The following is a 288,358-nucleotide window of genomic DNA, read 5'->3' as shown; positions in this document are numbered from 1 at the left end:
TGGGCTCAGCTATAAAAGTATGTTTTCTAACTAGGGCAGACATAATAAGAGGTATTTGGGTTCCAGATTAATATTCTGTCATCAAGTGTCAATGTATTTAGGATTGTTGAATCTTTTGAGGCCCAAGGTATTTATTATGTAAAAGCAGCAACTCTTTCTTCCAAATGACCTTTGACAAATGTTGTTTTCTCTCATAATGAACTGAAGGAGTTAATAGTAAATGAAAACATAGGGCAAATTTTAACCTGCCATACTAATTTACACTTCTCTGAGTGGTCCTACAGAGCCAACTAGGATATTGATGTCTAGGCCAGCAATTTGCTAGCTTATGGAGTGTGTGTGTTAGTCGTTAAGTTATGTCTGATTCTTTGCTACCCCATGGACTGTAGCCCACCAGGCTACTCTGTCCAAGGGATTCTCCAGGCAAGAATACTAGAGTGGGTAGCCATTCACTTCTCCAGGGGATCTTCCTGACCCAATGGTCAAACTCAGGTCTTCTCCACTGCAGGCAGATTCTTTACCATCTGAGCCACGAGGGAGCGTTCAGAAAATCCAGGGACCCATTAGTCAGAGCTTCCAGTGGAGCAGGGCAGGTTTTGGGGGTTTTTTTGGCTGTACTGGGTCTTCATAGCTGTGTGCTAGCTTCCCCTAGTTGTGCCAAGTGGGGGTTACTCTCTAGCTGTGGTGCCCAGCCTTCTCATCGCAGTGGCTTCCCTTCTTGCAGAGCACGGTATAGGTGCCCAGCTTTCAATAGCTGTGGCATGAGTTTAGTTGCCTCGCAGCATGTGGGATCCTCCCAGACCAGGGATCACATCCATGTCCCCTGCGTTGGGAGGTGGATTCTTATCCACTAGACCACCAAGGGAGCCCAGGACAGTTTGATGGGTGCTTGGCTGCAGCAGGTGCCCTGAAGATCAGGCTGCCCCACTCCAAGCAGCCACTCTGGCGGCCCCAGAGCAGGGTGGCACATGATGCTCTTAGTGTAGAGCTTAGTAGCAACTGATCACAAGGGACAGAAGCCTGGCTGTGTGTGTGCACAGTCGTGTCCGACTCCGTGACCCCATGGACTGTAACTCTCCAGGCTCCTCTGTGCATGGAATTCTTCAGGCAAGAACACTGGAGTGAGTCACCATTTCCTCTTCCAGGGGATCTCCCCAACCCAAGGATGGCAGCCGCCTCTCCTGTGTCTCCTGCATTGCAGGCAGATTCCACTGAGCCACTGTGAAAGCCCTAACAGTCTGGGAGCTAGTCTTTGTCACATGTTCGCTTTAGAGCAAGCATCTAAGTTTTAAGGTATGATTGAGCAACTTGACAAAGACAGAGTGAAACAACTTCCAAGTAATCCCGTAGGAATGAGAAAGAGAGCAAGCTCTTCTGTTCTTTTGCTAAAAATCCTAACACGTTGCGTGGGAAGCATTTATTCATTGTGGTCTATCGTCTTCTAACATCTGAGGACAAAGTAACTTCTATATACACAAATTATACAATGTGGGGGGAAATGACAATAGTGTCAGGTACAGAGTGACAAGGACTAGGTAATTCAGAAACTAGTTTCTTTTCTTTAGTCTCCTTATAAAGTACTTTTGGCATGTGATTGATAGATATTGTGTTAAATCTAGGAGGAAAAGTTCCAGGAGAAAACTTAGATGTAAACTTTATCTTTTTCTTCATATCCAAAACATACATACAGAAAGAAGCAAGTGACGTCTCAAGGTCATACTGATCCAGCATTTGAAAGGACAGAGTTCGATGTCCCGCAGGGTGCACATGCCTTAAACCCAGTTCATTATGTGAAGGGCTAGAAGGAAGTAAAAAGCTTTTTCCAACTATGTGCATGCTAAGTCGCTTCAGTTGTGTCCTATTCTTTGGAACCTTTGGAACCTTAGCCCATCAGGCTCCTCTGTCCTTGGGATTCCCCAGGCAAGAATACTAGAGTGGGTTGCCATGCCGACTTCCATCTGTAAGTCGTTCTAAGGCCTGAGTAGAATCATATGGTAAAGGCAGAGTCATGGTTTTGAATTTTAAAATTTTAAAGCCATTTGTGTTTCATCCATGAACATTTTTTTTTTTATTTTGCTTAATTGGAGCCTGATTGCAGTTGCTAAGATTAGAAATACTACATCATTTGTACTCATTGGCATATTGCATCAATTCTCAAGTAATTTCTACATGTGTGTTCCTTACAAATCTCCATGTTAATATTGTTAAGGCCTCTCTCTGACACAAAAATTATATACAGTGTGTGTTCAGTAAACAATATCAATTAATAATGTAATTGCTCATCTAGAATTAAAATATCATCCTTATGTATATATTCTGTTTTAGTAGATACCATTGTCATGAGAGTAGAAAGTGTTCCTGATAGAAACTATATTTACTATTACATTTTTATTTTTTAAAGCCTCTATGGATTAAGAACAGAGATGATATCATACAGATAATTGATTTTAATTATTATTACAAATGTTTCATATTATTATTTTGCCTATTGTATTGCATGCAATTGCTGTTACCAAAACTCTTGAACATCACTTCAATGAATGGTTGAATTACTTCTCTCGGCAAGATATAAACGATGGATGCTGCTGGGTATTAGAATGAATGCTGAAGATTAAGTTACTATTTTACCTTCATCCTTTAGCTACATACATAGGTATACATACATAACTACATAGGTAGCCTTTCTACTCATTTAGCTTTCTATGATAAATTTTTTAACCCAAGAGAATCCTTCTTTCTTTGCTCATGATTGTCCTTCTGCTCACCTCTACTTCTCACATGGAAGTTGCCTCCCAATCTTTGATGATTATTTGGTAGTCAGTTAATGACTAATAATTAGCTACACACATATATATATTACCAAGATCTTAATTTATACAAAAACTTAAGACAATTCATAAGTGGACACATAGGGCTTCCAGCTTCTGCATGTCATAGCTCAGCACATTTGCCTTGCATTCTAGCTAGAGCAGCCCCTGCCAAGGTGCGCTCCATCGCCCGGGTCTTTGGGACAGGACCTTGCTCCTCCATCATTCCCGCACACCTGCACTTCACCTCCCTCGGGGGCTTCTCTGTCCACTGAGGCCCTAGATTGTCACTGTCCTCCCTCGGTGAACTTACCCCAGAGGAGACAAGATTTATAGGAGCAAGCCTTCTGCCTCCTAAATACCAAAAAGATTTAGGAACCCGCAACATCAGTACGTTTTTAGGAATCCAGAAATCTGAAGCACCCTTGAATATCTTCTCTGAGATAGAAGATAAAATGCTGCTCCTCACATTCCATCACATTAAGTAGGACTTAATGGTTTGACTTGGGCTTTCCAGGTGGTGCTAAGTAGTAAAGAACCTGCCTGTCAATGCAGGAGACGTAAGAGACACAGGTTCAATCCCTGGGTCAGAAAGAATCCCTGAAGGAGGGCATGGCAACCCACTCCAGGATTCTTGCCTGGAGAATCTCATGGACTGAGAAGCCTGATGGGCTACAGTCCATAGGGTCACAGAGTCAGACACGACTGAAGCGATGTTAGCATGCAGGTACCCAGTGGTTCTACCTATATCATCTCAGATCATGAAACTTTGTGGCAGATGACAACAGGACTCATCGGTCCTATGTGCATTATTAGCCACACACACCCAATCTGGAAGCTCAGTGCCAAGTGCCAACTCAAGGAAAGTAACTTGCAGACTTGGGACACTCTCCTCCATCGTGCGGTGTAGGCACTGACCCAGTGGCTGATATGAAGTACTGCATCCCCTTGGCCTGCATACAGGAACCAGTGTCTGTCACCACCAGGCTCAGGGATTGAATTGTGGAATTTATGCTTTGCAGTCCACCTTCTTAAACTCTGCCAGTTAGAAGTTCTGATTGCTGGGGGCAGCTAGCTTCTGTCAGGTTCCATTGAGCTGATTGCTCTGACCACCATCTGATCACTTTAGGATCCTGCCAAAGTACCAGAAGGCAAGTAAAGGAGTTACAGGACCGGCAGGGATAATCAGCTCCGATCATCATAAGCTTCCAGGGTGGCTGCCACACAGGAGCCGAGAGGAGGAAGTCAAGAAACAAGGACCTTCACTGGGATGTGGCACGGTGCCTGGTGATGGCTATAATTCATTGAGATGTCCGTAGTTCGTTTCAGCAATTATGCCCCAGCAAGGCAAGACGGCTAAAGACAGAGCACTTCATGAAGAGACTGTCTGCTCATTGTATTATATTAGCTCCTCTGTCAAAGATCAGTTGGCATGTTTGTGACATATGGCTTGGGTAGGAGTCTTTGATTTACTTGTCTGTTCTCCCACCAGTACCGCCCTGTCTTCACTACTTTGCTTTGTAAGAAGTCTTCAGGTTGGCTGGTGTCAGTTCTCGGACTGTCTCCGTCGGTCTGCGTCTCCAAGTCTTTCAGCCTCTCCATATAAACTACAGAGTCATTTTGCCAACATTCACAAAATCATTTTCTAGGATTTTGATTGGCATTGCAATGAATCTGTAAGCCAAGTTGGGAAGAACTGATAATCTGAACAATGTTGAATTTTCCCATTTATGGCCACAGACTATCTCTTCCTTTATTTAGTTTTTCTTTCTCTTTGTTCTCAGAATTTTGTAGTTTTTCTCCTATAGATCCTGTATGTATTTTGTTAGATTTTTACCTAGCTATTTAATTTTGGTGGGTGCTAATGTAAGTGGTATTATGTTTTTAACTTCAAATTCCACTTGTCTTGCTAGTATATAAGAAAGTGTTTGACCTCTCTCTTTGGGGAGTGTTTATCTTAGAAAGCCTATAATTATAAACTCTCTGCTCCTTTCACATATATGTCTTTTAAAAACCTCTTTCCAGTTTTATACCTCAGGAGTGTATTTGTCAAGGACATGGTAACCATCCCTTTGAAAGGTAACTATTAATATCAAGGAAAATAGTGTAGGAGTCTCACTTAGATGGGTACCTTTCTCCAAAGTGTAAAACTACCTCCTGTCATGAAGATATGAAAAGTTTACTTTTTCTTTGGGTAAAACCAATTAGTAAACACGGATGGTCTATGATCTCTCCTCCCATGAAATTCCTGTTCCTTTTATTTCACTCAGACTCACTTGTGGCCTTTCTCTCCTATCTCAATATCCTCAAACAAGGCCTTCCTTGCCAGCTTAGCTTTGTCCAGTGCAAAGGTTTACTTTGAAAGAGATCATACTGTTTGTGGTAAAGAAGTCAGGAAAACCTTTCCTAAGAAGGTAACATATAATCAGAGACACGAATCATGTGAAGGACTAACTGTTATAAAACATGAGGAAATATACTCTAGGGGGAGGAGGAAGCAGATATTCTCTGGGGCAGAAATGGGTACATGCAGTTAAAATAGATGGAGAGGAGAATAGCAACTGAGATGCAAATATTTCATCTAGTTGTTGAAGCCCTTGTAAAACATTTAACAAGGGCCATTTAAGACATTTAACGCCTTGTCTTTATGAGATAAGATGCCATTTTTCACTAGGAGAACTGGCATGCTCTGATCCACTTGTAAAAGAAAATTCTGGATTCTAAGCGGAGAACAGACTGAAGGAAAGTCAAGAATGTAAGCATACAGACCATTTAGGAAGTAGTTCAGACAAGTGTCAGATCATGGAGGCTTGTGCCAGAATATTAGTAGTTAATGTGAAGTCAGATTCAGCTGTGGTTTCAAGTTGAGTGTACCAAGGTTTGCTGAAAGGCAATGTTGGATGAGAAGGAAAAATGCGAACCTAAGACACTGCTTAGTCTTCTAACTCAGGAATTGGACGTGACTGTGGTCAGTGGATCAATGATTTGGAACACAAAGCAACGTTTTGTGGAGGGAGCAGGGGATCAAGAGGATTATTGTGAACAAAACTGATTTGCAATGCCTGCTAGATATTCACATGGGATTTTCTAGTCAAAAGTTCCATCTATGCATCCGTGGAAACAGTGACAGACTTTATTTTCTTAGGCTCCAAAATCACTGCAGATTGTGATTTTAGCCATGAAATTAAAAGACGCTTGCTCCTTGGAAGAAAGGCTGTGACCAACCTAGACAACATATTAAAAAGCAGAGACATTACTTTGCCAACAAAGGTTCATCTAGTCAAAGCTATGGTTTTTCCAGTAGTCATGTATGGATGTTGAGAGTTGGACCACAAAGAAGGCTGCGTGCCAAAGAATTGATGCTTTCGAATTGTGGTGTGGAAAAGACTCTTGAGAGTCCCTTGGACAGCAAGGAAATCAGTCCTGAATATTCAGTGGAAAGACTGATGCTGAAGCTGAAACTTCAATACTCTGGCCACCTGATGCAAAGAACTGACTCATTGGAAAAGACTCTGATGCTGGGAAAGATTGAAGGCAGGAGAGAAGAAAATGATGGAGGATGAAATGGTTGGATGGCATCACCAACTCTATAGACATGAGTTTGAGCAAGCTCTGGGAGTTGGTGATGGACAGGGAAGCCTGGTGTGCTGCAGTCCATGGGGTCACAAAGAGTCAGACACAGCTGAACAACTGAACTGAACAGATGCATCTGTAATCAATGAAAGCTCATGACTGGTACATGAACTTGGTGTAATTGGCTCTCTGGCTTCACAACAGTGGTGTGGGCTGGGGAGGGAGGAGGCACAGGTGTGGTGAGGTGGATTCAGTGAGTTATAGGTAATGGGGAAGATAAATCATGCAAGGAGATAATCTAAAGATACAGGAGTAATTTGTTAATATAGTCACTTTTTTTATACATGAGTAAGTAGTCAACTCCTTTTCTAGAACTCAGAAATTTTAAGAGAAAGAAGAAACTTAAAACATGTATTTTTAAAAAAACCTAAAATTATAACTGGAAAGAAAAATAAGTGAATAGCTATTAAACATCTAAAAGTCTGTCTATTATTTTTCACAAAATGAAATATTAGTGTATTAAAATTATATGGTAAATATTGTAAGATATAATTCAAATATCCTCTAAGGAAAATGTCTATTTTCTAATCAAATTCAGGCTTTTTATTCCTTCAATGTCCTCATAAACCAAATTGCAGATTTGGACACTAATAGCATCTTGAGCCTGTCCACTTAAATTACATTTAATATGTAAAGAAAAAGGCTAAATATTTCCCCATCAATCAAAAATAATATCTTCTTAATAGATGTCATGTCTCCAGTTATTTAGCCAGCTTGAAATCTGTATTTTCAAAATTATATACTTCTATCACACAAGGCAGGTCATTTTGGATTGAACATAATAAGATATGTATCTGAAAAAAATTTTGTTCTCTCTTTAGCATATCAATAAATATGACTAATATGTCTAAGTATGATTTAAAATATTCATTAAAAATCTTTGTTTTTGAGAAATATTCACCTAAAATCTAATCTCCAAGTATGGTGCATTTTGGCTGTCTTGATTAACAATCTTCCTGTTTTTTCCCCCACCAAATTCCATTAGGAGAAATAAAGTATGAGAAATTACAGATTTTTATGACATTTTAAACATTATTTATACTGATTAAACTGCTGCAGTAAATCTGCTCAGAGAATGAATCTTAAAAGTACTCATCACAAGAAAAACATTTTATAACTGGTGACAGATGTTCACTAGACATTTTAGTGATCGTTTTGCAATAAATACAAATATTGAAACATTATTGTATACCTGAAACGAATATAATGTTATATGTCAATTACACATCTATTAAAGAAAAAACTCAGATACAATCTACATTTGCCTGTATAAAGCATAATGGAGTCCCCCACACAAGCTTTCTGCCTGGCGCCCTTACTCTACAGAAACCATAAGTTCTGCAAAGTCTGCTGCTGCTGCTGCTGCTAAGTCACTTCAGTTGTGTCCGATTCTGTGCGACCCCATAGACAGCAGCCCCCCAAGGCTCCCCCATCCCTGGGATTCTCCAGGCAAGAACACTGGAGTGGGTTGCTGTTTCCTTTTCCAATGCATGAAAGTGAAAAGTGAAAGTGAAGTTGCTTAATCATGTCCGACTCTTAGTGACCCCATGGACTGCAGCCTACCAGGCTCCTCCATCCATGGGATTTTCAGGCAAGAATACTGGAGTGGGGTGCCATTGCCTTCTCCATCTGCAAAGTCAGTGCACTGTTAATATCTTGTCAGAAAAGCCTTAAGTAGATGTGACACTTAATAGTGATTATTAACCTGGCATTGAACCAGTAATTAAACAATACAGTCTGAATGGAGGGGGGTGCATTGCCTACTCTTATTCAGTGATCCTTCTGATTCTAGTTCCCTAATCTAACCTTAGTTAAGACCATTATTATTTTCTGTCAGAGCTTAAGATCTAAATCATCACATAGGACATTTCTTTTTATTCTATATTCCTATTTTATTCTCAGAGAGATTTGTTGTATTCTTCAGAACTAATAAAAAGTAAAACAAAACAAAAACCAGACTCAATTCAGGTCTCAACTACCTTTATTACACTAGTTTGACAAATTCCCCAAATGGACTGGAACGTCAAATGAAACACGTTCTTTGCGTTTGAGTCCTTCCATGAGTTTTAGAGGCTTCCTATTTTCCCTGTCAGTGTATATTTTTTGTCTTGGCTCATTTAAGATATGTAGGTGATGAGGAGGTCAGGAGGGACCAAAGGGACATTCATCAAATGCCTTTTAAGTGCAATGCATTCTTCTTACTACTTTATTCTCATTGGCCCACTTAATCCTCCTTAATACTCTTACTATCATTTTAATTTAAAAAAAAATTGAAGCTCAAAGTGTTTATGTTGCTCTGTCAAAATTACACTTTCCATTTTACAATTCTGTCTCTCCAGGGACTTTTAAAAAAGTTTACATTCTGTAGTGGACAATGAGAGATAAAGCCAGGATTTGCTGGATGAAGAGAAACTGGACATAAATTATGACTTCACTATGAATAGTTGATATCAGCTCATGAAAAGAAAACTACCTAGAAGTGCAGTAAATGAGTCTTTCTAAATGATCATGATTTATTAAGTAACTAATAAATAGCATGCTCCTGATTTCTATAACGTATTTATTCTGAAAATCTATAATGATACAAATTACCAGCCATTGACCCCCAAGAAATACTGATGAAGAGCCTTCTACAGGCCAGACCTGACCTGGGAACTGGGGGATCGATGACGTCCCTCAGAGGTAGAGTTCCCATGTTTAGAACATAAACATGAAGGATGCCGAGTTAAATTTGAACTCCAGGTCAAGAACATATAATATTTTAGTTTAAGTATGTTTACTGAAATATTGGAATGTTTTTATACTAAAAAAAATTATACATTCTTTATCTGAAGTTCAGCTTTAACTGGGCATCTCACATTTTATCTGGCATCGGTATCAAAGGACCTAAGCTGGAATCAGGAAAAATGAGAAATAATGGAATATATGTCAAACCCAAAAGATGAGTAAGAGTTAAATATACAAAGATGGGAGGGAAGGGCTTTTCGGGAAGTGATATGAACAATGATGCTGTGGCAGGAGGCACGGCAAAGAGAAGGCGCTGCGAATCGGGCCGGAATGGAGAGAGTGAGAGGGTGGGTTTTAAGGGGAACCTGCTAAGCAGAGGGCTTCCCAGGTGGTTGAGCAGTATAGAATCCACCTGCCAATGTGGGAGACACAGGAGATGCGGGTTCGAATCCCTAGGTTGGGAAGATCCCCTGGAGGAGGAAATGGCAACCCACTCGCGTTCTTGCCTGGAGAATTCCATAGACAGAGAAGCCTGGCGGGCTACAGTCCCTGGGGTCACAGAGAGTCAGACATGACTGAGTACACAATGCCCCTGCTGAACAGAAATGGGGTCTAAAGGTGAAGGTCCATGGTGGGCTTGGGGCAGGCAGCCTCTAGGGGGCCCGCAGCGATTCCTGCCTCCTTGTGTTAAAGCCCTCAGATGCTTTCGATTGCTCATAAGGAATGGAATATGCAGACGTGACCGTGGGTCGCTTCTGAGATTAGGGACAAAAAACTGTGACTTCTCTCTCTCCTCTTCTCAACCCCTTCCCTCCCATCTCCCTTCTCTCCCCTCCTCCTCCTTCTCTTCTCTCCTCTCTTCCCCTCTCTTCTTTGCCCAGCAGAACCAGTCCATCCCACCTTGGAGTTCAGTTAACCCTTGTGTTACTTGCATACCGCTCTCTTCTCGGGGACCTCTGCTTCTGGCTGCCAGGCCACCAGGAGTTAATGGTATTCCCAGAGCACATATAATTAGTTTGGAGGCACATCACAGTCGGACAACTTGCTTTCTGTAGATTTGACTTCCCATTTAGAGGACTGCTTGAACTAAGAAAATTAGCTTGCACACATCACCTGAAAGTGCGAAGCAGGCTCTGAGAAGACACAAACATAGCCTAGCAGAGAATTCATGTTCTGCCACAAATGATCTACAAAGTATTCCTCAACCTTTCAAAAAATAAAATAAAATAAAGCTATCTTTCCCCTAAGTAGCCTTTTAAGGAATACTTTTTTCTCTAATGGTGTTACCCCATGAAATTTAGTGCCGCACTATATTGTACCTCTGTTTACATAGCGTGCTTGAAGGCTCCGCATACTATTGCCATATCTAAATTTTTTTTCACTTCCACAAGAACTGATCTTTTATCTCCCTGGAAACATCAGTCCCATTGAGACTGTTTAATATACAGAATGGTTACTCTCAATCAAAGCAAGCAAATAAAAGGCAGAAGTTTTTCAGTAAATTACACACTCCTTATAACAGAAAAATTTCCACTGTATTATGCATGCATGCATGCTTTGCTTCAGTCATGTCCTACTCTTGCGACCCCATGGATTGTAGTCCACCAGGCTCCTCTGCCCATGGGATTCTCCAGACAAAAATACTGGAGTGGGTTGCCATGCCCTCCTCTAGGGGATCTTCTGGACCCAGGGACTGAACCCATGTCTTTTGTCCCCGGCATTGGCAGGTAGGTTGTTTACCACTAGTGCCCCCTGGGAAGCCCCTCCATTGTATTATACATGTACTTTAAAAATCATATTTATGATGTGCAAAGTTAAGTTATATTCCTTCCATTACTGCTTGCTTTAAACTTCCTGACATTATTTCCATGATATAAAGCCTATGCTGTGGCCAGGAGACTGTCTTGATGTGATCAGGGCCTTTGGTCGGCCCAATAGAATCATTTGCTGGGTAAGAAGAATGAGATTTTATGTATTTTATGTCAGGCCCATCCCTGCAGTGGAGAGAAAGGTTACTCTCATCCAAACTGTTAGATTGTTGCGGACTTTCCTAGTAGTCCAGTGGTTAAGACTCCACACTCCAATGCAATGGTTGCAGGTTCAATCCCTGGTCAGGGAGCTAAGATACCACATGCAGCACAGTATAGTCAAAAATATATATTCAAAAGGAAAAGGTTGCCCTATAGATGCTTCTGGGAAATAGGAGTATCTCCTTTGGGTCACATTCTCCATCTTCAAGAGTCCTTGAGTTTGTTGATCAATGGATTCACCAAGGACCTGATACCACAGACCTTCTGCCATGTCATAGCCTCAGAAAGCTCTCTGTCCATCTGAGGCGTGAGTCAGCCACTCCAGCAGCTGATGCCATAGGTTAAGTTCCATGGGGAGCAGAGAATCCCAATCTGAAGTTAACAAAAATTAACCCCTGATGCCTGAAAGGTGATTTCATACTGGAAAACTAAATCCTTAAATCTGATGGAAAACAAAAGTTCAGAACAAGTTCATGTACATTGAAAGAAAACCGTCTATTTGGAGAAACTCTAGATTATTACCAAGTCATGTCCTTTAAGATAGACACTGTCTATTTTGTATACATTTACTCATTCAACTAATATTTATTGTGTGACTTCTGATTGCTCAGAACACTGTTGAGCACAAAGGATACAAACAAGGGAATAAAACATTGGCCTCTCTGAGCTTGCAGACTAAAGGAAGCACAGATAACAAACATCATTTGTGGAACAGAGGAACAGCTCAGTATCAGGGAGCAACATCTGTGCCCGGATATCAGGCAAGACCTCACATCAGAGGTAGCAGTAAAGCTAAGAAATGAAGCCTGACAAAAATAAACAAGGGGGACTACATCAAACTAAAAAGCTGCTGCACTGCAAAAGAAACAGTCAACAAAATGAAAAAGCAGCTTGCGGAATAGAGAAAACATTTGAGAACTACATATCAGATAAGACCCACTCCTAGTGGCTCAGACAGTAAAGAATCTGCCTGCAATGCAGGAGACCCTAGTTGGATCCCTGGGTCAGGAAGATCCCCTGGAGAAGGGAATGGCTACTCACTCCAGTCTTCTTGCCTGGAGAATTCCATGGACAGAGGAGCCTGGCTGACTACAGTCCATGAGGTTGCAAAGAGTAAGACACAACTGAGCGACTAACAATTTTCACTTTCAGATAAGGGGTTAATATCCTCATATACAAGGAACTCACACAGTGCAATGGTAGAACAACAAATAACCCAATTTAAAACTGGGCAAAGGTCCAGAATAAACACTTTTTCAAAGAAGATATACAGATAGATGGAAAAGTATGAAAAGGCCAACAGGTATATAAAAAGATGTTCAACTTCACTCATCATCAGGAATTGCACATCAAAACCACAGTTAGATATCACTTCACACCTGATAGGATGGCTATCAACTAAGAGAGCGATAAATTCTGGCAAGAATGTGGAGAGAAGGAATCCTTGTGCACTGTTGGTGAGAATGTAACCTGGTGAAGCCACTATGGAAAACAGCACAGAGGTTTTTGTTTGTTTGTTTCTGTTTTTTAAATAGAACTACCATACATACAGTCCATCAATCCCAATTCTGGATATATATATATATCCAAAGGGAACAAAATCAGGGTTTCAGAGAGATATCTATTCCCTTGTTCATTGTAGCATTATTCACAATAACCAAAGTATAGAAATGCTTGTACCTATTGGTGGATGAATGCATAAAGAAAATGCAGAATTCATCCTTAAAAAAGAGTAACATACTTCCATTTGCAACAACATGAATGAATTTGGAGGACATTTTTTAAAGTAAAATATGCCAGATAGAATACTGCAGGGTGTAACTCCATGCAGAATCTGAAAAAAAAAAATGTTGAATGTATAGGAACAGAGAGTGGAACTTTGATCGCCAGGGCCTAGGGGTGATAGAAACACGGAGAGGTGGGTAAAAGGTACAAACTTTCAGTTATAAGATGAATAAGGCCTGAGATCAAATGGTGACTTGAGTTAAAAATACTGTTTTGTATAAATGAAATTTGCTAAGAGAATAAAACTTCACCTTTCCCAACAACAACAAAAAAACACAGAAGTAAATATGTGAGGTGATAGATGTGTTAACTAACTTGACCCCCAGAATCCTGTCACAAATCATGTTTGTGTAATACTTTAAATATATTACAATTTTCTATATTGATAATAAAGTTTAAAAAAAGAGAGCTTGAGTCACATTGTCCCTAAAAAGTGTGAAACAGTCAAATATATACCAAAATATCTCCCATAGAGATTAGAATTCTCAAATTATCCATTCCTGTAAATAAAGATACATTTATTTAAAGATTGTATGGCATTGAAATGGTATCTCAGAAATTAGAAAGAAGTGATTATTACCCTGATTTAAATGCATTGATCACATCAGTTATTGAGCCACGTAATAAAGCCCAGGAATAATGAGTAACAAAGTGACCTGGTGGAGAAGCCTGGAAGGCAACTGGTCTTGGAATTTACCCAGAAAAGGAGGCCAAGGGAGTCACTAAAATCGGCAATCCAGCTGCCTCACAGCTGTAGGGAGGATGGAAAGAGATTTTAGACTACTGTAGAAATACTGCTTCTTTCATTATTTTTCCTTTTACCTGTTCTGATCTTCTGTTCTGTTTACTGGGCAAAAATGAACTCAGTACTTCATGCTTTCATTGCTTAGACTGGCTTCTACTGCTTTGCTACACTCTGCTCAACTTCTCCCACCAAGCCAGGCTGGTGAACACCTAATTGTCTTTTAAGTTATAAATGACTTTTCCCCCTGCTGTTTAGTCTCTTCCTTCCCTCCTTGATACAGGTGCACACAGTCCATCCTCCCCTGTAACATGGGAGGTCTTCCATCAATATCGAGCACTTTACTTTCATGCATCTGTTCATTTACTCATCTCACAAATATTTAGTGACTGTTATTTACCACAGGAAACATTTTCATGTGGGCCAGGAGTGCAACGAATGGACAACACAAACCTGATTCCTGTTGTCATGGAACTTACTTTTTTAAATGAAACATAGTCTTTCTCTGTTGTCCCTAAGAACTTATGAGTTCCATAAGAGAAAAAGCCATAAATTATTCAGTTTAATATCTCATAATTTTAATGCAGTTACTGGTCCTGGCCATAGAGAATAAATTTAAAATATTTTCAGTGATACACAATGAAAAATAGTTGTTTTTTTTTTTTTTTTTGCTTGTTTCTTTTAAAGGATAGGCACATTCAATATAAGTTCTGCTACTGAGGATGGCAATTTATGTCTCAACAGGTATTATTACTTATTTTTTAATAATATTAACTTGAGCACTCAGAGATGTTTAGTAATTTTTCCAAAGCCACAGAGACCGGATATTGTACTGCCAATATTCAAACCCAAACCTATCAGACTCTAAAGCTCAAATGGTTAGACCTCCACCACCTTCCACAGGCTGAGCACCAAAGAATTGATGCTCTTGAGCTGTTTTGCTGGGAAGACTCTTGAGAGTCCCTTGGACAGTAGGAAGATCAAACCAGTCCATCCTAAAGAAAATCAACCCTGAATATTCATTGGAAGGACTGATGCTGAAGCTGAAGCTCCAATACTTTGGACACCTGATGTGAAGAGCCGACTCATTGGAAAAGACTCTGATGCTGGGAAAGATGGAGGGCAGGAAGAGAAGGGGACGACAGAGGATGAGATGGTTGGATGGCATCATCGACTCCATGGACATAAGTTTGAACAAACTGCAGATCATGATGGACAGAGAAGTCAGGCGTGCTGCAGTCCATGGGGTCCCTAAGAGTCGGGCATGACTGTGCGACCAGACAACCACCAGCTGCCTCACTGCATTGCTGTGAAAATTGTAATAACTGTCATTTATCCTCTGAATCCACTGTTGGTTTTCTCTAGGTCTGTCTCTTAAAACTCCTGGTAATATATAACTGAATGCCGATGTGTTTATTTCCCAAGACTGCGGTAACAAAGTACCAAAAATTGGGTATGTTTTGCGGGGGCCAAAAACAATGGAAAAGTGTTCTCTCACAGCTCTGAGAGCCAGGAGTCTGATGTCAAGGTGTCTGCATGCCTTGGCTTGTAGCTGCTCGATTCCAACCTCTGATTCCATCATCACATTGTCTTCTCTTATAGTGTATGTCCTCTCCTCTTCTCATAAGGACACCAGTCATTGGATGTAGGTCCCACTTTAACCTAGCATGATGTCAAAGAAGCTTGATTACATCTGCAAAGACCCTATCTCCAAAGAAGGTCACATCCACAGGTTTCAGAGTCAGGGCTTGAATGTGTGTTTTTTGGATACACAATTCAGCCCACTGTAGCTGGATACTACATGTGGAACATTTTCGAGAATTTGATAATATTATTATTATTTTTTTAATGAGTTTAGCCTATTTTTTTTCACAAACATTTTCCAGATGCCTTGCTCTACTCTCTCTGGTCTGTTACTTTTTTTTAGTAGAGCAGAAACTGAGCTCACTTAAGTGTGAGTACAGTTTCTGTATGATTATCCTTCTGATTAATCTCAAATCTTTAGTTTTGTATACCACAGGTCCTCATTGAGAGCTGGGAATAGCATCTAGCATATTCTAGATTTTTTCCTTTCTAGCAGATTCTTCTTCCAGCTTTTGTGTCCCTAGCACTGTAAGACTGATAAAAAAAAATATACTCTTCTTTTTAGAGACTTTAACTTACCATTTTATTTCTTTGCTTTATGCAGCTTAAGAAATTGGCATATGTATCCAGTGGAAAACTGGAATGTCAGATTGATTTCTCTATACTTCATTTTCTCTGAAATTGAACCCTCAAGTTCAGAGTTCCTTGACACTTCCAAACTAAAAATAATTGTCTCTATAATATTGTGAGTTTGCCAGAAACTCTGATGACTTGTCTACTCTTGATGGCTGAAATGTTCTCAATGTGTTTGCAATGGCCCTAGCTTATACCTTGTGGGTCAGAGATAAACTAAGCAGTTTGTCATTTCCTAAATTCTTCAGAATTTTTTGAAAATTAAACTTGACAATCAAATGAAATTGTTATCCTAAATCACTAGGTTCTGAGATGGCTTGTTCTACCATAGTGAAAAATAACAAACAACAAAAAACAAAGGAATTGACAATGTTAATTCTCTAAATATCTATTATCAACTTTCTTTTCACTTGATTTTTTTCACTGTAAGGACTAGTAAATCAAATATTCCATCTAATAACATCCCTTCCAACTGGGGGTTCATACAACATAAAATTGTTTAATAAAAAAATATAGGTACAAATCCTTGAATATGGAGCATCTGCCTAAATCGAAAAACAAAAAAGAGAGAGAGAGAAGAAAATTCTTGGTATGTGGGAACTTTTTACCCCTTAAACATTCATTCTTTTCTTCCTTCCTGGAACATGCACATGAATAGCAGAACTCTTACTTCCATTCAAACAAACCTGGTGATAGAGGTCTACTGTCAGGAAGCATTTAACAAGAGGCTTCCTGTGTGCTGTTTTGGATCTGTCTGGAACCCTCTGGCCCTTATTAATTCCTTAAGAGGAGAGGCACGCCTTTCCTGGGGCTAAGGAATCCAGGCATTTCTCATTACGGTGATAAGTACCGTCTTCCTTTTTATGAGCCATATGGTAAAAGGTGATTGTTTGCAACTCTCTCTTTGATAGGGATCGTCTTATGTTTTGTAAGTCTGAAATTTTAATCTTTATCTTTGCTGAGAATATCCACCTTGTAAGACAGTATATATGCCCACGCCATGTAGATTAAAACACCTTTGCTCCATCAGAGCTTGGGTCCCCGTGTCTTTCTTTCTTTCTTTCTTTCTTTCTAGTCTCTCTCTCTCTGTCTCTCTCTCTGTCTGTCTGTCTCTCTCTCTCTCTCTCTCTCTCTCTCTGTCTCTCTCTTTCTCACTAAGTCCTTGGAGCGCGTTTGGAGCGCGGAGGCCCCAACAGTCTACCTGCTGTGAATAACAGATATAAGAGGTAGAAAAGCTTGACTGGACTCCCATATTTTAACTTGTTATTGTTCAGCCCTAAGTTGTGTCCTACTCTTTGCAACCCCGTGGACTATAGCCCTGTCCACCATTATCTCCCAGAGTTTGCTCTGGGAGTTTGCTCAAGCTCATGTCCATTGAGTTGGTGATCCTGCCCTCAATCTTTCCCAGCATCAGGGGTTTTTTTTCCCATGAATTGGCTTTTTGAATCAGGTGGCCAAAGTATTTGAGCTTCAGCTTTAGCATTATTAGTCCTTGCAATGAATATTCAGGGTTGATTTTCCTTAGGATTAACTGGTTTGGTCTCCTCGCAGTCCAAGGGACTCTCAAGAGTCTTCTCCAGCACCACAGTTCGAAAGAATCAATTCATTGGCACTCAGCCTTCTTTATGGTCCAACTGTCAACATCCATACATGACTTCTAGAAAAACCACAGCTTTGACTATATGGACCTTTGTAGGCAAAGTGATGTCTCTGCATCTTAATATGCTGCTGAGATTTGTTATAGATTCTTTTCCAAAGAGCAAGCATCTTTTAACTTCATGGCTGCAGTCACCATCTGCAGTGATTTTTGGAGCCCAAGAGAAGAAAATCTGTCACTGCTTCCACTTTTTTCCCTTCTATTTGTCATGACATGATGGAACTGACACCATGGTCTTAGTTTTTGAATGCTAAATTTTAAGCCAGCTTTTTTACTCTCCTCTTTCATCCTCATCAAGAGGCTCTTTAGTTCATTTATACTTTCTCCCATTAGAGTGGTATCATCTGCATATCTGAGGTCATTGATATTTCTCCTGGCAATCTTGATTCCAGCTTGTGCTTCATCCAGTTCAGCATTTTACATGATGTAACCTGCATATAAATCAAATAAGTAGGGTGACAATATACAGCCTTGTTGTACTCCTTTCCTGATTTTGAACTAGTCATTTGTTCCAAGTCTGGTTCTAACTGTTGTTTCTTAACTGCATACAGATTTCTCAGGAGGCAGGTCAGGGAGTCTGGTATTCCCATCTCTTCAAGAATTGTCCATAGTTAGTTGTGATATGCACAGTCAAAGGCTTAGTCAATGAGGGAGAAGTAGACATTTTTCTGGAACTCATTTGCTTTCTCTGTGATCCAATGAATGTTGGCAATTTGATCTCTGGCTCCTCTGCCTTTTGTAAACCCAGCTTGTACATCTGGAAGTTCTCAGTTCATGTATTGCTGAAACCTAGCTTGAAGGATTTTAAGCATTACCTTGCTAACATGTGAAATGAGTGCTGTTGTATAGTAGTTTGAACATTCTTTGGTATTGCCCTTCTTTGGGATTGGAATGAAAACTGACCTTTTCCAGTCCTGAGGCCCCTGCTGAGTTTTCCAAATTTGCTGGCATATTGAGTACAGTACTTTAACATCATCTTTTAGGATTTGAAATAGCTCAGCTGGAATTCTGTCACCTCTACTAGCTTTGTTTGTAGTAAAGCTTCCTAAGGGCCACTTGACTTTGCACTCCGGGATCTCTGGCTCTAGGTGAGTGACCATACCATCATGGTTGTCTGGGTCTTAATGACCTTTTTTGTATAGTTCTGTATATTCTTGCCACTTTTTAATTCTTCTGCTCTGTTATGTCCTTATCATTTCTGTCATTTATCATGCCCATCCTTGCATAAAATGTTTCCTTAATATCTCTGGTTTTCTTGAAGAGATCTCTAGTCTTTCCCATTCTATTGTTTTCCTCTATTTCTTTGCATTGTTCATTTAAGAAGGCCTTCCTATTTCTCCTTGCTATTCTCTGGAGCTTTCAACTTACCACATGGAACAAATAAATTTTTATTGTGTAAGACACTCTTTGCTAAGGTTTTCTGTTATATAGAGGTAAATACATTACTAAACAATACAGATGTACTGTGATATATTCCTCTAATTGGGACTAGAACTCTTCTAAAACATTATTGCATTGCTATTTTCATATAGCTAATTCCTAGAATAATAAGGTGTATATATAGGTAGATATAGATATAGACACCCTTTCCCAGTTGGTCATTTTAAAAATGTATATTACCTTTCAGACTCATTAAAATGAATAATTGGCAAATGTGTTTCATATACTAAGGCCATCAATTTTTCTTCAAAGAGAGATTGTTTTCTTTACATACAGAGTCACCCACAATAAAACTACTTCTTGATAATTTGTAAAATATTAAATTCCAAACCATACATTGACAAAGTATTGTGTTGTAGGCTACAGATAATTTATGTTTAAGAAACCTAACATATAACTATTTGAACTTGATAAGGTTATGAAGTAGTAACCTAATTTACTTTATGAAACCATAACACTCAATCATAAAGAATTTTGAGGTGAAAATAGAGTTAAATTCCTTTAGGCAATAAATACTATTATAAAACAGGAAGAGGAAATCAATTTTCTAAGATTAGAATCAGAGGCTTATTAAAATATTCATTATGTATATGAGATACTCTTGTGGTCCACAAGAGTACCAGTTGAGTGACAGAAAAGACACTGAGGCCAAAAACTTGATTTTATGTAAGTGACAACTCTCAGCAGTTAAAATCAGCTTTTGTGTAACATTATGCCACATGCCAGAAAAACTCTGTCATATTACTCTCTTTTTTCCAAAGTTTTTTACTTAATTTTAATTTCATAGTAAAATCACATTGATATTGTGTGGAATAATACAATTATCTATATTATCTATCTATAATTCATAGCAAATTTGCTGGAATTTGAAAAATCACAAACTATGTGATGCATATATAGCTATGAATTGTGACAAAAGATTTCTATCATAGTCTCTGTAGCAGAGAGAAAATTATTTCTTGAAGAATTTTTACTTTGTTTCATAAGTTTTATTCCATTTAACATGCCTAGAAAAGAAATAAGGCTGACTGCATTATAAGGAGACAGCCCTGAGTGCCACTGGGGAAGAATTTTCTTCCACTAGACCCTTTAAAAAAATCAATGTAATGGATCTTAACCAGAACCAATATAAGAAGTAAAGGAAATGATTTGCCCTTCTCTTGATAAAAGTCAATGGAAATGTCCTATGAAAAAAAACTTAAGTTCTTTTTAAGAAATGGTGCTGTAAGAACTGGACATCCATATGCTAAAAAAAAAAAAGAAAAAATAGCCAAGAATGTACACAGTTCAAAAACATTAATCCAAGATCGATCACAAACTTACATGTAAAGTGTAAAACTATAAAACTCCTAGAAAATAGCATATGAGAAAATTCAGATGGCCTTCATTTTGGCAATGACGTTTTAGATACAACATCTAAGAATGAAATAATTGGTAAACTGGACTTAACATTTAAAAAAATTTGTTCTGCAAAAGACACTGTCAAGAAAATAAAAAGACAAGACACAGATAGGGAGAAAATATTTGCAAAAGAAACATCTGGTGAAAGACGGCTATCTAAAATATATGAGGCCTCTTGAACTTTAGAATGAACATACTCTTGCCATATGATCCAGCAATTGTATTCATTGCTGTTTACCCAAATGAACTGAAAATTATGTCCACATGAAAATCTGCACATGGGTGTTAATAGCAAATTTATTCATAAATGCCCAAACTTAGAAACTAGCAGGATGTCCTTCAATAGGTAAAAGGATACATAAACTGTTGCTTGTCCAAACAACAGAATATTTTTCTGTACTAAAAAGAAATGAACTGTCCAGTGAGGAAAAGACATGGAGAAGATTTAAATGCATCTTACAAAGTGAAAGAAACTGATTTGAAAAGGCTATATACTGTATAACTACAACTCTATGACATTCTGAAAAAGGCAAAACTATAGAGACAGTGCTGGAGCAGACTTTTGAGAGTCCCTTGGGCGGCAAGGAGATCACACCAGTCCATCCTAAAGGAAATTATCCCTGGATATTCATTGGAAGGACTGATGCTGAAGCTGAAGCTCCAATACTTTGGCCACCTCATGTAAAGAGCTGATTCATTGGAAAAGACCCTGAGGCTGGGAAAGATTGAGGGCAAGAGGAGAAGGGGATGACAGAGGATGAGATGGTTGCATGGCATCACTGACTCAATGGACATGGGTCTGAGCAGGCTCCAGGAAATGGCGATGGACAGGGAAGCTGGGCATGCTGCAGTCCATGGGGTCGCAAAGAGTTGGACATGATTTAGAGACTGAACAACAGCAACAAAATTTGCCATGACGTGATGGGACCAGAAGTCATGATCTTAGTTTTTTGAATGTTGAGTTTTAAGCCAGCTTTTTCACTCTTATCTTTCAACTTCATCAAGATGCTTTTTAGTTCCTCTTTGCTTTCTGCCTTTAGGGTGGTATCATCTGCATTATCTGAGGTTATTTATATATCTCAGTTTACTGAAATTCATTTTCATTTGAAGAAATAGGCTTTATCATTATTTTACTATCATTATTTTACTTATATTTACATTATTATTACATTATATTGTTATTAATATATTATATATATATTATATAATTATATATTATATAATAATTATATTTGTCTAATTATAAAATAAATATAAATAAATATTTAATATATTTATTATATATTATGTAATATATTATATATAATATATAAATATTTGATATTTATATAAATATAAATAAATATAAAAATAATAATTTATATAATATAAAACTATATAATATTATAATACTATAATATATATAATTATATTATTACATTATATTATTATTACATTATATTTACATTATTTACTTTATTATTATTTACTATCATTATTTTACATTCAATTCGATTCATTCGCTCAGTCATGTCCAACTCTTCGTGACCCCATCGACTGCAGCACGCCAGGCCTCCCTGTCCATGACCAACTCCCAGAGTTTACTCAAACTCATGTCCATTGAGTAGGTGATGCCATCCAGTCATCTCATCCTCTGTCCTCCCCTTCTCATCCCGCCTTCATTCTTTCCCAGTATCAGGGTCTATCCAAATGAGTCAATTCTTAGCATCAGGTGGCCGAAGTATTGAAGTTTCAGCTTCAGCATCAGTCCTTCCAATGAATATTCAGGACTGATTCCTTTAGGATGGACTGATTGACTCTCCCTGCAGTTCAAGGGACTCTCAAGAGTCTTCTCCAACACCACAGTTCAAAAGCATCAATTCTTCAGTGCTCAGCTTTCTTTATAGTCCAACTCTTACATCCATACATGACTCCTGGAAAAATCATAGTTTTCACTAGATGGACATTTGTTGGCAAAGTAATGTCTCTGATTTTTAATGTGCTGTCTAGGTTGGTCATAGCTTTTCTTCCAAGGAGTAAGTGTCTTTTAATTTCATGGCTGCAATTACCATCTGCAGTAATTTTGGAGCCCCCCAAAATAAAGTCTCTCACTGTTTCCACTGTTTCCCCTTCTATTTGCCATGAAGTGATGGGACCGGATGCCATGATCTTAATTTTTTGAATGTTGAGCTTTAAGCCAACTTCTTCACTCTTCTCTTTCACTTTCATCACGAGGCTCTTTCGTTCCTCCTCACTCTCTGCCATAAGGGTGGTGTCATCTGCGTATCTGAGGTTATTGATATTTCTCCCAGCAATCTTGATTCCAGCTTGTGCTTCATCCAGTCCAGCGTTTCTCATGATGTACTCTGCAAATAAGTTAACTAAACAGGGTGACAGTATACAGCCTTGACATACTCCTTTTCCTATTTGGAACCAGTCTGTTGGTCCTTGCCCAGTTCTAACTGTTGCTTCCTGACCTGCATACAGGTTTCTCAAGAGGCAGGTCAGCTGGTCTGGTATTCCCATCTCTTTCAGAATTTTCCACAGTTTGTTGTGATCCACACAGTCAAAGGCTCTGGCATAGTCAATAAAACAGAAATAGATGTTTTTATGGAACTCTCTTGTTTTTTTGATGATGCAGAGGATATTGGCAATTTGATCTCAGGTTCCTTTGCCTTTCCTAAAACCAGCTTGAACATCTGGAAGTTCACGGTTCACGTACTGTTGAAACCTTGCCCTGAGAATTTTAATGCCATCACATTTAGTTTATTCTAAACCTTCATATATATATATACATATATATGTATATATATATATATATATATGAGAGAGAGAGAGAGAGACTCATATGTAACCAGAGGAATAGAAAGAGATCCTAATTAATACCATAGACTGAAGGCATCATGTTTTACCAAATCACCAGCAAATGGTTTATTTCCACCTTTTCTGTTTACTGGAGTTGTGTGAAACAGATAAAGTAATAGGAAATTTAATATTTTAAAAAATCAGTCCAAATAATAACAATAGAAGCTATTATTTACAAAGCTCTATGTTAAATATTATACTAGTTGTTTTATTGTTAAGAAAACTGAGGTATAAAAGTTTAAATGGCTGTTCAAGGTTAAAGAGTTAGTAAGTGAAAGAACAGGGATTTTAACTTAGACCCTTGCAATCTCACTCTGACCCCACGACCAAGGCAAAGTGCATATTAATAGACTTCACACTGACTATTATTCTCACAGTGTGCTTTTCTATTTCAGATTTCTTTGGATGTTCAAATTCATTACATCCTTCCAAATGGTATCCTTTATTTGTCTGTCCTTAAATGAAATCACTTTATAGGGTATATTATCAATTATGAAGGTGATGAATTGCTGCATTACTTTTCAAAGAGCTGCTTCAGCAGGCTGTCAAGTACAACATTTCTTCAACAAGCGCTGAGGTCACGAGTCGTCTTGTCTCAGCCCTAACAAGGACTCTTCCTTTGCTAGTGATGCAATTAATTGTCAGGTCTCATCACACGTTGTTTCCTCATAAGTAATTCAAGACAAATATCGAGTTGCATGGAAGCTCATTTTAAACAGGATTTCAACAGTCTTTTGAGACTTACTCATTGAAGCATGGTGAGCAAAACTGGATGTTCAGTTGGTACTCTTCAACACATTTAAGTATATTTCATGAAAAATATTAGACAGAGGGAGTATTATGAAAATCTGTTTAATTAAAACCAAATAAGAAAGGTTATGACGATAACCTCAAATAAGAAAGGAGCTTATGAAGACGTTGGCATAAAACTTATAATACCAAATACTGCTACAGACTTTGTATTCCCTCTTTTCTCTGCATGAATTTCTTCCTGAGATCTTTATGATACCTGCGTCCTTCTCATCATTTAGTTGTAACATTTTTTAAAATATTTATTTGGCCTCATCTGGTCTCCAGGACTTCCCTGGTGGCTCAGATGGCAAATAATCTGTCTGAAATGGAAGAGACCCAGGTTTGATCACTGGGTTGGGAAAATCCACTGGAGAAGGGAATGGCTACCCACTCCAGTATTCTTGCCTGGAGAATCCCATGGACAAAGGAGCCTGGTGGGCTATAGTCCATGGGGTCTCAAAGAGTCAGACAAGACTGAGTGACTAACACTTTTACTTTTTATCCGGTCTTTAGTTGTGACATGCAATGTCTTTGGTTGAGGCCCAGGGACTCTCTGGTTGTGGCCAGAGGGCTCACTAGTTACAGCCCATGGGTTTAGTTGCCCCATTATGTGGCGGGATCTTAGTTCCCCCACTGGGGATCAAACCTACATTTGATCAAATCCCTCACACTGCAAGGCAAACCCTCAACCACTGGACTGCCATGTGTAACATTTAATGCTGATTCTTAGGGACATTTCCTTATCACCTTTCCTAAAATCATGTTCCTTTCTCATTTTATTCTCTATCACACAATTCTTTATTTCACTCCTTATGTACCATTAGGGATGGAATGTTTGTGTCCCCCTAGAATTCATGCATTGAAATCCTAACCCCCAATGTGGAGGTTGAGCCTTCTGAAGATGATTAGGTCATGAGGACAGGGCCCTCAGAGATGGGATTAGTGCCCACAGAAGAAGAAGAGACTGCAGGGAGCTGGTTCATTTTTTCTGTGATGCACTGGGGAGCCAGGAGCAGGCCCTCATCAGACACTGAATGTGCCAGCCCCTTGAACATGAACTCCTTAGCCTCCAAAACTGTGAGATATAAATGTTAAGATGTATGATTTCAGGCAGATGTATGATTTCAATTTTCCTTCTACAATACCTGATCTTAAACACTCTTTGATAAGTCATTAGCCAATTTGCCAATAATGTCCTGGTTTTCATGCTGTATTGTGATTTTTATGTAATCTGTGTCCATATCTGTATTTCATGACACATTAGCAAGAAATTTAAATATTTTTCCAACATGTTTATATGATTCATGCCACTTCATTAATCGGATTGTCAAGCAATGCAAATGTTAGTCACTCAGTCATGTCTGATTCTTTGCAATTCCATGGACTTTAGCCCACCAATCTTCTCTGTCCAGGAATTCTCCAGGCAAGAATACTGGAGTAGACATAGCCTTCTCCAGAGGATCTTCCTGACCCAGGGATCAAACCTGGGTCTCCCACATTGCAGGCAGATTCTTTACCATCTGAGCCACCAGGGAAGCCCAAAACAATGTAAAAGCCTATGAATTATTTGCATTAAAATGTATTGCTTCCTTTAATGAGTTACTGCTTTTGGTGTGATCTGAAATCATTTTTCATTGCAATTAGTGTTTCAGTGGCAGAATTATCTTAATTTATTATTTTTTTGTTTTGCATTTTATTAATTTTATCTACATTTCCTCTCAGGTCTTTACTAAATGAATTTAGTATTCATATGTACTTTCATTTCAGAAGTTTGCAGTTTCTTTATTTTAATGATACTTTTCCTAAAATTTTCTTTTTTTTTCAAATTGTAGGTCTCCCAGCCTGTTTTCACTCACATGTGACTTCAGTCCATTCCAGTGAAATCCCAAATAGGAGGAGTGTCATGGAAGAAAGTCATAATGGAAGGAGACACCAATCTTGAATAATTTTGGTAAAAGTACATAATTTTTGAATATTTTTTACATGTATGTGACCACATGCTTACATCAACAGGTTCTCCTGAGGTAGCAGAAGAGAGGCCTTGTAACTTAAGCTTACTTCATTCTATGGAGAGTCCATTGCTGTCAAAGATATTTTTTTTTTAATTTATTTATTTTTAATTGAAGGATAACTGCTTTACAATATTGTGTTGGTATCTGCTATATATCAACATGAATCAGCCATATGTATATGTATATATATATCCCCTCCTTCTAGAATCTGCCCTCACCTTCTACCCCATCCCACCCCTCTAGGCTGTCACACGGCGCAGGGCTTGAGCTCCCTGAGTAACACAGCAAATTCCCACCGGCTATTTTACATATGGTAATGTGTATGTTTCTATGCTACTCTCTACATTCCTCCCATCCTCTCCTTCCTACTGGTCACAGGTATTAAGGAGAAAAACCACAGGCCCAAAATGGAATCACTTGTTTGATAGCCCATGATACCAAAAGTATCAAATCTAGGTCTTTACTAAATGAATTTAGTATTCATATGTACTTTCATTTCAGAAGTTTGCAGTTTCTTTAATGGTACTTTTCCTAAAATTTTCTTTTTTTTTCAAATTGTAGGTCTCCCAGCCTGTTTTCACTCACATGTGACTTCAGTCCATTCCAGTGAAATCCCAAATAGGAGGAGTGTCATGGAAGAAAGTCATAATGGAAGGAGACACCAATCTTGAATAATTTTGGTAAAAGTACATAATTTTTGAATATTTTTTACATGTATATGACCACATGCTTACATCTACAGGTTCTCCTGAGGTAGCAGAAGAGAGGCCTTGTAACTTAAGCTTATGTCATTCTATGGAGAGTCCATAGGTAGGTATTACCTAATTGCAGTTCCAGCCTTCACCAGAAATGGAGTCTTAATCAACCAGCCTGGAATTTTCTGATTGGCACCAAGGAGGTAATCTGCCAGTGAGACCCTCTACTTCTCCTCCCACGGAGAAGAGGCAGTCTCCAGAAATGCTGGTGATTCCTTCCCATTTCCCCCCCAAAAAGGTGTCCTGCTCTAAAAATAACTCTTCATTTTCTTTTGCTAATAGCTCCCTTGCCCCACCCTTCTTCCTATAAAAGCCTTTCATTTTGCACAACCCCCTGGAGCATCCTGCTAGTTACCAGATTGAACACTGAGCAAATCATGAATTGCCTAGTGAACCCAACTAGATCTTCAAATTTACCTGGTTTAATTGTTTTTTATTTTTACAAAAGTAAAACTAAGACTAGCATCTTGTTCAGTGTATTTGATAAATAGGTATATGCTTTCTATGCTAAGCTCCAAAGACGATAAGACTCACACTTTTTTTTTTAAATTTGTATTTTATAAACAAGTTGGAGAGAAACTTTAAGAAGATAGGTTAGAGCATCCCCAGAGAAAGAGAATCAGGCTTGGCCTTCTTGAAGTAGGAGAACTCATTTGGCCTAAGCCGTTTTGTGACTTGAGCCTGGCCACAATGCTCGCCCTATAACAGGTGTTGGCAATTAATGATCTTAAGGTAACAAAGGAATGTAAAACAGAGAAAAGGCAATGAAGTAATTGCTGTTGTTGCTCAGTCACCCAGTCATGTCCAACTCTTTGCAACCCCATGGACTGCAGCAAACCAGGCCTCCCTGTCCCTTACCATCTCCCAGAGTTTGCCCAAGTTCATGTTCATTGCAGTGATGCTGCTGTCCAGTGAAACTATAGTGCGGTGATAAAGCAGGGTCCTAGTTGCAGTCAATGGGGTCGCTATGATTCAGACACTACTGAGCGACTTCAGTTTCCCTTTTCACTTCCATGCATTGGAGGAGGAAATGGCAACCCACCCTAGTATTCTTGCCTGGAGAATCCCAGGGACAGGGAAGCCTGGTGGGCTGCCGTCTATGGGATTGCACAGAGTCAGATACGACTGAAGCTACTTAGCAGCAGCAGCAGTTGCCCCTCAAGGGATAGACATAATATATCTTTGAGTTCTGCAGGAACAAAGACCCCCACCCAGGTGGAGGATGGAATGATGTTGACCATCGTGGCTTCAAACAACAAAGACTTGGATTCTGTTGACCTTTACCCCAGTAACGTGCTGAATTCTCCTCTGCTCACACCCCTTTATACATATGTATGTGCCCTTAGCTTAAACTTTCCCCAGTTCTGCTGTTCATGGAAACGTTGCTTTAATAAAGATCCAGTGTTCTTACTGAAGCCCAATTGTGCTTCCATACTCCAACACCAAATTAAATTGTTAGGTAGTTAGAATAGGAAAAAAGAATCCAGAATGTCGGTGGCTAAAAGACAAAGAAGGAAAAAGCCTGGGAAAATAGAACAAAGGAAGGTCTGAGGACCAGAGTGAGGACCTCAGGTAAAATAAACAGACCTCCTGGCTAGCCCAATTTACATAGGGCAGGCTCAGGAGGAAGAGAAAAAACATATAAAAAGAAAAGCCAAAATTGAGCCAGGGGGCTTGGCTTCTCTTCACATCTTTTGGGTTGGCCCACCCTCACTCCTTGAGGATGTTTTTTCCTTTGCTTGTCAAATAAAACTGAGCTGTAACATGGAGCTGTAACATTGGTCCATCCATCACTTCAAATTTTTGCTGTGGTGAGACAGAACCAAGGAAATTACAAACTTCCCCAACAAAATCTCGGAGACAACAATTTTGGGTAAAGTCGAAAAGAATAGCCTTACTGCTTTCCCAGGCAAAGGGGGCCTCAATGGGCTAGTGCCCTCAGAATTGTGTCTTTTGACCACAGGATGTAGTGAGGAGCATTTTAGAAGTAGATCAAGAGTCCATGATCAGCTCTTGGACATTCTTCTGTTTGGTTGATGGTGATTTAAGTGGAACATTATCAACTGGCTCTGCCAACGAGTCTGAGGTCTACATGGGCAGCCTACAGTTAACTTCTTCCACCTGGTGGGGCTTTCAGTATCTGCAAAACAGCTCAAAGATATTGTTATTTATATCCCTTGAGGGGAAAGGAACCAGGACCTGCCCCAAGGATACACTATTGTTTCTTTTGATTCCATCCCTTCCCTAATTAGTGACTGTTTGAACAGCCCCTTGGAACTCAGGGAAGGTTTTGGAGACTGAATAAAGCCTATTTCCTGCAATCCAGAAATTCGGGACCCAGGAAGGAGGTGTGTCCAGGACCCCACAGGGTTCTGCTGGGTGTCATTACTTGTTGCAATAAATCTTTCCTCCTCCTGCTGTTCGGCTTGTTTATGGACATTGACTCAACACACACGAAGAGGTGAACCCAGTTTTCAGGTGACAAATCTATGTAACTCATTGAAAGTAATTCTACTTAAAATATGTGTTGAAAAGTTGATATATTAAAAAATGGACACAACTTTAGGAAAAATAAGAGCAAGTTTAAGAAAAGCTGAGCAAATTTTAGACTATAAACCCTTAACAAATTTTGCTTAATTTATTAGTGATTCTTAATGCCTACCATGCAGATGGAGCTCAATAAATATTTGTGACTGAGCACATTAATGAGTAAATGAGCTACAGCATTTGAAATAATTAAGAATCTAACAACCTAATATTTAATGGGCAGGAGGAGCAGACAACATGATAGAAGGAAAATATCCTTCTGATTGAGAAAAAATATAATGGGGAATATAATGTATTCACAGTAATATTAGTTTTCATTTAAAATTTTCCTTCACATAAGGGAGGGATAATGACGCATAAAGTTGTGCTGTTCAAGAGAAGAGATTCAGTTCTGGGGCTGGGTATTACAGTGAACAATACATAGTGTAAGGCGAGCAGAAGTAACGCAGCTTAGATTAGGAGTAGGCCTTCCTACTTGGTAAGATTATCAGGCCACCTAGATACAACCAATTAGCCAATTAGGACCAATTAGCTTTCACTTAATACTGACCGCTGGTTGCCAATTAGGAAATTAGGAACGGGGCGGAAACCCCCAGGAAAGTCCCGCTCGCCCAGAAGTATTGACCAATGAAACTGCTTTGCAAACGTGTAACCAATCCGCTTCTCACCCTATAAATTTGTGTAACAGCTTGGGCTGGGGGCTCTCTGACTCACACCACTGCGTTGGTTGTGGGCGGAGAGTCCTGGCTCGAGTCAGTAATAAACTTCCCTTCCTGCGAGTTGCATTGTCTTGGAGGCCTTCTCCCTTCCCGCTCGGGGATTCGGACATCAGGCATAACAATAGAGAGCTATCAGAAAACTAATCAGTGGCCAAAGCAGAGATGAAAGTTATCCGCGTCTCTGGTAAACCGAGGTGTCTCCATAGGAAACAGCTCTACATTTTCCCAATTGTAGTAAGTCCCCTGCGTATGAATGAGCTCTGTCCCAAGAGTGCATTCATAAGTCCAGTTTGTTTGTAAACCCAACAAAGTTAGCCTACGTACCCAACTAACACAATTAGCCGTGCAGTACTGTCCCATGCTCTGCCCAGTTGCTCAGTCATGTCCGAGTCTGTTGCAGGCCCATGGACTGTAGCCCACCAGGCTCCTCTGTCAATCTGGTTTGGATTTTCCAGACGAGAACACTGGAGTGAGTTGACATTTCCTTCTCCAGGGTGTCTTCCTGATCCAGGCATTGAACCCATGTCTCCGGCTTTGCAGGCAGATTCTTTACCACTGAGCCACTGGGGAAGCCGCAGTACTGAACTTTAAGAGGTTTATGGTACTTTTTACACAAATAATACATCAAAAACAATGTATTAGATTGTTTATGATTAGATGTATTAATGATGTATTAATATATTAATTAATCATTAATGTGTTAATGATTAGATGTATTAATCTTAGAGTACAGTACCTTGAAAAGTACAGTAATAAAGAACAAGAGCTGGCTTACAGGGGCTGGCATTAAGTGAACAGGCAAGAAGAGTTACTGACTGGAGGAGGGACCGGAGGTGAGAGATGATGGAGCTGAAGGATTATCAGCCAAAGGAGATGAGGGGCAAGCTGAAAACTCACTCACACCTGTCTTTGATAGCACAGGTTCTAATTCCTTGCTGGATTCAATTCTGTCTACTCTCTTGAAAAAAAGGTCTAGTGATATCTGAATAGTTCTGTAAAAGCCACATCATCACTGCATTTGTGCTTGCTTCCAAACATCCTGGGCTTGAAATAAAGGTACTGTACTGCTATGCTCTACACAGTCCCGCACAATAAAGCACACAAAAGCACCACCGCCTGTAGGGGACGCACACGTGTGACAGGGTACGCCAGACACATGAACTAACTTACATGGCTGGACATGCAAGTGCATGTTTGCTTCTTTGAAAATTTGCAATTTGAAGGTTCATATGTAGGGGACTTACTGCTCTATGCTTCCCTTTTCTCAGGTATGCAAACCCATACTCCTTAATGGTATCTTTCCCAAACTATTTAACTCTAACTTTGTAGTCACATCTGTTATTATTATGGTCATGTTTTTGTGTTTAAGGCATGAGTGCATGCATGCTCAGTCGATATGTCCTGTCCAACTCTTCAGGCCCCCACGGACTGTAGACCACCAGGTTCCTCTGTCCATGGGATTTCCCAGGCAAGAATATTGGAGTGGGTTGCCATTTCCTTCTCCTGGGGATCTTCCCAATCCAGGGATCAAACCCGCATGTCCTGAGCTTCGTACACTGGCAGGCAGATTCTTTACCACTCCACCACCTGGGAAATCCATTTAAGGCATAATCATGTTCATTTTAAAATGGCAGCCACATAGCTAGGTCAAAGGGTTTCTCTCCAATGTGCCAGCTTCAGGATTCAAGAGTGTGTAAATATGTTTTTGTGTGACCCAATGTGATGGGAAAGGAGTATAGAGGTGATCTAAATCTCTGATTCTCTCTTCCTCTTCTTCTGAGCTCCACCTCCACTGGCATTGAGAGAATTGGAAAAGGGGGCAAAGACAGTGAGTGCAGCCTCATTCTGTTAGTTCTTGATGCTTCCCTGGTTAACATAATAATCGGAAGGAAGGTAGATTATAATTATTATGAATATACTTCTTTGCTGAAAGTTTCCTCTCACAGTGGGAGCTTGACTCTATTAGTAGCAGGTTTGATTTTCTGTTCACTTATATCCTTTTGAGATTTACAGTCAACTTACAAGCCAGTAATCTGCATGAAAGTGTTAGTTGCTCAGTCTTTGTGACCCCATGCACTATAGACTGCTAGGCTCCTCTGTCCATGGAGTTCTCCAAACAAGAATACTGGAGAGGGTTGCCATTGCCTTCTCCAGGGCATCTTCCCTGACTCAGGGATTGAACCTGGGTCTCCTGTGTTGCAGGCAGATTCTTTATTATCTGAGCCACCAGGGAAGCCCAGTAATCTGCATGGTTGGGTGTTTGCCCCCAGTTGAGAGTCCAGTCATTCATTTTCAGAGACAAGTATTGTCTGTGATCAGGACTGGAGTTTTCCCCAGAGTAAACAGGAGGAACGGACAGGACACAGAATATGCAGAATGTTAATGAGGACACCTGACTATGGAATCTAATTTGGAGGGAGGAAAAGAGGTGTAAAGTTGTTAGGTTCAACAAAGGAAAATTCTGTTGATGCTGATAAATTATTCAAATTTGAGTTCTTTGCATGAAATTTTGAAAATTCTATTTTATAAGTAGTAAGTAAGATCAACTAACACTTTCACTTTTCAAGTAAGGTCTAGAATCTTGTTTGTCAAACTGTTGCTGGGGGCCCAGCATCACCTAGGAGCTTTTTATAAATGTAGAATTTCCAGATGAATCAGAATCTTTATTTTAGCAAGCTCTGCAGTTGACTCAAATACACATTAAGTCTGAGAAATACTGGTCTAGAATAGCGGTTCTCAACTCTGGTTGCATAATAAAATCACTGGAGGAGTTTTAAAAGAACTCCAGATTACAAGTGAGAAAGTCTTGGGAGGCAGCCCTGGCACTGATATTTTTTAAAACCAGAATTTGACCTTGACCGTGGCTGGTAAGTAAGGAGTCATCTTTCTGAAGACAGAAAGCGTCAAAGTGTTGGATGGCTCATCTACTTGGATTTTCAAGTTACTGAATTACCACATTCTAACCAAATCCAGCCAGTTGTGACCATGTGGAGATTGTTGATCTTGCTGTTGCTCTTGCTTGTTCTTGGTCAGTTGTGTCCAACTCTTTTGTGACCCCCATGGACTGTAGCCCACTGGGCTCCTCTGTCCGTGGGATTTCCCAGGCAAGAATACTGGAGTGGGTTGCCATTTCCTCCTCCAGGGGATCTTTCTGACCCAGGGATCAAACCCAAGTCTCTTGCATTTGGCAGGTGGATTCTTTACCACTGAGCTACCAGAGGAAGAACAGCCATGTGGAGATACAGATTGTCAGAGGCAAGAAATCTGCTTTTCATAAGAAATATGTTTTAAAATTGTGGTTAAAATGGCAAAGAAAAAATAGGCTCACTAGGAAATACACAGACAATAGTTTAGATTTTGACATGGAAAGAATGGAAGTTATGAACCTTCTGGAGTATCAGCACACCAAAGCTGTCTCTCTTTTCCAACAGCTGAGTCACTTTAAGTTTATAGTTACATAGAGTAGCAGTGAGTAAAATAGCTGAAGATTTTATAGGGGTCAGGATAGTCACATTGACTTTAGCATTTTCTTCACTCTGGATCCACAATGATCAGTGGTGATCAGGGGAAAATGTGGCAGAAATTAGAGGAATTCAAAGAAGACTCATGCTTCTGTCTTCAGTGGATGTAAAATTTTTCTCTGTGGCATTTATATATATATTTATGTTATATTAACATAAATTATTACATAATATATTAACTTATTTATGTTAATATATATGTGCGTATAAATTAATATAAGTAAGTGTTCATTTATATATTTGTTTGTATATGTTTGTGAGCTCCAGGCACATAAAACTGAATTATATACATGATATTAGAGGCCAAATTTAAGTAGAATATGACTGCCTTCCAGCATTTAACAGACCAATGGCAACATAAATGTAAACAGGGGACAGCCCAAATTCCAAAAAAGAATGATCAATATTATCAAATGCCACATCAAGATGTCAAATAAAATGAGGACTTAAAATTATGTAAGAAGTTCCAAATCAGAAGGTCAAAAGGATTTTCCTATAGTGATGCTAACTGAAACCACTCTGCAGTAGAGAGATGAATGGTGAGATGAGATTCTGGAGACAGGAATTATAGATTATACTTTCAGTGAGCAAAACTCTGAAAGGAAGGGGAGAAATAAAGCCAACAATGAGATGGGAAGACAATGAATGCTTGAAGGATGGCTTATTTTCTTAAAATTAGTTATTGAACCAACAGGGAAAGATAAGTTCGACCACAACCTTTCTGGCACCAGGCATCCGTTTTGTGGAAGATAATTATTCCATGGATGTGCAGGGAGGCAGGATAGTTTGGGGATGATTCAAATGCATTACATTTATTATGTACTTTACTTCTCATCTAATGCCACTGCTGATCTGACAGGAGGTACTGGTCCATGACTGCGGGGGTTGGGGACCCCCGAGTTAGACAACAGTGACTGACCAGATGTGCCCTGGATCCAGATGACAGATGAGGGGGTGAGCCTTAGAGAGGGTCCAGGCTCTTTCTTCTGGGAAAAGGAAAAAGGGAAGGCTGAGCAGGGCTGCAACTAAATTATCTGGACGCAGAGAAGTACGTCAACAAGAGGCTTTTCTTGCCTCTGTCTGAGATGGCATTTGACTTCTTTTGTCACCACCCTAGTTTTCACCACCATCACCTCTAACCTAGACTGTTGCAATTGTCTCATAACCATTCTGCTTGCTTTTAACTTCATCTCTCTTCTCTCTTTTCTCAATGCTGCATCCAGAGTAACAATAAAATTGAGCCTGATCACATGACCCCTCTGGACAAGACCCTCCAAATATTTTATTAAAATAGTCAGAGTCCACATGGTGACCTATTTGATATGCCGGTGTTCTACCCCCACACCCACCCCTGGCTCACAGGAGCCATCTGCTTCTCTTCTTTGGTTCCCTGGCTCCAGCCATAGAGGTCTTTGTCCAGGCCTTCAGCTGTGCTTCACAATCACCCAGGACTTTGCACTTGATGTTCCCTCTCCCTGGAAAGCTCCTCCCAAGAATCATAGCTCGGCTTCTTCACTCCCCCAGACGCTGCAATCACTGAGGCCTTTTCAGGACACTATGTCTAAAAATTCTTCAATGTTCCTCTGTTGACATTTTCTATCCCAATTGCCTGAATCACATTTTCAGTTTAGGCTAGCTACTCAAGGAGATCAGACCAGTCAATCCTAAAGAATATCAACCATGAATATTCATTGGAAGGACTGATGCTGAAGCTGAAGTTCCAATACTCTGGCCACCTGATGCGAAGAGCCAACTCATTAGAAAAGACCCTGATGCTGGGAAAGATTGAAGATAGGAGAAGAAGGGGACAACAGAAGATGAGATGATTGGATGGCACCCCAACTCAATGAAAATGAGTTTATGCAAACTCCAGGAGATGGTGAAGGACAGGGAGGCCTGGCATGTTGCAGTCCATGAAGTCGCAAAGAGTTGGACGTGACTTATAGACTGAGCAATAACGATGTGAACGATGTAACAAACAACTTGTTTTCCTAAAGTGCCTTGTGTTTTGTCCGACTCCACCATGAGAGTAAGGATTCTTATCTCTTACTCACGGGTCCATCCTCAGCTCCTACACTGGTGACTGGTATGGTTGGCACTCAGTACACATTTGTTGTGTGAATTGTGAATAGACAGTTGAGGGCTTGAGTTCCCTGGGGACAAGTTAAAGGTTGCCTGAAGTGTAGTGATGGTCATTTTAGGCTAGAAATGGACATTTTAGGTTAGAAATACACATACTTGTATAATGTCTCTCACCAAGTTTAATGCTCAGGAGCTGACAGTGAAGGATATAAGCTCCTTGACAATGTTAATCAGGATTGCCCAAGCACACATATGATGCAGACCACACATGCAAGCCATATATGTAATTTTAGTTTTTAATTTTTTCCAGCTTAATTGGGGTATGATTAACTAATAAAAATGTATATTTAAGGTGTACAATATGATGATTTGATATGTGTATGTATGTATGTATACATACTCATATATACACATTGTGAATTAATTATCGCAACCAATGTAGTTAATGTGATTTTACATTCTTGTTTTATACTAAGTCAGTGAATTCTGGTATGTATTTCATACATACAGCATACTTCAATTCAGAGTAGTCATATATCATGTGCCAAATATGGTTAGTGGCTGCCATTTCAGGTGATGTAGAGTTAGACAAATGTGGCATTGGAATTGGTTGGTTCTAACTGAAAGGTATGATATGGAGGCAACTAAGTATGAAAAGAAGACAGCCATTGGAATGACACAATAGAAAACCAACAGCACCAGTAGGTGAAATGAGTGGGACAGAAGAGAATTATGAAAGGAATTCCAAATTCTGGCAAAGGACAAGTCCATGGGATTAAAGCATGGGAGCCTGTGATCAGAGACTATCTGAAACATGAGATGGAAATGAAAGTTGTTATAGGACAAAAAGTACAATTGAGAAGCAGCGATGGTCCAGGAGGATGAGAGGTGCCATGAACAAGATTGTTGCTGAGGTCCTCAGTGAATGTGGGTGGAGGCGACAGGCTTTCAAGTCTGTAGATGACAACAGTGGCGTCTGGAAGACTTCAGCACAGGATGAAATGAAAATCTTTTATAAGTGTTAATGTGGGTTCTAGAGGTGACTAACAGAAGTCATCAACTTGACAGAGGGGGAGTGATAAGAAAGGGCAGAGTGTAACAGTAGGGGAAATATTAGAATAGCATTGAAGACAATTAGCTGCAACAGTAAGGGTAGCCCAGATTGGAAGACCAAAGCATACCTGTCATTAAATCAGAAGATGGGACTATTTGATTATATCTCGATAAGGATATTCCCTGGCTGGCTGTGAAGGAGAATTTTTCCTCAAATAAGCTGGCACCGTCACACTACTTTAATCTTTTCACATCCTACAGTTCTTCCCAAGGGCAGAAGTACTCTCAAATAATGGCACTTAGATAGCCAAGATGAACTACTTAAGTCTGAGAAGCTTTATCAAGGCAACTCTCTTGTAGAATTCAGAGTATATTTATTATCCTTGATGTCACTTTTCATATTACCTCTTTCAGAAGCTTCTTTAAAGGGATAAAGCAGGCCCCAACTGAGTCCTGAGTCTCAGAAGAACTTGTCTGAGACTTTAAAGGAGAATCTTAATTCTTAAAGCTGTAAGGCAAGAAAGAAAAAATGTGAGTACTTGCATGGGAATATCTTCTTTATTTGCCTAAGAAGACTGAACTAGTTGTGAAAGGAATCTTAAATTCTTCATTCAACTTGTTCATTATTCAATATTCATTCAACGAACATTTCCTAAATTTTAGCTAGTTATCAGGCTCACTGCAAGCTTTCACAGTGATGAAAAAGATAAAATCCCTCTCAACGAGATTCACAATGAAGCTGGAGACTGAGAATTAACTAGGGAATTAAAACGGAATGTGGAGGGACGGTCAAAGGGGTCCAGGGACGTGTGGGTTGTAGGTTCGTAGAGACAGAACATTATCTCAACCACCATACGGCCCCCTCCCAAGTAACCAATGCTGCAAAGCATGCTCTGGGCATAAGAACATAGAAGAGACCACCATACGGCACATCAGCGCAGAAGGACTGCCTAACACGCCTTTGTCACCTCTGTTTTTTGCCTAAAATTTCCTCTTCCTGAACTTAACCATGATGGTGTGATCACTCACCTAGAGCCAGACATCCTGGAGTGCGAAGTCAAGTGGGCCTTAGGAAGCATCACTATGAACAAAGCTAGTGGGGGTGATGGAATTCCAGTTGAGCTATTTCAAATCCTGGAAGATGATGCTGTGAAAGTGCTGCACTCAATATGCCAGCAAATTTGGAAAACTCAGCAATGGCCACAGAACTGGAAAAGGTCAGTTTTCATTCCAATTCCAAAGAATAGCAATGCCAAATAATGTTCAAAATACTGCACAATTGCACTCATCTCACACACTACAAAGTAATGATCAAAATTCTCCAAGCAAGGCTCCAATGGTACATGAACCAAGAACTTCCAGATGCTCAAACTGGATTTAGAAAAGGCAGAGGAACTGGAGATCAATTTGCCAACATCTGTTGGATCATCAAAAAAGAGAATTCCAGAAAAACATCTACTTCTGCTTTATTGACTACGCCAAAGCCTTTGACTGTGTGGATCACAACAAACTGTGGGAAATTCTTAAAGAGATGGGAATACCAGACCACCTTATGTGACTCCCAAGAAATCTGTTTGCAGGTCAAAAGCAACAGCTAGAACTGGACATGAAACAACAGACTGGTTCCAAATGGGAAAGGAGTACATCAAGGCTGTATATTGTCACCCTGCTTATTTAACTTATATGCAGAGTACATCATGTGAAATGCCAGGCTGGATGAAGCACAAGCTGGAATCAAGATTGCCGGGAGAAATATCACTAACCTCAGATATGCAGATGACACCACCCTTATGGCAGAAAGTGAAGAGGAACTAAATAGTCTCAATGAAAGTGAAAGAGGAGAGTGAAAAAGTTGGCTTAAAACTCAACATTCAGAAAACTAAGATCATGGAATCTGGTCGCATCACTTCAATGCAAATAAATGGGGAAACGATGGAAACAGTGAGAGACTTTATTTTGGGGGGCTCCAAAATCAGTGCAGATGGTGACTGAAGCCATGAAATTTAAAGACGCTTGCTCCTTGGAAAGAAAGTTATGACCAAACTAGACAGCATATTAAAAAGCAGAGACATTACTTTGCCAACAAAGGTCTCTCTAGTCAAAGCTCTGGTTTTTCCAGTAGTCATGTATGGATGTGAGAGTTGGACCATAAAAAAGGCTGAGTGCTGAAGAATTGATGCTTTTGAACTGTGGTGTTGGAAAAGCCTCTTGAGAGTCCCTTGGACTGCAAGGAGATCCAACCAGTCCATCCTAAAGGAAATCAGTCCTGAATATTCATTGGAAGGACTGATGCTGAAGCTGAAACTCCAGTACTTTGGCCACCTGTTGCAAAGAACTGACCCGTTGGAAAAGACCCTGATTCTGGGAAAGATTGAAGGCAGGAAGAGAAGGGGATGACAAAGGAGGAATGGTTGGATGGCATCACTGACTCAATGGACATGAGTTTGAGCAAACTCAGGGAGTTGGTGATGGACAGGGAGGCCTGGCATGCTGCAGTCCACGGGGTCACAAACAGTCAGACATGACTGAGCAACTAAACTGACTGACTAAAAATTTCCTCTTCCTGTAGGAGTCATCACAACTCTGCCTCTAAAAAATTCTCAGATTCTCTCCTCCCTCATCCACATACCACCTCAAAATCCAATTTCACTCACACTCCTTTCAAGAAGACAACTCTCAACTAAGAGAAGGAGGTCTGCAGCTCTGCTGCACATTAGAAGCACCTCAGGAATGCTTGCAATGCCCTCTGCCCAGGGACACCCCAGACCAATTAAAATAGAATCTCTGGGGGTGGTAGTCAGGCTCCAATATATATATGTTTAGCAGTTCCCCAGGTTCTTCCAATGTTCTGGCAAGGCTGAAAGCCACTGCCTTAGCATATTCACCAAGCCCAAACCTGTTGAAATTCAAACCATGTCTTCTTGTGCCTCAGGATGACTTCTGTAACAAACTCAAATTCATGGATCCCCCAAACAGTCCTGGTCATATATGTTGGTGTTCCAAGGTCAGATGAAGACAGAATCGTGCAGCTTTGAGACTAAGTGGAGTCAAAGCTGGTCTTGCAATTTCTGTCTGGGCAGCAGTGGAGAATGTAAATGCAGCTAGTTACATATAATTCATAATATGTTTGTAACACCTAAGGGTGACTGGAGTACCTAACCAGAAAATACCCAGGTTGTTTTAGAAACTTAAGGTTGCTTGTTTTTTAAGAAGAATGCAATCAATTGTATTATATTTTTGAAATGAAACAATCAGAGTTCACAGAACGCTGTGGAAGAATTATCAACCCTAATGGAGTATGTTTCTGGATGATATTTAAATTGAGAGAATATCACAAAGTATTATGCTCTATTTGACTTCCCTGGTGGCTCAGATGGTAAAGCGTCTGTCTACAATGTGGGAGACCTGGGTTCGATCCCTGGGTTCAGAAGATCCCCTGGAGAAGGAAATGGCAACCCACTCCAGTACTATTGCCTGAAAAATCCCATGGATAGAGGAGCCTGGTAGGCTATAGTCCATGGGGTCGCAAAGAGTCGGACATGACTGGTGTCATAGACACTATGCTCTATTTGGGGAGAGATTGAGATCAGACTGTGAAGTAGACAGGTCATGTTCTCTTTTAAAAGATATCTTTTATTTTTCCACCTTCAACCCCACATTCTTTTAACCATTGAATCTTCAAATCTCAGTACTATTCTAAAAGGAATAATGCTTTCCCCCAAGCATTTTCATGTGGGAGCTTTAAAAAAAAGCTAAAGAAAAATAATTATTATTTTGTATTTGAGGAGCCCAAGTGAGTTCCACCCTTCCATCAGGATCTTACCAGCGTTCAGCAACACAAAACATGTTCCTCAAATTTCCTCACACTATAATTTTATGTACTTTTCTTTATTATTCTCCAAGATGTGTTAGAATTTCCACCATTTTTTTTTACAAATCTTTTATGCATTTCTTCCCAATAAAGTTGTAAAATAAAGCCACTCTGATGCTTCTATCCATGTGGGATTTTTGCACCCAGGGTGTAAATGTAGAGCTGTGAGTTTGGTTTTAGCAAACAATGTATGTGTCATACCTTGTAATTCTTTCGTGGCTTTGGTTTGACATTAAAATAGGAGAGGTAGCACACTCAGAGCTCCGTTACCTTTTACACCAGGCATGCAATGTTCTCCGAGAAGACGAATGACTGGATTCCATTCTGGTTATTAAAGTGAGGTTTATAATGCTGCTCAACAGAAGTGCATTTAATAGCATTTTCATTATATTCAAATCATTCCCAGAGTTATACACTTAAAAAGTAAATGAAGTGTAGTTCTGTAGAGAATTACTCCTGTGTGAATTCAGGCAAGGTAAGAATAGTATATTATTCTTAATGGAAAATCTTGAATACATATTTGAGCTATAAATACATGTAAAGATGAATGATATGTTTTCCAAGGGTATTTTACTGTGAAGTTAAAGGTGGTTAAGGCAAAAGTTTATAAAGAAATTTCAAAATTTCTTATGGAAAATGGGTGGCATACTCTTCAATTCCTGTAGCCTTACTGCAGCCCATCCCTCAAGTCGCTCCATTTGCTCCAGAAAACACCTGCTTTGTGTGTGGCTTGATGTTCACATGCTGAGTGATGGTATTTCTCCTGCTTCCCCAGGGACACATGTCATTTGGGCTCCCAGGAAGACTCTTCATGCATGTCTATGCATAATATTTTCTCTTACTTTTTGCTTTTGTTCTTTGGGACTAGGTAAAATCCTTCCACATAATCAGCCCTAAAAAGCTAGTAATCATGTAACATAAAGAATTAAGGCCCAATAAAGCTGGAGGAAAAAAAAAATACAATGTAAATAATAAAAAACAGGATAAAGAGAGAGAAAAGTTGTTTTGTTGTCTCCACAATATAAATTATGATATTGATCATCCAAAGATGGGAATTATATGAAAGAGGAGTGAATTTTGTAAATTTAAATAAAGGGATGATTAAAAGTTAACCTCAAATTGACAAATCATGTATATTTTTCTTGTTTTTACAATTTAAAAGTCACCTTTAATCATAAATAATAGGTAAAAGTATAACAAAATAAGACTTCATGGGATTACTTAATATCCAGTGGCAAAGTGTGTTGCTCTGTCTTATCTGTCAATTCCTTCTGCTTAGAATTATGGCAGCATATTTGTAAGTAAATTTCAGTTTGTAGAATTATATGAAAACTTCAGTATTTTTCATTCTGGCTTCTTGCATCAGTCATGTTAACCTGTATTGACTTATAATCTGGAAGAAATTAGATCAGGCCAAATAGAAGTGAGGCTGTTGGTCAGAAAACAAACTAAAAAAAGAATTGAAAATATGACCCACAACACTATTCTTTATAACAGCAATGCCCTCTACCACTAGTTGTTTATAACTGTGAAACCGGCAAGACTATAGAAAATGTGTTTTCCAAAGCTGAGTCTCTTAAGAAAGCTCATTGCAATTTTTATTTTGAAAAGAGACTCTATTATAGAATTGAGCCTGATGTACAAGGTGGTAAACACATGTTTGGTCAAGGAAAAATATTTACAGTAAAAGAGTACCTAAGTGTCAGGATTCAGTATTTAAAAATTACATTGAAATTAAGATGCATTTAAAGTTTTTCAGTCAAAAATTTAACAAATATATGATCTAAAATAACTTCAGCTTTATGTTAGTTTTTTCTTTAATTTTTAGAGCAATTTCAATGATATGCTCTAAAGTGCATCTAAAGCTATAGTTTAGGCCTATTTAGAAGAATGTCTTTGCCTTAATATTCTTCAGTATTATTTTTAGTATTATTTTTTATTCTGTTTATCCTAACAATTTTTTATACTACATTTGGGTTGTATATGATTGAACAAATATGAGCTGTTATAATCTGAATTTATGTTATTCTAACCCCATGAAAAACATGGATGAACTTTTGCTTAGGAATAAATTTTAGTTTTCTAATAAAAATATCAATATAATTTTGATAATTAGATCTTTTTTGGATAGCATTATTAACATTCAGACTATGAGATTACAATCATCCCTTGAACAACACAGATTTGACCTGGGAGGGTCCACCTATACTCAGATTCTTTTCAGTAGTAAATACTACATGATTCGTGGTTGATTGAATCCCTGGATGGCAAGATTGATTGATCCCAGACGTAGAGGAACCACATATTCAGAGGGCTGACTGTAAGTCATATGCAGGTTTTTGACTGCACAGAGGTTCAGCACCCCAATCCCTATGTTGGTAAACGGTCAACAGTAGTATTCCATTTCTTTCTTTTTTTAATAATCTTGGGTTTTCATTTTGTTCTTTGGTTGTTTGTTTTAGATTTCACATATAAGAGAGATCATATGGTATTTGTCTTTCTGTCTGACTTGTTTCCGTTAAGATGATGCCCTTTAGGTCCACGCATGTTGTCATAAATGACAAAGTTTCATTCTTTTCTATGGCTGAATGATATACCACAGTTTTTTTAATCCATTTGCCCATTGATGAACACTTAGGTTGTTTTCATGTCTTGACTATTGTAAATAATGCCACAATGAATGTGCATTGGAGGTGCATATATCTTTTTAAGTCAGTCATTTTGCTTTCTTCAGATATACTAAAAAATGGAATTTCTGGATGGTTGTTCTATGTTTAATTTTTTTAAGAACCTCCAAACTGTTTTTCATAGTGACTGCACCAATTTACATCTCCATCAACAGTACACTATGACTCCCTTTCTCCTTGTCCTCAACAACACTTGTTACTTCTTGTCTTTTTGATAAAAGCCATTCTAACAGGTGTGAGGTGATATCTCACACAAGACCTGAAACCATAAAACTCCTAGAAGAAAATATAAGTGGTAAGCTTCTGACATAGGTCTTGGTGATGATTTTTTTTCATCTAACATCAAAAACAAGAGCAAAAATCAATAAGTGGGATAATCTCAAACCAAAAGAACTTCTACACAGCAAAGGAAGGCATTTACAAAGTGAAAAGACTATCTACTAAATGGGAGAAAATGTTTGCAAGTCACATACCTGATATGCAATATCAGGCTAATATCCAAAATACATAAAGCACTCCTGCAACTCAATAACAAAACAAAAGAAAACAATTCAAATAAAAAATGGCAGAAGATCTAAATAGACTTTTTTCTCAAAGAAAGACAAACAGATGGCTGAAAGGTATATAAAAAGGTGCTCAACATTGTTAATCATCAGGGAAATATAAATCAAATCCATTTATTTCTAAGGCAAGTGATACTAGCAATTTTGAAAACTTCTTCAGATTCAAATATGCTAAAGTATGAATGTCTCATATGTGTTCATCTCATTATATTACAAATTTATTAGTTATACTTTGCATATTGATTAGAAACAATAAGGGTTATCTTTTGAGTCCAGTTTTAATGGTTTCATTGAAAAATACACTGAGAAAAGAAGGTATTCTATTGAATTTATTTAAAAGCTTTGGTTACTAAATCCTTTATATTTTTATGATATTAGAATTCTGTTCTATATCAAATAAGCCATATACAATTTTTATTGCATGGTTAGCAGTAGCTAAAAGAAAAAATTAAATCACTTAAAAAAAAAGTTATCCAAGACCTGGTGAATTAAGAAAACAACAACAACAACAAAAAAAAAAACCAGACATTCAAAAGAGGTGGCAGCATATCATGCAAAGTAAATATAGTTACTGAAAAGATTTAGCATGCAATAGTAGGTTCCATTTGAATTTTTAAAATATATTCCTCTGGTTGTCCAATTGTACAAAGAAGCTGAAATCAATGCTGAGATTTACATCTCCATCCTCTCAGTACCCAGTTTGTCCGATAGAGCAATATGGCACTTTTTAAAAGTGCATCAATACTCAGTCCACCAGGGTTTAACATATCATTTGGGCTATGCAATGCATTATTCCCTAGGTTTGCAACAAGTTAATGCTGTTCCCAAAAAGTCCTCAACACTCATGGGAGGAATTTATGTGAGGGTATTCCCTGTATTTCAAAAGTCCACTTTATACCACTTCACTTTTACAAAAGATCTACATTAGTACCTGTTTGTAATAGCCAAACAAAATCCAGAAAGGATTTTCATCTTTACCAAAAAATCGGAAAAAGTGTAAATAGCATTCGGCATTCATCTTGTAGCAGCTGATGTAGGGCAGTAGATACCCCAAATCCTGAGAGTGACTCCTCCAATCTCCTTCCCAAGATACTGCACTCAGCATCTTAGTAACAACATCAAGCTGCCATAGCTTTGAGCAGCATCTGTGAGCATCTATGCTTTATCTTGATTTATTTGTGTCTCCTAGTAAGATGTGTCCTAAGGTAATTGCTTCTTTGCTTTATGCCATTTGGGCTTATAAAAGGCTTCATAGAAACACTACTTTCTGATAGTAGGGAAACCCATACTTAGAAAATCAAGTTGAATATGATTTTAGCTATATCATTTTACTGAGCTATTGCTTTTTGGGTTTGATAACTGCAAGACCTAGAAAATAGGGGTCACTTTTACATGGTATCTCATCTAATGTTAAAAACCATGTGGAGACCTGGAACTGTGTTGCATTTCATGCTGTCCTCTCTGGACTGATGGGGTCCAATTTAGTTTCAATGGAGTCAGTTGAAACTTTCAATGGAAAATCTTCAACCTAGTTAAATGAAAGACTCAACAATTAACTCTCAAGTAAATGTATATACGTATGTGTGTATGTATATATTTCTTAAACATTTTCTGATTAAATACATGTGAGTCTCAGTAATAGTGTAAGTACAAATTAAACAAAAAATTGTTTTCATCATTTTTCTCTATTGGTTCCCTAGTCCCTGCTGCTGCTGCTGCTAAGTTGCTTCAGTTGTGTAGCCTAACCCTAATTCTAACCCAGTTTGCATTTTAAAACCCTTCTTCCCTTGCAAGGATTTCACAAACAAGAATTAATCTGATGTATTAACTGGTGAAATTAATCAGGATCTTTTTCACTAAACCAGAACATGTGGTCATCCATTCATATCTATCTGTTGTTCAATTAGTTGCCTTGGAAATTTTAAGCACTTGATATACTTGGCAAAGATAATCATGACTTCCATCCTTTCACTGTGATTATCTGTAAACCAAGATGGGTTGAAGGGGTCTCGTATCTGGACTAACTTTAGACAGATTTCTTCCTGACAATATGCCCTTGACTCCCTTAGAAATTTCAGTTGAGAAACCTTGTGATTGCTCATTCTTTCTCTGCTCTTGTGAGATGGAAATCTTCTACAACCCAGAAATGTTTTGCTCAAAGACCTGGGAGTTACCTCTATGGAATCTAGTCATATAAGATAATGCACCTACTTCCCAGTCTCTGAGAAGGCAGCAGCCCAAGATTGTTCAGTTCAGTTCAGTTCAGTTTCTCAATAGTGTCTGACTCTTTGCGACCCCATGGACTGCAGTATGCCAGGCTTTCCTGTCCATCACCACCTCCCTGAGCTTGCTCAAACATGTCCATTGAGTCGGTGATGCCATCCAACCATCTCACCCTCTGTCGTCCCCTTCTCCTCCCGCCTTCATTCTTTCCAAGCATCAGGGTCTTTTCTAATGAGTCAGCTCTTCACATCAGGTGGCCAGAGTAATGGAGTTTCAGCTTCAGCATCAGTCCTTCCAATGAACACTCAGGACTGATCTCCTTCAGGAGGGACTGGTTGGAACTCCTTGCAGTCCAAGGCACTCTCAAGAGTCTTCTCCAACACCACAGTTCAAAAATATGTAAATCTATGGCTGATTCATATCAGTGTATGACAAAACCCACTGAAATGTTGTGAAGTAATTAGCCTCCAACTAATAAAAAAAAAAAATAAAAAAAAAAATATCAATTCTTCAGCACTCAGCTTTCTTTATAGTGCAACTCTCACATCCATACATGACTACTGGAAAAAGCATAGCTTTGACTACATGGACCATTATTGCCAAAGTAATGTCTCTGCTTTGTAATATGCTATCTAGGTTGGTCATAGCTTTTTTTCTAAGGAGCAAGTGTCTTTAAATTTCATGGCTCCAGTCACCATCTGCAGTGATTTTAGAGCCCCAAAAAAATAATTATTAACAAGATTCTTAACATTAGCAAACACAGGTGGCCTCGTCAGGTTGACCAGACTTCCCCCTAATGTCCTCTAGCACTTTTACATAAACTCACTCTGGAAATTAAAATTTCTTCTTCCGTCCAGCAGAGTTGAGTTCAATCTCTCTTCTACTATAAGAATCTTGAGTAGAAGACTTGACCTTATTGAAATAGTCTTGAATAAAGTCATCCTTGACACTTTTAACAAGTGTCCAATGCAGTTTTGCTTTTGCATCAGTTACTTAGTCTTTTCTCTCTCCTGTTTTTGTACTATTTACACATACATTGTTGCCTGTCTTTTTTATCTATCTCAATATTTTTGAAAAAATTTTAATAAGAACTGTGATTTGCAGGTTGCATCTCTTGAAACCAAACTAAATGAATGAATAAAAAATAAAGGGAAAAGAGAAATGAGGCAAGTTCCCAATGTGACTTTTGCAAAGGATACAGTATACATGTAAGAAGCTTATTAAGTTATGAGTACTAATTTAATATTCTCATAGTCTAAAGGCGATGTGGAGGACAGAGGAGCCTGGCATGCTGCAGTCCATGGGGTATAAAGAGTTGGACACAACTTAGGGAGTAAACAACAAGTCTAAAGGAGCGCTTACAAACTGGATGGTAGTAGGCTTGAGGACGGAGAAGGAAATGGCAACCCACTCCAGTGTTCTTGCCTGGAGAACCCCAGGGACAGTGGAGCCGGGTGGGCTGCCGTCTATGGGGTCGCACAGATTGGACACGACCGAAGCAGCTTAGCAGCAGCAGCAGCAGGCTTGAGGATAGATTTTATTTGACCCTCTCAGTGCACCAAAAACCAGACACATTTTCACATAGTGAAGTGAAGTGAACGTCTCTCAGTCGTGTCCAACTCTTTGTGAGCCCATGGTCTATACAGTCCACGGAATTCTCCAGGCCAGAAAAATGGAGTGGGTAGCCTAGTCCTTCTCCAGCAGATCTTCCCAACCCAGGAATCAAACTGGGATCACCTGCATTGCAAGTGGATTCTTTACCAATTGAGCTATCAGGGAAGCCCAATTTTGTTTCCCATAAATTTCACTTAAACTTTCAGGTTTCTAGCATCTTAAGCAAGTTGTGTAATTTCCCAACCCTAGATATGCATTCCAGCAAGGCAGAGGAGTCAACTGAGGAAACAGAATAACAATAGCCTTCATTTAGAGGTAACTTATAAAAGATCTGGGGGTTCCCTGGTGGCTCAGGGCTTCCCAGGCGGCACTAGTGGTAAAGAACCCACCTGGCAATGCTGGAGACGTAAGCAAAGAGTCGGACGTGACTAAAACAACTTAGCACATAGCACTGGTGGCTGAGAAGGTAAAGAATCTCCCTGCAATGCGGGAGACCCAGGTTCAATGCTGGAGTCAGGAAGATCCCCTGGAAAAGGAAATGCCTAACCACTCCAGTATTTTTGCCTGGGGAATTTCATGACAGAGAAACCTGGGAAGCTATAGTCCATGAGGTCACAAATATTCGGACATGACTGAGCATCAAGCTGTATTGAGCATGTAATATATTCATTTCTGCCAAATACTTAAAGTAATAATTGACCTCTGATGAAATATTTTGAGTTTCTGGTTTCTAAGAAATATATACTTTATTTTTCTTGGCTTTTTAATATGTCAACAAAGCTAATAAGCTTTTAGACCACTCATATTTTATACAGAATTTTAAAGTGGTTTTCCTTTTTTACTAATTTTTTTCCATGTAACAAAATACATTTACTAGCATAATTTGTTATCATATCATTTTATTGATAATAACCCTTATGTTTTTATACATTTCCATTTCTCTTTTATTTTGAGACAAGAGTGACTAAGGTTAATTCTGGACTTAATACTTGTTGTTAAATAAGTAGTGAACACTTTAATAAACAAGACTGATTATAGTTGGTGTGTGTGTGTGCTGTTTTCATTAGAGGCAAGCTAAACCAGCATGTTTTTAGCTGGTTTCTTATTCCTTTCACAGAACACTGGCTTCAAGTCAAGGTTCCACCCATCATTAGTTGAATAAATTTAGACAAATCACTTAAGCCCACTCAGTCCTGTTTCCTCACAGTAAAATAAAGAGGCTGAACTACACACGCTCTGAATTTCCTCAAGTTCTAAAATAAGATCACATACTATGGAGATTATTGCCACATTGAATGTTCATGTATCCGGACAAGAGAGAGTTCTGAAGGGAGGCAAAGGCTTGGTGCAGGGCCTGTGGCCTGTATGCTCAGTCACTGGACCATGTCAGACTCTCAGCGACCCCGTGGACTGTAGTCCACCAGACTCCTCTGTCCGTGGAATTTTACAGGCAAGAATACTGGAGTGGAGTTGCCATTTCCTTCTGCAGGGACTCTTCCAGACCCAGGGATCTAACCCGCGTTTCCGTGTCTCCTGAATTGGCAGGCGGATTCTTTACCCCTAGGGTCACCTGGGAAACCCCCAGTGCCTGCTATGCTGCTAATACTTCAGCATGAAATATAAAGTTTACTGTTGGTTTTTTGGGCTTCCCTTGTAGCTCAGCTGGTAAAGAATCTGCCCACAATGAGGGAGACCCTGGTTCACTTACTGGGCCTTCCTGGGTTAGGAAGATCCTCTGGAGAAGGGATAGGCTACCCTCTCCAGTGTTCCTGGGCTTCCCTGGTGCCTCAGCTGGTAAAGAATCTGCCCACAATGCAGGAGACTTGGGTTCCATCCCTGGGTTCGTGAAGAGCCAGACACAGATTTTTTAATTACAGAATTTTTGCTACTGATTTTTTAAATTATGTTTAAGGTGTTTTTTTTTTTTATTCTGTATTTCTAAGAGCATTTATCATGGATAGAATCTGGTTTTAGTAAATGCATTTCTGCACTAAGATAATATTTTGTTAATGTAGCAAAATATATATTTCCTAATGTCAAATAATTTTTACATGTTTTAACTGGGATAAGGAGGAGGAGAAGGGGATGACAGAGAATGAGATGGTGGGATGGCATCACCGACTCGATGGACATGAGTTTGAGCAAGCTCCGGGAGTTGGTAATGGACAGGGAAGCCTGGCGTACTGCAGTCCATGGGGTCGCAAAGAGACAGACATGACTGAGCAACTGAACTGAACTGGGATAAATGCTATATAATATAATTAGGTTTTACAAATGTGATTTGCTGGCTTATATTCATTAACATTCTAATATTGACAGTTTTTACACTTACATTTTTCTTGACCTTGGAACATAAATTTTCTTTTTCCTACTGTTTTTGGTATAAAAGTTATACAAGGATTATAAGGCAAGTTGCAGGTGTGTGTGTATTTGTGTGTGTGTGTGTGTTTATTCATAATCACTGGATAAATGCTACAACAGTGATGATTATATGTTATTCATATTTTAAGGTTCAAATCACCTGTTTGAGCTATCACTAGAATTTGAGTGATTTATCTTAGTTCACCAATTTTTCAATGGTTATAAATATATTCTTGTTTTTTATTAAATTCTGACTCAATTTGTATAAGCTGTAGTATCATCTTTAGAGAACTACTGCCCAAAACTTTTTTTCTTCTAACTAAAGTATAATTGACTTACTATCTTAGTTTCAGGTAAACACCACTGTGATTTGATATTTTTAAAGGTTACACTCAATATAAAGTTATTATAAAATGTTGGCTATATTTCCTGTGCTGTACATTATATCCTTGTATCTTATACCTACTAGTTTGTACCTCTTAATCCTCTTCCCTTATATTGTTGCTCCCTACCAGCCTTGATCCCTCTGGTTTATTTGCTTTATTTTTTAGATTCCACCTATAAATGAAAACATAAAGTGTTTGTCTTTCTCTATCTGATTTATTCTATTAAGCATAATACCCTTCATGTCCAACCATGTTGTTGGAAATGGCAAAGATTTCATTATTTATGGCTCAGCAGCATTCCATTATGTAATGTATACCCATCTGTTGATGGGCAGTTAGGTTTCTTCCGTATCTGGGCTCTGTGAGAGACCTCATTATTACCATAAGGGCTGAAATAATTCAGAGGTAGTCACATTTTCTATCACATTCTCACTTACCTGTCGGTATTTGTAAGTACAGAAGGTGGAGGAATAATGGAAAGCAACAGTGGATTTTCTAAGGTTAATTCACTGGTGACTCCAACTGAAGCTGGATACCTTCTATTTTTTACCAAAGTAAATAAACAGGCTTCAGTATCTGGTCTGCAGCCAGTGATTTGGTGAATGTGTGTTTGCCCTTCCTGACAAGTCTTGAAACCACAATAGAAGGTGTTTGGCGTTTATACCTGGCAAGTCCAACAGTACACTTCCATTCACTGTGCTGTCTCAGGTTCCCATTGATCCGTGACTATATCCACAGCTTAGTCTGAAAGAAACTGAAGTGTTTTCATCACTGAAATAATATGAAACCAAATCATTCTATTGATGATAACATATTGCTAGATCATAAAGAACAAAGAGGGGAGAAGTGAATCCCATGAAAATATTGGATCTTAATATATTTTCTGTGCAGAGAAGAGGGTTACAATAATCTAGAATGATCTGGGTGTTACTTTTATACTATAGAGGAAGATATGCCACTATCACTTTAAAAGACATACATCTCTTGTTAGACCTTTTTGGATTTTAGAAGAAATAAACCCTAAAGTTAAGCATATTACACATGATATGACATGTGGTCTAAAGTGCTGTACTTTGATTTGAACACAGAACAAGGAAAAAGCAAATGTACCTATATGATTCACACTTGAATGTGAGCAGTTTGCACATTTGGACCTTATCATTGAACCAATAGGATTGGTTGATGTGTGTTTGATGGACAGACTATTGTATGCAAGTTTTGCCAGGGACTTATATCTGAACCCTAGTGACTGTACATAGGTTTGTGTGGTCAAAACTATGGTTTTTTCCAGTAGCCATGTGCAGATGTGAGAGCTGAACCATGAAGAATTGATGCTTTTGAATTGTGGTGTTGGAGAAGACTCTTGAGAGTCCCTTGGACTACAAGGAAATCAAACCAGTCAATCCTAAAGGAAGTCAGTCCTGAATATTCGTGCGAAGGACTGATGCTGAAGATGAAGCTCCAATACTTTGGCCACCTCATATAAAGAGTCAACTTATTTATACAACCCTTTTAGGACCCAAAAGTTTCACAGAAGTTTCCATTTTAACTCCCCATCTTGCAATTGAGAGCGCTCATGCCTTTTCTTTCCCCTGCTTGGGTTTTAAAATCCACTAATCACTTTCTGTATCACTGCCCTTCTCCACCAAGACAGGATTACCTGCCCTCCTCATCAAGTTGGGAACCCACCGTTCTTGCTCGATGACCTCTTCACTGCTGATAACTCTCACTTCCCTTTCTTTCTGGCAAGCATGTGTTGTCATTGACGTTTAGTCGCTAAGTCATGTCAGACTCTTTTGCGACCCCACAGACTATAGCCTGTGGGGCTCCTCTGTCTGTAGGATTTTCCAGGCAAGAATACTGGGGTGGGTTGCCATTTCCTTCTCCAAAGGATCTTCCTGACCAAGGGATCAAACCCATGTCTTCTTTTTGGCAGGTGGATTCTTTACCACTGAGCCTCCAAGGAAGCTCCTCTGGCAAGTATTGTTGCTGTTCAGTCACTAAGTCAAGTCAACTCTTTGCGACCCCGTGGACTGCAGCATGCCAGGCTCAAACTCATGTCCATTGAGTCGATGATGCCATCTAACCATCTGATCCTCTGCTGCTTCTTCTCCTCTGCCTTCAATCTTTCCCAGCATCAGGGTCTTTTCAATGAGTCAGCTCTTAACATCAGGTGGCCAAAGTATTGGAGCTTCAGCATCAATCTTTCCAGTGAATATTCAGGGCTGATCTCCTTTAAGAGTAAGTGGTTTGGTTTCCTTGCTGTCCAAGGGACTCTGAAGAGTCTTCTTCGGGACTACAATTGAAAAGCATCAGTTCTTTGGTGCTCAGCTTTCTTTATGGTCCAGCTGTCACATCTGTACATGACTACTGGAAAAAACCATAACTGACTATACAGAACTTTGTTGGCAAAGTGATGTCTCTGCTTTTTACTATGCTCTCTAGCTTTGTAATAGCTTTTCTTCCAAGAAGAAAGCGTACTTTAATGTCATGGCTTCAGTCACCATCTGCAGTGATTTTGGAGCTCAAGAAAATAAAGTCTCTCACTGTTTCCATTGTTTCCCCATCTATTTGCCATGAAGGGATGGGACCAGATGCCATTATATTAGTTTTTTGAATGCTGAGTTTTAAACCAGCGTTTGCACTCTTCTCTTTCACCCTCAAGAGACATGAAAATATTTTTTATCAAATTAATATTTAGTTAGCTTTTGTAGGTATTTTATAGAATTGTTTGAATGTTGTGCTGTTCAGCTGTGAGATGACTCATGTCTTTCCAGCACATCAGACCTTTTTAATACTCATCTATATTTTATTTGCATTACTAAAGGTTACATGTAGAATTCATAAAGCTACACAGTGATGCTGTGTCTAGATCTAAGGTATAGTACATATAATCACGGTGATTATAATAAAACATTCTGATTATATAACATTCTATGTAACATCCCATTATATAACATTCTGATTTTAATGCAGAACTTAATATGACTTAATAATAAATTTTAAATTACCAATTTAAATGCATTTAGAAATCAGGAGTCTATTGTCAAATCTTATGACTCTATTCAAAAACAAAGTATAACAGGATTACTTAGTTGTAGCATATTTTCTTAAAACTAAAATTGTAGGCACTGTTTATCTAGAGTTTGAAAAGTACTGTTTAGTGCATCTACCCTCAAATGCATGCTTAGTTGCTTCAGTTGTGTCCAGCTCTTCATGACCCCATGGACTGTAGACCACCAGGGTCCTCTGTCCATGGGATTTTCCAGGCAAGAATACTGGAGTGGGTTGCCATTTCGTTCTTCACAATCTCAAATAACATAGTTATTTTGGCATATTGCTGTTATAAATTATTCCTTATAATTTATTATAAGAGACCTGGAGCTTTAGAGGCTATAGTATAACTGCTATGTAAAATCTGTAATACTCAAGTACACAAAATAGATGTAAACGCACACATATTAGAAAGGCTAAATGAAGGTCTCTTAGAGATTTTTTTTCTTAAAATGATGTTTCCTGGAACTGTCTTGAAAACAAGATTCTAAACACATTAACCATGATTGGACAGTTTACAGAAGCACTAATAGTGAAGGGCAAATAAAGTGCCTTTTCTTTTCTAACTAAATATTAAGTTAGCTCAACTTCAACGTTGCCTGAGTTGCAATATGCATTATAGAATACAGAGCTAATTGCCTTAGTGTTTCAACCCTCCAAGCAGTGCAGATGTTATGCAAATGTTTTAGTGCTCATTTTCAGAAAGTAAACAATTGTGGTAAATTTTGCAAGGGTATTTTCTTTTTTCGCATTAGCACTAAACTTCCTAAAATTGTTGTTAGCTACAATGTTAGTGCTCAAATAAATTGAAATTTTTGTGGGGCAAAAACCTGTCAGATATGGAAGTAAAATGGATCTTTTTTTTTTCTAATTGTGAAATCCTATTATATTAGAAAGCAATGATGGAGTTAAATAGAACAATTAGTATCATATAGGCACCCTAATTTGATGAAACACGTTATTGGTATCCACAGACAATAAGAACCCACTCCAGTATTCTTGCTTGGGAAATTCCATGGACAGAGGAGCCTGGTGGGCTCCAGTCCATGGGGTTGCAAGAGTTGGACATGACTTAGCAGCTAAACCACCACCACCATCATCTTTAATAAGTATATAATACACACAGGTTTATTTCTTCACATGAAAATTATACTTAGAAAGCTTTCAAGATTTTTCATAATCCTGTGTTTATTTTGTGTTGACAATAAAGATGAATTTAGGAAAAAATTCCATTATTACTAAATTCTCATAAGGATGACTTTGGAATTCAGTAGCAACCTAATTTGTAATCATTTGTAAGTATATCATCCGTGTGGCTTAGAAATCTGAATCTTAACCATGTATAAAAATTCCTCTCATAGGAAGGTAGAGCGTCAATATTTCTTGATGGTGGGAATTTGATGGGGTTTCCTATTGCTGCTATAACAAATGACGACAAGCTTGAAGGCTTAAACTCATTATTTTAGGTTTCTGCAGCTCAAAAATTCCAAATTCAAGATGTCAGAGGGCCCAGTGCTCCTTCTGAAGTCTCTAGGGGATGTGCTGTTTCCTTGTCTTTCCCCAGTTTCTAGAGGTCGACTGCGTTCCTTGACTTCCAGCTCATTCCTCCCTCCTCAAAGCCAGCAAAATAAATCTTCAGAGCCCTCTCTCGTTTCTGTCCTTTGCTTCCATTGTCACACCTCATTTTCCCCCTCACCCATTTCCTTAGGAGGATTACACTGGGCCCATCCAGGTCATCCAGAATATTCTCCCTATCCCAAGAAACTTAGGGACTTCCCTGATGGTCCAGTGACTAAGACTCCATGCTCTCAATGTGAGGGGCCCAGATTCAATCCCTGGTCAGGGCACTAGATCCCACAGACCACAACTAAATGATCCTGCCTGCCACAGTGAAGACAGGAGATCCCATGTGCTGCGAGCAAGACCTGGTGCAGTCAAATAACAAATAATACGCTTTAAAAATAAACAGCTAAATGAATATTATTAGGAGATTTAGCTTAGGCATGTCTGCAAAATCTCTTTTCCATGTATAGCGGGTAGCCTCCGAAAGATTTGTCTACCTGGAACTTCAGAATATGACTTTATTTGGAATGAAGATCTTTGTAGATGTAATTAAAGATCCCAAAATGAGATCATTGAAGATGAGAGTGAGCTCTAATTCCAGTGAGGAGAATCCTTATAAATGATGGAGAAGTATTCATTAGACCCAAAGAGTGGAAGGGGGTGGGATAAACTCTCCCTTGGAGACTCCAGAGGATTCAACCCTGCTAGCATCTTCATTTCAGACTCTGATCACCTTACCCATAAGAGAATACGTTTCTGTTGTTCAGAGCCCCGCAGGTTGATCATTATTATGGAAGTCCTAGGAAGCTAATATACCATTTAAGGTTACATAACACAGGATCTGGGGATTACAGGATGTGTATATTTTTCAAGGAGCATTGTTCTGTGTACCACAAAGTACAAATACCCTACCAAATTTGAGAAATTGCACTTGCGTTCTTGTGTGTTGCGTTGTCCTGTTTCTGTCTCATCAGCAGAGATGGATGCTTAAAAACAAGGTCTTCGCATCTCCTTTCTTGGGTGATAATGATGTGATTGATATTCAAACGCAACTAGTTTCCAGTAAAGAATGTTATTCCCTATGAAACAGTTTGCTAAAGGGCTGATGATGACAAAAGTTTGGTGAGATCACACTGGAAGATACATATTCTGAAATCTTTGTGTACTGGCTCTATAATATAGAAATATTTACCATTCTCTTTGGACTGGTCCTTAACTGCAAGAACAGTGAAATTCATGGAAAGTAGTTTATTAACTGAAATTCTCTGAACAAGACAAGCCCCAGTATCATTTCCATGTTTTCTTTATGAGCTTGGATTGATTTAAGCAAAAGTCAGGCTTAACTATTTCTCCGTTTGTTTTCCAGAAGTTAATAGCTGCATCTAAAAGGCCTGAACTTTAATTTGGCAGTGAGTTATTATGAAATCTTCCACAGGACTCCACAGTGTTAGGTTTTTTTGTTCACAATTTCACTTTATTAAAAGTCTTAATAGTAATTATAAATCTCTGTTAAATCTAAGCAGAGATCTTTTCCGTACTAGACAAAGATATTTATTGACTAGTAGATCAAATAGAATGGATTTGAAATACTATCAATAGCAAAATTACAGTTGTTATTTTATGTGTTGAATTTGAATAACCACAAATCAACAGTAAAAAATTACAGACGTCCTTTGCAAAAGATGCTTAAACACTGGTTTATCCAGTTTGCCAATAGTTCACTACAGGTGTTTCCAATTTAATCAGACATCTTTTCACAACTACCAATTAAGTCTTTTTGTTGGGTTTACAAGATAATAGCTAAAGGCAAACCACTCCTGTAGGTATTCACGTCCTCACTTACGTCTTCAAACAATAATGACATGTATACATGGAAAATAAAATATGCTTTCTCACTGCTTAATGTTGGACAATACAAGGTAATTCAAACAGACATATTTAAGCACAGTTAAGTAATAAATACCACATACAGACATAGCCTGAGAATTAAGCATTTAATACTTGTGACTATAATTTCTTGCTGCCTTGAATTTCTTTTCAGAAGAGACATGAAGTATAAGAGTTTTCTGTAGATTCTATTTATAGTTGCCTGTTACAAGAACATATGGAATGTTATGACTAATTGAACTTAATTGAATTACAAGGGGCTCACTGTTTCTCAGAAATGTCATTATCTTTTGGGCATGTAGTAATAGATAACCAGCAAGAGAGTCATGAAAGCATTCTGCCAAGACCAAATACTGCCTCTACTTCAAATAATACTGATTTTTTGGAAGAGAGGTCATCTTGTGATGTAGAACCAAAAATATTAGATTACTTTAAAAATGAATGAAATAGACAAAATCTATGATGTTATTTTAGTTTTTCTGTGATTTAGGACAGAAATTTCCAGAAGTACAGAAACATTTATACTACATTAAATCTCTTCTGAATATTGCAATGTTTTCCTTTTAAAAATCACATGAATCAAATACCATGCATATCGCTAGATCACTGGACTACATGCAGATGTTTTGATATGTTCGCAGAAGTATAAACCTCTAGGTACTCACAAGGCTCAGTAGTACATACTTACTACTGTGTGTACAATAGTATATATTTGATCACTGAAATGTTTTCCCCTGTATTGTTATTCCAATGTGGATGACCTAATTTTCCTTGATTGAAATAAAGTGTCACTAATTACAGAGCAACTTCTTAAAAATACATCTAGATGTATGCATCTTTTAAGCTAATAAAAGTCATCATCAAGGAAGAAGTTGATCCATGCTTGCTCATATAATTATTAATAAGTTCAAATTAGATACAAGTAACACCTAGTATATTACTCTGCAAAAATGCAGTGTAAGAAAAGTGAGTTTACATAGAATTTCTTATTTTACCGACATTATTTTTTAAGACACTTCCTTTTGTTAAAAAAAGGAAAAACACATTTTTATTTTGTAATGGAATATAGCCGATGTTGTGATAGTTTCAGGTCAACAGGGAAGGGACTCAGCCATACACATGCATGTCTCCATTCTCCACCAAACCCCGCTCCCATCCAGGCTGCCACATAACATGGAGCAGAGTTCCCCGTGCCCCACAGTATGCCCTTATTGGTTATCCACTTTAAATATAGCAGAGTGCACATACCCATCCCAAACTCCCTAACTATCCCTTCCCCTCATCTTTCCCAAAACCAACCATAAGTTCACTGAGATGCTTTCTTTTGAATATTACAAATATAAGAGAGTAAAAGTAAAATAAAAGAAGCATGGAAACAAGATTCCCAGAGGAAGAGGAGGAAAAAATAAAAGGAAGGCTAGAAAGATGATAGAAGGTAGAGTCATTAACAAGAAAAGCAAGAAGAAAATAATTCCTGAACCAACAGTGAGTGGCTGTGCTGTGCTGACTCACTCAGTTCGTGTCCGGCTCTTTGGCAACACATGGACTTTAGCCCGCCAGGCTCCTCTGTCCATGGGGATTCTCCAGGCAAGAATACTGGAGTGGGTTGCCATGCCCTCCTCCAGGGGATCTTCCCAACCCAGGGATGGAACCCAGGTTTCCTGCATTGCAGGCAGTTTCTTTACCATCTGTGCCACCAGGGAAGCCCTCATCCATTATTGGGTGTTTTTAAATACCTGTTTAATTATACAAATATCGCCTTACTTTCTCCCTTACTTTGCTAGGGCTGCTGTAACAGAGTATGACAATCTGAGTGGCCTGAAAAGAGAAATTGATTTTCTCATAATTCTGGAGGCTAGAAGTCTAAGATCAAAATATCAGCAGGGTTGGTTCCTTCTGTTTCAGATCCCTCTTCTTGGCCTGTTGATGGCTGTGTTCTGCCTATGTCTTTACATCTTCTGTCTATATCTGTATGTGTCCAGATTTCCTTTTCCTGTGAGGATACCAGTCATATTGGATTAGGAACCATCCTAATGGCTTCATTTTAACTTAATTACCTCTTTAAAGATCCTATCTCCAGAAATTATGGGCTTCCCTGGTGGCTCAGAGGTTAAAGTGTCTGCCTGCAATGTGGGAGACCTGGGTTCAATCCCTGAGTCGGGAAGATCCCCTGGAGAAGAAAATGGCAACCCACTCCAGTATTTTTGCCTGGAGAATCCCATGGATGCAGGAGCCTGGTGGGTTCATGGGGTCGCAAAGAGTCGGACATGACTGAGTGACTTCACTTCCACTTTTTTCACTTTTCTCTAGAAAAGTTTACATTCTGAGATACTAAGGGTTAATACTTCAACATATGAATTTGGGGAGAGACAGAATTCAATTCATTTATATTTTCCCTGAAATCATGTAGGATGGCATAATGCATAATATTAATAATGTGTATTAAAAGTGTAACATAAAGATTTAATCCAATTATTTGGATAGTTTCAGAATGAAAAAGCCATACTGATTACTTAAAAATAATAACAATTAACTCACAAGTTCTAAATCAGTTAAAAACATGATGCGGTTTTTTGTTGTTGTTTTTTTCTTAATAACTTCCCTCTCTTCCAGTTTTCTCTGTTGTCATGGTTTAAAGTCACAGGAAGTGCATGGAATAACAACAAGTTTACACATTTGTTGATAAGTAAAACCTTTGTAAGAGTCACTGCAGACCTTTAGCAAATTATTGCTGAGCTGTGGCATTACAGGCACTGGGAAAAATTCAATCATTTTCTGCTATATTCAGTTAGAAAAAAAAGAAACCCTAAAATATGATTCCTGAATAGACTTTCTTGAAAGAATACCATCATATATAATAGTGTTATTGTTTGGCATTATTTCCTACAGAGAATTGGTTTGGATAGAAATAATATGAGCTAAAATACGAAGATTTTTCAATGATATTCCTTGTTGTTAAATGAACAGCATTATGTCATGTTTATAAAGTACTAAAAACACTTAAAAATATCTAATGCTGCTGCTGCTGCTAAGTCACTTCAGTTGTGTCCGACTCTGTGTGACCCCATAGACGGCAGCCCACCAGGCTCCTCCATCCCTGGGATTCTCCAGTCAAGAACACTGGAGTGGGTTGCCATTTCCTTCTCCAAAAAATACCTAATACCTTTAAATAATTATCATTTCTGTGAATAGAAGACAAGATATTATGGCATATTTTAATTACTATGAGTGAATCACTTAACAGACTTATGTAGATCATTTCTAAGAAGTGTTAAAAGAATAATAAAACCATAATTTACCTCTGTCATCGACAAATAAGACAAATGATCAGCCTTAGTATAAGTTTATTTTCTTATTTTCTGTATTACATGATTCAAACATCTTGTAAAACTTTTCAGAATCATAAAAAGCAACTAATCGATTGATTGATAAACTCGAATTTCAGATTTGTGGAGAGCTGAGATCATGTAACCCAAAAAACCCACTTTTTTTTTTAACTGGAGGATAGTTGCTTCACCATGTGTTATTTTCTGCTGTCGAGCAACATGAATCAGCTGTAAGTATACATATATCCTCTCCCTCCCAAGCCTCCCTCCACCACTTTTATTTTCAAATGAAGAAACCAAGGACTATACGGGTTGACTCCCTGATCAGTAATAGAAGAGGTGCCATGAAAGACAGAAATGGGAATTTTATATAGCTCACCGTTTCTAAGAGTTTATGCATAAAAAGATACGAGAAAGTCAAAGTGAAAGTCTCTCAGTCATGTCCGAATCTTTTTGTGACACCATGGACTATACAGTCCATGGAATTCTCCAAACCAGAATACTGGAGTGGGTAGCCATTCCCTTCACTACGGGATCTTTCCAACCCAGGGATCGAACCCAGGTCTCCTACATTGCAGGCAGTTATGTTACACATTAAATAAGCAAACATAATCATGGCAAAATGAGCAACTGCCATAAATAAGCCATTTTAAATAATATGTATTCTGTTTGTAAGAACATGAATGGAACATGTGAACACAATTTTTGTCAAACAAACCAAAATCTCATTTCTAAACTATTTTCTAAATTTCGGGGGTAGTGTATCACAGCATACTTTTTAATGCTGTCTCAGCTACTAAAGAAGTAAATGGCAAAATGCAGAGATTTTAATAGTTTAATCCAGCTTTACATTTGAAAGATATCACATTATATGGTTTATCAAAGATCAGTGTATTGAAAACTCTCAGGATTGGAAGAAATCATTCAGGTCATCTAGTTACTCCCCACCCAGTTGCTGACAAGTTTCTCAGTGACTGAACTGCAAAAAGACCATTTGGGTTTTATTTTTCCTTATGACATGTATATGGGCGGCAAATAGTTGTTTGAATTTTGGAAAGATTAAATTAACTTCATCCAAAATGCCTTTCAACTTTGTTTCAGAATTCACTTAGAAACTCCTGAAATAAAATACATAGGAACTCCTTACTATCTTAACTCTTCTAGTTGCCATAACAACTTCTGAAAATTTCCCAAAAGTCTATGTCTGCTATGACAAATCTGCTCGTTCTTGCAAGAGCAAACATTTGAACTGTGTGAGTCTAAGTGAGAGTCTGCTGGGTGAGCTACCCTCGGATCTCAACTGTACCCTAATGGGATCGAGTCTTCTATTTGTGGTTGTGAATTATCATTTGTATAGGCTCCTCATTTTTAAGTTAAAAAGAAAGTCTTATACAGACTATAAAATCCTGGGGGGAAAGTAGATGAGCCAAAGAAGCCTAGGAAAAAATTCAATAATAGAAACTTTGGTATCAAAATTTATTGAGAGAGGTATGGTGCTGAGCTTAGTCATGCAGTCATGTCCAACTCTCTGTGACCCCAGTTACTATAGCCTGCTAGGGTTCTCTGTCCATAGGATTCCCCAGGCAAGAATACTGGAGTAAGATTGCCATTTCCTACTCCAGGGTATCTTCTCGAAACAGGAAGGGAATCCGTGTCACCTGTGTTTCCTGCAATGCAGGTGGATTTTTTTATCACCCAGCCACTAGGGGAGCCCGAGAGGTGTATGTATGCCTAAAAACCATAAGCTCCACCATGCAGGATACTTGAGCACTGTGTAATATTTCTGAAGTACCAGATGAACATTGTTGCAGAAGATTGAGAAGCCCTAGGCAGGGTGTTTGCCATGGAACATCTTGTTGATAGAGCTGAAACTGTTGGAGTATAGAAAAAGAAGATAAAACAAAGTGAGATGATTGAAAGGACTGAGCCACAGAGCAACTTTCAAATGACTTGGGAGACTGTAATATAGTCCATGACTGTAATTTGAAGATCACACATGAAGCAACTTATTTAGAATATAATACTACATCATACTTTCCTGGTAACAAGTTAGCTACATTGCAGATAGTCTAATTTGATGGAAAGGTCTGTTTGGAAACAAATGTCGCCTTTTCTGATCATTTCAGAAGATTAAAAGTACTGGCACCTTCAGTGCTCAAGCATAGTCTCATCCTTGCTCTAGTATAGAAATTGTGAAGATAGAAGTTAAACCTTTGTTAGTATCACACTCCCAAAACTCCAGACCCTTAAATTAATGTTGAGAGGGTACTTCCTGTTATAGAGTATTCAAATCATAAAGCCTAAATGAGAAAGGAGATTATTTAACATTAGAGAAATTTGTAGCACAATAGGAAAACCTTACAAGTAGCATTCTTTGATAATATGTAACTCTTCATGAACTTATTGATTTGGGGAGGAGTTCCCAATCAATGGAGGGGCTTCCCAGGTGGCTCAGTGGTAAGGAATCTGTGTGCCAATGCAGGAGATGCAAGCTCATTCCCTGGGTCAGAAAGATCCTCTGGAGAAGGAAATGGCAACCTACTCCAATATTCTTGCCTAGAAAATCCTATGGACAGAAGAAGCCTGGTGGGCTACATTCCATAGGGTCAAAAAGAATCAGATACAACTAAGCATCCACTGATTTATGGAGGTGATAAATGAATTGTTTGCCTCCTAATACATGATTGTTGAAACCTTTGGGACCAGATTGTCTTACAACCATCCCAGCATATTCTAAGCAGTGTCTGCTTCAGGGTACTGATAGAGATGATATGGATTCAATGAAGGATTCACAAAAGAGTTTTGGCATCGAGGAGACATTCAAGATTGAAAATTTCACAGCAAAATGCAGAGAATGGGAGAAAAATGTTTTTACCATTTTCTTGCTGATTTCCAAGTTGTTTGGGTATAGTCTGACTGCTTCACTCTCAAAGGATTAAATATATCTTATATTAATATCTTCTGGAAAGGCCAGGACTTAGTGAACAGTGAAAATGTGGCAGAACTGTCAGATCTGATAATAAAGCACTCCCTCCTAATGTATTCATTTTCATGCTCATCACTGATCAGAGGAAGAGGAAGATAAGTAGCTATGAATACTAGATGCCAAAAATTTAGCTGAAATTTTGGGTTATGCAAAAATGATCTTGTTAGTGAGCATAATTATAATATGAGCAGATGTGTCATATTAAAAAAAAATACACTGTAATGACAAGTTGGTCTTCTATCAGGGTTCTCTGAGTTATCATAGTCAAGTATATGGGTTTCTTGGGTTTGGTCATGGATGAACCTTCAGTCAGCACTGTTGACCCACCTCCCTCACTGGAATGAACTTTAACCAGCTGCCTGTACACACAGCTACTGATTCCTTCAGCTCTGCCCTCTCAATGACTTATTTTGCTAAGTTGCTTCAGTCCTGTCTGACTCTTTGCACCCCTATGGACTATCACCCTCCAGGCTTCTCTGTCCATGCGATTCTCAGGGCAAGAATACTGGAGTGGGCTGCCATTTTCTTCTCCAGGGGATCTTCCTGATACAGGAATTGAATTCATGTCTTCTGTGTCTCCTGCTTTGGCAGGAAGGTTCTTTACCACTAGCGCCACCTGGGAAGCCATGTACTCTCATTACCAAGCCTCATTTAAACAACCCCTCTATCGATAAGGGGCAGTTTTGCTCCCTGTTATTTGAATTCCTTATCTGTTCTTATCATGATATTTTGATTTTTAATAACAGATTTGAATGACCATCCATCACAGTTTATGACTGTTGTCCCTATGTAATTTTAATATCATACCACTTACATTCAAAACATGGAGTTTATGTCTTAAAATACATAGTTATTACAGTTATAGCATATATTTGTTGCAGCTTAGAGAAAAAATGGATTTGTGCTTGATACTGTGTACAGGATCATGTTATGCAAAAAATAATAACCATCAAAGTCCGTTAATTGAAAAATAATAGTTTAAGTTGTGTTCTACAACTCCTCTGTGGGTTTTTATATAGGTATTTCACAATGTTCTCAAGATATGTGAAGAAATTTGGCATTTTGTATGGACTGGAATGGAGAAGGAAATGGCAACCCACTCCAGTATTCTTACCTGGGAAATCCCATGGACAGAGAAGCCTGGTAGGCTATAGTTCATGGGGTCACAAAGAGTCCAACATGACTGAGCAAACACACACACATGTACAGACTGGAAATGTGTTATTTTTCCTATTTAAGTGAATGGTATATAAAAGCTCACTATCTAAAAATTCATCATCCAGTCTATTTTCAGGAACTGATTAATTATAATAAATGAGGAATATTTGGGCTACCATTTGGTAAGGAGGTGAACAATAGATTGAAAGAGTATTCATTGATTTTTATATATTTCACAGAGCATTACTGAGTTTGTTTTGTTCATAGAAACAAGGTACAATAGGGAGAAAGTCTAATCCTTCTAATCCACTATTTCTGACTCAGAAGTAAAATCACCGGTCAGCATCCTTAGATGAAATTGAGGAATGAATTGTGTTTATATATCATCAAATTAGAGCAGTGTTTGTATTTATCTGATTTGTGTTACATACTATTTTCTCTTTTAATTACAAAACCAACAAGGGCAAATTTATTAATCTTCTTGGAAAGAAAATTATTTTGTTTGTTTTTTAATCTGGCATAGATTAACAAGTCTACTTGTATGTCTAACAGAGAGATAATTGTTATAAAAATATAATTAGTTATCAAGATTAGTATTATTTCACTACCATCATACGCTGACACAGCTTTCACTTAAGTGCACAGAATAAATGAATAGATCTCTTCTGTGAGAAAGATTCAGCTGGGCTTTTATTTGATCATTCTGTTGCCTGTAATAAACCAGGGCTTATTCAAATAGAGTGAGCCAGCTCTTCTCTTTAAAGCTGAATTAGGAAGCATTTGAACAGTGGGTGAAAGCTTCGAGATTGCATCTAGCATGCGCTGCCTCCATTGGTGGGAAAAAAACTAATGCCAATTGAGGACATAGATAAGGAAGAGCTGGATGACTCTGAGAAATTAACAATGCTTCTTCCTTTTTCTTTAAAGTGGAGATTTGAATTTTCTTTGTAACAGTGTTCACATTTGAGATTGAGCATATAAATGTTGAATTTTTTCAAATTTCATAAATATTTAACTGAGGGAATAATAAAGAAGTATACTCATCACACTAAACAAGAACACAACTGATGCTTGATAGGGGCCAAGTCTCGAGAAGTTATGGCCAATTTGTGATCCAATTTATCATTCATTTCTCTTCACATGAAGTGGATATGTATGTAGATCATAGATATGTATCAGTTCGGTTCAGTCCAGTCACTCAGTCATGTCGGACTCTCTGCCACCCCATGGACTGCAGTACGCCAGGCCTCCCTGTCCGTCACCAACTCCTAGGGCTTACTCAAACTCATGTCCATTGAGTCAGTGATGCCATCCAATCATTCATCCTCTGTCGTCCCCTTCTCTTCCTGCCTTCAGTCTTTCCCAGCATCAGGGTCTTTTCTAGTGAGTCAGTTCTTTGCATCAGGTGGCTAAAGTATTGTAGTTTCAACTTCAGCATCAGTCCTTCCAATGAGTATTCAGGACTGATTTCCTTTAGGATAGACTGGTTGGATCTCCTTGCAGTCCAAGGGACTCTCAAGAGTCTTCTCCAACACCACAGTTCAAAAGCATCAATTCTTCAGCACTCAGCTTTCTTTATAGTCCAACTCTCACATCCATGCATGACTACTAGAAAAACCATACCTTTGACTAGATGGATCTTTGTTGGCAAAGTAATGTTTCTGCTTTTTAATATGCTGTCTAGAGTAATCATAGCTTTCCTTCCAAGGAGCAATCATCTTTTAATTTCATGGCTATAGTCACCATCTGCAGTGATTTTGGAGCCGAAAAAATAAAGTTTCTCACTGTTTCCATTGTTTCCCCATCTATTTGCCATGAAATGATTGGACTGGATGTCATGATAGCAAGGAATTATCTTTAATATTAAAATATAAAACATCCAATATATTCTTAAAATATAGCCTATACCTAAGCTATATTTTTTTTCTTTGACAAGAATTGATGACTCGTCTATTAGAACAAATCAAATTCTGGCAGGGAGTGCCACTCATACATGATTACCAATATGCTGTCTTCCCACTAAACCAGTATGCTAACATTCACCAAATAGATTTAGTGATCATGCATTTCAAGTTTTGAATTGAAACTTGATGAGTCCAAATAATTCATTACAGAGTACAAATGGTGATAACAAACCACCGTTTCCTCTATTTCTTTATAACTATTTTCCTTTAAGCAATAAACCTATTTAGAAGAAAATGCAATTTACAAGAGTCTGGGTAAACTCCGGGAGTTGGTGATGGACAGGGAGGCATGGCGTGCTGCGGTTCATGGGTCAGACATGGGTCAGACATGGGTCGCAAAGAGTCAGACACGACTGAGCAACTAAACTGAACTGAATCAATTTTTAAAAGTCATGAGGAAGGTATTTAATCTGTTCACGTAAATCTATAAAACAGAGAAGAGATAAAATATTAATTTTATGGTGTTCTGTTTTCTAAACTTGAACTTATTGGGGCTTCCTAAGTGGATCAGTGGTAAAGAATCCTTCTGTCAATGCAGGAGACATGGATGGGATTCCTGGATCCAGAAGATCCCCTGGAGAAGGAAACAGCAACAGACTCCTTGCCTGGGAAACCCCATGGACAGAGGAGCCTGCTGGGCTACATGTAGTCCATGGGATCACAAAAGAGTCGGGCATGACTTAGCAATTAAACAACAACATATATATGTGTCACTTCACTTATTCAATTATTTGTTCAATTATTCATATAGCTTGTCAGTCAATATCTGGTGACCGCTTCCACGTGTTAGCTATGGTGCTATGTTGTTGTTCAGTTGCTCTGTTCTGTCCAACTCTTTGCAACCGCATGGACGGCAGCATGCCAGGCTTTCCTGTCCTTCACCATCTCCTGGAGCTTACCCAAACTCGTGTCCATTGAGTCAGCGATGCCATCCAACCACCTCATCCTCTGTCGGCCCCTTCCCCTCCTGCCTTCAATCTTTCCCAGTATCAGGGCCTTTTCCAATGAGTCAATTCTTCACATCAGATAGCCAAAGCTTTGGAGTTTCAGCTTTAGCATCAGTCCTTCCAAAGAATGTTCAGGACTGATTTCCTTTAGGATTGACTGGTTTGATCTCCTTGCAGTCCAAAGGACTCTCAAGAGTCTTCTCCAACACCACTAGTGAAGTAGAACATGTTTAAACATGTTCTTACTGGTCACATATAGTTCATTTTTTTTATAAATTGCTACTTGGGGCTGTTTTCAACTAAAGGCAGAAACTTGCAAATAACTTATAAAAATACTTTTCATATTTACCGCTTGTTAATGCGTGCATTTTGCACATTTTCTTTCCCAGTTTGTAGTTTTCCTTTCAATTTTGTTTGTGATGTTTTTGACGTTCACCTTCTCGGGTATGTCACCATATCTACTGGCTCTTTCTTTTATACACTCAAAAGCTGGTTATTTTACATTTGGTACTGTACCTAGAAATCCTGTACCATCACTATAGCATATAACCATCTACATTTTCTTTTTATGTTTTGGGTTGTTTTTTTTTTCCTTCACATTTTAAGTCTTTGGTCTCACTGAAACTTATGTTGGCATAAGACATGCAGTAGGGTCTCTTTCTCACTCTAATGATTAGCCAGGCAATCCAGCACTATTTGGCAAAAAGCAAAGAAGAACTAAAGAAACTCTTGATGAAAGTGAAAGAGCAGAGTGAAAAAGTTGGCTTAAAGCTTAACATTCAGAAAACTAAGATCATGGCATCTGGTCCCATCACTTCATGGGAAATAGATGGGGAAACAACGGAAACAGTGAGACCCTTTATTTTCTTGGACTCCACAATCACTGCAGATGGTGACTGCAGCCATGAAATTAAAAGACACTTACTCCTTGGAAGGAAAGCTATGATCTATCTAGAGAGCATATGTAAAAGCTAAGACATTACTTTGCCAACAAAGGTCCATTTAGTCAAAGCTATGGTTTTTCTAGTAGTCATATATGGATGTGAGTGTTGGACTATAAAGAAAGCTGATCTTTGAAGAATTGATGCTTTTGAACTGTGGTGTTGGAGAAGACTCTTGAGAGTCTCTTGAACTGCAAGGAGATCCAATCAGTCCATCCTAAAGGAGAGCAGTCTTGGGTGTTCATTGGAAGGACTGATGTTGAACCTGAAACTCCAATACTTTGCGCACCTGATGCGAAGAACTGACTCATTTGAAAAGACCCTGATGCTGGGAAAGACTGAAGTCAGGAGGAGAAGGGGACGACAGAGGATGAGATGGCTGGATGGCATCACCAACTCCATGACCATGAGTCTGAGCAAGCTCCAGGAGTTGGTGATGGACAGGGAAGCCTGGCAGGCTGCCATCCAGGCGGTCACAAGGAGTCCGACATGACTGAGTGACTGAACTGAACTGAAACAGGCACAGCTTTGCCCTTAATTTTTTGAAACAGGATTCAGGGGAAAAAAAAAAAAAAGGCAGCCGTGTGTTTCTGAGTGATTCCATGGGCGCTGCACACTGGCTCTGCAGCGAGACTTGCCTGGCAAGAGCCCCCCGACTTCGCCCCCCGCCCCGTACACACACACACAAGAGTCCCAAGACTCTGGGGCTATGCATGGTGACATAAACGTAAAGTATACTACATGCTTGATCTTTTGAATTTACCAGACTTGGGCAATGTAACAAATAGGCGATCTCAATATAGGTACTCAACATAGATTCTAATATAGAGGTGAACTCAGAGCAGGCAAGTACCAATTTCCCCATCATCAGCTCAACATGGGTCCCATTGGGCTAAAGTCAAGATGTGAGGTGGGCTGTTTCTTTCTGGAAACTTTAGGGCAGGAGCTATTTCTTTGTTCTTTCCAGTTGTTGGCAATGAGATCTCCATTTCCTCCGTGGCTGAAGTCATTTCTCATCTTCCAGAATCCACCCACATTCCTTGGCTCATGGCTCTTTCCACTTCAAAGCAAATAATAGAGTCAAATCCTTCTCTTGTCCATCTCTCCTGTCCCTTCCATGACCATATCTCTCTGACCAACCCTCTTGCTTTCCTCTACCATTTTTCAGGATCAAAGTGATTATGTTGGGCTCACTTGGGTGAGTATAATGTGCCAATCTTAAAGTCAGATGACTATCAGCTGTAACCATCTGCAATCTTAATTCCCTTCAACCATGATGCAAAATGTATTAATAGATTTCAGAGGTTAGATCATGATATTGATACCTTTGCAGAGCCATTGTTCCACCTATCACAATATTTCTGTTCATTTCAGCATATATATTTTAGGCAGATACAACTGTTTACTAATTCTTGAACCTAAAAATTCTTCTGGGAATTGACAAAACTTATTTCAAAATAGTCCCTCCTAATTTCATTGTAGACTGTTCTCCAATATATAAAGTGATTCTGTTTTGTTAATTATTTTGTGTCAATAATTACTTTTTGTATTTAAAATGACTTTTCAGAGCTTCTTCTATTGGTATTGACCTTGAAGTAGTATTTACTGGATTATATTTTATAGTACTATCCTACAACCTATTCATAAAACATTTTATCTTTATACTTATTACTGGAATGAAGTTCACGGTTCACATATTGCTGAAGCCTGGGTTGTAGAATGTTGAGCATTACTTTTTCAGTAATTTATGAATTTTTAAAATTTATTTTCAGCAGTACATGAGCTGTGAACTTCCAGATGTTCAAGCTAGTTTTAGAAAAGGCAGAGAAACCAGAGACCAAATTGCCAACATCCTCTGGATCATCGAAAAAGCAAGAGAGTTCCAGAAAAACATCTATTTCTGCTTTATTGACTATGCCAAAGCCTTTGACTGTGTGGATCACAATAAACTGTGGAAAATTCTGAAAGAGATGGGAATGCCAGACCATCTAACTTGTCTCTTGAGAAACCTGTATGCAGGTCAGGAAGCAACAGTTAGAACTGGACATGGAACAACAGACTGGTTCCAAATAGGAAAAGGAGTACGTCAAGGCTGTATATTGTCACCCTGCTAATTTAACTTATATGCAGAGGACATCATGAGAAATGCTGGGCTGGAAGAAGCACAAGCTGGAATCAAGATTGCCAGGAGAAATATCACTAACCTCAGATATGCAGACAACGCTACCCTTATGGCAGAAAGTGAGGAAGAACTAAAAAGCCTCTTGATGAAAGTGAAGGAGGAGAGTGAGAAAGTTGGCTTAAAGCTCAACATTAATAATACTAAGATCATGGCATCTGGTCCCATCACTTCATGGGAAATAGATAGGGAAACATTGGAAACAGTGAGAAACTTTATTTTTGGGGGGCTCCAAAATCGCTGCAGATGGTGATTGCAGCCATGAAATTAAAAGACGCTTACTAGACAGCATATTAAAAAGCAGAGACATTACTTTGCCAACAAATGTCCATCTAGTTAAGGTTATGGTTTTTCCAGTGGTCGTGTATGGATGTGAGAGTTGGACTGAGAAGAAAGCTGAGCACGGAAGAATCGATGCCTTTGAACTGTGGTGTTGGAGAAGACTCTTGAGAGTCCCTTGGACTGCAAGGAGATCCAACCAGTCCATCCTAAAGGAGAGCAGTCCTGGGTTTTCGTTGGAAGGACTGATGATGAAGCTGAAACTCCAATACTTTGGCCACTGCATGTGAAGAGTTGACTCATTTGAAAAGACCGTGATGCTGGGAAAGATTGAGGGCGGGAGGAGAAGGGGACGACAGAGGATGGCTGGTTGGCATCACTGAATCAATGGACATGGGTTTGGGTAAACTCTGGAAGTTGGTGATGGACAGGGAGGCCTGGCATGCTGTGATTCATGGGGTCGCAAAGAGTCGGACACGACTGAGCGACTGAACTGAACTGAACTAGAATGAATTTGTCATCATAACCTTTATTAATACTTATACTTTTAGTCTTCTTTATAATATCAGATATTTAGAGTTTCTCTTTCACTTTACCATTATTTTTCATTAGTAATTAATTATTCAACATCATATGAACCCCCTCAAAGAGACTGAAAACAGCACCTTCTATTAACAACATATATATATATATCTTATATATATATACACACACACATATATATATGTATCTTTATCATATAAGTATTTTCTACCTTCCTTATGGAGCTTCTAGAAAACCACTTACCTTAAAGCTATTCTTACTTGAGGTGGAGACATTTTGACAGGGTTTAATCAGTGCAGTGATATGACTAAAGAATGTTCTCAGAATCTTGACCTTGTGGAGAAGGAATGGTGTGGCTCCATCTACTGTTTGGAGATAAGACAGTTTGCTATTGCCGTAGTCCAGCTGAAAAGTATGAAAGGATTCAATAAACCTTCTGAGGTCAAGGTAGGAGGAGTTAATGACTTCATTCATGATAAACGGGAAGAAAAAGAGTCAAAGATGATTTTCAGGTTAGTGCCTAACTCACTGATGATGAGTCCTCATATATAAGGTAAGAGGAAAAGCAGGTTTTGGGGGGTTGGATAAATTCATTTGGGGACATACCCTGGTTGTGTTATGAATGAGAAATAAAAGAGTCAAGATATGAATTTGAGACTCTATGAATTCAGTCCTTAAAAGCAATTAATATTACTCAGGAGGAACAAACAGAGGAAGAAAAGAATAAACAGAGAATATTGCAGAACACTAATATTTAAAGTATGGGTGGAAAAGAGAGAATATAAGAAAGCATATGCAGTATAAATGCTCAGGATGGCATTTTATAGTGGAGGCATAAACAAATTCCAAAAGAGAGGATCTTCTTTCTGTCAGATAGTTCAGATAGGTCAAGTAATTTGAAAACTGAAATGTAACTGTAGGAGTTAGTAAAGCTCAGGAACTAGTAGATTTTATAATCCATAGGAGAAGGTCTTAGAAAGTTTAAGTAACATACTCAAGGTCACAGAGCCAATAAATCAGGGAATATAATTTTAGTGAACATTATTGAATCTTTTTAGTGAATATTATTATTGAAACTTTATCTTTGGACTTTACTTTCACCACCAGACACATCCACAACTGGGCACCTCTTCCACATTCCTTTATTCCTTTATTCCTTCCGGAGCTATTTGTCCACCCTTCTCCAGTAGCATATTGGACCCCTACTGACCTGGAGGATTCATTTTTCAGTGTCATATCTTTTTCCCTTTTCATACTGTTACAGTAAACAAATAAACAACCAAATGAACAAAAGTAAGGCAGGGAAGTAATAAGTATTTATTAGTTCTTGTGGGAAGACTTTTCTAAACTTGAAAGCTTTAGAAGGAAACTAGAGAAAAAAAGATATATTTTCATAAAAATTGATAACATTCACATATGAAACAATAATAGCAACCTAAGAAGAAACATAGGTTCTTTAAATGATATATTTATACCATCTAAATTTTAATTTAAAATGTACTAAGCTCCCACCAACTTTTCTTTAAAACATCTATGATGACTCAGAAACACCAAATCTCACAAGAACACTGAAAACTACAAAACATTGCAATAATCTGAGAGGAAGTACAAGACCTACGGGGCTGAATTGAGAATCACAATTGGCAGCTGACATGAGCTTTGCCAATTGGAGCAGATGGTATGAATATGATTTGGTTCTGTGCCACAACCTCCCCCTGGTAAGAGATCAGAATCAATGCCAACAAAAAACTTGGAAACTGCCCTCCTACTGCATAGATATAAGATTTTCTGAGGATCATAGTCTACCTGCTTTCCAGTTGCTGCTCCGTCTCAAGTACCACTCATTATGCATAATGTAAGATTTTTCACGGAAGAATGAAAACAGACACTAGAATTGATTGATTGTATCCTGTGAGGTGTTGAACCAGCATGTTGTGCTTCAAGCTGTACCTTAGTGGGGATTAGAGTTTTTTCCTGAATTCCTTTAGCCTAGTGACAGAAAAAGATGTCATAGGTTTTTCTGAGACTATTGTACTTCAATCAAGCAGTATTATACTATGTAAATATCTCCTAGCCCAGAAAATGGATCTAGCGATCTCAATCTATTGTATACAAATGGAGAAGCTCAGGTTTGCTTGTTTTTTTTTCTTCCCTCCTAAACTGGGTGGTGTGAGAGCTTTCTGTTTAGAACACAACAAATGCTATAAACAGTCTTATGCTAAAACAGTCTTCCTTACCCCATTGGATTGAGCCACACAAAACTCCGCCAAATTGCCGCTTGAATATAAAAACGTAAGGCTTCCGTCCAGCAATCCTTTTCTGATGCTATCTAAGTGTACCCAGTGGACAGTGAGTAAACACAGGGTAAGCCATAACATTTTTTTTTTCTAGAAGCACTAAATGTGCTAGACAACTCTTCATTCCAAGACAAGTAAACAGGATCAAAAACCTGCGAGACTCAAAAACAAAGAACAATAAATAAGGAATAAAGTGGTTTTAAGATTCAGAGAAAGATTTTGCCTACAAAATTTGTTTAGTTTTATGAAGTCATAAAATCAGTTATCCTCTATGATCACACAGTCTGGTTATTCCAAGTGTTATGAGCCATTATTGCCTCAGCGCCTGATTTTCATCACCAAGACCTCAAAACTCTGATTTCCTCTCCTTTCTTCCTCTAACTCCTTTTTTCAATTGTTACTTCTTTTCCAGTACAGACTCCAGGGTCTTTTCCATGAGCTTATTCTTGTGAATAACTTCAGCTCTTCTTTTCTTTATTTAAATTAATTTCTACTGGAGTATAGTTGATGTACAATGTTGTGCTAGTTTCCATTGTACTGTAAGGCGAAACAACGACACGTGCACACAACCCTCCTTTCGGATTTCCTTCCCACTGAGGTGGGAGCACTGACTTAGGTGGGAGCACTAACCACAGTTCCCCGAGCTGTAGGCAGGGTCTCCTTAGGTACCTAATTTGTACAAAGTATCCGTAGTGTGTACCTGTCAGTCCCAACCATCTCACCACCTCCTTTCCCCCCTGGTATCCATGTGTTTGTTCTCTCCATCTGTGTGTTTCTGCTTTGCAAATAAGATCACCTGTACCATTTTTCTAAATTCCACCTATATACATTAATATAGAATATCTGTTTTACTCTTTCTGACATATTTCACTCTGTATAACAGTCTCCAGGTCCACCCACTTCTCTACACATGACCCCATTTCATTCCTTTTTATGGCTAAGTAATGTTTCATTGTATATGTGTACCACACTTTCTTTATCCGCTCCACTGTTGATGGACATAATTTAGATTGTCTCCATGTCCTGGCTGTTATCAATAGTGCTGCTGTGAACACAGGTGTGCATTTATTTTTTTTGAATTATTATTTTCTCTGTGTATATGCCCCAGTGGTTAACCTCAGCTTTCTTTCTCACTCGTTGTAGTGACCTGGAATAGGTTCAGAGTGGAATAGACCCAACAGCTGCATTTTTGAATCCTAAACTAGGTCTTCAGAATGATTTTACAAAAAGCTAATTGCAAAGGGCATAAAAATAAATCATATGTATCTTGTATCTACATTACATGTAAATATATCATATACGTGATCTTATACATGTACTACATGTATGTATGCATTTATTTTCATCCTGTTTTCTTTTTCTTGCTTCTTCCACACAATAGAGTGATGTTGTATGTATCTTCTCCACTCTTACATGTCTCTCAATTTCCCCTTCCCTCTTAGCACAGGACCTTGCTTTACAAATTAAATAGTGCCGATCAGATGGAAACACATTCCACTTTGTATCACCAAACTTAAAGATGATCACTAATGTTATGAAAATTTATTTATTCCTATAGTAGATGGCAAAGTGCCTTTCCTGTCCAAGGAATGGCACACAATATGAGCAGTGCCACAGCCAAGAGGAACTGGACATTTTAGATTATGGCCGTTAGCTGTTGTGGGGATGGGTGAATGTCACTAGCATCTGCTGGCTGGAAATCAGTGAAACAAGAAGTTCTAAAATGTTCAGGGAAGTCCCCTCATTGAAAACGTCTCATCTCCTGCCACACCTTTCAAATGTTTCTCTGGAATTCAAACATGTGTAAAAATCTGTTTCTAATGATGTGAGTGTGGAACATAGGTTTAGGTGTAGCCCATCATTTTTTGCAGCTGCGTAATCTGCTGAGCACTCCAGAGTGAAGCTACCATAAATATCAAGAGAAATTTTAATTTCTTATTTTAAATATGTATGTGTGTGTGTTTGCATGCTCAGTCACGTCCAACTCTTTGTGACCCCATGGACTGTAGCCCACGAGGCTCCTCTGTCCATGGGATTTCCCAGGTAAGAATACTGGAGTGCATTGCCATTTCCTTCTCCAAAGGATCTTCTGGACCCAGGGATTGAATCTGAGTCTCTTGCATCTCTTGCATTGGCAGGTGGAATCTTTACCACTGTGCCACCTGGGAAGCCCATAATAAATTTGTAGTGTGTCAGGAAATGATAAAGGCTATAGAAAAAACTAATGCAAAGTAAGGGGAGTGAGGATTCTAGATAGAGATTTGTAATTTAAATGGGTTGTCAGCATAGACCTAATTGAGAAAGTAACTTTTGATTTAATATTTGGGGAAGTGGTAGATTTAGCCATTTATTAATGAAGGGATGCTAATGAAGTTGATCCTAAAGGAAATGAGTCCTGAATACTCATTGGAAGGACTGATGCTGAAGCTGAAACTCCAATACTTTGGCCACCTGAAGCAAAGAACTGACTCACTGGAAAAGACCCTGATGCCAGGAAAGATTGAAGGCAGGAGGAAAAGGGATGAGATGGTTGGATGGCATCACCGACTCCATGGACATGAGTTTGAGCAAGCTCCAGGAGCTGATGATGGACAAGGAAGCCTGGCATGCTGCAGTCCATGGGGTTGCAAAGAGTTGGACATAATTGAACTGAATTGAACTGAATGAAAGGATGTAAAAGAAGAAATAACTACTAATAACAACCTCACACCATGCCGTCTAATATCTAAGTGATGATAGTCGTGAATAGCTCTTATTCCTAGTATAGTTAATAGTATAGTCTTAGTGTGAAAGTAGCGCATGCCCTAAAAGAATCTTTACAATTAGACTATTTGTCACAAGAAAGATGATTTCTGTGCAAACATGAAAATGTTTAGTCTTTTACAGTGCTGTGCTTAGCCACTCAGTCCTGTCCAACTCTTGGTGACCCCATGGACTGCAGCCCTCCAGGCTCTTCTGTCCATGGGATTCTCCAAGAAAGAATACTGGAGTGGGTTGCTGTGCTCTCCTCTGGGGGATCTTCCCAACCCAGGGATGGAACCCAGGTCTCCCACGCTGCAGGCAGATACCTTACCATCAAGCCACCAGGGGAGCCCAAGATTATTGGAGTGGGTAGACTATCCATTCTCCAAGGGATCTTCCTAACCCAGAACTCACACTGGGGTCTCCTGCATTGCAGGAAGGTTCTTTACCAGCTGAGCCAATAGGGAAGCCCATATTTTACAGTAAAATATACCATAATAGTGAAAGTTGAGAATAATCAAAATATCCATTCAAAAATAAAATATTATAAGGGAACTATAATTTTTAATTCAAAGCTGTTTAATAAACTTTAAATAGAATATAAATGTTAAGCAACTTTTCTTTATAGTTAAGAGTTCGAAATTGTCTTAATGTAAAGAGCAATAATAAAATATTTCTAGATAGGCATTTAAAATTTAATTTATAAAGTAGCTATAAAGTATTCCTCTTTATTTTTCTTTTATATAGTTAGATATTTATATTCTATTCATATTTTTAAATTTAATTTTATGTTGTGTTTTATTATATAAGCATAATACATATATGACATTATTATGCATCATTGTACTTTAGTTCTTAAGTATGTAAGGACTGTGACTACCTGAAATCAAATGTTTATAGACACACAATTGAAATTTTCATTAATCAATGGGATTATTTCTATTGTAACATTTTTATTAAAAAGTAGAAGACTACTCATTCATTTAAGTAATATATTTGCCAATTGCAGAAGATTGAGACTGCAGAATAAATCCAATATTTATAAAGATTAAATTTCAGATTAAATCTTTTTTTTTCAAGTTGACTGTGGATGTATTGAGTGGTGACGTAAAGAATGGGGAGATGGCACCCGTCTATGAAGCCTTACAAATGAGAAGTAGGAGAACCATCTGTTTTGGAGAAGATTGCATTTTACCCATCAATTAAATGTTTGTAAGCACTGCAAAACTTTCTCAAAGGATGTCTGTGCTCCTCATAGTACATGTCATTTATGAAGAAATCAAATATAACTATTCATAAAAGAAATGTGTGGATATGTACAATTTTGAATTTTTTTTTCTTAACAAGACCTCAAAATGAAGCATTGTTGAAAGAATAGCAAAATGCAAAAGGAAGAAATGTTTGATTGTCTATTATTTAATGGACCCCCAAGAGAGGTTACCAATTTGAATACTCTCTTTTATCATGGCAGCACAATTTTTAGTAAATAAATAAATAAGATAAAATTTTCTGTGAATCTTACAGGCTAATTGATGTTAATCTTAAGTAATCTAATTAATGTTCATTTTACAGTTTGCCTACCAATCTCAAACAAAGTTGCTTCTTTAAATATAAAAATAGTAGCAAATATATTTGTGATTGAGATGAAGCTGATTATTAACTCATGCTAATCAAAATTATTTTCTTTCAGAAGGAAAGTACATCTTTTTTATAGTAAGTGATATTTCTATTAATATTGTCTGTAGAACATCAAACCTCTGAAGGAAATGTCTCAAAATCCAATAGTTTGGCTTCTTATAGAATAAAATATGGACGTGACTGATTAAATTGTTCAACGTTCATTTAAATATTTCACCATTAACTGGGGCTTCCCCAATGACTCAGTGGTAAAGAACTCAATCACTCTTAAGTTACTGAGAGTGGTATCCCACTGCATATGTTGTCTTTAAGTAGAGTTTAAATTTTTTTGTCTCCAAAATATTTATATTTTCCCAAATTATTCCAACATGACATTGTTATATTTTACTTGCTAATGTACAGTGTATACACTGTATTTAAGCAATATTCTTAAGCAGTCTTTTTGTTTTTTGCAATAGTGCACCATACTTAATAATACTAAACATAGATATGTTCTTCTTGATCATTTTATAATACTTTACCGTTTTACTTTTCAGTCACCCATTTTTTTTTAAGTATCTTTGATTAAACACACTTCATTATTTAATTTACTTAACCATTTCATTCACTTACCAAGTACAGCTCTTTTTGTAAAATATTTTCTAGGTATGAGAATAGTTGATGACACACCATTGTGTTATCTCAAAAAGTCTAGGATCTTCCAAATGAAGAGAACCCTTAAAAGGACAATGGAGGCAGTGTCTGGGTAATTGTGTAGCTTGGGCTTCACAAGCTCATGGTGAATTTAATGAGTTCCTTGTGCTTTTAACAATAAGAAAATTGAGCCATTGTGTATTTCCATAGGGGTTCATCTGTTTGGGCTGAAAAGCAGTTTAACAATGTTTAACACAGACTGTGACTTACATCTTAATCATATTTTTCATAGTCTTATCTATCTTAGCTATGATAATAGAATTTGTTGTCTAAACTGACTAAACCCATTAAAGAGTAGGCCTTTTTAACATGTAAATTTATTTTTTTACTGTTGGTTCCTCTTTATTTTTTAATTTTATTTTGAATAAAAATGGTACAAATTTAGATATTAGTAATGACATGTTGAGTGCTTTAAAAGAATTTTTGATGAATTCCAATTATTTTGTATATAGTAAATGAATATCAATTTGGGTGGTTGTTGTCCAGCCACACATGTTAACATTTTAAAAATATTTTGGAGAAAAATTTTTGATAAATTCTAATCATTCTGTATGCGATAAATGAATATTTATTTGAGGAAATGGCTTAAGTTTATATATTCAGTTCTTTGTCACTATAACATACTTCATTTACAAATAAGACAACACTCATATATTAATATTTGTACATAATTTAGGAAATACTTATGAAAGTTTATGTGAATTATGAAATTTGATATTCTTTTAAATAAATGTAAGATGATTTCAAGCTGGAACAAAGTATTTGGAGAGGGAGTTAGTATAAAAAAATAAGATTTTTTTATAGACTATTCAAGAAATAAATATCAGTATTTTACATTGTAAAGTGTTGGTCTTAATGTTATAAACTTGATCTAGACACTTCTTATTTACTTCACAGGAAATCTCTTTTTTGGATTGGCTTCACATATTAGTTATAAAAGTTTTCACTCCTTCAAATGTAACCTTCTAAATGAGAAATATTTATTAATAGGAAGGGAGTTCTGTGAATGGATGCTGAAAGAAGGTAGCTTCAAAATTAGATAAACTGGGCTGCCGTCTATGGGGTCACACAGAGTTGGCCACGACTGACATGACTTAGCAGCAGCAGCATGCAAATTTCAAGTAATTGATCAAAATTTTATTGGTTTTATGGATTGTTCATATAGTCTACAAGTGGCTAAGTAAAATGGGGGAAATCAATAATTTACTCAGTTGGCACTATTTCCTTCGGAAACAATTGCCTGGAGAATCCCCACAGACAGACGAGCCGAGTGGGTTACAGTCCGCAGGACTGCAAAGAGTCAGACACAAGTGAAGCGACTTACCACACACACGTGCCTTTTGAAACAAGGGAAACGTTCAATAATTCAGTAAGTGGCCCTGATAATCTGCCACTTTCTACACAGTCATTATGTTGATTAATTAAAAGTGGACAGAAGTTCCACCAAAAGTGGGTTTAAAATGATTTAAACTTGCTAAATGTTTTGACGATACAATATTGGAAGATAAATAGATTCTAGACATCTGCTTACATCATTGTGCTGTTAACAGTGATGTATTGTGTACTTATATTTTTTCCCAGAAGGTAGATCTCATATTAAGTGTTTTTACCACATAAATAAGTGAAAAACAGTTATTTAATGAGACTATTCAAGACTGAAAAATTGCGGCAATTCAGGCATTTTTTTTTCACATCTAGTAAATGTATAAATGGGTATAATTTTGTGAAAAATTATTTGGTAATATGCCTAGAAGTTTGGGACTTCCCAAGCGACACAGTGGTAAAGAATTCACCTGCCAATTCAGGAGACACAGAAAACAAGGATTCGATCCCTGGGTTGGGAAGATCCCCTGGAGTAGGAAATGACAACCTACTGTAGTATTCTTGCCTGAAAAATTCCATGGACAGAGGAGCTGGCAGGCTACAGTCCTTGGGGTCTCAAAGAGTCAGACATGACCGAGCACACACATGCACACATGCTTTCAACTCAGTAGTTAAACTGCAAGGATGTTATCATGGTAGTGATGTGAAATGATATATGCCCAAGAGTAATTATTGCAGAATTATTTTGATAATAAAAAAACAGAAAGAATCTGATTTCCACAAAAAAATTGTTGAAATGAGCTTGTAGAAGACTTAATATAATGGGGAAACCCAGTATAATATTATTTAAATATTAGATATGTGTATTATATTTTTAAAATAAAAGAATAAAAGTGAGCTAGGTTTTTAAAAAGCCAGGCAAATATTCATTTCTATTTAATGTTTTAAAAAGTTATCTGTCCCAAAAGCTCTCTGTGTTTCTGTAAAACCAGGATCGTAGCACTTGGTGTTGGAAACAGCAAGCAGAGTGTGCTGAGATTCAGATAATGAAATGATAGGCGTGGATGGGACAAAAGTTAGGAGCAGGTGGTGTCAGACCCAGGGTGGATGGGAGTGTAACACCTGGTCAGTGAGAACACAGTTACCAACACAGAGACACAGTATCTGGATAGAAATTTTAGGCATTGTCATAGACAAGCAGAACTGCGGTGTGTAGGGAGACAGGAGTTTAATCAGTGGTTTAAGGTTAAATAATGTGGGGCTTGTCCTCCAGACCCAAGACATAACATAAACATATTACTTAAACCAAAGTGTGATGGGATGGGCGTCACACTGTTCCTTGATGATTTCCCTGAGCTCCTTGTATCCTTCCACACGGACAGAGTGGGAGAGCAAGCATGTGGGGAGAGAAAACTAGAACTGAGGATGATTTTGTTCATCTCTTTTTTCCCTTCTCTCCTTCCTTTTTTTATTCTTCTAACTCTCTAGTCTTTTTTCTCTCCTTCCATCTTTTTTTCCTCTCTTCCCTTTTTCCTTCTACTTTTTAATATTATCTTCAAAATCAGTATGTTTTACACTTAGAGCACATATTAATTTGAACCGTCTACGTGTTACATGCTAAGAGACCTGTATACTCTATGTGGCATTTTTTTTCCTCCACTTGATAGCTCTTAGTCATGGTCCTGAAGAGGATTTAAAGCTATGCTTTGCTTTGGGCTTTGTTTTGTTTTCTATTCTTGGTGATGCCATGCAGCATGTGAGATCTTAGCTGCCCAACCAGGGATCAAACCGGTGCCCCCTGCATCAGAAGCTCAGAGTCTAAACCTCTGGACCACCAGGTAAGTCCTATGCTTTGCTTTTTAAAAGCTCCTCCATAAGATCCCATTTTATGGATGTTACAAATTGGACATAAATGGTTCTCAGTGCAAAAGGAAAAATTAAGGAAACATGCTACATTATAAATGAGATGAAATATTTCCACTTTATAGTTGAGGAAATTGAATTTCAGATAAGTTAAATAACCAGAAGGAAGTCACAGGACAGCTTAACAGATCAGTACACAATTCCTTCATTTTTACTTGAGAATTCAGATTGGAAATCCAAACAGATTGACTGATTTCAATCCTAACTAGAAAAAGTTTGATATAATCATCATCTATATTTCTAGTGGTGATTTATGAGCCATTATGTTATTCTGGCAATTACTACTTTCTCATAAATGTTAACAATATGAATGTCGGCAACGTAATATCTCTCTATATAATATCTATTTATATCTATATCAATATAATATAATATCTCACAATGTTAACAATATATTTCTTATGAAGTACAGTTATTTTCCTCGGAAATGCTTCAGATTTGGTTCTGATACATTTGGGTTAATTCATGTACTCAGCATTGAAAAATGAGAGTTGAAATAAATTATCTGCTAGAAATGCAAATTAAGTCCAAAATGTATGCTGAGAAATACACCCAACGCAGAATGATTAGATAAGCCACGCAGTGACGAGGATCAAGCGAGCTGCAGTCGCTGAGGAAAGTGCTGGCATTAGCCCAGAGAGCTGAGCTGGCTGGAACTGCATCTGCCAAGGTTCACCGACATAAGACTTAAGCCTACTCTGCTTCTGTAGTGGGCGGAGCAGCAGTATCCTTGGATGCACATGTGTCCTCCACTGGATCAAGCGCTTTGCTCTATTTGAATAGACAGGCTTCCTTTCACAACTCGCCATTATTAATAATAATTATTATTAATTATAACTAATAATTAATAGTTACTATTAGTACTAGAATTGCTTTTTAAAACCTGAATATCTGAAACTACTTTTTCATATAGAGATGAAAACTTTAGGATTTCGGGGAAGATTGTACTAGGGTTTTGTAATACCATTTTTATTCCTTTTCTGAGTACATGAAAATGCATGTGCTTATTTTACAAGCAATGGAAAAGGGAAAATCTAATATAATTAGGTGCCTATTATGCTGCCAGACACCAAGGTAAGATATTAACTGCTAACTGCACACTGTTTTTCTTCAATCAGGATTCTTTTATGTACCTCCATGAATAGCAAACCGCTAATAAGACTAATCAATCCCAAAAGTATATTAGGACAGACACTCCCCACCCACAAAACTCCAAATCCATGGAGTTGTATTTTAGTAGGAGCCTTTTGTTGACTGAGCCTATAGTTACTGACAAGCTCAAAGGAATACTTGAAAGCTTGAAATCTGTGGACTTGGGTAAGAAAAATCTTACAGATGAAGATGAAATCCTTTATGGTCATAAAACTCAAGAGGCTACCTGACTTAAACATTGCCTTAGCCCTTACAATTATTTGCAGTGTGCTTTTAATGTTAAAAGACAAAAGGGAAAGGTTTTATACAATAAAAGTGACATCAGTCAAGCACTTAAAGTTTTCAGTTTATAAATGTTTTAACATCAATCATAATATCACAACAATTGCGCCTCAGTAAAATGCCATATCGGAGAAGGCAATGGCAACCCACTCCAGTACTCTTGCCTGGAAAACCCCATGGAAGGAGGAGCCTGGTAGGCTACAGTCTATTGGGTTGCGAAGAGTCGGACACGACTGAGCAACTTTACTTTCACTTTTCACTATCATGCATTGGAGAAGGAAATGGCAACCCACTCCAGTGTTCTTGCCTGGAGAATCCCAGGGACGGGGGAGCCTGGTGGGCTGCCGTCTATGGGGTCGCACAGAGTCGGACACGACTAAAGCGATTTAGCAGCAGCAGCAAAATGCCATATGTTATATATGAAGACTTTAGAATGAAACGATTACGTTAACCTAAAGATAGTGCTATCTTCTCTTTTTAATAGACATCTATTATAATTACTGATTTGAATCTGGAGAAACTAAGGCATAAAGTACTCTTTCATTCAAAAGTCAATGATGTATTTATCAACACCGTCACGATAATGCAGTTTTCATTTTAATCTTTTATCGGTTGAACAACTTGTAAAAAAAGGTTAAAGATGTGTTGCATTATGTGCTCAGTCGTGTTCAACTCTGCAACTGCGTAGACTGTAGCCTGCCAAGCTCCTCTGTCCATGGAATTTCCCAGGCAAGAATACTGGAGTGGTTTGCCATTTTCTACTTCAGGGGATCTTCCCAACCTAGGAATCGAACTCGCATCTCCTGTACTGTCAGGCAGGTTCTTTACTTAACTTGAGCTACCTGAGAAGCCCTTAAGATACATTCTGCTAAAATGGAAAATTATCATTTGATAATATTTAGAGTTTCATGATACTTGATAATTCAGTTCACTCGTCTATGTATAGTAAGGTGATATTGAAAGTGGATGTGAAATTATATTTAATAGACAATAAACTATAAGCAAACACTTCATGACCAATTCAGTTTTAAGACCTGATTGTGTAAAAAATGAAAAGGCAATTAGCTTTATAGATTTATTCCACAGTGAGAAATATTGAATGGCTGATTTTTCTCAAAGAACAGTGTTGTAAAAATTAGTTTACAGAAATTATGAAACACTCCATTCTCAGTAAGAAATAAGTAAGATTTTTTAAAATGTTGTACAAGATTTAAAGATAAATGTATAAAGCAATAATAAATCTGTTCGATTCAGTTCAGTTCAGTTCAGTTCAGTCGCTCAGTCGTGTCCAACTCTTTGTGACCCCATGAACCACAGCACGCCAGGCCTCCCTGTCCATCACCAACTCCCATTACCCAAACTCATGTCTATTGAGTCAGTGATGCCATCCAACCATCTCATCCTCTGTTGTCCCCTTCTCCTCCTGCCCCCAATCCCTCCCAGCATCAGGGTCTTTTCAAATGAGTCAGCTCTTCGCATCAGGTGGCCAAAGTATTGCAGTTTCAGCTTCAACATCAGTCCTTCCAATGAATATTCAGAATTGATTTCCTTTAGGATGGACTGGATTGATCTCCTTGCAGTCCGAGGACTCTCAAGAGTCTTCTCCAACACCACAGTTCAAAAGCATGAATTCTTCAGTGCTCAGCTTTCTTTATAGTCCAACTCTCACATCCATACTTTACACATAATTTGTAAAGATATACTTTGTAACAGTAACAACATAGAGGAGATCAGGAAGACAGAATTGTGCAGGTACATGGATGTTGTGTGCTATTGAAATTAAGTTGGTATCTATTTGAACTGGACTGTTACAACTTTAGTATGATAAATATAATTCCATGGAAAGCACAGATGAAATATTTTAAAAATATGCACAAGATGAAAAGAGAAGGGAAACAAAAGATTTACTAAAAAAAATCAACTAAACACAAAAGAAGGCATTAATATAAGAAATGAGAGCAAAAAAAAAAGAAAAGGAATAAACTATGACATACAGAAAACAAATAGCAACATTGCAGATGTATTTCTTCCTTATCAGGAATTGCTGTAACAGAAATGAATTAAACTCTCCAACCAAAAGGCAGGGATTGGTAAAATGAATTTTAAAAAAATTGATTCAAATATATGCTGTCTATAAGAGGGTTGTTTTATATCCAAAGACACAAAAAATTAAAACTGCAAAGTTGGAATAACATATTATATGCAAATAGTAACCAAAAAAGAGAGAGAATGACTATACCAATATCAAGCAAAACAGATTGTTAGGAAAAAGGTTACAAAGAAGAACATCATATGTTGATAAAAGTGTCAATTCATCAAGAATATATAAGGATTAAAAACATATGCAACAGGAAGACTATGGGAAGATGGCAGAGTTGTAAGCACCAGAAAACTGAGCGACTTTACTTTCACTTTTCACTATCATGCATTGGAGAAGGAAATGGCAACCCACTCCAGTGTTCTTGCCTGGAGAATCCCAGGGACGGGGGAGCCTGGTGGGCTGCCGTCTATGGGGTCGCACAAATTTTGGTCCCCACCAAAATTTTGGAACAATTTTGGAACTCTGGAGTCTATTGAAGGATTGAAAATTTCCAAGGGAAGACCCCATCATTTACAATAGGTATAGATTCAACCTAGACTTACTCTCAGTCTCTGGGACTTAATACAGATGACGTGTGTTAGGAAATCATAAGTATACTTATTTGGGGGGCTGATGAATAATTTGTCGTCTTACAGACTTCATGCTGGTATCCAAGACAGTTAAAAGGAGAGTCTCTTCCTTTTTTTTGAAGTTTGCTAATGTGATTGCTGGCTTCCCAAGTGGCTCAGAGGTAAAGAATCCACCTGTCAATGCAAGGAGATGCAGGTTTAATCCCTGGGTCGGGAAGATCTTCTGGAGAGGAAAATGGCAACCCACTCCAGTACTCTTGCCTGGGGAATCACATGGACAGTGAAGCCTAGCAGGCTGTAGTCTATGGGGTCACCAAAGTGTTGGACACAACTTGGCAGCTAACAGCAACAACAATGTGATAGCAATAATAGCATTGCTTTTATACTAATCTTAGTATTTAAATTTAAAGTATATTTTAAAGAAATAATTTCCTAAATTGAGATAATATTGTAGGGAGAAACAATAAAAAAAAATCTCTGATAGTAAAAAACAAGAACACTCTATTCACACAACTAGATATCTTATAGTAAGACTTACATGTTCTTTCAACCCCTGACAAGGTGATTATATCAATACATTTTTTTAAATTTACTATTTTCTTAAGGTTTTGTACTGACCATAAAATTAAGTCTGAGTTTGTATATGTACACACACATGCATGTAAAAGACACACAGAAAAATACAGATATAAAATATTTTCCTGTAATTTTTGTAAATATTTTACCTTTTTCCAGGTACTGTATCATTTGCATTTGCCATTTTTCTCCTTAAATTAATGCCTAAGCCAGGAAAATACAACTATCCATGTTTTAAAGGGACTTCCTAGGTGGATCAGTGGTGAAGAATCTGCCTGCCTGTTTGGGAGATGCAGGAGACGCAGGTTCGATTCCTGGGTCAGGAAAATCCCCTGGAGTAGGAAAGGGCAACCCACTCCAGTATGCTTGCTGGGAAAATTCCATGGACAGAGGAGCCTGGTGAGCTACAGTCCTCGGGGTTGCAAAAGAGTTGGACATGACTTAGCAACCAAACAACACAGATGTCTTAAAGATATGGAATCAGGGGGGTTAAACGAATTGTCCAAATTCATACAGTTAGCATTGAGCAAAAACTCTTGGATCTGTACCCTTTTTCCCTTCATCACCTTGTCTCTCCCATCTTCCTCTCACCAGTCCGATCTTACTGCCCTAGCCCTGTGGCTCCTCTTTCTTACGATTGATGGGCGCACAGCTGACTTTGTCGTCTTCTTGTCTGAGAAAGCATCTGTTGGTCACCCTGAAGCTGCTGGCGCACTGGTGGGTTTGCCCCAAGGCTCAGTGCAGATGGCAGGATCGCTGATGGAGACGGGTACAAATGTCAGCCACGAGGAGAGCTTCTGCCCTTGTGTTTCTGGTCCCAAATCCTCTTGGAGGACTTCTCCGACTTTTGAGAACACTGGCTGTTTATGAGGTAGCCACTGGGTGGGGCAAAAGTGCGTACTGAGTAAGAGGACATTGACTTCTTTGACAAGTATAATAAAGACAAAAGTGTTTTACCAAGTTCATTTTTTGAAGCAAATTGGAAAGTTCACATTCAGATTCCAAGTTAAGATCTCATTTTCGTTTTCTAGCATGCTGCTGCTGCTAAGTCACTTCAGTCATGTCCAACTCTGTGCAACCCCATAGATGGCGGCCCACCAGACTCCCCCGTCCCTGGGATTCTCCAGGCAAGAACACTGGAGTGGGTTGCCATTTCCTTCTCCAATGCATGATAGTGAAAAGTGAAAGTGAAGTCGCTCAGTCATGTCCAACTCTGAGCAACCCCATGGACTGCAGCCTACCAGGCTCCTCCATCCATGGGATTCTCCAGGCAAGAGTGCTGGAGTGGGTTGCCATTGCCTTCTCCAGTTATCTAGCATACCTCCTCTATAATGTTTTATTAATTACATATATCTTTATACATAACGGACAAACTGCAGCCCTCCAGGCTCCGCTGGCCATGGAATTCTCCAGCCAAGAATACTAGACTAGGTAGCCATTCCCTTCTCCAGGGGTTCTTCATGATCCAGGGATCAAACCTGAGTCTCCTGCATTGCAGGCAGATTCTTTGCCATCTGAGCCACCAGGGAAGCCCTTATACATGTGAAAGGCACACACATACAAACATACACCCCACACAGTTTAAGGACTAGACGTGATCATTCATTTGTGTAGCAGGATGTAGAATACCAAGTTATATTTCCATTGATAGTAAATTTTTTTCTCTAATAGATCTTATCTGCTAGGCATTTCTTTTTTATACCTTTCTGAGTGTGTATATTGTAATTCTACTCCTGTGGGGCAATTTAAAAAATGATAGTTTATGGCATTTTTCCTCTAACTTCTGTTGCTTTGTGATTGTTGTAGTTACATTCATCAGACACCACATTCATATGCAGCAATATAATTGGGGCCGTTCAGTATCTATCATCACTTAAAGAGAATGAAGGGGAATTAGCCCTTAGCTAGAGTGTTTAGAGAGGGAAAGAGTGAGCCTTCGTGTTTAAAAACAGATGAGTCATTTGCTACCTTCAGATTTCTTGCAGGATTTGCGCCTCGTCTGATTTTTCTTGAGACTGGAGAAAATGCTTGTAACCATGAAGAATTTAAATGAGCACATTAGACAAATGCTATATTCAGGTGGAATATAGTATCATATAGCAGTCCATTTAAAAGATTCAATCCCTGAAACTCCATTACAATGAAGTTTCATCCCTTCAGATTTTTCAGATGTCTAGACAATGTGGAAAAATTGCTTAAAAAAGAGGCTCACATATAAAAGAAGCCCCCCCTTTTCCTGTATGTTTATAACAAGTTTGGAAGTAACAGCTGAAAATGATAATATTAATACAGCAAACATGCAGTGTCAAACCTGAAATTAGACTATTTAGTGATATTTCTAGTTTTTTTTCTTAATTTTGTGTTTTATTTTTGTCAGAGAAGTAAGACTACTCTCTTAAATGTGAAGAGAAGGGTACAGAGATAATTAAAGCATTCAGTTTGGAAAAAGAAAAGAAAGCAAGGTTGATGATATTTTTTCTTTTCTTCATAATTTTTCTTCTCATTTGTTTATTGTCAAAAATATCAGCTTTAAATGGCTTCCCTGGTGGCTCAGTGGTAAAGAATCTACCTGCCAATGCAGGAGACGTGGGTTCGATCCCTGAGTCAGGAAGATCCCCTGGAGAAGGAAATGGGAACCCACTCCAGTATTCTTGCCTGGAGAATCCCATGGCAGAGGAGCTTGGCAGACTACAGTTCATAGGGCTGCAAAAGACTCGGACGTGAGTTAGTGACTAAACAACAATCAGCTTTAAGATGATGTATTTCAGAAGTCCCTTTACTTTCTTTTTTTAGAATTCTTTCTTCTATGGTATTGGGATTTAGAATAACAGGATACATACATAGTGAGCAAGCAAGAGATTCAGCTTTTCCATATTCATCTCATTTTGCTTAAGTATGTTATTAAAAGTGTTGGAAAATAGGCAAAAATTGCATTGAGCAATCAGACATGCTGTACGCAACTGTTTTCCCTGTTCTATTGCAACAGAATGGATAAAGCAACACCTTAGCATGATTATCCCTCAGTCTCATGACCACTAAGTAATCTCACAGGATGGTTCAGTAACAACTTCGTGAGTCAGGATGATGCAATTCTAAAATAGAAACAAAATGACTCGTCCAAATATATCACAGAAATGCTGTATCAAGACATGGGTCAGGAAAACCAGAAAACAAATGAGGCTTTAGGGAAATAATAATACTTAAAATCATGCAAATCCCATTTCTTGACCTATGTGCCTGGCCCTGTACTAACAGGTTCATATTCATTATGTCTGGTCCCCTTAATTCTGAAATACAGGTTTTATTTTACTTTTTAAAAATTTAGCAGGTTGGAAAGCAGCAGAGTGAGAAAGTGCTGTTAGCCCAAGATTACCCAGAAATTGAGTGACTAAGGGAAGGTTCCAGAGTGCATTTATTGTGACTATGAAATTGAAAGTAAGGAAACAGATATTTTGAACTTATTCAGTGCCCTTCAGTTTACAAAGTGTCACCATTTTACCATTCGATTCCTTCAGGAACTCTGGGAGATACAAATATCATTACCCTGTTGTAGACATAAATAAATAGAAACTCAAAATAACAATAATCACATGCCCAATAAAAGACAGAGCCTAAGGTAGGAAATGGTATCAGTGCTCTATCAAGCCAGACCAGCTGACTTGGAGAACTGGCTGAAAGTAAAGAACATAAATACATAGGGAAAAGAAAGACAGACATTCCGGAGGCCAATTGAGATGAGGATTCCTGGCTTTTTATATTTATCTTTTTTCTAGGGGTTACTTGAAGAAATGCACCCGGAGGGGAACCATGGGAAGAAAAATATTTGAAGAAATAAAGGTGGCTTACAAGGGCTTTGTGTGCTGCCACAGTTTGGGAGGAACTAAAGCTGTCCGTGGTTAAAGGAGTCACAGACTTATCAGGAGAAAAGTCCTGGGTCTGAAGGCCGCTGCCATGGGTTCCAGGCAAGTCTCAGACACTAGCAAGTTAAAGGATTTGGGTGAAGAAAAAGATCAGGGGGGTGGGGGCGGTCCCTTGTCCTCTTGAAACTTATTTCCCTACATGTGAAATGACAAGGTTGAATTACATAATGACTAATAGATTTACCAACTCTAAAAATTTTGACCCTAGAATCTAATTATATTTCAAGTCTTATTAGGAAGCGATCATTGATAAGCTTCTTGGGCTTCAGAAATGGCGCTAGTGGTAAAGAATCTGTCTGCCAAAGCAGGAGACATAAGAAACGCAGGTTCAATCCCTGGATTGGGAAGATCCCATGGGGGAGGGCATGGCAACCCCCTCCAGTACTCTTGCCTGCAGAGTCCCATGGACAGAGGAGCCTGGTGGGCTATGGTCCATAGGGTCGCAAAGATTTGGACATGACGCAAGCAACAGCACGCACGCATGCGCACCACTGCCAAGGGACGAACCCATGGGCTCTCCAAAGAAGGGAGAAGTCCCAGGCCCCATGCTGTCTGGAGCCTGTGCCAAACCTTTGTCGACCTAAATGAAAAGATAAACTGAGGCAAACTCCAGTTGCCGGAAATTAAGTTTAGCTGGGAATAGCAGAGGAGTTGCAGTTTGGAAAATGCAAGATGTAGCAAGCTATAGACAAGTCTGTTGAGGGTTTGGGGTGAGCTGTATCTAGGGCAAGAAGTGCAAAGAGCGGCTGGACCAGCCAGATCCAAGCAGGAAATTCATTGACTTAGACATGGGGAGAGATTCCTGGTGGGTGTGCACTGGTCAGGGGATAAACTTTGGTCTATAAACTAGGCACTTACCAGAAATCAGTCTCTCAGGTTTTTTTGTTGTTTGTTTGTTTTTGCTTTTAATTTTTTGTCTGCTCAGCATGAGCAACCTCACTTCCCCAACCAGGGGTCGAGTTCATGGCCCCTGTAGTGGAAGGGCAGGGTCTTCACCACTGCAGCACTAGGGAAGCCCATCTCTCGGTTCTTAAGTTCTGCTTTCCTGCGGGTGAGTTTGTGAGAGTCCCCATTTGATATCCTCCAGTCTCATTCTAGATTGAAATTCTTTCACACCTGCAACATCACAGCTGGTAGTAATAATAGTATGAGGCTGTTACTTTATTTTGACTTATCTGCCTTGCAGTTAATTCACGTTTAAAAAAAAAAAAGATTCTGAGGAAATAGATCAAAGAAAAAAATAAGATGCAAAAGATACCTCTTGATTTTAAAGCCCCAGGTTTTAGACTACAGGTTTGAATGAACAAACAGGTAACAGCACATTCTTTAAGACAATTGAACTGTGTTTCTGGACATGCTGTTTTCCTCCCGGATTGTCTGGTCATCCAAACTTTAGGAGAAGCCATCCTCTCCAATCAAATGCTGATCAGCTCCCATCTCTGCTCTTAAATTTAACAATAACAAAGGAAAGGACCCTCCGCTTTTGAAACTGACTCAATTGTTTATCCCTTTGTTTCTTCTGAGAGCATAATAGAAACCAGGGATAGGTTTTCCGGATGCCCCAAAGAAACAATTCCTCTGCCGTTCCAAAATACATCTAGATCAGTGATTCAAGCATTTATGTATTGAAATCTACATTATCTAAACATAAATTGGGCTTCCCTGGTGGTTCAGTGGTTAAGAGTTCACCTGTCAATGTAGGAGTTGCAGGTTCGATCCCTGGCTTGGGAAGATCCCCTGGAGAAGGAAATGGCAACCCACTCCAGTATTCTTGCCTGGGAAATCCCATGGACAGAGGAGCCTGGGTGGGCTACAGTTCATGGGGTCGCAAAGGAGTCAGACATGACTTAGGAACTAAAGAACTGTTGTAGTTAGTAACATGAATTGCTTCATTTTATCTCCTTTATTTTTCTGTTGGGGCAATATATTTATTTTTTTAGTTATTGTAAGTGTGTAGAAGGGTTTAGTATGTTTTTTTTTAATTGAAGCAGAGTTGATTTACAGTGTTGTGTTAATTTATGCTACACAGTGAAGTGACTCAGTTATACACATACATATCGCCCATTCCTTTTTATCTTCTTTTCCATCATGATTTATACCAGGAGTTCAGATATAGGTCCTTGTGCTGTATGCTGGACCTTGTTTTTTTTTATCCATTCTTAATGTAAACAGTTTGCATCTACTAATCATACACTCTCAGTCCATTCCTCCCCTTCCGCCCTTCCCCTTTGGCAACCTCACGCCTGTTCTCCATGCCTGTGAGTCTGTTTCTCTTGTAGACAGGTTCATCCGTGCCATAGTTTAGATTCCACATATAAGTGATATCATATGGTATTTGTCTTTCTCTTTCAGATTTATTTCACTTAATGTGATAATCTCTAGGTCCATCTACGTTGCTTCAAATGGCATGATAGTTTATTATCTAGGAACTTTATCAGAATATTAAATGATCATTATAAACCATTTAATATAAAAGGAATCTTCGGGTCTTACAGAAGTTTGGCCCACTGGTGTGAAATAACTCACATTATTGACTAGGAGGCACTTTCCAGGTTGGATGAATGATGCCTCCCTTAGCTCCAGTGTTCCTTTAATCCTTGATTAACCATCTCCTTGATTTCCCAGGATTAGAAGGTCAACTGATTTTTTAATTATTCACAGACAGATTGAAAGCTCAGGGGCAAAAATGTCTGAAGTCAGTGTGGATCCCTTTCCAAAGCTGACAATAATCTGCTCAGCTAACATTTACTGAAAACACACATGAAAAGTTGGGTTCCAAGTCAACCCACAGTCACTGTGTCAAGACGGCTATCCTGATGGTTGATGGGGAAAGAAGAGACATGAACATAAAGCATCAAGGCATGGGTGTTATATCAGGAAACCAATGCCGTGCTGTGGACTCACAGGAGAAAGAGTTCTTACAAGGGGGTTCAGAGCAGGGTTTATGAAAGAAATAACATTTGAATAGAGACTTAAAGGTCGCGTGGGGTTTGATATAGTAGGAGAGCACACAGTCTGAGCAAAGTTAATTGGCATAAAAATGTGGCCACGTTCAGGGAATAAAAAGTAGTCAATCCAGGCAGCAGCATGTGCTTGTAGATGGAGCCGCTGGGTGGGACCTGGCAGGGTGTGGAGAGTCCTGAAAGCCACAGGCCAGGAATGCTGACCTGTCTCTTTCGACAATAGGGACATCCTATATATTTTGAGGAGAAAATACTGGCAACATCCAAACTAGTTTAGAAAAATGAGTAGCAGCAGGGGAAGGGATTAAAGAGAGGAGCCAATACAAAGGACAGGGACAGTGGGGCTCATGGAGAGCTGCTTCTATCATCCAGCAGTTAGATGATGCAAGTTCGGGACCAAGGAAGGCAGACAGGAGTGAAAATGCTATTTCGTACTGCATGTGGGTGGTGAGGGAAGTCTAGGAGATGTGGGTTTGATCCCTGAGTCCGGAAGATCCCTGGAGGAGAGCATGGCAACCCACTCCAGTATTCCTGCCTGGAGAATCTCATGGACAGGGAAGCCTGGCAGGCTAACAGTTCATAGGGTCACAGAGTCGGACACGACTTAGCGACTAAACCACCACCAACACTGTGCTATTTCTACACTGAATTTCTCTTTATCTCCTGATTATCTCTACCTGGGGATCATCACTGAGAACAGTCAAGCTGAAGTCCCCATGATAAGTAAAGTGAGATGTTTGGGTTCTGACTTCATTTTCTGGAAAAGGGTCCTCTGCACTTTACAGATGGAGACAGCTGCTATAAATCATGTGGAATCAAATAGCACATTTTAAATTTCTTAAACTGGAATTAATTAAAGTTAAAACATACAAATGTGAGTGAATAAATATAGAAAAACAATTTTAAGCTCAACAGCAAATTCCTGATGCTTAAAAATCAGTTCCATATTTAAAGTTGCTTTCCATCACGATAGCAATGATTATATAAAATGTAATATTAAGATCGAATGCAAAGAGTGAAACTCCAGTATAAGTGGCTCCAACAATGTAAATCACAGAGATCACAGACAAGAATTAAGTTCTGTACACCACATCTTGGCTTCTAACATATTAACAGATACTACGATGTCTCTGAAGTAGAGTCTTCCAATTTTAGTGACTTTTAACATTTGCCTAGTCCTAGGCAGCTTAGTGATGGGATTTTAAGAGCACCTCTGTCTAGTAGAAACAAATTGGAAGGGAAACGACTTTAAAAAGGTGCTACTCAAACAAATTGGATAGGATGTATTTAAATTTAATTTTATTTGTATTTGTTATTGGTTAGGGAGAGTTGAGGAGGATCCCTTCCTTGAAGGTCTGGGTTCTTGGTAAAGACACAAAGAAGCAAGTTTATTGAAGAAAGAACACCTCAAGGAAGAGGTGGTCCAAGCTAAGTGAGGCACTAGTCCCCAAGTGATGAGGTATGGGGGTTTTCAAAACAGGGCTCTTGCATATTCATCTAGGTGGGCAAGGACCGACAGTCTTATTGATAGTTGAAAGTTCCATAACATCAGGCTGCATTGGGCATGTCTTTCTCATAGTTCAGTCTGTTATAATCAAATTTAAGTATGTGCAGAATATTTATGAGTCCTTAATGGGTTCCAGGCTCCCTAAGGTCACTTGAGGACACAAGTCACTTGAGGAGTTGGAGAAGTCCCTGTGGTTAGTTTGTATCCACTGTGAGGCTAGGGTACTTGCACTGGATTTAGAACAGTGTGGTTATTTTGTAGCATATCTGTTAGCTCTTCTGGGCTGCATTGGAGTGTGTCTAAGGTGAGGTTTAGAGATCACCTAGAATCTTTTTTGGCTATGCTGCTCCTTATTGTTCATGCCTAACTTCCAACCTAACATATTTAATACACTTTCAAATGTTAAATTTTAAAAGTGAATAAATACATTTATACTATGCTTCCTTATAACCTATTCAGAGATTCTGAGTTCCTATGAAAGGGAAATGGAACCTGCAAAAATAAAAATTGTTGATGCATTTAGGTAGGTAAACTGCAATGATGGAGAGAACCCAAAGGAAAACAAACCAAAAAGATAGAAGTCTGCTTGTCTTTCAGATGATGTTTCGGGGAGGATCAGCAGGTTCTGAGCCACAAAACCATTCAGTGTCAAAGACAAACAAGGGTTCTACCATGTTTACCGTGTAGCTTCTAAGATGTCCCCGGACACGGTCTTTTCAGACCTGGGAAGGAGGAGGGCAGGGCAGTGGAGGCAGGGATTTCCTCTTGAGTAAGTGAGGCAAAATTTACACACACCAGTCCCACACACACTCCATCCAGGAGCATTTGGGATCTTGACCTTGTGCAGCTCCAGGCAGTCTGACAAATGCCCAAAAAAGAGTAAGATCAATATTATTTGGCAGCTGCCTGTCTTGGCTACATACATAGACATTGCAGATATTTTTCACCCTTTACCTGTATTCCTATTATCATTATGATTCAATAAAGACAAATAAAATTTCAGTAACAATTGAGAATTAATACTTCCAAAGAATCACCCTTTGGGTGGTCAATGAAAACTCAAGAAAGTTCTTTAAGAATTGAAGATAATGCCATGAAGGTAAAGATCATATGTCTTCCATTGACATAAATAATTGTTTAGTGAGAAAAGAATAGGAGTTACCACCTGAATAGAGGGTACTTTTCGTCCAGGGGCTAACACCAGATGTTGCACTAAGAGAAATAAAGCTCCCACAACACAATTTCTTGATACTGTACCATGGAGCGGGAATGTCTTCCTGACCCATCTGGCGAGTAGTTTCTGCGCTGAAACATGGAGATGAAGAGCTTGTGTGATTCTCTCCAGCCAGTGGACTGTAACTGCAGGTGCTACTCCCCATACAAATGTCTAATTACCTCTAGGATCATTTTCTCTTATTCACATCCTGTTGCCTAAAGTTACACAGGTTAAACATGTTGCCAATCCTTGAGTGTTATTCTTAAAAAAAAAAAAAAAAAGGAAGAAGCAGCACATATGAGTGTTTAATACTTTGTTTTCAGGTCACCTGATTTTTTTTTAAAACTGTTCTATTTATGGTTTATATTGCCCCCAGTGGTTTGAGAAGTTCATTAATAAACTATTTTTTTTCCCCTCAGATATATCCATTTGCTCCATTTCCCCTATACCAAATGTCTTTGTTGATTTTCTGTAACAGTTTATGGTCAGGCACTAACTTCCTTGCTGCTAATTTCACTGTAAATTTCATTGTGGTACCAGACCCCTCTGGACTGCCCTCTAGCAGATCAATACACTGAATTTATATTTGTTACAGAGCTATTAGCACTAGCAGCAGCAGGGTAATTAACTTCCCAAACCTAGATAGCATTCCCCATCTGCTTTATTAATAGCGTGTATATCTTGAAGAAATAATTTCTATTTGCATCTAACCCATCAAAGAAACGAGTGGCCAAATTCCAAAGTCCATGTGAATTCTGGACATTAGGGACATAATTTCTTGGCAGAAGATAGTTTTAAGATATATTAGGAAAGGAGTGAGTTGCAGAATCTATAAACTGCCCATCAGGGGAAGGGCTACACAGAGGATTAAAATATAGAGGCCACATGGAAGAAAGAGTTCTGTATTAAATACCACTGAGAATTTAGATCATCCTTTCAGAAATAGGAGAGTCCATCCCTATTTAAATGACCATGGAATTCACTTAAAGGTCAATGTTCACATTGGCAAAGCAAAGGCCAATGAGTTCTCACTGACAAAATAATTTGCCCCTTGTAATTTAGGACATAACTATCTTGTTTGAAAAATATGCTATATTCTTTATGACACAGGACAAATTGCAGTGTCTTTCATATATTTGTACTTGTTTATTTTTTGTGATGTTTTACATATTAAAGCAATAGAAATTAATATTTAACCATAATTCATTTACTGACTGAGATCCTATGCTATGCAAAATTATATTCTAAGTTCTTTGAATATAAACAAAGAATATTACCTGCTTTCTATAACTGCAGTTCTAGTGGGGATAAGACAAGAAATATTCTGAAGCAAAAATTCCAAAATGCAAAAATCTCACCACTATCTATGAATGGGTGGTCTGTGATTGAATGGGACTCAGGAAATAATTATCCTGAACTTTAACACAATCATACAGGTTGGGATTGACACTTGTAATTTAAGAAATATAATTCCATCAAAGAAGAAAAAGAACCTCATCTATTCTTAAATAATGTTTGCTTGATATTATCTTTCTGGATGGATTAAGGATATTTTATTTTTAATGTAAATATGGGATCTTTGAAACAGGTCTTTGAAAAAATTTCTCTGTATAACCATTTCAAAAGCTCTGTTTAAAAATGAGAAAATTCTTTGTATCAAATTCATGCTGCGTTTTGGGCTTCCCTGATAGCTCAGTCAGTAAAGAATCCGCCTGCAGTGTGGGAGACCCCAGTTTGATTCCTGGGTCAGGAAGATCCGCTGCAGAAGGGATAGGCCTCCCACTCCAGTCTTCTTGGGTTTTTCTTGAGGCTCAGCTGGTAAAGAATCTGCCTGCAATGCAGGAAACCTGGGTTCAATTCCTGGGTTGGGAACATCCCCTGGAGAAAGGAAAGGCTCCCCACTCCCGTATTCTGGCCTGGAGAATTCCATGGACTATCCACGGACTCACAAAGAGTCGGATAGGACTGAGCGATGTTCACGTTCTTGCTGCTTTTTCTGTAATGAGTTTCTGTTGTCATTTGAACATATTTTCCTTTCCTGCTTTGTTTTTGGAATAATTCTATCTTAGTAGTTTTAAACAACTCATATAATTCTATGCTTAAATCAGATCATCTCTTGAGTTTTGTCTAACCATCACTTTGCTTCAGATCACATCCTGGTTCAATGGGTGTTTTGTTTAATAAATGTTGTTCAGCCTTCCATACGAGTCAAGTGCACCTGAGGAGTTTGTTGTCTACCTAGGGGATGATGAGAATTCCTCAGGTGTCAGGAGGACCCTGGAGCAGGAAATGGCAACCCACTCCAGTAATCTTGCCTGGGAAATCCCATGGACAGAGGAGCCAGGCCGGCTGCGGTCCATGGGATCGCAGAGTCAGACAGGACTGAGCTGGCACACACAGGAAGACACAGAAATGTACGGCCTTTGCTAATTAGCTGTAACTTAATAAATGCCCAAGTTCTGTTTCCTTATTGCCGCTCGCATAGCTATCTTGTAGCTTCTTATGTCATTATGGCCCACTTTTCAATACGACGGTGCCTTAATATCCAGTGTAGCAAATCTAATCCTACGGTTTATTGTGGGCAGCCCCAGTTGGTCTGCTTTGAACGCTTCCCTCCCTTCGTATGAATGGAAGTTATAGTTTTGCCCTGCTGGTGGCCTGCATCACCTCAATTTGTTCCGGCAATCGGAGGCAGCTGCTCTGTGTGAAAGGCGCGCGGCCCGCTGAGAAGCGCGTTAGCAGTGACCTCGGGCTGAATGGGCCGGCGCAGCCCTCTCTGCGCGGCCGGCCGAGCGTGCGCGGGCGGGCCTGCTCGATGCAGCGCGGGGCCGCGGTGTCAGGCGAGGCTCGGGCGCCTTTCCCTCGCTCGCTCTCTTCTTTTCTTCCTTGAAAAATGAAACAGGATAGTGGACAGGCTGGGATAATCTTAGCAACATCTGTTGCCTTTCACAGGGGTCTTAGCTGGGGACAATAAGTTTCAGCAAAGGCCTGAGTTCCTGTTGACGGGGAAAATAAAAGCGCTCTGCTGAAAGGACTGTGGACACGTCGCCCCACTCACAGTTCAGGGCTTTTGTGTCTTCTGTCAGAACGGGTGGGAAGAAAGGGTTTTGTGTTTTTTTCTTTTTTTTTTCCCCCCTCTTTTCCTGGCAAAACTGCCAGAAGGGAAAAAAAAAAATGCTTTCACAATTAATGCTTAAAGAATGGTGGAAAAGTTACATCTCTCAATACTTCCATCTTCAGCTCAGTCAATCAGAAGTGTGGGAGAATGTATGTTTGGCATTCTTTTACATCTGTTCCTTTCCAGATTCCTGATTAACTTTTTTTTTTTTTTTTTGGGTGTTTTTTATTTTTCTTGATTAACTTTTATACTAAGTCCAGACAGTTTGGGGGGCAATTGCTAGGTTCTTACTTTTTTTTTTTTGAAATGAGTATTTCACACATTATTTATTTTTTCCCTTAAATTTAATCTGTTCATCTGACGCCCATTACCTTACTTTAGGCAGCAGGAAGCATTCAGTTTAGATAATTTTTATAGGGACAGTTACCTGCTTCTTTTGCAAGATGCTTTTTCAGAGCAATTTTGTTCAATTTTAACCATGACATCCTTTCCAACAAATGAGATGTGATGCAGCTGATATGTGTGTGCCTCCTGCAGCCTTCTGTTTCTTCAGACCAACAAATGAACAGATGAAAGGGAATCCCAATATCTCAACTTTTATTGATGGTATATGTCTTTGGAATCCTTCACATGATTTTGGAGGAAAAAAAAAACCTATAGAAAGAAAAATCTATAGATGTAGATTTATGTCTATTAAGAGATTGATAGATTTGGGTAGACCTCAATGACTATGATCCATGTTCTACTATAAAAAGGAAATGCTAATATTTCTGAAAATATCTGCATTTATAAACATTTCTTTAGAAGACATAAGGGGTCCTTCAATAATGGGTCTTGTACAAACACAGTACATTCATGCATGACATATTTAGGAGCTGCTTTAAATGTTCTTTAAATGTATTAATTTAAATGGGTTTAATGTATCTTATCCCCAAATTAAAAATTTTATGCTTCAAAGTCTTTAAAAATATTGCTTTTAGTTTAATTGCATTATTATATTTCCAATACTGTTTATAGATGTGTGAGTAAAATATAAAACTGTAGCACTGTAACAATGGTTTCTATGACTCTCATTAATGTTTAACAAGTTTTCCTATTTTTAAGCCAAAAGTAAAAATAACAAAACAAATTCAGTATAAGAAGTAGAATTTAGGAATATAAAGATCATGTGTTATAAGTATGGAAAAATATGTTGGACATAATTGAAATAATTGTATTTTTCAAAGAAAGAAATCCTTACAAATTGAGTATTAATTAACATCCAAATTACCCAGTTAAGAGAGGGACAGCTAAAGTTACTTAAGAGTATTTCATAACTAGTCTTCATGAAATAGAATAAGACATATTTTGTTATTCTTGCTTCTGGCACTAGTGGTAAAGAATCTGCCTGCCAGTGCAGGAGACATAAGAGACATGGGTTTGATTCCTGGGTCGAAAAGATCCCCTGGAGAAGGAAATAGCAAACCATTCCAGTATTCTTGCCTGGAAAATCCCATGGGCAAAGGAGCCTGGCAGGCTACAATCCATGGGATCTCAAAGAGTCGGACATGACTGAAGCGACTTAACTTGGTACTTACTCTTACTTTTAATAAAGTTGTCACTCTAATAGATTTATCTAACTGCTAGATGCCATTCAAGCCAACCATGGAAAGCCTTGATGTGTGTGTGTGTGTGTGTGTGCGCGCACGCGCAGTCGTGTCTGACTCTTTCCGACCCCATGGACTGTAGCCCACCATGGCTCCCTGTCCATTGTACTTTTCAGGCAAGATTACTGGAGTGGGTTGCCATTTCCTACTCCAGGAAAAGCTTGACAGCATAAGTTAAATGAGAAAAAGACAAAAAAGAAAAAAATCAAAAGCCATTTGCCAACTCACATACACAGCCCAATGGGTGGTGTGGAGGTTTTCCAGGTAATGCAAGGATTCAGCTGTGTAGCATGAGTTTTCCATTCACTCTGAATATACCATGTAGATAACTTCCACGCATAAGAAGTACAAGATCTAATTATGTCTAATGGGTAAATGGGAGGAAAAAAAAAAGCTTTGGACTTTGAAACCTGCCTATCTGCATATCTTGTGCTATGGATTGGCTTCCCAGGTAGCACTGCAAGTGGTAAAGAATCCGCCTACCAATGCAGAAGACACAGGGGACACAGGTTTGATCCCTGGGTTGGGAAGATCCTCTTGAGGAGGAAATGGCAACCCACTCTAATCCTGAACAATCACATGGACAGAGGACACTGGCGGGCTATAATCCACGGGGTTGTAAAGAGTTGACCGAGCATGCACGCAGGCACATGTGCTATGGACTAAATGTTTGTGCTTCCCCCCCAAGTTCATATGAAAGTGAAAATGTTAATCACTTAGTCGTCTCGGACTCTTTGGGACCACCAGGCTCCTCTGTCCATGGAATTTTCCAGACACGAATACTGGAGTGGGGAGCCATTTTGTTCTTCAGGGGACTTACCTGACCCAGGGATCGAATCTGGCTCTCCTGTACTGCAGGCAGATTCTTCACTGTCTGAGCCACTAGGAAAGCCCAGAAACCATATGTTGAGACCCTAATCCCCCATGTGATGGTGTTTGAAGGCAAAGCCTTTGGGATATCGTTGGACTTGGGTGGGGTTGGGGTGAAGCCCTCACGATGGGGTTGGTGACCACATTAGAGGATGAAGCCAGACCTTTCCTCACCCGTGAGGACACTGCAATTAGATGGCCGTCTACTCCCAGGAAGAGAGTTCTCACCAGCACTGGACCTGTCCACACACTGATTTCACACATGGAGTCCCCAGACAACACAAGAGAAATTAGCCTTTGTTGTGGACACCACTCAGACTAGGGTATTTTTTCTTTTAAGTTTTTTTTTTTTTTTTTTTTTAATGTTGACCATTTAAAAGCTCTTTATTGAATTTGTTACAGTGTTGCTCCAGTTTTCGTTTTTTGACCATGAGCCATGTAGGATCTTAGCTCCTCCATCAGGGACTGAACCTGCGCCCCCTGCACTGGAAGGTGAGGTCTTAACCATTGGATCACCAGGGAAGCCCCTAGGTTTTTTTCTTACAGAAGTGGGAGCAGACTAAGACATTTTACCTTCAACAATAGGAACTATAAATTTACACACCTATGACGGCCTGACAGTGAATTAAGGAGTAAGCTGACTGTGGCAAGACGGAGTGTATATGCCCATCTCAAGGGAACAGAAAGGCTTCACGTTGCTTTACAGTATGAACCCTGAGCTGTGGTCAGATTTCCAGTGTGTAGAAGGCGGAGGGAATTCCCTGGCAGTCCAGTGACTAGGACTCCATGCTGCCTCGACCAGGGGCCCAGGTTCAATCCCTGGTTGGGGAACTAAGACCCCTCAAGCTGTGTGGCACAGCCAGATATGTAGTCAACATTTATGAAAAAAGGAAGAGAAGTCAGAAACAGAGATATGTACATATAATCTTCCAGTAACAAACCCTGAAAGACACACGCAAAAATAAACTCACTCTGTGGGCCCAACTTGACTGCTGGTTGGGTGTGATGAGAGGGGCGTTGACTTGACCCACCTTGGTTAAACAAACGAAAACACCTGAAACATTGTTTGCCTTGCTCTGTTGTGTGTTCATTCAAACATGACTCTCATATTAGGAAAATCTGCAAGGCTGGTTAAGGAGCTGTCATTCAGAAATTTAGAAAGATATATTTTGTCTTAATCTATAGGGAATATTTAAACATTTAAAGATTACCTAGTAATTTTCTAACAAGTAATAGAGCTATTTTTATTCATTACCTATGGTTTAAATAAACTTATGTAGCTGTTTAACTTTTGGGGGAACTACTTGATATTTCATTCGATAAAGGAACTGAATTATCTGTCAATATAGATTGTAACATCAAATTACTTTCTTGCCATGAGCTATTCATTTGACCTTATAGTTTTCCAAAATATAGGCTTTTTACCCTAAAATGATGGACTCATTCAAGTCTTATTGTTCTAAGAATTAGAATGATGATTTACGTTAGTAGATTTACGTTACATTGACACCTTAAATAAAATTTTAAGGTGTGATATGGAAAGCCATGTCTACAGAATTATTTGTGAAAGTACATTCCATTCATATCATTATAAATCCACAACAATCCAAACTATTAAAAAAATGTCAAATTAAAAGTGACAATGACTACAACCAAATTATTTTTCCACTGCTTAGAAAAGCTATGAAATAACAAAAATCCTTCTTGGTATTTGACATGCAAAATAGTGAATAATTATGTCTGCATATCTAGGATTTTTAGGAATCCTGCATTGGATGTTGCTGTGTCGACCAGCTGGCATGCTTTCATTACTGGGTTTTGATTCTTCTTTTTTTTTTTTGATGTGGACCATTTTTAAAGTCTTTATTGAATGTGTTACAATATTGCATCTGCTTTGTTTAGTTTTTTTTTTTTGGCCACAAGGCATGTGGGATCTTAGTTGCCCAACCAAGGATCAAACCTGTACACCCTGCATTGGAAGGAGAAGTCTTAAACACTGGACTGCCAGGGAAGCCCCATGGGTTTTGATTCTTATTCACATACCTGGAGTTTGTCATGAGATTATGAACCAATCTCCTTATCTTCCTGAATTTCAGTTTCATAGTTGATAAAATGAGGGAATATGCTTAAGTGTCATCGAATGTATCTTATTAAGTCATTTCACGCATAAGCTATTATCTTCTGTGACTGGTGGTAATTCAGTTGCTTACTGAGGCCCCTTAACCCTCTCAGACCATAATTTGTATCCACAGATTTTTTGGAAGGTGATCTTTAAGTTCCTCATGATATGTATAACATTTTCCTGTCAGCATTAAAGCTAAAAAGCCCTAACCAAATAAATGTGGCATAGCAAGCATTGATTTCCACTGCCACATCTTCTCACACAAACACACAAATGGATTAGAAAATACCGCGCCTTATTTTGTCCCTAAGGACTGTGTATGTTGGTCCTCACATACGGCATCAGTCGTGAGTTAGTTTCCTTCTTCACTCTTTTGTAGTGGGAGACCCTCATTAGCTTGGGGTGCAGAGTGACCATTTGGCCAGATGGGTGAGGAAGTGAAGGAAAAATGCTGATGGTATCCCTTTTTAATCACTCAATCCTGAAAGTGAAAAGTGAAACCACTTACAGTTCACAGAGATAATGACTGCTTTAGACATCACCTTTGTCAATGGAGTAGTTCAAGCTCATAAAAAGACTGTGCTTCTTAAGCACAAGTACCTTCTAGGGTGGCAGCTCTTCAGGATTTCATTAAGCATGCTTACCTGCCTTTGAAAAAAACTGGCTCATTTCATCTCCTCTTTCTTCCTAAGGTATATTGTTTCCTCTTCCTGGATTTGCTTTCTGAATATGAATCTAGCCTCAAAGACACATACGCCTGAGAGTCATACTCTTGGTTCCATGCAGAGGCTGGAAGTAGGCTCATTCGTCCATGCACATTTCACATGTGTTCAGTTCAGTTCAGTCGCTCAGTCGTGTCCGACTCTTTGCAACCCCATGAAACGCAGCACGCCAGGCCTCCCTGTCCATCACCAACTCCCGGAGTTTACTCAAACTCATGTCCATCGAGTCAGTGATGCCATCCAGCCATCTCATCCTCTGTTGTCCCCTTCTCCTCCTGCCCCTAGTCCTTCCCAGCATCAGGGTCTTTTCGAATGAGTCAACTCTTCGCATGAGGTGGCCAAAGTACTGGAGTTTCAGCTTCAGCATCAGTCCTTCCAATGAACACCCAGGACTGATCTCCTTTAGGATGGACTGGTTGGACCTCCTTGCAGTCCAAGGGACTCTCAAGAGTCTTCTCCCACACCACAGTTCAAAAGCATCAATTTTTCGGCACTCAGCTTTCTTCACAGTCCAACTCTCACATCCATATATGACCACTGGAAAAACCATAGCCTTGACTAGATGTACCTTTGTTGGCAAAGTAATGTCTCTGCTTTTTAATATGCTATCTAGGTTGGTCATAACTTTCCTTCCAAGGAGTAAGCGTCTTTTAACTTCATGGCTGCAGTCACCATCTGCAGTGATTTTGGAGCATGTGTTAGGAGAACACTAAATATAATTGAGTGGCACCAGCTATAAAGCCTGCAGAACCCAGGGCAAGCCAGCTCTCTGGGTCTGTACATCAGGTTAGTCAACAGGCGGAGAAACGGGGTCCCAGCCCAGGTGAACAAGAGAACGCATGCTTAGGGAGCCCTTTCTGTCTAGGCGAGCAGAGGATTCTGTGTAAGAATCTCATTTTATGTAAAAAAACAAAAATCCCCTGTGAAATCCGATTGCTCCTTGGAGACTGTTCTCCAGGGGATCTTCCCCACCCAGGGATCAAACCCACGTCTTCTTGGTAGGCAGAGTCTTTACAACTAAACCACCTGGGAAGCCTGGTTTATGTTTTTGCTGCTGCTAAGTCGCTTCAGTCGTGTCTGACTTGTCGCGACCCCATGGACTGCAGCCTACCAGGCTCCTCTGTCCATGGGATTCTCCAGGCAAGAGTACTGGAGTGGGGTGCCATTGCCTTCTCCAGGGTTATGTTTTTAGGACTCTCCAATAATAAGTGTCTTCCTCCTTCAAATCTTGTACCTTTCTGCTTACTGTCCTCTTACTGAGTTTAGCCTCATCTCTCCTTTTTAAATAGTTCTGCATGGTCCTGGAATATTCTGTGGGAACTTGGCCTTACTTTCCTTTGTAATTCCTGCAATTTGTGGCATCAAACCTGGTACACAGCAAATACTTCTGAAATGAGTTTATTGTGAAAATCCACTTAATTTTTTTTCCCCCAGAAGATTCTCTGGTTTATCACAGAGTGATAGAGCAGTGTTTAGCAGAAATTTGCATTATCACTTTTCTCTATGATGGTTTTAGATGGTTTTTATGGAAAGACTATAATTCAAGAGACAACACAGGCCTAGCTATATTATTTCTGGTAATTTTCATTTGAGATGCTTTTTAAAAAGTAGTTTGTGTTCTAACTATTCTAAATCCGGAGATACAATTGCACAGCCACGGTATCATACATGATTTAAATAAGTAAGAGTTCCCTTGCCTTGGCGTTTAACACCAAATCCAGGTCAGATGTTTATCTCTTTGAGCTTGTTCGTCAGAAAGAAAATGTTGATAAATTTGACATGTAGCACCAGAAAACTCTCCTTATTTAAAATGATAACCAAGCACCCACAATATCCCAGATATTCTCAAGTCCCATGAAGAAGCCTTCAATATCTGAAGAGTTCTGGAAAGATAGCCTGACAACTTCCTTTGCCTAGAACAGGGGAAAAAAGGAATCCTTCATCTTTGCTTTTGCAGCCCTCCCTGTGTCGTTTTGTTTCCATTTTCCTTCTTTTTTTCTAAGTAGTTGGGGTGAGGAGTAAACTACCAGTAATCTAAAGCACAATATATACAAGTAGGCAGATTTAAAAGTCTGAACTTTTTGTTTCTGCTTTCCTGTTTCACCATGAGATCTCACCATTCTTTTTTAAAACATTTTCCCTTTTTTTGATGTGGACCATTTTTAAAGTCTTTATTGAATTTGTTACAACATTGCTCCTGTTTCATGTTTTGGTGTTTTTGGCCACGGGTCATGTGGCATCTTAGCCCCCAGACCTGGGATCAAACCCACACCCCCTGCAATGGATGGTGAAGTCTTAACCACTGGACCATCAGGGAAGTCCCAGTGCTTATCATTATTGTGTGGCAAAGTTCTCCATACTGTGTATTTGAAGGGAATGGAAACCTCAGTATTGGTCCATCTGCATCATTGCATCACCTCGGAAATCTGAGTACCACCCACTGGGATGCATCTACCTTATTGTAGGTGAGTTTACAAAGGACTTTTGATTTTTTTTCTTTCTCATTTTATTTACACTATCAAGGATTTTCATGCTTGGGCACTTTTATTGCTTAATATGAGATCTTAGACCACTCAGCCTGAGGGCGGTTTTCAGTGAGAACTTACTGTTCTTACTGTGGCTCCTGAAAGGTCCACTGGCCTCCTTCTCACCCTTGGTGTTGTTCAGTCACTAAGTCATGCCCGACTCTTTGTGACCCCATGCACTGCAGCCAGAGCTTCCAGGTCCTTCACTGTCTCCCGGAGTTTGCTCAGATTCACGTCCATTGAGTTAGTGATGCCATCCAAACATCTCATCCTTTGTTGCCCCTTCTCCTCCTTCCCTCCTCACCCTGAGGAATATTTAAGGAGATGATTCCTTAGACCCCATTAGACATCCTTGCCTTCTGTGCTGTCTCAGCAGCTCCCTTGCTCCATGAATATCTTCAAGCCCTTTAACTAACTAGTATACTCTCCAAGAGAGTATATTAAAAAGCAGAGACATTACTTTGCCAACAAAAGTCCATCTAGTCAAGGCTATGGTTTTTCCAGTAGTCATGTATGGATGTGAGAGTTGGACTATAAAGAAAGCTGAGCACCGAAGAATTGATGCTTTTGAACTGTGGTGTTGGAGAAGACTCTTGAGAGTCCCTTGGACTGCAGGGAGATCCAACCAGTCCATCCTGAAGGAGATCAGTCCTGGGTGTTCATTGGAAGGACTGATGCTGAAGCTGAAACTCCAATACTCTGGCTACCTGATGTGAAGAGCTGACTCATTTGAAAAGACCTGATGCTGGGAAAGATTGAAGGTGGGAGGAGAAGGGGATGACAGAGGGTGAGATGGTTGGATGGCATCACTGACTCAAAGGACATGAGCTTGAGTAAGCTCTGAGAGTTGGTGATGGACAAGGAGGCCTGGTGTGTTGTGGTTCATGGGGTCGCAAAGAGTCAGACACAACTGAACAACTGAACTGATACTAATACTCTCCAAGTATTCACTTTTGGACAGACTGACTGTGTAAATAATAAACAAGGAGCCCTTGAGAGCACCTTAAGCAGAAAAATTGTATCATTGCATACTTGGGATTAGCCCTGGTTAGTACCTGTGATGGGCACACTCACCAGTGAGATGTTGTTGGGGGTGGTGGGGCACTGATATCATGATGCTGATACTAGCAAACATCTTTATTCTCTCCGTGATCATTTATGCTGTTACTGATAACTGCATTCAAGATATCTTTAAATCTACTTCTATTTTCTGATTGTATCTAAGAGATTTTCATGCACTAATGCCACAACTAGAGTCCAGGCTACTATTTTTCTCACCTGGATTTCTACAGTAATTTCCTAAACACTTCCTCACCTTCAGTGCCAAGCTGACTTAAATCAACTGCCCGGGTGTCACCTTCTTGTGCAATTATCATCACAATCTCCCTTCATAAGACTCTTCATGCTCCCATATTGCTTTCATGGTACAACCCAAATGTTGGCTCCTCCCATTGGAGACTTTTTGTTCATGTTATGTGCTCCCATGCCCGATACTCTGCTTACCTCATCACAGTGCTCATCCTGGTGTAGGGAGATGTACCCACCTTCTTATTTTCACAACAGGTTGGAAGGTTCCTGAAGATAAGAACTGCACCTTGACCTTAGTGTTCTCACCCTTTAGACTAAGGATCACGCAGCAGGCATTGTTACTATTTACCAAGTTAGTGAAGGACAAAAAAGATCTAGGAGTCTGTCCTACTTAGTCCTTCCCTTTCTAGAAAATGCACGTGAACCTAATTAGATGAAATAGATTGATGAATACAGACATACTCAGGGAAACTCTAAGCATCACATAATGAAAAGATACATTTTAATGATTATCCACACCTCTATATGGGGAGAGATTTTTCACAGGAAACTATAAATGATCTTTTTGAGAGCTTGCCTTAGGTGAGACCTTCTTACCTTCTGCCACATCTATGTTTTCCTGCCCAGGGCTCCCCAGAATTGCTGGAAATATGCAGACCTCATGATTAGCTCTTTTCTGCCCTCAGCTGCCAGATACTCAAGCCACATCTCTGGTTTCATAGTAAGATCAGGATGGAACGAATATGAATATAATTGAACCATCACTCTCATCAGAAACCTTGTACTTTTGCATTGAATTTCCTTTGGGAGATAAAAAGTGTAGGGAAATACTTTCCATAACAACAGGAATTATGGCAAAGTTCTGTTACCTCTTCTGATTCCTCCTTCTCCAAAAGAGAGCTTTATTGATTTAATCAAGAGTGAAAGTACATTGAAAGTATTTTTTTAAAGTAGGAAAGAAAGGGGGCACATTGATTTGTGTACATTATATGACAGTAAAGAAACAAAACCTTTAACTGAGAGGATTTTTAAAAGATTGTTATATATTAGAATGTAAGTATTAAAGCATAAATTTGGAGATAATGGAAGCATGACATTTCATAAATAAGCATCTGCAGTGATGACTTACGTTTGTATTTCATAGACTCCTAAACATTTGGTATCATCTTGGGATTTATCTAGTACAGTGTCTTTTTATTTGTGTTTCTCAGGAAACGAGCTTCTCTAATTAACCAAAATTTATCGGAAGAGGAGAAAGGATCTAAAAACCATGTCCTTGGACTTGACCACAGTGTAAACCTGTGGAATATTTCCTTTATTTATTGTTCCTAACGTTGGGCTTCCTCCTAAAAATAAAACACAAACACCTTCCAGGGACCTAGAAGACCCTGCAATATTTGTCTCTTGCCCACCACTCCAGTATAACCCATCTTGACTTTCCCCCTTGCGTTGGGCTCTGTTTCCCAAATACACCCAACTCTTTCCTCCTCCAGACCTTCTGCCTTCTCAGGACCTTTGTCCTTGCTTGTTCTGCCCAGGCTATTTTCCTTCAGAGCTTCTCAAGTCCAACTCATTCTCATCACCATGTCTCAGCTTAAGCGCCTCCTCCCCAGATGAATAGATATCCCTCAGTTACTGTCGGAAGCACCCTCTGTTCTTACCCTTGCCTTCTGCACTGCACTCGATGGGAGAGGAACCTAGATCTTCCTCTACGAGGAACAGAACCAGAACTAGTGTTCTAGGTAACTCACCCCTTCTAGAATCTAGGTCAAGGTTACAGTTTCTGTTAGGGGAAGCACACTCGCTAAAACCACCTACCCTGGCCAGGCACCATCATACCTATTTTCATGAGTTATCTTACGACAGGAGACCCTAGTAAGGAACACAGAACTAAGAAGCCACCACCACCTGGAAGAGCTCAGGAAGGGTAAAAAGGAGACGGCACATGTCCTACCACCTCCCAGAATCCTTCTCGCTGGCATCCATCTTGGCTGAGCAATGCATGTGCCCCCAGGAAGGACCCTGAGTCAGAATGATCGGCCAAAGACCACCCAGAAACTACTCCCATCACCAGGTAACCGGGGACTGACAGCAGCTCCCCTGGGTTCCTTTACCCCCCTGCTCTCCGCCCCGGGCCCCTTCCCAGTAAAGTTTCTTGCTCTGTCAGCATGTGTGTCTCTTCCGACAATTCATTTCCACGTGTTAGACAGGAGCCACTCTCGGGCCCTGGAAGTGGTCCCCTTTCTGGTGCCAGTTTAAGGGTATTTTTTAAAAAGAAAGGCAAGGAGTCTGGAAACATCTGGTTCAGGATGAAAGCCCAAACTGATGATCAGTATTTCTGCAGAGGACCAGAAAATAAAAAATCAAGGACAATTTTAGGAAAAGTATGACCAAAATAACACCAAAAAAAAAAAAAAAACCTGCATTTCCTTCCGTTTTCATATGTGGTGGCTGTTGATTATAATAAGCTATTAAATATATATGGTATAGTGCCAAATTCCTGATCCCACATTATCCCTTACAGATGAAAGAGCCAGGCAGCCAATGAGCTGGTTAAAAACTGGCAGGTGGGCTCAGATTTGTGTTAATACTGGATGGGATACAACCATTTCACTTCTTGTATTCAACAAATATTTGCTGTGGGTTAAACATGTGTTGTGTCTTAATCATGCTGAATATTAATCTTTGCCTTCCTGAAATGTTTGGTCCAGAGCAATTATAAGAATAGGTTCCATCCCAGAAGCAAATTCATTTACACAAAGGAAGGCCACAAGGAAAATGTAAAGTTCGAGACTGTGGAATATTAGACGGAATAATTGAGGATTTTCGCAGAGAATCCTTCAAGTCAAAGTCCTTCAAGATGAAGCCAAGGTTTAATGTTCGGCTACCGATGGTGGAGTTGAAAGCAAAGTACACCCTGGGAAACCCAAGGCGGTATCTATGCAAGATATAAAGAGGTCTGTTCTAAAGGTACAGAGTTTGAGGGATGGCTGGCAGGTGAATGGAAATGGACCATGAAATGGTAATCCAAGCTGACCTGGAGAGGTTTGGGGTTGAAGACACAACTTTTAAAATGAAGCAATTGTAAGTAAGTAGCATAGCCAGCCATGGTATTTGGAAATGAATACGCTTTAAAAAGGTTTGCTGTTAGAATGATTAGCACAGAATCCAGTTTTAAAGACTAAGTAGACGAGAGAGGGGAAAAAAAAAAAAAAAAAACCTAGCTAAACGGACTAGAGGAGCTAGACTGGGGGGAGGGTAAGTGTGCCTGAGGGATACAGGACGCAGAGGGGCTTACACGGACGAGCCATGCCCACAAGCCGGGTATCCGGAGAATCACTGTTACGGATGGATGGGAGACGCAGGGCCAGTTCCATTGACAGACTGAGAAAAATGAAAACGAACGCGCTTGGAAACGATCTGCTCACCTTCCTAACCCCTACGACGGAACAGCTAGGCATCAGACTAAATCAAGCACCAGAGCAGAACAACATAAAGCGTGCTCAACTCTACAGGCGGCGGCGCGTCCTAAAAAGAAGACGAGACCCCCTTGCCCACCTCGCGAGGGTCCTCTCTCCCACCCAGCGCGTAAATCACACACCTCGGAAGTTTTGCTTTAGCCAGCCCAGCAGGGGAGGAAATTTTCTGCAAGTACAGAAAGCAGAACTAGGGCAGTCCGAGGAGATTGAAAGGGCAAAACTATCACGCAAGAAAACTGTAAGTTCTGATTAGTTTTATGACTTTGCCTTCATGCCTCAGGAGCTCCATTGATCACGGCTTCCGCGACAGGTTGGGGGTGAGGAGGGGAGGGCGCTGGAAAAAAAAAAAAAAAATTCTCCAAACTCTCCTCCAGCTCGGCGTTTTCAGATGCAAATACCTCGCCGGGAGATGGATGGGCTGCTGCCCCTCCTACTTCCATCGCTCTCCTGGATTTTCCTGCGAAGGACTCGGTCTGCGCGGAGCTGTCAGAAGGGCGGTGGAGGAGGGGTACGCGGGGGTGCGCGCGCGGGGGTGCGCGCGCGGCGGCGGAGCGGCTGCGGTGCCAAGAACCCTCACTCGGGCTCCGGGAGGTGCCGGAGTGTCGGCGGCTCCGGGTCCCGCCACGCACGGCGCTGTCTACCGGCGCGGGCCGCCGACCACCCGGTCCTCCCCGCCGCCCGCCCACCCGGCCCGGCCCAGCGCGCCCTCTCCGCCTCTTCTGCGCCCGCCCACTCGCCCCCCTCGCCCTCTCTCCGGACGCGCGCCCGCTCGCTCGCTCGTTCCGGACCTAGCGTCTGAGCCGCCCCGGGGAGCCGGCCGAGCCGGCGGGACCGGGGCGCTGGGGGCCCGCGCCGGGTCCCCGCAGCCCGCGTCCCGCGGAGAGGGCTGTGATCGGAGCGGGCGCCGGCCGCAGCGGGTGCCAAGCGGGCGCCGCGGGTCCGCCCCGTGCGCCCCACCGCGCGCCCTGGGTCCCCAGGAGCCCGCGGGCGCCCGGCTGCTGAGCGCGCGCCCTTTCGGATGCCAACGCCCAGGTGGCTGGCGCGGGACGCCGCGGAGAGGGCAGCGAGCCCCCAGGTGAGTGGGTGCGCCTGCGGGGGGCCCGGGGAAGGCGCCGCGGGGCACAAGTGCGCCCTCCGGTGCGCCCGGGGAAGCGGGACTCCGCGGCGGGCGGAAAGCGGGCGGGGAGATCCGCGCGGAGTTTCCTTGGCGTCCCCAAGTTACTGCTCGGTGGCCCTGAGATGCTGCTCCGCCGGGCAGGGCGGGCGGGCGGGCGAAGGGAGCCGGGCCCGGCAAGCTGGTGCTGACGGACACCGGGTGCGACGCGAGTTGGCGAGTTGAGCGAGCAGATCCCGGCGTTGTCCAGGTGCAGGGGAGCACGCAGTCCGGTCCGCTGTCCTCCACCGGGAGCATGAGGGGCTGTTGTTGACCCGGGATACAGGCTGGCAAAACTCCGCGCTGGCCGGGCGGCCGGCTCCTGCGGCGGTCTGAGACTGCGAGGGGGCGTGTGCCCGCGCGTCCGTCCGACCCGCTGCGTGTACTGCGTTTACCCTTCTGGACGGTGGAGCTCCTGTAAGGGTGTTTGGCTTTTTCCTGTAATTAGTATTCTGCTGGTGCCCTGCATCCGCAGGGCTGGCCTCTGCGAGGCATCCCGCCTCCGCTCCGCCCGGCGGTACCCTAGGTTCCGCGCGGCGTTCTAAGGGCGCCCTGCTTCTCTGACTGGTGGACTTCGTGGGCGCACCTGGTCCGCGGCTGGTTGCGGGTACTGAGGCTCCTGGCATGGATGCACAAGGAAGGACCTATGGTCTTTATTGGCTTCACCTTTTAGATCGTTAACCTCGAGGATTTCTTAGATATAGTGCAGGTGAGTGGAGATTGGTACTGAATTACTCAGCAGTGGGCAGGTGGGAACCTGTGAAGAAACCAGCAAGGACTGGGTAGCTTTGGAGATCTGAACACTGAAGCCCGAATATACTTACAACGCGTTCGCAAGAAATATCTTCTCTTGACTGGAGCACTTATTAGGTGAAACATCTTTAAGTAAAGACTCGCCCTTCATAATTCCTGTAACCCGGCAGAAATTCAGATTATTTTGCATTCAAAAGTAGACAAACAGAACTTTATGGGGGAAAATAGGGGGAAAAAAAAAAGTAATGTGTTAATATATGGCTTGAGGTAAGTGACAGTATGCATTAAAAAAATTCAGGTTAGCAGCACGAAAATGTATATTTTAAGAGTTTAGGGGCAGTATTAGCCTTTTTGGTTGTTGTTCTTTAAAGGAAAGTTCATATTGATATGCTGTCCGGCAGCGATATCAGAATAGTTCTAAGTGTGTCTTTATAAAGACGAGTTGGTAGTGAAGAGCTAAGGAAGAAAGTAATTGTATTGGAAGCTTTCAGTAACTCACCAGATTTACTTCTTTCCGGAAGAAACTAGTTAGATTTTGTTTACACAAGCTGTTCTCTTGTTAGTACATAAAGGGCAATCCATTAAGAATCCTTTTGTTCATTTTGGGGCTCTTTGGGACAGTATGGATTAAAATGCTAAAGAATTGAGGCAGATAGTCAAACTGGCAACTTTATAGACGTCTGGCTTGTTATGCTAGAGTTTCATATGGAGTGGAGTGGCAGAAGCAATTAGGTAGCATCCAGCCTTAATAGTCTTATCTGGTAAAACTAGCTGTGAAAGTCTGTCTGTGGAAAGAAAAATAAAGAAAACAAAAATCAGTAGTGCAGACCATCACCCTGCTCGAAGCCATTAAGGTTTGCAGCCTTAAGAAAAGGGCATTGTGCTCTTACAACCTGAGATATTATTGTAATTAAGGGCTGCAATAGGTCATTAGAATTGTGTTAACAATTGGCTGACAGGCTCACACCTCTTCTTAAGTAGGCTTTTATTGATTTAATAGCACAGGCTTTTCCCTTTCTTATAGAAGGGTAATTGTAAAGCATCTGTATTATTGTGGTTTACCCTTGAATTGACTCTAGTTTTTAGTGTCCAGTGAAGGAGAGAGGATCAGGTGCATCCTGAGTGGGTCACTGTTCTGCCTCCCTATGTCTAAAAATCCACCCACTCTCTGTCCTCCTTTTTAGTTTTTTTGAGGGCAGAGCTGATAACAACTTCCAGAATGTAAAGTGGTATGAGGAAGTGACTACAGTCTTTGTAGTCAAGTTCAATACTTTGTCAGTCTTTTAAAAATCTTTTGTAAGGTATCATCAGTTGTTCAGTGTTGTTAACATGTATGCTTCAGTGATTTCCATCCTTCTTTGATTTTATACGATTTTGCATTTACTGCCTTAGTAGCTCCTATCACATCACGATTCTCTCTCTCACATGCAAAAAAAAGGTTTTTTACTGGCTTGGAGGGCTTCAGAGCCTTTAGCTGAAATTGGGAGTCTCAGAAACTTCTAAAATAGCTGAGGCACCATCGTTGATTGCAAAAGGACAGTGATGGGAGCTTTTCTCCTTTGCATGAAGGACTCAGTTGCTTCTAAATGGGGTGATGAAGGGGAGCTGAGGACAAGGAAGGCATGTGATCAGAGTCCTGTGTGTGACCATCTCCTCAGCCTCTGACAAGCAGAGTTGATCTAGCTGCAACCAGCAGTACTCGAGTGCCTCCTCTGGGAATTTGCTGGTTTTGCAGAAAGATACCCTTGCAAACATCCCCCCCCCCCCCCCCCCCCCCGGTTCTGCGAGACTCCTCACGGACAAAATTATCAGTGCAGATGAATATGCAGGCATGCATGTCTTTACGTTCATTTCAGATTTTCATTCTGGTAGAAATTTCTGTTTGACTGTTTTGCAGACTGTTTATTGAAACATGATGCCTTTTATTGAAGTCGTGTAAATGCAAGGGTAAATTAAAAGTGAAAATTGATCCCGCTGAGATATGTTGCAAAAGTACAAAGACACAAGCCCTGTGAGTATGAGTTGACCATTTTGATGCTATATAGAGAGCTCAGAAGGACTGTGCTCTGTCACTTTCTTTGTAATTTACATCGGCTGCTTCTAGTTAATTGTAAACAGTTGCTGTTTTCTCTTTTTCATTCCTTTCACCCATGGCAGAAGTTATTTGTGCTTCGTGGCAATTGACTCTGTAATCCACTTAGAGAAGTTTTCATTCCATGTCTGATAACCAGAGGCAGGCTACTGGCTGTGTGATTCATTTCCAGGGCCCCTGCCTGAATATTTAGGCCAGTTAACGGTAGGAGGTTGTGGTCTGTGGTTGTAATGTTATCTGGCCCAGGGAGCTAATGGGTTTGATCACAGTTTCTTTATGTGAGAAGTCACATATCACAGAGGGTCCCCAGCCTCACTAATTAAAATGTAAAGAATTATGCCTTTTAAGTAGAAAAGAAGAGGGCTGCTTCATCAGTATTAAAATTATTGAAGTTAATGCTAAACTTTAATGGTATAGAGATGAAACAAATGATAGTATATCTCTATACTAAAAGCTGAAGATGAAATATTAAATCTAGAATGATTATCATGGGTAGTTAGGAACAGAGGAGCATCTTGAAATACAGTACTTATAGCAACAACTAGATAACCATCCATGTACATTCTTATATCCTAAGGTATTTTATTGAGAAATTGGAATTTACCCAATTTCTAAAACAGCCAATGGAATATTATTCAAATGTCAGTGCAGATAGTTAACTACCATAGCATTACAGCGTTGTAGGAAGTTATTATGGATGCTAGAGTTGTTTCGACGGGAAAAGGCAATTTTAAAATTGGGTACTGCTCACTCTGTTTTTGGTAATATATAAACATGCAATCCTGAACAAGAGATCTCTTGAGTATCCCGTTTACATTCTATACTCTCTCTTGTCCATTCTGAGTGGAATCCTTGATGTTCCCCTACTTTGAAAATTCAAGCTCATGGTTATATTAAAAATTTGAGTAAATTCTGAAGGTAATAAATTAGATCTTAATGATCAGATTGAGAAATATTTAACAAATACTTTAAATGATCACTGCATCCCAGTCATGCCCAATTCCATCTGTAACTAGCCGTGTGACCTTGGCCACTGCACAGCCATAGGCTTCGTTTTCGTTAGTAAAGAAAGAAAAGACTGCCATAGGTTCTTCTAATGCGTCTTCTATCAATACTTTTGTGGTTCTACCTCTTGAGTGGGTTGGAGATTTATTTATTTTTCCCCAACATGAATGCTCAAGAAAAGCAAGCGTTTACCTCCTTCAGCACTGAATGACCCTCATTCTCTCTCTCTCTTAGATGTCATCTCTGAAAGCTCTGTTTGTGTGTGATAGTTGGAACTGACGTGTGGCCATAGCTCTTGAAGTGCTCCTTGCCCTTGGATTACTTTCTGTTGTAACTCATGGTGTCTGCTCACTGACGAAGGGGAGGTTAGAACAGATCATTCCCCGCTTTTGTGTTCCCCAAAATGTGTTCAGTGGATCTACTGTAAAAACAAGTGAACATAACAGTGAACCAGTATGATCCTTTTTACAAAGCAGCGCACTCTACCTTTGTGGCAATAGTGAGGACCTGTGTGGAGACCAGTGGCTGCTGTCCTGGGGAAAGCAAGGGCAGATGAAGGTCTTTAATGGAGACATGAAATCAGAAGGCAGTCTCTCCTTGTTGAGTTTAAATAATACCATTTAATACCCAAGGAGTATCCAAAACGGAGCAGGCTTCTTTCGTCAAACTACAGAGCTCATTCATGAAGGTTGTGCGTAAAACTGGTGATGTGGTCAGAGTACCCTCTGACCATTGCTCTGAAGTGCACTTTTAAGCATGGATGTTGTTCAGTCTTCATAAGCATGCATTAAAAACATGTTGCTTGTCAAAATGCATCGGGTTGGCCAAAAAGGTTGTTCAGGTTTTCCCATAAACTGAACAACCTTTTTGGCCAGCCCAGCAGTTCGACTTGAAAGCAATCCTGGAAATGACAGTTTCCTCCCAAAAGGCCAGCAGCAAGATTTTTTTTTTTTTTCCTCTCCCATTTTGTTATTGTTACAACTGTGATTTCTTGTACTATAAACCATCCAACAAAACATCTCAGGGAATGTTCTAACGGTGTTTGGCGGTTACCTGTTAGGGATTTCTCTGATTCTTGTGGAGTATTTTCTATCAAGTTCACTGTCAGTCCTTAAATGGCATTCTTACCTTTGTTTTTATAGAAAGTGCAAATTACTGAATTTATTCTAAAACACTCATGTTCCACGTAATTGTGAACTGGACCGTGTTTTTTTATTTTTTTCCTTTTGGCCGAGTTGTGCTGCCTGCAGGATCTTAGTTCTTCGACCAGGGATCGAACCTGCACCGAGGTGTGGAGTCTTAACCACTGGACCACCAGGGAAGTCCCAAACTGGTCCCATTTTTAAAAGAGAGGCAGGCTGTCTTTTAGCCTTTAAATTACCAGTAGGTAGTATACTACCTGTTAATATGTTATGAAGTAAGTATATTTCACAACAGTTGCAGAAGACTTGTATCTGATGCAACTCCAGACTCACAGAGGTTGAGCATCTGTTCCTTGCCTGTGATTGAGAGAAACTGATGGTATAGAGTCTTAAACTGAGGTAAGCCATTGGTTTATTCATATTGCACTGCAAAAAACATTTCTAGTTTAACTAAGTGCCAGAAAACCTAAGCTAGTAATATTCTATCTTCTTTTAATATAACTGATAGTCATAGTTTATAGCTCCTTATTTCTAGAAGGCAGATAGTCCTGTGTGCCTTTTAAAAAAGCAGTTTAGCAAATATAAATTAGTTGGTAATTAGGCATGTGCTTTAACTACTCTTATGGTTCTATATTAATGTGAGTGGTTGAATAGGATACATTTTATGCTACTTGTAGTGTTTTTAGCATGCCGTCTTTAATTTAGATGGAAAAGGCTCTGTAAGATTTGCCCTTTTGCTCATTGATGCATTAAAAATACATTTTTTGTTATGAAAGGTTTTTTTAGTCATTGTTTGTTTTTAGGTCTGAACAAACATTTAATTAAGAGCATGATGGTCACTTGATCTGATTTTTGAAAGTAGTTTCACAGAGGTGTTAGTGGAGCAGAAAACAAGAAAATTTTATAATGATGAATTCATTTGGGTAAAATAATATTAGGTATTAAGGTTAAATGAATAATAAACTATCTACTTGGAAATAATTCTTTGCCACTTAGTTGAACAGAAATAATTGGAACAAAAAGGTAGCATGATAAAGTAATTTCAGGTCAACAAATGATGTTGATTTAGTAAATAGCACTTGACTGATTCTTACCTCTATCTCTCTTTTTTCTTTTTTGCTCCAGTCCATTTAAGATTTCCTTTGTGAGGCTTCATTTTGCATTCTTTTGACTAAAGTGCTTTGTGCTGCTCACAGTATTATTTGTGGTGATTTTCATGTATTTTTGGTTTGGCCAAAAAAAAGAAAAAAAAAAGAGAGAGAAAGACCTAACTAATGTTACAAATTTTAAAAATGACAAATTTTAGCTTTAAAATATCAGAGCAAAAACAAAGTTTTAAATGTTACCCAGAGTTTTTAGATTTTAGATTAATTACCAATCCAGTAGCCATCTCCAGTTTTTTTTTTTTTTTGAAATGTCTGTGCTTGGCCTCTATTCAGCTCTTCTCTCCTCAGAGACAACCTATCCCTGCTGTTTTTGTCCCCAGTGTTATAATGGTGAACATCTGTAACTGTCCAGAAGTTGTCACAGATCTGTAGATGTTACCTAATTGTATACTAATACATTCTTTTTCTGTACTCTGAGTTGGTCACAGTGATCCGGGCAGCAGTCCTGACTTCCAGAGGGCCATCCTTTTAAGTTTTCCCTCGGGACACATGTCGGCCCATGACACAGCTTGGGTGCAGAGGTCTCTGCTCATTTCTGATGTAACATCCCTTGGTTAACTCCTACCTGTATAGGAAAGTGAGATAGGAGAGGAGGCAGAAGAGGACACAGAAGTCTGAGGAAGGGTGTGGATTTCTGTTTTGGGACACAGGTTTGTGAGGCTGTGTTTAACCCATTGTGCAAAAAGTCAACAATTGAAATGTGTTGGGTGCTCAAGTTCATTTATGTGGAAAAGATGTTACTGTGGTTGGTGCCTTTAGATGTGTTGACATTTGTGTGAAGATGGGAAGCCTGTATGGTGAGGTTATGGACAGGAAATCTCAAGGTCAAGTCTCGATTACTTCTGTTTGATGACTGCAGATAACTGAAGGTTTTTCCTGAGGGTTCAGGGCCCTTCCTGTCTTTCATGGTGACCCAGCTCATCCATGGAGGGTGAGCTGGTTTGAGCTGTTGTTCTGGCCTTTACCTCGAAAACCAAATCTGACCGGAAAGCAAGGCAAGGATTTGGGGGGACAGGTGAAGAAAAGGGGACATCGGACCCTTGCCACACCACTTCATCCTACTGTTATCAAGGGTATGTTCCTGGCACGGTTTGTAGCCTCTGCAAGGTATTTATGTACATATCATGAAACACCCTACTCAGATCACTACCCTTCACATGTGATTTTGTGATTTTTACCAGCACACTGTACAGAGGGTGTTCTAGAGGCATTTATGTGCCTCATTAAAGAGAATCTCATCCTCCAGGAATGTACACAATGCCAGTTGAAGTATCCTTATACTCTCTTGTAGACCTTCAAGAAAAGTAAAGGAAATTTGGCTCAAGAGACTGGCAAATACTTCAAATCCTGCACAGAAATGTAATGGGATTGTTCTCAAAGTGATTGTGACTTCTGAGCATGGTAGAGTAGTCAAGGATTTCCATGTTGACGTCTATGGTTAAGTTTTCATATTAAGCATGAGAGTGATTATAATGAAAAGAAACATTCCATAGACATTTTTTGAATGTCAATTCCAGGGCCTCCTTCTCTTCTGGATACTAGGATCCAGAGATAGGGTAAATCATCCCTGTTCATCAAGGTTTCTGTTAATACTAACTGCTCTTAAAACCCTTGATTTAAATAGGAAAGTTCAGAATTCTCAGGTATCTTTCCTCTGCAGATATTGTCATGTCAATGACTGAAATAACTCATGGCGTTTTCTGTCACTTTGTTGTTTTATGTGTTCTAGCTTGTTCCATCACTCCACAGTCTTGTATGGAAAATAAATAATCAAGAGGCAAAAGAGTAATTTAAACATGTTAAAATTCATGCTCAATTCCGTAAATACGTCAAATGCTTCCTTTATATTCCTGTGGCTTTCCTTAATCTCTCTACCCTTTACCTTTAATTATTAACAGTGTGTACTTTTTCATAACTGAAAAAAGACAACAAAAGCAATTTTATATAATTAAGACCTGTACAAACAGACTTTATAAAATGATATAGCTCAACTCCCACATTTTGCAAATGTGGAACATGAAGTCCCAAAGGGATCCAAGGTCATTACAGCAAATGATGGAGGGTCGTGTGATCTATTTCCAGTCCAGATTATGTTTCTTTCTTATCAGTGAACATCCTGAGTGAACTCAAATAAAGTTATCCAATACCAATACCAGTCTTTCACTTATAAGAATGACAGAGAATATGGCTTTAGGAAAGAAAACATTTTTTTTTTTTTAAGTATTTTGTTGCCATTGTTTGTATGTATCTAGATGCTTTGTTTTATAATCTGTGTAGTTGCCCAGGCACTGACTAGAACTATTAAGTATGTTTTCATTCAATTTGCTTACAAAACAGAAACTCTCAGACTTTGAGAATGATCTCATGATCGGGTCGGGGGGAGCAGGGAGGAGGAAGGATGGGGGAAGGAAAATGGTTAGGGAGTTTGGGATGGACATGTACACACTGCTATACTTAATGTGGGGAACAAACAAGGACCTACTTATAGCACAAGGAACTCTGCTCAATGTTATGATGCAGCCTGGATGGGAGGGGGGCTTAGGGAAGAAGAGATACATGCATATGTGTGGCTGAGTACCTTCACTGTTCACTTGAAATATCACAACATTGTTAATTGGCTATACCCCAATACAAAATCAAAAGTTAAAAAATGTTTTCACTAAGTGTTAAGAGTTTTCTGAAACATTTTATTATAAATAATATGAAAATGAAAACATCACAAACTAATTTGAACATAAGTAGTATCAAACTTAAAATGTATAATTTTTAAGTTTGATACTACTTATGTTACGTGTGTGTGTGTGTGTGTGTGTGTGTGTGTATATATATATTTAGTGTTTTTAGTTTTTGCCAGGGACTATCCTTAGCTTTTTATGATTTGCTTATTTAATCCTATGAATTAGATTAAATTATTAACATTTTCATTTTATAAGTGGGAGGCTTGAAGATTCATCTCTGGAACTCTGGAACTTATTTTCTTAGAATTTAAGCATCTTTTCCAAAATTGCATAGCTGAGACATGACAGACTCAGATTTGAATTTATATCTGAGGCAGATGTCCACAGACTTTACCAGTATTTAATTATAAGTATGTATCTTAGTCGCTCAGTTGTGTCCCACTCTCTGCGACCCCATGGACTGTAGCCCTCCAGGCTCCTCTGTCCAAGGGATTCTCCAGGCAGTAATACTGGAGTGGGTTGCCATTTCCTTCTCCAGGGGATCTAACTGACCCAGGGATTGAACCTAGGTCTCCTGCATTGCAGGCAGATTCCTTACCATCTCGGCCACCAAGAAATTCCAATTTAATTATAAGAACTCCCCAAATCTAGAATTCTGAAAAAATTCATTTGCTGTCTAATTTTTTGGAGGTTGGGTACAATTTCACACAGAAACAATGTTATCAAGTTCCCTTAATTGATAGAGTAGCCTAAATTGACACAGAATTGAAACAGAAGAACTATACAGAAAAGATCTTCACACCCAGATAATCACAAAGGTGTGAATACTCACATAGAGCCAGATATCCTGGAATGCCAAGTCAAGTGGGCCTTAGGAAGCATCACTACAAACAAAGCTAGTGGAGGTGATGGAATTCCAGTTGAGCTATTTCAAATCCTAAAAGATGATGTTGTGAAACTGCTTTACTCAATATGCCAGCAAATTTGGAAAACTCAGCAGTGGCCAGTTTTCATTCAAATCCCAAAGAAAGGTCAGTTTTCATTCCAGTCCCAAAGAAAGGCAATGCTAAAGAATGCTCAAACTACCGCACAGTTGCACTCATCTCACTGGCTAGTAATGCTCAAAATTCTCCAAGCCAGGCTTCAATGATATGTGAACCATGAACTTCCAGATGTTCAAGCTGGATTTTGAAAAGGGAGAGGAACCAGAGATCAAATTGCCAACATCCGCTGGATCATCGAAAAAGCTAGAGAGTTCCAGAAAAACATCTACTTCTACTTTATTGACTATGTCAAAGTCTTTGACTGTGTGGATCACAACAAACTGTGGAAAAATCCTCAAGAGATGGAAATGCCAGACCAGCTGACCTGCCTCTTGAGAAATCTGTATGTAGGTCAGGAAGCAACAGTTAGAACTGGACATGAAGCAACAGACTGTTTCCAAATGGGGAAAGGAGTACATCAAGGCTGTATATTGTCGCCCTGCTTATTTAACTTATATGCAGAAATGCTGGGCTGGATGAAGCACAAGCTGGAGTCACGATTGCTGGGAGACATATCAATAACCTCAGATACGCAGATGACACCACTCTTACGGCAGAAAGTGAAGAACTAAAGAGCCTCTTGATGAAAGTGAAAGAGGAGAGTGAAAAAGTTGGCTTTAAGCTCACCATTCAGAAAACTAAGATCATGGCATCCAGTCCCATCAATTCATGGGAAATAGATGGGGAAACAGTGGAAACAATGACAGGCTTTATATTTTTGGGCTCAAAAATTACTGCAGATGGTGACTGTAGCTATGAAATTAAAAGACGCTTGCTCCTTGGAAGAAAAGCTATGACCAACCTAGACAGCATATTAAAAAGCAGAGACATTACTTTGCCAACAAAGGTCCATCTAGTCAAGGCTATGGTTTTTCCAGTAGTCATGTATGGATGTGAGAGTTGGACTATAAAGAAAGCTGAGCAGTGAAGAATTGATGCTTTTGAACTGTGGTGTTGGCGAAGACTCTTGAGAGTCCCTTGGACTCCAGGGAGAGCCAACCAGTCCATCCTAAATGAAATCAGTCCTGAATATTCATTGGCAGGACGGATGCTGAAGCTGAAACTCCAATACTTTGGCCATCTGATGTGAAGAACTAACTCATTTGATAAGACCCAGATGCTGAGAAAGATTGAAGGTGGGAGAAGTGGCTGACAGAAGATCAGATGGTTGGACGGCATCATCAACTCACTGGACATGAGCTTGAGTGAGCTCTGAGAGTTGGTGATGGACAGGGAGGCCTGGCGTGCTGCAGTCCATGGGGTGGCAAAGAGTCGTACAGGACTGAGCGACTGAACTGAAATTGACATCATTTGGCGATATTGCATTTTAAATATTTGGTCTTAGGGACCAAAGTATTTCTGCTGTAGTTTTTACAAGCAGTTTCCTTCTTTCTTGAGGAATGAGAGCCATGAATCTTGAAATGTTCTTTGGCCAAAGGGTTCCCATGCTGGACTCAGTCTGGTCACCACGACCCTAGGTCACCCCTCCCCCATCCCCAGGAACCTGGTTATGAAGGAGGTCCCTTTGCTTCTTACTAAAGGCCACTCACCAGGAGTGCCTGGCCCCAATTCCCGATCGGCATATACAAATCCGTACACCAGCACACCATTTCCTTGTTTAAGTGTTTACCTGTCTTCTTTTAACTGCAGGTAACTTGTCTCTCAGGTGGGTTAGCTCAGACCAGCGTACAGAGAACTTCCACCCTAGCTGAGGGTCATTCATCCAACAGAATATCAGTGAATTGCCCCAAGTTCCTTCTTGCTTGTAATTCTAAGTGTAGAACAACTCGCCTTTCTAGAGTGATTTTCAAATAAACCAAATTCATTTTTGATCATCAGATGGGAGGTCTGGATTCTGGGAGATGGTATTCAGTGCACAGACTGCAGTGAATATGCTCCAGTAATAGTTTATCATTCGTGGGGGTTCTCAGAACATAGCAGTTAGCTGTATGTGGAGCTATCCTGGAATGTCCTAAATTTCAAAATGTTATCGCAGTATCTTTAATAGGAGTATGTTCATTTGAATAGAGCTTCAAGTCTATGCAACCTGTTTTTTCCAGTTGTGTGGACCATTTTAACATGTTTAATACAGTTCACCTTCCTTCTACTATATATGGCATGTTCTGTAAGCAATTTGACTGTCAGAAATCATCTGATGAATAGCAGACATTTCTGTTACAGGAGAGAAGGGAGAAAGATGGAAAAGTTGGCACAGAGAGTATTTTCTGCTTTGATAATGAGATATCTTGTGGCTTCATGTTGTTAAGACTATTTTTCTCCTCTCAAAAATTGAAAGCAAATCTTATTTGCCTTAATTATCCTATTGTTGATTTATTTATAGGTAGCCAAATGAATTCATAACCCAAAGTGCAGCAGTGATTTAAGTGAGCACTTGGTCATAAATTCTCATTCCTCTGTGTTTTGGGGTGTGTGTTGGCAAGTTGGCATTGTAAACTGATTATCTCTTGCATTATCAGAATTTAGTAGCTGAAATAACTAGACCTTAGGATGCAAGATTTTCGCTGCTGCTAAAACACACCTCTTAGGTGTGCGGAACCGAGAATCAGGCTCACATATAGTCGAATTTGCTCACCCCTCTGATGATCAGTATAATTCAATCCTGTCATTGTTGACAGAGAAAGGCCCTACTATGCACAAGCCATGCTGTAAGAGGTTCAGTAAATATTTATAAAGTGACAAATACCTTCAGTGCAGTAGAATAACCAAACATGCTCCACAGCAGACATGACAATAAGTTTGAAGGGTAGAAATTGGAAACCACTGAGCTTTTCAGCTGATCACAATCAAATCAGAACACATCAAAACAGCTGGTGTTCGGTGGCTTAGAATCAATCAACCGGTTTTGAAGCATCTCATACTTCTTTCTCTTTACAGTTTCACAGGAGAGATTTAAACTAGCATATGTCCTTTCCATTTGGTTAAATCCCTGCTTTGAGCTGCTTGGCTTTCATATTCTAATACCAACAAATGAAACTGTGATAGAAAAGGACAAAAAAAAAATGCCTAGCATTAAAAAGATTTTTTTTTTAACCGATGGGTTTCTCCATTTGTATTAAATAAACCATATGCTCCCAATGAGAATGCCCTAGAAGAACCAGGAAAATTTTAAGGTTGCGTTAGGGAATCAGGATATTTCTGCATCAGCAGTATCTATGTCATTTGTGAATACGGCCACAGCTTTTGCAGTTTTCTGTTTTATCATTATATTTTAATGATAATGCAAATAATGATATCTTGGACGATCAAGAGTGAGTGAGTACCAACAAAGACCTGCTGCAGAGCATGAGGTTCTCTGCTCAGTGTTACGTGACCAGCCTGGATGGGAGAGGAGTTTGGGGGAGAATGGATACATGCATGTGTCTCGCTGAGTCCCTTCACTGATCGTCTGAAACTACCACAACCCTGTTAATTGGCCGTACTCCAATGCACAATATTTTTGGTGTTAAAAACAAAGTAAAAAAAAAAAGAATGAGTTAGTAAGTGCAAGTTAAAAGTTATTTCCGTGTTTCGGTTTCTGACACCCGCTCTTCTCTTTGTTCTGGTAGGTACCTATTACACCATTCTTGGGCGAAGGTTATTCAGCACTTGTGACCTCTCCCCTTCGAACTCTCTACAAATTATTGTCTCTGCTCTCCCAGCTGACACCCTGCCGGAGGCAAGAGCTACTAAGCCAGCTGGAACTGTGCCTTCTCTCTTGTCAAGGTTTTTTTCTTACACAGGAAAAAGAAAGAAAAAAAAAAAGATGAAGTTGGGCAAAGTGGAGTTCTGCCATTTCCTGCAGCTGATCGCGCTTTTCCTGTGTTTTTCGGGGATGAGTCAAGCGGAGCTCTCAAGGTCCGGATCCAAGCCCTATTTCCAATCAGGGAGGTCACGCACGAAGCGCAGCTGGGTGTGGAATCAATTCTTCGTGCTGGAGGAGTACATGGGTTCAGACCCCCTCTATGTAGGAAAGGTAGGGTATTTGGCTTTTCCAAGTCACAAACAATCCTTGTGAATGTCTGTGGTTGAATGGAGAGCGGCTCATTTTTCTCTGGAGATGAGAAACGCAAAGCTGTCACGAGGTTTCTGGCATTGGTTAGCCAGGCTGGCACAGTCACCCAGGTGTTACTCATCCCGTGAAGCCACAGTTTAGGGAGTGATGCTTTATTCCAAGGTCCAGGCGAGACTCGTACTCACGTCTCATTTACCACGATGGCGGCATGGTAGTAAAGCTGTCGTTTCCAAAATTAGAGCAGGAATGCTCACTCAACAGCGGTCCCCAGTGTTTTTGGTGCTTGGAACTGGTTTCATGAAAGACAGGTTTTCCTTCCGACAAGGATGGGGGACATGGTTTGGGGATGATTCAAGGGCATAACACTTATTGTCTGCTCAGTTTCTCATCTAATGTTGCCACTGATGGACAGGATGTGTTGGTCCATGGTCCAGAGGCCGGGGACCCCTGTACTAATAAATGAAGACTGGTGGGTTCTATGAGCCAATAGATTTTTGAAATTCTTTCTGGGAGTTAACGAGGCTAATAATGCTCATACTAACTTGAGGCTTACTATCCTGTTCGGAAACTTGCAGTTGAAAATGGCAAAAGTGTAATTATGGAGATGGCTGTTTCTAAATCATGAGCGGTTCAAATCTACATTTCTAAGTGGTGGTCTTGTTTTAATGGACTATTAAAATTTCCTTTTTAAAATTAACATTTTGGTTAAAAATGAATGTGAACAGAGGTCCACGAGAAGCGATGTTAGAAGAATGGTGGGCAGTTTGGGGTGTATTTATTTGGCGGCCAAGTGGTGCCCAAGTGGAGATTCTTTATCACTGCTGCTTTCTGTCTGCATGTTTGCGTAGCGGTTTCCATTCGAGCACTTTCTGAGTTGAAGGGTGCACTTCAGGGCATGTGGCCTTTCCCCGACCATCCTGGTACCATGTTCCCAGTTCCTAGTTTGATGCAGGTTTGACTGTGTTCGTGTCTGTGAAGATGTCCTGAGAGTTTCAACTTGGTGCTGAGCCCTGGTGAAGGGTTTCTATAAGTAGAATATGTTTGTAAGACATCTATACATCTGCATGTCTGCTCTTCCGTTTTATGCATCTATTCCTGGTAAAGTGAAGCCCAGCATACTGATGAATTTATCCCTGAGTGGATTTTCAACTGTGAATGATTGAAGGAGAATCTTCGGTATTTGTTTCACGGTTCATTGTTTCATTTGAATAGACCTTGAGTAAGAGTGAAATATCTGTTTTTGTTGGTAGGTGTCTACATAAGTCAAGGTGATCTTTATTATATATATCTTCTTATTTTTCTTTAAATGCCTCTATATTGTACAAATACTGATACTGTGTTGTAACAAAGGAATTCAGATACGTTAAAGATTTCTAGGGACGTGGATTAGGAAATTTTCTAGCCTATCATAGCATGTTTCTGTCCTGATGAAGGATTTGCATGCATGTGTGCTAAGTTGCTTTAGTCGTGTCCGACTCTTTGCGACCCCATGGATTGTAGCCTGCCAGGCTCCTCTGTCCATGGGATTCTTTAGGTAAGAATCCTGGAGCAGGTTGCTGTGGCTTCCTCCAGGGGATCATCCCAACCCAGAGATCAAACCCTTGTCTCTTATGTCTCCTGCATTGGTAGGTGGGTTCTTTATCACTAGCACCACCTGGGAAGCCCAAGAAAGGATGTACACAAGTTATTGTGTGTGTGTGTGTGTGTGTGCATATCTATATTTTCAGAGCCAGTCTGCTTTTATCAATAGCACCATCATTTATACTTACTATGTATAAATCTTTCCATCGCTCTTATTTTCTTGTAAATCAAGTGAAAGCATTAACCATATGCAATGTTAGTGACCTAGAATTTAGCTCATAATGTCATTCATTTTTAATGATGAGAAATTCATCAAATTCGGTTGAATGGATAGGTCTATAATAATTCATCTATTTCATAAAGGACCAGTGAAAAGTGAAAGTGTTAGTAGCTCAGTCATGTCCGACTGTTGGTGACCCCATGGACTATAGTTCGTGTGGCTCCTCTGTCCATGGAATTCTCCAGGCAAGAGTACTGGGGTGGGTAGCCATGCCTCTCTCCAGGTGATTTTCCCAACCCAGGGATCAAACCAGGTCTCCTGCATTGCAGGCAGATTGTTTACTGTCTGAGCTACCAGGGAAGCCCAAAGGATCAGTAGTTATTAGTTATTATAGTAGTTATTACTACTATCAGTAGTTATCAGTAATGAAAGTGAAAGTCACTCAGTCGTGTCCGACTCTTTGCGACCCCATGGACTCTATAGTCCATGGACTTCTCCAGGCCAGAATACTGGAGTGGGTAGCCTTTCCCTTCTCCAGGGCATCTTCCCAACCCAGGGATCGAAGCCAGGTCTCTAGCACGGCAGGTGGATTCTTTACCAGCTGAGCCACAAGGGAAACACAGTAGAAATCATTCTTTTGCACAAATGTAAAATTTTCTAAACATGACTAAAACATTCCCACTAATTTGGTTTTAAATGGAGTTGCTTGAGTGAGACTGACATTTGGAAATCAAGATAATTTAAAATTTAAAAAAAAACTCATGTTTTAATTTTTATAACGTTCACCATAACAATTCAGACTGCTTCTATCAAGATAATCTGTGTTAAGTCAATTTCAAGTTTTGAATGCATGTCTCTAGGTTACTTAAGTTCCAAATACATGCAAAAGTCCTGGGCAATGCCGTTGCTGTTTTTCTATTAATAAGAAATGGTGTGGTTCCTTGATTAGGTAGGAAATATTCTGTGCTTTCCTTTCAGTTAATTAGAGACAATCGTCTAGCAGACTTGATGCAGCAGGAAACAAGTTTGTGCTTGTCTCTTGAAGGCTGTGTATTGGGAGTTCAACAGTGCTCTTCACAGTAAGATATTCAGGATGGAAACAGGTTTTAAAAAACACTTAACTGATTAAAATACAGAAAAAGGGCAATAAAGTAATTTGAGATGGAGAGAGAATTTATAGAGAGGACAGACAAATGAACGTGAATAATCTAGACTTTCTGTGTGAGATGATGAAATGAGTCTTTTTAGGTTAGTTTCCTGAATGGGCAGAGTTAAAGGGAAATTTTGACCTCAGTACAATTTCTATCACTTGGATGTGTACAGTTGATATATATATACACACATAAATATATTCTTTTCATTTTTTTTTTCCTACCTTGAGGGAGGCTATGACCAGTTTTCAAAGACAGAATAGAAAGTTCTAGATTAATATGCAGAAGAATAGATAGGCAGATAATGGATTTCACAAATGCATATTTAACATATGTTGGTTAGATGGCTACACTCTGAGTCTTCCTGAGAAAATCGAGCTGTTTAGGTAATTTGGAAAATGTAAATGTTGACCTTGATAAACTTGATAGCTTAATTTAATCACAAAATGAATATGTATTGTATGCATCAAATTGACTTAGGTCTGATTGCTGACTCGGGCATTTCCTATTAGTTCTATGACTTAGGTTAAGTTGCCTAATGTTACTAAATTATAGTTTCCTCATCTTTAAAGTAGGAATAATGATATCTGTAAATCAAGGTGGTTTTTTTTTTTTTTTGTTTTTACTGAGAAATAATGAGATAAAATATTTGGAATATAAATTAATCTAGACATCATATTTATCTATTTCACTACATACTAATTATAAATTAACCAGGTTGTGGATAATCTCTTGTGTTATATGTCCAGTGTTATAGTTGTGATCCTTCAGATGAAAGTAGGCATTATTTTATGTCTTAAGTAGTATTTAAACTTATTGCAATTAATTATGGGATTGGTCCATATTGGATGTGCTTGGCGATACATGTCTTGTATAGGATAAGACTATGACATACATATGTGGGTAAATGATTCAGTCCTTAAACACACGGACTTCAAATGTCAGATCATGTCTAACATTTTTTTACCTTCAAAGTTGAAGACGATGTTAATGGCTGATGGCCAACAAGATCAGCTAAATTAGTCTACAGTTAAATAAAATTTGATCTTTAAGGTAGGATAGTGAAGTCACAAGATGGCCATCATGTTTTATTTTAGCCAATTTCCTGATTTTGATAACTCAAGATGAAAATAGAACAGTCTGTTGAAAGGGACCAGGAGTTCTTCCAGAATCCTCCGTAAGAGGCCTCCAGGACACACTTCTGGGCTGGGTTAGAATCTGACCTTTACAATGAGCATCTCATTGTTTTCTTGTGATTCAAATTGACAAGCTGCTGAGTCTTAGGTAAGCAGTCATTACTCTGATGGAGCTCTTTTTGTAAGTTAAAGTATAATTGATGTATTTGTGCTCTGTTGTATCTGACTCTTTGCCATCCCCATGGAATGTATCCTGCCACGCTCCTTTGTCCATGAAATTTTCCAGGCTAGGATACTGAAGTGGGTTGCCATTTCCTTCTCCAGGGAAATCTTCCTGACCCACGAATTGTCCCGTGTCTCCTGCATTGGGAGATGGGTTCTTTACCACTGGCGTCACGTGGGAAGCCCCATAGTTAACATACTGCACTGTATTATTTTCAGGTATACTGTATAATGATTCCCTCTTTGTATAAATTGAGAAATGATGACCACAGTATGCCTAGCTGACATCCATTGCTCTACAGAGTTAGAAATTCTTTTTGTGTGTGTTGAGAACTTTTAAGATCCATTCTCTGCACAACTTTCAAATGTGCAATACAGTATTATTAACCAGTCACTGTGCTGTATGGAGCTCCGTTTTAAAGCATAGTAAGTAGTGCATCTTTCCTTCCGAGGAGTATTTTCTTGCCTGTGCAGCAGGGCACATGGATCTTAGTTCCCCTACTGGGGATGGAACCTGCGCCCCCTTTACTGGAAGTGCAGAGTCTTAACCACTAGACCTCCAGGGAGGTCCCCAAGAGTATTTCTTAATTACAACTGTGTCTGTTTTCTTGTCCTGTCGTGGGAAGGATGAAGGTAGAGATGCCCTTTTCTCTTCTTCCTGTGAATTTAACATCACCCTGCCTTGGCTCTTTGAAGTGCATGGGAAGTAGCTGTGTCCAGCCACCTGATCGCATCACACTGCAGTTTTCTAGCCCTGTCTTTTCCTCATCTTGGCATTTCTCACTTACCATCCCCTCACCATCTGACAAAAAAAAAATTTGTCTACAAAACCACTGAGCCTGAGTCTGGTATTAAGTGTTTTCCGTCTCTGCTCAGGGTAATGGGCTGCCAGGCCTTCGCTCTGCTCCGGGCCATCACTTTCACTGAAATGTGTGTTTCGTGCTTCTTCCACAGTCTGCTTCTCGAGCTGTTAACATCACTCTTACCTTTTCTGCTACTCCCCTTTCGTCCCCCCCCATTCAGGGAGAATTTATGCCTCTTACCCTAGTCAGAGTCAAAGACATAGGAATGCAGCCTGGGATTCACCCTGCTCTCAATTTCACCTGGCTTGAAAGTGTTGCTGAGCATCTTTGATGCATTTAATTACACCTCACAGCCATATCTCTCACTGAGAGATTTCTCTGTCTCCTGATCCCTGAAGCTCTGCTCACTGTTCCAGAAAAGAAACTTTCCTCTTGAAGAGAGATTGTGTTAAGAGAATTGGGTTACAAATCAGATTCCTTCATGGGGGTAAGTTTATATGAGAATCACAAAAAGAAAATAATCCCAAATATTAAGAACTTAGGGAAGAACATACATGTTCACCTGGGTGTTTCCATAACACCTTATTGAAAAACCCAAATGAACTTTTTGGCTAACCCCGTATATCATAGTAAAAATTACATTTTGTAGATTTCAGAGGGAAAACAGCAAAGCATCCTCTAAATATGTAGATTACCTGAAATTGGCTCCCATCTTAAAAGAAAACAAATAGTTTGTTCTGTGTATGCATAGGAAACCCATTTTCATAACAGTTTTATAACCAGGGTGAATTGTGAAGACCCTGGCTTTTATCTTCTTGTTACTTCACTGGTAGAAATGTGGAACTCCTGGTGGCTTCAAAAGAAATTTGGACATGGATAAGCTCTGTGGGATGCAAATAAGTTCAGACTCTTAGAAATATTTTTTGGCAGTTATTTTTAGCTCTTATAAAACTCTGGAATGACTATAAAGTAGTAAATGTGTTTTCTCCACATAAAATCAACAACCCAAAGTCTTTGTGTGTTCTTTCAAAACCATAATGAAAATAATATATATCAGATTTTGCTACTAAAATGCAGAAACATACCATTAATTCAGTTTCATATGGCCTATTTTCTCTTCAAAGTTATCTTAGGTTAGAAATGAAGGTTGTAATTAGCTACCAAATACTTTATAGGTGAGGCTACACAGCCAGAAGTTGGAGGATGAGGAGTTGCAGTTATAAACCTAATTATAGTCAAACTTGGGCTTCCCAGATGGTTCAGTGGTAGAGAATCTACCTGCTGATGCAGGCGGTGCAGGAGGCGCAGGTTCGATCCTTGCATCGAGAATATCCTCTGGAGGACGAAATGGCAACCCACTCCAGTATTCTTGCCTGGAGAATTCCATGGACAGAGGAGCCTGGTGGAGTATAGTCCATGGGGTCACAAAGAGTTGGACACAACTGAGTGACTGAATATACACAGACACTCAAACTAGAGATAGTCTAGATTGGCTCTAAATTTTCTGATTGTTTGTGTTGATCAGGATCATTTAAAGTGCCGTCTTCTAAATCCTATATATATGTGTTAGTATGCTGTAATGTTCTTTATCTTTCTGGCTTACTTCACTCTGTATAATGGGCTCCAGTTTCATCCATCTCATTAGAACTGATTCAAATGAATTCTTTTTAATGGCTGAGTAATATTCCATGGTGTATATGTACCACAGCTTCCTTATCCATTTGTCTGCTGATGGGCATCTAGGTTGCTTCCATGTCCTGGCTATTATAAACAGTGCTGCGATGAACATTGGGGTGCACTTGTCTCTTTCAGATCTGGTTTCCTCAGTGTGTGTGTCCATATATATGGGATTTAGAAAGATGGTAATGATAACCCTATATGCAAAACAGAAAAAGAGACACAGATGTACAGAACAGACTTTTGGACTCTGTGGGAGAAGGCGAGGGTGGGATGTTTCAAGAGAACAGCATCGAAACATATATATTATCTAGGGTGAAACAGATCACCAGCCCAGGTTGGATGCATGAGACAAGTGCTTGGGCCTGGTGCACTGGGAAGACCCAGAGGGATCGGGTAGAGAGGGAGGTGGGAGCGGGGATCGGGATGGGGAATACATGTAAAACCATGGCTGATTCATGTCAATGTATGACAAAAACCACTACAATATTGTAAAGTAATTAGCCTCCAACTAATAAAAATAAATGAAAAAAAATAAATAAAATGCCATCTTCTCTAATGTGTGTCTTTGCACACACTTGTCACCCATTTGGTGAGAGTAGGAGCAAAAGTTATGAAAAACTAAATTCAGTCTATAATAGTTGGGTTTTAATATTTATGTTGAATTTCTAAATGCAAAGACCAGATTCCAGCTAAAAGGATGACACTGGGCTTTTCTAAAGAAAAGTGTAATTGACCAGCTGTATATGCCATGCTCACTGATACACAGCCAATGTCTGTGACTCACCAAGATAAATGATAGAATTAGATAAGCACAGGGCAGGCACTGAGGCTTTGCTGGTTTAAGCATATATGGATGAGTGCTAGCGTGGGAGGGATTTCATCCTAATCGTTTCATCTGATTTATATTGATTATCTGTCACAGTGATCGTGATCACTGGAGACAAACCATAGTTTGTAGAACTATGCTTAACATCTTTGGCATGCTGAGCAGCCTCGCATGTGTTTTCTTTCTTCCGCTTCCTTCTCTTCTTCAAATACATATTAAGTACCTGCTCTATGTTAGGTACTGTGTTAGAGTTAAAGTAAAGCCTCTCCATCCTAACATTGTTTGGTTGATAAACCAACCAGGTAACAGGTGGAGATGGAAAGGAGTCAGTTCCACAGCTGATCTGTAGCTGCGGAGGTGGATAACCAGAGGCACAATTCATAGATCTGTGAACAAAGGCTTGCACGAGGATACCTGGAAACACTCTGTGATTTCACGATTCAGTCTCCAAATCAGAGGCGAGAAAAAAAGGAATTATCTCCCTAGAGAGTAGGACAGAATCTTCTAAAACTATATTGGGGGAAGCTTTATATAGCGAAAAGATAAGTAAGCAGAAACCCTGGGTTATACTGTCAAGTTCCTTATTATTGTGGGCTCTGAAATGCATAAATTTCAGTCTTCGCATCTGTAAAATAGAGATCAACTAGGTAAAATTTTGAAACCATCTTGAAGTCATTTCAGACTTACACATAGGTTGCAAAGTATCATTTCAGGACCCAGCTTCTCCGAATGACAGTATCATACATGACTAATGACTACACCTATTGGGCTTCCTGGATGGCTCAGCAGGTGAAGAATCTGCCAGTCGTGCAGGAGACACAGGAAATGTGGTTTGATTGCTGGGTTGGGAAGGTCCCCTGGAGAGGGGAATGGCTACCCACTCCAGTATTCTTGCCTGGATAATTCCATGGACAGAGGAGCTTGGCAGGCTACAGTTCATGGGGTCGTAAAGAGTTAGACACAACTGGGTCCCTGAGCTTGTACACATGCAGTGATTATACCTATTATTTAAACTATGAAGTTAACATGGATGTAGTACTCTTTACTTATCAACAGGTCACATTCAGAATTTTCCAGTTGTTACAGTCAAGTGACTTTTCTGGTAGAAACCAATCCTGGATCGTATCTTGCATTTGTCTTGTCTCTCTAGTCTGCTGTCCTTGACTGGTGATTTGGTAGAGTCTCTCACAGTCGGGGTTAGTTTCATGTTTCTTCCTAATGTAGACGTGTCAGGAGATGTAGTTTGGGCAGGAATGCCACAGAAATGGTACGGTACCCTGCTCACTGCTTCTTCTCAGGAGACGCAGGCTGCTAATATGGCTCATTCTTACAGATGTTGACTTTGATCACTTCGTCAAGGTGGTGCCTGCCATGTTCTTCTACTGAAAAAAATCTGAAAGTTTTGAAAACCTGAAGGAGGTATAGAATTATCTAAGTTGCCATTATGGATTAGGATAAATATTACTGGTGATTTGAGGGATATGCATTGAATGGCTCATTAAGGTCCATTGTCCATTTTTAGGATGGGGTTGTGGGTTTATCTGAAACATGGATGAAATTTAAATCTAAAATGCTGTCAGGTAATAGCCATACTTTTATGTAGTAATTGATCTTGTTTCTCAAAAGCACATCCATTTAGGATGTCTCAGAGAAATTGATTTTGGTTTTTTTTTTCTTACGAAGCATGTGAGACTACTCTCTGTTGTTTAGGATTCCAAGAAGATGTCTACTAATCTATATTTAAATAAGAACTTTCTTCCTCATTGCTTACAAAATGTAAAGAACTGTTTTATACTGTAGAGTGTGCCACAAAGTATTTAACCCTCATCATTATAAATAAAACATTGCTTTGGAAAATAATAGGTATAGTTGGCTAAGGTAAAAGAGAATGCAATTGAATGTTTTACATTTTAATATATTCATAAGAGAGCTGAAGTCTAAACAATGAATTGTATTCTGTTTAATGTTGGAAAAGATTTAGTAATGATTTCTGCTAATAATTATTCATAGAGTCAATAACATTTCTGATTCATAGTCAGTACTGATTAAATCTTCAGAAAGGCCTTGAACTCACAAGGAGTTCAAGGAAGGAGGGGTTCTTATATTGGAGATGATGCATTTGGAAGTGCAGTAAGTAGAGTAAGGGAACAATCATTAGAGATAAAATTCAGTAGTGTTAGAGGGCCAGTCTGGAAAGTAAATTTCTGGAAATACATTGTTTTACTTCTATGAAAATAGTTTTGTTTTCCTTCAAAGTATCAGATTTAGTTGCAATACTATCAAGGTCTTTTGACATGTTTTGCAACCTTTTTCCTTTAAAAATGCATATATTCAACAGAGAATAGATATATTTATGTGGACTCTCAAGTTATTAATATTAAATGCTATTTCCTAAATTTTACTAAATCTTGAAACTGAACATTGAATAACATGGCATGATAATTAACAGAGACATTAAAATGGTATTTAGCTGGGACACAGAAATATTAGAAATGAACCCTGGAACAGAATTTTCCAGAATAGAGTATGGAAAAATAATGAACTGTTGAGAGTCTAGAAAGAAAAAATTTTGGACTTTTATTCAATTAAAAATAAACTCATCTGTAAAAAATGCTAGTTTTTGGTATATGAAGTACACATAAAACTCAAGGAGTTTTAACTGATAAAAGTGCAGCTTCAAACAAGTGGGGAGACCATTAGCTCATCCCTGAAGGGGTTATAAAGACATTAGGAATGTTTGTAGCTGGTTGGCCGTACACTGCTGTCCTTCACTGAGCTGGTGGGAAAAGATGGAGCAAGTAGGGTCAAGCATCAGCTTAGCCTACTCTTGTACATCATGGCTTGTTGTTGTTCAGCCTCTCAGTCGTGTCCAACTCTTTCTGAACCCATGAACTGCAGCACGTCTGTCTTCCCTGTCCTTCACTATCTCCCAGAGTTTGCTCACATTCATGTGCCCGGTGTTGATGATGTCATCCAACCATCTCACTGTTCTGACACCCTCTTCTCCTCCTGCCCTCGAGTTTTACCAGCATTAGGTTTTTCCCCAATGAATCAACTCTTTGCCTGAGGTGTCCAAAATATTGGAACTTCAGCTTCAGCATCAGTCCTTCCATGGCTTAACATTCAACATAAGAGAAGGTCTGAACTCATTCCCACAAATAACAGTTAGGGAAAAGGAACTGGCCAGGAAAATACTTGTGTTGGCCTCAACCAGTCTTAATTCTTCTCAGACCAAAAGCCTGAGGATTTTCATCTCTCCTGTCACCACACAAATAACAGTGACCAAGAGATGTGGACTCTTACACAAAACTGGGGAAACAGACTCTTGGAGGGCACAAGCAAAACCTTGTGAGCACCAGGACCCAGGAGAAAGGAGCAGTGACCCCACAACAGACTGACTCAGGCTTACTTGTGAGTGTCCAGGAGTCTCTGGAGGAGGTGTGGTTTGGAGGTGGCCTGCTGCTGGATCGGGGCACTGAGTGCGGCATTGCATGCATGGGAACTTTTGAAGGAGGTGGCCATTATCTTCATTACCTCCACCATTGTTTAGTCTCAGGTCAAACAACAGGGAGGAAACATAGCCCCACCCATCAACAGAAATTTGGATTAAAGATTTACTGAGCCCCACCCATCAGAACAGGACCCTTTTTCCCCCCACAGTCTCTCCCATCAGGAAGCTTCCATAAGCTTCTTATCCTTATCCCTCAAAGGGCAGACAGAATGGAAACCACAATCACAGAAAACTAATCAAGCTGATCACATGGACCACAGCCTTGTCTAACTCAGTGAAACTTTGAGCCATGCCGTGTAGGGCCACCCATCATGGACGGATGGGTCATGGTGGAGAGTTCTGACAAAACGTGGTCCACTGGAGAAGGGAATGGCAAACCATGGCAAACCACTTCAGTATTCTTGCCTTGAGAACCCCATGAACAGTATGAAAAGGCCAAAAAGATAGGACACTGGAAGATGAACTCCCCAGGTCGGCAGGTGCGTGAAATGCTACTGGAGGAGAGTGAAGAAACACCTCCAGAAAAGAATGAAGAGGCAGAGCCAAAGCGAAAACAACGCCCAGTTGTGGATGTGATTGGTGATGGAAGTAAATCCAATGCTGTAAAGAGCAATATTACATAGGAACCTGGAATGTTAGGTCCATGAATGAAGGTTAATGAGAAGTGGTCAAACAGGAATGGCAAGAGTGAACATTGACATTTTAGAAATCAGTGAACTAAAATAGACTGGAATGGGCAAATTTAATTCAGATGACCATTGTGTTTACTACTGTGGACAAGAATCCCTTAGAAGAAATGGAGTAGCCATCAAAGTCAACCAAAGAGTCTAAAATGCAGTACTCGGAGGCAAATGACAAAATGATCTCTGTTTGTTTCCAAGGCAAACCATTCAATATGGTAATCCAAGTCTATGCCCAACCAGTAATGCTGGAGAAGCTGAAATTGAACAGTTCTATGAAGACCTACAAGACCTTCTAGAAATAACACCCAAAAAAGATGTCATTTTCATCATAGGGGACTGGACTGCAAAAGTAGGAAGTCAAGAAATACCTGGGGTAACAGGCAAATTTGGCCTTGGAGTACAAAATGAAGCAAGGCAAAGGCTAGCAGAGATTTGCCAAGAGAACACACTGGTCATAGCAAACACCCTCTTCCAACAACACAAGAGAAGACTCTACACATGGACATCACAAGATGGTCAATATCAAAATCAGATTGATTATATTCTTTGCAGCCAAAAATGGAGAAGCTCTATACAGTCAGCAAACACAAGACTGGGAGCTGACTGTGGCTCAGATCATGAACTCCTTTATTGCCAAATTCAGACTTAAACTGAAGAAAGTAGGGAAAACCACTAGACTATTCAGGTATGACCTAAATCAAATCCCTTATGATTTTATAGTGGAAATGAGAAATAGATTCAAGGGATTAGATCTGATAGAGTGCCTGATGAACTATGGACGGAGGTTCGTAACATTGTACAGAAGGCAGTGATCAAGATCATCCCTAAGAAAAACAAATGCAAAAGGCAAAATGGTTGTCTGAGGAGGTCTTACAAATAGCCGTGAAAAAAAGAGAGGCAAAAAGCAAAGGAGAAAAGGAAAGACATTCCCATTTGAATGCAGAGTTCCAAAGAATAGCAAGGAGAGATAAGAAAGCCTTCCTCAGTGACCATTGCAAAGAAATAGAGGAAAACAATAGGATGGGAAAGACTAGAGATCTCTTCAAAAAATTAGAGATACCAAGGGAACATTTCATGCAAAGATGGGCACAATAAAGGACAGAAATGGTATGGACCTAACAGAAGCAGAGATATTAAGAAGAGAAGGGAAGAATACACAGGAGAACTATACAAAAAAGATCTTTATGACGCAGATTACCACGATGGTGTGATCACCGACCTAGAGCCAGACATCCTGGAATGTGAAGTCAAGTGTGCCTTCGGAAGCATCACTATGAACGAAGCTAATGGAAGTGATGGAATTCCAGTTGTGCTATTTCAAATCCTGAAAGATGATGCTGTGAAAGTGCTGCACTCAATATGCCAGCAAATATGGCAAAGTCAGCAGTGGCCACAGAACTGGAAAAGGTCAGTTTTCATTCTAATCCCAAAGAAGGTCAATGCCAAAGAATGTTCAAACTACCTCACAATTGCACTTATCTCTCATGCCAGCAAAGTAATGCTCAAAATTCTTCTAGCTAGGCTTCAATAGTACGTAAACTGTGAACTTCCAGATGTTCAAGTTGGATTTAGAAAAGGCAGTGGAACCAGAGATCAAATTGCCAATATCCATTGGATCATTGAAAAAGCAAGAGAGTTTCAGAAAAAACATCTAATTCTGCTTTATTGATTACACCAAAGTCTTTGCATGGATCACAACAAACTGTGGCAAATTCTGAAAGAGATGGGAATACCAGACCACTTGACCTGCCTCCTGAGAAGTCTGTATGCAGATGAAGAAGCAACAGTTAGAACCTAACATAGAACAAAAGACTGGTTCAAATTGGGAAAAAGGTACATCAAGGCTGTATATTGTCTCCCTGCTTCTTTAACTTTTATGTGGAGTACATCATGAGAAATGCCGGGATGGATGAAGCACAAGCTGGAATCAAGATTGCTGGGAGAAATATCAATAACCTCAGCTATTGCAGATGACACTATCCTTATGGCAGAAATCGAAGAACTAAAGAGCCTCTTGATGAAAGTGAAAGAGGAGAGTGAAAGAGCTGGCTTAAAACTCAACATTCAGAAAAGTAAGATCATGGTACATGGTCTCATCACTCCATGGCAAATAGAGGGAGAAACAATGGAAACAGTGACAGACTTTATTTTGGGGCTCCAAAATCACTGCAGATGGTGACTGCAGCCATGAAGTGAAATGAATATACGCTTGCTCCTTGGAAGAAAAGCTATGACCAACCTAGACAGCATATTGAAAAGCAGAGAAATTACTTTGCTGACAAAGGCCCGTCTAGTCAAAGCTGTGATTTTTCCAGTAGTCATGTTTGGATGTGAGATTTGGACTATAAAGAAAGCTGAGCACCAAAGAGTTTATGCTTTTGAACTGTGTTGTTGGAGAAGATTCTTGAGAGTCCCTTGGACTGCAAGGAGATCAAATCAGTCAATCCTGAAGGAAATCAGTCGTGAATATTCATTGGAAGGACTGATGCTAAGCTGAAGCTCCAAAACTTTGGCCACCTGATGTGAAGAACTAACTCATTTGAGAAGACCCTGAAGCTGGGAAAGATTGAAGGCAGAAGGAGAAGGGGAAACAAAGGATGAATTGTTGGATGGCATCATTGACTTGATGGACATGAGTTTGAGCAAGCTCCAGGGGTTGGTGATGAAAAGGGAGGCCTGGCGTACTCCTGTCCATGGGGTCGCAAATAGTTGGACACAACTGAGTGAGTGAACTGAAGAGATGTTGGGGAAAAATCCAAGAGAGTATAAGGAGGCCCTCTTCATTTCTAGTTCAGCTCGAATTCTGTCTGCTGTAAGATAAATGCAGAAGAGTAATTTCTCAAGATGGGGCTATGTCACAGGAATGGTAATTACCATAACCAAAATGATTAACATCATTCCAGCAAGTTTTGTGTGTAAACAGTGCACAATTATCTGATAAGAATGCTTCCCTTAGGATATTTACTTATCTTCTTAGTTAAAATGCTGACATGTTTTAAGGTATTTAACTGAAAACACACAATCAGGATTTGGACAACACATACATAATGCTCAACAGATGCGAGTTTGAAAGATTTGTGATGATCACTGGTGGAATTAGTCAAACCAGGCTTAAATTAGATTTTTCTGATTTGTGAGTCTTTTAAGGGTCCACATTGGAGCAGAATCTTCGTACAGTGTAAAAGATTACACTTTCGGTTCTCTGAAGTGAAGAAATGAAAGAGTCGGCATTTTCTTTTTGATAACATATCTGAGAAACTCAGGTTTGTATTTCATATACTCTCCCCTTGCACAGTTTATGTAAGTTTCTCAGTCGAATCCTAACAGCTGAATTTAGATGGCTAATTGATTTTGCTTATTCTGTAGAAGCAGATAATAGTGAGCTCAAGTCATTGGGATTCAGTGTATGATAATTATGTCTAAGAAAAGTGAAGATTAGATGGTTGGATGGCATCACGCACTAAATGGACATGAGTTTGAGCAAACCCAGGAGATAGTGAGGGACAGAGAAGCCTGGGATTCTGCAGTTCATGGGATTGCAAAGAGTCAGACAGGGCTTAGCGACTGAACCACAAAGAAAAGTGAAGTTGCCAATAGTTAAAGATGATGAACCATCAGTAGTTAAAGAAACAGATGAGAAATAATCGGATGACTGTAAAACATTGAGAGAGCTTATTTGTAATACTGAAATCACACAGACACTGCATGAAGAAACACGGAGCCTTGTCTAAAATGAAAGTAACTTGAATTGTGCAGTAGATACACAACCTTGGAAAAGTGGTTTTTACAGAGATTCATGTCAAATGATGGGATAGTATTGTGAAGCTTGACATTGAAAGTAAAAATACGAGCCTTATTACAAAGGGTAGGGGTCTTGTTGGTTAATCATTGTAGCACCTGCAAATAGACTTCTGGCTGAGACACAACAGCTGTGTTCATGAATTTGGGAGAGTGGTTGTGGAGTGTAATGATCTGAAACAAAACTGTTTTTTTCCATTGATTAGATCATTTGTTGGAAATGTGAGTACAATTGATGATGGAAAAAACATACAAATGAGTAAGGAGTAAGGGTTAGTGTCAGAGGAAGAAGTGCGTTTTATTTCAGATCCAATTAAGATTTCACAGTGGGACTTATGATTAAAAACAAAAGGGACTGATGTTCACATGATTAATGTCACATTACGTGTGTGTGTGTGTGTGTGTTTGTATATATATATATATTTTTTTCAGTGCTACTCTTCACACTATCTATGGCTTCTGACTTGTGTCTAAGTTCTATTTCTCTGTAAACTCTGGGCACACTGATCAAGCTATGTTTTCACAGCACTCTATTTTTAACCTTATATCCAAAGTTAAAGAATGTATAGGAGAAACAGAAACTTAAGTGGGGGAAGGAGTTTAAGCAGCTCCAGAGGCTTCAACAGTCATGCAATAGCTCTTTTTGTTATTTTTTCAAGCAATGGCTGTGGAGCCCTGTACCAAGGTCACAGGATAAAAATCTCTGAAAGTGACCAAGCCCCATAGCAACTGTGGTCCTGGGCAGGATTAAACCTCAGTAATTTACAACTGATCCAGTCAGTTCAAAAGAGAAAAATCAAGATTTTTGTTCCCCTTACTATGAATTTTGTCATAACACAAGACATGATTGCATTACCCACTGGGTGGGCCAAAAAGTTTGTTTAGGTTTCCATAGGTATATGTTAAGGAAAAACACAAATGAACCTTTTGGCCATCCCAATGTTATTTTTGTTGTTGTTAGCATTATTATCTCTTGAAGAAAATAGGAAAAAAATTAGGGTTTGGACTAATAGATGTGATCAATAAAGTAACTAGTGAATATTCTAAAAGGAAGCTGTAGTAAAACTGCATGTTAACTAGGAAAGCCAAAATCAATTTCTCCAAATACTGTTTTCCTCGGGTAAAAGTGATAAATGAGGGGCCTGTTCTCTCTTCAGCAGACTCTGATAGCTTCCTGCACATGCCGCTGGTATTTGCTTTCTCTTACCTGTCCCTTCAGGCTCTCAGCATTCTGCTTTCATTTTAAAAGTTAAAGTAGTCTTTTTCTTAGATATTTTGTTTGTATTCTAACAGATTGTTTACTGACAATGTCATTCTAAACTTTGCATAAACACTGCCTATATAACTATAGAGTATCACACACTGTTCCAATAAGTTCAGGGGCACGTTTAGGGCAGGGTTAAGAAATCTGAATACTCTGGCCTAAGCAGGTCTCCAGGCTGAGCGCCTGTTGCATCCGTAACCCATCGCCCAGCTGTGTGGCCTGGACGTGGCATTTTCCACATGTTTCTGACTCTGGAGCATGTGTGCTCCAAGTGTGCATGATTTCCTCAGGGCTGTATTGGGAGAGTCTAACGCTACTGCCGTTTCTCAGAGTTATTCAAGGATACAGGCTAGTCCACTGGAAAGACATGGGGCACAGGAGATAGACCAGGGTTTGAATGATAGTTTCCCCATCCTGATGACCCAGAATCACAGACTTGACCTTCCCTAGAATTCCTGTGATGGCCACAGCTCTGTTTTGAAGTCTGCCATAAACTCAGCTGAAGCAAAAAGATGAAAAGGAATGGAGGAAGGAGGTAGGTTATTTTGGGCTTTCTCAAATGTTCAGTGCAAAAGAGAGCAGGAAGATTTCAGTTGGCTGCCTTGTAAGAAACATGTAGAGAATAAAAGGGAATGGGGATAGAGCTGCCGTATGACCCAACCATCCCACTGGTGGGCATACACACTGAGGAAACCAGAATTGAAATAGACATATGTACCCCAATGCTCATTGCAGTACTATTTACAATAGCTAGGACATGGAAGCAACCTAGATGTTCCATAAGGAAGTCGTGGAACATACATGCAATGGGATATTACTCAGCCATAAAAAGGAACATATTTCAGTCAGTTCTAATGAGGTGGATGAAACTGGAGCCTATTATACAGAGTGAAGTAGTCAGAAAGAGAAAGAGACGTTACTGTATATTAATGCATATATATATGGAATGTAGAAAGATGGTAATGAGGATCCAACACGCAGTAGGGCAAAGGAGACACAGATGTAAAGAACAGACTTTTGGACTCAGTGGGAGAAGATGAGTTTGGGATGATTTGATAGACTAGCATTGAAACACATGTATTACCATATGTAAAACAGATGACCACTGCAAGTTCGCTGCATGAAGCAGGGAACCCAAAGTCAGTGTTCTGGGACAACCCAGAGGGATAGGGTGGGGATGGAGGTGGGAGGGGGGTTCAGGATGGGGGCACAGATGTATCCCTGTGACTGATTCATGTAGATGTATGGCAAAAACCATCACAATATTGTAAAGTAATAATTCTCCAATTAAAATAAATTTAAAAGAAAGGAAATAGGGATTAGATCCCATAAATAAGGGCTTTAGAAAAGGAAGTTTTTTGTTTTGTTTTGTATCCCTAGGGAATTGGAAATTATGTGACAGTTTTCATGCTTACCTTGGGGTATATTACCTAATACAAATGGTAGTGAATTGGTGCATTAAGGCAGTGCATCTGGAGGAAGTTTAGCCTAGTTAGTTGTTAAATCCTAACAGATTCATAAATCAAGGAGATGCGAACGTGAACCTCACCATCACTGCTTGGTGAGGAATTATATCATCCCTCAGCATCTGCAGGGGATTGGTCCTAGAATCTCCCCTCCCCCATCCCAAGGATCCCAAATCTGAGGGTGCTCAAGTCCCCTACATAAAATGGCCTACTACAGTTGGCCGTCCTTCTCTCTGGGTTTCGAAGCTGGCTGAATCCCTGGGGATGTGTGAGCTGTGGATTCAGAGGGTCACGTACACAGCTGCTATCAACTTAACTCTGAAAAGTGGGTTCGATAATGTGTGTGCTTAGCTGCTCAGTCGTGTCCCACTCTATGTGGATGGTAGCCTGCCAGGCTCCTCTGTCCATGGATTCTCCAGGCAAGTATACCGGGGTGGGTTGCTGTTTCCTCCTTGAGGGGATCTTCCTGACCCAGGGATTGAACCCGTGTCTCCTGTGTTTCCTGCATTGCAGGAGTATTCTTTACCTGCTGAACCATTGGGGTTTATTAATAGTCTTATGTAACACAGTTGTTGGACTGAAGATAATCTATGTCGAGTACTTCATCTTTGCTACATAGGAAGCACTCCTGGAGGGTTAGCTGTTAATAGTGATCCATATTTTTACTTTCTAGTCCGTTACTTTGTAGTCCATTTCTGTGATTGACCTGCATCAAGTGTCATGGTTTCAAAGCAACCTGTAGTCTCAGGAGTAATTCAAGCGAGATCCCTCACGTTGGCCCACTTTGTGACCACAGACAAGTCCTTCGAGTGTCCTCTTCTTCTGTGCTCCTCTGTCACGAATGGATGCTTGTTGCCAGATCTCCACTGAGTTGGGGTCAGGACCTCCAACAGATAATATCTGTTAAACTGCTTTGAAAAGTGTTAAATACTAAACACTAAATAACAGTTATTTTTGATGGGAAAAGCAGTTGTGAGTTACATTTATAAAATATTAGAAACAACTCACAACACACACATTCATTTTCGGTCATTACTGATGAATACTTGGACAGTCTCTTTTGATCATTATTGATGAGTCATACTTGATATATATCCTAAAAACACTTCCAGGATTTGGCTGCTGTTTAAATTTTACATATTCAGAATCAAATCAGATTTAAATTTCATAGGACAGCTTTTCAAACCACAGATTTGAAGAAAGGGCAGGACACACACACACATACACACAGTTGTTTTATTCTCAAATACTTTCCACAACTAGAAAGCTAATGACATCTTTGAGAATTTCCCAGGAGGCAAGAGATTCCAGTGCTATTAGGATTTTACTGAAGAAAAGTAATGCTTAATGGAACTAGATAAAGCTTGTTAATCTCTCAGTTAATTTCCTTTTTTTTCCTTTTTTTTTTTTTAACGATTATGCCTTTAGTCTGAAGTTTGGCTCAGGCCTCTTGCTAAGGTTTACCCAACCTACTACACTCCATTAAGTTCTGAATTCAGAAATGGAGTTTGATTAATTTGATTTTGTTCCAAATACTAGTAGCATTTAAGCACCTCTGGCTTATGTGTTGAGAATTAATCCCGTTTGCCTAACATTTTTGGAGTAGTGAAATTCTGATATTTTGAGGGAGGAGAGGGGATTGAACGTCTTGATATAATTTGATATTTGGAGAAACAGGTATGTTTGGTATGTGTGTGTCATTGGAAAGATAAACAAGGAGAAACTATCTTGCATTTCTGATGGTCTTAAACACCGATGGAGGGACACAGAGGGTACATGTTGGTAAGTATTGCTAGTCTTTTAGGAATTGCCACTGGAGAGGAATCAGTTCAGGTAGGCAGGTGTTCATGTAGTATAATTAAAGTCCGAGGGAAAAAGAGAACCAGAGGTTATTTTCCTTTTTTTTAAAAAAAAATAAATAAAAGGCAGGATACTGAAATCATCCAAAGGATATGTGGTACAGAGGAAGCGGGGCTTCTTAACATGCAGTTTCACAACATAAAGCTGAAGAAATGCTTCTGTCACTAAGCATCTCTTCACATATGAAAATAATCAGATCAGTTGACTATATCCAAATGAACACCACCTGAGTTTAAGGGCAACCTATACATATGAATATGAAACCCCTCAAGATGTCTTGATAAAATGAATGTTAAACTCATCCAGAAGCTCATAGGAGGCTTATTATAAAGTCTCTATGGTGAGGCTTGTCTTTAGGTGAAAAGGAAAAAAACAAAACAAAACACAAAACTCTCCAGTTTGGAGCAAATCTATCCATCCAAATAGTAGTACCTAGTGGAGTGGAGAGAATACATTTTCTGGCTTCACAAACTTCACTACAGTTTAGGATCCTGTAACTTAGGAGTAATCTTTTGCCTTTAGCCCCTGTGTTATATGATGTGAGAATGCTAATAAGAATTCATACCCACAGACCACCAAAGTATAACTAAATAATTCAACCTAGAAATGTGTATAAAATATGGTACATAAGTATACCATGTTCTTATGTTAAAAAACAAGTATACATAAGGATATTACGAATATTGCCTTGTTGGTGGTGTAACCATGTCTGCACAGAGAATCTAAATTCTCTCATAGTTTCTGCTTTTGATCATATCTCAATGGAAGGTGTCTTAGTCATTAGTGATTTTAGTCACTTAGTGATTTCAGTGTGTATGTTTCTGGGAGTCAGTGACTTTTCCTTTGTATTTACTTCATACTGATCTACAGCAAAATGCTAAGCATACTTAAGTGTCTACCATTATTATTTTTCTATCAAGAGCTGGTTCCATGCTGATTCAAAAACTTATCACGCTGAACTCAGAACATGATGGGTTAAGTAACAAGACCCAAATAGGAAAAATGACAGAGAAATTGGTGCATTTTTATTCCCAGCAATACATGCCATCCTTGATGTTTTTCTACCGTCAGAACTTGCGCGAGTGAGAACGAGCCACCGGTTTAAATTCTGTGCCCTGTGCATCTCACCCTTACGGAGGCTCTTCCTCTCGGGGAAACACAAGGTCAAGGTTAGCACTTGCCTCAACTGAGAGTGCTTTGGTCTTTAGATTTATATCCTCAATAGTCTTGCTTCTGGGCTTCCCTGATAGCTCAGCTGCTAAAGAATCCACTTGCAATGCAGGAGACTCCGGTTCAATTCCTGGGTCAGGAAGATCCGCTGGCAAAGGGATAAGCTACCCACTCCAGTATTCTTGGGCTTCCCTTGTGGCTCAGCTGGTAAAGAATCCGGCTGCCGTGTTGGAGACCTGGGTTTGACTCCTGGGTTGGGAAGATCCCCTGGAGAAGGGATAGGCTACCCAATCCAGTATTCTGGCCTGGAGAATTCCATGGACTGTACAGTCCATGGGATCGCAAAGAGTCAGACGACTGCACAGTTTTCACGTTCACTTTCAGTCTTGCTTCTAGTCTTGGCGTTTTGGCCGATAAACCAATAAGATTTTCCTTCCCAAATCTCTGACCCTGATCCGGTTGTATTGGGTTGGCCAAACAGTTCTTTCAGGTTTTTCATAAGATCTTACAGAAAAAACCTGAAACAAACTTCTTGGCCAATGCAAGTTATGGTTCTCCTTCTGAGTCACACATAGTCCTCACCAGTGCCTTTTGGAAGTCAGTGGAGCTAGAAAACAGAGATAAGTAACTGCCCCAAATGGAGATAGAATGGGAGGAATTGACAGTCTCTTTAGTGTTTTAGAGGAACATCTGCCAAACTTGAGTTTAATTCTGTCTTATGGTGACATCATTGTCATTTTCTGAGAGAATCAATTCTGAATACTCACATTGGTGGTGCTCAGAACGCTTTGCTTAGATTGGCCCTGTTCAGCCTTTCATTTGGTTAGCTATTTCAGATGTACTAAATTTTATGTCAACCACAGTTAGTAGATAATAAAAAGTCATTGAGAAAAGAAAAATTGATTTACGTAAGAAATCAGGTGAACATTTACATTTTTCTCTAAAATATCATGAATGTAATCTGAGTGTACATATACATTTCATGCAAATACATGCAAATATACATATAACTATACTATATGCATTTTATATACTTGAACGTGGATTCTTGGTACAAATTTAGAGCTATTTCACTTAAGAAAAAATAATTTTGTGTTTACAAGTCGATCTTGTAGATGTTTTAGAAGTCTATATTATCAGAAGGGAATGCAAAACAGCGTATGTGTGATTCAGGTCCTTTTCATTTTCGCTTTTCCCTGTTCCTTTCCTCCCTCCCTCCCTCCCTCTCTCCCTTACCATTCCTCCACCACATTTCAGTATCCGTCTGCCACTTACAAGAAAGAGGTACTATCATAAATAGGGCAAACCACCTTGGTTTGGACCTAGTGGTTGATTTCTGCTCGTAGGTACATGAGGATGACAGAAGTGTTAAAATGGAGCAAAATCTTCCATTGATGCATGGCTATGTATGGGTAGTTGATTTTCAGTACTTATTGTAATTATGTTCTGCAAAGTTGCCATGAACTCTGAATGAGCAAATACTGAACCACTGATCATGGGGTAACACATGGAGTTAGGTTCTTCTGAGCCTATGTCATTTCCATCAAGTGGTCAGCATATAGCCTTGTTTGGTATGTGTTTCTGTTTAAAGACACCTTATTTTATATATAATAAATAACTTATTTGTGATATATATGGATATATATGTATATCCATATATATATAGTTGATCATTAACATTGAATTCACAGACAGCAGCTCTAACAGGAGTTAGCTTGACACATATATTTTCCCCCCTAAAGCACATCACAGCCCTCTTGTCCCTACGAACACTAGCTAGCATTTAAGCATGGCACTTGAGGACCACTTTAAATAGCAAAAACACCAATAGAAAGTGCAAACATACACACAAAATAGTGACACTAAAGAGACAATAAAATAAACACTTATTTACATTATAAGGGCTGAAACGAAAGCCAGAGTGTTTAACCTTAGTTAGGAATGGGGAAACTGGGAGATTCAAACTTTTTGCTGCTTGGCTCATGCCCACAAATGACTGCAAATAAATAAATGGTCATCAGTTGGCAAATTCATGATGAATTTGTGATGACAGAATCAGGAATAACAAAGTTTAACTGTATCTATGTGAGCAAAGATGTAGAAATTCTGAGCAGAGCCAATTTGGGAGTAGGGATCATGACTGAAACTGGAGGGAGGGAGGCTCCATGAGTAGATTGAAGCTTCTATCCTACGGGGGGACCCTGGCAAGAGCAAGTAAATAAAAGTAGAGCGTGGCAGATGCTGACAGATTATCTAGAGATAAATGCATAAGGGCATGGATATAAAGAGTGTCCTTAGAGGGGTTGTAAGTCTTTAAAGGGTGGTCAGCTTCACTGAATGTGGTATTTTTACAGAGTCCAAAGGGAGATATAGAATTTACCAACCTGGGAAAAGTAAATCCAAGCAGAGGAAACAACAAAAGAGACATGAGTCATGTTTTGGCCCACGATGCATGGGCACTTGCACATCCAATTACTAGGCAACTAATCTCCCTAAATAGACAAACCAGGGGGAAAGTAAATTAATGATGTTGAAGGTAAACTAACAGTAAGATCATGACAAAGCCAGGACAGCAATAGTTGAAAATTCTGAAGAGCTCCAAATGTCACAGATGATAAAGCACCCTCTCTGAAAACAGCAGAATTTTCTGTTCATTGCCTGTGCATATATGCTATAGCAAGTTGGCAGAAACACTGCACTGTGTCATGGCAACCGGATTTCTTGTAGAATGTTGAGTTAGTCTATAAATGATAATTGCATCCTAGCTTTCGCTTGTGAATACCAAATTTAGTCAGGTACCAGCACCAGCCCTTAGTGTGGTGCAGAGGGTTTCTATGGAAAATGGTGTGGTACAGGTGGAAATTCTCACCCCTCTCTTATGGGCCCTCAAGAGGATGTTGGTGGGTTGAAGCAGACATCTTGAGGACCCCTGGCTTAGACTTTGGAATGAGTGATTGCAAGTGTGTGAAGCCGCATTCTATCAGTCTTATTTTGTTTGGTGGAAATTCTGAGCAGAACCAATCAGGGAGTGGGGATAATGACCGAAAGAGAAGATGGAGCAAGACTCCAAGAGTAGATTGGAGCTTCTGTCCTGGGTCGGGGGCACTGGCAAGAGCAAATAAATATAGAGTGTGGTGGATGCTGGCAGATCATCTAGAGAAAAATATGTAAGGGAATGAATATAAAGAGTGTCCATAGAGAGGATATAATCTTCTAAATGGTGGTCAGCTTCACTGAATGTGGTGTTTTTTGCAGAGCCTGCAGGGAGGTGTAGAGTGAACCAAGTGGGCAAAACTGGGGAAAGTCAATCCAAGCAGAGGAAGCAACAAAAGAGAGGCGTATAGGGGAGAGTGGCCTGATACGTTTGAAGCAAAAGAAAGGGCAGGTGTGGGTGGCGAGGAGTGAATAACATATGAGCACAGAGAGGAAAGTGGGGTCAGCAGACCTGGCCTCCTTTGTAACTGCTCTTAGTGAAGGGTTCTTTGATGTAATGGCAATGCTGTTGACATATACATATTAAAAGAAAAAGTCACTGGAAACACGTCCCCATGACTGCTGTAGATATATTGCCCTTGACCTTGCAAGATGTGTGATTTCTCGTCCAGCAAAAACAACTTGACAAGAAGTTCTGGTAGCGTCTTTTGACATCCTCTTATTACTAAACCTTTTTTTTGTGTGTTGCCATATTTTTCTTTATCTTCCAATTTATTTTTAATTTTTTTGGAGTATAGTTGCTTTACAATGGTGTTAGTTTTTGCCATACAGCAAAGTGAATCAGCTGTAAGTATGCATGTATCCCCTCGTGTTTTAGATTTCCTTCCTATTTGGTCGCCACAGAGCAGTGAGTAGTTCTCTGTGCTATATGAGAACCCAGTAGGTTCTCATTAGGTATTTATTTTATACATAGTATCAGTGGTGTGTATTCCATATTCATTATTCTAATGTTGCCCTTACTTCATTTATTTCGTATCCTTATAAGCTGTCCTAAATCCCTCTGGAGCAAGGTATTCAGTAGACACACAGGTGGAGAAATAGATAATAAGGAAATTGAACTTGTGTTCTTTTATGATATTTGCAGGGACCACAGTTCAATGACTGGCTTTTGGATTGATCTTCAGTTAACTAGGATTTGGTTACTTTATTGCATCAATCCACTTAAAAGCAGTGCATTTAAATTATGATTTTGCCAAATGCAATGTGTTGTATCTAATGTAATTTTCAGGCAACTAGTTATTAGACAACGTGTGCACGAAATACGCATATGTGCTGTATGAAATATGTCACATAAAAATGTATGTATTTGTATTGGCTAATTCTCAGACCAAAGGGACACATGTAGCATACAGTTCTGTATAAAGACAGCGTGAATACTGGATAGTTTTCTTAAAATACACTAGCAGTCTGGTAGAGATTATGTACTGTGTTCAGTGCAGTTTAGTAAAAGTACATCTGGTAAAAGTGATAATATGAAATTCATTGTGTCATTCTTGAGGCAAACTGTGGTCAGTTAAGAACTACATCCTCTAACTCAAAACTTACAGAAGATAGGTTAACAATAAATTCTTAGCCAGCATTCCAAGACAGCTCTGCCCAAGGTAGTAGATGCTATATCATGTGTGAGAGAAAATCCTAAATTTTTGGAAAGAAGCTCAAATGACAAGACTTGGTGAAAAAAATACCCAGTGGTATTTAGGGAACCTCATATATGTCATTTTCCTAGTAGCTTTGGTTTTAGAGTTCATTGTATATATTATGGAGGAAGTGTTTATTAATTTTACTCTGATTTTAATACTCTGAGAAGACATGAAAGTTGTAATTATAAAGTACTTTGATTTAGAAGAGTTATTTTCTATGCAAGGAAACAGAACCGAGTTTACCACAAAATTAAACTTTTAAATATAAGAAAATGTTTGATCATAAAGAGCAACAGAAATTTTTAAAGCAACATAATAAGATACTGAGCATTTAGTGTAAAATGTGTTATAACTGTAGTGTTCATTGCAAGTACATGACTCTCCTGTATTGATATGTAGAGTCTAGTTCCCTAGGTCCAGAGATATCACTGGAATTTAAGTAAATGGTGGCACTTCCTCGATGGCTCAGCCTGCAGTGCAGGAGACGCAGATTTGATCCCTGGGTTGGAAAGAACCCTTGGGGAAAGAAATGGCAACCAAATCCAGTATTCTTGCCTGAAAAAATCCCATGGGCAGAGAACCCTGTCGGGCTACAGCACAAAGGGTCCCAAGAATCGGATAGGACTAAGCAACCAAGTCCAGGAGTAAATGGTGGGAGTAAATCTGAGTTCATGCTTTCCATTAATATAGCTGTAACATGAATTGGTAAGGATGAAATTTTCACTGTGGCATTTAACGCATATCCAGGCTGGTGTTTCTACAGTGATTGTACCTGATTGTAAAGTAGAGGTGAATGAGGAAGTATTTTTCAAACTCAACATTTTGACATGATATATGACGTTTCTGCAGCATACCTAGCCTTGAAAAAGATGATAACCAGAAAAAGATATGAGTTCTGTGGGTTCTAAAGCTTCCCAAGGGGAAAAAAAAATGTAACAGTTGCTTTTTGGGTGTTTCGCAAAATTGTAGTTGCTCTGCTAAGCCTACCATTCCCCCCTGATCCTGGATCTTAGAAATGGCCTGTACAGGTGTGTGGCCTCAAAGCTTAGGGTGCATTAACTTCAGAGTAAACCCACCTCTGCATAGCATAGCAAACCATACATTTTTACTAAAAATGTTTAACTGAATATGTTAACATAATGTCTCCGAAGGGATTGGGTTCTTGTTCAAAATGATAGTGTCAAAGGATAGCTTTCGGGATTGATAACTCGGGGGGTCAGATCATTTCCTTGGTTTCATGCCCATCGATGAAAACTCATTATTCCTGACAAAAGACAGTTACATTTTAAGTGTTTTTATCAAAACAAATTAAAGATCTTTATCATTAGCAACATTTATTGACATATGCAGGTTGAAAGTCATGCATGAAAACACTTGGGAAATTTTTACCAAAAATCATGTGTTTTTGAGTAGAAATTTGATATATGTGTATGTATATGCATGCTTATATAAATAGAAAGCTTTTCTTGCAAAGCGTCTTATTCATGTTTTAAATTCATTGAATTATGTGACATATTTAGGTGTTCAGTGGGATAAGCAAGATGACTATTTGGGGGAAGTAGTTATTAACTTCTGAGCTGTTGTTTCTGTTGCCGCTGGTGTGGCTCAAAGTGCGGTCTGGCTGCTCGCTGCTCAAAAGCCAAGATTTGAGAGGCAAGGTTGGTGACTGCTTTATTCTGGAGACCGGCTGCGAGAGGCGAGAGGACGGCCTCAGGTCCAAAGGCTGACTCCCCCAGCAGTCAGTGGGCAAGAGCTTTTAGTGGGTTGTTTAAGGGATACTTCAATGGAGGCTACGTGCAGAAATAGCACAGTCAGCTCTGACAGTCACCTTGAACTTGCTCATCAGTGGTCTGATCAGCGTCTTCTTGATTGTTTTGAGTCCAGTTAATCTTTAGTTCCAGAGTGGATTTGTTCCCATGTTTTTAAGGCCAGTTCCTGCAGCGGTGGCAGCTTGTCACAGCTCCACTCAGGTCGTATGTAGTTAATTCCTTCCACTTGGTAGGAGTTTTAGGATATACAGAACAGCTCAAGGACATGGCCTGTCTACAGCCTTTTAGAAACTAAAGGTCCTTCACTTTACTTAATGACTAAAGTATTATTATTTTGTCCTATTTGCTTTCTTTGCTTTGCATTTTTCTCACTTTTCTGATTAAACTTGTTCTCTGGCTTAAAGATTTTCTACAAAACAAAAGATAGGCAGAGACCATGGGCCGGCGAGGACCACTGGGTCCTGGTCTCTCTCACTGCCGTGGAGGTCATTTTGGTGTCAGTTCAGTATAATTTCACAAGGATTTCCATACTATTTGCCATTCATTCCACGAGATACAACAGAAATTTTCTTACAGGTGTGAGGATGTAGAGTGATTATCCAACGCAAGTCACACATTTGGAAGAATTCTTAGTCTAAATTTCAGGAGGTTGGGACCAAGTGATTAAGAGTGTAGACAGAGGAAAAACAAAATTAGAGCTGCTTTAATTTTGAATTCTCTACTGTAAAAGACTGGATGGGCTGTCCTGATACATAAGGGCAGGGACAGGAGTGTAAAAAGCCAGAGCTGTAATTCCCTGCTTACTGGACTGGCTCTTCTCTTGGGTGGGTTCTTTAAGGGAGGACCTTTGCCTTTCATTTTTGCATTCTCAGCCCTGAGCAGATGGTCTGATATGTTTCACAGATGAATATGGCTAAGGAGCTACAGTTTCTGAGTAGACTGGATCGAATAGGACTCTGCACTCAGTAGGCATCTGGGTGGCATATTTCCTGAGTAAGTTGGTGAAACTCAAGGCAAAGGCCATAACCAGTTAGTGTGAAGAAGAGAGAAAAGTAAGTCACATTGGCTCTTTAGGGGGATAGATCTTAGTGAGACGAAAGCCCTGAAATCGTGCCTTAAAAATCTTAAGCAAGAAGAAAGGCAGATATTAGCTGTAAGGATGTTTGGTTTTTTGATATGTTTCCTGAACTCTGATCTTTGAACAGACAGGAAATGAGTGTGTATAATCAGGATTGATTCAGATTCATCAAGTATTAAACTGTCTGGAATAAATATGGCTGGTTTGGTGCAGAATTGGGTATAAGATGAGTACCTGAAATAACATAATCTTCTTCAATGAAGATTTATTAAATACCACTTATGAATATAGGTCTCACCCCTCATTCCCTTTAAGTGCAGTGGAATTTTTATTACTTAGAGCTATTTCTGCTAGACTGTGTACCAGATTCTACATTGTTGGCTCAAATCATCAAAGAGGTTTAAATACTAAACAGTTTTAAAACAGAGGAGCACTGGGGGTCATTATCACTAAATTTAAGCCAAGGTGATTTATCAGGTCTGCTCATCCTGGGTATGGTAGTGGTTTAGTCACTAAGTCGTGTCCGTCTCTTGTGACCCCGTGGACTATATATAGCCCATCAAGTTCCTCTGTCTATGGGATTTTCCAGGCAAGAATACTGGAGTGGGTTGCCATGTCCTTCTGCAATAAGACACACCAAAATGTGAAATTAAAAAAAGAGAAAGTGGGGGTAGGGTGGGTAGAGAAAAGGGAAGAAAGGGAGGGAGGGATGAAGGAAGGAATAAATCCTATTTGCCATGTTGCGTGTAGCATTCACTTTGGCAGCTGTAAGCCTTGGTGAGTGGTATGAGCAGGTATATTTAGAGATAATTTAGTTCAGAACTCATCGGGGCCATCAGCTCGTCTGTTCAACTGGTACAAATGCTCAAGGTTCTGGTGGCTCACAGTTTCTTGCAAGTCACTGCTCCCCTGACTGGATAGACCTTTCTCACAACACTGTTTGCCAGACATCTGTGTAATCTATGGAATGGCATTTGTTGTTCAGTCACTGAGTTATGTCACTGACCCTTTGTGACCCCATGGGCTGCAGCATGCCAGGCTTCCCTGTCCTTCACTATTTCCTAGATTTTGCTCAAACTCACAACTCATATCCATTGAGTTGGTGATGCCATCTGATCAACTCATCCTCTGTTGCCCCTTTTCTCCTCCTGCCTTCAATCTTTCCTAGCATCAGGGTCTTTTCCAATGAGTTGGCTCTTTGCATCAGGTGGCCAAAACCCGTTGGAGCTTCAGCTTCAGCATCAGTCCTTCCTATGAATATTCAGGGTTGATTTCCCTTAGGATTGACTGGTTTGATCTCCTTGCAGTCCAAGGGACTCTCAAGAGTCTTCTCCAGGATCACAGTTTGAAAGCATTAATTTTTGGTACTTAGCCTTCTTTATGGTCCAACTTTCGCTTCATAGTGAGTGCTGTTTCTGTGTGTCCTTCGGGAAGAAAGAGAAGCAGAGTTATCCCTGCTTTCTTTAAGATGGAAACTGTCTCCAGATGGTTAGCCAGTTAGTGAGAGTCAAAGTTTCTAACATGAATCTGGACAGATCCACCTTCTCCTCAAGTTCAGATTTTACATGTAGCTAAGAAAATTGGCCTGGTTGAAAACCAAATCCGATACTCAAGAAGCTATAGAAAAGGAGGAATTCGTGGTCTGTAATGGCCCTATAAGAAGTCATGTCATCATGAATATTTTTTAGGATGTGCGTTCATTTACTCTTGGGTTATTTATGAAGTCCGTGGGCTGTGCACCCCTGGGGCTGACTGTGTACTGGGGATATAAATAGGCAAAGAGTAAAGAATGGTTCTTGTCCTTTGGGTCACAGCACAGTGAGGAAACTTATACAGATAATCTAAGTGTTGTCTGATTGTGGGTTTTATAGTGTGGAGTGGACGGTGAAGGAAAGAGCAGTAAAAGAAGCCTGGGGAGATCAGACAGGCCTTTAAAGAGGGGGTAATATTTCAGCTGAGCCTTGAAGGATGAGAAACTCCCTGAATAAATGGGACGAGAGGAAAAGATTTCTTGTCTCAAAGGAGCAGCCAGGGCAAAGGCATGGAGATGTGAGAAAACCAGTTTGTTATAAAGGGTCTGTGATTGATTTAGATGGCCAAAGAAAGGCAGAAAGGAGAATTGACGCAGCCATGAATCAAGAGCCATATCATTAATATTTTTGCTAAGGAATTTTTTTCATGTTTTTTATTTTTGTCTTTTAGTACAGTTGGGGGATGGTTGTGAGCCTATCTGAATTTCATAAATGCCAACTGCTAGTGTCAAAGGGTTTTAGATCGAAGGGGTCAAGAATGGAGGCAGAAGGTCAGTTCAGTGATGGTTAACAATTCCAGGTAAGAGGTGGTGGAGCCTGAAATGAGGTCCTGGGAGGCAGGATAAAAAGGATAACGTGAATAGCAGTTGTTTGGAAAGTGAAGTCACTATGCTGCTGCTGTTGCTAAGACGCGTCAGTCGTGTCCAACTCTATGTGACCCCGTAGACGGCAGCCCACCAGGCTCCCCCGTCCCTGGGATTCTCCAGGCAAGAACACTGGAGTGGGTTGAGTCATTATGAAATGTTTCCAATTAAGTGTGGAGTGGAGAAGGTTGGGAATGATACAGAAAAAGGAAGAGAGGTGGCCATTTTCACCCTGAATATTCTTTGGAAGGACTGATGCTGAAGCTGAAGCTCTAATATTTGGCCACCTGATGTGAAGAGCTGACTCACTGGAAAAGACCCTGATTCTGGGAAAGATTGAGGGCAGGAGGAGAAGGGGGTGACAGAGGATGAGATGGTTGGATGATGGCATCACTGACTCAAATGACATGAATTTGAGCAAACTCCAGGAGATAGTGAAGGACAGGGAAGCCTGGTATGCTTCAGCCCATGAGGTTGCAAAGAGTTGGACATGACTTAGCGACTGGACAATAAGAACATCTACAGCATCAACCAAGTGCCTTCCACGTAGTTAGTTCTGTATTGTGCACGAGAAATCCAGTGCTTCTGGCTCAAGACAGGAAATATCAGGTTAAGTTGCAGTTTGAAAGTATTGAATAATTTGAAGTCCCCTGAAGAATATCCACATGGAGATATTCCTTAATGAATCACTCAAATCCCTAAGCAGGAAAGGTGAGTGAGAGAAGCAGTTTATTGAACCTGGATGATGGTGAAGCAAGTAGGATTGATGACTCAGTGAAGAAGCAACTGAGTTTTTTAAGCTTAGTTATTAGCAGGGCCCTTTGGGAGTGAAGGGCGAAAAAAAAAAAAAAAAGTACAATATACCAATTTTTATTTTCTCCCCCTTTTCTTCCTTCTTTTTCCCTCTCACCCAAACCATCAGAAATAGTTTTTAAAATATTGCACTAAATGATCTGAGTGCTCTCTTAATAAAACCTATTTATGAAAGGTAATTGATCAGCTCAAAATGTTCCCACATAATTACGAATCATCACATACTGTAATGAATAACTGTGGGTATATGTAGTAGTGCATTATTTAAAGATGTGGAACAGAAAAAAAAAAGGTTTACAAAAGGGCTTTTGGAAATGTGAAAAAATGAAGATTTCAGTTTCTTGCTTGAGCAACAAACCTTATAAGTTGTAAAGTGCTTTAAGAAGGATTTAACCTAAGACCAAGGAGTGACACTTCTGTCTTTAGCCCCTGCGCTTATGTTCTCTCTTTGAAACATAAAACATGTTTGACTGTATGTATTTCTATGTGTGTGTATGTGTGTGTACATGCATCTATATTTATGTGTGTATATTTCAGTGTTACACATCTAATGTTTGTGCTTGGCATACATATAAATTAGTAAAATAATTACATCTGAGACGCTATCCTTTCTACATGGTATTCTTTTTAAAATTTTTTAAAAATTAATTTTTATTACAGTATATCTGCTTTATTTTACATGGTATTCTTAATCAAATAGTTTATGTGTTAGTCGCTTAGTCGTGTCCAGCTCTTTGCAACCCCACAGACTCTCGCCTGCCAGGTTTCTCTGTCCATGGAATCCTCCAGGCAAGAATGCTGCGGTGGATTGCCATTCCTTTCTCCAGAAATCAAATAGTTTACTAACGTAATAAAACCTGATCCCTATTTAGTGTTGTGTAGTTTGTAAAACCCACTCCAGTACCCTTGCCTGGAAAATCCCTTGAATGGAGGAGCCTGGTAGGCTACAGTCCATGGGGCCGCAAAGAGTCGGACACGACTGAGCGACTTCACTTTCTTTTAATACATTATCTCACTTGAGTCTCACAGTAGCTCTTTGAGACTGGGGCAAACATTATCATTAGTTAACTTCTTCATAGGAGGAAATTAAAGATGAAAGAAAGTTCTGTAGGTAAGTAATAAGCAATGGGGCCCTGCCTTGACTCCAAGCATTCTGGTCACAGACCATATGCCCCTCTCATCACTGTCCGTTTAAACTCATGCTAGACATTCCACTAGAATTCTTAGGGGCCATGTTAAGTGATCCAATATATAATACTAATTTAATGTTTACTCTGGGATTCTGTAAACAAATCCATAATTTGTTTACAATGTGACAGAATTACTGGGAAAGCAGATACAACTTCACTAGTTTGGATTCCTTCTGCACTAATAGTTGTGTGTGTACTCAGCGCTCAGCTGTGTCTGACTCTTCATAGACCCGTGGACTGTAGCTCGCCAGGCTCCTCTGTCCATGGGATTCTCCAGGCAGGAATGCTGGAGTGGGGTACCATTTGCCTACTCCAGGGGATCTCCCCGCGTCTTCTGCGTCTCCTGCATTGGCAGGTGGGTTCTTTACCACTCACACCACCTGGGAAGCCCCTGATAGTTCTCTGAATGCTCCAGTTCTCCTCATCCTTCTCTGTTTCTCTTTGGCCTTTATTTTAAATTGATTTTGCCGAGTTTTAATTCAGTGGCATTTGACTAAAAAACCTTTTCTCTGTTTAGTACACTGATTTGTTTATACGGTACTGGATATTAAGTTTTGAAAATGACATTAACTGTTTTGTGGTGGTGTGTTAGCCAGTTTTCTTAGGTGCTCCTGAAGCTGACGTTCTGGGTATGAGAAAATGGCTTTTAGAAGCTCCGGCTGCCTTCCGCGGAGCACCAGGATGTTTGCTCGGCCAGTGCATTCTTAAGAGTGGCCAAACATATGGACGACATCGTAGAGAAGTGGGAAAAAAAGAGGCAGAAAAGGAAAAGGAAGGGTTTTCTGGTTTCTATCCTTTGGAGAACTGATTTGATGTGCCCTCTAGGGCTCAAAGGGAAGTTAGTGTCTGTAGAGTACAGTGTAAGGAATCAAATACCTCAGCCTTGAAAAAGCTCTGGTGTTACCCCTTCGAGAACCTTGTAGGTAAAACAGTAGGCAGTATTCCACCCTACGTCTGTGTATCATTTATGTTTTAGTTTTCTTGCTTTGTATTAAAAAGCAAGTATACACAATGCAGATGGGAGAATGTGTGTATCTTCTTCCTAAGGGGATAAGCATAGGAATAAGATTGTATCCTGGAATGATACATTTTTCCAGCTTTGTGGCAGCAATGTTGCATTGTAATTTTGTAGTTCTGAGCCCTGCAGAGCTGTGGATAAGAGGGCATGCTTCGCTATTTTCATACCCTATTTCCAGAGGCTCTCTCATCTGTGCAGACTGATTCTGTTTGACCTGTACTAAAACTCAGCTATTTACTGATTTCTATTTAAAAAAGAAATCTGTAAGCATTTTTTTAAACTATAAACAATTTTTGCAATATTCAAAAAAGTTATTACATTTAAGTGAAGCCATGGGAGGGGGCAGGGCTTTCAACACTGCAGCGAACCAGTCCTCGTCTGAAACGCTGTCCTTGGCTAACCCATATCTGAGACCGTCCTTGAAGGGTCTTTTCCTTCCTCCCTGAATCATCCAGCTTCTGGTTTTTCTTTCCCTTTCATGTGTACTGCAGGATTTAACAATTATTCTTCACAACTTGAGTGTTTGTAAGGAAGGAAGGGGTGGGTGTCTCAGTTTCCATCCCACAAAGTTTTGAGACATCTTTTTTTTTTTTGCATAAGTGTGCACATTGTAGGCGGCGCTAGTGGGGAAGAACCCACCTGTCAGTGCAGGAGACCTAATGACGAGGGTTCGATCCCTGGGTCGGGAAGATCCCCTGGAGGAGGGCATGGCAACCCACTCCAGTATTCTTGCCTGGAGAGTCCCATGGACAGAGGAGCCTGGCGGGCTACAGTCCATAGGGTCGCAAAGAGTCTGGCACCACTGAAGGGACTTAGCACTCACACATGAGAAATTTCAGTGAATATACTTATTTCCATGTAATTATAAAAAAAATATTTTTCACTGCATTAAAAGCCTGTCTAACAGTCCTAGTCCAGTCTATAGATTGGCCCTGCAAGAATTAGGGTTTTTGCTGATGGTGGTAATGATAAACTGCTTACAACATGTGATCACACTACTTGTCACCAGAGGAGACTGTCACTCAGCGGGATTGCAACAGAGACTTGATTTTGTAAAGAAAGTAAAAATAAGATCATCTTAAAAGATGTTCTGGAGAAAACGCATGCCTGGGCGGTACTAAACAATATCCTGTCACTTGTTGAAGCTGGTGGCAGAGTGTTTTCTTGAGTAACATAATATTCAATGCATCATGTGCTCTTTTCATTTTTACTTGATGTGCCTTGATTTTCATGTTAGATAAATGCAAAGTAGGAATAATTTTGGTATGAAATCTGATGGATTTGATTGTAGAAAGCCTTAGGCAATGTGTTCTTGTCTGTCGCGTTCCAGGGCAGAAGGGGGTTGGTGTAGGAGATTATGGGAGAATTACAAATAGGAAATAGAGAAGAACCAAACAGCGTATTCTCTCAATTATAAGGTGCATCCCCCCCCCCACCCCTACATTTTGCCTTCAGAAAGTGGGATGCCTCATACAATAAGGACATCTTAAAATGATACCATACAGATTTCTTGTTCTTTTGTGGCAGAATACGTGATTATGGGGCACCTAACGGTCATTGAGCTTATGCCACGGAGGACCTTGATGCTAAACTGGTCTTTACTTTTGAAAGTATTAAGAAGCCATCCATGATCTTGAGCTGGAGAGCAATGAAGCTGTTAATGTTCTAATAAGATGCAGGGGACAATCACCTAATAATAATATGTGTTAGAGATGTTTTAAGAGGGGAGACTAGTTGAGAGTCTGTGCATTTTGGGGATGGTATGATTTGCTTCACTGTTAATGTGTATGAGAAATAATGAAATCCTGATTCAGGGCAGTGATGGGCGAGGTAGAGACAATAGTAGACGTGGCTCTTGAGGTGGATAGTTCCGGTCTGTCATGCGCTCTTAACTACTGTCAACATTTTAGAATGCTTTCTTAGTTTTATAGTTCTATTTATATAGTGATTGTGTAACCATAATATATAATCTTTTGCATGCTTAGCATTTTCCATGATATTTCTCATCTACTGTGAACTTTTTTCTAAAAATCCTTCAAAAGCATTATTGAATGGATGCATAAAAGATACATGATTGAATGTTTAAATTATTTTCAGTCTTTGCCATATTAAAGGGAATGATTCAGTGGAATGCTTGTATATAGATCTTTGCATGAATGATGGTTTTCTTAAGATAGACTACAAGAAGCAGAATTAGTTAAATATTGAAAGCTCTCTCAAAAAAAATTGGGAATTGACAACTGTTTGGGGGAGGGGATGAAAGTATCAGGAGGCATCAGGGGAAAAAAAAAAGAAAAGCTCAGAAATTCAGTAGCTATAAACTGACATTTGCATTATTAATTGTTGGGTTTTTTTTGTATCAGGGAATACGAGAATCTAAGATCTTTAAGGTCATTCAGTTCTTAGGATGGGAGGTGAGGAGGGGGCAGCGTGGTATAGATGAGATCTGGTAAAATACAGACTTTGCTGCTGGCAAGATCTAAGACTGAAGTTTGACCCTTTTAGGTAAGTTTAGACACAGCACTTAATCCTGTTAAATAACACTTTCCTTGTGTGTAAAATTAGGCCAATAATGCCACTGCAGAAGTTTGTTAGGAGAATTAAAGGCCCTTTGGCCATGTGTCTGGCACATAATTACACTCAATAAATATTAGCTCTCACTATTAGCATTTGAAAAGAGAGCTATAAAACAATATGTGAAGCAGAGCGGATAGAAGTCAGGATTGCACATATAAAGCGATAAAGTAAGTGTTCAGTTCAATTCACTCAGTCGTGTCCGACTCTGCGACCCCATGAACCGCAGCACGCCAGGCCTCCCTGTCCATCACCAACTCCTGGAGTTTACTCAAACCCATGTCCATTGAGTCAGTGATGCCATCCAACCATCTCATCCTCTGTCGTTCCCTTCTCCTCCTGCTCTCAATCTTTCCCAGCATCAGGGTCTTTTCCAATGAGTCAGCTCTTCGCATCAGGTGGCCAAAGTATTGGAGTTTCAGCTTTAACATCAGTCCTTCCAATGAATAACCAGGACTGATCTCCTTTAGGAAGGACTGGTTGGATCTCCTTGCAGTCCAAAGTAAGTGTAAGAATACACAGAAAGGAATAGAGGATACAGTCTTTAATAGGAGTGATGGGGCTTTGAGTTAGTCTGGATCTGATCGTCAGCAGGAACATTTTCTGTCATTTCTTCACCTTGGTTAAAATGGTCCCTTCCCACATAGTATTGCAATCCAGAACCCACTGGTCTCAGTGATTACTAATAATTGTTTTATATTTGACATGTGACCATACATGTTTATTCTGGTGTGGACTTCTTTTTTATTTAAATCACAGATTATGTACAAAAAAAAAGAAAAAGATTCAGCCAGCACTTTTAAAATTAATTTTTTGGATCAGTAACAAAGGAAGTTTTACTTAATAGAAGCAACATAGAAAACTAGGGGGGATATACCCACCCCTAATGATGTCCTCCAGAAATGTTTCCTTGCATTAATATCCCTCAGTAGCAGGCTTCTACCAGAATATCATTATCATCACAGCACTGCTGCAAGGAGTTTGGGGTGATTCAAATTGAAATAGAATAATACATCTAATCCATGTATCTGTAATGTGATGTGATGAAATCCAGGGAAAATGTATAACATTTTAAACCTCACAGAGAGCAAATGGGTTTTCTTAGTGTGTATATTTGTAAGTGATACTAATTGAATTTGTGCATAAGATATCAGACAGATTCTAAGTATTATTAACAACACTTCCTTTAACATATACACTCCTTTCTGACAGTTGTGTTTAGGTTAGCAAACTGTTTTGTTGTACCCTTTAATGTTACTTTCTGTAAGCTCAGGACATAGATTTTTTAAATTAAAAAAACTAATTAGTTCTGTTGAGTTCTTTTAACCAAATTGCAAGCTGAGGTCAGGAGGAAGAAGTTTTCCTCTCCCTTTCTAGGTTCTGCTGGCTGGTCTAAGCATTAAATTCGTTTGAGACAGATTGACAGAAAATCAGACAAATTTAAAATAGAGGGGAGAGACCCAGAAGAACTTGCCACAAGGGCTAAAACCCTCACCGTAACTACCATCTTCAGTTAAAGGCAAAAGAGGATGTTGAAGGTAGTGGTTTGGGACTTCAAAGGGGAGAACTTTTCCATAAACACGCATGTTCGATGAGCAGATGTTTGCTGGGCCAGGCAGAAGGGCTGGTGTATAGAGTGGTCTCTGGACTTCAGGTCCTATCTAGTTCCCCCCACTGCACACCCACCTCATTCTTTGCAGGCATGTTTGGTTATAGCTCTATTTGGGGAGCAGACCCCCTATCTGAATTGTTTTAGGCAGTTAGAGGACAGGTCAAAGCTTCTTCCTGAGTCTTTTGAGTCTAGTTTTCAGCTCAAAATAATCCTCATGACAGAGAGACACTTCGGGCTGCCAAGTTTTTCTCCCCTACGTTCCTATAGCTTTATTAACTTTATTACATTTCTTTACAGACACTTTTCACCTTTAGGGCATTAAACACAAATCCAGACTCTCAGCGGCAGAAGGGTAAGGCATCCCTTGGTTGCCTTGGGTGCTGAGAAGGTTCACAAGAGACTTGACTTCCCTCATTTATTTTTAAATCATAATGTTATTTAGAGGAGGAAAAAATGTGTCTTCTCCTTAGGTCACCTGAGTCAAAATATAGCCTTCTTATTTCTTATACCTGCTTTGTTTCCCATGAGACAATTACATACCCCATGGAGGGACCTGACTTGGAAAATGGGTTTGTTTTTGATTTAGGAAGATTTTGTGTTTGTTGAAATTATTCTAGGAATTCTTTGAAGGCAAATTATTGCCTCAGCTCTGCAGACATGCTAATTTTTGCTTTTTTATCTAATTAATGAACCTGTTTGCCTTTCAAGATGATGTCATTAGTCAAATGGAAGAATATTTTCCTCCACTTCTGTATTCCTTTCTTCCCTCTTGGTGTGTGAATCTTGGATTAGGTGTATAATAGCGTGGTCTGGAGATCTTTTAAAAGCAATGATAATGATAAAGTCCATGGGCACATACTCTGATGGAACTATCCTGTGGGGTGTGTGTGTGTGTGTGTGTGTGTGTGTGTGTGTGTGTGTGTGTGTGTGTGTGTGTGTGGAGATCTTTTAAAAGTAATGATAATGATAAAGCCCATGGGCACATACTCTGACGGAACTATCCTCTGTGTGTGTGTGTGTGTGTGTGTGTGTGTGCACGTGTGTGTGCAGGCATGCTCGGTTGTGTCCGGCTCTTTGCCTCTCCAGGGACTGTAGCCTGCCAGGCTCCTCTGTCCATGGGATTATCCTGGCAAGGATACTGGAGTGGGTTGCCGTTCCCTTCTCCGATTCTGCGGTGGGTCTGGGCATCTCACCACATGGGTGAACGGAAGACACTTGCCCTGGGCGTGCAAAACTTGAGGGGGTTGTGTAAGAAGAAACACATCAAACTTTGGCTCCTGGGCTCAGGGAGTTAAGGCCCTTCTGCTTCTTCCTGTTTTCCAAATAAACCCCACAGAGAATCCTCCTTACCCTTGTGACTGGTTCATTCACTGTGTGAAGTGTCTAGAAATTAAAGGCTTTGGGAGCATGGGAAAAATAAGACTGTATCAGGTGTGGACGGAAGGAAACAAGCGGCATTCCGCCTGGGGAAATGTCTTTGAAGAGCTTTGCCTCCTGCAGCTTCTTCCTAGTGGCTTCCCCTGCTGATCTCCAGCCCTCTGATCTCGCCTCTCTCACCAAATTGTGCAAATGTGCTTCCCACCGCCTGTGCCCCTGCCGGAGGAGGCCTGGGGTGTGTGAGCACAGATGTCCTCGGACAGCCAGGCTGTGCCACGCATTAGTCAGTGAGTGAGTTACCTGCATCTGGGGGACAGACGCTGAGTCAGGGATGTGCCTTTCGGGGATGTATTGGAGTGGTTCTCAGAATCAAAATTGGTGATGAAGGGAGGGAGGGAGGGCTGGGCAGCGGGAGGAGGTGAACTGCGGTGAAGTTGCAACCTTGAAGGGGGATGGTCTCCGGGGATGTGTGCAACTGGCAAGGCTCTTCAAAGTCGACCTGGATCAGGGGAGCAGGAGGAGCTTGAAATCAGCCAGTCATTGCCTGGGGGATGCCTCCGAGAAAGAAGTATTACCTTCGGCAAAGTGGCTCTCTTTGCCATCTTTTGCAATTTGCCAGACTGGTAAATATCCTGCAGGTGAGTGACAGTTTTTAGGAAGAACTTAGCTGAGAAGCATCAGCTCCTGGCACTCCCAGCGTTTCCTGGGGTCAGGTAGGAAGTGAACCTGGGCGGTCACTGCCATGACACCCCCTGATGACTACCCCCGCCCCCGGCTTGAGGTAGTCCGTTCAGGGGGCAACTCCTATAGCTCATATTTGACCTCTTTTCTTGGTGGGATTTACAGGAAGGTCAGTAAGATGAACTGCAGCCCCTGATGCTGTAGGTGGTCTCCAGGTTCCAAGCAGTACGCACCATTTTCCTCTCATCACCCAGCCTGCCTCAGGCTGAGGTTCCTGCCCTTGTCCTTTTAGCATCAAAATGGGGCAAGAGAGTATCAGAGTCACCCAAGGGCCCAGATGCTGAGCCTATTCCTACTGTCTCCTTCGTGCAACAGAAGCGTGCCTCCTGCTGCTGGTCAGGATGGATTACACCTACCAGGATGCAATGCTTCTCTTTGTGCATTGGTCCCTTGGTGCTGGGAGTCCAGGGACAAGGCAGAGAGCACTCTGAACCTGGTGGAATCACCTCGCTCTTGAAACAGAAGCATCAGTAGGAATGAGGATAACACGGGCATTCCCACTGTAATTCTAGTTCCTGGTCTTGTGTATTCTGCTTGCCCCAGGAAGCTCTGTGATGTTTAAGGAGGCGTCTCCCTCCAATAGAGGGTGTTTTCCTACAGCAAGTGGTAAGGACTCAAGAGAGACTGACTCCAGCACTTCCAGTAGTTGAAGTGGGCACTGCAGCCCAGCCTTTGGGGTGAAGTGGGATGGGATGGGTGACCCACTGTGGATCCCCTAGAGGGGCATCTCAGGTGTGAGAAGAGCCTCTGAGGTTTGAAATCATAAGTATTTTCTTTCCACTCCCAGTTTGTTTGCTTATTGTTGTTCAGGGGCTGAGTTGAGTCTGACTCTGTGGTATTTCTGATATTTTTATCGTAAGCATATGGCAGATGAAATTGTTAATTTTTTTGAGTAGACATGCAGTGTTTCTGTGGAAAAATTCTGCTCAACCTCCATTTCAAGAAGCAAAATTTAAAGTCATCCTCCTGAGAAGAGAGCTGAAACCTTCCAAGGGTTTGCTCTCTAACTGCTTCTGTTTTATGACTTGGCATTTAGGCGGCAGCCAAGAAGTGGAGAACACTGCGCTCTCACAATGAAATTGGAGTGACGAGGAGTTTTGATCAGTAAGAAGCTGACTCCAGGCAGATTTTCTTGCAGTTGGTTGAAAGTTGTGGCTGTGTGTCCTGGAGACAGCAACCGAGAGATGATGAGATGTGTGCCGTGGAGCTTTCTCTAGGGAGTGGCATGTAGCACGTGGAATGAAAATGCTTTTCTGAGTTGTTATCAGTCAGTCCCTGGTGAAAAAGCTAAGACTCTTCACATGAAGCTCCAAGTAACCACGCCATAGGCATGAGTGTAGAACTTTTTGAAACGAAATCGAGATTTCCCCCACCAAGGAAGGCAGGTACTTCCATGGTACAGTTCTATGTGGACGTACACGTATGGATAGAAAGTGACCTTTTATGCAATACTTACAAACACATTACTTCATTTTATCCTCACTTCAGGATTTAAGGCTAAGTGGACACTGAGGATGCTGACTGGTTGTTGCTGTTGTTTGGTCAGCAAATCGTGTCCGACTCTTACAGACCCCATGGACTGCAGACTCCAGGCTTCTTTGTCCCTCATCATCTCCTGGAGTTTGCCCAAGCTTATGTCCAATGAGTCTTTGATGCTATCCAACCATCCCATCCTCTGTTGCCCCTTGTCCTCTTGCCTTCAATCTTTCCCAGCATTGGGGTCTTTTCCAATGAATCAGCTCTTCACATCAGGTGGCCAAAGTATGGAAACTTCAACTTTAGCGTCAGGCCTTTCAATGAATATTCAGGGTTGATTTCCTTTAGGATTGACTGGTTTGATCTCCTTGCTGTCCGAGGGACTCTCAAGAGGCTTCTCCAGCACCACATTTCGAAAGCATCAATTCTTCAGCTCTCTACCTTCTTTATTGTGTAGCTCTTATAAATGTACATGACTACTGGAAAGACCATAGCCTTGACTGATCTATAACTAGCAATAAACTGGGATTTAGGTGCGACCAAGGCAGCAAGACAGCATATTAAAAAGCAGAGACATTACTTTGCCAACAAAGGTTCGTCTAATCAAGGCTATGGTTTTTCCAGTAGTCATGTATGGATGTGAAAGTTGGACTGTAAAGAAAGCTGAGCACCGAAGAATTGATGCCTTTGAACTGTGGTGTTGCAGAAGACTCTTGAGAGTCCCTTGGACTGCAAGGAGACCCAACCAGTCCCTCCTAAAGGAGATCAGTCCTGGGTGTTCATTGGAGGGACTGATGCTGAAGCTGAAGCTCCAATACTTTGGCCACCTGATGCGAAGAGCTGACTCATTGGAAAAGACCCTGATGCTGGGAGGGATTGGGGGCAGGAGGAGACGGGGGCAACAGAGGATGAGATGGCTGGATGGCATCACCAATTCGATGGACGTGAGTTTGAGTAAACTCCGGGAGTTGGTGATGAACAGGGAGGCCTGGCGTGCTGTGGTTCATGGGGTTGCAAAGAGTCGGACAAGAATAAGCGACTGAACTGAACTGAAGGCAGCAAGATACGGAGCGGAGTAGAGATTCAATAGACATACCTCTGGTTCCTTTGCATGGACCTAGCTGTTGATACCACTCTGCTGCTTAGTATGGACTGAGACCCAGAATGGATGTCTGTTGCCACTGCACTAGGGTGAACTTTTCCTGAGGATAAAAATAATCATAGTAGTCCTTCCTTTTTAAAATACACTGTTTTTTTGTTTGTTTGTTTGTTTTAAGAGCTGTTCTAGGGAATTTTAATCTTTTGTTAAGTACTTCTGTATCATATTCTTTTCCTTTATTACTTTGTGAGTGTGTGTGTGAAGGTCACTCAGTTGTGTCCAACTCTCTGTGACCCCATGGACTACAGTCCATGGAATTCTCCAGGCCAGAATACTGGAGTGGGGAGCCTTTCCCTTCTCCAGGGGATCTTCCCAACCCAGGGATTGAACCCAGGTGTCCCATACTGCAGGCAGATTCTTTGCCAACAGAGCCACAAGGGAAGCCCAAGAATACTGGAGTGGGTAGCCTATCCCTTCTCCAGCAGATCCTCCCCACCCAGGAATTGAACCTGGGTCTCCTGCATTGCAGGTGGATTCTTTAATCAACTAAGAGATCACGGAAGCCCTTTATGTGTAGTAATGAAGGGCTTCCCAGGTGGCACTAGTGGTGAAGAACCCAACCAGCCAATGTAGTAGACATAAGAGCCATGGGTTCGATCCCTGGGTTGGGAAGATTCCCTGGAGAAGGAAATGACAACCCACTTCAGTATTCTTGCCTGAAGAATCCCAGGGACAGAGGAGTCTGGCGGACTATAGTCCATAGCGTTGCAAAGAGTCAGACACAAATGAGGCGAGTTAGCATGCACGCACGTGGTAATTAATACCTATACTTCTTAAAGCATGCATCTTCCTCAAAGATGCTTCACAAGAAAATTGTGTTCCATTACCCTGGAGCACAATGATAATTATAAATTAGGAATATTTCAACCAGAAAAAAAATGACTCTTAAACTTGTTTTCATCTGTGATATTTCTTCAGCAGCTTGATAATTACATGGTATCCAGTGGTATGTGGAAAATATCTATTTAAAAGCATAATGAGAAAAGAAAACTTGCATGTAATGTGTATATTCAAGCAGTTTTTCCCTTGCCAATTATTGTTTAAATCTGCCCTCCATACTTATTATTTTAACCTTGTGAAAGTTTACAAAAGTAAACTGCATGAGTTCTAACAATCTGTAACACAGTTTTATACTTAAAAAAAAAATCTATAATAAGTAAATCAGCAGTAGAAAACTTACCTTAGAAATCTTTTGCCTAATGTTCAATATATAAACCATTCTCTGATGGATTAATATGCTGTTCAAAGGAACATATGCATATTTTGTGTTCAGCCATCATTACTCCATTTTTTGTACACAAATGTAGCAGCATAAACTTTTATTTCTATAATATGCATTTTTCATTTTTTCTATTCAAATATTCATTACAGAAAAATTAAATATAACATTAATTATTTCCATCATCATATTTAGTCAGTGAGGATCACGGAGGCTTTCTTTTTTAGCTTTATATTTTTAGTGTCAAAACTTTCGTGATAAGCGTTATCTTTCATGATAAACATTCTGTTTCATCTTATGACTATAGTGGTCTTTTTTTGTGATAAAGTAATGTTTTCAAAAGCAAAACATTAATAAGTGCAGTCCTGACATTATAGTAATTTATTAATCATACCCTTCTGCATCGTCTCAAGTAGTTGTCACAATTGTTCAATGAAGTTCAAGTGCAGGTATTTTATAGAGGAGGGGAACCAGGAGAGTAAAGACAAGATCAACAGTCAGGTCAGAAAACAAGCAGAGTGGAACATGTTCATAGAAGGAAGAAAAGTGGGTCAGTAAATTGAATTGATTTTTTTACCTCAGTAGATTGAGGAATATTTTCCATTTTTAGATGGATCACAGTGATAGATCAGGTAATTTGTATCAGGTCCTAGTTGATTAAATAAATGCAAGAAAAATGTCAGAATGCAGTGCATTGATCTGTTGTTGTTGTTGTTCTTTATAATCTTAAATTGAAAACGTAGTGTTAGTTGCTCAGTGGTGTTCGACTCTTTGCAACCCCATGGAGCCCACCAGGCTCTTCTGTCCCTGGAATTCTCTAGGCAAGAATACTGGAGTGGGTTGCCATTCCCTTCTTCAGGGGATCTTTCTGACCCAGTGATCAAACCTGGGTCTCCCGCATTGCAAGCAGATTCTTTAATCAAGAACATGGTATTCTGCCATCTGAGAACATCCAGTGGTCTATAAACCCTCTTTAAGCCCCTGTGTCTGTGTCTGTGTGGAGTACTGTATAAGACTTAGGGAAGCAAGAATAAGAAAGCATGCCTGTCCCTGCAGGCCTCTGTCTCTTGGGGACACAAAGGTATCAATGTGCAAGTATTACCCTGGGCACAGAAAACAAGGTGTCTGAATTCCCTCTCCCTGGTTTCAGAGGATTAGGGAGAACAAACCAGAGATACAGGATGTTTTTTGTTTAGTTTCTTTTCTTCCTACTTAATCCTATTAAAACTTAAAAGGATAGAAATTGAAATAAAACAAGCACTACTGTTTCCCAAAGTGAATTATAAATTTACAAAATTTACTACAATAGTCTGTTAAGTATGTGGAATATGGTGGTAAAGAGGACCCAGCTCTTAGGGTAGGAAAACAATTAAATCAGATTTTCAGTAGAAAGCAGAATTAAAGGCATTTTGTCAGAGAAATGCAAACAACATGTCTTGGGGGTGGGGATGAATAGGATTGTTAAGGTTTCAGTAAAAGGGAGCTTACATTGTGTCTAGCTGGGTGTTAGATGCTGGATGAGATGATGGAGGCCGGGTCTGTAAAGAGATGGAGATGCTGGCTCTGATCCAGCTGCGGTCACTGGTCCTGGGTGCCTGGGGCGTAGAGAGCCCTCTAGGGTATGGGAAGGAGACCCGGGGGGCTGGCCTGTGGCCACGTGGAGCCCTGTGCTTAAGATCTGGGGCTAAACCCAGAGACCATGGGAAGCAATTAGATATATTTGATCAAGGGTGTGACTCACTCAATGCTATACGTCAGTATAGTTTTAGGAAGATCATTGCTGACGTGCAGTGTAACAGCATAGATGATGGTGAGCTATTCAAAGTGAATAGTAGCTGGGGAGTTTTGTTATAGCCCAAGGGGGAAGATTTTAAGATTCCAAGTTGTGATTATTGTTCAGAAAGACTGAGGAAAGGGTTGATGCATTAGAGGTGATGAGTGCGTAATTCCATTGAGTGGGGGATGATAGAGTCATAGTGAATTATTATTATTGTTTTTTAACTGGAGAATAATTGCTTTACAATGGTTTCTGCTGTCCAGTGTGAGTCAGCTCTATGTACACATATATCCCTCCCTCGTGAGCCCCCCTCCCACCCCTCCAGGTCATCACAGAGCTCTGAGCTGAGCTTCCCCTGCTAGACAGCAGCCTCCCACTAGCTCTCTGTTTTATACATGGCAGTGTATCTATGTCAGTGTTCCTCTCTCCATTCGTCCCATCTTTTCCTCACTGCTGCTGCTGCTGCTGAGTCGCTTCAGTTGTGTCCAACTCTGTGACCCCACCGACGGCAGCCCACCAGGCTCCGCCGTCCCTGGGATTCTCCAGGCAAGATTATTAAACAGATTATACTTCAGGCACATGTGAGGTGTGCTTTGCATCCTGGCCTGGGTAGATTTTGATGGAATCCGACAGTTTCGTGTTTCTTACATTGTTACCAAACACAGAGGTGACCCAGGGACATTGGATTTGCATGATACTTGGATCACCTCCCTGCTTATTTGTTCGCCTTATCATGAGCTGGACTCAGCCAAGAGATGTGTGCTCCTCACTGTGTGTGCTCGTTTGCCAAAAAAAAGAAAAATGTAAATATTTACTTTTGGAGCCACAACAAATATTTTGAAAAAGATTTAGGGACACAGACAGTAAAAATGAGTGTTTTCTGGTGATGAATCAAGATTTTGTTATTGTTTAGATGAATCCAAAGATATTTATGGGGATATTGGCAAATGAAATAGGCAAAACATCATGAGTTCTACTCTGCTCCGAGTAGAGTAAAAATCTTTGTTTTTTATTGTGTTTTTCATTTATTGCTAATTTGTTCACTTACCATTTTGGGACCATAGACATTTCTTCCTGGCCAGAGGTTTTCACTGTGGAGAGTCCTCCTCTAGGCTGTAATGATCATTTACAGAGACTGTGCAGCCGTGTTTGTGTGTGTGTGGAGGGGGTGGGGGGACTGCAGTGACACACATCTTAACTCAGATTGCCTTTCCGTAGTTTCTCAGCATTTTTCTTTGCTGAGCATGCTTCTTCAGCACAGAGGGTAGTAGTTTTTCCTAACAGTATCGGTTTCACTTCACCTGTTAAGGTTAGTATAGTGGGCGAAGCCTCACAGATTTAGTGTGTGAATCATTGATACTTTCATCTCTGTCTTAACATTTCCTAGTTGATCCTTTACTCTCAACCGCAGATGCTTCTGCTAACCCCACAAGGACACCAGGTTAGACTCACGCGTTTTTATGCTTGTGAATTTTGGCAGTGGTTACGAGCCTAGCGATGGTCCCAGCTAGGAGGAAAATGTCAGTGATGGGGAGGGTGGTAGATTTCAGGGCTCCGGCAATAGATGTGTGTGCGCGCATGTGCGTGTTTGTGTGTGTGTGTGGGATGGGTTGGTGATGGTGGTGGCAGTTAGAGGTGGAAGAGAAGAATGCTGATCCTTGAATGACTGGGAAAACAAGCAATATGAACCGTTTTTTACCTTTCGGCTCTTTCGCTGTCAGTAATGGAGAACAACTAATGATATCGAATAATGTCAAATATGGTGTCAGAGCTCAGGCTGAAGGTCAGTCAGGATTTCATGTGTTTCCTTTATGGAGAGGAAGGCATCCTCCCTCAGCTGAACACCCTGGGAACATCGGATCACCACACTGTGAAGGCAGCCATCGGTTGATAGGAATTAGTTAAATGAATCGCAAGGGCTGGTCCCGTGAATGGGAGCCCATACCTTTGATTAAAGATGCAGCCTGGGTGTTACTTATGTATTTCTATGGTCAGAAGCTCTTTCTAATATTTCACACTACCATCAGCAATAGTGTAGAGACCCTCTGCTGACCCAGAGAGGAACAGTTGAGCAAGGAGGGGCTGAGAGAGGGGCTGTGAGAGGTGCGTGCAGTGGGGGACTCTGCTTCGCGCTCCTGCTTGGTCACTTCAGTCGTGTCTGACTCTTTGCGACCCCGTGGCCTGTAGCCCGCCAGGCTCCTCTGTCCATGGGATTCTCCAGGCGAGAATACTCGAGTGGGCAGCCATTCGCTTCTCCAGGGGATCTTCCCGACCCAGGGATTGAACCTGCGTCTCCTGCCTTGACAGATGGATTCTTTACCACTGAGCCACCAGGCGAGCCCCGGCTTTATTCTCCCCTGTTATCTTCTTTTGTCTCTGGACTCAGTTCATCATGTTGTTGAGTGTGGTGGAGTCTCCTGCTGTTCTGTGATGTCAGAAAGGTCCCTTCTGGCACATTGTGAAGCGTGTGGCTGTAAACCCCTGGAAGCATTGACCGTCTTTAAAATCTGGGTGGGGGGTGGGCGATCTGGTGGGTTGCTTTATTCTGCCCCGAGTTCCCCTTTGTAGTGGCTTTTAATGTCCCCCCCTCACAGGACACAGCCCGTGCCCCAGAGGCAGGATCCCAGTGCAGGCGTGGAGGACGGGCTTTCCGCCAGCCCGACGTTTTCAGACTCCTGTGCATGCTGCGTGCTGAGCCCCATCAGTCATGTCCGGCTCTTTGTGACCCCGTGGACTGTAGCCCGCCAGGCTCCTCTGTCCATGGGATGCTCCAGACAAGAATACTGGAGTAGGTTACCATGCCCTCCTCCAGGGGATCTTCCAGACCTGGGATCGAACCCGCATCTCTCACGCCTCCTGCATTGGCAGCTTCTTTACCACTAGCGCCACCTGCAGGGAGGCAGGTCACGTTGGTCACGTGACCTCAGGCCCTTCTCTGCCTCAGTTTCATTAAAAGGATAATGAAGGCATTCAGTGTGAGCATGGGATGGGTTACTCTGTAGAGAATATTAACAGTAGTTCCTGGAACACAGGGAGTGCTCAATAAGTCAAACTTTAGGGATTTTTAGTTTGCCTCATATAAGTTTTTGCATATGTACATAATAGACACCCTGAGAATGACTTAAGAAAATTAAATAATTCATTATATTTCAAGAACACATCTTCTCCATATGCTGGATAATCTTGCTGCGGAGTGATTCACTCGCTAATGCCTCCCTGAACAAAGCTAAATTAAAACTTGTGCCAGAAATTAATTTTTTTATATCATTTTGTCCTGGCTGAAAACTACAGAAACTAAAGGATGAATCAGGTACTTAAGTATTTTGAAACCGAGTATAAACACAGCTGTTACAGTGAAATGGAAGGATCACTTAGAGAAATTCATGGTACAAACGCGGTATCCTCAACAGCTAAAGATGGACATGGACTGGGTACCCACTTACCTAAATAGTTTCCCATATCCTATATTTTTTGTGCTTTGTCTTTTTCTTGTGATGGCAGGGGATTCTTTACCACTGAGCCACCTGGGAAGCCCCATGCACCTTGTCTTTTAAAGAGTGCCAGCATAGTTCCGCAGGGCAGCCTTGCTATTTGGTAAATTGGGTTTTCGCCTTTGTATTAATTGCAGGCCAGAATCACAGCGGCTTCTGAGGATGAAAGATTGTTGAAATTCCAGAGTGCATGCTGCATTTCTCAGGTTATGAAGTTCAGGGAAAGATGTAATTATTTCCGAGTTTCCTCAGGTTCCTCTGTTCGACATAATGTTCTGACATACACAGAAGGGACAGCTCCAGATATGAAATGCAAATCAGGAGGGGCTGCCCCTGCAGCCGGAGCCGGGGTTAATCATGCAAATCTAATGCAGTGCTTGGTATTTCAAGAAAGGTTTTAGTTGAAGTCTCAAGCACATATTGATTTAAAATTCCTACTTCAGAGAGCAGTGTAATTTTTTTTTTTTCCCCAGCTTCAAATTTTAAAACATAGAACAGGATTTGGAGACCCATTTGGTGACTGGACAGCCATCCGTACTTAATAAGCATGAGAAGTTGTGGGGGTGTGAGGGAAGGGTACCTGAAAAGGATGTGATGATTTCTAAGCATTTTATATAATATATTAGATCTAAACTTACTAATGTGCTCGAACAAGTCCCTTTGCTTGGAATATGATTGAATCGACCAATTGTACATGTTTACTGAATAGCTGCTCTGGTCAGAGAAGATGGCTAAAACTGGCGAGGACAGATAGCGAGTTTCTAACTTTGGGAATAATATAAAATTCCTTTGGAGGTGAGGCTGGGTACCAGAAGAAATGCAATTGTCTTGCTCACAAGTGCAAGCTGACACATTCTAAATGGCCTTTTCCACTGTGCACGATATAGGTCCGCTTATCTTTCCAGGAACAATAAAATCTCGTGTGCTGCTGCCTGACATAAGAATTATTTTTACGTATCTCCATATCGCTGACTCTCTTGTAAGTTAATCTCATCTCACATGAATTTTTCACCAGCTTCACTCTGATGTTGATAAAGGAGATGGTTCCATCAAATACATCTTGTCAGGCGAAGGGGCAAGTTCCATTTTCATTATTGATGAGAACACTGGGGATATTCATGCTACCAAGAGACTGGATCGCGAGGAGCAAGCCTACTACACTCTTCGAGCCCAGGCATTGGACCGGCTCACCAACAAGCCCGTGGAACCCGAGTCCGAGTTTGTCATCAAGATTCAGGACATCAACGACAACGAACCCAAGTTCCTGGACGGCCCGTACACGGCAGGGGTTCCCGAAATGTCACCTGTGGGTGAGTAAGCCCAAGTTGGTCTTGCACTATCTGATTTGGGGAGGTTTGTGTTTAAAATTAAATCATCATAAGTACCGGAAAAATAATCACATTAATATTTGTATAGAAATTACTATCTTGAGTGAGGGAATGTTTGAGATGTGTTAGTAGCCGGTGTCTAAATTCTACTTTTTAACACATTCTTTTATTTGTATGGAAATTCAGAAATTCTTTTACACTGCTCAATGTCTTCAAGAAATTACCTAGGTCTTACCGTCCCTTTTCAATTTAATATTTAAAATTTAAAAATGAGGGAATCCCCCAGCAGACCAGTGGTTAGAATTCAGTGCTTTCACTGCCCAGACCCTGGGTTTGATCCTTGGTAGGGGAACTAAGATCCCACAGGCTGTGTGGGACAGCTTGCCAACCCCACTCCCCCTCAAAAAAAAGTTAAAATTATGCTTAAGAGGTTAAAAAAAAAAAAACAAACCTTCCAAATAAACTTAGTATCAAACCAAAAAAAAAAAAAAATCCAGACACATCCTTGTGATGATTTGGTTATCTTTCTCCCCATGTTAGGGTAATAATTCACTATTCTAAGCATATCTCTAGGGCCAGGTTATCAGGTAGACTACCAGTGGAGCCAGGCTTAACATTTGGTCTTTTTCTTATAGAGTGTGCTTCAGCCCATAAATGTCCATCCACCTGCCACCACTAATCTTGTTGTAATTTCTCCAGGAATTTAGATGCATGAGAATTTATACTCAAATGTATACTGTTTATAATGATGGTAAAGTGATACTCAGTGTGAGATATATGAAAGAATAATGAAGGCCGTTTTACCAAAAGGGCTTCTGATCATTGCTCCATGACTAGAAAAATAGAAAGTAGATTACCTTTAGTATATACTGTATTTCAAATACTATTAAATTCTCTTTTTTAAATTGCAGTTGTTTAGGTACCTTTGGAATAGTTTTCAGCCAGTATGTAACTGAGATATGGATGATCTTACAAGATAATAAAAAAAAATTATGAGGCTGGAACAGAGACCAGTTGATTTATATATTTTATTTCCTATTGTTTATGGTATTGAAGGAGGAAGTTTATTTAAAATAATAATGGAGCTTGTATTTTTACACCTATTTCAACTCAGGTCTTTAACTTGAAAGTTTTGTGTATATGTGCTCAGTCATGTCTGACTCTTTGAGACCCCAGGGATTGTAGCCCAGGTTCTTCTTCTGTCCGTGGGATTTCTCAGTCAAGAATGCTGGCGTGGGTTGCCATTTCCTGCTCGAAGGTATCTTCCTGACTCAGGGATTGAACCTGTGTCTCTTGTTTCTCTTGCATTGGCTGGCAGATTCTTAACCACTGCGTCACCTGGGAAACCCTGATAATTTTACCAATGTGATATAATACTTGACTGACTGTGATTTGTTTTATTGATTGATTGTGATTTGTTTTACTTGAAATAAAGGTCATTGCATTCATTCCAGCTTTTCATCTGTATATCCGCTATGCAGGGAACTGGAATTGCAAAGATGTGTGTTACATGGTGCCCTTTAGGGAAATCACAATTTAGTGACCCTGAATTTCTGTTCCTATCAGATGGGAGAGGGAACATTATTTTGGGACTGTGACTCTGGCTGCTAAAGAAATACAAACTGAAAATGAACCAAGGGTGCTTGAGGTCAGGAAAAGTTCTGAACCACAGTGGCAGCAGCTGCCTATAATTATCTTTTGTGTAAACATTCTTTGACCAAACAGGCTTATTCACACCCTCTCAATACCACCCACACCTTCAGAATGCTTCCTGCTGCTCTCATTTAATGACAGAAACAACAACAGCTATGAGGACAGCAACAATCACAAGATTTGGGAGGTTTTAGAGAAAAGAGCAGGCACATTGTCCTCCCCGAAGGAAGTAGTAATGTTTAGAGAAACAGGTTTTGAGGTGTGTGTAAGCAATTCAGTTCAATGCTGCAATTCTCCTGGGCATTTTTGGTGGGCTTGATAAGGCTTTCCTTTCCTAAGTAGAAGATTGCGGTGCGAATTGGCTTAATGGGAGCTTTTTGTTCTAGCGGTTGAATAATGCACTGTAATTTTAGTTCCACTGGACCACTCTGATATCAAACAATATGACTGTTATACACATGTGTAAGTTATTTTAGCTATTTGATCGATTCCAGCAGGCTCAGGACTTTTTAGAAAATGATTTTGAAATGTCTTCAGAATTTATTTGACACTGAGAGAGTTCACTGGATTAAATATCCAAACTTGAGCTAAGCACAGGAAATGCTTATATACAACATATCCTATGGATTTATCATGATTCTGTTTATCAAAGTGTTTACTTGTAACTAAATAGTTATAGTAGCCACTAAATAGTGTGGTATATGCAACACAAGGCTTCTGTGTTTATTATTCAGGGCTATCTTTTTTTTTTGTTCATTGTATACTAACAAATAATAAGATTTGAGACCCTCATAGTCCACTAGGATTGCTTATTTGTTGCCAGAAAGGCATAGATAAGCACAAGAATGGGTGTGTGTGTCGGTGTGACTGAATGTGTGTGTAAATTATTTAATGAACACTTCAGAAAAATAATATATACAACAAAATTTACTGAGGTATAGATTTCATTATTTTGTTGCAAGTTGTTTTCCAGTGAAGTAGGAAGTGGGTACTTAAACATATCACCAGAGTAAATATTGCTGTAAAGATGGTGAATTATAGAGGAAATTGAGAATATCATTCATTGATCCTAACATTTTAAGATAGTCAAAATCTAGTTGTTAAATATACATCATTCACCATGTGGTCCTGCCAAGCAGCCACATGGCACAATCTCCTAAGTCTACCAAATAAAAAAGATAAAACTTCAGAATTTAAAAAATGACTCTCACAATTTTTACCCAATTTGAAAGGAAATGAAATCAGTTAGGGAAATCATAATGTGGAAAAGAGAAAAGATTTGTAGTAAGATCAGCATTTAATGACTTATTTAAGGAATTTCGAAAGGAAGATCTACATAGGAATAGATCTAAAACAGATGTTAGATGAAAAATGCTGTGTTTTCAAGAATTTGTTAGAAAGCAACTTGAGCCTTGAAAGAATGCATAAAAAAGGGAGTTGTCCCATGCCCATCAACTAGGACATAAATGTTAAAATAGCCTGTGCTTACATATTTAAGCTAAGCAAATGTGGGTAGCTAATATTTTAAGATGAGATTCCAAGTGGAGATAAAAAACAACAGATCACACTAAATGCTTTCTATCTGGAATAAGGAAATGCATAGTAAAAGGAAGAAGCAATATGACATTCTATCATACAAAACGTAGAAAAGCAACCAATGTTGTGATTTTTCAAGTTATCATGCTTTTTCTCCTTTGGGAGGGTTTGGTTTCAGTGTTCATTTCATGCTTTTGTTATGAGTCAATTAGTGAAAACAAATGAAAAAAACTACTGAGAGAGTTAAATACCAGTTAAATACCAGTTAACTGTACCAATCTAATATTCTTTATGAACTCACTCCGTTACTGAGGTTTCCGTTTCTGTCGCTATAGCAGTTGGGTTGCCCCATGATTTGAGGGTCAAGGTGCTAGAATCTGTCATGCTGCTTTTTTAGACTGTGATTGAGACTTAGAGATTGCGCTTGATAAAAAACTTGCTACTAGACCTTGATGGATGAGATGCCTAAAAGTCGAGTCCCACCCAATTCTGAGAATATATCCCTGTCTAACTTGGCATTGTCAGTCCTATTTTTTTTAACCAACATCTTTTCGTATCCCTTAAGTATTTCTGAGGAATTATCATTTATCATCTTTTGGAGTTTGTCTTAGACAGAAAAATGTATCCATTTTTCACATACCTGAGAAAAAGAAAAATGAACACTGGAAAGCATCTTTATATCTTTACGCTAATGTAGCATCTTTAGCGTTTGGTGATTTTTCTTGTTTTATTGCATTTGGGAGTTTTTAATTCACTGATTTTTGGATTGTCACGTAGGGACCTCAGTGGTACAGGTGACAGCGACGGATGCTGACGATCCTACATATGGCAACAGCGCTCGAGTGGTCTACAGCATCCTTCAGGGTCAGCCATACTTCTCAGTGGAGCCCAAAACAGGTAAAAATTGACACGCGACTCTCCTTGTAAAGTCGTTATTTCTTTCTTGGCATAGAATTAATAATAGTTATTTTGGTTCAGTGTAGTTGAAACTGATGACACTCTATTTTTATTGTGCATTTTTCAAAATGTGTACCATGGTAATACACAGCATGTTATTTATAGAGCCATCAACACCTTTTAAAAATATTTTACTACATTATCAAAATTTCTATCAAAATTAAGCAAAATATTAGATATTGAAAAGTTTTTCAGCTGCTGTCTCTTGACTTGATAAGAAAACGTTGAATATTTACCTCTGCAATGTTTCGATTTGTTTTCTTTAATTAACTCACATAGGAATTACACACAGTAGAAATTTAAATCTTCAGCAAAATCTCCCTGCCATGCAGTAGAATATATAGTGTTACAGCTTCTCCTTCCAGAGGCTGGCTTTCTCAGGGAAATTAGTTGAAACATAACAATTAGGATGATGATCTGCTAAATCAAAAACTAAATTAAATGACTTTTTTTCATTTTAGAAGGAAAAAAATATGGGTTGCAAAACTGCCTGGATAGAAAATGCAGTTGTTTGGCTAGATGTTCTGTTTCGCTTTGAAGATGAAATGGTTTACATTCAGTAAGGCTATAATTTGGAGCACTGTTTTCTTTGTTATAAAATAATATTTTATCTATTACGCTTCTCTGGCTATTGGTACAGGGCAGCGTGGGTGGGTGTGAACCCTTGCTTTTATTCACCACTGAAAAAATCCAAAATTTCTCTGTATTTTAGTAATTTTGTCTTTATCATGGAGAAGAATGCCTCCTCAAATATCCAAGTTTATGATCTTGAATCACTGATGATACTTATGATCCTAAAATACTTATGATCCTAAAGTATTCATATTTTAATGCCATTCACCACCCTGTTTTCCATATTGTGAAAAATGGCAGTATTCATTCATTCTCAAATCACTGTGTGGGGAGTACATATTTTAAATATGTTTTGAGAATGACAGCTATAATGTACAAAAACAGACAAATTCAAGGCCAGTTCATCATTCATTAGAATGTCCACAGAGGCCACATTGCGTGTTTTATACCAGTGTTGTGATGAAGTTTGGAAGCTGCCTGAAGAGTCTGACAGAGGAGTAATGCTTCTGATTGAGCAAGTATTGAAGGGGAAGTAAATGAAAGTCTCTGCTTTATGATCTGAATCCTGTGAATGTAAAGTTGTGCTCGTGGCTGATTTAATGATAGATCTGAGAACCTCAATTCAGACACCCACCTGTTCCCTTATATATCTACTCTGAAGCCTAGAAAGACATTGACAAGTCTCTGACAATTTGCTCACAAATTATACACCTCTCGCATTATATAACTGGTCCAAAACTAGCTTGTACTAATCCTAAGGGCTAAATATTTTGCTGCTACTAGTGACTGGCTTGTGATTTTAGCTTTGTGTAAGATAATAGGTGTCCCATAGGCTCTGTGTAGGTAAAACCTCCCCTGTGGGCAACTGGACAGTAGTCTGTATCCTGACATCACATGATTAGAACTTCAAACTTCAACTTTCAGTCTCAAGGATCGCGTATTAGAGGAGATGAGCTTTTTGTTTAGTTTTGTTTTGTTAGAGTTTTTAATGCTCTAGTCATGGTAATCATTGGGACTTCTGTTTCTCTAGTCATCAGTGCAGAGATATTAGAGGACTATAGAGAATGCATTTTCTGTTTTTCTGACAAAAAATGAATGGAAATTTTTCATGACTTACATATACGAAGAGCCACGTAGAGTTTGAGGTAGTCTTCCTGAGTTGATGTATGATCCTTATCTTTGTGAGAAATAGCATTCTTTTCCACATCTTTCGATATCAGCATTTTTGAGAAGCATGTAAAACTTTTGACATGAAAAATGCTGAAAATATGCCAGATCAATATTATGTAAAATAGGCCTAGGAAATCACTATTAAATGTATCTCTGAAAGTTTAACTTTTTTCTTTTTTAAAAAAGAAATATTAGTAATATTAATAATATCCATTACTTTTTATTAATCACATATCATTAACTTAGCCTGAGTAAAATTTCTGAGCATGTATTTCTTCTATAGCTCTACTTACAGGCCAGATGACCAGAGGGTAAGTGTTTTCTACCTTAATTTCTCTGTCCACAAAACAAGAATGTGAATAGCTGCAAAAAACAATGTTGACAGTTCAACAAGCAAAGAGAATGGACCTTGGAACAAGATGATGTAGCCTTAAAAGGACCATTCAGCTTCCCATCACCTGTCTTCATAATGGCCCCCAATTTACTGGGAGATTGAGGATTATTCTAGTATGTTTATCTACTCTAAAACCTGCAAGCAAATAGGTCACATTTTTCAATGTGACAGGATTGGCTACACGATGTGCTGTTTGAAATGAAACTGCAGGCTTCCTGTTCTAACATTAGGAAGATTTCCAGTGCCATCAGCAGAGCAGAATCCAAACACAGGGCCAGTGGGACTGCACAGAACACCAAAGCTGTAGGCCTTGGGAAATGGGTGGAGAGTTAAATATCAGATATCACTTAGGAGTTCTTTGTTAAACTTGGAGGTGTGACTACATGCTGCCTGCATCGTGCATTGCCTGCGTCCTTGTTCTGTCCTAGTTTTAGGTAAGTACTACAGTCATAACAGCGTGCTTCCGTGATAGCCCAGTTGGTAAGGAATCCGCCTGCAGTGCAGGAGACCCCAGTTCGATTCCCGGGTCAGGAAGATCCCCTGGAGAAGGGACAGGCTACCCACTCCGGTATTCTTGGGCTTCCTTGTGGCTCAGCTGGTAAAGAATCCGCCTGCAATGTGGGAGACCTGAGTTCAAACCCTGGGTTGGGAAGATCCCCTGGAGAAGGGAAAGGCTACCCACTCTAGTAGTCTGACCTGGAGAATTCCATGGACTGTATAGTCCCTGCTGTTGCAAAAAGAGTCGGACAGGACTAAGCGACTTTCACTTTCACAGTCGTAACTCAGCGCTCCTTCCGCCCCTCGTGGGTGTTCTGTCCTGTGTCCTGGCTCATGGTGTGGAGGAGCCTCCCCGCTGTGAGGGCTTTCTGAGGATGTCTGCTTACAGCTTACGGCAGTCCCTTCCTCAGTCCTTTCTGCTTCACGTGATGCCAGCTCTGAAATCCTTTGATGTTCCAGAACCTTCCATCTTCACTACTGTTGGCTCTTCTCCGTCTTTTTATGGTTCTATTAGATGCTTCCATGAGTTTGACAAGCTCCAGGAGTTGGTGATGGACAGGGAAGCCTGGCGTGCCGCAGTCCATGGGGTTGCAAAGAGGCGGACACAACTAAGTAACAGAACCGATAGGTTTCACTTATAGGGAGATAAACCAAATAATACAAGTCTTATACAGAAAATCTAGGGAAAAAACCCCACAAATTTATTAGGCAGAGATTTACCTGAACATCTAATGTATATTGAACCCACACAAATGAAAAGCCCAGCCCCATGTTACCGGGCTTATGTGGTTGCCTAGATTCCTGAGACTAACCCAGAGCTTGACTGAGTAGGCTGCATGCATCTGTAATTGTTTGGTTCCCTAAACAGGGACAGACTTCAGAAGTGGCTCTTGTCTGTTACACGTAGTACACATACAAATTCTTAAGGAAATTCCATGACAATATGCTTGAAAGAAAGTTGGTGGCTGGTAGGACATTAGAAAATCATCTGAAAATTTATTCCCAGACTAAAAACTCGTCAGTTGTTGAAAAATGGCAGTGATAAATTTGCTTCACACATAATACATTTTGTGAACATCAGTTATAAATATAAAAGTAAATGAGAAATTATTATTCAGAAAGCCAAAATCTGGGCCAGTCTCTTTTTCTAAAGAGATGCAGGGTATATTCTTTTCATCATAAATGGCTTAAAATTATTGATTATTAAAACAATGCTATTATCTCCCATGAAAGCCTCATAGAACTGTAAGGCTATGACTAGACAAGACTGGCTTTTACCACTTTAGGGACACAGCATAAACAATTTTCTCTGTGAGTGTGTGTGTCTATATAATATTCACCAAAATGCAGATCCTATCCAGTTTATGAGAATTATTTTCCAAATATGGACAGCTTAGACTCAAAAGTAAAAAGCTCGCAAAAGCCATAGAACTAGAAATCTATTATGTTTGAATATTCTTATTTAACTTCAATTCTCACCTAGTTATTTCTCTCTTGTAAAAAAAAATGTTTAATAATTGAGGTATTTGGAAATTACCTTTGCCCCCTGCATTTCTTTGCAAACTCAGTGATGATTTTTGCTTTGGAAAAGTGTTATTTATAGGATCACTTGTAAAGAGACAATTAGAAGTGTGAAAAATAAGTGAGTAACTTTGACTACCAGACTTCTTCCCTGATAATTCTGTTTTCTTTCATATAATACCACTGAGCAAAACCATGAGAAGATAAGGCAGCTGTGTTTTCTTTGCTGGTTAATTGAGATGCTATGGACCTTTCTCCATTATAATAGCTGTGCAGGATGCAAACTCATTTAAACATATTGAGAAATTAAAAATGAAAACTGGGTAGGAAATTGTTTTAGAATTTCATTAGTATTTTATCATCTGTATGAAACACTATTAATTATGTGTTTAATGTGAAACATGCTCTTAAATATCATCTTATGAAATGCATTATCAAATATTCAAGATTGTCAATGCTTAATTTATTTTAAAAATATTATAAATAAATACAGTTATGATAGGAGGAAAGAAGAAGAGAAAGAAAAATGGTAAGAAAAGGAAGAAAAGTAAGGAAGACATAGAGAAGTAGAGATGTGTAAGTCCCAGGACTCTTGGAGATTGTTAAGCTTGGTAACAGTGAGTCTTATTGAGGTCAATACTCAATGTCTTAAATTTTAGAGTTAAGGGAAGTATTGAAGAACAGACATGAAATATTCATAGAATCATTATGGTTCTAAGAAGAATATCTACATCTCAGACAGTTTTCAGTGAACCAAATGGGTATATGACTCTGCTTTTTCTGATGATGATTGTGATATTTTAGAGATTCTCTGTAAGCAGTGTGCACATAACCAAAAGAGTTCAGCGAAGGAGTTAAAGTGACCTTGTATCGCTGTGGTTATAGCAGAAGCGTCCAGTGTAGTGTATCAGAACAAGTGATTGTTAAAACAGCAGTGACAATACCTCGCCTGTGTGCTAAGTAGCTTCAGTCCTGTCCAACTCTTTGTGACCCCTGTACTATAGCCCACCAGGCTCCTCTGTGCATGGGACTTCTCCAGGCAGGAATAGTGGAGTGGGTTGCCGTTCCCTACTCCAGGGGATATTCCTAACCCAGGGATTGGACCCACATCTCTAATGTCTCCTGAATTGGCAGGTGGCAATAGATGGCCTACTCAAATGTAATTTAAATGCTTAAAATATTGATGTGTTGTAGGTGTATGTGTGTATATATGTGTATGTGTGTGTTTGTATTTGATAGGTACGGCTCAGAACTAAACAAAAATGTGGCTTCTTAAGACAGTATGAGTGTTATTTAACTAGGAATCTTAACATACTGGAACCAATAACATATTGTTTAAATTATTCTTCAATTATTAAAAGATATTTTCATCTCTTTCCCACTGCTAGAGTAGTTACCAAACTGTAGGATATTGTGATGAATAGGGCAGACAAAGTATAGTATAATACAGGCTTGTAACATACTTAGGGCTGAAATATACACAGACCATTATTATATGTGTCTGTTGAAGAGTCAGCATTTAAATAATTTAAATTGGCAACTTTTAAAAATGTTTTATAAATTAGGAAGGTATAAAGATATTTTTATGCTGAACATGAGCAACATTTTTAAATGGCAGCTTTTAAAAACATCTTATAAATTTGGAGGGTATAAAAACATTTTTATGCCAAACATGCAGAAAAAAGAATGTTTATTCCAATTTGTTTACAATCATTTTCTTCCTAAAGAACCATCCTCTATCAGACAGCCCAGTTTTGCTCCTGAGAAGTCCATGATACCAGAGTTCCTGTCCCTCAGGTCTGAGTCATGGGAGATTTAAATTCTGACTTAAATTCTAAAAGTTAGAATCTTTTAACAAAGTAGATTGATGCACAAAAGAGTTCCAGTTGTGTAGGTAAGACATTATCAGAAATGATGAAAGTACAAGAAATGATTAAGTAGGATTCTAGCCTCCTTACTGTATCTAATTAGCAAAGATGACCTGCTGTTTCTAGTTTCAAGATCTGTATAGAGCAATATCGAATAGATGCGTTTTCATTTGTTATGATCTCTGTGTGCGTATACTGAGTCCTCTCTGCGACCCCAGGGGCCGTAGCCCACCAGGCTCCTCTGTCCTTGGAATTCTCCAGGCAGGAATACTGGAGTGGGTTGCCATGCCCTTCTCCAGGGGATCTTCCAGACCCAAGGATTGAACCTAAATCTCCCTCATTGCGTACAGATTCTTTACCATCTGAGCCACCAGGGAAGCCCAAGTATATTATATTAAGTATATTATTATTTTATATACGTGTGTGCCTGCTCAGTTGCTAGGTAGTGTCTGACTCTTGGCGAGCCTCTGAAATGTAGCCCGCCTGGCTCCACTGTTGGTGGAATTTTCCAAGCAAGAATACTGGAGTGGGTGGCCATTTCCTCCTCCAGGAGATCTTCCTGACCCAGGGATTGAACCCATGTCTCCTGCATTGGCAGGTGGATTCTTTACCAGTGGGTGACCATAGCCCAACTAAATTTTATCTCATAATTATTCTATTGTCTCATATATTTATATAATAATTGGTTATTAATATAAAACCACTAATTTACTGCAGCAGTGATTGTTGTTCAAGCTTTCTTATCAAACAGCATGGAGTTCTGAAGTCAGTTTATTATAGCTCTGAAGTCTTCAAGGCTCTCCTTATTAAATGCAATTTATTAGACAGAAACAGCAAAGCACATTGATGTTTTTAGTATCTTGATTTTCATGAACACAGTCACTCTCATCGTTAATACTTTTTCTCAGGTTTTTATAATAACAGACACAACCTAAAGTCATCCAGTAACATAGTTTGGAATGGTGTTTTGTTTGTTAAACATAAATGACACATTCTTTCATTTAGAGAATGTGTAGTTACTTTGCTGGGAGAGTAGTAGGGACAATAGCTGAAAGGGTTTATGGTGATTTCACGTCACTGGGAATTAAGATGTTGGAGAGGGTGAGAGAGAAAAAGATTCATAGTCATATATTTTACAGGCAACTGCCCAGTCTTCTAGAGTAGATTTTATTTAAGCTGGTATTTTTGAGTCATATTTCCATAAAACCTAGAGATAATGCTCTCCACCCTGGTCTTCTACATTACAGTGATTTCTGTGTTTTGTAGTGTTTATATAGCTGTTATATTTTTTGGACTTTAATATGTTTTAAAGTTATTAAAAGTAAACAAAACAGCAGGAGGCAACGACTCGAGCTATTTCTACCTATATCAGTGTTCTTCGCTAGTATAAATGCAGCGATTCATGATGCGTTTTACTGGGATTTGAAATTTTTCAGGAGTCATCAAGACCGCCCTTCCAAACATGGATAGAGAGGCTAAAGACCAGTATTTGCTTGTTATTCAGGCAAAGGATATGGTTGGTCAAAACGGAGGGCTCTCTGGAACCACATCGGTCACCGTGACCCTCACTGATGTCAACGACAACCCTCCTCGCTTTCCTCGAAGTAAGCTGTTCTGAGGCATGTGGCAGGCATGCTCGCTTTCCTTTCCAGATTATAGGAATGTCTTTAAAAAGGAATTTTCCTAAATATGTCTCAAATAGTTAATCTCAATTACATTCTCCCCCAATTTTATTTTATCAGGGACTTGATTTTTAATTCAGTAATATGAAATAATAAAGGTATTGGAAGCAAATAAGAGCAATTATACCTTGTATTCTGTCTTAAATGTATTTTTTTTTGTTTTGGTTCACTTTGAATACTAGACAGTTATTAAGTTTGTTTATGTATTACTCTGTTTTAGTCAAAGACATGCTGCTCTTTACATTCTGTAAGCTCTGAGGTTGTTCCCAATTATAAATAGTAACATTCAAATACACTTCATGAATTCTATATACTAGAAGTACTGCTTTATTTTGTAAAGATTAAAAAGTACTGAACTTTCTCATTCTGCACTTTTTTTTAACCAGTTCATGAACCTTGAACATTGCTTTTGCTATCTACCACATCTTTTTTATGCAAACATTCAGTGTTTCTAAAGAAACCAGTCCAAAGAACCAGAAAACCATATTCCCTCAGTTTAGTTCCTTTGAGCAATGTGACATTTTCTTTAACCAAGTAAAAGGAAAAAAAAGAAAATTTTTCTTAGATAGAGGTGTCCTAATTGTAAAAAAAAAAAAAAAAAAAGGCATTTCATCTTATTCTCTCAATTGTCCTTTTTTTCTTTTTTGTAAGTATATGTGGTATTCTTTTGAAAACTCAAGAAAGTAAGAAGAATCGTGTAGACTACAGTATCCTTAAATGCCTTTCTGAGAGGCTTATGTCTAACAAGGACACTTTCTCGGGAGATATGACTGTCACCATGTTTTCCTTCAAACACTGCTTCTTTAGATGTTTTATTCTTATTTTACATATTTTTGATATTTATGTTATTGTAAAACAGACATTTTGATACCTCCTGGCAAAATAAAGTTATCCTAAGTTTAGCATTAAAAAAACCCCAAAGAATCTAGCCTTAATTGTGTTCTTAATTGCTTACAATGGGGGAAGAGAGGAAGACAAGAATAAACAAAACAATGTGATTATATTTGGCTCGTAAAAGAATTAGCTGTTTCTTTTCTTTAACTAGAGAAATAAGAATTGACACAGATTTTTTGGGATTTCAGTTGTCATGGTTTGATAAGACAGAGCATGAGTTTTCTAGCTTATTAAACACTCTCTTACTAAAGTGAAGAAAGCCAAAAATATATCATTAACTTTTTCATTTTGACTGGGATTTTCTTTGTCTACCCTTTAGTTACTATTGTAAGCTTGAAATTTTTGGATTTTCCTAAGAAACTTATAAATATGTGTCAGGGGTCACTCAAAAATGATGTTGTGATCATTTTTTAAAAATCAATTAACAAAATGTATAGAATTGCAAACAACAAGGGTTCTTAGTCTAGCATGTAGTACCTTCATTTGGATACAATTTGCTTTCTCTGTTTCTCTCAAAGAGTTTCCTTTCTTTTTTCTTCATAAGAAAGTGCAAATGCATCACAGTTAGCAGCCAAAAGGAAATGGAAAAGGGTGAGGAAGCAGGAGAAAGTAGATGATTAGAGGGAAGTGTTGAAGGGGCATTTCCTGCTTTCAAAGGGTTCTTCACCGGCCTCCCAAGCTGGTTTTCTTTCTTTCTTTTTTTTTGAGTTGAGGGATGGTGAAGAGTTTTTACAAAAGAAAGTTTGAAAAAGTTACTCTTCCTTTTTTGCTTCTCTTTCTTCCTGTTCAAATAACATAGTCTCTGCTCTTGTACTGTTATGCCCCAACTGAGTTTAATGTACAAGTCATAACTATTGCCTTTTATCAACTTCCTTTTCCAGTTTTCTGAAACTTTTTCAGTAAAAGATACTATTGTGGAAATTCCAGCATTAAGTAATGAGAACTAGTTAGGCTCATTTTTTGCCCATTTGAAGTCTAAGCTATACTATTTTAATTTTAAAATATTTATATATATTAATTGCATATTAATTATCTATAGTCAAGTCTCAATGTTAATTCTGTTTACAATTTAAATTTTATTTTTGTCATTAAAGGTAAGTATATTTCTCACCACTAGAAATACTGGTATGGAATACTTCTTATGCTTTTCCCCAGGCTGTCTTTGACATATTGATTATTATGTAATCATTTCCTTGGATTTTTTAAAGCTGTATGAAACTTGCCATTTGTCTCATATTGCCTTATCATCTTATTTTATAAAGACATAAAAGCAAATTAAGCAAAGAGGGTTCAAGATAGCCAGATAATTAAATTTTATTGGTTAGTTTGGTATAAGGTTTTGTTCATTTCTTCTTCTTCATTTCACAGGGTCGTACCAATATAACGTCCCAGAATCATTGCCAGTGGCTTCCGTTGTGGCCAGAATTAGAGCTGCTGATGCAGATATAGGAGCTAATGCTGAAATGGATTACAAAATTGTGGATGGTGATGGATTAGGGATTTTCAAGATTGCCGTTGACAAAGATACACAGGAAGGAATCATTACTATACAGAAGGTAATATTTTCTTTGTTTTTATTTCTTGTGAGGATGATATCATAGAGGATTACTGAAAAGCTATATCTGCTTTGATGGAATAATGTAGTAGACACATTGAATGGGAGCATAGAACCATTGTTATTTTATGTTTAGGGGTTAAAAGCTACTCATTTAGTTACAAGTGTTAGCATTGTAGAGAAAAAATTGGGTAACATTTGTAATTAAAGTCTATCAGTTCTATTCTCTGAGTAAACCCACAGCCCTTATCCATAGCTCTGTAACAGTAGGACTTAACTGGCAAATATGCTATTTAAAGTGATCTACTTGAAGACATGAATATTCTTCTTTGTTGACTAATAATGAAACCCTAAAATCAGCAAAAGGGGCTTCCTAGGTGGTTCAGTGGTAAAGAATATGCCAGGCAATGTAGGAGACAAAGGAGATGCAGATTTGATCCCCGATACCCTGGAGGTGGAAATGGCAACCCACTCTAGTATTCTTGCCTGGAAAATCCCATGGACAGAGGAGCCTGGCAGGCTACAGTCCATGGGGCCACAAGAGTCAGACATGATTTAGCAACTAAACCACCAGCTGTATTATCAGCTATTCTTTTTTAATATTTATACTAATTAAAGTATTTGAAAAATTTATACAGAGCATGGAAAATTCGTGAAACCTATCATAAAAAAATTAGTGCAAAGGAGATTTTTAAAAATCATTATAATCCAAAATAAAGACTATTTGCAAATTAGCTTCCAACTCTGATTAGATTTGGGGTAAAATAAGCTCCCTCTTTTCGGTATAGACATGATCTTTGACAAACGTTTAAAAAAATAAGTCAAAAGAAATTGTTTCAGAATATAGTAATATTTTCTCAAATGTGTGAAACACTAAAAATTAAAGCATATGTGAAAATGCCTACACTCAAGACTCTGGGATTCTATGCTAGTGTGACAATCCAGGTGTATAATTGTGTAATCAACATCCCTCAATAATTAACACACATCAACAAAGAAAGTTATGTTTTAGTTGTTACAGGAAAACATATGTTTGATTTCAGGCCAATGGGCAAAACATTTCTGCAATTATTTCCAGTGGACAGCTGCTGTTTTAGCTCAGCTGGTGACAATCTGTGTAAAAAAGTTTTAATAACTAGGATAGGCCAACTGTTGGTAAATGTTTTATTTGTTGTCTTAAATGAAAGGAATGCACTAGAATGCAGTGCTGTTCAAAGATTTCAAAGACTCATCTGAAACCAATCTGCTCATATTCAAGAAATTTTAAATATATATCGGAATTGTTTTATTGAATACATACATGTATTTCATATATCATGTTAAGATAGCATAAATCATTGAAGAAATAAACACAAATACATGTATTTGATATGAGATATTTCAGTAATAGAAAAATTTTATACTCAATTTCTTAATATCTAGAAGTTTCAGAGAATTGTTTTTTTTTTTTTTTAAAAACCTATAAGAAAACTGTACAAAAATGCATTTAATCTCACAGCATAATATTCATGGAAAAATAAGGTAAGACTTACTGATAACTTACAATGATATAAAAGTAACCGATAGTTAATACTACTGTTCTAGATAGTGGTTAGTATCTGCTAGGATTCATTTTGGGTAATTTAAAGGCTTCATCTTAACTTGCCTTCTCAACATCCCATGAAGGTATTTAGTACAATGAACATATGGAATCATTATAAAATGTGGAACAAAAGAATGAACAGATAATGTTTGGTATTTCCAAATTATAGAATCTTGTGCATCATCAAAATGATGTGATATTTTCTTACTGTATTAGCTAATACAAGAAATGATTATGTAAAATATTACATAAAAAGCAGTATCCAAAATTTTATAGACCCTTTGTTACAAATTTTTTTTCATTTTTATAGAATACAGGATTGCAGGAGAACATTAAAATGTTAACCATAACTGTTTCTGGATCTTCACTGATTTTCAATATATAATATGCATTAGTTATAATTATAATATTATTAGGCTTATAAGAATATTAAGTAGCCAAATCAAAATATGTTTAATTGACAGCACTTTGTGATCTATTTTGAGTATTGATAAAAATTATTTTCTAAATGCAGACATATATCACAGAGATGTCAGATAGTGGGCTAAAATGTAGTATATCGTTGAGCTGTCTAAGGTATTAAAAAAGACATTATCTTCTGCCTAATGAATTAAGACTCAAAAACATTCCAAATTCTATAAGCATTTAGATTAATGGATTTTTTATTTTTGATACAGAAGATTTCCTACCCATGCACAGTCAACTGAGTAATGTTTTATACCTAATAAATGCCCAATAATTGATAAGGATTTATCAATTCATCATATGAGAAGTTAGCTAAATGCTTCAATAATTTCTTATGCTAAATATGGAATCAAAATTGTGTTATTTTTAGTTTAAATTATTGACAACTAAAAATGAGTTTTATTTACTCCAATGGCTTCTAATATATGAATATTGTCTAATTTTTATTAGACAATTTTTGTTAGTCTAATTTTTTTTAATGTTTCTTCTCCTTTGTTTTCTGATATAATGTCAGTGATTGTCTTTGGATAATTAAGCACATTCAGTGTACAGGATAATCTTGAGAAATAATGATGGTAGAACATTTTGCAGCTTTACCATTGTGGCATAGATAACCAGTAAAATATTTAATATTTAATAAAGATAATCTTGTTCATTTTGAACTCCATAAAGTGTAGAACCAGGTCAATCGTTTAGATATCAAGGGTCAAGAATTCATATTTAGGTTAAATTCAGAGCTTCTTAAAAAAAATCCCTTGAGAACTCAGGTGTTGACTGCTAACATGATGTTATGTGTCATATTGGGTCTAGTAAAACAGTGTATAGAAACATTAATGTAGACTACAAAATGAGTAATGGTGTATTGCTCGAGATGGTTGGTTAAGCTTGCTCTGCTTTACTAATGTGAAAGATTGATCTGATGTTGTTTCATCTTCATGTAGAAGATGTATTTTCCACATCTTATTGGGGTAAAACCATTATGTTCAGAAAGCAAAATAGTCTTCAGTAACAGATAATATGAGACTAAACTGTATAGTTTTGTGACATTTTAATGACTATTAACTCGTTATAAGAGAATGTATGTGTATTAAGACAGGGTATCCGAAGCCTTGTATATGAAAAAACTAAAATTTAAATAGATAGACCTATAGTGTTTATAATATGCAGGTAATATCCACATAGAAATAATCGGCAGTAATCATCTCTTAGTTTTCTTCATGCTAAAGGTCTTTAGCATTAGCAAATGTTGCTTGATGTGGCTTTGCTTGTGACTCAACCTGCCAATGCAGGAGACACCAGTTTGATCCTTGGGTAAGAAAGATCCCTGGAGAAGGAAATGGAAACCCACTCTACTATTCTTGCCTGGGAAATCCCATGGACAGAGGAGCCTGGCAGGCTTCAGTTCAGTCACTCAGTTGTGTCTGACTCTTTGTGACCCCATGGACTGCAGCACGTCAGGCCTCCCTGTCCATCACCAACTCTCAGAGTTTACCCAAACTCATGTCCATCGAGTTAGTCATGCCATCAAACCATCTCATCCTTTGTCGCCCCCTTCTCCTCTAGCCTTCATTCTTTCCCAGCATCAGGGTCTTTTCAAATGAGTCAGCTCTTCGCGTCAGGTGGCCAAAGTATTGGAGTTTCAGCTTCAACATTACTCCTTCCAATGAACATTCACAACTGATTTCCTTTAGGATGGGCTGGTTGGATCTCCTTGCAGTCCAAGGGACTCTCAAAAGTCTTCTCCAACACCGCAGTTCAAAAGCATCAATTCTTCAGCACTCAGCTTTCTTTATAGTCCAACTCTCACATCCATACAGGACTACTGGAAAAACCATAGCCTTGACTAGACAGACCTTTGTTGGCAAAGTAATGTCTCTGCTTTTTAATAAGCTGTCTAGCTTGGTCATAACTTTTCTTCCAAGGAGTAAGAGTCTTTTTATTTCATGGCTGCAGTCACCATCTGCAGTGATTTTGGAACCCAAAAAAATAAAGTCTGGGGTTGTAAAAGAGTCGAACAAGACTTAGTGACTAAATAGCAACAGCGTTGCTTCACATTTTCCTCCTACCCTCTTTCTCCACACAGTTCTGCATAAATAATAGATAATCAGGGTAATTACCTGGTATACATCAAACTAATTTTTATTTCCAAAGCTCCCTCCACCCACAAATTCCTTTTTAAAAATTATAATTTTCACTGTCTGCTAATGCATTCTAATGCCTAACCAACCCAACACAGAGTTCTTACCAATACTGAAATAAACAAATGTAAAACATGGCTCCTCTAAAAGTTAATTATAAACAGTGGTAATTGTATATTTACTTTGCACGTCAAGCTTAGTGATCAGCAAACTTGTTTCACTTGACAAAATTGCTTATGGTATTATATATTAATCTAGTTTTTAGAGGAAAAACTATGAAGTCATAATTCTTTTTTCACTTTGAGCAGTTATTTATTCAAAAATGCAATTCACTTTTTCTGTGCAGTGACTACACCTAACACTGTAGCTCAGCATTAGTTTTGCATTAATCCAGGCCTTCTCCTTTCTCAAAACCTCAAATAAAGCTCATATTCTGACTGCTTTCTTGGACATTAGAGAGCTATTTTTGGACCCCCTAGAATTATTCAGACTCATGTTTGCTAGATGCATGTCCCCTCCTCCTAGTTTTATGCAATGGTCTGGAGTAGACACTAAGCCACTTAATTCCTAGAAGCAACATCAATTTTCTTCTGGGTCTTTGAATATTTCCTTCTGCTGTTGGACTCTTCTGGGCTCAGCCACCCCTGCGCACTTATTCTTCCTCATCTTTCAAGACTGGAAATCGCTCCCATTCTTCCTTCTTTAAACCAAATAGGTAAACAGAGGTTGTAAAATTGTCTGTACAACAATTTGTCTTTCTAGTTCAAGGAAGGGTGTATGTGCACATATGCTTTTCACTGTTGGGCAGTGGTCTAGTAAAAATGTAATACTGTAGGCTTTTTTTTTTTTTTTTTAAATTTTTTTGTAGATGTTAGCTATGGTCACAATGATTTGGGTAAATAGCCAAGGTCCTATAGAAGTGCCCAAGTGAGCCCAGGCCCCATCTGCCGGCCAACTGGTCAGTCCCTGCTAGTCACTCAAAGATTTGAACATGAACTGAGGAAGAAGCTGCACAGTGGATCAGTAGTGTTATTCTGCAGGTAAACGGGAAAGGGGGCTTTCTTATGGAGGTAACCACCTGTGCAGAGGTTCGTGTCCGACTCTTTGCCACCCTGTGGACTGTAGCCCACCAGGCTCCTCTGTCCATGGGATTCTCCAGGCAAGAACACTGGAGTGGGTTGCTATTTCCTTCTCCAGGGAATCTTCCCGACCCAGGGATCGAACCTGGGTCTCCCGCATCACAGGTAGATGCTTTACCCTCTGAGCCACCACGGAAGCCCATATCATATGAGATAGAGGATATCATATGGCATGTTAAGCTCAAAGAGCAAAAGTAGGGCCGGTTTCCTGGAGTATGGTGTGGAAGGGGGTGTTGGTACCAGATGAAGCGTAGTATATGTGAAAGGGCGTCTTTATGCCTCTTTTGCAAGGACCCTGTTACATATGTACAATGCTTTGCAAACAATGGCTTATAAATAATAAAGGGTATTTTACTTTTAGCTATGATAAAATACACTCTGGAGTAGAAAGTTATATGTTCTGATTTCTCTTGAACCCTTATTATTGGGACTGTCATTCTAATTCATTGAGCATTTCTCTTCTTTTCAAAGCTCTGAATTGTAATGATATTTATTTAAACATTTATTTAAAATGTTACCACTTTTCCTGGCCTGTCAAGTAGCACACTTTTTTTATTTTTTAATTTTCTTTAAATTTAAATCCTTGAAGTTTCTCTAGTCTTGTCCTTTCTTGATCCAGAATAGATCTGGTGTATGTTTGTTTGTTTCTATTCTCTTTGACATTCCCCTGAGATTCGTTATCACTGCTTCACTCCAAAACTATTTTTTTATTGTTTCTGAGCTCACAATCTGAATTTTAGTTTTTTAATTTTTAAATCTAACCTTTTAAAATTATTTTTTAGAAATTGCTATTCAAAACTCAACACCATTTTATTTTTCATTATTCTAGCTAGTTTGTAAAGAAGCTACTTTACTATAAAGTATTTTATACCTTCAGTTCAGTCGCTCAGTCATGTCCGACTCTGCAACCCCATCAACTGCAGCACGCTAGGCCTCCCTGTCCATCACCAACTCCTGGAGTCCACCCAAACCCATGTCCATTGAGTTGGTGATATCATCCAACCATCTCATCCTCTGTCGTCCCCTTCTCTGCCTGGCCTCAATCTTTCCCAGCATCTGGGTCTTTTCCAATGAGTCAGCTCTTCGCATCAGGTGGCCAAAGTATTGGAGTTTCAGCTTCAACATCAGTCCTTCCAATGAACACCCAGGACTAATCTTTAGGATGGACTGGTTGGGTCTCCTTGCAAGCCAAGGGACTCTCAAGAGTCTTCTCCAATACCACAGTTCAAAAGCATCAATTTTTCGGTGCTCAGCTTTCTTCATAGTCCATCTCTCACATTCATACATGACCACTGGAAAAACCATAGCCTTGACCAGATGGACCTTTGTTGACAAAGTAATACCTTATATAGTATAAATACTTTATATAGTATAAAATAGTACTTTACTATTAAGACAGAGTGGTACAACAAATTGAAAGGAAGTGGTAAAATAGCCATTGATAAAGTTATATATTTAGAAAACTCTAAAAGAATGTATTGAAAAAGTATTAGAATTCAGGAGAGCTTTTACTAATGAGAACTACAAAGTGAAGTGAAGTGAACTCTCTCAGTGTCCGACTCTTTGCGACCCCATGGACTATAGCCCACCAGGCTCCTCTGTCCATGGGATTCTCCAGGCAAGAATACTGGAGTGGGTTGCCATTTCCTTCTCCAGGGGATCTTCCCGACCCAGGGATCAAACCCAGGTCTCCTGCATTGCAGGCAGACGCTTTAACCTCTGAGCCAGTAGCTTCATTATAGTTCATGAGAAGAGGTGTATGAACTCTTGTCTTCAATCCAACCACATGGATTTAACCATCTAGGGACTACATGTGGAGTATCCATCCTTCTTGTCTGTATCCCTAACCCTTCTGTGTTATTTTTTATTATTTTTTAAAATTTTATAAACTGTGAGCAGTGTGAGCTCACAAAGGCAGTCTTTACTCCCAAATCCAAGTGATTTTCCATCATGAAAGTGAAAGTGTCCTACTCTTTGCAACCCCATGGACGACTGTACAGACCATGGAATTCTCCAGGCCAGAATTCTGGAGTGGGTAGCCTTTCCCTTCTCTAGGGGATCTTCCCGACCCAGGGATCAAACCCAGGTCTCCCACATTGCAGGCTGATTCTTTTCCATCATGACACCAACACTATTTTGGCTCTCAATTTCAGAAGAGTATATTATGTTTTTTTGTTTTTAACTAAAGTCACTCTCTCTTTGGAGTGGTTTTCTCAGAATAAAGGAAGTCTCTTAAGATATGCTGATTCCTTCTGCCAAGAAATAGCAATTGTTTATGGCCCTCAAGGACAGGATTTTGATTTTCAGTTCTGCTTACCAAGATTTCAGTAAAGTGGGGGTGTATATTCTGTTCTAGGTAAAATATTTCCAGAGCCACCTCAGAGTGATCAGAGTCTGAGAAAACAATTGAGTCCCATAAATTCACTGTTTTTTTCATGACCAGATAATAGTAGAATCATTTCTGAAATTTAGAATAGATTTCTGAATCTGAGTCACAAAAGCATTCTGACTAAAACCAAGAAATTCTGAAAGAAGACAAAGCTTTCTTCCATTATTCTCAGAATATCTTAAGATTTTCAGAGATAAATAAGAGAATGTTGTGGGCAATCCATTAAAAAATGATCATTTGTTGAAAAGTTTTCCAGGCTCTCCTAACTTTAGGAAAACATTTACAACCAAGCACTGCTAGGATGTTGACGAGCACTTTGTTCAAGACCTGTTTGTTCTGATTGTGTGTGTCTTAAAATACTACTTCACATTTGGATAATAGTGTTCTTATGTCCATTTAGGTAGAGCCATTTCTATTGGAATTAGGTTATTTTGTACCTGTGAACCATGCTTGATAATCATCTGAACCTATTTTCTTTCTACCCTATAGTATAATAAAACTCTAGTCCATTGCTTTTTCATAAACAATGCACCATCATGGTTACAATGAGATTCATTCTAGTTTGAGCAAGTTATTATCCTGTTTTGAAACATCTATGTATACTGTACTTTGCATACGGGTAAATTTAAGGGCAGGGAGAAAGAAAAACAGTCTTTTTCTAAAGCATACATTAGTTAGAAAAAGAAAAATAAGGACAGAATTGTGAAAGACTACCTTCAGTTATATGGGATTCCCTGGTGGCTCAGTCGGTAAAGAATCTGCAAGAGACCTGGGTTTGATCCTAGAATTCGGAAGACCCTCTGGAGAAAGACGTGGCAACCCACTCCAGTATTCTTACCTGGGAAATCCCATGGACAGAGGAGCCTGGCAGGGCTACGATCTATGGGGTCACGAGAGGCAGATGTGAGTAGTCCACCACCATCACCACCTACGGTTATGCTATTACTGTCCTAATGTCTGATACAGAAAATGTTTATTTGTATGATCAAATATGCAGAAGCCACAAGGCTAAAGATGTGTATGGCTATTACCAGATAATCATTTCTTTTAGAATTCAGTGATCCTTTCTGTACATTTAGACATGATTATATATTTTTTAAGTATATTTTAGATAATAGCAGAACCACAGTGTTAAATAGTTAAAGCAAAGTAGAGTCTACTTCTGTGGCCATTTTTGAATGATTTTATGATAAGCTTTATAACCAGTTACCTAGGGCTTCAACATCCACAATGCGTGAACACAAGTATTATCCCATGTTGAGTGAAAACCATGTCTTTCTTTCCACCTAGAATTCTTTCTGTTTACATTTCTCCATCATAATTTACAATGTAGGAACTTTAGTCTTTCATTTTTCCTTTGGGTATGGCAATCTTACCTCTAATGTACTTCAGTTTTCAGTGTAAAATCTCAGTTGGGATTACATATGGGCTTTGCTTCTATAAAATAGATTTTATGTAGAGTTACAGTACAGTAAAAAAAAAAAATGAGCATTTTCAAAATGCATTTCCTATGAAGGATAAGCGCACATCCAGTTTGTGGCCCAGGGATGGCTTGTGTGGAGGCACATATATTGTCAAATAACATATTTAAGGTTGCTCAGGCCCATTCTACTGCTCTGTCTTCATAATCTCCTCATATTCATACTCTCAAAAAGGCTGAATGGACTCAAAACCATCAACTAACAGAGCATTCCTTCGGAGGCACTGACCCCCACGGCTGGCCTCCATCCCCTGCGGGGGAGGCAGGGTTAGAATATGACGTTTTCCTGGCTGGCCTCCATCCCTGCGGGGGAGGAAGGGTTAGAACATGCTGTTTCCTGTTGACTTACTCAGCTGCACAGACTTCTGAGCTCTGGGTCTGCTGTCTTGTTATTGAGACGTGTCCTTGTCTGCTGCTTGCAGTAATGAGGGGCTAATGCTCAGAGTCAAGTGTGTATTTCAGTATTTCATAAATGCTGCTGATGTGTGGTGGAGAAAAATGAAACCAGCAACATTTCCAATTTATTTTTTTTCTTTTCATTACATTTTTTTTCCTTTCAAAGATGTTATTTAATTAAGCCTGCTGCTGTGGATGCACGTTTCTCAAAATGGAGCAAAGATCTCCGTGCCCTTTGACTGTGAAAAAGCATACATTTTGGGTTTTAGTTTTGAAGGCTGGATGTGATAAGATTAACACAGTAACTAATTTAGTGAATGTCTGATTTTCAGATTAATATTTTCCAATTTGTTCAACCCGTTGTTGCTGTGTATCAGAAGTTGATCCTAACATCATTTTAATCTTTATGAACGTGGGTGCGTGCATAGAGACTGTTACCTGCTTATTAAGGTATAAATGTACTTGTTTTTGAATAGTCAAGATTAGAGATGAATTTAAGTTCTTAAAAAAGAAGAAATCAACTGTTCTCGAAGAAAGTTGATAGTAATGTGAATGTCAGCACATGATAGACTAAGGGACTAAGACTCTGTTCCTTAGTAGTATTTTCTGTTTTCTTTGATTTTGGCAGTTATCAGAGTAATCTTTTCAGAATATGTGTATGTCAAAGACATTTTCCAATGAGTCTTTTATGTTTTGTGTGGGTTTTTTTTTTTTTTTTTTTTTGGCTCAGGACAAGTCATAGATAAAATACAGTTTTCCTTCTTTTTCCCTGGTTGTTGTTCCCTAGATTAGTTTCAATGGGTAGGATTTAAGGAAAAATATTTAAGAAATAGATAAGAGAGGATTTTGTGATTATGTAAGGAAAGTTGGAGAGAGAATTTAAGGATAAAATTAATAATTCTAGTATGGGCAACTAGATGAAAAATGTGCTGTACCTTCAGAATGGGAGTGTGGAGGTGATTAAAATGTAATATTACTTTTGCGTTACCTGTGACATCTAGGTAACTGTTTCTAGAATGTCATGAATAAGGGTTTTATCTCAAAGGAGAAGTCTAGAGTACAGAGTTACGTTTGGGAGTCATAGCATATGCATGGCAATGAAAATGAAGGGGACAATTGGGAACACCATAAAGTATGCATATAAAATGAGGAAAAGGATTTTTGAGCTATTACTTGGTGAAACTGACAGACTTCAGTTAATAGGGCAGAGAAAGATTCAGAAAAAGCATTTTTTTGTAGTCATCTCAGATTAAGGTATTTTAAGAGAATTTAAAAATAACTGATCAAGAAAGGAAATAAAAACTCATATTTAGATCAATAAAAGGATTTGCATATATTGTCAATAGAGGGAGGTGATTGTTGGATCCTGGAATCTGTGTCCTATAGTAAAAACAGGGCATAGTCCATAAGGCAATGATTAGAATAGAATCATTAAAAAAAAAAAAAAAATAGAATCATTGTATGGATGTGAGAGTTGGACTCTAAAGAAAGCTGAGCACTGAGGAATTGATGCTTTTGAACTGTGGTGTCGGAGAAGACTCTTGAGAGTCCCTTGGACAGCAAGGAGATCCAACCAGTCCATCCTAAAGGAAATCAGTCCTGAATGTTCATTGGAAGGACTGATGTTGAAGCTGAAATTCCAATACTTTGGCCACTTGATGTGAATAACTGAGTCATTTGAAAAGACCCTGATGCTGGGAGGGATTGAAGGCAGGAGGAGAAGCAGACGGCAGAGGATGAGATGGTTGGATGGCATCACTGACTCAATGGACATGAGTTTGAGTAAGCTCTGAGAGTTGGTGATGGACAGGGAGGCCTGGCGTGCTACAGTCCATGGGGTCACAAAGAGTCGGACATGACTGAGTGACTTGCAGTGACTGAACTGAAGAATAGAGGGCCTGGAGTTGATGGAAATTTCCATGTATAGTCTGACCTCTCTGCCATTAGCTTATTTGGTTAAGTCTATTTTTGTTCATTTTCCTTTTATATTTGGCCATCAGATATCAAAAAGTGAAGTCACCCACTCTTATTCTCTTCCTTTTTGTGGTTGTATCAGCTGCTACCCAACAAATCACCCCAAAGCTAGTGCTTTAAAACAGTGTTTTTAAGGTTGTGATTTCATGGGTCAGGATTTGGTGGGGTTCAGCAGAGTGGTTTTTTTGGTGGTCTTACGTGAGCTCCTCTGTAGAGGTAGCTGTCTGTTTGCCGGGATGGTAAGAAGGGATGGAAGCATGCCTCCTAGCAGCCAGTAGCTAATCTGAGTTTGTTCCATGAATGGCAGGAACAGAAGCTGCAAGTTTTCTGAAGCTGATTTCCATAATTGACCCTACATCACTTCTACTACTTATATTGATTGAAGCAGGACTGGGTGGCTCAGATTCAAGGAGTGAGGAGGTGAAGCACATGGAAAGAGAGAGGCTATATTGTAGGGACCTCTCATGGTTCACTGGTCAACACTTCACCGTGCCAGTGCCGGGGGTAGAGGTTCAGTCTTGGTCAGGGAACTAAGATCTCATGTGCCATGCACTACAGCAAGAAACCAAAAAACAAAAGAAATACTGTGGATACTGTGAAAGAAGAAGAAAGATCTTGGGTCCCAGTTCTTCTCCAGAGAAACTAAAAAACCTTCAGGTTACATTTACATGAAATGGCAAAAGTAAGGGTGACTCTCAGGTCAGCTGACTTCCACTGTAATCTCTCCCCTGTCAGTATGACTCACAAAGTAGTCATGTGGATCAAGACAGTTTAATAGTTGCCATTATTTCATAAAGATCCCCTGAGAAACATAACTGTGTTTGGGTCGGAACTGGGTCTGGCTTCCCTGAAAGTGATGGAGCTCCTTTCACTGAAGTTTGTGGTCCAGTCGGTAGTGCATGCTGGGAAATATGGACATCAGCAAGTGGGGAATCAATCTGAGCTGTACTGTGAATCAGGTTTTTGATGTTGGGCAGAAATACAGTCATTTTTGCAAGGCTTGTTTTCTAAACTTCTGTTTATGAAATTCAAACAGCCTACCTAAATTCACTCTTAGAACTATACCCTGCACAGGATAAGAACTGTATAAATATGTATTGTTCTTGGGGAATATATTCAGCAACTTATGGTACTACCTCTTTTTTAGACAGTGCAATTAGCAATTTGAAATGTAAACACATTTAGTTGATAGTCAAAGTTTTTTAAAAAATGTTTTACAAAATGGAGATGTGTTAGGTATACCTGCTTGAGTTGCTGTTTAAAAAATATTCAGTGATCTTTAAATCTAGGTTAAAATGTTAATGTAAGTACTCATGGAGGTCAGAGGGCACTTGTGAAGCTAGATAATAAAAATAATAATTCTTGATATATGTATACTTATTTTATTCCTAATATCTTGACATGATTTAATGTCTTAGGCTTAAACATTCCTGCAACTATTCATAATAGCGTTCTTAGGGTCCCAGTTTACCTGTAAGTGCTAGATACTTTTTATGTAAATAATCTTATAAAATATGACTGTATCAAGCCCAAGAGAAGTAGCTGTTAACATATGGAGTTTTTTGAAAGTTAAAATAATGACCCTTATAAAATTATAAAATGGGCATAGACCCACCCATTAATTTTTTACTGCTTATTCTGTATTTGCTTTTATGTATTTTGCTATAAGGGGTTTCCTCAATGGCTTAGCAGGTGAAGAGTCTGCCTGCAATGCAGGAGATGCAAGAGAATGGCTACCTACTTCAGTTCAGTTCAGTCGCTCAGTCTTTACAACCCCATGGACTGCAGCATGCCAGGCCGCCCTGTCCATCACCAACTCCCTGTCCATCACCAACATCATCGAGTTGATGATGCCATCCATCATCTTATCCTCTGTTGTCCCCTTTTCCTCCTGCCTTCAATCTTTCCCAGCATCAGGGTCTTTTCAAATGAGTCAGTTCTTCGCATCAGGTGGCCAAAGCATTGGAGTTTCAGCTTTAGCATCAGTCCTTCAAAGAATATTTAGGACTGATCTCCTTTAGGATGGACTGGTTGGATCCCCTTGCATACAAGAGTCTTCTCTCTCAAGAGTCTTCTCTAGCACCACAGTTCAAAAGCATCAATTCTTTGGCACTCAGCTTTCTTTAGTATTTTGCCTGAAAAAAATCCCATGGACAGAGGAGCCTGGTGGGCTGTAGTCCAAAAGGTGGCAAAGAGTTGGACATGACTGAGTGACTAAGCACATTTTGCTACATTTCAAATAATTTGTTCTTAAATTTTTTTGTTTCCTTCATTCAGCAGGCAGTGAATATCTATCTTACCTGTCTCAGACAATTGTTACCTGCTGGAGAGATGTAAGATTTTACATTTGGCTTCTATCATAGATCTCAAAATCTAGCACAGTGAGACAGGAAAGAGTCAGTACCTTGTAGAGGACACCCGCAGAGCTGGCAAAACTTTCAGAGCTCTTGTTTTTCTCCCCCTTAACCCCTGAACATCTGTGAAGGCATCAACAGTGACACAGTGGTAAAGAATGCGCCTGCCAACACAGGAGACACAAGAGATGTGTTTTCCATTCCTGGGTTGGGAAGATCCCCTGGAGCAGGAAAAGGCAACCCGCTCAAGTATTCTTACCTGAAAAATCTCATGGACAGAGGAGCCTGGCAGGCTACAGTCCATGAGGTCGCGAAGAGTTGGACACGACTTGGCGACTGAACAATATATGTTATTGTCCAGTCACCAAGTCATGTCTGATTCTTTGTGACCCAATGAACTGCAGCACACCAGGCTTCTTTGTCCTTCACTATCTCCCGGAGTTTGCTCAGACTCATGTACCTTGAGTCAGTGATGCCATCCAACCATCTCATCCTCTGTCGTCCCCTTCTCCTCTCGCCCTCATTCTTTCCCAGCATCAGGATCTTTTCCAGTGAGCTGACTGTTGGTATCAGGTGGCCAGAGTATTGGAGCTTCAGCCTCAGCATTGGTTCCTTCCAATTACTATTCAGGGGTATTTCCTTTAAGATTGACTCGTTTGATCTCCTCGCTGTCCAAGGGACTTTCAGGAGTCTTCTCCAGCACCACAGTTCAAAAGTGTCAGTTCTTCGGCGCTCAGCCTTCTTTATGGTCCAACTCTCACATCCATACATGACTCCTGGAAAAACCATAGCTTTGACTATACAGACCTTTGTCGGCAAAGTGATGTCTCTGCTTTTTAATACACTGTACAAGTTTTTCATAGCTTTTCTTATAAGGAGCAGGCATCCTTTAATTTCGTGGCTGCAGTCACCGTCTGCCTTGATTTTGGAGCCCAAGAAAATGAAATCTGACCCTGTTTCTACATTTTCCTCATCTGTTTGCCATGGAGTGATAGGACTGGATGCCATGATCTTAGTTTTTTGAATGCTGAGTTTTAAGCCAGCTTTTTCACTCTTCCTTTTCACCTTCATCATGAGTCTCTTTAGTTCTACTTCACTTTCTGCCATTAAAGTGGTGTCATCTACATATCTGAGGTTGTTGATATTCCTCCCAGCAATATTGATTCCAACATGTGCTTCATCCAGCCTGGTATTTCACATGATGTACTCTGCTTATGAGTTAAATATAATTATTTTTAACTTATTAGTTAAATATATTTATTATTATATATAATAGTTTGGAACACACCTTTCCCTTGATGCTTTCTCTATAAAAAATAACTTAGTGCCCAAATCTGGATATAGGTTTTGTGGTTCACAGACATTTTAAGACAAAAGCTGTGTGTAGTGATAAAAGTCACTTGCAACTGTCAAAGCATAAATGTCACTGGACAAAGTTAAACATTAAGGCAGATTTCAAGGATATTGTAGTTAGGGGAGAAATATTACAAAGACTTGAAGAATTTTTAAGGGCTGGAGTATGTGTGTGTGGAATGGGGTGAGTGTAGATCACAGCTGTATTTGTTTTACACAAAGGAAACGTATATTTTCTTGTGTTTTCATGATAGCGGGTAGTTTTATAACTTGGAGCAAGACTCCTGCTGAAAGTTGATTCTAAGAAAAGGGAGGTCAGGAGTGAGGAGAAGTCTTGTTTGCATTTGGTCAACCTGAGGGCACAATTCAGGGAAAGGAGAAAGGAAGGCTGCAATGTAGTTATGCATAATAATGGCATGTTTTGCTTTTGGAAAAGGGAAAAGCTTTAGCACTCTTAAACTGTTTAAATGTACAAAATTGTTCTTTGCTGAGAAAGCTTTTCCAGGGTTGTAGATTACTTCTGATTAATTTACAGTCAGATAATCGTCAAGGGCAAGTTATGATTGTGGGTTCTTTTTCCATTGGTACAGTCTCATCGAAGCCCATTGACTTAGTAAAAATGATTTATATTGATTTGATCAAGAAGTAGGGAGGATACTGAAAGCAACAGGGTCTAATGCTTTGATCCAAAGGACAGCTGAAAGCGCCAGAGAAAGAAATGCTTTTAAGGATGATGAACGGACTCCGTGCTTCTGTACAAAATCAGTATTAAAGGTAAGACACTAAATATATAGACAGGGACCCCTGTGTACACTAACACACAGAAGAGCCCTGGGGTCCATGTGATGGTTTCAGGAACAGATTGAAGAATTTCCAGAAGGATGTAACTTGGATCAGTTCCTGAAACATCAGCAGTAGCACTGACCAAAAGTACAAGCCCTAAAAGAAGGTCACTGAGTTTCATGAGAGCGTGTTTGGCTGTAGACCAGAAACCAAGCTATAAAAAGAAGAAAAAAATTCAGTGCAGAGATTTTATTAAATGAATTCAAGATGCTGTTTTAACTAAGGTTTTACTGTTAAGGAAGCTGATGGTGGCGGGGAGAAACTGATAAGACTCCACTGTTTATGACAGTTAATGATTTTTAATTCAGAAGATGAATATTATAAACTAATTTTGCCAAAGACATAGGCCTAGGTGTCCTGGGGAGAAACAGAAGAAAAAGCGTAATCTTTACTTTCCATTTGATTTGCTCGTAATCTAGAAGGAAATAATGGCACTAATAATGGCATTGTCCGGTAGTAGCAGCAAATGCTGACGCAGTGATTTGCTGTGTGTCCATCACTGTTCGAGATGCTTTACATTTATGAATAAAGTACAGCAACCCCACTTGCTTGGTGAGGTAGCAGCTACCAAGATGTGATGATGTCATCCAGCACAGGATGCTTATTGCTCTTCGGGTTTGGAGAATGCCTGTTTGTTCTAGCAGAAAGGGAATGGGTGGTGGGCAGACATGGCTCAGAATTTTCATAGCGTGTCTGCCCCCAAGTACATATATAACCTTAGTCTTTCACTGGAGCTTTTTGCTAGTTTCAATAGTACCAACTTTTACTTAGTTTTAATAGTATCAACCTTGCATCTTTTAAAATGCACTTTAAAGGTGTGCCTAAAACTTTCTGTTTGAAGGTACCTCTCTCTCAATATAAAGAAGTCTTAGTGTAAGTCTTATTATGAAATCACTCATAAAGAAGATGGGTTTCCCAGGTGCGCTAGTGGTTAAAGAATCAACCTGCCAATGCACAAGACATAAGATACACAGGTTCGATCCTTAGGTTGGGAAGATCCCGTGGAGTAGGAAGTGGCACCCCACTCCAGCTAGCCATCCAGTGCTCTTGCTTGGAAAATTCCATGGGCAGAGGAGCCTGGAGGGCTACAAGCTATAGTACACACAGACACACACACACACATACAGACACACACACTCACAATCTCCAAAAGATTCCCATAAGAGAAATGGAAGACAGAGTTCCATGAGAAGGCGGGAACAGCAGATGATACACACTGGAAACGTACCAAGTGTGCTGTATGTAGTGAATAATTCATTTTACTTGGAGTGAAAAGGGTGGGAGGAAGAGGTGTGAACCCCTAGTCTGGAGAGAGAAGCTTATTATCTGGGGCTTCTTAGACCAGGGATTGGCAAACAGCTGCCTGCTTGTTTCTAGACAGCTCAAGAGCTAAGGATTGTTTTATGTTTTTAAATGATTGAAAAAACGAATCCAAAGAAAAAGAATGTTGCGTGACATGTGAAAGTTACATAGAATTCAGATTTTAGTGCCTGTAAATGAAGTGTTATTGGCACACAGCCAAGCTAGTTCATTTTCATGTGGCAGAGAACCATAGTGCCTGCAAAGTCTAATTATTTACTGTCTGGTCTTTACAGGAAAAGGTTGCTGACCACTGTCTTAGTTATTATGCTTGCTTTTTCATCCCAAAGTTCATCATCTTCTGATGGCAATAAATTTACACAATGCTGTTTCATTATTTAGGAGGGACTATGGCCAACAAGCAGCTTTCCTTTTAGTGTCTCCAACACAGATGACACTCGACAGATAAAGCAGCTTCTCTATGGCATTGCTAACTTGGGTCTAAGTGATGGAATTTTGAGTTCAGATTCTTAGGAATCCTTCATAATTTCTTGCTCTTTTGGGCTGCGGCATGAACAGTGTTTTGGTCAGATTTCCAAATATATCTAGTCTCCAGTGGTATGTAGTTTCAAGTATTGAATAGACTGTGTTTAAATAGTACCTTTATCTCCTTCCCTTCCCTTCTTCTTTCCTTGGTCGTTATTTTAATTTTCATTCCCCAAGTATAGCTTTGCTCATGAAATTTAATCAGTTCAATTGCTCAATCGTGTCTGATTCTTTGTGACCCTATGGACTGCAGCACGCCAGGCTTCCGCTTCCCTGCCCATCACCAACTCCTGGAGATTACTCAAACTCATGTCCTTTGAGTCCGTGATGCCATCCAACCATCTTATCCTCTGTCATCCCCTTCTCCTCCTGCCTTCAATCTTTCCCAGCATCAGGGTCTTTACAGATGACTCAGTTCTTCGCATCAGGTGGCCAAAGTATTGGAGTTTCAGCTTCAGCATCAGTCCTTCCAATGAATATTCAGGACTGATTTCCTTTAGGATTGACTGGTTTGATCTTGCAGTCCAAGAGTCTTCTCCAACACCACAGTTCAGAAGCATCAATTCTTTGGCGCTCAGCTTTCTTTATATTCCAACTCTCACATCCATACGTGACTGCTGGAGAAACCATAGCTTTGACTAGATGGACCTTTGTTGGTGACGTCTTCTAGTTATGGGATATATTGCTTATGTAGAAATCAATCAGAAGGAGAAAGCAGGAATTAACATTTTACTGCAAAAGTCATTTCTTCAATTTGCCATCTATCACACCACACCCCTCTTTTAAAACTGGCTTATTGTGATTTGCTCTGAAAATCATTCTGCGTGGCAGTTCCTTCTGTCTGGAATCTTGATTCATGGGCCCTCATAAGAATTCTTTTATGGTTCTATTTTCATAATAGCTTTTAGGCAGCCAATCTTCATGCATGATCCTGTGTTTCTTTATGACTTGGCAGCATCCAGATGTCTTTACTGCATCTTGTTGCCTTTTAGACACATTAAAAAAAATTTGCCGTAAAATAATTGCATTCATTTGTGCAGGAAATGTTAAATTATTCTTTCATGAGTCAGTCAAACTTTTACTTGAATACAGAAAGACTTGCTGTCCCTTTTGGTAAACCTGCATGAATATCTTAAAAGTTGTGGTTTTGAAATGATTGAAAAGGAGATGTTAAACAGTGTTTTTTCTTTTTTTTTTTAAACCTCATCTTATCTTCATAGTCACATAATATATAAAAATAAGATTTTTCTCATAACTTACCAGTTTTGTAAGTAATATAAGAACAACTTGAATAGGTTCATATCCAAGCTATGTGTATGTTGAGAGTGTCTTAAGTAAATGTATTTGGGTAAATAAGAATGCTTTGTTTTATTTTTAGCAGAACCCAAATTAAGTATTGGATTGCATGTATGGGCCCAAGAAAATTTTAATGAGGAAGTCAAGTTTCTTGGGTTTCCGTCATAGCTCAGTCGGTAAAGAATCTGCCTGAAATGCAGGAGACCCGGGTTCGATTCCTGGGCTGGGAAGCTCCCTTGGAGAAGGAAATGCAACCCACTCCAGTATTCTTGCCTGGAGAATCCCATGGACAGAGGAGCCTGGTGGGCTACAGTCCATGGGGTTGCAGGAGTCAGACATGACTTAATGACTAAACCACCACCAAACCATCAAGTTTCTTAGAAGAGTATTTGCATCACAATGACCTGAAGAACCTTTTAAAAATACGAATGTTTGTGACCCAACCTGGATCTGCTGAATCAAAAATCTTCTTGGAAGGGGCTAGGAAGGTATTAGAAAGTTCCCCAAGTGGTTCTGATTCTCACTTTTGGCTGACAACCATTGGGCTAGAAATATTTTTGGAGAGACCAAAAAAAGGTAGCCTCAAAACATGGTTTTGGTGCTCGGGCTTAGTTGCTCTGTGGCACGTGGGATCTTCCCAGGTCAGAGATCAGACCCGTGCCTCCTGTATGGGCAGGCAGATTCTTCACCACTGAGCCACGAGGGAGGTTCCCTGCATTTTCATATGAAACCTCAGAGAAGAATTAACATTTGGTTTTCCCGTGGTAATTATATGAAGTTTTTCTGGTCAAGAAAAACAGTATACATTTCTTCCCCCATCTCTCACTTCAACATTCCGGATTCTCAGGAGCAAAGATTCAGTTCATTTTCAAGGTTCCTGAGGTCTGGATATCTGGATTCTATCGTTTTCTAATTCATTAAGAATTTATCGATGCTTTTCAATGTGTCAAATTCTGAATAGGCACTGAGTATGCTAGTACTGAAGAAAACAGTCTAGAATTTAAAATCTACTAGATGAGGCAGATGTTAAGCAGATAAACAATTCAGTAAATGCTCTCTGGCCCAGATATTATAAACCTATTTTTTTTGTATTGGTTTAAGGTATATACATGTTAATATATTTTATGTAAGTAGTATATAAATTTTTATGTCTCATATAGCATATACACATATACATAGAGTGTGTTATTAAGTGTATATACATTTTATATTTATATATTGCCATCATTTTTATTAGCCTCACATCCTTCTGAAATGAATTGGAATGTATACATACCTATATGTGTGTGCATACATATGCCCGTACACATGATGATGAGTTTAGACTACAGTTCTACAGCAATACATTTAGCTAATTTTTCTCACTGATTTTTTTAAATTAAATAACATGTAAAATGACAAATATATTGTTTTTTGTAAGGTTTGTGTTTTTTTTCACTTGGGGTATAGTTGCTTTACAATACATTATTTTTTATATGTGCTGCGACTTCTGTTGGTTTCTTTCTAAAATTTTTGCTTTTATAGCATTAAATGTAACAGTTATTCTGGGACAGTGTTTCAGTGGCAAGATAGATTGAAAGTCCCAACAAGCTGGAACTCTCTATACTTCTTGAAGAAAGAGAAGCGTGCTGTTGTCACAAATAGCTTCCACGTGTCAGGCCTATGACCCTTTTTTTTTTTCACAGATGGTGCTTCACAAGTACACTTCACTGCCCTTAAAACATTTTTAAAGCTACCATATGGTTTGACTTGGGTCAGTGTATTTGAGAAAAATGTTAGCATGTTAATCCTGTTCAAACATGATAGAAGAGAGATTGTAACTGTCAACCATTTAATATAAATAGAGACTGTGTGTACTGATGGTGGAATATTGAAGGAAGAAACAATGGTGCTCCATCAAGAAGAGTCAGCTATGTACACACTTGTGTATTTAAAATGGATCACCAACAGGTTCCCACTGCATAGCACATGGAGCTGTGCTCAGCGTTACCGTGCATCCTGGATGGGAGAGGGGTTTAGGGGAGAATGGATCCATGCACACGTATGGCTGAGTCCTTTCACCTGAAACTATCACACTGCTGTTAATCACTGTACCCCAATACAAAATAAAAAGTTAAAAAAAGAAGAATCAGCCATGTTTTCTGGCTATATAACTACAGTACGCCACCTCTTTTGATGCAGGTGCATTTGGTACACTTGAAAGTTTAGGATGGTAAGTGTGTGTGCTAAGTCACTGCAGTCTTGTCTGACTCTGTGTGACCCTGTGGACCGCACAGGCTCCTCTGTCCATGGGATGCTCCAGGCAAGAATACTGGAGTGGGTTGCCATGCCCTCCTCCAGGGGATCTTCCTGACCCAGGGATTGAACCCACATCTCTTAAATCTTCTTCATTGAAGGCAGGTTCTTTACCACTAGTGCCACCCGGGAAGTCTTAGGATTGTAAAGGAGTCCCCTAAATCAATGAAAATGACGTTGTATATGAGAAATTCAACTGAAAGTATCTTTTTCCCCCTTTGCAAAATGCATTCCTGGATAGTGCAGTGAAATTACATGGTTGATGAATACTACCTTGAGGTCCCTGCTGGAAAAGATTTTTATATCATATCAGTTGTTGTTCCAGTAATATTCTAAAGACCTGCATTTACTCATGAGATGTACTACACAGAGTGGATTAAGTTAGCTCAAAAGCACTTACCATTGTCTGTGAGCCAGAAAGCCACAAGGATTCTGATTGACATTATTATTTATTGTTTTTGAATGCTGATGGTACATTTTCCTAGTAGAGTCTGCACTGTGCTTATTGACATGCATACGTGAAAAGGCTCTGCTTTTCTGAGTATTTAATGGGCAATTTAATTTTCTTAGCAACTTTCTTTACAGGACTTGGATTTTGAAGCCAAAACAAGTTACACGCTACGGATAGAAGCTGCAAACAAAGATGCCGACCCCCGCTTTCTGAGCTTGGGACCTTTCAGCGACACGACAACCGTGAAGATAATCGTGGAAGACGTGGACGAGCCCCCTGTGTTTTCCGCACCCCTGTACCCCATGGAGGTGTCGGAAGCCACCCAAGTTGGGAATATTATTGGCACCGTAGCAGCTCACGACCCAGATTCTTCCAACAGCCCAGTGAGGTAAGAGCTCACTGCTCTCCTTTTCAATAATTCTGTAACAGTGTGCCCTTGTTCACGACTCATGTCTCTACATCATGATGCTTTGGGATCGTGAGTGCTCAGCCGCTTCTATTGTGTCTGGTTCACTCTTTGTGATCCTATGGACTGTAGCCAGCCAGGCTCCTCTGTCCATGGGATTCTCCAGGCAAGAATAGTGAAGCGGGTTGCCAGGCCCTCCTTCAGGGGATCTTCCCAGCCTGGGGATTGAAGCCACATTCCCTGTGGCTCCTGTATTGGAGGCAGATTCTTTACCACTGAGCCGCTGGGGAAGCTTTGGGGTTATAGCAGTTAGAAATCAGTTATATATATGTATTGAGCCATCACGGCAGAAGTGAAACAGGATCAGAACTCCTCAACATTTTACTAATTTTAAAATATGTCACCTGATTATCCAAGGCCACTATTGTGTGGCAATGTTGTATCTTTTTTTTTTTTTTTTAATTTATTTGTTTGTTTGCCTCTGGCGGGCCTTAGTTGCAGTCTGTGGGATCTTCAGTTGCAGTGTGCAGGATCTTTTAGTTGCAGCATGTGGGATCTAGTTCCCTGACCAGGGATTGAACTTGAGCCTCCTGCGGTGGGAGCATGGAGTCTTAGCCACTGGACCACTAGGGAAGTCCTGCAATACTGTATCTTTAGGCACCATTATCATCCACAAGCAGAGCTGATGTTACTCTTCAGCCCATTATCCAGAGCACTTTTTCAACACAAACTGTGTTCAAAGAGAAAATGATGTGTGTCCTCGTTGTAGGATAAATGTTTATGTTAGAAAACTAATTTTATAAGCAATTTAAATTGGGGATTGATTTCTCAACAGATCCTTTTTTATATTGGTCTGTATGGATAGTATGTGTTTGTTAGTCTAATCTGCTTATTAAAATAATACCTTATTTATATACAAGGACTATTTTAAAATGTTCTTTCAATAGGCCTGTATAGAGAGTAGAAACATTGTTATAACCAACCCTGTAGGACTAACAATAATGATATGTAAGCATTCCAAAATATCACAGCATGACAGTTCACACTTTTTACCTATAGTCTTATATATAATCTAAGAGCTACATACATATTTTTGTATATGTATGTGTTCACATGTATACATATGATAAAGTATGTTTTTTCAAGTAAATATTTAATATCTAAGTATATAGTATATACTAGAAATTAGATTGTATTTCATGTCTTAATTTGGGTTCATAAGTAACACATTTTTAGTTCATGGTTTGAATTTTGATTATAAAATCTATAAGGTGGGCTTCCCTGGTAGCTCAGCTGGTAAAGAATCCACCCGCAATGCCAGTTCAATTCCTGGGTCAGGAAGATCCCCTGGAGGAGGGATAGGCTACCCACTCCAGTATTCTTGGGCTTCCCTTGTGGCTCAGCTGGTATAGAATCTGCCTGCAATGCGGGAGACCTGAGTTCAGTCCCTGAGTTGGGAAGATCCCCTGAAGAAGGGAAAGGCTGCTGCTGCTGCTAAGTCACTTCAGTCGTGTCCGACTCTGTGCGACCCGATAGACGGAAACCCATCAGGCTCCCCCGTCCCTGGGATTCTCCAGGCAAGAACACTGGAGTGGGTCGCCATTTCCTTCTCCAGTGCATGAAAGTGAAAAGTGAAAGTGAAGTCGCTCAGTCGTGTCCGACTCTTCTCGACCCCATGGACTGCAGCCCACCAGGCTCCTCCGTCCATGAGATTTTCCAGGCAAGAGTGCTGGAGTGGGCTGCCATTGCCTTCTCTGAGGGAAAGGCTACCCACTCCAATATTCTGGCCTGGAGAACTCCATGGACTGTATAGTCCACGGGGCCCCAAAGAGGCAGACACAACTGAGCGACTTGTACTTTCATGTTTCACAAAAACTAGTGAAAGTCTTATATTGAGACATGTTCAGCTAACCACTGATTGAACTTCTGGTATAACTGATGTTTAATAATGCTAAGTGGTCTTGAGCTAACTTATGAACTAAGTCTGGACATTGATTGCAGAGTGTCATGAAAAACATCAACACATTAGACAATGATTTTTAGTTAAGAAGAGCTCATAATCCTCTGTTTCCCTAAAATAATAGGTATTTAGGCTTATTTTTATAATATAAATTATTACACACACTTAATAATTAAATATCAATTTATCATTAATATACAAATAATAATCAGCATATATATATATGTAGAGGTATGTATATGTAATTAAATTAGTGCTCTTTTTTCCTTCCCTTTTGTTTGACATTAATATCATAGTCTAGTAAAGAATTGTATAAAATAACTTACTTCAAAAGTGAAGTCATAGTCATTGCTTCTCTGTCTATATAACAAATTCAGGCTATGTAGTAGCTGTATTATTTTTAAAACAGTGATCATAAACCATTTCTAAGAATATAACCTTCTGTACACTAGAATATCTATGAGTTGCAGATGCACTCAGATGGAATAAGCCTTCTCTTCCCTGTAAAAGCCCAGCCTGTATTGTCAGAAAGTTCCCTGACTTAAGTTCAGCTCCATCCACTGAGTCCTATTAATGTGCACAGACGTGAATTTGGGCTTTGTTATAGCATTGCAATACCAGTGACATACTTGTCTTCTCCTCTATGAACAAACAACCACAGTACAATCGTAGTCATAGCTCAGGTGCTCAGGAGAGCCTGACTTCTGCTTAAATCACTTAATTTAATGGGAAGAAAGAGAGAAGGCTTTCATGAAATTGAGGATTGGAAAAACAGACATAGTAATATACATGATAATTCAGTACTTCAGCTAGTGAGAGGATTTAAGAAAATTTTGGTTTATTGGTATTTTATAATTTTTTCTTTATCCATTTCCATGTGTATCATTCTGTTAGAGCCTTTCAGAGTAAATATTTCACTTTTAATAATATTTTATTTGGAAAAAAATGCAGTTTTATAATTTGAGGAAGGAGAAGGGAGAGTAGGAGCAAGTGGGTAGTGACTTGGTGTTGGAAATGAAGTGAGTTCCATGTCTGTTCCCTGGAGCACAGAGAAAGAAAAGGCCAAAGGGTGGACTCTGCTGAATTTGGAGGTAAAGACTTCTGTGTCCTCCATCAGCTGGCCAGCACTGTATCTTTACCTCATTTTTAGTTTCTTAAAACTAATAAAGGTGATCCTGAAATTTCAGGTCAGTGCTTCTTACATCCTTTTCTAATCTCTAAATCTCACAAATAAGCATTTTGTTCAAAGTTGAATTAAATGTTGAATTAAATGTTATTTTGTGTATGCCTGTGAATATATCTTTTGCTTTTTGAAAATTAATTTCTTGACTTAGATTTATGCTCATATTCTTGCAACATTGCTTTGCCTTACTCTTTAAAAAAAAAAATAAATAATAAGGTCAGCACAATCACTCATAGCTTATTTGTTTCTGGACTTCTCTCTCACATATTTCTCTTTCCCGATCCATTTATAATGGTCATTAAGAGGCCAGTCTCCTCATTGTGTAGTTCAGTGAGTTGAGGGGAACTTCTAGAAATAATATTCTCTAGAAGATTGGTTTACTTCTGCTGTTTGCTGAGTGCCTTTAGGGGATCTTTCCATATAACCCAGTGAAAAGGAAAAGCAGCACACATTCAGTCCTTGCTCAACCCCAAATATTTTGAATATTAAGGGAGAAAGGGAAAGTAACTGATGCTTTTAAACTGTCAGTCATGACTGAAATATTAGGAAGTATTATCCCTGTACATTGCTACTATTATAGTTTATTGTTTTCATGCCATTTTTATTTCAAGGTCAGTAAAGTCAATGAAGGAAGACCTATTTTATATGGAACTATATTGGCAATCTACTGAAGGTTGTGTTGTATTCACATATTTTCCAAGATATTGTAGTAAATATTGCATAGTTGTTTAATGGACATAAACATGTATTTGCATTGGGCACTCAAGTAACTATCAAAATATAAGCCCTTCATCTACAGATGCCAGCGGATGAGTAGATTACAGTCTGCTGAGATCCTAGGAAAAGTGAATCTCCAGGTTGAGATGGAAGCTGAAGACTCTTACAATTATGAACTTTCTGCTCATGTACCTTTCAGGATATTGTAGTTCTCAGAGGAATGGAAAATCTGTATTTGTTTCCTCATAATTGTTTAAAATTAGGCCAGATAATATTTGAATTGTAAAAGAGTATGGGAAAGTGGATAATTAGTGTTTGAATTCATTGACATTCTTTGTGGCATGATACTGAAATCTAGCATATGCTGTTTGTGTTTGGAATATTTTCTGATATATGGGGCAAGAAATTAGAATTCTAAAAAGAAATGCATTTACTTACCTCCAGCAAGGTAAATGGAGGTCTTCTTCCCATATGATCCATGCCTTGCCCAACATTTTTTGTTTTTTTTTTTTAACATACTCCACTAATGTTGCAACTTAAAGCTCTGCACATCTGCCCTTCCCTTAAAAGAATATCAGGGCATCTATGTTACTCCTGAAACCTTACCGTTTTAACAGTTTAGAAGTATAGTCACAACAGGGTGAAAGACTAGATGAACCTGGAGCCCAGTGATGCACTGGAGTATACCAGCTTTGTGAATTTGTGTGTCTTTGTTACAGCTTGCACACCATCCAGAGGGCTTACCCGGCCACCACTGCATGTAGATTCTGTTTCCTCTGTCCTGATGTGAAAACTAGAAGCCAAAACTGGAAATTAGGTGATTGAGATTATTTAGGAAAAAAAGAGTATTTTTGGAAACAAAAGTGGGTAATGGAGGGCCAGAATGTTTCTGACATTTTGTTTTTCATGCATTGGCTTACCATTTCATGTAAAATTTGGCTCCAGGTACCAAACATCAGGCTTTATCAACTGAACTTGGAAAGATAGATTTGTGTTCTGCTGATTCTGATCATTTTTCGGAATAGGAAAAGCTTCGTTCTGTGTTTCTCATCAGTAAGATGGGAAAAACTATAAGAGCAGCCTCATGTCTAGAGGACTATTAATTCTTCATGTCAGCATTCACAGACTGATCAATGAATCACGTACATTGATTAAGAACCTGCTTTGTGCACGACACTGGAAAAATACAGAAAAAAACAGATGAATAAAACATTTCCTCTGACCTCAAGGAACTTAGAATCTTGTTGAAGAAACAAGAGTCCGTAGAAGTTAAACAGTACATGGTGGGGAAGGTGCCAGAGTTCTCACAGGGCCAATTGTGAGAAAAGTACTAATCACTCCAAGTTCACTGGACATGCGACCTCATTTGAAGGAGTGATAGCCTAGGCTGGACTTTGAGGGGTGGCAGGATTTGGGCCAGCCAAAAATATTATGTAAGGTCTATTTGTGTTTGAGGTATGCCTGTGTGTGTGTTCAGCCACTCAGTCACTCCTGAGTCTTTAGGACCGCCCACCAGGCTCCTCTGTCCATGGGATTCTCCAGGCAAGAATACTGCAGTGGGTTGCCATTCCCTTCTCCAGGGCATCTTTCCGACCCGGGGATCAAATCTGTGTCTCCTGCATCGGCAAGTGGATTCTTTACCACTGGACCACCTGGGAAGTCCATGTTTTAGGCAGCTGTATCCTTACAGTCTGATGCTATATGATGAAATGAGCACACTTATTGCTACAGGCAGTTGAGCAAGCCCGAAATCCCTCTGCCTAAAATAGCCAATGAGTTGAAACATGATATTACAAAGATCAGATGCGAAGAAGTGTGATTAAGGAGTCATGGATGACAGGGCAGGGGCATGGATTGGGAGATTGGGATGGACATGTGTACACTACCATGTGTAAAATAAATAGCTAGGGGGATGCTCAGCTTGGCTCAGCTCAGCCCAGCCCTCTGTGATGACCCAGAAGGGTGGGATGATGAGTGGGTGGGAGGAGGGTCCAGGAGGAAGAGGGATATATGTATACATTTCATTGTACACTGTACAGACTAGCATAACATTGTAAAGCAACTATACTCCAACTTAAAGTAATGGAGATCATTTTTGGCATTTCTGACAATCCCAATACAGAACTAGAGTCGTATTTATGTTCAAGGATCATAATACTACTTACCAGCAGCCTCTTTTGGTATTCCTGGTGTGGTATGTCCTCAGATGAAAGGTGATAAAATTGTATCAGATATTACAGTATGTAGTGTGACTAGTCTGAGCACAAGTTGGGTGTTTGAATAATTCACTGTGTATTTTAAGCGGCTTGTATGCATGCATACATTTGTACATTTTAATCTAAATTACATGTGAATTTCTCACAGAATTAACGGGAAAGTTGAACAGCCAGTCTTTAGAAAGGAGAGGAGGAAGGTTTCTCTGTAAATATGAGGAGCAAGAATGTGCGGACAGTCTCTTCTGAACGAGACAAAGGAGGAAACATTGGCCACTTTTTTTTTTCCTCATGGCTCTGTTAAGAAAGTTTTTTGGGGGGTCCTGTCTTAGGACACGTGTCCTCTTACCCAGGAAGTCCTGGGCCTCTTCATTTTGAGTCCCATCAAGGTTGCGTTGGATTGAGAAGATTGAAATTCCTGAAGGAAAACTGAGTTACCTTTGTTAGAAGATGGGGATGAAGCTGCAAACAGTGGCATCACTAAGTACTGAACTCAACAGCTTATCTTGAAGTAATTTATTTCTCATTAAAGCCCTAGAAGGCAAGCATTAACATTCCATGGTTTATAAATAAACATGACTCCAGTCACACAGTTAGAAAATGTGGTTCTAGAATTTTAGCAGGTTCTGTATCAAAACCTGTACACTGCTGACAGCAGCACACACACACATACATGCGCTTGTAAATTACTTAAGAGATTGAGGTTTCCACTCAAACAATTCAGTTATTTCTATTGATCAGATTTGTCGATGCTTATTTATTATGTTACCTTTTCCACCTGGGGAGTAGCACTGATGCCTTCGTGTTCATCCAGCCTGCTCACCTGTATATTCCCTTTGTGACTATCGACGTGCTTGTCAATAGCTGGGTGACAAGCGTGCTGCTTGTGAATACGGAGAGGACCGTTTTAATTGATCTCCATAGCTTATTGAACAGCAGCACCGATAACTACAGGCATTTTTTAGGATTGATTTTGTTGCAGATGTGCAGAACACGGGGGATATTCAGGTATAGAAGACGCAATCCCAGCCCACTTGTTATCTCGCAGGAGGAGAGATCTTAGTGAAAACTTAGAAAAAAGTTCCAATGTTAAATCTGGAAATGAGAAATCATCTTGTAAAATATTCTCATTTTGCAGATAAAGAATACAGATGGTGAATGAAGAGTCCAACTTGGTACAGTAGGTTTGTGGCAGGGTCCTGGCTATAAATATTACCTTTTAATGCCCAGTCTGTGGTTCATGGTGGTATATATGTATATGTATAATGTATATGTATATATGTATATGTATATATGTATATGTATAATGTATATGTATAATGTATATGTATATATGTATATGTATATATGTATATATGTATATGTATATGTGTATATGTATATGTATATATGTATATGTATAATGTATATGTATAATGTATATGTATATATGTATATGTGTATATGTATATGTGTATATGTATATGTATATATGTATATGTATATATGTATATGTATATGTGTATATGTATATATGTATATGTATATGTGTATATGTATAATGTATATGTATATATGTATATGTATATATGTATATGTATATATGTATATGTATATATGTATATGTATAATGTATATGTATATATGTATATGTATAATGTATATGTATATATGTATATGTATAATGTATATGTATATATGTATATGTATATGTATATATGTATATGTATAATGTATATGTATATATGTATATGTATATATGTATATGTATATATGTATATGTATAATGTATATGTATATATGTATATGTATATATGTATATGTATATGGCACAGAGAGCTTGGAGTGAAGTCCCTGAGTCATATATACCACAAGGCTTCTTAAAAAGGTGCAATTTCTGAAGTATTGGGCTGGCACAAAAGTTTGTTTGGGTTTTCCGTAACGTCTTACAGAAAAATACGAATGAGTCTTTGGCCAACCTGATAATTGGGATGGCTTGGTGCTTTACTGCCAGAGGTCTGTCGTCAAGGAATAGTAGGAGTACGATAATTGGAAGGAGGAAAGATCAGAGTAAAGAAGGACCAACACAAGGAAAGGCACCAAAAAATGGAGACACACGCTATACTGTCATTTATTCCATTAATACGTCAGTGTGACTGTCTTAGAATTTTAGATAGAGCAGTGGGGGAAAATAATGTAAAGCTGAATTCTGGAAATGTAGGTAGCAGAGACTAAAAGCTCATCTATAGGCAATACGGTGCTTACTGGAAAGATGGCGCAGACAAACACTGTTCTGAATCTGGGCTCCATCAACAATCAGCTGTGAGCCTTTAAAGTCCAGTCCTGACCTACAGCAATAATGGTACCTGCTTGCCTTAGAAATTGTGCTTGGCTGGTAGAAACAAAGCTTAACACTAGTGACTTACCAATGAGAAGTCTGGCACCAGGCAGTCAAAGACTGACAATTTGGCAGGATAATGTCATCAAGGGCTTGGCTTCTTATACCAGGCACTCATCACCTTGTATTTACAAGATGCTTTTTGGATTGCTCTCTAGTGTGTTCGTATCCCAGGTGAGATAGAGGGGAAGGGGCAAAATCAAATGCCAGCTGAGTTAGCAGCTGTCTCCTATCCTTAAGGGAGTTTTGGAATGATGCTCAACCTGCAAATTTTCTTTTGCATCTCATTTGCTAAGAGTCCATGGAATTCTCCAGGCAGGAATACCGGAGTGGGTAGCTATTCCCTTCTCTAGGGGATCGTCCCTACCTAGGGATCGAATCTGGGTCTCTTGCATTGCTGGCAGATTCGTTACTGTCTGAGCCATGGGAAGCCCACAGATGTAAGGATACTGCATCTACAGGGAGGCTAGCTAGTGTAGTTTTTCAGCTGGACACAGGACTGTCTCTGACATAGCCAGGTTTCTATGAATAAGAATTAAGGGCAGGTGAACATTAAGCATGCAAGTGAAAGTGTGTTACATGACCTTACATAGCTGTTTGAGGATTAGGAAGCAATGTATATATTTTAAATTCTTAGTATATTTTAAATTCTTAGTATATTTAGGGGGAGGGACTGTTGGGGGGAAAGTTGATGAATCCACTTTTGGATATACTGACCTTTAACAGAAGATGTTGCCGGTATTTGGGGTAGTTTACGAAATCTCAGGCAAAGGATTGAGACTGGATATTGAGATTTGGAGGCGTATGCATAATAAATAGAGCAGAAACCTTAACTGCTGGTGCTGCAGAAATATGGAAGCGATCTCTTTAATTGGTCACTCCAACCTACAGTGAAGGAAGTCAAGTATTTTAGGCTGTAATTTATAGAAACCAGAAGGATCACTGTGAGTGTGCAATCACCACTAACTGCAGCAGAAATTGCATTAAAGATAACTTTGGGTCATGATGAGAGAAACACCAGTCCTTTCCTTTCCTGTTCAGCCTCTAATTGACTCAGGCAATTGTTTTTCTCTGTCCCCAAACTAGTAGATCCGGAGCTAGAAAGAGCGTACATCTCTGAACTTCTTCGGAGTGTTTTTTTTTTTTTCTCTCTTGGCCTCACTCAGCCCTCCCAGACTAATTCAGAGACAGTTTGCACCACTCATTCTAAAAAGTGCTATATTTTCTTTATTTCTCTTGGTTAAGGAATTTTTATTCCCCTTAGGTATCTTTATCATTAACTAATGTCTCATACAGAAATTCCCGCTTTTTGCATGTCCAGAGGGCCTGGTAGAAACTAGGAACCCCTTTAAAGCTGGGGATCCCAAGTCCTTGTGATTAAGAAGTACAGTAACTGTTGTTTGTCTACTCCTGGTCCCTGCCAGAGTCTTCCATCCCTTCTCAAGTTAATACCTCTTTCTCTTCCCCACTCTTGCCCTTGTTCCCTTCATCTTACTTGAGAACAGCAATTTGTTGGTTTCCTCCTGAATACTTCTTTTAAATTGCTGTTACCATCTTTTTAAATTCCATATATATGCGTTAGTACACTGTATTGGTCTTTATCTTTCTGGCTTACTTCACTCTGTATAATGGACTGTATTGGACTGGAGCCCATTATACAAAATGAAGTAAGCCAGAAAGATATAGCCCAATACAGTATACTAATGCATATATATGGAATTTAAAAAGATGGTAATGATAACCCTATATACAAAACAGAAAAAGAGACACAGATGTACAGAGCAGACTTTTAGACTCTGTGGGAGAAGGCGAGGGTGGGATGATCTGAGAGAATAGCATTGAAACAAGTATACTATCAAGGGTGAAACAGATCACCAGCCCAGGTTGGATGCATGAGACAAGTGCTCAGGGCTGGTGCACTGGGAAGACCCAGAGGGATGGGATGGGGAGGGAGGTGGGAGGGGGGATTGGGATGGGGATTACATGTAAATCCATGGCTGATTCATGTCAATGTGTGGCAAAAACCACTACAATATTGTAAAGAAATTAGCCTCCAACTAATAAAAATAAATGGAAAAAAATAATAAAAGTGTCCGGGAGCATGAAAAAAAATGCTGTCTTTCAAAATACTTTGTTTATATACCATATTTCCTGAAGTAGAGTATCACAGGTAGATACTCCAGATTAATTGCTGAGTATGTGAATGAGTGAAAGGGAGACATAAGAATATCAGAATGATTCACAAATTATCAAATACCATATATATTTGCGTATGTGTGTGTATGGCTATTTCAGTCAGTTCAGTCGCTCAGTCGTGTCCGACTCTTTGCGACCCCATGAACCACAGCACGCCAGACCTCCCTGTCCGTCACCAACTCCCGGAGTTTACCCAAACCCATGTTCATTGAGTGGGTGATGCCATCCAACCATCTCATCCTCTGTCATGCCCTTCTCCTCCTGCCTTCAATCTTTCCCAGCATCAGGGTCTTTTCAAATGATTCAGCTCTTCGCATCAGGTGGCCCAAGTATTGAAGTTTCAGCTTCAGCATCAGTCCTTCCAATGAATATTCAGGTCTGATTTCCTTTAGGATGGACTGGTTGGATCTCCTTGCAGTCCAAGGGACTCTGAACAGTCTTCTCCAACACCGCAGTTCAAAAGCATCAATTATTCGGTGCTCAGCGTTCTTTATAGTCCACCTCTCACATCCACACATGACCACTGGTATGGCTATTTAGTGAGAGCTAAATGAGAGTTGTCAGGCTTCCCTGGTGGCTCAGTGGTAAAGAATCCACTGGCCAATGCAGAAGACCTGGGTTCGATCCCTGGGTCGGGAAGATCCCCTGGAGAAGGAAATGGCAACCCACTCCAGTATTCTTGCCTGGTGAAATCCCACGGACAGAGGAGTCTGGTGGGCTACAGTTCATGTGGTCGTAGAGTCTGGCATGACAGAGCAACTAAACAGCAACAAGAGCAAATGAGAGTTAAAACTAAAGCTACCACACAATTTATAAGTGGAAGCTGCAGAGCTTATGATTTTGAAATGATCAGTATTTGGATAGTAGAAACTCTAGTATCCATTCTTCTGAAAACTTATAGAGGCATAGGTGATAACTCTATTCCTAAAAGATTTAGGGGTTTTTCCATGAGGTGAACAGAAATTGGAGATATTTAACATATTAAATGAATTCTTGAGTTTAATGTCCTTTATTCTAATGCTGGGAAGCTTTGAGACTACTGATAATAGAGGCAGATGTTTTAGTTATTGACTTTAGTCTGTGAGGAATTACATGAACTCATTTAGAGAGCTATGTGGCAAGTTCAAGGCCTTTTTGCTTTGTAAGAATCTAGAAGTTACTTTTTTCCTGAATATGCTAACATTACCACAGTTGACTGAAAAAAAAAAAAAGGAACAATTCAGGCTTTTTAGTATTGACTCCATTGATGCATAGATATTAAATTATATTTTCTTGTCAAACATTAATTCTATTATCATTGAATTATATATATGATAATACATGTGTATATGGTCATAGGTATATATAAAGAGAATATATTAATAATGTGAAATAATGACATAAACTGGTTTGACTAAAGCAGTATTTCAGAGAAGATCTGGCTTTTCTATGTAACTGAAAATTTATGTCTGTTCTTGCATGGCTATTGTGTGGAAAGTAGATTGTAGACAATAAGAATGGAAGTATGCTGATAAAGAGTAGACTAATGCAGAATCTGAGCTTGTATGTGGTAGCTTGGAGTGACTGCACTTGAGAGCAGATATTGACAAATTGATGCAGGGACAAGAGAGAGAAATCTATGTTTTTAGCTTGAGCATCCATGTGACAGGTGATGTCATTTGCTCAGGTGGAGAAGGGTGAGGGAGGAGGTGGTGTGGGAGACCTTAGGAGACAGAACAGCAGTCTGAGAATGTCACATTGCAGTTCACATTGTTTATTTATATGTGGTTCTACTAAGCAGGTAATTCAATAAGTCAGTCTGGTTGGCCAAGGAGATTTTTATATAAATGGTAGGGGTCATCAAAATTATAGAACTGAGTTATGCTACAGGGCCATATAAGATGGAAGGAAAATTGTTTTTTTTTTTTTTCAAAGAGAAGGGGATCTGTGGGAAAGGTTTGGGGGGAAGTAATTAAAGATCATGGAGGAGAGGGTAAACCAACTGAGGTCTTGAAAGGGGCAGATAGTAATGTAGGAGAAAACCAAAGAATAGATGGTGTTAATAAAGGCACAAGGAGAATGTGTTTTAAGGAGTTGTCAGGGGTCAATTGTTGGAAACTAGGATGAGATAAAAAGTAAGAAGAGAGAAGGGAACAATGGATTTGACAGAATGGAGGCCAACAAAGAACTTGACACAAATGGAAGAAATCTGTTTTTTTTTTTTTTAATGAAAAACACATGTTTTTGATTCTAATAAAGCTTTATAGATAGAAAAGGGTCCAAACCCAAAGAAAAATGTTCTTGAGGTCAGGAGATAGGACAGACAGGTTAAATAGAATGTCTTGATTTGAATGAAGACACTTAGCTGCAATAAATAGATGGTAAGTAGAGGGTGTAGGGACTTTCAGTTAAGATGCATTTTTTCTCTCATGTTTCATGTAGCACAGATCCTGGAGGTGCGGGTGAGCACCCTTTGTACTGCCCTTGCCATTTTCAAACTAGTTCTCTTTTCCCTTCCAAACTCTCAACTCTTGGCAGAATGCATCACCACACTTCACTCAAAACTTTTCCCATTGCTATCCACCACCAAATATACAGTAATCACATTGATTTGTTGAGTCTTTTAATACTCAGATTATTTCATCTTTCTCTACCATCACTTTTGGCATGATGATTGCTATCTGGCCTCTCACTTTCTTAGTCTTTTTGAGTTTAATGATCTGTTTCTTTGCCCCAGTTTTGTCATAGATTCTTATTCTGAGCTGCTGTTGAAAATCTACTTCAAGCATCTACTCTCTATCTGCTACCTCCCACCTCAGCAATTCTGGATCCTGAGGAAGTCCTGCCACTTGGTGATGCTACCACGTCATGTCAATCTGCCTTCTCATATTTCCTCCGTTCCCTCTTACGAGCTTAGAGACCCTGGGTCTTCTTTATCACTCCTGGGCAGATGTCTGAATCTACCCTGATCTTCTCCTTTGATTGTCCATACCTGGCTAAACCCAACCCTCTCCTTCACACACATCTGCAAACAAGCAAGACAGACAAATAGGATGACTGGCTTCACATTAAATTAATGGACATAAGTCTCAAAGGAGCAATCCACAATGTGTAGCTTATTCCATTATACTCTCCCTAGTCTATGCATTTTTGGTCTCCTCTAAAAAAACGAATTCTCTCTGCTCCTCAAACCACCTTCTCCTTTCTGTCTTAGCTGATAATCTTGTCTCCTATGCCATCTAGAAAACAGAAGCCATTAGATAGCTTTCTAATATTCTGAATACCCAAATACCTGTTGCTGCACAAAGACAGTAATGTTTGCTGGTTTGTGGTCAATTTTTTGGTAACCTTTTTTGATGTCTTCTCTTTCCTTTTTATGTTCCTTGCATCTTGTTATAGAGCAGAGTAGTAGTAGATGATTCTATTTAATAATCATCAGTAAAGTACTCAGGAAGCATAGAATACTTTCTGAAATTGGGTGTGTGTTTATTTGTCCATTCATTTGTTTTTAAATGACAGTCCTTATTTCACCCAAGTAGAAAGATGGTGAGTGCATTTGAAGATAGTCATTATTGAGCAAAGGTTGCATTTTGTATATGGAACAAAAAATAGCATAATTGAATAAGAATACAAGTAGAGCAGTAGTTTTTCACTAATGTTTGGAGAGCAGATATTTTAAGAAAATGTTTGAATAATTTGAGGGAGTTTTAAAGATTTTTATTTCATATTGGATTGTAGTTGACTTACAGTGTTGTTTCAGGTATATAGCAAAGTGGTTCAGTTATACATATATCCACTTTTTTTTCTTTAGATCCTTCCCCACAAAGACCATTGCAGGGTTTTGAGTAGAGTTCCCCGTGCTATGCAGTAGGTCCTTATTAGTTATCCATTTTATATAGTATTGTGTTTATATCAATCCCAGTGTCTCAGTTTATTCCTCCCTGCTTTCCCCTGGTAACCATAGTTTGTTTTCTGCATCTGTGACTCTATCTTCTGTTTTACTTTGCACCTTTTTTTAGATTATAAGTTATATCATTTGATACTTGTCTATCTGACTTCACTCAGTATGACAATCTGTAGGTCCATCCATGTTGCTACAAATGACATTATTCTGTCCTTTTCTATGGCTGATTAATACTTTATTGAATGTGTATACCACATCTTTATCCATTCCTCTTTTGATGGACATTTAGGCTGCTTCCATGTCTTGCTATTGTAAATAGTGCTGCAGTAAACATCAGGTATATGTATCTTATCAAATTATGGTTTTCTCCATATATATGGCCAGGAGTGGTTTTCTTTTTTTTAAGGAACCTCCATCCTGTTTTCTCTAGTGCTTGTACCAGTTTACATTCCTACCAACAGTGTACCAGGGCTCCCTTTTCTGCATGGTGCGGGGTTCATGAAACATGTCTGTGGTCCCTGAGTAAGTGATACAAAAAGAAGAAAGGTTAAGATCAGGCTGGAGTTATTAAGACACAAGATGTTATTCAGTATATGTGAATGGGTGAGTTATCTATATGTATTTCATTTTAGAGGTACCTCTAATCATGACCAGGGATACTAAATATGTTGTAAATGCTTTTTAGGAGCCACTGTTTGGAGTTTATAATGGCATATTCAAATCTACTTTGAAGATAATTATGCTAATTATACGATTGTTTTTTATTTTGTACTGTTGGACAGAAAAGCAGAGGTTACTGACAAGCAGATGATGAATCAACTAGAACATTGGTGCAGTTTTAAACTAGGCATATTCTATGTTAATATGACAGATTGTTGAGTAAGCAGAATTTGGTGATTTGATGTGCAATTAGCAAAATAAATAGAGCAAATTATAATCAGATGTAAATATTGAAGTGCTTTTTTTATTTTTTTAAATATTAGGTATTCAATTGACAGAAACACAGATTTGGAGAGATACTTCAATATCGATGCCAACAGTGGAGTTATTACAACCGCCAAATCTTTGGATCGAGAGACGAACGCTGTTCACAATATCACAGTCCTTGCAATGGAGAGCCGTAAGTTGTAAGGTTTAACATTGACTTGGGATGGAGGACATTGAGAGTGGAGAATGGGCTGCCATGAATTTATAATTTCAACTTGAATTTTACTAGATACTTGTTGGAATTCAGTAAAATTTTGAAACTCCCTAATTTCAAGGTGTGAAATATACTTACATTTTCTAACTTGGTTTGCTAATACTTGAAAGTTAATGGAATGCAGTTACCATAAAATAATGGGCCTGATTTACCCTCAGCCAGTTTCTTCTTATCTCGTGGTCGTATTTCATGTGCTGCATCTACGCTGACATGGGTTGGTTCAGTAGCTTACAAAAACAGTCAGCTGGTCTCTAGCCAGACACTCAAGTTTGTACATGCTCTAAACTAATTTTTATCCTTGATGAGAGAAACTTTGAGAACAATGCACAATTACATTGTATGCATGTTTATAATATGGTATATATATACATAGGTAATATGTATAGATATATTCATTTATTCATATATATATGAATTTGTGAATTCATATATTCATAGGTAATATTATAGATATATTCATACAAAAGGAACTCTAGCATCAGATAATATTGAAATTCATGGCTTCTTTGTCACTGTCTGTGTGTATATGACATTTGGATCAGAATTTCTGTTTCTGTCTTTAAAATCTGCAGTGTTATGCTTCTAGATTTTACTTGAAGCATGATCATTTCCTTATTAGATTTGCGCTTTAGAGGCAGACATTTTTGATTGATTCTAACTGTTCATAATATAAGTTTCTTAAGAAAGATGGCATTGAAGTAATAGCTTTACTCTAAGCACAAGCAGAGATCAGAGGTTGCAGGTTCAATTCCAGCCACCTGTACTAAAGTGAGTATTAAAGTGATGAGTCACAGGTTTTGGTTTTCCAGTGCATATGAAAGTTATACTAATCAGTATTCTGTGAAGTTTGCAATAAATAGCATTATGTCTAGAGAAACAACATTGACACCCTAAGAAATATTTTAATGCCAAAGATTGCTGTCATCTGAACCTTCAGATGTAAGAATATTAGGAACATCAGAGGTCACCATAACACATAATAAATATAAGTTTTGAAATACTGTGAGAATTACCAAAAATGGGACAGAGACAGGAGGTAGGTGAGCTGGTATTGTTGCAGAAATGGGACTGATGGATGTGCTTGCTGAAGAGTTGGCATACACCTTCAATTTGTAGAACACACAATCTCTACAAAGCACATTCAAGCAAAGTGCAATAGAATAAGGTATGCCTGTAAATGAGAAAATCTTTTCCTCTTTACTAGAGAATCCATCTCAGGTGGGAAGAGGCTATGTAGCAATCACTATCCTTGACATCAATGACAACGCCCCTGAGTTTGCCATGGACTATGAGACCACTGTTTGTGAAAACGCCCAGCCAGGCCAGGTAAGAGGCTTCAGAATACCAGCCTCCTCCTTCGTGATTTCTTTAAAAATACCCAGCGGTAGCTGCCTTTGAAATCCTGCCAGCTTTAAGATGAAATATCATCAGCATGTTTCAGCAAAACCAACACTTTGATGTATAGCATAAACTAATATTAAAGGAACTTTCAAATTCTGGTTTAATTGGGATGATGAAAAAAATTCCTCCAGAAGAAAGGTAAACATTGTAAAAGCCATGGTAGATGTTAAGGGCTTAGGCTTTTTTAAAGAGAAATATAGCATGTGAAGCTTGATTGGGCCATTTCCCATGTTACACAACATACTTTGAAGTTCCACGAATTTAGTGGAGTGTAGCTTCCTTGTGGTTTGGTCTGGTTATCCGTATTGTCAGTGTCTTGTGATGTTTCTGATAAGGTATAATCAGTTGGTATGGCTTATCTGTGAGGTTCACAAAAGTCAGTTCAAATACGCATTTTGAAAAGAACATGATTTGATTTTCAGAGCCCTTTTTAGATTGCCTTCATATCAGTATGTGTGTTAGTCACTCAGTCGTGTCTGACTTTTTGTGATTCCATGGACTGTAGCCCGTCAGACTTCTCTGTTCATGGGGTTTTCCAGGCGAGAATACTGGACTGGATTGCCATTTCCTTCTCCAGGGGAATCTTCCCCAAACCTAGGTCTCCCACATTGTGGGCAGATTGTTTCTTGTCTTAGCCACCAGGGAAGTCCTCATTTCAGTACACCGGACCCTTCCCCAGCTCATTCCCCAGGACAGTATTTATCATCAGTGTTAAGCCGCTCTGTTCTCTGCTCAAAAAACACAGCACACTGACATGCTGTCCTGTTTTACATTGTCTATTCCTTCCTAGGTTATCCAGAAAGTCAGTGCTGTCGATAAAGATGAGCCATCCAATGGCCACCAGTTTTATTTCAGCTTAACAACTGATGCAACAAACAACCACAACTTTTCATTGAAAGACAACAAAGGTAAGGTTTAACTGTTGTCACCAGAGGAGGCAACAGGTAGGCGCTTTCTAAACAGGAGAGCTTTTTCTCACTCAGGAATGCTGATAGGAGATTTTTATTTTTTTCCTCATAACAGCAAGGACATTTAAATGAGCCCCTCAAGTAATTTTTATCTATGGATTTTCCGTCATGAAGAAGAAACTGCTACTTAAATCATTTTAGGCCTAATCCAAAGAGGGAAGAGGACAGATTCATCTCTCTGTCTTTTCTTTCTGGCTATTTGCTTCCTTGTTTGTATACAAAGCTCTTTAACCAGAGTATCTAATCAGTAGAGGGTCAGCTAAATGCCTTAGTAAGGATTATATTACCTAGGCATAACTTGAGACATTAGGAAAGTAATTGGACATAACACATTTCAACCTAAATCAACTTTGACATAGCATTTTCAGTGTCAACATCAGTTATTGTTTCATTTTTAGCATAAAAGTATCCATGGAAATAATATACTCTTGATGCAAAGAAATACAGAATTTAAAAGGAATAACGAATTCCCTGTCATTCCAAATCCCATTTCTCTGCTACAGAGAAAAGCAGTTTTATAAATGTCATTATAGAAACATTTTCCAAATATCTGTAGCTAGTTTCTGGTTTTGCTCAATTATATAAACACACACACACACACTTACAGCCATATAGATAGTGTATTTAGTCACTAAGTTGTGTCTGAGTCTTACCTGACCCTATGGACTGTAGCCCACCAGGATCCTCTGTCCATGTAATTTTCCAGGCAAGAATACTGGAGTCGGTTGCTATTTCCTTCTCCAATAGATAGTATATAGACAATCATAAAAACTTTTCAAAGAAACATGAGAACTTGCTATTTATTATCTAACTGTGATGTATGTATGTGTGCGTGTGTAAACACAAAGAGAGAGGATTATCAAAAGTTCAAAGTGTTAGTCGCTCAGTCATGTCCAACTCTTTGCGACCACATGGACTATAGCCTGCTAGACTTTTCTGTTCATGGGACTCTCCAGGCAAGAATACTGGAGTGGATTGCCATTTCCTCCTCCAGGGGATATTCCCAACCCAGGGATTGAACCCAGGTCTCTCACATTACAGGCAGATTCTTTCCTTTCTGAGCCACCAGAGAGGAGTATATACCCCAACAATATAGAAAGTGTAATTTTTCCAGTTTTAATATGTGATTCAAGTTTCAGAAAAACCAAATGTAGAATGTGTTAGTCCAGTCTGACTTACTAAAAAGACTTGCTTTCAGACAATGGACATTGCAAGTGCTTTTACCTGAAGCCACCAACTATTTTACTGGAGAAAATTCAGCTTTGGCCTCAAAAATTCTATCTGAAAATAATATTTTTTCTGATGCCACTCTCTGCTTAATGAGGATACTGTCTTTTCCCATTCACAACATAAAAGGAAGCACATTCTCTGTGTGGGTAATCCCAGGCTCTCTGTCTTCATCATAGTTGGAAAAGACCATTCTCAGCACTTGTACAGAGGAGAGTTTGGCCTCAGAGGGTCTGAATATTTCCCCCACCTGTCATCAGCCAGCACCACCATGATTGTTGGACCAGCACAGGAACTAAAATGGTTGGATTTTCCGGGAATTCATCCCAGCCACACAATTAAAAACTTTTCCCAAGTCAAGCCCTTGCTTATGGGAATCTTGGAGGAAAACATAAGGAACAGGAAGAAGGATCACCAGTTCAAATGTTGGGTTCCATTTTAGGGGGTACATAGAGAACATGGTGAACTTTATGATCTCTTTCCCAAGCATAGGGACATTACTACAAATTTAAAAATCACCTATCAGATATTGGACATTTCAGCATGTACTCCCCAATTTGTTGTATGTGTGTGTTATTTGATGCCAGGCATGTTAGATTACAAATCTGCAACTCTGAAAAACCTTTGTGTATCAAGTCATAAATATGTATAACATCTGATCAGTAGGAAGGCAGACTAGTGGTGTGTGTGTGTGTGTGTTAAGTTACAGAAACATGCTCAACATAATATCCTTCAACTCCATGTGTAGTTTTTAAATGAACTCTCTTGAATTCTTACATTTTAAAATAAAAGATTTGTTTATATAGAAACCTACCAGCTGAACACCAAACACTTTTCTTCCTGTTACATTTGTAATTCCAGTCTCATGAGTTGCATGCTCTTCTGGGCTGTTAGAGAGAGTAGATGTCAGCTGGCTCTTTGATTAGAGTATTGTTAATTCTTTGATAACACTGTATATTAAAGCACAGTAGATAAAACTATGGTCCCAGAGTTCCCTCTTTGCCATTATATTTTAATTAATTGCTATAAATTTTAAAATCACAGAAATTCCTTTATTAATTAAGGTAAGGTAACTGAACAAATTGTTAGCAGATTTAAAAAGTCTATTTCTGATATAGAAATTAAAGTTATATCATACAGCTATGTCATTCAGACTTACCACTGTTAAAAGTTTCATAGTAACTAATTGTTTAGATGAAATAAAATATTGAATATAAATTAATTTCAAATGGCCTAATTTATCACTGATAAAATGTTTTTATATACATGATGTTTTGGTAATGCTATGGGCCTTATGGATTTTTAAAAATTATATAACAATTCCTCTTTTGAATAACTTTGTGTACTCTTTTTAATTAAAACAAGAGTGGCTTATTTTACTTGGTTGTGTATTGGGCTTGGAAATTGTCAAAGAAAGGATGGATTGGAAATTTCACCTATCTCTCCAATGACATTGCAAAAATATTTAACCTGTTAATTATTATTATCCTTTCTATAAGCATATGGTTTGAAATTTCAGATTGTAAAAATTATATCTAGTATACACTTTTTAATATGATAAATGATGGATAAACAGTTTCCTGTTTAGTTTTACTTTATAACTGTTTCTTTGGCCATAACCATGTAGCACGATGTAAGTTTTTAAAAATGTATGCAGATGAACCAGTATTTGGAAATATGGCTCTCTATCAAAAGAAGCTAAGGAGAGTGACTTTAAGTCAGATGAAGTTTGGGGGTGCAGAGTCCATCAGAAATCTTGTATTCTATACGTTTGCTCTCTTCACCCTAGACAACACAGCCTCAATCCTCACCAGGAGAAATGGTTTCCGGAGACAGGAGCAGTCTGTCTACTACCTGCCCATCTTCATCGTGGACAGCGGGTCGCCTTCGCTCAGCAGCACCAACACCCTCACCATCCGCGTGTGTGACTGTGACGCAGACGGGGTCGCCCAGACCTGCAACGCGGAGGCCTACGTCCTCCCCGCCGGGCTCAGCACGGGGGCCCTGATCGCGATTCTGGCCTGTGTCCTGACCCTGCTGGGTAGGTGCCGTTTGCGATGCTGTGTAAGAGCAGTCACAGCCGCCGGCGGTCAGGACTTCTCATACATTCTGAGAACACGTGCACATAGTCTCACCCATGCTGTTTGGCTCACAGAGGAATGACCTTCGGCCACGCTTTCCAGTGATACGGTTAAAAGTGAAATCGTCAATTTTTATTTTGTAAACATCAGTGAAGATAAATGGCTTCTGTTGAAAATGTTGTTTTTAAAGATTTTAAAAAGCATTTACCATATCCTCCAGCCTATTTGTTTTAGAGTTCAGGAGGCCCAATGAGACTAGAGAGAATCTTTTCTATGTTATTTCGATAATATGCTTATTTTGGAAATCATGGCCTTCAGTGGAATCTAGTACTTAACTCCTTAAGACATGAACATTATGTTAGTCTCTATTCTTGCCTGTGTGTTTGAAATACATCATAATTTTTTAAAAAAGACCAATGGATATGAGGGCATAAAAAAAAGAAATGATGACTTTACATCCTGCCTCTTTTCAGAAAAGATTTAAACTACATTTTACTATTTGCAAAGCTCAAAAGATTACAATTTCAGCAGTGCAAAATTTCCCAAGAAGAATTTACATATGTAATTGTACTTTTCCATGATTACTTTATTATGTGGTTAAGCTTGATTTATAACTCATATTAGAATTGCAGTTTTATAAGAGATTATGCAGCATCCTTTTAAAAATTGGAAGGCGTCCAACATGGGCATTGGGTAATGGGTTTATTCCTTTACATTCTGTGAAGGCAAAGTGTAGTTTCCTACAGTGAGGACAGTAAGCATTTAATATTGCATCTGAGCCTGTACTCTTGTGTTTTCTTGGGGCTTAGTATAATTTGTAAATGCATTTATATTTTTATAAAAGCAGAATTTAGCAATGAGAATCATAATTGTATAATATTTAAAAGCAAGAATTTATGGAGTTAGGTAAAAGCTAGCTTTTATGCCTGCCTCCAACATGTACTATGAGTTTGAGCAAGCTCTGGGAGTTGGTGATGGACAGGGAAGCCTGGCATGCTGCAGTCCGTGGGGTCACAAAGAGTCGGACACAACTGAGTGAGCCAACTGACTGGACATATACAAGCTCTTCACCAAGGGGAACATTAATTCTTCTAAGGCTAGCTTCTTAATCTCAAAGGAGAAAATAATATAGCTAAATTCATAAAGCTGTTGTGAAAATTAAATGATAATTCATGTGCCAACCATCTAGTGAGCATTCCATAAATTTTAAGTCTTATTGATAAAGCAAGTTCTTAACCTATTAACCAAGGTAAGACCTAATTACTAATACACTGTGGAAATAATCTCATGAAAATGGAAGTTATTTCCTTCAGCTAACCAAATCTAGAAGGGCATAAGCTATTTTTTTTCATATAGCGTCATACAGATGGCCAAAACTTTTAGAAATTCATTAGAAATGGCAAGTAATTCCCAATGAAAGTCTGAATATAATGTAAAGGACTTGAGTCAGTTTTGAAAAAGACTGGACCATTGCAAACTGCTTATTATTTCTTTACCAGATTTTAAAACATGTTAATAAGAGGTAAGTTGTATATTTATTTTATAGTAGCTGGATAACCTAGAAGGTAAATATTTTCCTTTGTGTGTGTGTGTTTAATTTTATCGGAGTATTGTTTTCTTATTTACAATGTTGTTTCAGGTGTATAGCAAAGTGAATCAGTTTTTACATCTATCTATGTCCATTCTTTTTCAGACTTCCCATGTAGCTTATTACAGAATATTGAGTGGAATTCCCTGCACTGTACAGTAGGTCCTTGTTGGTTCTGTCTTTTATAGTGGGTATATATTAATCCCAATCTCCTATTTTATCCCTTATCCCTGTGTTTCGCTTATGTAATCATAAGTTTGATTTTGAAACCTGTTAGTCTGTTTTATAAATAAGTTCATTTGCATCATTTTAAAATTAGATTCCACATATAAGTGCTATTACTTGATATGTGTCTGACTTACACATGGTCAAGAAGGCACATGAAAGTATGTCTTCTCTGGAGATATGTCTATTTAGATCTGCCCATTTTTTGATTTAGCTGTTGGGAGATTAAATCCCTTGTTAGTTGCTTATATTTAAGTTGTATGAATTTATATTAAGTTTTGTTCTTTCCCTATTTGGATCTTTAGGTCCAAGAAACTGAAGTTCTAGAACATCCCTTCTAGCTCTGGGTTCTTCAGACACAGCAGAGATTAGTTAGACTAGTGTTTATAAGGCATTGGTGGAAATCACTGTCCACTTTATGAAATCAGTGCTCTTCCGGTGTGTCCAGGGTTGGCAACTGGATGTTTAGGTTTCATGCTTCTTTTCACTTTTCTTCCCTGATAAACCAAGACCTTAACAGTTTTTTCCTCTGCTTTTAACTGTGGAGACCACTCATGATTTGATACAACAAGAAAATATTTTCCTGGCTTTATAAATGATAGTAGTACTTAAGTAAAAATATTAAATTGCAAAGAAAAAAATGAGGACAGTATGTAAAAGATGAATCTGCACTGTGATCTGAAAAGATAGAGCATAATAATATAGCAGATTCCAGTGGCTAACTTACAGTAGCAGGTGTGTTCCTCTTTCAAACAAGTGCAAACATACTAAAGAATGATTGCATTGAATGAGATGGTACTAAGTGTTAGACATTAGCTATCACTCATAGCTCAGTCAGTAAAGAATCTGCCTGCAATGCAGGAGACCCAGGTTTGATTCCTGGGTGAGGAAGATCCCCTGGAGAAGGGAATGGCAACCCCCTCCAGTATTCTTGCCTGGAGAATCCCATGGACAGAGGAGCCTGGCGGGCTACAGTCCATGGGGTCGCAAGAATTGGACAGAGCTGAGCAAGTAAGCCACCACCATGCCTACATTTCGTGTGAGAAAATTGTATATTAGAGGAGACACGCACAACATTATAAGGTGTCAGAGCCAAGCCTAAACACAGCCCAGACTTCCTCGGGGATGTCCTTTATGAGGTGTTTTTCTGTAAGTATTTTCTAGTCTGAAAGACCCGTGTGTCTCTGGGAACCACCTGTAGATCTGTATATATGGCCCGTCTGTCTGAGATTGTTTCACCTACTGGCTTTAGGACTTCTTTGGTGAACTCTGTCTAATTTAAAGTGTCCTCCACTTAACACAGTCCTAAATGTGTCCTCTCAAGCTTGGGAGTATTTTAAATGTGAGCTTATTCTTCATGGCAACCAAAATATACTAGCTGTCTTTAGGCATAAAATATTCATTGTACTTAGGTCAGTTTTTCTGTCTCATGTGAGCCTTCAATGAAATCATTCTAACTCACATATTTAATGGAGAGGAACTTTGTGATACTCCTTTTAGGGAAAGGAAAGATCAATTTCAGTTGCGATTAAACTTCTTCCTGTCCTGAGGCATGGAAAGCAGTTTCTCAACTATGCAGATGATTTGCAAATCTCTGGTTTGGTTCTTAAACAGAACTAGATAGGTACAGTCATTGTTCTGTCAGACTGCTGACGTGAGAAGTCTGAAATTATCATACACTGAACAATCTTCCTGCGTCCCTGCCTCTTCTCTTGATTTGGTCCCTACTTGTGTGGCTAGATGGCATCACCGACTCGATGGATATGAGTTTGAGTAAACTCCGGGAGTTGGTGATGGACAGGGAGGCCTGGTGTGCTGCGATTCATGGGGTCGTGAAGAGTCGGACACGACTGAGCGAATGAAGTGAACTGTGTGTGTTTTGAGTGGAATCGGTCAGCCTGCACTCTTCTGTATGTCCCATCCTCTGTAGCCAATCAGCCCCTAAGTGCTGTTAATTTCACTTTGATTCTTGAATCTGTGTCTTTCACTGGCTTAATACTCATCTTGATTTTGGCCAGGGTCCATCTTTCCCCTCCTGAATTAATGGCAGTTTCCCCAGTCTCTATCATCTTCAATCTAATGGAAACACAGAGAGAGTAAGCTTTTTAAAAGCAAATGTGATTGCAACACGCCCAGCTTAAAATAAGATTTCTGTGGCTCCCCATTGCCTACAGACTAGAATCACCTTCTTTCTATGACCTGACTGCTCCCTCTCAGTAGAACCTTCTTTCTCTCCACTCACAGTGTACTTTAGTCAGATTGCAGAGTAGCACTTTGTCAGACTCATCCTGCTTTGTTTTTTAACCTCTTCTTAAAAGCTTTGTTCTCTTGCTTGGAATACCCCTCCCCAGAATCCAACAAGTAGTAACTCCTTTTTGTATTCAGCACTTAACCTGCTTTGCTCCTGAGTCCAAGTGGGGTGCTGTTCCTAAGGCGGCAAACCAATCTTAAAGCATCTTTCCTGGCTGATTAATCCAAACCAGATTGTCTACTCTTCTATCTTGTCTGGTGGACCCCTGCTTTTGGGGGCAATGACTGAGCAGTATTTCATCATTGTATATATGTAGCATCTCAGAAAATCATGATCGGACACAGACAAGGCATATATCATACATGATACTGAATGAATCCATGAATGTTTGGGTGTACTCAGTAGTAGAAAAGAACATTTGATTTTTGTCATTATCCCTAACTTGTATTTCTGTTGGACCTAAATGTTCCCATTTCATAATATTCTACAGTTTTAGGCCTTTATTTGAGATCTGGCCTAAAGAGAAAAGGAAAAAAAATTATTGCAGTAGAGATTTCAAAGAGGTTTCGTTAAAATTCAGTTTATATTTCAGTTAAGAATGCTATATTTGATATCTATCTGAATCATGCACTTGGATTTTATTAATTACAGCTCCTTATTCTTTGTGACTATAAGTAATAGGTGACTCTGCCTCGGCTGCGTGTATGCACATGTGTGTGAGCTCAGTCGTGTCCGACTTTGCGACCCCATGGACTGCAGCCCGCCAGGCTCCTCTGTCCATGGGATTCTCCAGGCAAGAATACTGGAGTGGGTTGCTATGCCTTCCTCCAGCCTATCTTCCTGACCAGGGACCGAACCCGTGTCTCCTGTATTGGCAGGCGAATTTTTTACCACTGAGCTACCTGGGAAGTGTGGGTTCATAAGTGCAAATCCAAACTTGGGCCCTCTCTTACTAGGAATCTGCCTGTATCTGATTACACAGCACATAGATCCAGGCAAAGCAGTAAGCTGACTTCTCTCATCCTTTTCATCTTTTCTTTCGTGTCATTTCTAATAACACCTCTCTGTGATCACAGCCCAACTTCACTAGTAGCCCTATATTTTTCCTGTCATTTCCCTTTTTAAAACAAATTATTTCATTGCTTGAAACATCTCAGAAGCATTAAATATACTTATATAAAATCCAGATGTTCCTCACAGCCCACAAACAAGGCACCTTCTGATACCTGCTCATGTCTCAGTGACATTAGACCATCTGATCCTTCACTCACCCAGTAGGAAGAACCACGTGGCCTTTCTTTCCATGATGTTCAAATGTACCACCCTGTTCCTGAGACCTTCTTCCAGCTTCCTTTACCTACTGGATTCTTACTATTCTTAGTGCCCCAGTTCAGTATTACCTTCAAAGAGGGAATGTCCTGGTTAAATTAGGTGCTCCTCACTCCCATGATTCTTTATTACAAAACCTGTGTGTTTCCTTTGTAGTGGGTATCATAGTTGATAAATGTTTATCATGCTCAAATATTTAAAAAAAAAACCTTGAAAGTAATGATCTTAATATCTCTCTTTTGTGAAACCATTATGTTCTCAAAGCCTAGCATAGGGCACCCAAGAGAAAAAATCTTTTGGGGTGAATTGGTGAATAGTACTTATTGCATTCTACTTACCTTACTACATTTGTTTTACATGTTATGCTCTTCATGAATAGGCCCAGTATCTGATATTCCACTAAATGGAAGAGAGTAGATAATCAAACACATCAACTAAATTAACTAGGGGTTATCAAAATCATATGCGTGTGAATGGGAAAGTGTATGTTTCTTTCTGTGCATCAGTTATATGATTCAAATTTTAGCAAGACCAAAGAAATAGGAACTGGAGTGTGTAAGAATTTATTACAGAAATTCAGAAAAATGACATTTTAAATGAAATCAGATAGTGCTTACTTTGTGTAGCACTATTTAAGTATGATGCAAATATAAATTCACTTCATCTTCATAAAGGTACTGTGAAATACTTTCTTTCAATATTATCTCCATTTTGGAGAGAAGGAAGCTGAAGTAGGGGGAGGTAGCAGTTATTAAAAAGCTAAGTTCTACTTGCCCATTGATGTGAATAATTATTTATAATTAATTACTCAACTTGTATTCTGATTATGCTAATAACAATTTTTCATTTAGGTTGTTTTTCACTTATACCTAATAGAGTAATAACGGTAGTAGGATAGCTGTTTCACTATTTAATATGTCATTTGGTAATTAAATCCCCCACTATAACCATAAGACCATATGCAATTACGATTTTTCTGGTATTTTCAAATCTTTTAAATCGACTGTCCAGAAGAAACACATGAGTAATTTTAACTTTTCAAGGGAACCTCATTAGAAAAAATATTTTTAAAGTGAAATAAATGCTAACAACATATTAAAGCAGTATGAACAAACTATTGTAATCTTAACATGTAATCAGTTATTATTATATGTTACTTAAAAATTGTCTTTAACATCACATGTACATTTTACACTTAGAGCAATAGTGATAGCCGCATTTCAAATGCTCATTCACCACCTGTGGCTGCCGCATTGAATAGTGAAGATTTAGACAGCCTTTTATGACTAATACATTCTGAATGTTTATAAAGACCATAGAGCAAATAATATTTCTTGGTGAAGGCTGACTCATCCATCAGCTCTTACTGTCATCTCTTCTGTGAGGCGTTCTCTGAGCATCCTGGCTAAATGTTCCCATCCATATATTCTTAGCATATGTTATAATGCTCTGTAACTACTGCATTATATAATAATTGCTTTTTCTTATTTAAGTTATTGAACTTAATGACAAGAGCTATCTGCATATCACCATAGTACCTTACCTGTTTGTCAGTTTAACAAACATTTATCGAAATCATCTGTCAGGTACTGTTCTTTGTGCTTTAGCTATATCTGTGTGGAATGGCATCACTGCCCTTCTAGGGCTTATAGCTTTAGAAAATCTGTGCTCTCTAAAAAATATTGTTGAATTAAATTATGCTCAGACATTTACTTTTTGGAAGTAGTCTATAAACAATGGGTTACATTTAAGAAAGTGATAGTTAACTGGTTTACATATGCACATTAAAAATCCTTTACAGATTTTTAAGGATGAGGAAAACTGACTTGAAGGTAATTTAAATGACTGTGGCTTAAAATGAGCCCCAGACTGAATGTTTAAAGTATGTTAATACATGAAAGGAAAAAGTTGTTCTTTAATAGAAGTAGCCTTATTTAGAAGTTAGTACCATTTTGTGGTCATCAGATTACATCTGCAGAATTCTATCAAGTTCTAGGTGAATTATTCTGTTGTTAGCCTCTGGGAAGTGGGTTAGAAAAGTAGGACCGAAATACTGCCAAGGTGATTCAGTAAAAACCATGTTCCGGGTTAAGTGCCTAGATGTGTATCTGACACACACCACAGTAAAGGTTGGAATCAGAGGTCACTGAAGGGAGAGATGGGGAGTTTGGGATGGACATGTGCACACTGCCGTGTTTAAAATGGATCACCAACGAGGACCCACTGTGCAGCTCAGTGCTATGTGGCAGCCTGGATGGTGAAAGGGCTTGTCTGTGTATGGCTGAGTCCCTTCATCACAGCATTGTTAATCGGCTATACCCCAATACAAAAAAAAAAAAAAAATTAGAGAAGAGCGCACTGACTTACAGTGTGAACTTCTGAATTTTTCTCCATCTTCTGCTTCTCTCGAGTTAGACTGGTGCTGTCCCGGTCTGCCTGCTTCTTGGCGCCCATGCACGCCTGTATCTTCTTACAGCGAGTTGCATGACAACTTGTACTATATTTATCTGTGTATATATAGCCTCCACAGTGAGCTGCTGGGATGTGGGAATCGCTCTTGCTATATTTGGCCGGTACCCAGCACTATTTCCTACACACTGGGATACTCGGGAAATGTTGAATCGAATGTTAGGAAACTGAATTCTACAATCAGAAATGTAGGTCAACATTATGCATTTTCTGCTTGAAGAGTGTTCCAACTTCTTTTCTCACGTCTACTCTTCCCTGCCTCCCTAGTCTAATCAGAATGACTTTTTTTCTTCTAAAAACAAATCTGATCATACTGTGCTCTCCTTAACCCTTGCTAGTGCCTACATCTCCCGGCTTCCCTCCCGTGTCTGTCTTTACTCTTCACCCGTGTTGGTCTCACACTTTTGTTCACTGGTTGACTGTGCCCAGAATACTCTTCCATATCGCCTCTTGACCCTCAGGCTTCAGTTATCCTCAGTTACTACTACTTCTGATCTGTTTCCCCTAATAGGTTAATATATCCTTGGTGGTGCTGGTGTCGTCACTAAGTTGTGTCTGACAGTTGCAACCCGTGGATGGTGGCCCGCCAGGCTCCTCTGTCGGGAGATTCTCCAGGCAAGGGTACTGGAGTGGGTTGCCATTTCCTTCTCCAGGAGATCTTCGTGACGTGGGGATCAAACCTGGGTCTCCTGAATTACCAGGCAGATTCTCTCCCAACTGAGCCACCAGGAAGCTCTGATATATCCTTGAAAGATCATATTTTCCTCTTTTGGAATAATTATCACTGTCTTTCTTTTACATACAGTTGTCTTTATTATTTGATGAGTATTTGTCCACCCCATTTAATTTTAAGGACTTCCCTGGTGGTGCAGATGGTAAAGTGTCTGCCTACAATGCAGGAGACCAGGGTTCTATCCCTGGGTCAGGAAGATCCCCTGGAGAAGGAAATGGCAACCCACTCCAGGATTCTTGCCTGGAGAATCCCGTGGACGGAGGAGCCTGGTGGGCTGCAGTCCATGTGGTCACAAAGAGTCGGACAGGACTGAGCAACTTCACTTTACTTTAATTCGAAGTTCCATGAGGAAATGCATGTCAACCTGTATGTGCAACATTGTATAACTATACCAAAGTCATGTACTAAATGGTTAACTCATATTTGTGAAGTGGATATATAAATTCATGAACAAGCACAATACATGTGCATGTCTAGGCTCCAGCTAGGCCTAAATCTTTCCTTTTGTCTCCACTCAGAGGTATAGTCCATATGACAGAAAGACATGTGATAAAATGTTTTAAAATATATAATCTTGTGCTTACTTAGGCAGAAAATATTCCTTTTAATACAGGGATTATCTCCATAACCACTGAAGAGCAGTTAATACTTGTTCTCCATAAAGGTTAAAATTTATTTTTTATACATGCTCAAGTAGTTAGAAATTAATATTCTTCCAAGTCATTGAAATGTTAAACTGTCTAACCTTCTAAAAGACTTCACATTTATTCTCAGCCCCAGGCAAGATTAGGGAATAAAACAAACTTCATGAGATATTAATATCCTAAATGGGTATCGTCCCCATGGGCTGGCACACCCATGGGTTCTTAGATTTCACCTTTCCTAAACACTGTGAGGGTCAGAGGCAGGGATGTTGGTAGTTTGAAAATACATTTACAACAGAGCATAATAAATAATTGTGAGATGTAGATAATATATGACAAGATCCATTGTATTACATGAAGGAAAGAGAATTGAGAATTTTGAAATGTTTTGTCTTCTAAGATAGGCTTAAATGAAAATAACATCTAATTCTTGCATCTAATTCTTCCCTTCTTCATACCCTCATTACTCCTATGCCGTCGCTTCTTCCATCCTTCTGTGCTCAGTTGAACATTTGCTCCACCCCAGCGCCCCAGTTTTGCTCTTCACTTTGTGTGGAGTATTTCTCATTTTCCCATTTTCACTTGTCCACCCATCACAATTCTTTGGATACTCACCTTTCCTTTCTGTGTCTTAACTCAGTTTGACTTCTTAATGAGAAGTCTTTCTTGGTTAAACTTTCTGCTGCAATTACTTTCATTTCTAGCAGACCATATAAAAAAGTTTCAGAAACTAAAGTATATAAATCAAAATTTCCTGATGGGTCTTTCTGGGTTCTAGCAACTGTTACCTGAGTTCTCAGCTTTCCTCTCTATTACCTTCTATGGAAGTTCTAAGCTCACAGCATGAGAGAAAATGCAAAGGCTTTGAAGACAGATGGGAGTACAACTCAACCCAGGTTATTATCTTGACCACAGAGAGAGTATTTCCTGTCTGAGACAAGCTGCCACTGGGAAAAGACTTACTCCAGAGAATTACCAGGAAGGTCAGCTGATATTCTGCATTCAGACCATCATCTTACTTTACTGCTTTTTTTCTCTCCCATTTCATCTTTAGGCATAGGGCTTGCCGTGAACTTGATCCGCCTTCTACTTTGCTTATTACCTAGCTTCGTTCTTGGTTTTCCCTCAGGGGAGAAACATGTCTTCACTTGCTATGTTCACAGAATTTTGAATGAATGTTCTTGTAGGTCACAGGATAACTATGAACTCATCTCTGTTGACAAGTGCCTGGCCTGCTGCTCATCTCCCTACACGATTCCCGAATCTCTTTGATCTCTTTAGTCCCCCTTGTGAGCACAGAAATTGGCTATAAGTATCACATATGGCTAGGTTCAGTTTAAGTGACTCGCCCAAGTAGTAACTACTGGGCAAATATCACGCAGCTAATATCAGGAACGAATGGACTTTTATCTAAGGCTGGCTTGACACCAAAGCTATATGTTAGTTTTCAAGTTTCATACCAGAATGTTACAATAGAAACATATCAATCTTTTGTAAACTTGTTTTTGCTGTAGCATTCTGGCATGGAGCTTGAAAACTAAAAGGCTTTGGCGTGGTGGATGTGCTAATTTTCAGAAGACAAAAAGGGACAGGGTTGGGAATCCACTTAGCAGAGAGGGCAGACACGTAGCAGAGTATTTATGGGAATAGACAGGAAATGAATGATGTCTCATTCATTTCAAAACCATGGGTTTTGGAATTACACATCTGCTACTTTGATGAAGCCAGTTGAAAACATTCAAGTGTAGTAAATAAGATGAAAGATGAAGAGAAAAGCATTTGTGCCATAGCAACACAAGAAAGTGGGCAGAAAGCTCAGAAACGTATCTTAGTTCCTAAACTGTCGAGTGCAGATAAAGCTTGTAGGGGAGCAATGGGCCAGGGTCAAATAGGAAAGGAAATAAAAAAGGGCCACAATAAACAATTGGCTTCCCCCTATTTCCAAAGATCCCCAGTAAAATTATTTTTGTCAGTCATATTCCCACTGATGATGGAAACCAAATAGCAGACACATGCCTAAGAAAGCATATGCTTTTCATTGATGATAACAAAATTGTTTAAAATTAATACATCTTTAGATATTGCTTTTTAAAACAAATTGAGGTGAGGGCTGGAATATACTTCACCTCTACTCATTACTTTTAATTACTCCAAATTACTTTGATGTCTTTCTTAGTTTTATATTTTTGTTCTCAAATGTGTTCTTCCTTAAAGGGTATTTTAAATATAAACTTCTTTTTTTTTTTTTTTTTTAATTTTTTATTAGTTGGAGGCTAATTACTTCACAACATTTCAGTGGGTTTTGTCATACATTGATATGAATCAGCCATAGATTTACACGTATTCCCCATCCCGATTCCCCCTCCCACCTCCCTCTCCACCCGATTCCTCTGGGTCTTCCCAGTGCACCAGGCCCGAGCACTTGTCTCATGCATCCCACCTGGGCTGGTGATCTGTTTCACCATAGATAGTATACATGCTGTTCTTTTGAAATATCCCACCCTCACATTCTCCCACAGAGTTCAATAGTCTGTTCTGTATTTCTGTGTCTCTTTTTCTGTTTTGCATATAGGGTTATCGTTACCATCTTTCTAAATTCCATATATATGCGTTAGTATGCTGTAATGTTCTTTATCTTTCTGGCTTACTTCACTCTGTATAAGGGGCTCCAGTTTCATCCATCTCATTAGGACTGATTCAAATGAATTCTTTTTAATGGCTGAGTAATATTCCATGGTGTATATGTACCACAGCTTCCTTATCCATTCATCTGCTGATGGGCATCTAGGTTGCTTCCATGTCCTGGCTATTATAAACAGTGCTGCGATGAACATTGGGGTGCACGTGTCTCTTTCAGATCTGGTTTCCTCAGTGTGTATGCCCAGAAGTGGGATTGCTGGGTCATATGGCAGTTCTATTTCCAGTTTTTTAAGAAATCTCCACACTGTTTTCCATAGCGGCTGTACTAGTTTGCATTCCCACCAACAGTGTAAGAGGGTTCCCTTTTCTCCACACCCTCTCCAGCATTTATTGCTTGTAGACTTTTGGATAGCAGCCATCCTGACTGGCGTGTAATGGTACCTCATTGTGGTTTTGATTTGCATTTCTCTAATAATGAGTGATGTTGAGCATCTTTTCATGTGTTTGTTAGCCATCTGTATGTCTTCTTTGGAGAAATGTCTGTTTAGTTCTTTGGCCCATTTTTGAATTGGGTCATTTATTTTTCTGGAATTGAGCTTCAGGAGTTGCTTGTATATTTTTGAGATTAATCCTTTGTCTGTTTCTTCATTTGCTATTATTTTCTCCCAATCTGAGGGCTGTCTTTTAAACTGCTGAGAGTAATATACCTCAAACAGTAATCCAGTCAGTATACATTTTGAGACTTCTAGACCTTCCAGGAAAAAAGTTCTTGTGATTAAAAATTGTTAAAAGGATATCTTATTTGTAGCCAAAGATAACTCACTGATTTTCACTAATGATTATATAGGTTTGAATTCTAAAATTCAAGAATACCTTTCTACTTCATTTTAATTCTTAGGCCATGAAATCTAATGTGTTCCCAAGTCAACCAGCATTCAGTAACTCACAGCCAGAGCAGAGCAGTTAGCATCTTAATAGTATATACAGTTGTCCAACTGTATCTGTGGGGAACTGATTCCCAAAGTCAAAAATGCTCAAGTCCTTTATGTCAAATGGTGTAGTATTTACATATCACCCAAGTACATCTTCCCCTATACTTCAGATCATCTCTACTTATAACACCCAATACAATGTAAATGTTATGTCAGTAGTTGCAAATTCAATGTAAATGTTGTATAAATCATAGCCTAAGTGAAGCAAATTCAAGTTTTGCTCTTTGGGACTTCCTGAAATTGGAAAAAAAAAAAAAAAGATTTCAATCCAAGGTTGGTTGAATCTTGGATGTGGAACCTGCAGATACAGGTCAACTGTATTTATTTATTTATTTATTTTTTTTAGGTCAACTGTATTTATTAAGAGGCACAAAAGTATATATTCAGTCTAGAAAAGCGAGGTAGATGATCTTATTTGCAAAGGAGAAAGAGGCATGGATGTAGAGTAGAAATGTATGGACATCAAGGGGGAAAAGGAGGATAGGATGAATTGGGACTGGTGTATACACTATTGATACTATGTATAAAGTGGATTAACTGGCAAGAACCTACTGGATAGCACATGGAACTCTATTCAATGCTCTGGGTTGACCGAAATAGGAAGGAAATCCAAAAAAAGACCAGATATATGTAAACCTATAGCTGGTTCACTTTGCTACACAGCAGAAATTAGCACCACATTGTAAAGCGACTGAACTCCAATAAAAATTAACTGACAAAAAGTATATTCAGTTTGCTTAAAAGTATAGCCAGTGTAGTTGTGTCTGTTTTCCAGTGCAAACATCTGCTTTATTATGTATGTTTTGATAAAAGAAAAACTCCTAATGTTAAAGAAATGATTGACTTCTTCAGTCAATCTTCGGCTACTGCTAAAACCTTACAACCCATAGGCATAATACCTGTAGGCATAATACATTAAAAACCCAGTTCAGTGTTTCATGCTGAAAGCGGGACTCTATTAGAGGGAAGCTTTTAATGTTTGTATAGGGTCTGACATACTGGCTTTTATTTAACAGCTGAGTTTCATAGACAAGTACTAGGCATTTCTTCAAAGAACCCAGACAAATGCTATAATCCATTTCCCTCGGAAATTGCAGTTGTTAAATTAGACCCCAAACATTCATGAATGTCACTTTGCCTTTTCAGCAATTAAAGAGTTCGAAAAAAAAAAAAAAAGTCCCTTTGTGTTTCATGGCTTTGAAATTATTATATTTATCCTGAGCTGGCCCTCTCCTCTGCACTGTCAAATGCTCCAGAGGTTACATTCAAGAGGCTGACATCAGTTCTGAACAGGTATGGGGAAGGGTTTCTTGATGTATAAAAAGTGTTCAATATTAAAGGCGTTGGAGCAGTTTGAGCGCATCTACTGCTGTGAGTTCCCGCGTAAGCAGGCAGCCCATTCATTTCCCTTTAAAGGACAGAAACCCCTGAAATCCACAGCAGAGACCTGCTTTCCCCAGGATGGAGTGGGGAGCTGGTGCATTGATTGAATCTATTGCTTTGCTGTCTCCTTGTCGTAGTGTTGATCCTCCTGATCGTCACCATGAGAAGACGGAAAAAAGAGCCCCTGATTTTCGACGAGGAGAGAGATATCCGAGAAAACATCGTCCGCTACGACGACGAGGGCGGGGGCGAGGAAGACACGGAAGCCTTTGACATGGCCGCGCTCAGAAACCTCAACGTCATGAGAGACACCAAGACGCGCAGGGATGTGACCCCGGAGATCCAGTTCTTGAGTCGCCCGACTTTTAAAAGCATCCCGGATAATGTCATCTTCCGGGAATTTATTTGGGAGAGGCTGAAAGAAGCAGACGTGGATCCCTGCGCCCCGCCTTACGATTCCTTGCAGACGTACGCCTTCGAGGGGAATGGCTCGGTGGCGGAATCGCTCAGCTCCCTAGATTCCATCAGCTCAAACTCTGATCAGAACTATGACTACCTAAGTGACTGGGGGCCGCGTTTTAAACGCCTCGCAGACATGTACGGAACCGGCCCCGAGAGCTTGTACTCATAGCCCCGGGGACCTTCGTTTGAAAGGTACTGAAGGAAAGTAAAGGCAAAAAGAGAGAAAAAAATCAGCAACACAAATGACGTACAGAATCACAAGAACTCCGCTTGCTAAAGGGAAATGGTTGTAAATATTCCTCCATTTTTAACTGTTTGGGTTTCTGCCTTGGTGAAGCAAATCTTCATTAGACTTGTCCAAGGGACTGCACTGACCACAGACTCTGAGCATTTGAAGGCTTTTTTGATTAAAAAAAAAAAAAAGAAAGAAATGCTCAGTGGTTTGTGAATAGACAGCAACTATCAGATACCTGCAAAGGCACCCGGCCTTCTGAGTGAGGAGTGCCCTGTTGTCAGTGATGGCGTTGGCAGTGAGGTGAATAAAACACGATCTGCCAGGAAAGTCCTGGAACTTCTTGCATATCAAAACTTGGGACAAATTTAATTTACAGTGATGCTTTCGGCTTGCTAGATTAGAGCATCCAGCAGAATTTTATTGCTGTGGGTTAGCAAATATATTTTATTTCGCAATATAAAAATTCTCAGAAAATCCTCCCCAGTCCTCCAATACAAGCCAATAAAATTTGGTTTAAGGCAACATAAACCGTTGTTTAGCAGATAAATCCAGAAGTGTTCCAAATAAGCAACAGGTAAATCATTCTTAAAGTTGGCAGTCTTTTTGAGATGCTTGTGTAGGTATGAAAAAAAGTTGCTGTCTATTTGTTGCCTTTTTTTATTATCTCTTCTGATTTCTACAGGAGACTACCTTTTCTTTTTTTATTTGACACATGGTGTTATATTTATTTTGGAGCTCCAATCTCCACTCAATTCGGGTCCATCTTCCTGCCTCGGAATATTAAGCTCATCAGAACATGTTGATTTTTTTTTCCAGTCTGAGCTACATGAAGGAAATGAAGCATAGAAATGGAAAGAAAGAAAAAATAAAGGTTGAGCAATTGAGCCCTATTGCTGTTCACATCTCAGAGAGGAACACAGCTACAAGGACATAGAAGTTCTCTGTCTGAGCCATTAGAATTTAGAGAACATTGGAAGGAAGTGTATTATAGAAGGAAGATTTCAGAGAGAATTGAGATTTTTCTTTGATGCAAGATTTATTTTTCAAGATCACAGGTTCTAGAAGCTCCAAAGACTTTTGAGAATTTGTTTTCCTCTCCTCTTTTGCTGTAAAAATATGGACAGATTTTTTTTAATATATCTTAAGCAATGTAATGTTATAAATTTCAAAATCCATCTTTCAATTCTGATGCAAATATGTTCCTCAAGAATTATCCAAACAGTGTATACTTCCTGTACCAGTTTAGATGTGCCAAAGTGAGCAGAGGAAATTCAAGTGATCACATGTGTTTGAGTAAAAGAATTTTATGACTAAAATGGTATTTCTACCTAACATTATTTTCTAGATTAATACTAGTTTAATGTGAATATAGTCAAGTAAGAATGAATTTTTTTTTTCCTTTTAAAAAGGGTTTATTGATGGGTTCCTAATAAATCTACAGATAGTGGACATTGTATAAGAAATTGTGTTTCTAAAAGTGCTTTCTGAAAGACAGTGGAACCAGAGTATCAGTATTTTGATTACATGAGGAGAAACTCCGTAGGAATCTGTAAAATTGCAGCCCACCTTTCGAAATGAAGTATGTGAAAGTGGCCTTCAGCTTCATCAAAATAAATAATTCAATAAATATGATTATCTGTAGACAGTTCTTTCATTTGAATAGTTTTATAGACATTGTTTCATGACTAGACATGCTTCTTGCTGTATTAAAACACATATGCATATGAAAAACCAATTTTATAACAGTAAAGGATACTGTTCATGACTTTTAATCACATACGTTTTTCAGATTACAAAAATGAAGCATAGTACACTCACCCAAGTTCATAAAATCAGAGTGTGGTGCGGGAGTGATATAGGTGTTAAGTCAGCAAGGGGCTGAGAATACGATTGTGTAATAATCCCCTTGTCTGCACGAAGATAAAACAGTACATTTGGATTATGATGTCACAGCTGCTGACTGTTGCATAAATGGAAGTTTGAATGTATTTTAGAAAAGGAACATCACACCATTCACCTGGCTTTCTCTCCTTTTAAAGTATATATATTTTCTTCTTTTTTCAAAAAAAAATTTCATATTTGCCAGTAAAAGATTGGGGGAAAGGCTTTAATTTAAATAAAGATTTGAAATTCTTGCATATACTCAGTTGCCATTTTGTGTGTGGAAGATGATAACAATACAGTATTGAACTTGATTCAGTGGTGTTTAAAAGAAATCTCGAGATGGCTGCAAGTATGTCCCTAATAGAGATGGAGTTTATATGAAGTATTCTAGCTAAGCTTCTTTTAATGATGGTGAATGTTATTTTAGTTCTCTTTTTTTTCTTCTGAAAATTAGGGTTATAGATGTTTATCTGACATCCTTGAGGGAGAGGCTCTGTTGTAAACCCAGAGAGTAGTCGATGAACAAAATCAGTGTTAGAGCTAGTTACAGAATTCTCCAAAAGCGTCTAAATAAATACCTATCATCTAACCACTAAAATTCAGTGGTGAACTGGAGCCAGATCAGAACAACTCCTAAGTAGCAGTTATGCATATTTCTTCCCGATTCTGCTTCTAATAACAATATCTAGTAATAATAATAATGGTAGGTCAGCCATGGTGGTAATAGTTAGACCACCAGAGAAATCAGCAAACACTACCTTTTCTTTTTTTTTTTTGAGAACTATTAATAGTTGGTAACTGTTTACTAACACTTCACTGCTTACTTTGTAAAAGGAAATCTCCTAGTTGTAAATACAGTATGAATAGAATATCAAAAATGACATGAGAGCAATATGTGCCCTGTTCTACTACTAAATACAGATTCATGTGGTCGTGACTTCCTAGTTGCAGATCCTTGGAGCTACAGGTAGAAAAGGAGGGGACCCACTTCATATGGGATGCAGAAAATGGTTGGGAAGTTAACAGTTTTACATATTTTCCATTTGTCCTTATGAGGGCACCATTAGAAACTCAAGGTATACAAAGTAATGCATATTTTGGACAATTTCGTTTCTTAAAATTAGCTGGATTTAACTTGTTACTCTCCAACTCAAAGAAATAAGCCCAGGCCTCTACTCTAGATTGTTACTGTTGCATAATTTTAAGTCAGCATAAAGAACAGAAAAACTAAACCTTTTCAAGAAAGTGGAATTTTGCAGATCAAGCCTAAACTATGATTCTGGATGTGCACTATGCTAAAGCAATATTCCAAAGTCAGCTGCAGACCAAAATTAGGAAAGCAACAAGGAGACAAGATGCTATGCAGAGGCAATGAGTAGATCTTTCTACAAGCAGTCACCTAGATGAGTCTGGTCAACTTCTTCCTATGATAGGAAGCTCAGCTGAAGCTGACTGCAGTTACAGTTAGACAACTACTAGCCACAGGCAAGAAATAATAACGTGTAGGTTATGCTACCTGCCTATTCACTCTGCCCTCTGAAAATGTCTTACATTTATTTTAACTTCACTAACAATTACATCTACTACACTGGATGATGAGCAGTCTTTGGCAATTATTCTCATGTAAATGGTATAGTTGTATAAGGTAGGAATTGTATTTGTGGTATGGTGCACATGCTCAAAGAACTTAACATGCATATAGAGTGTTAGCATCATATTCAAATATAAAATCCAGAAGATCTTAAGATAAAATTAGATATACTTGCTTTTTGCAAGAGGCAAAAAGCATCTTGTTTAAACATTTTAACATTTTTGAGCACTACTTACAAATATTAATCATCAAATTTTCCACATTATTTTGACACCGTTTGACTTCAGCCACCTGATGCAAAGAGGTGACTCATTGGAAAAGACTCTGATGCTGGGAAAGACTGAGGCAGGAGGAGAAGGGGCAACAGGCATCACTAACTCAATGGACAGGAGTCTGAGCAAGCTCTGCGAGCTAGTGAAGGACAGGGAAGCCTGGAGTGCTGCAGTTCATGGGGTCACAAAGAGTTGGACACGGCCGACTGACTGAACAACAACAACAATTGATTTTCAAACTGCCCTAGTTACCCAAATTGTTTCTAAATCCCAATTTGAAGGTTTATTTATAGTTGATCTAATTAAAGTTGATTGCAAGAAAGCTTGGACTTACTCAACTGTTTCTGATCAGGGATGGCTGGAGACAAATGAAATGTCTGTGACAGTTAACACATAAGAAAATTCATTTTCTGTTTGTCTATGTAGTTTATTTGATCTTAACTCTGTCAGTTTAGTTCCCTCACTCAGTCGTTTCTGACTCTGCGACCCCATACACTGCAGCACACCGGGCTTCCCTGTTCATCACGAACTGCTGGAGATTACTCAAATTCATGTCCATCACTCAGGGATGCCATCCAACCATCTCATCCTCTGTTGTCCCATTCCCCTCCTGCCTTCAATCTTTCTCAGCTCAGAGTCTTTTCTAGAGAGTCAGTTCTTCGCATCAGGTGGCCAAAGTAGTGGAGCTTCAGCATCAGTCCTTCCAATGAATATTCAGGACTGATTTCCTTTAGGATGGACTGCTTGTATCTCCTTACAGTCCAAGGGATTCTTAAGAGTCTTCTCCAACACCACAGTTCAAAATCATCAGTTTTTTGGTGCTCAGCTTTCTTTTTAGTCCAACTCTCACATCCATACATGATTACTGGAAAAACCATAGCTTTGACTAGACCTTTGTTGGCAAAGTAATGTCTCTGCTTTTTAGTATGCTGTCTAGGTTGGTCATAACTTTTCTTCCAAGGAACAAGCAACTTTTAATTTCATGGCTGCAATCACCATCTGCAGTGATTTTGGAGCCCAAGAAAATAAAGTCTGTTTCCATTGTTTCCCCATTTGCCATGAAGTGATGGGACTGGATGCCATGATCTTAGTTTTCTGAATGTTGAGTTTTAAGCCAACTTTTTTTCACTCTTCTCTTTCACTTTCATCAAGAGGCTCTTTAGTTCTTACTTTCTGTCATAAGGGTGGTGTCATCTGCATATCTGAGGTTATTGATATTTCTCCCAGCAATCTTGATTTCAGCTTGTGGTTCATCCAGCCCAGCATTTCACACGATGTACTCTGCATATAAGTTAAATAAGCAGGATGACAATATGCAGCCTTGACATACTCCTTTCCTGATTTGGAACCAGTCTGTTGTTCCATGTCCAGTTTTAACTGTTGCTTCTTGGCCTACATACAGATTTCTCAGGAGGCAGGTAAGGTGGTCCGGTGTTACCAACTCTTGAAGAATTCTCCACAGTCTCTTGTGATCCACACAGTCAAAGGTTTTGGCATAGTCAGTAAAGCAGAAAGAGATGTTTTTCTGGAACTCTCTTGCTTTTTCGATGATCCAGTAGATGTTGGTAATTTGATCTCTGGTTCCTCTGCCTTTTCTAAATCTAGCTTGAACATCTGGAAGTTCACAGTTCATGTACTGTTGAAGCCTGGCTTGGAGAATTTTGAGCATTACTTTGCCAGCGTGTGAGATGAGTACAATTTTGTGGTAGTTTGAACATTCTTTGGCATTGCCTTTATTTGGGACTGGAATGAAAACTGACCTTTTCCAGTCCTGTGGCCATTGCTGAGTTGTCAAAGTTTACTGGCATATTGAGTGCAGCACTTTCACAGCATCATCTTTTAGGATTTGAAATAGCTCAACTGGAGTTCCATCACCTCCACTAGCTTTGTTTGTAGTGTTGCTTTCTCAGGCCCACTTGACTTCACATCCCAGGATGACTATCTGTAAGTGAGTTATCACACCATTGTGGTTATCTGGGTCATGAAGATCTTTTTTGTATAGTTCTGTGTATTCTTGCCACCACTTCTTAATATCTTCTGCTTCTGCTAGGTCTGTACCATTTCTCCTTTATTGTGCCCATCTTTGCATGAAATGTTCCCTTGGTATGTCTAATTATCTTGAAGAGATCTCTAGTCTTTCCCATTCTACTGTTTTCCTCTATTTCTTCCCATTGATCACTGAGGAAGGCTTTCTTATCTCTTTTGCTATTCTTTGGAACTCTGCATTTAAATGGGTATATCTTTGCTTTTCTATAGCCAATTATTTTTAAATTATTAATATATATTGTGTATATATTCCATGGTATATGAAAGTTTAGGGAAGCTAACATAAGAAGATTAGGTGACAAGTCATCATCATAATCAAAAGGACAAGAAAGGAATAATAGCATTTCCATTTTGAGTGCAATTAAAATTGTTTCAGAGGAGTGGGATTAGCCCTTAAGAAAAATGGGAGTTATTTGAGGCTGTGACCTGGCAGGCACTATAAAGTATAATTCCAGGAGTAATTTTTCAAGCAAAAATGAGACAGCCCATGTGTGCAACATTCTTGACACTCTTTCATTACTATGCTGCCTTGTACTGGCTTGGAACTTAAAAGAACAGGTGTGTGTGTGTGTGTGTATGATTGAGTGACATTGGAAAATATGTCTGAAACAACCTTAAAAATAACCTAATATTATCTTGTTAATTCCAGTGTATTATTGTCATTTTGCAAATGCCTATTAAGCAATAAGACAAAGTCTGATAAGTTGAAGGGGACAATATTTTATTTGCTTAAGATTCTAAATTGGGAAAGGATTGTGGCGCTAAGGGGAGAGCATTTAGCTGAACTATCTGGATAACTGTCTTCCTCATTTTCTTTTTATTGTGTAGATGCCATCTCGTTGTCAACACAGAATGTGGAATGTGAATTATTTATTGTGGCTTGTCACCAGGCTTTGGCTTGTTGAGTATCACTCTGGTGTAAGAGGAAGCACCCCTTGTCTCTGGTTATAAAATCTGGGTCAAAGCCAGTTGCAGCACATTTTAGCTGTGCCCTGGATACCACTCTAATTCTCTGAACCTTTATATCTTTGTGATTAAAATTGAGTTAATTACCATCCTGTCTGTTTCAGAAGCTTGTGAGATGATTAAGTGAAAATGCTGTGTAAACTGTAAAGCACTGTAAAAATGTAAGACTTTATTATGGAAATTATGTAATAAGATTGATTATATTTCTTGTTAGTGGTAAACATGGATAATTTCTGGTTTGGGAAATATGCAATAAGGGGGAAAACATGCAATTAATATCCTAAGTTGGAAAAAGAGACAATTGGTATAATTAATTGAAGCAACTACTTTAAAAGTTATTTTATAAGGTCTTTCATGATTTTGGGTAAACTCTGGGAGTTGGTGATGGACAGGGAGGCCTGGCATGCTGTGGTTCACGGGGTCGCAAACAGTCGGACATGACCTAGCTACTGAACTGAACTGAAATTATAAGGTCTTTGCAGGTTGAGATTCAAACCAAACTAATTCAACTGCTAATGAGAGTTAAGCAAATCAGCATGGGCATGCTGATAGAGAATTCAGTAATTCTGTCAGGCATGACTGGTGCTTGTGTGATTAATCATTTATATACTTCAAAGAATTAGAGTAGAATAATACTGACTTAATATGAAAACCATTTTCAGTATCTTCCAATAGCCTTTTATAAATGAAGAAGCCATCAGAGATTAAAAAATAACATGCACAGGTACTACTGATTTGTTATTCTACTCATAAAATGAGCATTAAGAAATCTTCTACTCAGGAATTAGTTATCTGGTTATTCAAAGCTCACATGAACAAGCATTATAAATAAATACATTAGTAGCTATGTAACTACTGAGAATGTTGCTACAATATACACTCAAATTAACTCTTACATTTTCATTGCATTAACTAATGAAACTATGCTGCTAATGACTGATATTTTTAAAAGCAGGAAAAATTATATGATTCACTACCTTATTGCTACATGCTATATTTTTTATGAATATAAATACTATGTTTATGTATCTCAAGATCTGGAATATGTAGTGTGTTGAATATAACCAATTCTTCAAAAGTAATCAACTTTTTAAACAACAGATCAGATAACTATATAGCAATTGCATTTTGCATGTAATAATTTTTAAAATGTCAGAGGAGTGTATAATTTCCTCAGTTCTGTCTCACTGCAGCAAGTGGGCCTTAGGAAGCATCACTACAAACAAAGCTAGTGGAGGTGATAGAATTCCAGTTGAGTTATTTCAAAAGATGATGCTGTGAAAGTGCTGCACTCAATATGCCAGTAAATTTTGAAAACTCAGCAGTGGCCACAGGAATGGAAAAGGTCAGTTTTCATTCCAATCCCTAAGAAAGGCATTGCCAAAGAATGCTCAGACTACCACACCATTGCACTCATCTCACATGCTAGCAAAGTAATGCTCAAAATTCTCTAAACCAGGCTTCAATAGTACATGAACCATAAACTTCCAGATGCTCAAGCTGGATTTAGAAAAGGCAGAGGAACCAGAGATCAAATTACCAACATCTACTGGATCATCAAAAAAGCAAGAGAGTTCCAGAAAAACATCTACTTCTGCTTTATTGACTACGCCAAACCTTCCACCTTACCTGCCTCCTGAGACATCTGTATGCAAGTCAAGAAGCAACAGTTAAAACTGGACATGGAACAACAGACTGGTTCCAAAACAGGAAAGGAGTACATCAAGGCTGTATATTGTCACCCTGCTCATTTAACTTCTATGCAAAGTACATCTTTTGAAATGCTGGGCTGAATGAAGCACAAGCTGGAATCAGGATTGCTGGGAGAAATCTCAATAACCTCAGATATGTAAATAGCACGACCCTCATGGCAGAAAGTGAAGAACTAAAGAGCCTCTTGATGAAAGTGAAAGAGGAGAGTGCAAAAGTCGGCTTAAAACTCAGCATTCAGAAAACTAAGATCATGGCATCTGATCCCGTCACTTCATGGCAAATAGATGGGGAAACAGTGGAAACAGTGAGAGACTTTATTTTGGGGGGCTCCAAAATCACTGCAGATGGTGACTGCAACCATGAAATTAAAAGACGCTTACTCCTTGGAAGGAAAGTTATGACCAACGTAGACAGCATATTAAAAGGCAGAGACATTATTTTGCCGACAAAAGTCCATCTAGTCAAAGCTATGGTTTTTCCAGTAATCATGTGTGGATGTGAGAGTTGGACTATAAAGAAAGAATTGATACTTTTCAACTGTGGTGATGCAGAAGACCCTCAAGAGTCCCTTGGACTGCAAAGAAGTCCAACCCGTCAATTCTAAATAAAGTGTGTCCTGAATATTCATTGGAAGAACTGATGCTGAAGCTGAAACTCCAATAGTTTGGCCACCTGATATGAAGAACCAACTCATTGAAAAGACCCTAATGCTGGGAAAGATGGAAGCCAGGAGGAGAAGGGAGCAACAGAGGATGAGATGGTTGGATGGCATCCCCGACGCAATGGACATGAGTTTGAGTTGGACCAAGTGTTGGTGATGGACAGGGAGGTCTGGCATGCTGCAGTCCATGGGGTCACAAAGGGTCTGACACGACTGAGCGACTGAACTTATGGAGGAGAAGGACCCCCCAAAGAGAGACTGTAGCCACCTCAAGAACTCTCTAGCTCATTCTTTGAGATCCTATAGGAGCTGAATGTTTTTCTTGGGGACTGTGAGACTTTCTTTAACTTAGCTGCAGGTATTTACCCAGAAACAACATGTCTCATTCAAGATGGCTCAAGGCCCTCCCTGTTCAGGGATCAGGAGATCTATCTCTTGTCTGTTTTGGAGTACAACCCCTGCCAAGCTGTGTTGGCTCTTTAGAGCTGTCCCGAGAAATCTTATCCCCAGAGCTTAATTTTGGGGGCATTCATGAGAATGGCACTCATTTGAGTCTGAATAGATATCTGAGATCTCCCAGAGGCTCACAGGTGGACTGAGTGTCCTCCTCTGTTTTCTTCCACGGCTTGACTCATGAGTAGTGAATCCAGGAGTCGTGTCCTGGTATCTTGACTGCTGTGGGGGTAGAAAGTATTACAGGTTAGGGGCCCTTCCATATAGGCTGGTGGTGAGACTTTGGGGACCCATCTTTCCAGACTTTAACACTTGAGTCCCTGGAGAATATACTGGTGGCTCTTTAGAATCTTTTGGGTCCTGGTTGACACCCCACAAGCATATTACCTGTTGGAATTGCCCAATGGCCATGGTTTAAGACCAGAGGGACTGAGGCTCTGGATCGAGGAAGAGGTCATTGACATAAACAAAAGGTCTCCCATATAGCATCTCATAGGACTAAGCCCAACCTATTCCTTGGGGGCAATACGGGTGCAGAAGAGAGCTACTGGTAAAGCCTCCTTCCATCCCAGGGAGGTCTCCTGGGTTATCTTTTTTATCACGGACTTTAAGAATTGGTTGGCTCTTTCTTTGTAACTTCCCTCACAGCTCAGTTGGTAAAGAATCCGCCTGCAATGGAGGAGACCCTGGTTCAATTCCTGGGTCAGGAAGATCTCCTGGAGAAAGAATAGGCTACCCACTCCAGTATTCTTGGGCTTCCTTTGTGGCTCAGCTGGTAAAGAATCTGCCTGCAATGTGGGAGACCTGGGTTCAATCCCTGGGTTGGGAAGATCCCCTGGAGAAGGGAAAGGCTACCCCTCTCCAGTATTCTGGCCTGGAGAATTCCATGGATAAATCCTTGGGGTCGCAAAGAGTCGGACATGACTGAGCCACTTTTGTTTTTGGCTCTTTATATTTTTCCTGAAGACTGAGCCCTCCAGGCACAATGAAGATAGTAATGCTCAATGCCTTAGAGACCCCTTGGGTGATGTTAGAAGTAAATGATGTCCCATTTTCACTTTGTAATGACCTTGGCAGACCAAATCTCAGAATGATTTCATGGAGCAGTTTTTTACCACTTCCTCAGCCTTCTCAGTCCAGGTAGGAAAGCCTTCAATCCATCTTGTGAATGTATCTATTATGACTAATAGGTATTTATACCCTTGAGAAACTGGCATCTGGGTGAAATCCATCTGCCAGTCCTCTTCTGGGTAGGTCCCATGTTGTTGGACAGGCCGGGCCAGCTGGGGTCTTTGAGTTCCTTGGAGGTTGTTTAATTGGCAAGTAGCATACGAGGAGACCACTTGCCTTATAGTCATTTGGAGGCCTGTTCCTCTGAAGGACCTTTCTAGTAATCTTTGGAGTGTCTTCTTCCCTAAATGTGGCAGCGTGTAAGAAGTCAACCAATTTCCACTGGAGGTTCCCAGGTCCCTCCTTTTGGACCCATCCCATACAATCTTCTCGAAAGCCCTCACTCTTAGCTTTAAGTCTCACCTTCAGTATATGAAGGAGTTTCTGGCAAATTAGTCTGTGGAACTAAGGTGGCAGCCCCTATTAGGTCACGGTTCTGTAACGCTGCTCTCTTAGCTGCCTGATCAGCTGCTTGGTTCCCTCATGCCACTTCCGTGCTCCCTTTCTGGTGTCCTTTACTGTGGGAGACTGAAACCTCAGCAGGCAGATGCCTGCCTCCAAGAGCCTAAGGATTTTATTACCACATTTGACTGGAGACCCTCAGGTGGTCAAGTGGCTTCTTTCTTTCCAAATAGCAGCATGTGCATGTAGCCCCAGAAAGGCATACTGTCAATGTAAATGGTTTTGTTTTGTTTTGTTTTTTCGCAGCTCTAAAGCTCGAGTCAGGGCTATGAGCTCAGCCAATTGGGCTGAAGCACCAGGTGACAAAGGCTTAACCTCTATGGTCTCAAAATTGGAGACTACTACATATCCGGCTCTTCTTTTCCCATCCAAGACAAGGCTGCTTCCATCCGTGTACCAGATTTCCTCAGGGTTGGTCAGAGGATCTTCTGACAATCCCTCCTGGGCTTTTGTCCAGTGATCCAAGGTATCTAGACAAGAGTGAAGGGAGAGAGCCCTCTGGGGTAGGCAGGAGGGTGGCTGGGTTAAGAACCTCACAAGGGGATATAGTCAGTCCTGGATTTTCCATCAGCTCGACTTGATATCTGAGGCGCCTTTGATCAGACATCCATTAATGGCCTCTCCCATCAGGAGTTGTTTCACTTGGTGGCTGGTAAAAATAGTTTGACCCCCAAAGAGTGTTTTAAAGCGTCTTCTATCAGGTCTGCAATAGCTGCAAGATTTTGAAGGCAGGGAAACAGCTCTTCCCAATAAGGGAGTAGGACACTCAGGGACCACCAGAAACTGGTGGGAAATATTTGCCCATCCTAGCAACAAAGAAGTGCTCAGGTGAATCATTTTGTAATTGATTTTCCTGTAGCACCCAAAATGGCACAGGTTTGGGAGGAGAAGGCTCTGGAATAGTAGGTCAGGACAGAGTAGGTAGCCCCTGTGTCAACCAAGAAATTCTTGCATCTACCTGCCACCTCCAGTTGCACCCTTGGCTCCAGCCCTGCAATGGTTATGTGTGAGAGGCAGGCTGGCTGGAATGGGCCACTTCAGTCCTGCTGAACAATCATGAGGGCAGACTTGGCGCTTGACCTTGAGGTTCTTGGGTTCCGAGTGCAGAGTGCCACCCAATGTCCCAATTGATGGCATTTGTAGCAAACTGTTTTAGGAGACTTGCTGTGGTTTGGATACTCTTTGGCCCATTGCCCCACCTATCTAAAGATTAGGCATTTGCCTTGTGCTTTGTCCTTCAAGGACTCGGGGTTTGCCATAGGCCTTCCCTGGAGGGCGGCCAGCATCTGGGCATGCCTTGTCTCCTTCTTCTCTCCCTCTCCTGGGCCTTGGCCTCCCTCTCCTGTTCTCTGTTATAAAAGTTACTGATGGCTGTCTGGACTATCTCATCTAAAGATGCAGCCAGGTCCTACTGCTGTAGCTGTTTTAACTTCATCCTGATGTCTGATGCACACTGGTGCGGGAATTTGTCCTTTAAAATCACACTTATGGAGGGCCTATTTTAGACTTTCCAAAAAGGTAATGGGGTTCTCGTTGGACTCCTAAGTTATTGCTGAGACTGGGCACAGTCCCACAACTAATAGGCTTCCTCCTATTTCTATGGGTGGACTTCCTTAGGGGTGAGTTTTTCTGAAGCTTATCCTCCAGTACTGTTGCAACCCGAGAGCTGGGTGTCCCCAGGTCAGGTTGCAGATCCCCAGGCAGGTTGAGGAATGACAGCCTCCTGGAACCCCTGGGCTGGTGGATCGCTGAGCAGGTTGATGCATGACAATCTTTTGAGGACCAGATCCCTAGACAGGTCGAGGCAGGTTGACCTCCTGGGATCCCTGGACTGAAGTTGGGCATCCCCAAGGCCTCCAGCATGACCAGTGCTGGGTAGGATTAAGGGGTTGTAATCTTAACTCATCGCTGGTTTGTCCACCAGGGTGGGAATAGATATGATGTAAAGTAATCTAAGTCTATGCCCTGAGGCTGGGAACCTGGTGAAACAGCCAAAAGCCTCATCCTCTTATTACTCTGAGGAAATGTAAGTCACTGATTTCCTCCCCTAGTTCTCCATAAGAGCAGTTTAGGGTGTCTCCAAAGGTAAATATCTCATTGTCATAGACCCACTTTAGGTAATAACAGAAATAATGACAGAAGAGTGGGTTATCTCATCCTGTTAGGGGCATTAGGAATATTTTAATAATAAGTGGAGTGAAGCAATGTTGCCTACAAAGGGGCAGGATCCTGGTTATAAGAGTTAGGAAGTGGTTTAAGAATAAATTGATAAGAGGCAACAAACCAGCTGTTCCATAAAAGTGTAGTGGAGATTTGATCCAGGGGTATGTTTGTAACTTTAGGAGAAGGGTGGTAAGTGTTTGGGCCCAAACGGCCTGCAGGGCAGATTCCCAAAGTGGAAAACACTGTCCATGGAGGCCCAATTGCCCTTGAATGGATGCCACCAACAGATGAACTACTAGCAGGCATTGTGTGTCTGTCACCTGCCCTATTGGGTTCACTGAGAGATGCTGTTGTTGCACATGTAGGAAACATGGAAGATGAAGGCCTGGATATCTAGAGGGATTGGATATTATACAGTATTTCTCTCCCAAGGGCCAGTTGTTTTCTGGTTGTCCCTCAAGGAGATTGTAGAGGCATCATTGTGGGCCTGGGTGGCTGTGCTCAGAAGAGCATGAAACAGGAGGGAAGGGGGCAGGGCTCAACTTTTGAAAAAAATGGCATAGCTCAAGGGCATAACATAAACCAATTAAAATCAAATGGGTCCAAGATGACAAGTCAAATTCAACTAATCCTGGATCCTCCATCTGAAAGCTAAATGACACACCCAGAGGTGCCAGGACAGTTCCAAGTCACTGTCAAAAGACTGAGGAGTGGGTGGTTCCCTAATTGTTGGAATGATCCTCCCACTCATTAGCATATGAAATCACCCAGCCCGCAAAAACTAACCACACCACAGTCCATGGCCACTGCCCTCTCCTCTGTGATGGCCCACACCCTGTGGAGTGTGATTCTCTCTGAATCTGACAAATCCATCTCTTAGCTATCGCTGTGTCTCTCACTGAATTTTCGCAATGAAACATCAGAGCCTAAGCTTCATTAGGTCCTGAAGCCAGGTGCCCTGGGTTTTGTCCAGGCTCAAGTCCCAGAAGAGGGGAGCTGTAGGACAGGAGGAAAAAGCAGTGGGCAAAAATGTGCCGAGGAATCCCCTTCATAACCTGCCAGAAAATCTGCTAAATACCTGACCTGTGCTCACAGTTTTCATTGGCCTGATCCTTGGCATAAAGAAGATTAAGGACAGAAGAACCCCCACCCGCTTGGGCAACAGCTTCTAGGGCTCAGCAGAGGAAAATGGAGCCTTCAGGACACACAGGGGAGTAGGCTTTCCAGAGTCCCTCAGTTGCACCCACTGCTGCTCAGCTGTTCGTGGGGGGTGCAGGGAAGCAAGAAACAACAGACTATAAAGGAATTACAATTTTGTTCACCATATGTCCTTCCAGCCATAGGGGCGAGGACTTCCTACCCCAACCGGAGGTCCCCTGGAATCTGAGACTGAGCCACATGAGCTTTCTGCTGAGTTTGTTTTTGCTGTCGAGTTTTCTAGCATGCTGAGCTTCTTGTCACTTCCCCTGTGCTGGGTTTTCTTCACGTTCAGCTTCCACCGTGGGAGTTTTCACCGAGTTGGGCTTCTGCTGTGCTTGGCCTCCGTCATGCAGGGGCTGAGCTGAGGTTGTTTCAGCCAGGTTAAATCCAAGAAACGGCACCATATATGCCGGGGGAGTATGTAATTTCCTCGGTTCTGTCTCGCCGCAGCAAAAATCTGAAGCAACAGACAGATCAGTGTTACAGCCCCGTGTAAATGTCCTCAACTGCAGCAAAAACTTGAAGCGACGGATGGACCAGTGTTGCAGCTCCATGTTACAGCACAGTTTTATTTAGAAAGCAAAGGGAAACACATCCTCAGGAGTGAGGGTGGGCTGACCCAAAAGACGCGAAGAGAAGCCAAGTTCCCTGGCTCAATTTTCATTCCTTTTTTTATGTTTTTCCTCCTCCCCCTGAGCCTGCCCTATGTAAACTGGGCTAGCCAGGAGGGCTGTTTGCTTCACCCAAGGTTCTCACTCTGGTCCTTGGACCTTCCTTTGTTCTATTTTTGTGGGTTTTTCCCTTGTTTGTTTTTCAGTCACTGCCATTCTGGACTCCATTTTCCTAGTCTAACTACCTAACAAAAGCAAAAAAAAAAAGGAAAAGGAAAAGTAACTCACTACCCAAGTTTAATATATGTTAGACTTCAAATTGCATATATTACATATCTTGTGTATTATGTACACTGAGCATACTTGCATATACATCACACATACACAATTTGAGGCTAAATGTTAAAGTGAAACTAATGGCATTTAACATTTTGTTTTAATTTTTTAAGATAACTATGACTGTCAGATCCACTGTCTACAATTATGTGAGCATGTTAAAGGAATACTGTGCATCTGTAAAGATGCTCTTTACTATAGATTTCAGAATTTCTTTCTCAAAATTTAGAGATGAGCAATTCACTTATGTAAAGTATGAAATGTAACTGTCAATGAATCTATTAATGCCTATTTTTGAGGCTCTATTGTAATTATGTTAAAAAAATTTATTTTCTGCAGTTTCTGCTTAAATGAGTTACTTGAATACATAGATGCAAAAGAGTGTCAAAAGTGCTAATTTGATTGACTGCAAAATGGATCCTGGAAATCCAGTTAGAAAAGACCCTGATGCTGGAAAAGATTGAAGTCAGGTGAAGAAGGGGTTGACAGAGGACAAGATAGTTGGATTGCATCACCGTCTCAATAAACATGAGTTTCAGCAAGCTCTGGGATATGGTGAAGGACAAGGAAGCCTGGTGTGCTGCAGTCCATGGGGTTGCAAAGAGCTGGACACAACTGAGTGACGATCTGAACTGACTGAGCCTCGGGAATGAATCATTTAGTACAAACTGGAGGTCTGAGTATATGTCAGAACCTGATGAGATGGCTGTTGTTCAGCTCAAGAACTCCATTTCAGGCAGTCTCTTAGAGTATTAAGGATTTGAGTTGGTTTTTTTTTTTTTTTTTTAGCTGATAGAGGAAATAAAGTACTGGTTCATAAGGATACTGGAGTGTCTATGTACAAAGTGCATAACAAGTTTGGATCAAGTCAGAAAACCCAGAGTGATAAATGCTCAGCTTATTGTCATGTTTTCTTGATGTGTGCTTTGTTATGTTAAAAAAGTTAAGAAACATTGTTGCAGATTAAGTTATTAAAAAAAAAAATTCCCCCCCAAAACCTAACAACTCAAAAGACCCAAGAGACCCTGCACTGGCTGCTTCTGTTATCTTCATTCTCAACTGTGACTGTCAATGACAACGTGGCTTCCAATTTACACCTTCTGACAACTTAGTCCAGGGAATGAGTCCTGTTGTAATGAAAATTTCATGTTTCCTTCTGAGTGACTGATTTTTATATAAAATCATCTTAAGAAAAATATTCCATGGATGTGTCATTTTAAGTTTCAGAGCAATCCAACAGTATGTGATTTCAAGTTGCTTATAAAACCTGTGAATTACCCAAGAGAAGCAAGCAACATTATACCTTTTTTTAATGGAAAAAAAAAAAATGAAGCCCAGAATAATTGTAACTTATCCAAGGAAAGTTAGTAATTAAAGCTTATCATTAGTAATTAAAGCTTATTAATTTCCCACCAGGTTATTATGTGATCAGAGGGGAAAAATCTTCAAAACTATCCTCAGCTCTAAACTGGGTGAGAAAACATGTGAAATGGGGTTATAGTCACAGTCATGCAGGGAAATCTTTGTTAAGTTTTAATTATTTTCTCACCTTTATAACATCACAAGTCAAAGAGGACTGCACAGGACTTCCTGACGTTAGTAATTTGGGCAGCTGGAAATGTGAGGTGTAGAGGACTAAAGTGTTATGGATAGACACTAGAATTAGAAGCTATGACTTAGAAATGATTAGCCAGTACTGAACATACCAACTTAAATGCCACTACCAGTAACAGGCAAGAGATAGTTTAGTTACAATAATACATACGTTTGAATTGAAATCCTGTTGAAGACTATTAATACACAAATAGGCAAAGATGTTTACAGTTCCTGAACCCGTTCTAGTACCATTAAGAAGAGGTTCAGAAATTGTTTGAGTATTGGTTAAAAATTATTATTCAAATTAGCCAAAATTCAAGTCAAAAATTCCTTCTGCTCTTCAACTTTCCTAAATCTAATCATCCATTCATTTTCGAGGTGCTTACTTAGCATCTACTGTGGGATAGGTGGTCAGAGAACAGTGAGTTAGACATTACTACAGGTCTGCTAGACAGTCGTCTCTAAATGCGACTCCTGCATTACCTAATCTATAGTAAGCCATTCTTACTAAGTAATGACAGTCTTGTTAAGAAAGGTTATTCCTACAGGCTTTAGGATGCACAATTAGAATTTCTGGTTGTGACAGCCTTTGCATTACAGGATATCAGCTTCTGAAATGCCAAGGGTACAGACAGGCACCTCCATCAGACTCTCCAGCAAGGAGACCAACAAATTTTATTTTTCCTATGTAAATGCTAAAGGGTAAGGAAGGTTTTGAAGTCTTGTAATTTGTCTTTTGGAATTTGAATGTCAAAATAACTGCTAATAATGTGAATTATAAACTACTGAACAAAATAAAATCCCTGAGTCCCTGCTGATATAAACGAATGCAGAATAAAATCAGGCATAAAGAAAAGTACTTCCTGGCAGTAGAATGACAACCAATAAATATTGACAGGATAAAGAAGCTAGAAGTTATAAATGGATATTAAAACTAGAATAATAAACATTATTTACATATTTTCAAGGCTTCTTCACATGATAGTTATTAATTACAAAGGTCAAGTAATACTGTTACAGTGGAGAATCTTGGAGACACTGCCTTAATGAGCTAATGATCTCTCCAAAAACATTACATAAGAACAGATTATCATCCAGTGCCACTTGATATGGTACAGTGAAGCTATAACATCACTTCTGTGTTATTCCCAACATATGAATGACCTGTTTATAATCAAGAAAACACATGGTGTGAACCCAAATCAGCAAATAGTTTTTAAAACAGTGAATCCATATTTTTCAAAAATGTCAAGATCAGCAAATTTTTAAAAAGCTAGAGAATGTTCCAGATTAAAGGAAAATAAAGACATGCAAATGTAATGCATCTACTTTCACAGTTAGAAGACCATTTTTTCAAATGTTCTTATGTAACTACAAATGTTCTTATGTAACTTAGGTACAACCTGAAGGCCAATGTAGCTGCTGCCAGACCACAAAGTGAAATCCTTTTTCTGCATTTTGTGAATGACAAATGGAATCTTTGATAGCAATAGAAATAGAATATTAAATACAGATAGCATCATCTAGTACCCAAGATAAAATAGATAATTGAATCAAACCTACTATGAGACTTGCACAGGTACAGGGCAATGCTAATGCATACAGTGCAAGCTTGGAAGTAGTTTCTATGGCATTTGCCAAACTGTTGCTAATCACTAATTTCTTTTCCATATGATCGTGTATTTTTTGTTATAAAATCTTAAGAGATGCATTATATTTATATTCACCAATAGAATATGAGTTGACAATAGCTAATTTTCCTATAAACCCATTAATTTTTCAAGTAAGTGTCGGTATAAAGTTGATGACAAGTGTTATCACTTTTTTTTTCCCTATGATGTGAATGCCAGAGATCAACTTAGTGGGAATTTTTGTATTAAGATTATAAATTTTCTTTAGAAAATACTAACTGTGGAACTATGGCTGCCCTAACAAACATGATGATGTGATTTTTTTCAGTGGTCTATTTATCTTTCATTACACTTAAAAATATTACACATTACACATTAATGTTCTAACGGTTTAAGCCATTGCTAAGTAGGTGTTTAGTTTGCTGTCAGAAGCTCTCCTAATTATTGGATAGAGTGAGTGAAGGATTTTGTGTATTTAAAATACTTAAAAAAATTTAAGTTATTATAGAATCAGAGGGTAAAATTGACAAAGTACACACTAACAAAATTCAATAAAGTGTGTGGTGTGTTTCCATACTTTATCTGTTTTAATGGTTGGTAAAAGAAAGACGACTATGATTTTATATGAAATTATTACTAATAACTTTAAACATTTCCCCTGAAGCTTAAATTATCTCCTAATCCTTGTTTACATTATCAATATGCATAACATGTGCGCATGCTCAGTTGAGTCTGATGATTTGCAACTCCATGGACTGTAGCCTGAGCTTCCCAGGTGGCTCAGTGGTAAAGAATCTGCTTGTCAATACAGGAGACACAGGTTTGATCCCTGGGTTGAGAAGAGCCCCTGGAGGAGGAAATAGTAACCCACTCCAGGATTCTTGCCTGAAGAATCCCATGGACAGAGGAGCCTGGAAGGCTACAGTCCATCGGGTTGCAAAGAGTTGGACATGACTAAGCAATTGAGCACGCACAGGACTTTAGCATGCTAGACTCCTCTGTCCATGGAATTTTCCATGTAAGAATATTGCAGTAGGTTGCCATTTCCTCCTCCAGGGCATCTTCCTGACTCAGGGGTCAACCTGCATCTCCTGCATCGGCAGGTGGATTCTTTACCATGGATCTACCTGGGAAGCCTATGCAAAATGTACCCAATAGCTTTAACTTCCATTTAATCCTTATGCCTTACATAATATTTATTAAGATATTCAATCCTAGAATTATCCTCACTGACAACATCTAATTAATAGCAAAGCTCTGGTTTCTTGAACTTGTCCCATACAAACTCCAATAATGTCTTTTCTGATATTCTCTTAATGATATGCTCAACAACTCTGAATTCTGTATTCTCCTTTGTAATGAGTAATTAAACCCAACTTTGAGGAACTAAAGGACTGTTACTGGTGGTCTTCGGCTGTTATGCTTAATAGTACTTATATTGCAGACAATGATGGGAAATGAGGAAGTAGCTGGAAGAGAATATAGGGTCAAGGGATAGTTTTTCAAAGATGGTACAACAGTGAACTCTATTTGCCATCTGATACAAGAGAGATCATTTAAGTGATATCTCTGCGGTGAGAGGTAAAGCTGTCATGTACATAAAGGTTGGCCATAGGCTCGGAAGAAGGTAGTCCATAAATAATGTTATGAGGGGAAACTGGGCATATTGCTACCAACATAGATAGCTTGATAGAGGTGTAGCAGAAATATGTAGAAGTTTTCGTCTAATTGCTGCTATTCTTTCAGAACCAAAGGGCAGAGTTATCAACAGAAAATGGGGAGGGGGAGAGACATCTTGATGGCTAAGGAGAGAAAAGGTAGATTTCTAGGGAGAAGGAAAATGGAGAGGATTAGAGAAATAGGGTATGCACTCTGGGAGCAGTAAGGGCTCAGCACCCTGAACTTACGGATCATGACCAGACATCAAACAAAGCTCTTCTTGTCTTCCCAAACCCCAACATACTCAATATAGTTTTTAAACAAAGATGAGTATCAACCTTTTAATTCCTGATTTATTAGGGTTATCAAGTTGTTAACACACGTACACACACACACACACACATATCTTGGGATGGATCTTTCAGAGTCAGGAGAGACAGAGTGGCACCACTTGGCATAGCCACTAGGGGACCAATTACCTGAGTGATTCTGGACAAAAGATTTGACTCTCTGGCTCAAGGTTTTCATGTATGTAGTGAGCAAAACACTACAATCAACTTTTATAGATGCTAAAAATGTGAGAATACTTATAAAGCATTTAGAACAACAGCTAATGATTCACTTGTTAAATAGAAATCTTACCAAACTTAAATCATTTTTTTTCCTGAGTTGCCTGGAAAAAGTCAACTGGGTGAACCAATAAAAAGAACCTCTCTTCATGGCCTATTTAACAACATGATTATTTCTGGTGGTCATCTGGGACAGTCTTTGTGGACTAGATCACGGGTGAGTAATTTGAGTGACTTACATCATTTGTAACTGTGAAGCCATTTATGAATGAAAGAACTCTTTCCATTGGCCCAAACATTCTTACATCATTTAAAAAAAAAAAAGCATATCTAGAAAAGTGTTGATAGAAACATGTTTGAAAAGTTGAAAAAAATTTCAGCTCCAGAGAATAATAAAACAGTTATTAATATGTTACTTATTTGGTGAATTATAAAGATTGAAAAATAGCTTCTTGCCTCCTTATCAGACAGAGATCAAAATTCTAAGATGGTATTGTTCAAAAACTATCAACACTCACCACCAAAATGAAGCCCCAGGGAGAATTTATTATTTTGCATGTGTCTACTGACATGTCTTTAAAAATTATTTTGAGTTATCAAAAGACAGCCCCAATGTGAAAGCCCAGATTACTACTCATCCCTGTCTGACTATTTCAGTTTTAATATTACATTTTAAATTGCTGAGATACTCTTTTAAAGCCTTTTGGGCTTACGTATTTGTTTTTGTATGGCTAAAGATTTTGTGTTCACGGATTCTGTGAAATCTTGAAAGACCAGATCTATTGAATGAAATTTCTTTCATCTCAAATCTATAAAAATTCAAATAACCAGACTTCTAAAAGAGATGATTTTTCTTAGGGATTTTATTGACCCTGGCACTCCAAATATATACATCTTCTTGAAAGAAGTAAACCATTGTGTGATAATTTTATTAAGAAGGCATTTGGAGATGGCAGTAATTAAAGTGGTCTAAGTTCATCTATTTCAGAAGTAAAGCAGGAAGACCAAGAAAAGAGCCTGAGAACTGCCAGGAAACTTCACAGAAAGAGCTGAGATCCACCCAGGAGAAATTCATTTCTATTAAAATATGACAGGGCATTTAACTGCACTGATCTTCCTCTCTCTTTGGAGATACATTCGATGGGAAGTATTAGTGATGGAGTTCTTTTAACTTTAAAAACGCCATTCAAAGCTTTCCTTTGCTTCTCAAAGAATTCTGCCTTGCTTTACAGGCAATACCCACAGAGAAATAAAAGTTACTTTGTGTGATATTACATTGCATTTTACAGTCAAGGACACTGTAAGGATTTGTGAATTGTATAGAAATTAAGACATTCTTTTTCTTTCAAGAACAAATAAAAGTTTGAACAATGTCTGTTTTTGTTCTATACCAACTGCCCTGCCAAGGCTAGAGATGATGACCAAAGTATGATTATTTTAAGCTTCTTGATAATCATTCATTCATTTTTGCATGTAGAGAATAAATATAGATTAAATTAGATAACTAAGTTGAAATCTTGGAGTAAAGATAATTATTTAATAACTTCAAACTCTTTGAGAGTACATGAGCTTAGGAGATTGTCTTCAGGAAAAAAGAATTATTTTCTAAACTATAGAAAAATACCTTTCTGAAAAATAAAGATAGGAAATATAATCTGAACAAAGAAATCAAAGGCAACTTAAAGTTATTTCAAATATTTAACTCTGAGAATTAGTTTTACTTTTGTAGCCTGCAGATACTTAAATAGTCAATGCACTATTTTATCAATATTAGACTGTGCAAGCCACTGGGATTTAGAAAGTTTTTAAAGGTTTTAAACACTGCTTGAATTACTAGTGGACGACAAGAAGCTAAATGTCAAATATTCATCTCCTTATGTTTGTATGTATATGTGTTAGTATGTACTTGTTTACATATTTACACTGTCCTTATACTAAAATTGGATTGCAAGGGTCAAGTCTTGAATAGTAAGCAAAGTAATATTTTGCAGGATAGGAGATTATCACTCTCCTATCTCCTAAGTGTTTATAATTCAGGAAGAGTAAAGCAAACTCACACCCCTATTTACTGAATTGGGTCACATGAGTAAAAAGGGAAATATGTAAACAATATTTGTTAATAATTCCCTAAAGATATCTTGGTATTTTTTATTCCTAGGACAGACATTTATCTAATGGCATTCATGAAATGAACTTTTTTATTAAGGACTTTTTTATACCTTGAGGCATAAAATTTCATACTGCACTGAATGATCTTAAGTGAATCCTTGTTTTTCTAGGGACTTCTCGACATTGTTGATGTTACTCAGATGCTAAGTCATGTCCAAGTCTTTGTGACCCCATGGGCTGAAGGACAGCAGGCTTCCCTGTCCTTCACTATCTCCCGGGGTTTGGACAATTTCATGTCCATTGCACTGGTGATGCTATCTAACCATCTCATCCTTTGCCTCCCTCTTCTCCTTTTGCCTTCAATCTTTCTCTACACTATTAGGAAAGGAACTCCTCTGTTTTTGTCTTTCAAGTTTGTTTTGAAGCTGTGGTTATGGCTCCTTTTTAAAGGTTTCTGTTCCATATAAACTACATACTGTCTACAGTAGAGTACCTGTTATTTTTGTGCAGAAAAACAGGATTTAATCCAGGGGTTCATAGAGCTATCTCAAAATGTATTATATTCTTTGACTACTTCTGCAGGTATCCTTAGCCTTTGACCTTCATTATCTACATGTTCTTTGTGGTTTTTTCAAGCATTATACTTAAAACTAAAAAAAAAAAATCTCAAAAAATTTAATTTTTAATTGCGCATAGCTTGCCAGCAACAGAAAGACATTTTAAATAATGTGTTTATACAGCCCCAGTGTCATGATACCAGAGTTTGTGCCATAACCTCTGAACAGCTCAGAAATAGGATGTTGTGTTGGCAATTGCCTCTATTCATTGGAGAACTGTTAACTTAGATTTATTAAATTTAGTGCACTTTGGAAAATGTAAAATTGAACACCGGAGACTAAAATATAAATTGTATTCTACAAGCAAATAAATCCAGCTCTTTTGAGCCTCGAAAATAAGCATAAAATACAGAGAGGGATGAAAAGAGACCATTTCGAGAGCAATCACTAGTTTTACAAGGCTGCCTGTCCTCTTAGGAAGTGAAAATATACAGAGGTTCACACAACCCATCATTCTTTTGCTCTGTCCAGTGCTCTTTCACCTTTTATAAGAGATTTTTACACTCCAGTCAGCGAAAAGCTGAATTAATAAATCTAATATTCATGCTATAAAATGTGTTAAAGAGGAATGGAGTTTGATGCATGATGCAAGTTGCATTCTGAACCTGTGCTTACATTCTGATGGTGCAGTATCAACAAATCAGATAATCATGTAGAAGAAATTCACATCAACTTGAAGAATAATGACAAAAATTGTACAAAGAATAGTTCAGAAGTACCCAGACAGTTCATTCTTTAGAGTAGAAAACTGTGTTCTGTAGATTATGTCTGTATCCACCAGGTGTATTTCAATTCTGGATGGAATATTTTAAATTCACTTGTCCATGCAAATGCTTTAGCTCTCTGATAATCACCATGCAACAACAGTTAAGTATCTAGGTATAGTGCAAAAGATAAACACACGGTAGAAGTGCGTTTCTTTTTTTAAAAATCAAGATAATTGTGATGTTAGACAACAGATAAACCCATAGAAGTTATAGGTTATACTCTGTTCTATCTTCACACAAATATATACATTATAAAGAGATGTACACATATCCACAGAGCTTAGAAAAAAACAGAATATGTCAAAATGTGAATTTCCAATTCAGTGGTCTTGAGAATTTTCTATAAATGTGTTTCAAAAAGTTGAAGTCCTCATTTCAATTTAAAAAGGGTTTTTCAATATATCTTTTGCATGGATCCTAAGCTTACTTTATTGAAACTAGTGAGTGGTCTTCAAAAGTCCTAGTTTCAAAAGTAACTTAGAGTAGGAGAAGATAGAATAATATGTTTAAGATAGAAATTGTACCCTTTACTAAACCTTATGACAAATAAATTTGCACTTTCCTTGTACAATACATTTTATTTGGGTTAAAAAATCTGAAAGCTGGTTTAACCTGTTTGATGTTTTCAACATGACAAACTTCTTCAGGAAAAAGAAGATGCCTTCTTTTGTAATCTCTTGCACTAAATAAGCATGATGACATACTTCTAAGTTGCATGTAGCATATACCTGAAGTTTATTGTTTTTTGAACAAGCAACCTAGGAGAGAAAGAGGTGAGGCTATTAACATAATTTGAATAAAAATTCTGAATGACTAACAATTCATTCAAATCTGAGTATCAAAGGAGTGAATTCCAGAATTAATATAAACATCATATAAATAAATACACATACACATTTAATTTCACATTGTATCTATAGAATAGTCCTAATACCAGGCTAGAGATATTTGGTAATGTTGTTTTATTATATGTTCTTAAAATTCTAATCCATGCAATAATGTGTATAACACTAAATGAGGACTTCCGTTTCTGGTAATAGGGGAATAGTTTATATCAAGGAAGTCTTCCTACAGATAACAGTAACACAGTCTAGAAATATATGAAAATTCATTTGAAGGTACAAAAAGGTAGATCAAACTAGAGAGAATTTGGCTGTTGAAATAAAAACCTCAGTTAGAAAATTTCTTTTGAAAAATATATTAACTTCATAAATGTTTGTGCCTCAAGCTTATTTCTTTTTCTCATAACTCAGTTAATGATAATACTATTCATTCATGTAATCAAAGATGAAATCCTTTACTTTGCCTGCAATTCCTTATTTTACTTAACCTCATTATCTAATCTGTCACCAAATTCTGTTTTACCTAGGAATGGTTTCAAAACTTCAAAGTCTATATAACATCCAAAAACTATAAATAACTCATAAAACTTAACAGCAAACAAACAATCCAATTTAAAAAAGGAGAAAGTCTAAGTAGACATTTTCCAAAGAAGATATGTAGGTGGCCATCAGGTATATAAAGGATGCTCAACATAATTAATTATTAGGGAATTGCAAATCAAAATCACAATATCATCTCATACCTGTTGGAATGACTATTGCCCAATAGGCAAGAAATAACACTGAAAATATGAAGAGAAAGGAAATCCTTGAGCACTGTGGGTGGGAATGTAAATTGGTACAACAACTATGGAAAACAGAATGGAAGTTTCTTAAAAAATTAAAATTAGAACTACCATAGGATCCAGCAGTTCAACTTATAGGTATTTACCGGAAGAAAGTAAAAACACTAATTAGCAAAGATATATATGTTCACATGTGTATATGTTCATTTCAACATTATACCAACCAAGATATGGTAACAATCAAGTGTCTACTGATGGATGAATGGATAAAGAAGTTGTGGTGTGTGTAAATGTATATATAATGGTATATAATGGAATATTACTCAGTCATAAAATCATCATGCCATTTGCCACAACACAAATGGACATTGAGACCATTATGCCAAGTGAAATCCATCACACAAAGAGAAAGATACCATATAATCTCTCATATATGGGTTCTTAAAAAAATAAAAATAAAAACAAGCTCATAGATACAGACAATAGACTGCTGGTTACAAGAGACAGGGTGAAAGAAATAAATGATTTTTTTTTTTTTTTTAGTTTCAAAAAAAGTTAAATAAACAAAGTCAAGGTGGGGGGGTTCCGTATTATTTCATCATAAATATCCCCAAATCTTTCTAAGAAGTAGTCCCCTCCATTTTTTTTTTTTTTTTTTTTTACCTCCATGGCCTTAGTGAGTCATTATTTATGGAATGATGCTCTAAGTCCTTAGACAGGGATATGATTTTTTATAAACCAGTGTACAAGTTATCATTGCCACAATAATGTGAAGTGAAGGGAAGTCGCTCAGTCATGTCCGACTCTTTGCGATCCCATGGACTGTACCCTACAAGGCTCCTCTGTCCATGGAATTTTCCAGGCAAGAGTACTGGAGTGGGCTGCCATTTCCTTCTCCAGGGATTTTCCCGACCCAGGGATCGAACCCGGGTCACCCGCATTGCAGGCAGACACTTTACCGTGTCAGCCACCAGGGAAGCTGTGTGCCAAACCACCACCTGCCTTCTCTAGCGCCTGATGACACGCGCCCTTTGGACAGGCATTCCCCTCGAGCTTTCCCGGGGCTGCTGCCATGTCTGGGTTCAGCTGGCTGCCAGTGATCTAGGTTGGCCTCACTTAGGACCACCTGGCAGATCCAGCTTGGCTCCACCTCTGTCATCCTCCAGCGTGTCTTCAAGGTGATGTGTAAGACACAGAGAGGAGACAGAAACAGACGGCCTTCTGAGCTCTGGGCTTCATTCTGTTGATCATAGAGGGTCACATGTTGAAGAAATGTACTCTGCTCATATTAGAGAAACACCAAAATCACAGACAAAGTTCACTGACAAAGATAGATGTGGTGCATTAATTACATCAGTCTACCACACTCAGTCTTTCTTACCCTTCTTGCAGCTTCTTTTCTACACTAGGGTAGCAGATAAAATACAGACATTTATTTAAATTTGGGTTTCAGATATATAACAAAGAACTTTAAGACTCTCTTGTTCCCTGGCTATAACTGAATAGGGCTTCAAAAACAGCATTTTAAAAGTAGCAGAAAATACATAACTAAAAGATAAGAACAAGACTCCCTAAGGGATTCAGAAGGGTTATTTCTAAGAAAAAATTGGATTAAAAAGTTGGCAACAGTTTAACAGTAAAGAAAACTTCCAGCGATCAGAAATTTTACTGTTGAGACCTGCTATTCCTGGGAGACTTCTTATTGCCTGGTGCTTTCAATGACTAAATGTTTCTATTTAATGATCTTGTTCCATTATTAGCATCGATGTGTTCACACTTTTAAAATGATCTTAGCTCATGGTGGGCATATCAGCAGCTGTCAACAGCAATACTTATTTATACTGAATAATCCTTTCCTTCTCTTCTATACCTTTGTGAAAGCAGTGCTTCAGGGTATATGCTCTTGGATTTCAAAAATAGTGGATTGTAAATATAAAGGGGTTCCTAAGCAAGCATATTGACAAGCACCCAAAATCCTTGCACTTGCTTTGAAGGGTATTTTATCTGTATGCAAAAAATATAAAAATGGCATAGGGTAGCAAAAATGTCATTGTTCCTTAGCTCTAGCCTACGATTTAGACTTTGATGCTTTTATGATCATGGTTTGTATATAATTATATTAAAGCACTGGAAAAATGTTATCAGTTCAAAAGCTGATATATATCATGGGTGGGGGGGCATAAGTCTTTTGCTATGTCAATGGTAGATTTCTCAAACAGGGATGAAAGTAAACGTGTTGGTCACTAGTCATGTCCGGCTCTTTGTGACCTCATGGACTATAGCCTGCCAAGCTCCTCTGTCCATGGAATTCTCCAGGCAAGAACACTGGACTGGGTAGCTGTTCAGTTCTCAAGGGGATCTTCCTGACCCAGGGATTGAACTCAGGTCTCCTGCGCTACAGGCAGATTCTTTACCATCTTAGCCTCCAGGTGGTGATTTAGTCGCTAAATCGTGTCCAATTCTTGTGACCCCTTGGACTATAGCCCGCCAGGCTTCTCTGTCCGTGGGATTTTCCACGCAAGAATACTGGAGTGGGTTGCCATTTCCTTCTCCAGGGGATCTTCCTGACCCAGGGATCGAATCTGGGTCTCCTGCAATGCAGGCAGACTCTTTATTGACTGCATTACAAAGGAAACCCAAGATTGGATAACCACCAGGGAAGCCCCTCAAACAGGGATATGCAGTTACTAATCTATCAACTTCTTTAGAGAACTGGTGGTCCTATGGGTTCACTTCTTATCAAGCTTCTTTCATTCAGCATAAATCTTTGGATGATCATCCATGTCACTGTGTCTCTTCATACATTTTTTCTTTTACTGTTGAGTATAGTTTTATAATACTGAGAGATCATAATCCTGAGGGTAGACATCTTAGATATTTTTGGCTTGGGAATATTGCAAATAAAGCTGCTAGGAGCATTTGTGTAAATGTCTATATGGACTTATGCTTTCATCTTCTTTAAGAGTATAATAGCTATGTCATATGTAGACAGGTGACTCAGTGATAAAGAATCCACCTGCCAATGCAGAAGACCCAGTTTCAATCCCTGGGTCAGGAAGATCCCCTGGAGGTGGAAATGGCAACCCACTCCAGTATTCTTGCCTAGAGAATTCCAAGGACAGAGGAGCCTGGTGGGATAGGGTCCATGGGGTCACAAATAGTAGAACACGACTGAGCTCCCGTGCATGCCAATTGTTTTACAAATAGTGTTACACTTTTACGTAATCCCTGGCAGTGGAGGATTATTCCAGGAGCTCCATATCCTTACCAATACTTGGTATGATCAGTCTTTCTCAGTGTTAGACATTTAAATAATGTCCAGTAAGAGTTCATTGTGATTTTAATCTGCACTTATCTAACGGGTTAAGCATTAATCAAGCTATCTAATCTTCAGCGTTTTTCGTGTGCTTTGTTTTTTGCTATCCAGGTATCTTTGTTTGGTGAAAGGTCCAAGGAGATTGTGCAGTTCACCTCATTTATTTTCTGCCTCAAACAGATCACTGTTTTCCACTGCCAGGTCTGTAGTGTTATGAAAGCCGTTATTTCCTACTTTTTTTTTTTTTTTGATTTTGTAATTGTTTCAGGTGGGAGAGTCAATCTAGTTGCTACTATTATTCATTTTGATCAGAAGCAGTTTTTTTTTTAATTTATTATTTTTATTGGAGTATAATTGCTGTATGTTGTGCTAGTGTCTGCTGCACAATGAAGTGAATCAGCTGTATCTATCTCTCTCGCTTGCTCTCTCTTTCTCTCTCTCTCTTTCTCTCTCTCTCTCTATGCATATATCCCCTCCCTTCTACCCCACGGGCCATCCCCCCTTCCCGGTCATCACAGAATCGCGAGCCGAGCTCCTTGTGCTATGCGGCAGGTTCCCAGTAGCTCTCTATTTCATATATAGTGTTATATCTATGTCAGTCCTAATCTCTGGGTTTGCCCCACACTTTCCTTCCTCTGCTGTGCCCACGTGTCCATTCTCTATGTCTGTGTCTCTATTCCTGTCCTGCAAATAGGTTGACATGTACCATTTTTTAAGATTCCACATATACGTGTTAATGTTTTTTTTTCTCTTTCTGACTTACTTCACTCTGTATGATAGACCCAGGGCCATCGACATTTCTAAGAAGGACCCAACTAATTATTAGAGAAATGCAAATCAAAACAACAGTGTGGTATTACCTCACACCTGTCAGAATGGCCATTGTCAAAAAATCTACAAACAATAAATACTGGAGAGAGGGTAGAGAAAAAAGAACCCTCTTGCACTGTTTGTAGGAATATAAATTGATACAGCCACTATGGAGCACAGTATGGAGGTTCCTTAAAAAACTGAAACAGAACTACCATAGAACTCAGAAATCCCAGTACTGAGCATAGACCCTGAGCAAACCATAATTCAAACTGACACAGGTACCCCAATGTTCATAGACATAGACGTTTTTAAAATTTATTTATTTTTAATTGAAGGATAATTGTTTTACAATATTGTGTTGGTTTCTGCCATACATCAAGATGAATCAGTCATAAATATGTATATGTCCCCTCCCTCTTGAGATGTAGAAGTTTTTATCTGCACAATTTTTATCCTTCTTGCCATGAAGCGAATACATGTATATTTTATTTACATAGCAGTCATTTTTAGCATTTCAGTGCTTTCTTTTTCTAGTACTCTTGCCTGGAAAACTCCATGGACAGAGAAGCCTGGCGTGTATATAGTCCAGGGGGTCACAAAGAGTTGGATACAATGGAGCATGTGTGTGCGTGCGCACGCACACACACACACACACACACTTTTTGCATTACATGTTGCTCAGTCCTGCCACCTAAAAGTTCCCATGGGCTATCCCCTTCTACAGGCGGTATTATATTTTTATTTTGCTGATTCACTTTCTCAAACTTGAGATATAAATAAATTCATTTGTGGCCTCTACATTTATTTTAAGCTTCTCTGTCACTAAAGACATGGATTTACTCTCTAATACCGCTGCAGTTGTCACCCTGCACATTTGTGCTACATCCGCACACATTCCCCCAGATGCCAACTTTGGATCTATTCACAGGACTATAGTTAGCATTTGTTTCAAGTCATTGATTGTCTTCTCTAATCACTACACTTGAATAGTTTGATGTTTTCCATAGTTGACCGTATTCCCATGTGGTCCAGGAAAATGATTGGGGATTAATAATTAGCATCCATGGTCAATCTGCTATGACCCACCTCAACTCAGGGGATACACACACACACACACACACACACACACACACACACGTGAGTCCACAGATATACCTGCATTGGAGGTACCATGTCTTATTAACTGTTCCCCTTTATCACTGTAAGTCAAGGTTTCACACTGTAGGACTATATAGAAAGGGAGCTGGGTGATCCTGAGGAAATGATTGCATAACTACAACCTCAAACTTTAAAACTGATCATTACCAGTAGCAGGAAGAGGGGAACACAATAATAAAAGAAAATCAACCCGAAGCTTCTTAACTATACATTGTTTAGGGTATTAAATTTATTTCCCACAGTAACAATCAACTATACATTAAGTGGGCTTCCCAGGTGGAAATTCGCCTGCCAATGCAGGAGACTCAGGTTCGACCCCTGGGTCAGGAAGATCTCCTGGAGAAGGAAATGGCAACTCACTCAAGTATTCTTGCCTGGAGAATCCCATGGACAGAGGAGCCTGGCAGGCTCTATCTAGTCCATTGTGTCACAGAGTTGGGCATGATTTAGCTACTAAACAAAAGCAGCAATACATTGTGTTCTGTGCCCTAAACATGGTTTTCCTGTTTGGGGTCTGGTTTCTGTATAATTAACCCATAATTTGCCTTATATTTGGACAAAGGGAATTTTCATGTTTTTTATTCACCTTTAGTTGAATTATGATTTTATCAGGTTTCTTTCATTAACTTGCTATTCCAGAGTTTCAAAGCAAAGATAAATTATATAAATTCACTTCAAGGCAATAGAATTACAAATTAATATTTTTCCCTAGTGAACCACTTTCACTGTGTTTCCATCTATCACTTCCTTCCGTTTTAACACAGATAAGCTGAGAAAGTTTTCTTTCATCAAATCCTGTCATATTGATTATTGTCAAATATATATAAGGGAAGAGCCTGCTTATCACTGATGTCTGATCTATTTTCTGTGCCCCACCATTTTTATCTCCCATGAAGGAGTGGTCTGAAGTGGGTGATTCATACAAGAGGTCACAGAGGATCAAAATTTGTCAGGCTATAAGGTTATAAAACATCTCAGAGAGGGCTGAAATAAACAACTGTCACTTTGGTTTTATTTTATTTTTTCCATAATGACTAAAGGTTGAACAGAATACAACTCAGGTTTCTGTGTTTCACGCATCCCAATGTTTCAGCCTCATTGTTTAATTTAAATAAATTAGGTCTAGCTTATCTTACGGCCTGAATAGATTTATCTGTGTGATCAGCTCAAAGAATACTTAAAGGATACACTCACATCACCTCCACTAACAACATTCACATCATAAAAAGTCTTCACCTAATGGTAAAGTCTTTTGAAATAACTACATGTGAACTGTAAATTATTCATTAAAACAGAATACTTTTGAATATGGGTTCACAGTTACTTTCCTATGACAGGTCTGGCATATTTTGTTATGGAATACTTTACAGAATACTCCCATGGCTGAACACTTTCAGTAACTTTCTCTAGATGGTGGTTCTCAAAGTATGGTCACAAGCAGAAGAAACAGTTTCTGCAGGGAACTGCTTAGAGATGCAAATTCTGCTTCAACCCCCTCATTGTTGTTTAGTTGCTCAATCATGTCCAACATTTTGCGACCCCATGGATTGCAGCATGCCAGGTTTCCCTATCCTTCACCATCTCTCAGAGTTTGCTCAGACTCACCCAGCCCTTATAGACTGGAAAATCTGAAAGTGAAACCCAACCATCTTTTTTTTTTTCAGGTTTAATTATTTTTTATTTAAAATGTTTTTATACAAGTGTATTTGGTTTACAATGTTGTGTTAATTACTGCTATATAGCAAATTGATTCAGTTATACATATATGAGTTCTTTTAAAAAAAAATATTCTTTTCCATTACGATTTATCCCAACCATCTTTTAATAAGCCTTCCTGGTGATTCTGAGCAAGTCAAACTTTGGCAACCAGTGCTATAAATAGTCTTACTTTGTTACTCAAAAGGTCTGAGATGACCATAAAATGAAATACCTAGGCAAATGTCTACCACTGATTAATTACTTTCATTCAGATGCTAGTCTTGTGAGTCTGTTCAGCTGATGCCCTAAACAAAATTCCTTGGATCAATTCAGTTTTAAGACAGGGTCAAAATCATTATGAATGGGAAACTTGCATGAGACCAAATTTAGGATAAGTACTTTAGGATATAGCAAAATATACTAGCAAAAGATACTTTTGCAAAATAAGTTTAAATGGGTTTTTTCCCTGAAAATTTTAAGTAAATGAATGGGCTAGTAACTATGATATTTTCATCCTAATATTAATTCCTTTCCTTAGCTAGTCATCAACCTATAGAGTGTATGTAAATACCAAGTTAGACATAACTTGAATACTGAAAACTTCAATTTAAAGTAAATCCTCTGTCTTTTCTTTACATGTCAGACATAGTTTGTATTTATTCCTTTTACTATTTGGAAATAATCTCAAAGAATCCAATTCAAGATACTGTAATAAAATTGTAAAGTCAGTACAGTTGATTCTAATACTTAGTGGCTTTCAATATACTGAGAAATGATAGGTGTATAAATGGGAACTCTGATCAATCCAGAGTATCCACTTGGATACATGTCAAGAGCATGGACATACACAGACAACAGTAAAGCTTAAGCCAATTGCGAGGCACTTCAAGAATTAATAGACGTGAATTACTCTTGGCAACTGACTAATCATTACCAAAGCACCATATAATATCCCAGTTTTCTATTTGAATGTGCCTGTCTTCCTGTCTGTATAAACAGCACAAAATAGGATTAAAAAAATCACTATGCTTTGCCACAAGGCTGATTCTCAACAGCAATATAACTGTTTTTCCCTCTTTATTCCATTACTCATTTGGAAAATGCTTGTTTTGCGTTTGTATTAAGAGGATTTAGAGACAAGACAGTTTTTTCAGAGCACAGAATCCTTAGAGCATGACAGCCTTAGACACTGTTCATGCGCATAACAAAGTGGTACAAAAGATGCAGTGAAAAAAGCTTATGATATCTCACATCAGACAAACTCAGGATCTTTATCCTGACATCCATGTACTCTCTGCTTGCCCTTTTTTTGTTTGTGCTTTATGCTCAGTCGTGTCCAACTCTTTGAAATTCCATGGAAAGTAGCCTGCCAGGCTCCTCCGTCCATGGAATTTTTCAGGCAAGGATACTGGAGTGGATGGCCATTTCCTACTCTAGGGGATCTTCCTGACCCAGGGATCAAACCTGTGTCCCCTGCATTGCAGGTGGATTCTCCCATGTTAAGCCACCAAGGAAGCCACACTCTCTCCTTCACACTATTCAATTAACCCCTCAGTTTCTCCATCTGTAAATCAATGCAATAATACTTAAATTTAAATGAATACTGTGAGATGTAGTGTTTATGTTGGTTTTTCTCCTTACTATCATCCTCAGGTACTTCCTGTGGTGAGTTTGTGTGCTTGTCAATAAAAGCAGTTTACTTGCAAGGTAATGATTAGTATATTTCATTAGCTACGGTCTTCCTTGAGACAAGGATTTGAATTTCTGAGTCTGTCACTTTGGTTCTGTTCTCATTCTACAGTTTTAATAAGTTTTTGCTGTGTTTTTTTATGCTGCTCTTGTAGAACAGATGATAACTTTTAAGATCCCTTCAGTATTAAATATTTAATGATGTTTGAATATAACTTCTTAAGGATGTTTTAAATCATCTGTAAATACGCTACTACAAATCATAAAGGTTTAGATCTCCACTAAATACCAAGAGAAGCAAGAAATTAAACCACTACAAGCTAAGAGAAGTGACATGGGAGATGCTATATGGTAAGGAAGGTGAAGAATGTATTCCAGTGTATTTCCCTGGAGTGAGAAACCTTTTCTGCTAATTACTAGTTAATGACCATAAAGTGCATTGAAAATATGTAAGAGCTGTATATAGTCCTTATAATGATCAAACCTTTATGGCTCCTTCAAATACTATGATCATTTAACAGCATTTGAAGACTATGCTAATTGCTTCTTCTAGTCAGTTCCATCACAGGTTGGCTGCTCCCATTTGAAAAGAAAAATATTCACATTCTTGGAGCCCTCTTTCCATCCTCAGTTCACATCTCTGGTTTTCATGTTTCACTTTAGCTCAAATATTCTTTTAACCACTGTAAGTTATCTCTATTTTTTCATATATGATGTATAAATAATGCAAGTGGATGGATTTCTCCTTTACTCTCGTTTCAGAATTAACACTGCTTAAATGTTGTCACAGGCTTAAGTCTCTAAAACCCCAATTCTGCATTTTTAATCTCACATATTCTTGATTCTGGCCAACAGCCACATCTCCTACCTCTCCTCCTCTAAAGACACAAGTTCAATTCTCCGGTGTGCGTCTTGGCAGCTCTTCGCGTTTTGCGTACCGCTCTCCAAAGACTGCCATAGCAACATAAAATGTTATCTTCACTTACGCTTATGTGAAATTTCATGGAGAGGAAAAATAAGTGCTTGGCATGACATCAAATACCTCTCTATATTTGTTAATCCTCCACTCTGATATGATATGAAAACTATGGATAGATTGTCTCTTTTTTCATGTGTGGAAGTCCAAATCAGCTGCTGTGATTCACACTGACCTTTTAACACCAAACTGTAGTCATGGTCCCTCGGCGCTTGATTCTGTTTGAACTGAGTAGCAGTTGATCTACCAGTGAGCAGGGGAAGCAAATGAAGGAAAGAGAAGCAGGTGCTAAGGGGACACATGTGGCCGACTTATCTATGTTCGTCTCTCCAGCATCTAAACTATAAACACGCAGAGTACTAAGCTCAACAATAATGTATAAACTAGTTCTAACTTATGTTTGGCCCCGGGATTCAAATATCTGTTAACATTATATATGTCCCATGATTTCTGAACTATCATTACCCTGTTTAACCCATTCATTATTACCACGGGAATTTATTAAGGGCTAAATATTATTAATAGTTAAGCTTATTTAAAAGTAATTCAACCTCAAAATGTTTTGCATAATTTTTGTAATCCTATAAAGTCTTATAATTTAGTATTTAGAAGGGTTGTTTTTAACTGCTCTGTAGAAAATCAAATGGTTAAATAAATATAGATTTATTTATCTAAGCACAGAACCTATATCTAGATACACAGGACTCATGAACCAGATTAGCATTCAACATAATTCAAGTTCACAAAGGCAGAGAGAGTACTTAATTCTAACACATAGTTTTGACACACAGAAGTTCAACTGATGCTTTTGGAATAAATAAAGGAAGAAATTCCGCATTAAAGAATTCACCATTTAAACTATATAAAATTTAGGAGGTTCTAATCAGAAGAGTGACAGATATGATTTGATAATGTAAGTTTACTAGAGTTCGGTTTATGATAAAGTGACCCCAGATCAAAAGGAAAGAATGAACTATTACATATTCAGGGAAAACTCATTTGTTAAAAGGAAAAAAATTAAGACATAATCCTTACTCTTGACTTCAGACAGACAGAAACTGAAACATGACATATTACTACAGAGCTAATAACACTTTAAGCAGATTGTCATTGTGTTCTTCACTGGTAAAGAGCTGGTTAAACAAGACCAAAACCAAAATAAAAACCTTATAACATAAAGCTAAAAATAAATAAGCTTGAGTAAATTAAATTTAAAGTGATCTATTTAAAAGAACAGTGTAGACAATGTTAACAGATCACTGGCCATTTTGGAGGGTGATCTATGCATATCTGAGTAAAGGAACGTCTAATATTTCAAATACAACACAAAAATGATCAAGAGGAGTATGAAGGTTATTCCAACTAATTTTTGGTCAAAAAAGCCTTGTTAATATATGTAGCTTTCACTTAACACTCTTCATATTGTTAAATAATATGATTTATGTGCCAAGTACTGTAAGGCCTGTGGACATGGCCATGGGGAACA

At 39.2% G+C, this 288,358-nt stretch overlaps 1 protein-coding gene across 3 annotated transcripts; it reads left to right on the top strand.

Moving 5' to 3' along the window:
- The first annotated feature begins 111,747 nt into the window (after positions 1 to 111,747).
- On the top strand, positions 111,748 to 252,751 carry CDH7 (cadherin 7). 3 transcript variants are annotated; one of them, XM_043444332.1, is made up of 12 exons: positions 111,748 to 112,226; positions 126,587 to 126,993; positions 177,742 to 178,036; positions 182,021 to 182,140; positions 189,661 to 189,828; positions 192,169 to 192,356; positions 214,490 to 214,743; positions 230,274 to 230,410; positions 231,696 to 231,817; positions 232,683 to 232,800; positions 235,877 to 236,128; positions 250,560 to 252,751. In XM_043444332.1, exons 2-12 carry the CDS (start codon positions 126,784 to 126,786, stop codon positions 251,051 to 251,053), a joined length of 2,358 nt encoding a protein of 785 aa, XP_043300267.1. In that variant the 5' UTR covers positions 111,748 to 112,226; positions 126,587 to 126,783; the 3' UTR covers positions 251,054 to 252,751. The 3 variants fall into 3 exon arrangements, with proteins under 3 accessions (XP_043300267.1, XP_043300268.1, XP_043300266.1); XM_043444331.1 differs by lacking the exon at positions 111,748 to 112,226 and adding an exon at positions 113,254 to 113,850; XM_043444333.1 differs by lacking the exons at positions 111,748 to 112,226; positions 126,587 to 126,993 and adding an exon at positions 112,878 to 113,063.
- The last annotated feature ends 35,607 nt before the right edge of the window (positions 252,752 to 288,358 follow it).

This window comes from Cervus canadensis, chromosome 23 (assembly GCF_019320065.1).
Source record: "Cervus canadensis isolate Bull #8, Minnesota chromosome 23, ASM1932006v1, whole genome shotgun sequence".
NCBI lineage: Eukaryota > Metazoa > Chordata > Mammalia > Artiodactyla > Cervidae > Cervus > Cervus canadensis.
Note: the sequence above shows the minus strand (reverse complement) of the source record. Positions and strands in the feature narration are given on the sequence as shown.

What these genes read in the sequence shown, in the direction of transcription:
- CDH7 (XM_043444332.1), top strand. Translation starts at nt 126,784, where the DNA reads ATGAAGTTGGGCAAAGTGGAGTTCTGCCATTTCCTGCAGCTGATCGCG. An exon ending in AGTCCTTGCAATGGAGAGCC is followed by an intron (nt 230,411 to 231,695) that starts GTAAGTTGTAAG and finishes CCTCTTTACTAG; the next exon opens with AGAATCCATCTCAGGTGGGA. An exon ending in CTGTGTCCTGACCCTGCTGG is followed by an intron (nt 236,129 to 250,559) that starts GTAGGTGCCGTT and finishes TCCTTGTCGTAG; the next exon opens with TGTTGATCCTCCTGATCGTC.